Source organism: Haliotis rufescens, unplaced genomic scaffold, assembly GCF_023055435.1.
Source record: "Haliotis rufescens isolate VD_foot unplaced genomic scaffold, xgHalRufe1.0.p SCAF_11, whole genome shotgun sequence".
NCBI classification, from domain to species: Eukaryota; Metazoa; Mollusca; class Gastropoda; order Lepetellida; family Haliotidae; genus Haliotis; species Haliotis rufescens.
In genome coordinates, this window is record NW_025963791.1 from 7,255,122 (window position 1) to 7,526,435 (window position 271,314).

At 39.6% G+C, this 271,314-nt stretch overlaps 6 protein-coding genes across 21 annotated transcripts; 4 read left to right on the forward strand and 2 right to left on the reverse strand.

Moving 5' to 3' along the window:
* The first annotated feature begins 7,290 nt into the window (after nt 1-7,290).
* On the forward strand, nt 7,291-142,513 carry LOC124151768 (calcium-activated potassium channel slowpoke-like). 12 transcript variants are annotated; one of them, XM_048392155.1, is made up of 29 exons: nt 7,291-8,028; nt 15,486-15,651; nt 48,930-48,988; nt 62,613-62,715; nt 81,088-81,199; nt 90,724-90,875; nt 92,330-92,500; nt 95,160-95,251; nt 95,518-95,628; nt 97,301-97,406; nt 97,845-97,997; nt 104,731-104,886; nt 107,449-107,523; nt 111,744-111,856; nt 112,497-112,655; nt 113,375-113,451; nt 117,266-117,322; nt 121,480-121,512; nt 124,346-124,391; nt 127,533-127,571; nt 131,054-131,095; nt 133,721-133,895; nt 134,611-134,835; nt 135,361-135,562; nt 137,918-138,016; nt 138,820-138,950; nt 140,003-140,197; nt 140,560-140,730; nt 141,417-142,513. In XM_048392155.1, the coding sequence occupies exons 1-29, from the start codon at nt 7,856-7,858 to the stop codon at nt 141,495-141,497; spliced, it is 3,474 nt and encodes a 1,157-aa protein (XP_048248112.1). In that variant the 5' UTR covers nt 7,291-7,855; the 3' UTR covers nt 141,498-142,513. The 12 variants fall into 12 exon arrangements, with proteins under 12 accessions (XP_048248112.1, XP_048248114.1, XP_048248113.1 ...); XM_048392157.1 differs by lacking the exon at nt 131,054-131,095 and having other exon boundaries at nt 7,291-8,040; XM_048392156.1 differs by lacking the exon at nt 127,533-127,571 and having other exon boundaries at nt 7,291-8,040.
* Nucleotides 142,514-151,520: 9,007 nt separating this feature from the next.
* Nucleotides 151,521-208,189, reverse strand: LOC124151765 (sodium-independent sulfate anion transporter-like). Of its 2 annotated transcripts, none has more exons than XM_046524403.2 (21): nt 208,082-208,189; nt 182,308-182,486; nt 177,511-177,613; nt 176,695-176,899; nt 176,219-176,304; nt 170,983-171,062; nt 167,319-167,373; nt 165,680-165,773; nt 164,758-164,936; nt 164,072-164,144; nt 163,635-163,685; nt 162,393-162,453; nt 162,015-162,070; nt 161,659-161,799; nt 161,009-161,067; nt 158,679-158,750; nt 158,098-158,200; nt 157,817-157,884; nt 155,193-155,258; nt 154,413-154,506; nt 151,521-153,764 (listed from the first exon to the last, which is right to left on the reverse strand). In XM_046524403.2, the coding sequence occupies exons 1-21, from the start codon at nt 208,094-208,096 to the stop codon at nt 153,697-153,699; spliced, it is 1,908 nt and encodes a 635-aa protein (XP_046380359.2). In that variant the 5' UTR covers nt 208,097-208,189; the 3' UTR covers nt 151,521-153,696. The 2 variants fall into 2 exon arrangements, with proteins under 2 accessions (XP_046380359.2, XP_046380360.2); XM_046524404.2 differs by lacking the exon at nt 208,082-208,189 and adding an exon at nt 195,870-196,006.
* Nucleotides 208,190-208,197: 8 nt separating this feature from the next.
* LOC124151766 (N-sulphoglucosamine sulphohydrolase-like) lies at nt 208,198-217,383 on the forward strand. Its single transcript, XM_046524405.2, has 7 exons — nt 208,198-208,411; nt 209,327-209,459; nt 210,839-210,972; nt 212,554-212,704; nt 214,118-214,356; nt 215,368-215,543; nt 215,837-217,383. The coding sequence occupies exons 1-7, from the start codon at nt 208,321-208,323 to the stop codon at nt 216,497-216,499; spliced, it is 1,587 nt and encodes a 528-aa protein (XP_046380361.2). The 5' UTR covers nt 208,198-208,320; the 3' UTR covers nt 216,500-217,383.
* Nucleotides 217,384-218,497: 1,114 nt separating this feature from the next.
* Nucleotides 218,498-221,798, reverse strand: LOC124151767. Its single transcript, XM_046524406.2, has 3 exons — nt 221,601-221,798; nt 220,483-220,580; nt 218,498-219,743 (listed from the first exon to the last, which is right to left on the reverse strand). The coding sequence occupies exons 1-3, from the start codon at nt 221,647-221,649 to the stop codon at nt 218,946-218,948; spliced, it is 945 nt and encodes a 314-aa protein (XP_046380362.2). The 5' UTR covers nt 221,650-221,798; the 3' UTR covers nt 218,498-218,945.
* Nucleotides 221,799-222,412: 614 nt separating this feature from the next.
* Nucleotides 222,413-231,685, forward strand: LOC124151740. 4 transcript variants are annotated; one of them, XM_048392168.1, is made up of 4 exons: nt 222,413-222,569; nt 226,260-226,388; nt 230,323-230,451; nt 231,032-231,685. In XM_048392168.1, exons 1-4 carry the CDS (start codon nt 222,482-222,484, stop codon nt 231,640-231,642), a joined length of 957 nt encoding a protein of 318 aa, XP_048248125.1. In that variant the 5' UTR covers nt 222,413-222,481; the 3' UTR covers nt 231,643-231,685. The 4 variants fall into 4 exon arrangements, with proteins under 4 accessions (XP_048248125.1, XP_048248124.1, XP_046380302.2 ...); XM_048392167.1 differs by lacking the exon at nt 222,413-222,569 and adding an exon at nt 225,279-226,066; XM_046524346.2 differs by lacking the exons at nt 222,413-222,569; nt 230,323-230,451; nt 231,032-231,685 and adding exons at nt 225,370-226,066; nt 227,198-227,857.
* Nucleotides 231,686-246,014: 14,329 nt separating this feature from the next.
* On the forward strand, nt 246,015-269,525 carry LOC124151764 (leucine-rich repeat-containing protein 45-like). Its single transcript, XM_046524402.2, has 17 exons — nt 246,015-246,098; nt 247,877-247,966; nt 248,900-249,051; nt 250,577-250,638; nt 251,744-251,814; nt 252,566-252,744; nt 253,456-253,584; nt 254,332-254,503; nt 255,923-256,000; nt 257,890-258,025; nt 260,029-260,106; nt 261,262-261,373; nt 262,077-262,147; nt 263,438-263,623; nt 264,703-264,876; nt 265,763-265,910; nt 267,011-269,525. The coding sequence occupies exons 2-17, from the start codon at nt 247,881-247,883 to the stop codon at nt 267,199-267,201; spliced, it is 2,025 nt and encodes a 674-aa protein (XP_046380358.2). The 5' UTR covers nt 246,015-246,098; nt 247,877-247,880; the 3' UTR covers nt 267,202-269,525.
* The last annotated feature ends 1,789 nt before the right edge of the window (nt 269,526-271,314 follow it).

The following is a 271,314-nucleotide window of genomic DNA, read 5'->3' on the forward strand; positions in this document are numbered from 1 at the left end:
GGCCGCGTCATACCAAAAGACGTTAAAAGATGTTACTTGTTGTTACCCTGTCTGGCGCTCGGCATTAAGGGGCTAAAACAAGGACTGGTCGGCTCGGAGTCAGTATACTGCGGCCCGTACGACTCTCGTTTCCGTGGGATACACATTATAACGAAGGAGGCGTTGCACAGTACGTGGGAAGCAATGCCATACAATCACAACCATATATTAGACATTCCGGAATGTTCGTTTGTTCAGTTTTCAAAAATCTTAATCGATAACTGTCTCAATATATTTTTCAAGCGTAGTCTGAAATGGAAGTCGCCAGGTTGAAACGAGTGCCGTAAAGCTCGACAAAGATGCTTTCTAATTGGCTGATATCGACTTTCAGTGGTCGGTCAAAGTTCGCGAAAGGTCGTTCTGACGTGACCCGTAATGGGATGTCCTCAGATCTTTGTTTAGCGGCAGCGAAAACTTAGATCTGATTTAAATCAGATTTGTGACTGATGCGTCAAATTTGGAAATGTCCTCCACATGTCTACCATAAACCTTTTCTGAAAGCTTTACTGAGGCCTTGAATGTTGTAACCTTGATAAAAAACACTGAGCAAGAGTCGTATGACGCTCTTTGAAATGTTGGTAGAAGGAGCATGTTCGATTGTATCTCAAAATGTGTGAAATGTAAACACGAAAAGCTGAAGCTGCTGGAATATTTCTCGACTTGAAGGGTAAGTTGACTATTGGAAAGTAGAAGTCATCCCCCTTGCCATACAGTCTTGTGGGGAGTGTTTTGTCATTGAATGAAAGGAATAGCTAGCTGAGCCCTGAGTGAAGGAAGCACTCGTAACTGACCCTTTGGATCAGTTTGGACCTCGGGATTGATGAGGGTGAGGTGAATTGCGTTCAAGCGTTCACGATTTTTGCCCTTATATAGCAACCCCAAACAGATATGTCTCCGTGTCCCATCGACATGTGCTCTATATACCACCACAGGGAGTCTCTGCTGTACTTCTGGGTGACAGAGGTTCGGTCGTCTAAGGCGCCACAACTGGCTGTGCAGAGATGCGGGCTAGAGTGTTATGATGGTGGGTTTGAATCCCAGATTAGCTATGATTATGTTTCTTGGTTTGTATGTTCCATGCTCCTGCTTGTGGGTTTCACCAAATGAGTAACGAATACAACGTGAAACACTTGTCCTTCCCCCAACTTAAAGCTAACTTGCCGTAATATGAATGAAATACTGTTAGGAGACGCAACACGTCACACAAAACTCACTCGGTTATTCACTACGTCGTCACTTCGTTGAAACGGCGTCAAAATAGCACAGTGTGTAACCATCTAAGTAGCTTCGATTGGTGTGAGGTGAAATGGGGTTTAACGTGGCGTCCAAGTGTATTGCAGTTATAAAGCGACGTGCATGCATGTGTGTGTGTGTGTGTGTGTGCGTGTGTGTGTGCGTGTGTGTGTGCGTGTGTGTGCTCTCTGTGTTTGTGTGCTGTTATGTTTATACACAGTTTCCTGACTCCGAGTCGACCAGTCTTTATTTTATCCACTGTCGAGCAACAGGCAGGGTAACAACAAGTACCATAATTTGAACGTCTTGTATGACATCTTTCAGGACGAGGCGGCCGCGTCATACCAAAAGACGTTACAAGATGGTACTTGTTATTGCCCTATCAGGCGCTCGGCCTCAATGAGATATGACAAGGATGGTCGGCTTGGAGTCAGTATAGTGTGCCTGAATGGGGTATTCATGTTAAACTGCGGCATGGTGACCACAGTGGGCTAGCACTATAAATCGGCATCAGTCCAGACTAGAGCAAGCACACACACACGCACGCACGCACGCACGCGCGTGTGCAAGCATATTTAAAAGTGCAATAATCTTGGACGCGACGTTAAACCCCATTTCACCACACTTTCTGTACGACATAGCCGTAAACAAGGTGCAGGTCGTTGTTATCGTACTGTTCTGTTTTGTTTTGTTTGCTGGAATATTGCTGAGTGCGGCGTTAAACACGCCGCACTCAGCAATATTCAAGCAATATGACGGCGGTCTGTAAACAATCGAGTCTGGACCAGACAATCCAGTGATTGACATCATAAGCATTGATCCACGCAACTGGGATACGATGACATGCATCAACCAAGACAGCAAGCCTGACTACCCGATCCCGTTAGTCGCCTCTTACTGACAAACACAATAGCCTTTTGTTCTGAGTGTGTGAGCCCCGGATGTAATGTTTCTGCGAAAGCGTTCATGCGGGGCCTCGCTGACGCCGTGGTTTTAACTGTAATACTGTTCAAAGAGGCGTTAAACCAAACTCGCTCACTTAAAGTTGAATTTAAACACACTAAATTTCAGTCCCTTGTTGGGAATCCAGGTCAGAATAGGTCTCCAGCTCCTAGCTATGATCGTGAAAAGAACAGCCTAAAATATGGATCACCAGCCACTGTTTTGCGTGACACAGACTCCGCTCTCTGCAGGCCGCCGTCATGTAGCTTGGGGTTTGCTGATTGCGTCGTAGATTAAAAAAATCTATGAAAAAAATCGATTTTTTTTTTTTTTCAGTAATCAATGTCCCAACCATAGGAACCAGAAGTATGTACATGCATCTGTCAGAGATCCTGCAACCTGAGAAGGATGACTTCATACTCTCGACACCAGAAGAATAGACTACCAGACTAAGAATGGAATATATAATTTTGATAGACACAAGCAACTACATGTAAACTGAAAAGGAGACCCAGTAGGTTGGGATATTCAAAACCTGTCGAAAATCTAGTCTTGATTCATTTGGAGCTATTGGATTATAGTAAGGGATGGGCGGAGAGGAAAACGACATGGTTCAGGGACTGGGAAACAGACAACCAGAAGAGCAGCATCTCAGCCGACCTTGGTGTGTTGTTAGCAACCAGATAAAAACGAACAAACACCGCAGTCATTAAGCTGGAAACACGTATTATCAACTGTCAACAAATAGCGACAAACAGTGTTTTGCTCTCGTGCACCACTCAAAGTAAATTCCTTCACGCAATGAGCATTGAACCAGGGAGTTTAATTTGAAGGGACTGAACGACCCTAACAATACTTTTAAATGTTCAAAATAAAGTATTTTCTTACATTAGGTCTTAGTATTTTGTAAGAAGTCCACCTCGGAAAATCGTCCAATTTTCTAAATCTTCAAATGAATGGATGTAACATATTTGTGAGAGATGAATATTGTTTTACGCCTTAATTTCCTAACTATCTCACAACGGTATGTACATAATCGAGCTTGGACAAGGATAGATGAACAACGATAATCGCTGTCGGGGAACGATGACACACCATCAGTCCAGGTCCTTCTTTTTGATAGTTGGTTTATACGATGACACACGACACACAATCAGGCCAGGACCTTCTTTTTTAATAGTTGGTTTATACGATGACATACCATCAGGCCAGGTCCTTCTTTTTTAATAGTTGGTTTATACGATGACACACCATCAGGCCAGGACCTTCTTTTTTAATAGTTGGTTTATACGATGACACACCATAAGTCCAGGTCCTTCTTTTTTAATAGTTGGTTTATACGATGACACACCATAAGTCCAGGTCCTTCTTTTTTAATAGTTGGTTTATACGATGACACACCATCAGGCCAGGTCCTTCTTTTTTAATAGTTGGTTTATACGATGACACACCATCAGGCCAGGACCTTCTTTTTTAATAGTTGGTTTATACGATGACACACCATCAGGCAAGGTCCTTCTTTTTTAATAGTTGGTTTATACGATGACACACCATCAGGCAAGGTCCTTCTTTTTTAATAGTTGGTTTATACGATGACGCACCATCAGGCACGGACATTCTTTGTTAATAGTTGGTTTATACTATGACACACAATCAGGCCAGGACCTTCTTTTTTAATAGTTGGTTTATACGATGACGCACCATCAGGCCAGGACCTTCTTTTTTAATAGTTGGTTTATACGATGACACACCATCAGGCCAGGACCTGGGGGGATAGTTTGAGCCTGGTATAACAGAATCGGCTATAGAATAGGGGGAGTAGTTTGAGCCTGATATGAAAGAATCGGATATAGAATAGGGGGAGTAGTTTGAGCCTGATATGAAAGAATCGGATAAAGAATAGGGGGAGTAGCTTGATCCTGATACTCAAGAATCGGATATAGAATAGGGAGAGTAGTTTGAGCCTGATATAAAAGAATCGGATATAGAATAGGGGAGTAGTTTGAGCCTGATATCAAAGAATCGGATATAGAATAGGGGGAGTAGTTTGAGCCTGATATAAAAGAATCGGATATAGAATAGGGGAGTAGTTTGAGCCTGATTTCAAAGAATCGGATATAGAATAGGGGGAGTAGCTTGATCCTGATACTCAAGAATCGGATATAGAATAGGGGGAGTAGTTTGAGCCTGATATGAAAGAATCGGATATAGATTAGGGGGAGTAGTTTGAGCCTGATATAAAAGAATCGGATATAGAATAGGGGGAGTAGTTTGAGCCTGATATCAAAGAATCGGATATAGAATAGAGGGAGTAGTTTGAGCCTGATATGAAAGAATCGGATATAGAATAGGGGGAATAGTTTGTGCCTGATATTAAACATTTCATTTGGAATAGGGGGAGTAGTTTGAGCCTGATACTCAAGAATCGGATATAGAACAGGGGGAGAAGTTTGAACCTGATACTCAAGAATCGGATATAGAACAGGGGGAGTAGTTTGAGCCTGATATAAAAGAATCGGATATAGAATAGGGGAGTAGTTTGAGCCTGATATCAAAGAATCGGATATAGAATAGGGGGAGTAGTTTGAGCCTGATTTCAAAGAATCGGATATAGAATAGGGGGAGTAGCTTGATCCTGATACTCAAGAATCGGATATAGAATAGGGGGAGTAGTTTGAGCCTGATATAAAAGAATCGGATATAGATTAGGGGGAGTAGTTTGAGCCTGATATAAAAGAATCGGATATAGAATAGGGGGAGTAGTTTGAGCCTGATATGAAAGAATCGGATAAAGAATAGGGGGAGTAGCTTGATCCTGATACTCAAGAATCGGATATAGAATAGGGAGAGTAGTTTGAGCCTGATATAAAAGAATCGGATATAGAATAGGGGGAGTAGTTTGAGCCTGATATAAAAGAATCGGATATAGAATAGGGGGAGTAGTTTGAGCCTGATTTCAAAGAATCGGATATAGAATAGGGGGAGTAGCTTGATCCTGATACTCAAGAATCGGATATAGAATAGGGGGAGTAGTTTGAGCCTGATATAAAAGAATCGGATATAGATTAGGGGGAGTAGTTTGAGCCTGATATAAAAGAATCGGATATAGAATAGGGGGAGTAGTTTGAGCCTGATATCAAAGAATCGGATATAGAATAGAGGGAGTAGTTTGAGCCTGATATGAAAGAATCGGATATAGAATAGGGGGAATAGTTTGTGCCTGATATTAAACATTTCATTTGGAATAGGGGGAGTAGTTTGAGCCTGATACTCAAGAATCGGATATAGAACAGGGGGAGAAGTTTGAACCTGATACTCAAGAATCGGATATAGAACAGGGGGAGTAGTTTGAGCCTGATATCAAAGAATCGGATATAGAATATGGGGGGGGGGGGGGGGGGGGGGGGGGGGGGTAGTTTGAGCCTGATACTCAAGAATTGGATGTAGAACACAGGGAGTATTCTCAAAATAAATGATTGGTTAAGAAAAGTATAGTGATTTAAGAGAGGCACCTGGAGTCCTTCCAATTAAAGTTAAATATATAACTGAATTAAAATAACTGGGACTAAAACATCTGACACACAATATTGGGGATTGTTCTTTAACTTTCATTTCAGAATAGAAAATGAGGAAGATGGATTGAAAACCTTTATAATACAAGATATCTTTGATCTTTTCTGTAATCATTTTAATTCAAAACAAGGGGAGTCATTTGGGCCCGGTAGGGTAGTTTTGCTTGTCGTTAGAGGCGACTAACGGGATCGGGTGGTCTGGCTCGCCGACTTGGTTTATGCATGTCATCGTATCCCAATTGCGTGGATCGATGATCATGTCAATCACTGGAATAGCTGGTCCTGACTGGATTGTTTGCAGACCGCCGTCATATAGCTGAAATATTGCTGTGCGGTGTTAAACAACAAACAATCGATCAACTAATAATTGGTTTACGGATTCTGAATCTCAAAAACGGCCGATGGGCGAAGTAACCTAAAATGAAACTGGTCAATTATTTTTTGTTTATTTCTGAAATGGCATAGGTTCGGTAACATGAGGGGCAAAATATAAAATTAAATTCTGTATTTCTTTTTTATGTAATGTGTTTAAATTTTTTGGGGAAATTATTGTGTTTATTTTTGAAAGAATACACACTGATTGGTGTACCAGTTTAGCCATGAATAGCATATGAGACATTTAAAATACCTTAAGCATGTACCACGTCAGACAGGGCTTTAATAAAAAAAAGACTAAAATGATGTCCAAAATGGCATTAAACCCCTATTAGATATTCATTTATCATTCTCGATGGATATGGGGGGGGGGGGGGGGGGGGGGGGTGTGTGTTGTTGTTGTTTGCGGATTTGGATTTTACGCCATTTTTAGAAATACCAGCGGTGGACGCCAGAAATTGGTTTCACGCATAATACCCATGTCGGGAATAGAACACGGGCCTGCCGTGTGACGAGCGGATGTCTTAACCACATGACTTCCCCAACGCCCATCTTAAACCAAAGAAATGTATTAATAATTATTAGGCATTAGTCAATTATTTGTTAATACCACACCAAGGGTCTAAAAAATAAGATAACACGTCCAAATGATTAATTTTAGTTATTTAAAGTGAGCAAACTTTCGCAATCAGAACAATTTATCGGCAACTGGTGAGGGCATTTGATGGAATTCGACGACATGTAGATTCGAACGAGGGTGTGTGTAATTCCTTTATCTCTCTAGTGGCAGCTACTTCGAGTATTATTACATTAAATTAATCAAGCCAATTTGTCACGACCGATTGCGTTTACACAATGTATCAGTCGCGTGTGATTTCTAAGCGTTCGATTGAATTAACTCTGCTTCTATTGCGATAAACAAAGGTCACGACCATTTGATCACATTCTGATATATGTGCAGTGTAGTGTAGATCTCTACTTGTTTCCAAGAGCTAATAAATGTGTAACGCGTATTTCTTCCCGCCATAATTCCAGTTCCTTGGTCTTAAATGTTATGTATATTTGTATGAAGAGTGTTGAATAAGGCCTCAATGGCAGCCAGCCAGTCAGCATCTGGTTTGTTGCCGGAGTAACTAGCATCGATTGTGCTACCTACAGCCATCGCTGCGCGGTATCGCTTTTCGCATCTCTATTCTGGGAACTGCTAGCATCTATTCAGACGCTAGTTCCATACTGTGGCAACAGAGGTGGGTCACAAGATTCACGACACTCCGGAGATGGAATATGTACCGTAGACGATGTCTTTGTGTGAAGGAGTGAGACGATATGCTGACGTTATTGGTGCCACCAGTTGATCAGACCGCGCAATGTAATGGTTCAGTTTCATCGAGGCTAAACACGTGCAGGTATCCGCCAGAAGACTTGTGAATACCTTACGATCCGTGGATTTCGCGACGTATACTTCCTCATTAGCATATATATACAGTTGCAACAGTCATATATTGAGCCCCTTGGCTCTACGCATGAGTGATTTTATTAGATATTGACGGTGAAAGTGGCTCATCGAATTGTGGCGGGTTGTGAGAGAAATCGTCGTCGCCTCGTCACTAGCGAGTGATCGGGACATGGAAGAAGTTGCCGATTGGGTATAGGCCCCTATGTGTATTTCTTGAGGAGTATTGTGGCCCCCCAAAATGAGTGCCAACAATTCTTCCTCCCAATCATGCTCGGATAACGATCGTATGTGGTATGCTTTCCTGGCGTCCAGCTTGGTGACATTCGGCTTGGGTTTGGTGGTGATATTGTGTTGGAGATTAATAGCCTGGCTGTGTTGTGGCAAACGAAAACATGCCCCGGTGTCGTACAGGTCAGTCTGTCCGTAAGTCTAACTCACTGTCCATCTGCACGCCATTTGTTGTGATGTGACGTGGTTGTGTAGAATGTACCCTAACATCCATCTCTTCTGACCAAACTTACATGTCAGTGTCCATTGATCAATCATCTTCTTTCTCTCAGTCATGCTTTTGTTTTTGTAATATTTCATCTATTTTCTTCATCTATACTTTTAACTCGCCTTTATCACATGCCAATGTATTTATCACACAAGTGAGGATCCCCCCTCCCTCTGCATCCGCCTATGTAATGAATGTTTAAATTTCTATAAGTAATATAAAAAATTATGGGGTATTTTCAAGTTTGATGTATTAAATTTGACCAATGTTATTTGGTCTTTAATCAACAAATTACATCATTATCAACACGAACTGAGCATTTTAATCATTTATTGGAAATCTAGAATTTCAATGGTTATACAGATACATTAGATAATAATCCCTTGTATCATTTGAAAAAAAATATTTTGTCATGTTTAGGCTCCAGTATCTGGAGTAACTACAATGACTTTCACAAATATTAATATGTTTATGTCACAGATAATTTTGTAAAATTGTGTAAAACAACATAGATTTGTTTCCTGTAGAAAAAAATATGTTACGCAATGCATGTGCATTCGTGTGGATTTGTTTTGGTACATTTATGAAATATCAATACAACCCAATATTTTTATTCCAAACCCATCTATCTATGAATAGTTATCTTTGAATATCACCACATTTATATAATATGTTTTCCAAAGCATTTCTTTTCTTTGACATGTTTATTTACTTGTTAGTCGGCAATATCCATGATATCATGCCAATATCATGAATATGATGGTGCTATTCTATGACATAAACCTTATACATGTGCAATGTACTTTGAAAATACTTCTGCCCATATCCCCCCTCCAAAAGTTATATATATTTACATATAGCGTGTTTCTTCCATCCGTATATATCATGATATATTTTTAGAGGGGGATACAGGCGGAAGTCTTACCTGTGCTTTCTCTTTATCTGGTTCATTTCCAGTATTCCCTAATTTTTAAGATTGTATGTTATTAATTGGCATACTTTCCACCCACGACACACTGATAACTGTGTTGACATACGTTTTGCTATTTCTGTGATGAACTGCGCCTTTTGTGAATGGTGAAGTCTATTAAATGAAGGATCTGGCCACAATTAGTGTGCATGATAAACATGGTAGGAGAAAAGTCCCTTCATTGTACATATGTTTGATCATGTTGATGGATGTGGTATCTGACAGATACAACAATGTCTGTATTGAAATCATTACCAGATTGTATGAGTGTTGGCATTGTACATGTTGCTGACAGTGTTAGCTATTGAAATGGCCACAGTGTGAAGTTGGAGCTGTTACTGCTGTTCGTTGTCAAAAACCTTGTGAAATAATCCTGTTGAAACATTCAATTTTGATGTGAAGGTGGTTCACTGTCTTTATACTAGTTCCAGTTTCTAGTAATAAATGGGGGACATGGATGGTCCAGTGGTATAAAATGACATGCAGAATTGCACCCCTTAGCCATTCCAGGATCTGCTTTTGTGGGTTCATTTGTTTATTTGTTGTTTAACGCCGCACACAGCAATATTCCAGCTATATGACGGCAGTCTGAAATAATCAAGTCTGGATCAGATAATCCAGTGATTAACATCATGAGCATCGATCCATGTAATTGGGATCGATGACATGCATCAACCAAGTCAGCGAGCCTGACCACCCGATCCTGTTAGTTGCCTTTTCGGACAAATCCCGATTGTTGGTGTGTGTCTATGGGAGGTGAGGTGAAATGGTGTAAAACGTCATGTTCATGATCATTGCGCTTATTATATAGCATTGTGTGTATGTATGTGTGGCTGTTTGTACTAGTCTCGACTAATGATGGTTTTATAGTGCTAGCCCACTGAGATACCATAGCACAGATTAACATGAATACCCCACTCAGACACCGAATACTGACTCCGAGCCGACCAGTCCTTGTGTTAGCTCCTTAATGCCAAGGGCCAGACAGAGTAACAAGAAGTACCATCTTGTGTTTACGTATGATGCGGCCGGGGATTGAACTGGCAGATGCTCTATGCACTGGACCACTGAGGCTGTCATATATACCATGTAGAGTAATATTAATTGTGTTCAAAGCAGATATAAACCCAACTCAATCCACTCTCTCAACCCGTGAAGATCCGGGTTAGAATTGATCTTCAGCAACCCATGCTTGTCGTAAGAGGTGACTAACAGGATAAGGTGGTCAAACTCGCAGACTTGGTTGATGCATATCATTGTATCCCAATTGCATAGATTGATGCTCTTGATGACAATCACTGGATTGGTCCAGACTTGATTATTTACAAATCTCCATCATATGTCTAGAATTTTGTGACCTTAAACAACAAACAAACAAACTTTCAAACATTCACTCACTCAAATAATAATGTGTTGTTTTGCTTCTGTTACCCCAACCATCCCAGGTGTCATCATTTTCCAACATGTTATAATTACAAGGGTCAGAATATGTCCTCAGTAACCTATGCTTGTCATAAGACAACTAGAATAGATAGGGTGGTCATGCTTGTTGTTCGTACCCCAACGACGTGAGACATTGCTTATGTAATATGTACCATATGTGTTCCCATGATCTTTCATGTGAACAATTGACTTTCCTTTGCATGTGTTTGTGATGGCTGGTACCTGGTATCATCACTATTTGATAGTGATTCATAAAAACATGGTCATGATATAGTTGGATTTGTGCAATGGACTGCTAAAAGCATTTCTTATGATTATGGAAATGTTTTTTGGCACTTTTATTTAAAATAATATCAATCACTGGTTTCTGTGGTCTAAACTTGATTGTTTACAAGCCACCATCATATGGCTGGAGTGTTGGTGAGTGCAGCGTTAAACAACACACTTGCTTGTGTGTCTGTAAAATTGCTGATTGCTGTTAAACTATGAACAACAGGAAGATCAAGGTGACCTAGCGGTTAATGTATCTGCTTGTCACTTAGTAGGGATTTATCTAAGCTGATAATTTGACCCTTGTCTACAGTAAATGTCAGCAAAAATTGCCAATGTTAAATTCCCCAAATCATTCCGGTGATTATTATCATTGTGCCTAATGACTACGCTTTGCAAACATGGCAAAGGTCACTGGTATTTTACTGAGGACACAAATCAATAAAGAGGTAAAGGCTTTAAAGCTTAATCTTGCATCATTATTTAATGCTTAATTACCTCTAAATTTGAAAAAAATAGACTTTGTAGATTTTTTGAATTGAGAACAAATTAATGCTCTTTTTGTCATGGGCATTTTGTTGAAGCTGCTAGAATCAAACTGAGGCAGATATTCATCTGAGATTGTACATTTTTATCGTAACCTCACAAGGATTATATTTTCATGAATAATACAAATGAAAATGGCCACATTTTGTCAGGTCACAAGATGAGAAAATCATGTAATTGACAAGAAAAAAAATATTCTGTTTATTATGTATTTTCTTTATGATCTTCATGATCTTACTCTGAGTGAGTGAGTGAGTATGGTTTTACGCCTCTTTTAGCTATATTCCAGCAATATCACAACCAGGGAAACCGAAAATGGGGTTCACACATTGTGGCCATGTGGGGTTTCGAACCCAGGTCTTCAGCAGGACAAGCGAACGCTTTAATCACTAGGCTACCACACCGCCCCGATCTTATTCTGAAAACATGTAAAAAGTGTATTTTTAATGTATTTCATTTGTTAAGCACTTCATGAATGAATACAAATATTATATAATATGTTCTGTCTGTCAAAATGGGAGTTGAGGTACCATACAATTGCCCACATGCATACAACATGCCCTGTTGTGATGTTACTAGTATATCACTTAAACAGCTTCAGCCTCACTCACAAACTCCATTTTGGTTAAGACACATTATCAAACAAAATTATATTAATATTTTGTTATTTATATGTTGAAGTAACCATGGTAATTGAGATTAATTATTCTTATCACACTTTTCATCATGTTCATCAGCATAAATGACTAAAAGATGAAACAAAACAAATATTCAAAATGAAATGGAAAGTGAATATAATAATTATCTCTCAGTTGAGATGTTCGTATCATGAATTCTCCCAGGGTACGGATGATATTTTGAGTTTTTGAATATTTACTTATAATCATATAGGATATTGATAGTTTTCTCTGGATATTCAAAACAGTTTTCCTCCCATGGGTCGAGTCTATTGGATATTTGTAAACCCATAATAACCAATTATTTGTATTATTCCTCTAAGAATGCTGTTTAAGGTGGCATTGATGTAGAGTTCAGGAGAAATGTCCTGACAGCATTCAATCAGTAAATTAAGATCTGTACAAAAATACAGGTTATCAAGCTGAGAAGGCTTCATTGGGTAATTATGCACAGTGTTACACTACTGGGTTTTTAAATTTTCCATGCATATTATATGAAGCAGCTCAAATTATCAGGGTCATTTTAATCTATTTTGCGTATTTAATCCAAACATCCAAATTATCTGAGCTCTTTTGTCTGTCCTAAACAGTAAATGATATTTATTTGGGTCAAATTTTAATCAAAGAATAATATGATTCAGTATTTGGCTGTAATTCCGAGGCATTGCCTATTTTATTAATTACCATGTATTCATTTACACAATGGCCACATTGTAACACATCGTGGCTATATCTGTAAGCATTGTAAGGGTATAAGCACATGTGGCGTGGACCATATACTGCACAGGTGTGTGTGTGTTTATCAATACTGGCCTATAAACGTAATTGCATCATGGATGCCTGTGGTGGGCGGTGCATGCATGCTGAGTTTTGTCACATACAAAAATCTCAAGTTTTATCGGTTGGTAATTGGACACTTTACATCAAATTCCATTCAGTCGTTACTGTTCATGCCCTGTTGGCTTCGCCACATACTGAAAGAGAGTGAGTTGGGTTTAACGCCGCTTTTTAACAGTATTCCAGTTATATCGCGGTGTTCGTACTGTTAGTGTATTGTGGAATTACTTTGTAGCTCACCAGCATGAGTACCGGTATGTAAGATAGGCTTTTAGCAATATTCCAGCACTATCACGAGGGTGGATACCAGAAATGGGCTTCACACATTGTACCCATGTGGGGAATTGAACCCTGACTAACGGTGTGATGAGTGAACACTTTAACCCAGTGTCTGAAACTCAAACATAAGTTTTTACTGTTATCACGCCGAGTTCCCAGAGGCTCTGTGGGGATACCTGAAGCCCAATTTTATCAGAAAGTTATCAGCTTGTAAAACTTCTTTGTGACTACTCATTTGAAAGTTCTAATCCAAACATGATCCAACTGTTTATAAATATAAAATATAAATATAAAAGATATGTTTATCACATTACTTAAAAAATGCCTAATAAATAATTACTTAAATAAACTGTAGGTCGTAAGGGCCTACGGAAATTAAAAAAAATATCAGCCCAAGAACAAATCTGTCGGCCTATGGACCGATGTCTATTTCGAACACTGCTTTAAGCACCAGGCTACCCCAATGGCCATGATACACATGATATATGTCAGTGTTGATGAGTGTATGAAATGTGTACCATGATGTATATCATGCCACAACATGTCACAATCACAGACCAGATATAGTGTGAGACACCATGCTGCTTTGTGCATGCAATTAAAGTGGACCCGAGTTGTCGGAATGGTGTCCCTTCGATACCAGGATCTGCTGATTTAGGGTTCAAATCCTGAAGAACTTACTTATTTTGTATCTTCCAAATTGAAAATATATGTGAGGGTGTGAATGCAGTTATTAGCCAAAATCCACAAAATTACAGTTAAATACTTGTAGCTCACAATATTACAGCTATAGTTATATGATATAACACTAATAGACTTTAAACAACAACAGTGGTCGACTCTGATAGCATTGAGGTACCCCTGAGGTACAGAGGGAAAATATTACTGAAAGACATGTTTGGTTTCAGTCCTGTTATTGAATGGTATTAAAAGTACGGCACTGTATTACAGCGGCCAAGGACCTGTGAAGATCCGAGTAGAGAATAGGTCTTTAGAAGCCACTACTTGCTGTAAGAGGCAACTATGCTTGTTGTAAGAGGCGACTAACAGGATTGGGTGGTGAGGCTTGCTGACATGGTTGATGCATGTCATCGTATCCCAATTGTGTAGATGTATGCTCATAATGTCAATCACTGGATTGTCTAGTCTAGACTCAATTATTTACAGACCGCTGTTATATAGCTGGAATATTGCTGATTGCGGCATTAAACAACAAACAAACAGCAACCAAACTTTTCACGCAGAATCTACACAAAACAGTCACTTAGCTGATTCAGCTAGTGTTAATTCTGTCCATTCATTCATGCTTTCTTTTGTTACCATTAACATTTCTATCAGATAATGCATGGCTGTGTTTTTGCCTGATAACGATCTCAAAATCATAATTTTTATTTCAATACGATACGTCTCTGTGTGAACATGGTGAAGATCTGAGGACGCTTCCACAGAGGGTCGTCAATTGTCTAATTAGCTAATGAGCATCAAGGCTTCAGACTTCATGGTATGAGTGAGTGAACATATCTAATTGCTGTATCCCGAAAGGAGTACTGTTACTTTGTTGCAGATATTTTATACATCCCATCATGTCTGAACACTAGGACATAAAAGGGTGTACTATACAGGGTATGTTTCTGTACACAGGAATTCTGAATCAAGGTGGAAAAGCAAAAGCAAAATCGTTTCAGAAAGCTGACATCTGATTGGCTCAAGAACTCACTCATCCTTTAGTTAGATTGGTTGGCCAGATTTTGCTCAGGGTTCACCTGACACAACCTTGCATGTCATCGATCCCAATTGCGTGGATCGATGCTCATGATATTAATCACTGGATTGTCTGGTCCAGACTCGATTATTTACAGACTGTTGTCATATAGCTGGAATATTGCTGAGTGCGGTGTTAAACAACAAACCAACCAACCAACCAATCATGCAGAGAGATCTGATTTTAATGAGATTGACCTGGTATCTAGGGAGTCCCATATAGGCTCACCATTATCAGTTTAAGGGTCCCAGGCCTTAGCAGAGAATCGCCCATAGCTAACTTTCATTGTGGTTAGTAGGAATTATGTAAAGAACAAATAATGCATGCCTTAGTTGATAACATGTGCACTTTTATTGTTTTTGTTGATGCATTTCATTGGGTGCATGTACCTATTTTTGCTTGTTTATTTCTTTGTTTCTATTGTGTATTGGATGAATATTCTGCATCATGTAAGACCATGGCGCTGTTCCACAAAGCAATCTTAGCGCTATGACTGTCATGATCCTGTGTTAAATAGGAGTTACGAAATGTGTTAGGGGCCCATACTATACTTAATGTTCTAATGATTCTGACTTCCCTTGTGTCCAGATCCCCATCTGCCCAGAACCAGAAGGCAGCCCCCACTGCTCAAGGTCAGGGTCAGCAGGGGATGCTACTCAACAAGACCCCTGACCCTGAGATCGGATGGATGACTGAGGCCAAGGACTGGGCAGGGGAACTTATATCAGGGCAGACCACGACTGGCAGGATTCTGGTGAGTACACGTTACGACATGCCATCCTCCATTATCCAGGGTGTTTCATCTCCATTCTATTACGATAAATACCCACGACCTAATCGCCAACCTATCCTTTGTTTTGAGTCCAGATCGAATGACATGATGGCACAAATAGACATCCAATCAGATTAAACTGTTCCTTCATGACTGAAGGCAGCTGCGATATAACCAGTGCTCATCTTGCCTTGTGTACTGATCAGGAAACGTCTTCATCCAGTTAAAATATTCCATTTAAGTTTCCTCATTTGATGAAATATGTGATTGGTTGTTGCTAAGTTAGCAATACTAGAGATGGAGCAGGGAATTTCACTTCCAAAATGAAGCAATGGCAGCGAATAGGTCCAGGGTATCATTGTGAAGCGGAGATATTATGTTTTGGATAATCAAGAATGTTAATGACATCCTTACCTTGTCAGCTTGCTGACGGGGTTAACGTCTTTGGTCATGTTGACAAGGCTTCCATCCTCGGATTCGGCTGAATCCCATCCCATGACTTATGGAAAAGTTATGGAAGCTACACAGACATACTTGTTAAGGGTATATCCACTCTGTCATCTCAATGTGCTGATCTTTGGGATGGGAATGGATGAGATTATATCATCAATCATCACATCCTTTTGTCTTGATTTTTACAAAACAGTGATATTATGATGAGGTTGAGTGAGTGAGTTGGGTTTAACGCCACTTTTAACACTATTCCAGTCATATCACGGCGTGTCAGCTTAATGTAGGAGGAAAGCCCAAAGTGATGCAAGTCTCAGACGTTTACCACTTAGGTGAAACCCACAAGCACGGGTATAGTGCTGACAAACCTAGAAACATAATTGATATTGATTCGAACCCACAAACATAGGTTTCTGGCGTGCGCAAGGGATGCAACTCTGCACAGCGAATCGCGGTGCCTTAGGCGACTGGGCCACCCATGCCCCCTGATGAGGTTGAAATGACTGTGTTTACTAACTTAGTTACATAACAGTCAAGGACAAATCTGCACCATCCAAAGTTGGAAAAGCAACTGTGTCCATCCAACTCAGTCACTAGAGTATTGTTGGATACGTTTGGGTTTAAAAATGATGGTATGTGCAAAAGCACTACTTATAATACTTCACACCTTTTGAAGATGTAAGATAAGACATTAATAGTCCATATGAGACCCAACAGCATGAATGTGTTGGAATTGATGGATGATATACAAAATCATATGCAGACAGTTTGTAATACTCTGCACCCAAACATACATGAGCACATTCCAGCCTGTTCCTGTACATTGAGGTAGTCAGGACGTAAATATCTGTAAGTCAATGAGCAGCTGAAAGGTCCCCTAAAATGAACCCAGGAATGGGAAGGGCAATTAGTATGGTTCAGTCAGTTTAATCACCTCCACCAAGGTTGATTATAATATAAACATGGCAACAGCCTCAGAAAATAAATTTTTGAATCAAATCAATTATTTTGAAATGGAATCACCAATGTATACCTAACAGATCAAATACTTGTATAAAGGTGAGGACTGGTTTGAAAACTACTTCACGATCTAAATTAAATCTGAATCTGAAGGGTCCATTGTCCATTTATGTGGATCAACTTGGATGCAATGGCAGCCAGCAAAATAAGTAAAGCAATCAATTGAAAGGAATGAAAGGTGAGTGCACCCAAGTACACAGGAAAAGGTCATTCTAATGTTAATGAGATATTACCTGTAGAGTCATTCTTGGAACTCAGACAAATAGTCCCCTAATTAGGATATTGAAATAATCATTTTAAAACGATTGGTAATATCCTTGGAAATATTTTGTGTCCAATTTCCACTTGAACTTGTTGAATTGTTAAATTAAATAGAGATTTCATGCAATGTGTACATGATGCACTTTCCTTGTTTTTGTCTTGAAAACCAACCAGATTGATTTATATTTGTTATCAATGAGACTGCTCTGAATTTTTTAACTAAATTAAAATATTCAAAAATCCTGTATTTGATTGTATTATAATATAGAATTTTGAGATATGATTAATTAACACTGACAACCTTATAACCATATGTACGGATGTAATTCATTCATTCATTCATTCATTCATTCATTCATTCATTCATTCATTCATTTCAATTATGAGTGATCTCCAGCTGAGTGACGATTTTCCCAACATGCATCATATCTGATTTTCTTAGAAAATAAAAAAAAAATATGAATTTGCTTTTACCTTGATGAAATAAACTAGAGTTATCTATAATTATCTGTCATTGTAACGTCTGTTGTCAGAAGTGTTGCCACCAATTAATTCACCCTGTAGACAGTGTTTGAAATAAAAACAATTGCCAGGCTGCCATCAGGACCCACAGACTTTAGAAGCTGCAGGCCCTGACTTAACATCTTCAGGTCCTCATTTTAGAAACAACCCTGCAGCTCCTTGTGACAAATACATAGACCTGATAGACACGTAAACTAACTGAAGGCCATGACCCACACAACTTTGAAACTACAAGCCTGACAACAAATCTCCCTACCACGGCCCTACTGGCAAGCACTTATTTCGAACGCTCCTTGAAGAACAATTTTTGCTATGCGCGTATTGCCAAGCACAGAAAATAAACATCATTGCAATCGACAGTTTGTTGTTATTGATTTGTTACTTGTTTTTGCCATCAGTCAAAAAAACATACTTTGAAGTTAGAACTTTCAGTTGGCAAAACAATTACAATGCCTTGCCACTAATACCAGCCTCCATGAGTTAAACTAATAGGTAGGTAATGGAGTGAAACTTATTCTCATGATATTTTATTTCTAGCAAATATATCTTTCAAGTTACCATGGTAACTGAACCAAAATGTCTCCTATTTGCTGAATCTAAATGGCAATTTGTCAGTTTATGCTCAAGTCTTTCATTGTCTAAGATATTTGAGAATGGACTTCATACTGCTTTAGTCTAGTTCCTTCTGGTCTTGGTACAAGATTCTTGTGATTAATGTCTTCGATTCTGTTTATTACCAGATGAAATGATAGCTACTGCAAATGTCCACTGTTTAGCTTTGTTAACTGTGCGTAGCATTAACTGAATATTGATTCCATGTTTTCGAAGGTAGTATTGATCACAATGTTATTGAAGTAGTATATCATGATTAATGCTTACTGAATCCATATCCGGATTGTGTGTCCCAAACTGTCTTTGCGTACACTGTAGGTGTGTTTCTCGATATGTCAAGTTAAGAATTGTTTGCTTTAAGATAAAACACAAAACATTTCGGTCGGCTTTGTGTTGAGTGTTTGAAAATTAAACAATGGTGTCTTTGTGACATTGATTTGTTAAGGTCAGGAAATTAGAGTCCAACCTCATTGTGTTGACTGAAAGGATATATAACATTTACTTTTTGGCCTAGCTGAGGTCACGGGTGGCCAGTCGTCTTATTCATTGTGCAGAGCTGTATCCCTAAGGAGCTTCAGAATCCTGGGTTTGAATCCCAGATTCGCCCTGATTATATATCTTGGTTTGTCAGCACCACTAAGCTTGAGGGTTTCACTAAAGCGGTAACTGTCTAAGACCTGCATCACTTTGGGCTTTCTTCCCACATTAAGCTGACATGCCGTGATATAACTGGAATACTGTTTTAAGCAGACTGTTGCCAAACAGATGCAAAGAATCTCATTTCTTTGGTTTTGATAATTATGGCATTTTAGATTTTATTAACTGGTGTGCAGATCTGAGGTATTTGAATATTGGGAATATGAAATTTGTTAATTTCGAAATCCTGTCTAAGTCCTTTTATATCAACGCCAAACCTGATAATGAAGTCCATGAATTAAAAAAGACAAAACAATTTCACAGATACAAGTAGTACATAACCCATAATTGTTTGCAAAATACTATTTATATCTTCACCAGTACTCCAGACAGTAGGTAACTTTGTTCCCATTTCAGCGCTATTAAAAATATTCCTGTCACATTTTTAAAAAATGCCAAAAGTAAAAAGAGAATTTGAATTATTTTTGTTCTCATCCTGTGGACCAATATTTTCACGAAAACAATAAACTGAAGTGTCTAATTTTATATTTATTTGCAATTTTGACCACTGACCAAAGCTTTTGAAAAAAACAACTTCCAAAAGGTGCATCTACAACCCAAGATCATGACTCACTGCCTGCAACCAGTATGTGCACTGGACTGCACATTGTCTCATTGATCAAACACAATTAGGTGAAGGTCATGAGGACAAGGGCTAGTTATGACTGACAGCTGTGGAAGTGGAGCTGTAGAAGATGTCATTATGCCATGCAGCTGGTGGGTGGTTGAGCTGTTGTAAAACAAATCAATATTGGCACATCCTGGTCTTCGATTTTACCTTTGAGTGTATGTTATTGAAGACGTTGACAAGTGTTTTGCACTGTCTGTTTACACATGGTATATATAATCACTGCCTGCACAGATGATCATGTGTTTCTTGACTTGCTGTGAATACTACTCCTTGACTACTAAACTGGGAACATTCAGACATACATTGTTGATGGAAGTGTATGCACATGCTGTTGTACCCAGTTTTCAGATGCTGCTGTACACAGTTATCAGATGCTGTTGTTGTACAGTTGCCAGATGCTGTTGTACACAGTTGTCAGATGCTGTTGTACACAGCTGTGAGATGATGTTGTTGTACACAGTTGTCAGATGCTGTTGTTGTACACAGTTGTCAGATGCTGTTGTACACAGTTGTCAGATGCTGCTGTTGTACACAGCTGTGAGATGCTGTTATTGTACACAGTTGTCAGATGCTGCTGTTGTACACAGTTGTCAGATGCTGCTGTACACAGCTGTGAGATGCTGTTGTTGTACACAGTTGTCAGATGCTGTTGTCCACAGTTGTCAGATGCTGCTGTTGTACACAGTTGCCAGATGCTGCTGTTGTACACAGTTGTCAGATGGTGGTGTTGTACAGTTATCAGATGCTGTTGTTTTACACAGTTGTCAGATGCTGTTGTTGTACACAGTTGTGAGATGCTGTCGTACACAGTTGTCAGGTGCTGCTGTTGTACACATTTGTCAGATGCTGCTGTTGTACACAGTTGTCAGATGCTGCTTTTGTACACAGTTGTCAGATGCTGTTGTACACAGTTGTTAGATGCTGATGTTGTACACAGTTGTTAGATGCTGTTGTACACAGTTGTCAGATGCTGTTGTACACAGTTGTTAGATGCTGATGTTGTACACAGTTGTCAGATGCTGCTGTTGAACACAGTTGTGAGATGGTGTTGTTGTACACAGTTGTCAGATGCTGCTGTTGAACACAGTTGTGAGATGGTGTTGTTGTACACAGTTGTCAGATGCTGCTGTTGTACACAGTTGTGAGATGGTGTTGTTGTACACAGTTGTCAGATGCTGCTGTTGTACACAGTTGTGAGATGGTGTTGTACACAGTTGTCAGATGCTGTTGTTGTACACAGTTGTGAGATGGTGTTGTTGTACACAGTTGTGAGATGGTGTTGTTGTACACAGTTGTGAGATGGTGTTATACACAGTTGTGAGATGGTGTTGTACACAGTTGTCAGATGCTGCTGTTGTACACAGTTGTCAGATGCTGTTGTTGTACACAGTTGTCAGATGCTGCTGTTGTACACAGTTGTGAGATGGTGTTATACACAGTTGTGAGATGGTGTTGTACACAGTTGTCAGATGGTGTTGTTGTACACAGTTGTGAGATGGTGTTGTTGTACACAGTTTGTGAGATGGTGTTGTACACAGTTGTCAGATGCTGCTGTTGTACACAGTTGTGAGATGGTGTTGTTGTACACAGTTGTGAGAGGGTGTTATACACAGCTGTGAGATGGTGTTGTACACAGTTGTCAGATGCTGCTGTTGTACACAGTTGTCAGATGCTGCTGTTGTACACAGTTGTGAGATGGTGTTGTTGTACACAGTTGTGAGATGGTGTTGTTGTACACAGTTGTGAGATGGTGTTATACACAGCTGTGAGATGGTGTTGTACACAGTTGTCAGATGCTGCTGTTGTACACAGTTGTCAGATGCTGTTGTTGTACACAGTTGTCAGATGCTGCTGTTGTACACAGTTGTCAGATGCTGTTGTTGTACACAGTTGTGAGATGCTGTTTTTGTACACAGTTGTCAGATGCTGCTGTTGTTCACAGTTGTCAGATGCTGTTGTAAACTGTTGTCAGATGCTGTTGTAAACTGTTGTCAGATGCTGTTGTAAACTGTTGTCAGATGCTGTTGTTGTACACTGTTGCCAGATGCTGAAGTCAGACACTGTGGTCCACAATACCACAGTATATACTGCTCAGATTAACTATAGCAATATGATCGTCACGATATGGCTGAAATATTGCCGATGTGACGTTAAACTTTAACTCACTCACTATAGCAATATGAAAGAACCAAATTTCCTTAATTTCTTTTGAGTAGTATATTTATGTATCCCTATATACCCTTTGTTGACAGGATGTTTCCAAATAGGTATTGTCTAAGAAGCAAACATTACCCCAAAGCACAAAGTGTTACATGTTCTATATAATGGCATTGCCAATATATGCTACAGTTTGCAATCACAATAAATTACTGTCAGGTATAAACAAAGTGTCAGAAAGTGTCACATACACTATGCTATTAGTATACGCTTAAATATTAGATTATGATTAGAAGATTGATTACTTTGGACAGCTGTTGAAAACATGACCCTGTTGACTGATCAGCTATAGAAAAAAAGTTGATCTGTATTAGCAATCAATACTGATCATGGTGGTCAAACACACTTGGCCACAAGTTGGCCACAGATGTTACAGCAGGGAGACAAGTGTTCTCTGAGGCAAGGGCTCCCAACAGTTCCAACAAGTATTGATGGTTTTGGAAATGAGTTAATTGAATATGTATACTGTGGCTGTAAGGGTTAACTGGACAAGGTAAATAGTTGTGTCCCAAATTTAAAAAATAGCAAACCAGATTGTTTCTTTTTTTTATATATATATCAATATATATCAGTGATATATTCAATTTGATTTCTTTTTATAAAATTGAAAAATCCCCTACTGATGCATGTAACATGTGCTGAGGAGATACATATTATGTTTCCATGTTTGTGGATGTTGAGTTATTCCATGCATGGAAAATGAACATTTAAAACCTCCCGCTAATGGCATCAAAGACTCTTTAATGCCCATAATTTTGTGTTCCATGATCAGCATCAGAAAACTTTATTTTTTAGAAGAGAGAAATGTATTGTGTAATCAAAGATTTCTTCGACCAGGGATGCATCTAGGAATTTAAACTACCATAAGTACTGTGGACAAAAATGTCATTATTTTGTTCAAAATTAGGATTTTGTTCAAAATTAGGATTTTTAAAAAGTTCTTATTTTCCTAAATTTTCAGGTATTTTTACTTTGCAATAATGTGAAAATAAGCATCTCTTCCTCTTTATTGGTCTGTTAAGTTATATACAGTTACCTCTACAAAGCCATGAAATTAGTTAGAACTATAGTAAAATAAATTGGGAAATTTTCCTATTTTCTCCAGGCTTTGGAACGAATATCGGCCTTTGTGCGGGTCTAGATAAATCCATGTAGACTTGTGTTAGTCTCAGTGCTTGGTAATATGCTTGAAACAAGAGCAACACTTGCATGAAGGAAGTCTTGTCGGTGACACTCAGTGAGAATCTTTACATAGTTCATATAATCTTCGATAAGGGGGCATAAGTGGTCCTGTCATCTTATAAAAGCGCTGCAGTTCACAGTGCAGAGTTGCATCCCTTACCCATGCCAGAAACCTATGGTTGTGAGTTCGAACCGGTACACCCCGATTATGTTTCTAGGTTTGTCAGCACCATACCCATGCTCTTGGGTTTCACCAAAGTGGTAAACGTCTGAGACCTGTATCACTTGGGGCTTTCCTCCCACATTAAGCTGACACGTGATATAACTGGAATACTGTTAAAAGCAGCGTTAGACCCAACTCACTCACTCATCTTTGATAAGATCAGGCATTACTGAGTGAATCCTTTTGATCAGATTTGGCCTCCAGTTCAAACACATAACCATATCAACAGGCTTACTGGCCCACAAGGAATACAGGGTCGGTGCTTTCAATAGGATTAGTGGCCACCTACATTCACATATTATGACAGTGCATTGAAGCTGATGCCTTTGTTGTGTAACATGGCTAACGTCCTTCAGATGACTGCCATGAATCATTCCAGCTTGCTGGGTATTAATTTGACATAATGTAGGTGCAGTCACAAAGTAGCTGTCACGCATGGCGAGGCCAGTTAGAATTGCTAATGCTGTCTTGCTTTAGAGGTGGGTGTATGGAAGTTGTATTGAAGTTCCGGGGCAGACTAGGTTACTAGTGCCCAAAGGTTGTCATCCCATTGAGATTCCGGGGCAGACTAGGTTCCTAGTGCCCAAAGGTTGTCTTCCCATTGAGATTCCGGGGCAGACTAGGTTCCTAGTGCCCAAAGGTTGTCTTCTCATAGAGATTCCGGGGCAGACTAGGTTCCTAGTGCCCAAAGGTTGTCTTCCCATTGAGATTATGGGGCAGGCAACGTTCCTAGTGCCCAAAGGTTGTCTTCTCATTGAGATTCCGGGGCAGACTAGGTTCCTAGTGCCCAAAGGTTGTCTTCCCATTGAGATTCCGGGGCAGGCAACGTTCCTAGTGCCCAAAGGTTGTCTTCCCATTGAGATTCTGGGGCAGGCAACGTTCCTAGTGCCCAAAGGTTGTCTTCTCATTGAGATTCCGGGGCAGACTAGGTTCCTAGTGCCCAAAGGTTGTCTTCCCATTGAGATTCTGGGGCAGGCAACGTTCCTAGTGCCCAAAGGTTGTCTTCTCATTGAGATTCCGGGGCAGACTAGGTTCCTAGTGCCCAAAGGTTGTCTTCCCATTGAGATTCTGGGGCAGGCAACGTTCCTAGTGCCCAAAGGTTGTCTTCTCATTGAGATTCCGAGGCAGACTAGGTTCCTAGTGCCCAAAGGTTGTCTTCCCAGGGAGATTCTGGAGCAGAGTGGACCTCTAACAACATGCTGACCTACTGACAATCAGGTGCTTACAATGTGTGACCTGGCTGACTTTGTGTCATTGAACTTTGTTGAGTTGGATTGCTGCTCATGCTGTCAACTGCTGGTTTGCTTTGGCAAATCTAGAATATTTGCAGATTGCATAATGTTCCTGGAATATTGCTGACTACACTTACTCACTCAATTGACTGCCTCCATGGTCTAGTGGTAGAGCGACTGCCCGGAGAGTAGAAGGTTGGGGATTCGACCCCCCGGCCACTTCATACCAAATGACGTTAAAAGATTGTACTTTTACCCAGGTTGGCGGTCGGCTTTAAGGGGCTGAAACAAGAAAGGGCCGGCTTAGAGTCAGTATACTGTGTCCAGGGTATTGTGATAAACTGTGGGATAGAACTATAAAATGGGCATTAGTCCGGATAACTACACGCATGCACGCACAGACACCTGTATTTTGATTTAAAATGAAAAACATATTTATTGGACTGTCATCCTAACTTTCAACATGTTGAGGGATTTCAATCATGTCAGCTATGTCTATTGCTTCAAATAGATTCAATCTTATGACGAACTTAGACTTTGTGAGATGCCACTATTATTGTTTTGAAACCAGTCATGTTTCTGTTTGTTTCTCATGTTGCCATGTAAACAATGTGCCATGTAGTGCCTAGCTGTCCCTTGTGTACATGAAGCAGTCACCCAAGAACACTGAGTCGCAAGTAGTTGTCAATCAATTACTATCGGTTTTTGTCAGCCGTTTTCAATTATTAGCTGTGAACTGTACACTGAATTATTCAATTTTTTTGAATGCCTTCTAAGCTGTTTTGACCACTGAACTATGACAAACAGTTTAGGATTTTGTTCTGCCATGCCTCTTTGCAAAGTATATTACTTTTTTGTTCTTTTTGGTTAAAGTTAATAATTTAGGTTAGACATAAAAAAATCATCTTCCCGATGCAAGGGAGGATAACTGACTGTAAAAGTTCAGTTTCAATCCTTGCCGAACTAGGTGGAAATTATGGAGTTGTATTTTGGCTGGACTAACAAGTCTATGCATCATCCGATCAAAATCGCAGAATGAAATTGACATTGGGTTCATGAACAACATAGCAACTGCCGTGCAGATTACAGTTGATTGCAGGATTTGCAGAGCATGTGTACTGTCAACTGGGCATCAAGAAATGTTTTCATTTTTTTAATGTTTATAAAGGTGCTTAAATGATTTGATGTACTTTACAAGGTAAGACCCATTTTATTACACTTGAGATCTTGATTATCGATCAGATCGTCTTGACTGGGCACCACTATTTTTTTTGAAGAAAATGCAAGTGAAAGGAGAGGTGGAATCTGATTGTCAATAATAGGAGGGTCTTAAAAGGGACATAGAAGGGACATAACTCGTAACTGCCACTGGTGGTGCTAAGATCGATCCACACAATTCCATCCTAATTCGGCAAGGGTGGAAACTGGACTTTTATAGTCGGTTAACTTCCTTACTTTGAGAACACGTTGCTTAACAAAATCAATAATAATGGTGTTTTGAAGTCAGACCTGTTTCTGTAAAATGTGTATAATCTAAAAGCAGAGAGATTATCTCTCCTGAGTGAATGAATGGTGTAAGTCCCGAACCTTTGGCCAGGTACTTCTATAGCATTTACTGTTATTCCTCATAGCTTGCAGGTTATTCTATATATTACTCACTGCCATTTTAAGGAAGAAAATGGGTAAGCGTTGATTTGTTTTTCACACTGCTTTTAGTAATTTTCCAGCAATATCACAGCAATAAATACGCTTCACGCCTTGTTGTTTGGAATTTAAACCCAGGCCTTTGGCATGACAAGCGAACCCTTTAACCACAAGGCTACCCCACCACCCCAGAATGAAAATCGACTTCAGTGAAGTCGACTTTTTGCAGATGATGTAATGCAATCAGTTTCATAAACAATGAATGATGTAATATTTCCAAAATAATGTGACGTAATTTTTCTTCAACTGACCAGTCAACATTGAGAATAGCTGAAATACACATGTGCAAATATCGTAAGTTATGAGACTCAATCATTCTACCCTTATGGGTAATATGATCTATTAATTACTTATGAAATGCTGTGATGAGAATGTCAGTATGATAAACTGTTGTATGTACCATTTATATCCACTGATTATTCAACGTGTGAGCCAAAATACATAGTTTGTATTCACGTAGTTATTAATATGTGAGCATGGCACAGGCGTCTGAAGTTGTGGTTAAACAATGAGATTGTATGACTTTTTAGCTATCAAGTGCTTCTATCTACATATAAACCCCAGGGACCGATTCCACAAAGTGATCCTAGCACTAAGACTGTTGTAATTCTTATACTTTAACATAGAGTTTCAATAGTTGTAGCGCTCTGATCTTTTTGTACAAAAGGGCACAGGAGTGGAATGCTGTCTTGCACCCCACTCTCATCTTTCATGTCATATTTCACAAAAAAATTAATTTAGATGGCAATTACACGGTTGTATAGTCTCAGTAAGAATTTTACTTAGCAACTGCTACATTTTTCTCTTATCAAAATCCAAGATGTGCTGACATCACAAACATATTCATACGAACAACAGAAAACAAGAAGATAGTTATCAAAAATGAGTGTTATATTTTTGTTACATGAATAATACCACAATCCTTTGTCAGCTGTATGGCAGTGTGTAAATAATCAGATCTGGTCCATACAGTTCAGGGGGTGAGCATCTTGTGCATCGATCCATACAACGGGATACGGTGACGCACAGTCATCCATGTCACCGAGTCTGACTAAACGATCATTTAGTCGCTCCTTATGACAAGCATAGGTAGCTGGGGACTTATATTGTATCCTTACCTTGTGAGTGTTGCAGGGTGTTGAGTCATCCCACAGATGACATCCTTACCTTGTCAGTGTAGCAGGGTGTTGAGTCATCCCACAGATGACATCCTTACCTTGTCATTGTAGCAGGGTGTTGAGTCATCCCACAGATAACATCCTTACCTTGTCAGTGTAGCAGGGTGTTGAGTCATCCCACAGATGACATCCTTACCTTTTCAGTGTAGCAGGGTGTGGAGTCATCCCACAGATGACATCCTTACCTTGTCAGTGTAGCTAGGCGTGGAGTCATCCCACAGATGATATCCTTACCTTGTCAGTGTAGCAGGGTGTTGAGTCATCCATCCCACAGGTGACATCCTTACCTTGTCAGTGTAGCTAGGCGTAGAGTCATCCCACAGATGACATCCTTACCTTGTCAGTGTAGCAGGATGTGATGACATCCCTCTCTGGTCTTGAGGACGAGGTGTCCCACAGGAATCAGATGTTTTATAGCTGCTAGACATTCATAAATGTATACTGTTGTACGAGCAGTAAACCAAGCCCATAAACTGTTGCTCCATGACTGAGTTAAAAAGCTGCTGTAGTCTGACAGTGACGCCATATGAAGTTCAAGTTGATCAACAGTATTTGATTATGCCTCAGTGACAGAGAACAAATATTTGAGTGACGAAGTTTTCGCCTGGGAATTTAGAAATATGTTTGAGAAGCATTGATCTTTCCTGTTGGTGAGTAAATACAGAGCAGGTATACACATTCAGTGTTGTTCCACTGCCACAATGGAGGAATGTTCCTATCAATTTCCAGAGTACGATTACCATGTTCCCAGGCCTTAAGACAAGCACTGACTTTCACAAGATAACACGTACTGGGGTACAGGTGGTTGTAACATATCAGAGATAACTCGTGCAGCTTTCAGGCTGCGCTTAATGTGATGTTATTTATCATCTGAAGAATCATTTCTGGAGAGCCAGCACAACAGTAAGAGCTCCTCTTTGCTGCAAAAGCCAGGCACCATAGTAAGGATTTCTCTTCACTACGAGAGTCAGGCACCATAGTAAGGATTTCGCTTCACCACAAGAATCAGGCACCATAGAAAGGATTTCACTTCACTACGAGAGTCAGACATGGCAGTTACAGTTCTGCTTTAATACAGCAGTCATAGTAAGGATTCTACTTCACTACAGCTGTCAAAGTAAGGATTCTACTTCACTACAGCTGTCAAAGTAAGGATTCTACTTCACTACAGCAGTCATAGTAAGGATTCTACTTCACTAGAGCTGTCATAGTAAGGATTCTACTTCACTGCAGCTGTCATAGTAAGGATTCTACTTCACTAGAGCTGTCATAGTAAGGATTCTACTTCACTACAGCTGTCATAGTAAGCATTCTACTTCACTAGAGCTGTCATAGTAAGGATTCTACTTCACTAGAGCTGTCAAAGTAAGGATTCTACTTCACTACAGCTGTCAAAGTAAGGATTCTACTTCACTACAGCAGTCATAGTAAGGATTCTACTTCACTAGAGCTGTCATAGTAAGGATTCTACTTCACTGCAGCTGTCATAGTAAGGATTCTACTTCACTACAGCTGTCATAGTAAGGATTCTACTTCACAACAGCAGGTCTAGTAAGCATTCTACTTCACTACAGCTGTCATAGTAAGGATTCTACTTCACTACAGCTGTCATAGTAAGGATTCTACTTCACTACAGCTGTCATAGTAAGGATTCTACTTCACTACAGCTGTCATAGTAAGGATTCTACTTCACTGCAGCTGTCATAGTAAGGATTCTACTTCACTACAGCTGTCATAGTAAGGATTCTACTTCACTGCAGCTGTCATAGTAAGGATTCTACTTCACTACAGCTGTCATAGTAAGGATTCTACTTCACTAGAGCTGTCATAGTAAGCATTCTACTTCACTACAGCTGTCATAGTAAGCATTCTACTTCACTACAGCTGTCATAGTAAGCATTCTACTTCACTACAGCTGTCATAGTAAGGATTCTACTTCGCTACAGCAGGCCTAGCAAGCATTCTACTTCACTACAGCTGTCATAGTAAGCATTCTACTTCACAACAGCAGGCCTAGCAAGCATTCTACTTCACAACAGCAGGCCTAGCAAGCATTCTACTTCACTACAGCTGTCATAGTAAGCATTCTACTTCACAACAGCAGGCCTAGCAAGCATTCTACTTCACTACAGCTGTCATAGTAAGCATTCTACTTCACAACAGCAGGCCTAGCAAGCATTCTACTTCACAACAGCAGGCCTAGCAAGCATTCTACTTCACTACAGCTGTCATAGTAAGCATTCTACTTCACTACAGCTGTCATAGTAAGCATTCTACTTCACTACAGCTGTCATAGTAAGGATTCTACTTTACTACAGCTGTCATAGTAAGGATTCTACTTCGCTACAGCAGTTATAGTAAGCATTCTACTTCACTACAGCTGTCATAGTAAGCATTCTACTTCACTACAGCTGTCATAGTAAGCATTCTACTTCACAACAGCAGGCCTAGCAAGCATTCTACTTCACTACAGCAGGTCTAGTAAGGATTCTACTTCAGTACAAGAGAGTCAGAAGGCGTAGTAAGAGCTCCTCTTTCCTACAAGTGTCAGGAACCACAGTGAGGGATCGCTGTGTATACAAGAGGACAGCACGCTAAGAGTTGAGGAGAGATACATGTCTATCACGAAGTGTATACTTTACCAGTTCTGACTCACACACAGCTCAACTTGTATATTACACCCATGTGCCTCCAACACTCCACCTGCCAAACCAAGAATGCTCATGTGAATCATGTTTAAATGTCATTTACTTCAGTTCTCTCAGTTGTATTTCCCTGAAGACAAAGGCCAAGTGAATCTGCAGTGCTATTTGTAGGCAAGACTTTATTTAGTTTTGTTGTGAATAATTTGGCTACACTTCTGAACTCTGTTGATGAGTCCCCTACCATGTTGAGGCATCTCAAGATATCATGTTTTATACCTCCGTTACAGCTACAAACATATGAGGTCAAACATATTATTGAGGGCATATATACTCAAAACAAAGTAAAAAACATGCCAGAAATAGTCGGCAATGAAACAGGCACTTGAAGCTAGCGTGGATCCTGTGGATACAGCGAGTGGATAAGTAGGGATGCATGATTTGGCAATTTTTGTTTAGTAATTTGATTGTTGATAAAAGAATATCCCCAAATGAGCTAGTTATGATGTTGTATTATGTTTTAGTATGCCCAATCACTTTTGAAGGTTCTGCATGTATGAATGTTTCAGAGATGGGACATCCACACCCCTCCCTTCCTCCATAGACCTGTGTGTATCGTAAAGATGGGGCGTAAAACACATTATAATTAAGTGACTTGCTTATTTTTTGACAAACTTTGATCGAACTGATACACAGTTCAGAGCTGTGAAAAACACTTAATTACTCGTTCACTATTTGATAAATATAGAATACTAAAAGAGCTCCCGTGTAATACCAATTTTATGAAACGAGTGAATAGTTCTGGTATCTGACGAGCGAAAGCAAGTCAGATACCACAACTATTCACGAGTTTCATAAAATTGGTTTTACACGAGAGCGAGTTTAGTATTTTATTTATTACTTGTCATTTATAATGTTTTTAGAATTATACTGTTGAGTGTAAATAGGCTTACACCTACACGATCCATGGCATAATCCAATTGAGTTTAACAGAATAATACTTCAAACACGTCAAAAGTTGAAACGTATAAATTTAATATCATACAATGATCCACCTTTTGAATTCAGGCGTTCGTCCCACAAAATTATCGTAGTGCTAAGGCTATCACAACTCACATAATTTAACTTAGACTAATGACTGTCGTTGCGCTAGAGTACGATTGCCTTGTGGAACGGGGCCTTGCACCTCAAAGTTTACAATCACGTCACAATACCCGATGACGTAATTTGTTGAATTTTGTTGCAAGATCCATCGGCGAAACAATGCCATGTGACGTCAGCCTAGCAACAAGGTTGCTGGGGTCATCGAGTGTGCATAAGCTCCTCCCAGTGATCTATCATCTCCACACACAATGTCGTTGAATACGCCAAGGGATGTTGAGAGCTTTCAATATTTGTTCGTGAAACGTGTTCCGAGAGTACATAAGCACGCGTTTTGGTATTACACAATGTGTAATAAAGCTGTATGTTTATTAAACGGGTGATCTCTTCACGGGCAAGTAATAAAAGGTGATAGTGATCTTTTGTGATTATTAGGTCATTGTGACCTACTTTTTAAAAAGTGTAACCAAACTTAATGATTTTATTTATTAAAATTAATTGTGATATAATAATCAAGGGTTGCAAATTAGACACATATCACAGTTGATTTTTTCTCAGGTACATAATTCTCTTTCTATGCATTATTAACTGATGGAAGTCAAGGTCAGGGTGAAGGTCATTCTAATAACATGAGCAGTGATGTGGGATATATTTGGAGCTGATGTGCATTGATTATGCCATGATATAGAAGAGTACAATTTTATTGTAATTCTGTATTAAGGAATAAACATCATATTTTTCATTTGAAAAAAATATTTGTTGACGTAAAATCATTGATTATGTTGACAAAATTTCAAGAATTGTTTTTGTTATTCCTGATATATCATTGACTATAGCTATTTGTTTATGGTATTAGGGCTATAAATGGTCATTATTGTCATTGTCTTCAGTGATTATACAGTGTCATGTGACCAATACTAACCATATGGTCAGTTGTAATCCACATTTCGTTGCCATGTTGTTGTTTTTTTCGCTCAAAGAATGGAAGGTCAGGAGTTTGTTCCCCGTTAAACCGAAGTATTGAAAGATGGTACTTGTTATTACCCTGCCTGGCACTCGTAATTAAGTAGATAAAACAGGGAATGGTCAGCTCAGAGTCAGTATACTGTGTCTGAGTGGGGTATTTATGTTAAACTGCAGCATGGTATCTCAGTAAGCTAGCACTATAAAATCAGATAAGTCCAGACTGGTACAAGCAGACACACACACACACCACACACCACACACACACACACACACACACCACACACACACACACACACACACACACACACATGTATCTCACTATGTAAGGGCAATAATCTTGAACACAACCCTCTTTCACCTCACGTCACCTCCATGTTTTTTCAGTGTATGCTCCACAAGAGGTGTTCGTATTTACACAAGTACACAGTGTGGGCAGCTGCAAATGGTTCATAAAAATAAAAAGGTTCACTTAGATGCCTGAAATTTGTAAATTGACATGGAGACATGGTAAATGCCTATCACACGTTTCAAACATGTATGGATAACTTCCACAATTTACTGCCACGATTACACTTTAGTTTCATGGTTGTACAACCAGATAACATCTTACAAAGCTATTTAGAAACTCTTGAATGCTTGTAACCTTTAGGCATTGTCTCAAAGGAAATGTCAGAAGTTAGTCCAGTGCTGGTGTATGTACAACTGCCCTGACTTCATCTGTTTACCCACATGGAATACATTGATGACTACCGATATATGCTCCTGCTTCAGGACAAGAACCATCACTGCCTGCCCTAATACACTCTGGGGATCCGAATATCTCACCTTTTGAGTTGTAAATACATTCCAGCAGCTATTTTGAACACTGCCATTAGCACAGTCAAAGTTATGTAACAGTAAAACCTGCAGTAATTCCATATGTTAAGTCAAAATAACCATTTAGATGGCCACGAAATTGTATTGTCGTAGGAATTCTATTTTAACCCAGGCAATTGAGAGCAAATGGAAAAGTTGACATTCTTTTTCCACAAAGTTTTTTTTTGTGATTCCACAAGACTGTATGACAAGAAGGATGGCTTAAACTTTCGAATAGTCAACATCACCTTTATGTTCAGCAATATTCCAGAAACTCCAGCCTTTGGCGTATCAACTTTTGAGGTACAATCAAGCCTTCACTTTCTAAGAAGATTTCAAATTAGTGTCATGACTCTTGCTGAAAAGTTGTTTGTTCAGGGCTACAGCATTCAAGGCCTTAGTAAAACTTTCAGAACGTTTTATAGTAGACATGTGGAGGACATCTCCTCAGACACCAGTCTCCTCCATCTCCTCAGACACAAGTAAAAATATGTCACCACAAATCATTTTTGTCACTGATGCATCAACTGGAAACTGGATTGAGGAGACTGGAGTCTGAGATCCCCATCTCCTTAGACACCAGTCTCCTCCATCTCCTCAGACTCCAGTCTCTTCCATCTCAGACACTACCTCCTCCATCTCCTCACTCCTGTCTCTTCAGATTCAAGTCCCCTCCATTCACCTCAGACACCACTCCCCTCCATCTCCTCAGACTCCTGTCTCCTCCATCTCAGACACCACTCCCCTCCATCTCCTCAGACACCACTCCCCTCCATCTCCTCAGACTCCTGTCTCCTCCATCTCAGACACCACTCCCCTCCATCTCCTCAGACTCCTGTCTCCTCCATCTCAGACACCACTCCCCTCCATCTCCTCAAACTCCTGTCTCCTCCATCTCAGACACCACTCCCCTCCATCTCCTCAGACCCCTGTCTCCTCCATCTCAGACACCACTCCCCTCCATCTCCTCAGAGACCTGTTTCCTCAGATTCAAGTCCCCTCCATTCTCCTCCTATACCAGTCTCCTCAATCTCAGACTCCAGTCTCCTCCATCTCCTCAGACTTCAGTCTTTTACATCTTCTCTATCTCCTCTGTTATCAGTTTCTAATAGTTTCTACCTGAGTCATCTTTCCTATAAAACTGAGCTGTGAAGAAGCCACAATGTTGTTTAGGAAACCCAATTGATCAAGTCCTATCTGAGTGATCTATAATGTAGGAAGGGAGAAGGACCAAGGAACGGTTAATGATGCAGCATTATGTTCAAGGATGCCTGCTGGTCTGCAATCAGACTGTTGAATTCTTTCAAGGATTGTTATTTTTAAGTCTAGATGATTTAATCAATCTTTCCAACTGCAAAGGAGGTTGGCGTGCATTTTATTGAACTAAGTGTACTTATTAACTCCCGCTCAAATTTCACACTTTACTTAGGGGTATTTCTGATATTTGCAAAGGTCACATAATCATGTTTACATTTGAGTTTGTTTCCATCTATTGACCCACAAACAACAGAGATGCCTCTTTGCCATGCTTGGTTTTACCGTAGACATTTTGTGGACTTTTATAAATATAATTTTGGGAATCTGATGTATATTTCTGATAGTGTCACATGACAAGATAAGATATGATATCGGAAGCATGGACCTCCTACATCTCTTATATTTGTGAATTTCAGCCTGACAGGGAGAGAGCTGTATAATGGATGACTCTCATTTGTGTGTAGGTTTTAACTGTCCGGAAACTGTTTAAGTCTGGATAATGGAATCATTTCCAAGGAAATAAGTCTCTGAAGTTGGTAGAACGGTATATTACTTCAAGCATATGTTTAGAGTCTTTACTACTGATTTACACAACATGCCACTATGGGAGTCCGGTAGACTCTCTCACAGACCCTTGAGCATATACTGAGTGAAACATTCACCCCGATTCCACTATCAACTCTTCTCAACTCTAGCAGCCTTACCTTTCCCATTTTTTAAATAAGAGACTTGAAGTTTCTTAATACTTAAAGGTTTCTTTATAGAATCACTTTTCTTGACCGTTGTACATAACCTTACTTCAGGAACCATATATTACCCTTGGAGTCGGGTCTTGGTATGTTTTTATCCCCCGCCGCGCGAAAGCGCGAAGCGGGGGATATAGTATTCACGACCGTCCGTACGTCCGTCCGTACGTCCCACCTGTTTGTTGCCGCGATATCTCAAGAACTAAACACTGGATTGTCTTCATATTTGGAACTATGGTGTATATACAGACTCCGCAGACACCAGTCGGTTTTGGTGACCTTGATCCCATTTTCAAGGTCACAGCAGACAAATCTGCTTTTGGAGTTGGAAAACGGTGTTGCCGCGATATCTCAAGAACTAAACACTGGATGCCTTCATATTTGGAACTATGGTGTATATACAGACACCGCAGACACCAGTCGGTTTTGGTGACCTTGACCCCATTGTCAAGGTCACAGCAGGCAAATCTGCTTTTGGAGTTAGAAAACGGTGTTGCCGCGATATCTCAAGAACTAATCGCTGGATTGTCTTCATATTTGGAACTATAGTGTATATACAGACACCGCATACACCTGTCAGATTTGGTGACCTTGACCCCATTTTCAAGGTCACAGCAGGCAAATCTGTTTTTGGAGTTGGAAAACGGTGTTGCCACAATATCTCAAGAACTAATCGCTGGATTGTCTTCATATTTGGTACTATGGTGTACAGGCGGGGGATATTTCGTCACTCTGTGACAAATACTTGTTTCAGAATGTTCTGCCACCCTAAAACTCCCCTTCCCTGTTTTAGCCCCACATGACAGTAAATGTGTTGTGTCCCCAGGCCTCCTTAATCTCCACAGTCTTCTCATACCTCTCCTCAGTACTTCTCAGATTCAAGTCTCCTCCATTTCCTCAGACTCCACAGACTCCTCCATCTGTTCGGACTTCACAAACAATTCCATCTCCTCAGACTCCACATACTCCTCCATCTCCTCAGACTCCACATACTCCTCCATCTCCTCAGACTCCACATACTCCTCCATCTCCTCAGACTCCACAGACTCCTCCATCTGGTCGGACTTCACAAACAATTCCATCTCCTCAGACTCCACATACTCCTCCATCTCCTCAGACTTCACAAACAATTCCATCTCCTGTCTCCTCACCCCCCAGAGCATATATTAAGTAAACCATTCACCTCCTTTCGACTATATCCTCTTCTCTGCTCAGAGGCCGATATTAGGCTCCAAGTCTGCAGCAAATGACAATAAATATTCCCAAATTGAATATAAAATTTCCCAATTCCTTAGAATATGAAAAAATGAAAACAGTAAAACATTAGATAACAATATCACAAATCTTTCCCAATTTGCCCGTCTTGGGCACTCATTTTGAGCCCTTGATAAATTACTGTCTGCTCTAGAAGCCTATACTCAACCCTCCTTTTTGGCTTCTGAACCTAAGAGACTTGAAGGTTCTTAATTCATAAAGGTATCTTTATCATGTTTATAGAATTATGTTTTACGTTATACAAGAATAAAATACATTCACCTCATATGGATAAAATAGTCATCTATAAGGAAACAACAAAGCCTGTTTTATCATGTCAGGATATTGATTTACTTCACACCTATTTTATTGGGAGACCTGACTTCAACTTGTAAAAGAAACAGCCTGTTTAACAGTTCATGAATATATTTTTTAGTGTTCAAATTTAGTTTTCCTGTAAATGTCACGATCTCAATTTATAACAATGTCTGGATTCCTAATCAGAAAATCTTCGTCTTCAGGCTATTAACAGAATCACAGGAAACCAAACTACAGTTGAAACGAAAAAGGACCAGTTAATCGTGAAGATCTTAGTTTTTAAACAAAGTCAGTGTTGAGAGGAAGCGATTATGTGAGGATAACATTGTTTACATCAAGTGCGAAGTGTGGTGCAGCACACATCTCCGCCAGAGCCTCACTCTGGATATCCCTGTTTGGATTGGCCACCCTCCAGCCTGCGAGTAATGCCGATCTAATCATGGAGCCTATCACTCCACAAATATGACAAGGGCCCTCTCTAAACGTATTATGATCTGATTACCAGCTTCAAGTTCCTGACAATTCCTACACAATCATTAGCTTATTCTATCTTCAAATGAGGTTCCTGCCGGTTCAACTTCTCAGTAATTGGGAACTGCCATTCGGCTTACTGTTCAGGTGTTTTCAGAGATGACGGGGTAGTCTAGTGGTTAAAGCATGTGCTTGTTGTACCGAAGACCTGGGTTCGATTCTACATATGGGTACAATGTGTGAAGCCCTTTTCTAGTGTTCCCTGCTATGATATTGCTGGAATATTGCTAAAAGCGGCGTAGAACTGCACTCACACTCACTCTGGTGTTTTTTATGCCCCATGTTTCTAGTTTGTCGCTATTGAAACAGTTCATAACATCACAATTTCCTACAAATACATATGCCACTTCTACACGAATCCTTAAGCTTTAATGGTCATCCTCAACGTGATAACGTAAGCAGGCCATCATTACTAGCATTATTACTTATATTGTATTAAGTCATTATTATCATTATTACTTATATTGTATTAGTCATTATTATCATTATTACTTATATTGTATGAGTCATTGTTATCAATAGTACTGCCCTCACCACTACTGCTGATACTAATACTACTGATTGTTGTGGTGGGGTAGCCAAGTGGTCAAAGCAGTTTCTTGTCATGCCAGGAGCCCGGGTTTGATTCCCAACATGGGATGATGATGATGATGATCTATTGTATTGCGCTTTCCATTGCTTGATATCATGCTCAATATGCACCAGTATGATCCCGGTCAATGGATCAGTGTGCACTTGATCTTTAATCTCAGCTTTCTGGGGAGTATACATCCGAAGCTGCTCGTAGGCACAAGAAAGTTAAGTCATATTACCATATCCTCCTACTTAGTACCCATTCATTGCTGGGTGAAGAGGCATGTTTGGAGCAGCCACTTGCCGAAGGAGACACCAACAAATGTTTCAGTGTGGGGCATGTTTTACACCACTTTTAGCAATGTTTTTCTTTTTTTTGCAATATTACGGCGGGGACACCAGAAATGGGCTTCACACATCATGTACCCATGTAGGGAATCCAACCTCTGTCTTAGGCGTGACATGCGAACACTTCACTACGGGGCTACCCCACCACCGCAGTGTTGGGCAGGACCAAAGCCCTTCTACTACTACTACTACTACTACTACTGCTGCTACTGCTGCTAGTATTGCTAGTACTACTACTCTAATTACTATAACTGCTTGAGCTACTACTACTACTACTACTACAACCACAACCACCGTTATCATCATCATCATTCTATTTACTGAAAAGGGCTGTTACGTCATCATTTATACAATATATATCTTGCTGTGATATTGCTACAACTACATAAATCTCTCCTCATTCACACATTCGAAACAGGGAAATGTGTAAGGACACGACCTTGAGAGAGCAACAGATACATAAAGGCAAGTACTGTACACAAGGAAACAAAAGATGGCTGCATTATACAAGAGTGTGTTCTTGGCAGAAATCCCTTTGGGATATTGTTCATTCGTTTGTTTTTCAGCGATACAAGCCATGTGAGTTTCTTGCTAATTGATTGGCTTCAGATGCCTAGTATAATGTCCATAGTGACGCCATTAAAGATTCATTGTCTGGGAAACGTACAACTTGTATACCTACATCCATCATTAGTTTCACACATGACAAAACCGAGTTAAATTAGTCATTTTCTCTTTGTTCATACAACATATATGTCCAGAGTACGCCCATGTTAAATAATGTACTGGTTCCCTTGAAAGAATCATACCGAATATTCCACCTTGGCACCAATATTAGTCAATATTTTCTGGAAATGAATTATTGACATAAGTAAGTGCTTTATTTTGTCAACATGGTGTGGGATCACCTAGAAACCAGCAAATAAACTTTATGGAGAATAAAAACTCACACTATTACGTCCATATTACATATCATGGCAGCCTGACATTCATCAAGTCTGGACAAGATAAGTTAGTGGTTGAAAACAGGGAGAATACTGACGGTCAAAAATCATCTCATCATCAGCTTCAATGACCACAATCTGCCAACTCACTCCGGGGGCTGGTGCTACAAAGCAATTTTAGCCTGAAGTCCCTTACTCCAACCTAGGTTTATCATAGTTTTCTGTTATGACACGAAATATGTGACTGGCATTAAGAATTTGGAAATATTTCTGGATAACAACTTCTTTATTGTTAATTACCGCTAACTTTTCAAGGCTGATGCTTGCCCCTGCCTTGTGTGAATGACTTGACTAGTACAGTAAAGTACGGTTATAACAAACTCAAAGGGACTACTAATTTTAGTTTGTTATAACCGTAGTTCGTTATAAGCATATATACAGCATAACTACAGCAAATAGTAGGGACCAAAAAAGTAAGTTTGTTATAACCGTCAGTTGGTTATAAGCGTGTTCGTTATAACCATAGTTTACTGTACATGTTAATTTGTACTGCTGACTTTTTAAATCCCTGAATCCCCAGGGTTGTGAATACAGAGAACACCAGAGCCACCGTTATTTTATTGTAGGGTTTTCTAACCATTTAGCTTGGGTAAGCCAAAATAAAAATACGTTTGTGTAGCTCCGTATTTTAATGTTTATTTGGCATTGAAAGAGGTTACAATGGCTGCTGACTACAGGTAATGCCTTTCATCAATTGAAGAAATTAATAGTTACTTTAATTTAATTTTGCTGTATCTTTTTATACATCTAATCAATCAAAGGTGGAATGGTCGGGCATATAAGTAAATGTATACTAATTTTATTAGTGTGTTCCCACAGTGTGGGTGCAGAATATGGCTGTGTTTGGCTAATTATGTCGTCTCCTTGCAATGCACAAACAATGGTTTCAGTGAAATTTGTAAGTCTGTTTATGAAATGAATGCTGGAATTTATGTACAGAAATGTTGACCAGATTACGCTCAGCCTGATCAGAGTTCCTGTATCATTGCCAGGTTGTATTTCCTGATTGTGGCCTTTGGCACAGGTCAGTCAAATTCGTAAACAGCAAAATATTCAAATTGTCAACTGACATGGTTGGTATATACTAGTCTTGTAGATTTGCAGTCGAGATGGTATAAAACTTATTGCTGATTCATAGATCATCATTTTAGCTGTATGACATTAGAAAAAATAACTCTCCAAATTTTGTTTTTTTATGAAGTTTATCATAAAAATCGGAAACTGTATATTTTCATATATATTTTATCACTTATATATCCTATACATATCCTTCCCCAATTTGTTCCACCCCCATCCACCCCCATCCACCCCCACCCCACACCACCACCAACACCATCGCAAACACCAACACCAACAACCTTGTTAAAAAACAAACCATAAACACTTCCTTAGAAATAGCAGCTAAGTGTCTTGATCACCTAATATTTGTTCACACTTCTAGATTTCAGAGTCCTTGCTCATATGCATTGTTCTACCTGTTATGCATCCTCCAGGCTGACAGAACTCATTGGACAATTGGCATTGTTTGTCCAGGTTGTCTAGGTTGCAGCCGAAGTGTTATGTAATCACACACTCTGCACTTATTGATTTCTGATTCAGTGCTCATCAGGTTTGCACAAAGTACTTCTCACAAGATTGGCGTTGAAATTGATATTTATACAAGCTTGTCACATCAAAGGTGTGTGTGACTGTAGGTGTAATAGAAGGCATCGTTATCTTCAAATGATGAAGCATGTGTTGGGTTTGTATTCTAGTGGAAGCTCCACATCATTGCATTCATGCACTTGCTTTCCCTCTATCATGAAGCGGGGCGGTCGGGTAGCCTAGTGGTTAAAGCGGTCGCTCGTCACGCCGAAGACCCGGGTTCGATCCCCGACATGGGTACAATGTGTGAGGCCCATTTCTGGTGTCCCCCGCCATGATATTGCTGGAATATTGCTAAAAGCGGCGTAAAACCAAACTCACTCACGCTATCATGAAGCATAAGACTTTAGTTTGACTAAATAAACAAGTTCTCCAAGATGAAGTGTGTGAATGAGTTGGGGCTTTGTAAGTTACTTTCATCAGTATTCCAGTAATGTCATGGCGGGAGATACTAGAAAAAGTTCTACGCATTTTACCCTTGTGGGGAATCGAACCCGGGCCTTTGATGTGACGAGCAAACTCTTTTACCTCTGTGCTAGCCCACCATCCATTGGTAGATAGAAACCTGCCCACATCAAATGCTCTAAAGGAATGCTCTTATTTCATGAAGATGTTCCTGAAATTATTTTATGGTTGGGCATCTTTCAACTCAAAATTGTAATTGTTAAATAAAATACTTTTATAGAAGTGCATTTCTTTCCCCACAAATTCTGTTAACAAATGTCTGTAATAGAAAAATCAACTGATGTGCAAGAGAGTTTTTTTCATCCCATTTCATCCAAGCTGTCAATCATATGCTGAATGTTGCTAGTATAGTATAAGTAAGGATAAGAATTTATGGATGAACAGCTTCTTTATTACAATTAAGAGCGACGTTTCGATGTAGGTTCTAACACCGTTATCAAGCAAGTGTTCATCCATAAATTCTCATCCTTACTTAGCACTCCAACTTCCAAATGCCTTTCACAGAAGATAGTATTGCATATTTCCACCACTAACTTTATGATGTTTTAAGAGGATAAATATGGAAACCAACTACCGGTAATTAAAACAAGAGCTGCTGTTGTGTATTTTTTGGGGAAAGAATTCGTTATGAGGTCTTTCAATATTGTGACCGAGAGATGAGCATATCACAGTGCATGTCAATATCACTGAATTGATTCATTGGGGGCCTGGTATGAAAGTTCTACCATGAACAAATTCTGAAATTATGTATGGCCATGAATTCAGCTCTAATACCTGTGGAAATAATAACCCGTGCTCCACACCATCTGTTGATTGTGTCACAGATATCCCTGCAGTGGGAGGCTGTTATGCATTTGTATCCGACAGGCAGCCATAGATATGATTTGTGTTTTTTTCCGCTCCTTTCCATGTACAACAGTAGGGATATGAAGTGTAATCTAAAGTGTGTATAGTCATACAGACCAGTGAAGATCCGGGGTAGAATTGGTCTTCAGCAACCCATGCTTGCCGTAAAAGGCGACTATAATTGTCGTAAGAGGCGACTGACGGGATCGGGTGGTCAGTCTTGCTGACTGGGTTGATGCATGTCATTGTATCCCAATTGCGTGGATCAATGCTCATGATGTCAATCACTGGATTGGTATTAAACAACAAACAAACAGAGTCATACATAGAACACACATATCACCTAGTATATAGTCAAACATAGTACACAGTAGGGCTGGGACAAGTCCAAATTTCCTACCTGGGTAACCAACCCCCTATTACCTGACCCTACCTGGGTACCCACTGCAGGTCTCTAAGAGTTGGGAACAAAATGTCTGATTGGGAATTGTCTTACCGCAGCCCTCGCCCAAACTATTAACTAAAGCTTTATCTTCAAACATATACAAGTCAAAAGGAATGTGTGCATCGTCAGAAAGAAATGCAAACACTAGCAACTTGTAGTGCAACCACTGAGCTATAGTGAGTTTTTGTCATTAAACAATATATCACATGAGTAACCACGGTTCCGGGTAGTCCTGGGTACCTGGGTCCTACTCAAGACCCATCCGACCCGAGTACCCGAGTTACCCATCTCAGCCGTAGTACCCGGGTCCTACTCAGGACCCACCCAACGTGTGTACCCAAGTTACCCATCCCAGACGTAGTACCTGGGTCCTACTCAGGACCCACCCGACCCGAGTACCTGAGTTACCCATCCTAGCCCTAGTACCCGGGTCCTACTCAGGACCCACCCGACCCGAGTAACCCATCCAAGACATAGTTCCCAGGTCCTACTCAGTACCCACCCGACCTGAGTACCCGAGTTACCCATCCCAGACATAGTACACAGTACATACATAATGTGTAGATGTCTCCAGCATAAACAGAAGTACACAAACACACTATTTCTAAAGCTTGGAAGATGTCCATTTGTTTTGTGGCATCTTTTCTACCATTGTTGTTTTGTTGTGTTGTGTCTATTTCTGTATTCAAGACCTTTTGAAAGACAAGAAAGCTAAACCTATTATGTACATTAAGTGACAGACGTCCAGAAACCATTAGCATTTTCAGCATCTGAAATCAACCGGAACTCCTTTCCTTAAGTATTTGTACTCCCTGGTGTTTGGAAATGAACCCAACATCCACAATGTCAAATTATTTCAAGGAGTATCCATGGAATACTTATTATCAAAGTTTGCTGAAATCACTGATATCTTCATATTTTAATATGGTTTTTGATCCTTTAAGACAAATAGGTCTGTATTCCTGGTGTTTTATGTTAAACATTGTTTGTAAAATATATTTTCTGTATATGACCTTAATTCTCCAGGAATGTTTACCCATGAGAATGTGCTGTTATTCTTGCTTAAATCTGTGTTGTTGAGCTCCTAGAATATAATTATGTATTATCTCCATAATTGATTGTTACTTCATCAAATATGTCAGTACTAAGTAGAGTTGCTGCAATGAATGGTTGAAAAAATGTGAATAATGAGTCTTGTGCCCTTGGGTTGACCAACATTGCTGACATATATTTATAAATAATTGATTGTGTTGCCATTGTTTGCAACACATGATTAGCTCAGGTTGAAGATGTTAACTTGTGTTAACATTTTGCCTTCTTCAGTTGGGATGACGATTAATGTCAGCAGTAGTATCTGTTGTACTCACTGATCTTGGTGGAGGTTCAATATTTCTTTAGTTTCCTGAAAATTGTATTAACTGGCCAGACCAATGTTTGCTTGTTTTTTTAATAATGGGCCTTTCCTGATTTGAAAAAGTAAAGAGAAAAACATCATACTGCTGTTTCGTTTTAAAGATGCACATTTTGATCATCATTCTGTTCGAAATTTTGTTCATTTATATATTTGGGAATCAAGGTTCATTCCTCATTGTTGCATGTACAGACCAAGAACAGACCAATATGACAAGAAAATTAATTGGCAAGCCTGATTTTCCCAGATGAAAAGTATACCGGTAATAGGTGAAATTAATGTGAAGCCTTTTGACTGAAAAGCTTTATCCATTTGCCACTTTCATTTTGCTCAAAATTCAGAAAATATCTCATGATGAAGGAAGAAATTCAGTTTCATTTGAATTCTGAATCAACCAATCTTTTAAAGAAATAACAAAATTCTTTTCATGTAGATACATTTTTATACTCACAAACATCAGTGGCAGGATGTTGAAGTCTTATCTCAGATGATAACTTATTTCCTGCAAATATCCTTGATCATTCACACCATTGCCATATCTGGCTGTAATCACACCGTTAAAATCTTTAACTTTCAAAAGAAGTCCTCTTCACTGTCAACTTTCCATAGTCAGTCTTGTCTCAAATGATGACTGTTTTTCGGTAAGGCAGGCATGAGAGGCCATTGTTCAAAAGAAATAACACACTGGAGAGAGTTGTGTCACCCTCAGCTACTGCTCTTCGTGGTTTGAATCCAGATTTGTCCTTATTGTGATCTGTCATCACAGGTTAAAAATACACACCAAAATTATACTACCATGAGTCCTTACTAGTAAATTAATATAAGGAACGACCTGTGAAGATCCGGGGTAGAATAGGTCTTCAGCAACCCATGCTTGCCGTAAAAGGCGACTATGCATGTCGTAAAAGGTGACTAACGGGATCGGATTGGTTGATTCATGTCATCAATCCCAATTGCGTGGAATATTAGTGCAACATTAAACAACAAACAAAGAAACAATATAAGGAACAGCTACTGATCATCCCTTTTGTGAACTAGCCATCAGAGCTGATGTTGTCTTCACATTCAACTTGTCTTTCAAAAACATTACAGCCACTGACTAGCAGAGTGACAGTATTTCTAACATTGTCAGCATTCTGCTTCTGAAATGAAAAATAACGCATTCCTGATGTATTATTTAATTGTTTTTAATACATGTAGTCTTACGCAGAAGGAAAGCATTGGATTTAATGTATATAATTGTGATCTCTGCACAAGCCCTAATGACGACCTTGTTAGCTGCCACTCACCCCGCAGGCCCATGTCATCATGTGGACTGTGTGGCACATGCAAGCCAGCTTAGGTTTGCTCGTTCTGTGCAGTCATTGTTTGCACATACATTGTTATGGCCATGTTTGCAAGACTTACTCACAGTCTTGCTTTTATACCACTAAATAGTTTATAGGGATATTCTGAGTGGCCAGATGGGACTGAATATCTGGAGATGCCACTCAAAAAGTATATTTTGACTTGCTGCAAGCACAGTTTCATTTGAATTGAATTCAGCATAGAAATGTTGTCATACAAGTACTACCGTATTTTCTTGAGTATAGTGCACTCCTAAGTATAATGGGCACCCCCCTCTAGTGGATTCAGTATTTTGGGAAAAAATTTTTTTCAAATATTATGTGCTGAAAAAAATTACATTGACCCCTTCAGTGAATTTCGGTAAACGAGCAGGTGATAAGAAACTTGGTCAGTACAAATTTGAAATTTGAGATAAAAAATCACCAGACATGTTGATTTACTGTTTGAATTGTATTTTGTTCTGCTAGGCATTGTTTTACATCCAGGGATTAAGATTACCTTGTGTATTTTCTCGTAAACTAAGCTGGAAACAGCAATCAGCCGTACACACGTTTTCTTGGAATCTACCGGTGAATCGGTGAAAACTTACCCAATGAAATAACTTTAAAGGATTTTGATGCAAGTATCGGGAAAAAATTGTATCTGAAACAATTCCAATATCTTGTTATTTTAGATGCAGCTTTACTAAATATATTTAAAATAATAATAATCCTAAGCATAGCACTTTAGTGCAGCTGATCGCTATTGCCGGTTATTTATTTTCTACACAGTCCAGCTTGATTTGAATTGAATAAAACATAAGAGTTGTCATATAAGTAGTATTCCATCTTGCCAAGGCCCTAAAGCATGTTCAGCTTCATCGAAATTAAATTAAACATGATAGATGTTGTCATTCAAACTGTATTCAGTATTGCCAAGAACCGGACTCATTTTCAGCTTCATTTGAATGTAATAAGGCACAAGTGCACAATTCAATAAGTTGTTGCCCTCTAATTTTGTAACAGAATGACGCACATGCATACCAGCATCCCTCCAAGTAGTCAGGCTATTGTTCTAAAAGAATAACGATGCTTGTTGGTTTAAACAGGGCAGGAAGTAGTATAAGTGTCAGTCAGAAGAAGGTTTCATTGAGAGTTATTGAAACATTTTGAGCATTAAATAAAATATCAAATTGAGAAAAGAATTTGACTGAAACAGCCATGCACATTAGTGAATAGCATTACTGTCAGTCAGCATGTACCCTAAAATGATAGATATTTTAAAATCAATTCTCCTACAATAAAGTATTTTTATTTTTTGTGTTAGGATCTATTTTTATCATACTCGTTGCATATGTATTTCAGGGTTCTAATTATTTGATAAAAATTTAATTGGTATGTTCTGATGATGCTCATTAATGCTTCACTATCAACTATTTAATACCTTGCACGTGGATGGTTTAAGTCGGTAATGAGTTTTTCCAAAGTCGGGGTATAATTGCACATGTCTCGAACTGCCTCTGTACCTGCAGCCAAGTGCAGGGGTTGATGGACCCCAGTGCAGTAAAACTGCATGAAGCAGATAGCTATGTGGTGCCTGATGAAGTCAGTGCACTAGTTTGTGATCAGGTTCATTACCTTGTAATTCAGCCTAATGGTTCAAGAGGAAGTGTAATGGGTACTGTCAATGAAATGTATTGAAGGCTGACAATATAAAAGTATTCCAGTTGGAAACGGAATGCAGTACAGCTTGATTGCAAGATTAAGTTTAACACCACCACACTCAGCAATATTCCAGCTCTATGATGGCAATCTGTAGACAATCAAGTCAAACCAGGGATTGATATTATGAGCAAAGATCCATGCTGTCGGGGTATGATGACACGAAAGTCACTCTTACTACAAGCATTGGTTGCTGGGGACCAATCTTAACTTATAAATCCACTCCGCGGTATCATTATGAAATTGTGTTCAGACCACTAATGTTTGTTTTTGTGTTTTACAGAAATTTTGCTTTCAGATTGTTTGAACATGTTGAATAGGGCAGAAGTAAAAATACATTTGTGCATTTGAATGATGGGATTGTTTTTCAAACAAGTTAATGTTTTTTTGTAGATAGTTGATGAAGCGAGGTAAAATAAATGTATGGGTATTGTAGTAGTAACTAATATTCACTGGTGTTTGTGTATTGGGTGTTGCAGTAGACAGACACCGTGTACTGAGCTTTTGAGAAGTCATAACTAGGATGTGTTTGGATATATTTAATAAGATTTCTGATCCATGAAAATTAACAGGGAAATAGAATTAACATAGAAGTGAATTTCCAACCTTGAATTATGTCATTTAGTGAATTACTACAATGAATTATCTGATCGAGTGAATTACCTCAATGAATTATCTCAGTAGAATAATCTGTTTGAGTGAATGATCTCAATGAATGAATTACTACGATGAATTATCTCACTTAGTGAATTATCTCATATTGTTTGAATACTAAATAAATAACCTGATCAAGTGAATCATGTGAATCTGGAAAATGTATATTCAGTGAAGACGAATCCCTAATTTAGTTTCACGACGCATCATGCTCCACATGCATGCATGCCCATCACTACATAAGTGCAGTAATCTTGAATGAAATATTAGACCACGGTAGGGTAGCCTAGTGGTTAAAGCATTCACTTGTCACGCCATAGACCCTGTTTCCATTCCCCACGTGGGTCCCCATGTGTGAAGCCCATTTCTGGTGTCCCCTGTCGTGATATTGCTGGAATATTGCTAACACCGGCGTAAAACCATACTCACTCACTTACTCGACCCACGTGACCTCACCTCCAAACATGCATAACAGAATGCATTTCCTAAGAAAGGGAACTTGTTGTGTTTAACCATTGCAATAGCAAGGCAAGGGCAGTAGCACACTCCGGCGCAGCGGTGACTTAGCATAACACCACTGCCACAGGCTAATTTGCATATCATGTGACTTGACTTTTCTCTTGTTTGTAAACAAGCACGCCTTTTCAGAAATCAGAATAGAACGGACTCATACAAGTATTTGGCAGGGCTTTACATATTGTTTGCATAATTATACAAATATGCTACTACAACTGCGACAGTGAGTTGCATGACAATACATATTTACACATCAAAGTGACCGTGTCGCTAGCTCTCCATTGGGCTTCAATGACAGCACGTGGAGCCGTACAACCAATGTAAACATAGGATAACTACGCAAATGGAGATAGTTTTTCACGATTTAGGATATTTTCTCAATGAAAGTAAACCATTCTATGACATATGTTTATCTAGATATGTAGATGTGTCAAAAATGAAACAGATGAAAAACATATGCAATATCTTGAATGGACTGTGTAAGATGTGACGAATCGTCACATGGAGCTGGTCTGTGGCAGAGTTACTATGCTGGTCGCATGGAACTCTGGGTAGGAGATTGGGGCAGTTGGTGTGAAATAGACCAATTTCAGAGGAGAAAAGGATGTGTATTGATTTTAACTGAGAAAATTTGCTTCATGACATGTTGGTAAATGTTACTATGATTTATGTCTTCCAAATGGTTTCATCCCTCTGTGCTTCGTTTCAGGTTGGCCTGGTCTTCTTGCTGAGCATAGCATCTCTCATCATATACTTCATCGATGCTTCGTAAGTATGAGCCTCCATTATCCACTTCCCTGGTTATCCAGTGTGTCTTATCTCCATTCTCTTATGACTTATACCCTGATCCATTTGCCACACATTGCTAAAATTAGCTGTCCAATCAAAAGTTACTGTTCTTTCCTGATTGAAACAAGCAGTGACACACCAGCACCAACATACCTGCTTTGGGTGCCATCTCAAACACAACTGGGAACGTCTTGTTTAAGGACATCCTTCCATGTCTTAATACTCTGGAAAACATCTTTTCCAACTAAAAGTTCTTTAGGATTAAATATATGTCAGGCGCTGCTCATACGAGGCTGCAATTTTGAATGTTGATCTATCCCAAACTCGCATTCAGAAGATATTTTGAATGGTTGTTGATTTCAAGCTTATGAGTGAGATAATTTCTGAGCTTGGTTAATGATAAGGTACATAGAGTTACTGACGTTACTGACCAAAATAATGTTATGGTGCACATGGATCCAGGTTGCATATCATGATAAAGGTATGAATACAGCATTTTCTAATTTTGTTTGTTTGTTTGTTTGTTGTTTGTCAGGTCTAAGTGTTGTTACACACGTGAACATGTTGTTTTGTACATAACTAAGCAAAGTGAAGTGTATATACCACATCCACATCTACATCTACATCTACATCTAATGTACTGTACATGGTCAGGCACATCTACCCGAGGCAAGGGAGTTAACTACTACTAAAGAAGCCAAACTAGGCTGGAAATTCATGGCTTGATCGTAGCGCCATCAGTTGCTTTTACAAGTTATGTTCCTATTACGAGTTATGTCACTTCATATTTGCTTCCGTAAAAGGCAACTATGCTTGTAGAAGAGGCGATAAATGGGATCGGGTGGTCAGGCTCCCTGACTTGGTTGATGCATGTCATCGTATCCCAATTGGAGGGATCGATGCTCATGATGTCATTCACTGGATTGTCTGGTCCAGACTTAATTATTTACAGACTGCTGTCATATAGCTGGACTACTGCTAACTGAGGTGTTAAACAACAAACAAACAAACAAACAAAATGGCTGTGCCCTCTCAAGATTATCTGATAGATAATCAAGATCTACATTGTAATAAAATGGGTCTTACATCACATCAAATCACTTGAACATGATTATGAACATGAAACATATTTGACGACACACATGCTTTGCAAATCCTGCAATCGCTCGAAATCCGCATGGCCATGTCAATTGGAAGCCATCTTACATGAAGACTGTCACAAGTACTAGATTCACTCAATCAAACATGGTAGACAACAATTAAAGACAACAATGTCTGTCACATTGTTTATTGTGAGCTAAGTAATGTGTGCCAATGTTTCCAGCATGAACGCTGAAGCATGACTATAAACTCAGTTGCCAGATGGTGTCCACCCACTTGGTCTAATTTTTTAGGGTCAGTTAATGCAGAGACCATATACAGTATATGGTATCAGCCACATTTAGAAATGTTTTACAACCAGTCAGGGAGCAGCACGCACTACCATTATATCATATAGCATACCGGTATTATACACAGTGTAAGATATATATTAAAAAATCAGGTGATTTACGAAGCTTTAGGGTTCTTCAAAACTCAAACCTAGGTTTTAAGTAAATATGTGCCTTTTAGTATTCTATAAGGGTTTGGGGATTTTTGTTCGAGATATTTTTTCGGTCAGACATATATTTCTCTGTTAGTAGCCAGATAATTTGCTTTTTCTTAAAACACATGATTTTTCAGTATGTCCAGTATATGAAGTGAACAAAGAAATAATCCCACTCTCCTTCATCCGGAATATGAAATGGGCGGCCCATGTACTATAATCACTGATGTCATTCAAGTAAATACATAGTAAAATTGTCAGAAAGTGAATCATTCAAACACATGTGTATTATTCCTTAGTAAGTGTTCATGCTTGTTTGCGTGACAATATGACGAAGAATTGAATTATGGGGGATTCTGCATCAGCTGGTATTTTGATGAAGTGCCGGCTTTAATATAGTGAACACACTGTACTATGTTACATGGTGTGAATGTAGATGGCAGCACCTGTTGTCTCACACCAAGTGGCGCCACCTGTCAGGGCTCATATTTCTGTACTCCACATATTTGCTCCCGATCTTATCCTCACTATAGTATAGCCATGCTGTTTTCATGAATATACTATATATCTCTCATGAGCATGATGAGTTAATCGGATGAAAATGTTTTTAAAAAAAATGTTTTTTCTCATTCAAATGAGTCTTTGACGTGACAATTAGTTGGAATACACTTATATATTTTTTCCTATTTTCATTATCAGGTCCATGATTTCCTCATGGAACCCAAAAAAGGTTTTCTCATTCGATTGCGTATTTGACATTACAATAAAAAAAAGACAATTTCATTGTAATTTCATTATGAGAGACATTAACAATTTAATTCAGGGAAGAAGGATAATTTTCATTTCAGTTGTTGTTGTTTTTGTTATTCACTTTAGTAGTAACGGAGTAGTTGGGTGGTCGTTGATTCTAATGACGTCACACATTGTGTGATGATGCCAATGCATTCCTATGTGAGAAGTAAAAGCTCTCCAAAATGTGATAGACAGCATATGTTACCAGTCACCATGATAACTATCTTGTGCATGGCACTTTCCGAGTTTGTGGTGAAACTTGTCACATCCCAGGATTGCTATATAAACCAGTCTGGATAAGCATGAGCAACGACCATTTGAAGCATGATAAACACAATTATCCAAGTCAGACATTAAAACATAAATTGTGACCACCTGTTCCTCATTAGATGGCTCTTACAAGCATGACAGGTTCTGTTGTCGAGGCTGTAACAGGCATGACAGGCTCAGTCGTCCAAGGCTCTTACAAGCATGACAGGCTCAGTCGTCCAAGGCTCTTACAGGCATGACAGGCTCGGTCGTCAAAGGCCTTTACAAGTGTCACAACCTCAGTTGTCCAAGGCTCTTACAGGCATGACAGGCTCGGTCGTCAAAGGCCTTTACAAGTGTCACAACCTAAGTTGTCCAAGGCTCTTACAAGCATGACAGGCTCAGTCCTCAAAGGCCCTTACAAGCATGACAGACTCCATTGTCCAAGGTTCTTACAAGCATGACAGGCTCAGTCATCAAAGGCTCTTACAAGCATGACAGGCTCAGTCGTCAAAGGCCCTTTCAAGCATGACTGGCTCAGTTGTCAAAGGCTCTTACAAGCATGACAGGCTCAGTTGTCCAAGGCTCTTACAAGCATGACAGGCTCAGTCGTCAAAGGCTCTTACAAGCATGACAGGCTCAGTCGTCAAAGGCCCTTTCAAGCATGACTGGCTCAGTTGTCAAAGGCTCTTACAAGCATGACAGGCTCAGTTGTCCAAGGCTCTTACAAGCATTACAGGCTCAGTCGTCAAAGGCTCTTAAAGTATCACAGACTCAGTTGGCCAAGGCTCTTACAAGCATGACAGGCTCAGTTGTCCAAGGCTCTTACAGGCATGACAGGCTCAGTCGTCAAAGGCTCTTACAAGCATGACTGGCTCAGTCGTCAAAGGCTCTTACAAGCATGACAGGCTCAGTTGTCCAAGGCTCTTACAAGTGTCACAACCTCAGATGTCCAAGGCTCTCACAAGTATCACAGGCTCAGTCGTCAAAGGCTCTTACAAGCATGACTGGCTCAGTGGTCCAAGGCTCTTAAAAGTGTCACAGACTCAGTGGTCCAAGGCTCCAACCCATGTCCCACTGAACTACCTGTGATACAAGAATAAGCAATTGGAAACCCATCCTGCTTTGGAATCCCCAAAGGGATGTATTGTTGATAGAATGTTATTCTATAAATCTTGATTATTCAGGCAATACATTTCTTTGTTAAGATGAGAAATGATGGCCTTGAAATGTCTTCTGATTCCCTTGGGGGCACAGGTGGCTCAGTCTTCTGATTACCTTGGGGGGCACAGGTGACCCAGTCTTCTGATTACCTTAGGGGCACAGGTGGCCCAGTTTTCTGATTACCTTAGGGGCACAGGTGGCTCAGTCTTCTGATTACCTTAGGGGCACAGGTGGCCCAGTATTCTGATTACCTTAGGGGCACATGTGGCCCAGTCTTCTGATTACCTTAGGGGCACAGGTGGCCCAGTCTTCTGATTACCTTAGGGGCACAGGTGACCCAGTCTTCTGATTACCTTAGGGGCACAGGTGGCCCAGTCTTCTGATTACCTTAGGGGAACAGCTGGTTCAGTCTTCTGATTACCTTGAGGGCACAGGTTGCCCAGTCTTCTGATTCCCTTGGGGGCACAGGTTGCTCAGTCTTCTGATTACCTTAGGGGCACAGGTGGCCCAGTCTTCTGATTCCCTTGGGGGAACAGGTGGCTCAGTCTTCTGATTACCTTGGGGACACAGGTGGCCCAGTTTTCTGATTATCTTAGGGGCACAGGTTGCCCAGTCTTCTGATTACCTTAGGGGCACAGGTGACCCAGTCTTCTGATTACCTTAGGGGCCTAGGTGGCTCAGTTTTCTGATTACCTTAGGGGAACAGGTGGCCCAGTTTTCTGATTACCTTAGGGGAACAGGTGGCCCAGTCTTCTGATTACCTTAGGGGCCTAGGTGGCTCAGTTTTCTGATTACCTTAGGGGAACAGGTGGCTCAGTTTTCTGATTACCTTAGGGGCACATGTGGCCCAGTCTTCTGATTACCTTAGGGGAACAGGTGGCTCAGTCTTCTGATTACCTTAGGGGCCTTGGTGGCTCAGTCTTCTGATTACCTTAGGGGAACAGGTGACCCAGTCTTCTGATTACCTTAGGGGCACAGGTGACCCAGTCTTCCGATTACCTTAGGGGCACAGGTGGCCTGGTCTTCTGATTACCTTAGGGGCACAGGTGGCCCAGTCTTCTGATTACTTTGAGGGTCTGGTTGACCCAGTCTTCTGATTTCCTTGGGGCACAGGTGGCCCAGTCTTCTGATTACCTTAGGGGCACAGGTGGCTCTGTCTTCTGATTACCTTAGGGGCACAGGTGGCTCTGTCTTCTGATTACCTTAGGGGCACAGGTGGCCCAGTCTTCTGATTACCTTAGGGGCACAGGTGACCCAGTCTTCTGATTACCTTAGGGGAACAGGTGGCTCAGTCTTCTGATTACCTTAGGGGCACAGGTTGCCCAGTCTTCTGATTCCCTTAGGGGAACAGGTGGCTCAGTCTTCTGATTACCTTAGGGGCACAGGTGGCCCAGTCTTCTGATTACCTTAGGGGAACAGGTGACCCAGTTTTCTGATTACCTTAGGGGCACATGTGGCCTAGTCTTCTGATTCCCTTGGGGGCACAGGTTGCCTGGTCTTCTGATTACCTTAGGGGCACAGGTGACCCAGTCTTCTGATTACCTTAGGGGAACAGGTGGCTCAGTCTTCTGATTACCTTAGGGGCACAGGTGGCCCAGTCTTCTGATTACGTTAGGGGAACAGGTGGCTCAGTCTTCTGATTACCTTAGGGGCACAGGTGGCCCAGTCTTCTGATTACCTTAGGGGCACTGGTGACCCAGTTTTCTGATTACCTTAGGGGCACATGTGGCCTAGTCTTCTGATTCCCTTGGGGGCACAGGTTGCCTGGTCTTCTGATTACCTTAGGGGCACAGGTGACCCAGTCTTCTGATTACCTTAGGGGCACAGGTGACCCAGTTTTCTGATTACCCTGGAACTTATGGATGGCCCAGTCGCCAAACTACAGCATACACGGCTGCATGCTTTAGATGTGTCAGAATGCTATGAACCTGAGTTTTAATCCAGATAAGTTTTGATTATGATTATTGGTTTATCAGCACCATACCTGTTCTGGTGTGTTTCTCCAATGTGGTTAATGTTTAACATATGTGTCACTATAAGCTTTCTTCTCACCTTAAGCTGACCGGTAATATGACTCACTCACTAACACTCTGCTTGCCTTGACAGATAAGTCAGTATGCACCAAGAAGTTAAAATTACATTAAATTTTATATTTTTGTTCATTCATTTTGGTAAATTGTAATTCTGTTTGTTCTCAATTCATATTCCACTGATACGTATTGACTTTCCAAATGAAACATAATGATATATCATGACAAAATGTGCACATTAATCACCACATTTTGTTGTAAATATCAATACATTTGTACTATAATGGTAATTGCTTGATCAATGGTGTGTAGGTGCTTTAGCACTGCAAGTCGAAGGCAGAAAAGTGCAGTCTTGCTTCAAAAATGCCCCAAATCTGGTTGTATGTCATTTTCCAGAAATCTGTGAGTGACAGATAAGCAAATTTGACAACATGTTATGTAGCTCAAGATGTTCTTCTTTAGGGACTGGGGGACACGGATGGCCCAGTCGTCTAATGCGCCGCGGTTCGCTGTGCAGAGTTGCGTCCCTTGGGCATGCCAGAAACCTATGATTGTGGGTTCGAACCCGGTCCGCCCCGATTATGTTTCTAGGTTTGTCAGCACCATACCCATGGTCGTGGATTTGACCGAAGTGGTAAACAGCTGAGACCTGCATCACTTCGGGCTTTCCTCCCACATTAAGCTGACACACCGCAATATAACTGGAATACTGTTAAAAGCGGCTTTAAACCCAACTCACTCACTCACTCTTTAGGGACTGACCATATGATTTTAATTTTTTTTTATACCAACACAATTGTTTCTACACAATTTCAACACTACACAGTTTATATACCGGTATATATATATATAGATCAACCTATTCTAATTGGTTAGCAAACATCTGTAAACCATAACATTAAAAAATGGCCTGAGGATGCCCTAAAATTAAAATGACATCCATTTTAGCCTCTGAAGAATGCCAGGAACCTTTTTGTTACGGCTGCGTCCATAGTGAAGCAGGAGGTTATTGCTATATTTTAACTCATGGCAGTTGTGTTGGTATACGGTCCATTCAACCATCTTTTTCATTCTAAATTGTAATGAGAACCTCCCAGCATTATTAGACCTGGGGGAACAGTACATGTGGAATATGGTGAACATCACAACTGGCAGTAATTAGGTCATTGACATTTATCATATTTATCTGTCTGATGTGGAATCAGGGATTTGTTTTTTGGACCTGTGTGTATTCATCATTTCAACATATTGCCCCGGCTGTTGAGCTGTTGGGTAATGATAAAATAGCATTTGTTTGGAGATGATTGGATCATTAGAGCCAGGCTGGGAGAACCTATAATAATTTAGAAGATCCAGCAATGTTGCATGCTTCATGCCATCAGCATCTGTATCATTGTATTAGCTGGCGTAAGAAGAGTCATGCACACTTAGTGGCATAAGCCCAAACTCTCCCTGTCAGCATCCCCCCTCTCACTGAATCTGATAGTCTTTAGCCATGATCTTATCAGTTGTTCCCCTGCTCCAGTGAAGCAGGCATGGGCAAGCTGGTCCGAGTTTGTTTACTTTAGGGCACTGATGGCGTGGGCCAGCTTGACACTCAAGGATTGAAACATAACACTCCAAGACAAAACAGTGAAACTACAGTGACCAAATCAACTCTTTGAAAAACGGTTTGGAGGTAATAATTATAATAAAGTGTCTATTCACTGGCAACTGACATCCCTTGACCAATATTTAAATCATGTTCAATGTGTTAAGCATTTATATATATCAGGTTTAAACCCAATTAGGCAATTCATTAGCCATTACTTATGATGGTAGTTTTGGGTTAGGCTCATACTCATAGGTATGTTAGTAGGCTAACCCTCAGTCTATATAATTTTGATAGAAACCAATAACGCCAATAAATTGAAAAAGAGACACACTGAGATGAGAGATTCAGCTTTCAGAAAATTTTACACTTGCTTCATGTTTTAGGGCTATACCATTTCAGTAAGGGGAAGGCAGAAAGGAAACTAAGAAGCTTGAGATTCTGTGAGGCAGACTAGTGTTTTAATATTATTCTGTTCAACTTCCTCTTTCAGTGAAAAATTGAAAAAATGGATTTATACTGGAGCAAATTTACAATATGTTCGCCACTACAAATAATTTTCAAAACTGTTTGACTGCCATGAACACACAATGCCATTTAGAAAGTGGTCAAATGTAACAAATGTTATATTTGGGATAACACTGGTAGTCAACTGGTAGTCTAGATCACATACTTTGTGTACCCCTCTGACAAGTGTAAATGGCAGGGCTCCCATGGCCACTTGTCGGACTTTCATTTTTGTTTCAGCCTCGGTGGCTGAATGGGTTAGATCTTTGTGTGCTGGCGATTAGGTGCCTCACTCTGGCAGTGTGGGTTGGAATCCTGGACGGGACTTAACCCGAAAAAGTATGAGAATATGTACTTTGCAAAGAAAGTGTTATCCCAAATATAACATTTGTTACATTTGACCACTTTCAAAATGGCATTTTGCGTTCATGGCTTTCGGCCATGGGAGCAGTGCCAATTTACACTTGTCAGAGGGGTACACAAAGTACGTGATCTAGACTACCAGTTGTCGGACTTTCATTTTTGTGGAAGCCTCGGTGGCTGAGTGGGTAAGATCGCTGACTTTGTGTGCTTTTGGTGCCTCACTCTGGCAGTGTGTGCTTAAATCCCGGAGAAACTGTACTTTGCAAAGAAAGTGTTATCCCAAATATAACATTTGTTATGTTTGACTGCCGCTTCTGATTATTAAAAGGAGATATTATATGCCTCAATAACCTCCTCAAAATCTAACGTAGCAATGTAAAATGGTTGCTCAAACCTTTTAGAGAATAATATGATGGGTAACATTTTAAACTTTATAATTAGTGGGTTTAATAAGTAGCGAACATATTGCAAAGTTGTACCCGTGCCAATATACACTTGTCAGAGTGGTACACGAAGCTTGTGAGTACCATTTGTCAAACTTCCATTTTTGTCCCAGATGGGACTCAACTCCAAAAATTACAGGGGTTTGCACTTTACAGAGAAAGTTTTATCCCAAATATGACATTTGTTACTTTGTACTTATTTATGTTTTAAATACTCTTTGCCATCAAAGTTAGAAGAAATAGGGGTGACTATGGTATTTACATGAAAGGAAAACCAAGATGAAACTATTTCTATATAGTTTGTTTTAACTGAACTTCTCGCATCTACATGGATGTCACCAGAAGACCATGAGCACCAACTGAAGTACTGGGCAGTAACATGATGTCCATTGCACCTGCAGGTTTATGAACACGCTTATAGCCCTTGAAAGATATTTCTTATTATGTCAAATGTTGAATCCAGTTAGTATATACTGTTTCTGCTTCATGTAAAAAACCCACTTGATTTGTTAATTATGAACATTTGTTTTAATTATTCATCAATGTCTACTGTACTTTTGATATTTTCGTACACAAATGACTAGATAAATGTTTCATGGCAAAAGAGTTATTCTTTGTAATATGTCTTTCCTGCTTTTGAAAGCATTAATAAGGCCATTGTGTTACGCACAATAAATTTAAATTTAAATGGGTTGTCTACAAGTTGACCAATATCTTTTTTTTAATCTGCAGAACATTTAAATGTTTCAAAAGTAGTTTAAAATAACCAAATATCAATATTTTAAAAGAAGACAATTATTTTCTGGACTCACATACATGTCGTCTGCTACAGAATAGCTTGTGGTCATTAATCAGTTGTGACACACCGGGGAAGCTGGCAAGAGGACCCCTGCTGATAGCGGGAGTTTTGGGGGGACTGGAATGCAGTTAGCTGTTCCTCACTTTGAGGATTTCAGAGACCCTTATTCCACTAAGTGTGCACTGGTATTGAAGACTACTTGATGGGAGTAGCAGAGTACAGGTGCATTTGCCACACAGAGAGAGAGAGAGAGACACACACACACACAAACACACACACACACACACACACACACACACACACACACACACACCATTATACAAGTGCTATAATCTGGAGGGGGCACGGGTGGCTCAGTCATCTAAGGCGCTGTGATTTGCTGTGCAGAGTTGCGTCCCTTAGGCATGCCAGAAATTTATGATTGAATCCTGGTTCGCCCCAATTATGTTTCTAAATTTGTCAGCACCATACCAGTGCTGGAGGGTTTCACTGAAGTGGTAAACGTCTGAGACCTGCATCACTTCGGGCTTTCCTCCCACATTAAGCTGACACGCCGCGATATAACTGGAATAGTGTTAAAAGCGGCGTTAAACCCAACTCACTCACTCACTGCTATAATCTGGAATGTGACGTTAAACCTTATTTCCCCTCACTACATTTTGTTCTGAAAAGACAATCTTTCATTTTTTAGAATTTGAGCCTAGAGGTATTGGACGGATGATATATAAATTTTCCAGAATCTTGTATTTGTCAGCACAGCATTCATATTGTATGTACTCTGTAGTGTAGTATATCATCTGATGAGAAAAACTAACTGCAAAAACATTTCTGGAATTGTTCAGCAAATCCCAATTCAATTATCTAAGTTTATGTTTTCCATGCTAATTATTTTGGAAGAGCTTCAGCTGCTGGCTGCTCCCTTCAGCATGTTATCCCACTCCACTGATTCTCTGCTGTCTACCCAGTCATGTTTAAAACACAAGCACCACAGCTTACGCAAGAACTACACAATCTATGAGGTGATAAGTCAGAGGTCCTACCGTGATTATACACAAGTGTGCTGTTACGGAGGAAGTGTGCTCCTTGACATGATTCCTGTGAGGGAGAATGTGTTAGGTGTTATGTTGGCTACAGCCTCGTTTTGACATGGTATTTGGTTTTACAGTAATTTTAACTAGAATTTTGGTCATACATGGAAATGCCTCATTTATGTGACGTTGAATAGAAATAATCTGTTTCAGTTCTCTTTGAAAAAAGATATCTTTGACATCCTGTCAGCATATTTGTTGTAAAGGGCTTAACTTTTAGTTGATTTACAAATAATAAACCCCAAAATGTTGAGGATGCGGGGAGGGGGGGGGGGGGGGGGGGGGGGGGTTAAAAACATCAGATATTGTCATTGGTGTTGGTAGTCAGTGGTTTGTCACTTATTATAGTTGCAGCAGATTCCATTATCATGGTTTACGCCAACAAATATTGGCAGCAAAAGAGAGCATCAGCTGTATGTTGATCAGGATTTCTGTTGCTAACTCTAAAAGTAGTTTGTGGAAGTGAGCATCTGAGACCTGCATCACTTTGGGCTTTCCTTCCACATTAAGCTGACACACCATGATATAACTGGAATACTGTTCAAAGTGGTGTTAATACCCAACTCACTTGAACGGTAAATCTAGGTAACATTACAATCAGATCCGGTGGCATGGACAGCTAAGTCATCTGGAGTTGTGCCCCTTAGGCATGCCAGAATCCAATGATCATTAGTTCCAATTCAACATTTTCCCAGGTTACATTCCCTTGTTCATCAGAACCATATTCAGATTTGTGAGTTTCACCAATGTGGTAAATGGCTTCGCCCTGCATTGCTTTGGGCCTTCTACATGAAGCAGAATGCCCATGATATAACTGAAATATTGTTCAAGGCTGGGTCACTACAAGAAGTTATGTTTGTTTCTGTTCACCTAAACAGAACCACATAAACAGTATGGGTTTAACATCCACCAAGGCTGCAGTGATCACAGACACAAGTGACTCCTATACTACTATATTATATCATCCACAGCTAAAGAGGAGGAATTGTCAGTTGCAAGATAACTTTGTACTACAGAGCCAAAGATCTTGAAGAAGCTTCTCATATTCTTAGTCTTTGACCATCAACTACATGGAACGGGTATCCCGATGCCGCCTTCAGGTTTTGTCCTGGTTCACTTGGTTTTGATCCACGCCACTTCATTATAGTGATGGAGATTTGACATGGTTATGCAGCATTGCCTTCTAACTACCCATGTTGATAAATAAAAGCAACCAAAAAAAATCCATAATCATAGGAATCTTTGCAAAAAGCAGAGTCCATTGTATGATTCTGACTACATGAAGAGCATGTGGTTATGAATTACCATCAGATGGTGATGATACCAGGTGTTCATGAAAGGTGGGCATATCCTGCCCCACCGGTGGCACACGTCAGGAATGACCCACCCGTCCAACCTAGTGTTTGAGCCAGGGACAATATGTTCTCCCTGTAGCCTGGTTTATTTGTGTCCAAGTGGAAGGTTCAGTGTATTCTCTAGGATTAGATGACTAGGAGCGGCTGTTCTTTTGGTAAGTAATGTCACGGTATCACAGTTCCTGCAGTACACTCCATTATTACCCATGGTGGGGGGAGCGGGGATGGGTCTGCCAATAGTCTGAGGCACTGCTTGTGCCTCTTTGGCTTGCCAGAAAATCATGGGTTTGACCAGATTTCCTTGATTGTTTCATGGTGTGTCAGCACCATACCCAAGCATGTGCGTATCACCAAGGTCGTACAAGTCTAAGACCTGCAGCACTTCTGGCTTTTCCTCCCACAATAAACTAAATTTCCAAAATCTTTGAAATCTTGTGGTGATGTCAGGCAAGAATAAGTCTCAAGTACCACATTCTTGTCATTTTGCCAACTAAAATCAGGATAATATAGTCCTGAGTCATGGTACCCCGTTATCATGATCGTATCAATATGTTTCAAAGCACTGGTTTGTCTGGCCCAGACTAGATAATACGTTTGTTTTACGAGATGCAAAATATCTTGTTACGCAATATAACAGATGCAAATTTTATGCACTGGAAGTTCCATGGGAAGCAAAAATAGTGTAGCTTTTACCATCATTTACTCCCTTAAATGTGCATGGTTGCTCCCTTAGGGTAATTATTAACCAAAAAACATGAATAGGAAATGTGCATGGTTGTTCCCTTAGGATAATTATTGACAAAAAAACAGGAATAGGAAATGTGCATGGTTGTTCCCTTAGGGTAATTATTGACAAAAAAACAGGAATAGGAAATGTGCATGGTTGTTCCCTTAGGGTAACTATTGACCAAAAAAACAGGAATAGGAAATGTGCATGGTTGTTCCCTTAGGGTAATAATTGACAAAAAAAAAACATGAATAGGAAATGTGCATGGTTGTTCCCCTAGGGTAATTATTGACAAAAAAACATGAATAGGGAATGTGCATGGTTGTTCCCTTAGGGTAATTATTGACCCAAAAAAACAGGAACAGGAAATGTGCTAGTTGTGCCCTTAGGGTAATTATTAACCAAAAAACATGAATAGGAAATGTGCATGGTTGTTCCCTTAGGGTAATTATTAACCAAAAAACAGGAATAGGAAATATGCATGGTTGTTCCCTTAGGGTAACTATTGACAAAAATACAGGAATAGGAAATGTGCATGGTTGTTCCCTTCGGGTAATTATTAACCAAAAAACAGGAATAGGAAATGTGCATGGTTGTTCCCTTAGGGTAATTATTGACCAAAAAAAACAGGAATAGGAAATGTGCATGGTTGTTCCCTTCGGGTAATTATTAACCAAAAAACAGGAATAGGAAATGTGCATGGTTGTTCCCTTAGGGTAATTATTGACAAAAAAACAGGAATAGGAAATGTGCATGGTTGTTCCCTTAGGGTAATTATTGACAAAAAAACAGGAATAGGAAATCAAAGATGGCTGCCAGTGTTTCCTTCCAAATGCCCATATTCTGCCTATGGCTTAATATGTATGTCCATATTGTCTGTTTTATGCATGTCCAACTTTTATAATTTCAGAGGGAATGAGAACGTGGAAACATGTCACCCGTGGTCCACCAGTACAACACAGCAGGTCGACCTGGCCTTCAACGTCTTCTTCATGATATATTTCTTCATCAGGGTAAGTTGTTGTCATTAGCACCGACACAGTCAAGTCAGATTTCCTAAAGTGAATCACTGTGAGACACCATCAAGTGACCAAAGCTGTAAATATCTACAACCTCCATCATATCAGGCTTTCCTCCGGCTTACATAAGACTGACCTGCCATGATATAACTAAAATTCTGTTTCATTCAAACAGCACTAAACCCAACTCACACACCCACAACCTCCTACTAAGTGTCATTTTAGCATTGGCAGCATGTATTACACCCCATGCAAACAAAGTCAAATGAAAAACTTAAATCTTCTGCACGTCAGATCATTACTCAAATTAATTTGTGACATGTGCATAGGGAAATGAAGAGCTGGTGGGCAGAATCAGCCTGCCATTTTCTTAGCCCACATCCCTGAACAAGCTTCCCCTAACTGACACTGGTATAATGGTCTTTTGTGTTGTTCATAGTGTCCACTGAGCATTAGTCCAAGTCATCAGCTTGTACATCTGGGGATGAACGTTCTATTGAATTAAGGACTTATCTGAAAGAATCAGGACTAGATGTAGCCAAAGGGAGTAACAGGATGTCTGGAGATTAGTTGAATATTGTCATAAGTCTCTCAAACATCTGGAAAAGTAAGATATTGGTCTGTAAAGATAATACATGCTTTGATCCCTGTTGAGGTTTCATTTAATGCCACACTGAGAACATAGTACGTGGAAGTCTGTGAGTGCCAGATTCCTGCTAGTCAGATGATCTAGGATACCAGTACCCTGTTAACCCTGGAATCTCATCAGACACCCGTTCCAGCTTAGGGATTCTCTTTGTGTGCCTGTTATTCTGTCACTGGTTGGAAGGGATAATTACATCAGTCGACGTCAGAGAGACACAGTCTTACGTAAACCGGAGACTGCATATCTTCCCACCATCTTTTTGTCTATGTTTTTCTCATGTCGGTTATTCCTTCCAGCTGGCCTCTGCGCTGCAGTATGTTTTCGTAGCAATATCTTCTCGCTTCATAACCTGTATGATTATGTATTGTGGTTTCTGGAGTACAGAGGGATCCATTAGGGTAACTCATGTTCCAATTCTTCCAGTGGTTTTATTTCCTTTGGAAAACAACCAAAACACTACACTTTTAGCTCAGAGAGAAGCACATTTAGCTCAGAGAGAAGCACATTGATATCAGTGCAGCAGCTGGTTGTGGAGATGGCTACCAGAGAGGGTGGAATCTGCATGGCTACCTGTAGTTGAACTCAGTTTGTCTTCTCTCAGGAGACGGAGTATTTTAGTAATATCAATTTTCAGTAGAAACTTTATTGTTCTGAATAACCGGTAGCTGAATGCTTAACAACCCTTTAAAATAAGATTGGATTTTTGTTGTATGTTGTATTTATAGAGTTTTAACTCTTTGGGGAGAGATAATATTATTGAAATATGGTTTTTTTTGTGAAAAAATAGATTGAAAGTGTTTCTGTCATCTGTTCAAAAAAGATTAACAGGAAAAAGTATTCTATTTAGTTGTATGTCACCAAGCCACACTTCAGTTTTGTTGGGTGTTCTTGTTTGGATGGGATCAGAAGTACTTGCCCCATTGACCGCCTCTGTGGTTTATTGGTTAGAGCATCTGCCCAGTGAGTGGAATGTCGGTGGTGTGATCCCTGATGCGATCCCTGTCCACGTCATACCAAGAGGCATTAAAAAACGGTTCTTGTTGCTACCTCATCTGGCAGTCGTCATTAAGGTGATAAAATAAGGACTTGTCAGCGCAGAGTCAGTATATATGGTATCCAATGTCACACACACACACACACACACACACACACACACACACACACACACACACACACACACACACACACACACACACACACACACACACACACACACACAAAACCCCCACACACACACACACCATTTTTGCATACCTTCTAACTTTCTTGTTTCTGTGTAGGAACAGTGGTGTAGCGTAGTAGCCTAGTGGTAAAGGTGCATATTTGTCACACTGTATGACTGGGTTTTGTTCCCTCATACTTTTGTTCCAATTCAGATACACCGGAATATTGTAAGAAAATGAGCCCCTACTGGGTTATGGGTAGCCAGTAATCTGTGCTGTCATAGGAGGTGGCTAAATAGATGAGGTACTCCGACTCAGTGACTTGAGGGGCGGTCGGGTAGCCTAGAGGTTAAAGCGTTCGCTCGTCACGCCGAAGACCCGGGTTCAATTCCCGACATGGGTACAATGTGTGAAGCCCATTTCTGGTGTCCCCCGCCGTGATATTGCTGGAATATTGCTAAAAGCGGCGTAAAACCATACTCACTCACTCAGTGACTTGTTGATTGACTGTCATTGTATGCTGACATTTAGGGATGCTGCTCATCAATCAGGATTGTCTGGTTGACTTGGTTATTTAATAGCCACTGTCATATTGGTTGAATATTGCTGGCTGTGGCATTGAATAATGAACAAAGACAATAACACAATGCCAAACCTAAGTCACTCAGACTAACACTTAATCTCTGAAAATAAATAATTTTGATAGTCACAAACTACTCCATTTAGGAGCCCCAGTGAGATGGGAGATTAAGAACCTGTGGAAAATCTAGACTCGCTTCATTTAGTGCTTTGCATACAGTAAGGACTAGGATGGGGAGAAGCAAATATGTTTCAGGACTGTGACACAAACTATCATTCAGTTCCTGTTCACTCACTCTAGTTTCAGAGACTTGATTGATTTATCTGAGAGTCAAGGTATATAAATCTTCACAGAATCCTCACTGTTGTGTACTGAATGACACACCTGTCCCTTGACCTGAATCAACGGAAACAAATAAGCATCCTTTCAACAGTTGAGTACACAATGCAAATAACTATGCTGTGCAAAAATGGTGTGAAAAACATATTATCTTTTCAGGCAGAATAAGAGATGAATTTCTAGTTCATCTGAAAACTAGAACTGGTTGGCATAACGAATAGTGAAATATAGGAATACTGGAACTAGTTCTGCTGCCAGCATGTTGACTGATCTATGTGGACTGACGCCATTATGTACACCTAGTCATACCGTCTGTCCTCATCCACATTGTTCTGTTAGTAGCGCCATCAGTGGAACTCAGTGTTTTGGCATGGAGAGCGCATGATAATGATATGATGAGATTCCTCTCCTTCTCTTGCTGTGTGTCTGACAAAAACACGAATGACAGGACAAGCTTCTACAACATCCAGGCCAAAATTTACTGGCAACCTAGGTTCTGTCATTGTCCTCTCTTGCAGGGTATTTGGTCATCAATCTGTGGGTCAAGGCTTTCAGTCATTGTCCTCTCAGACAGGATATTTGGTCATCGGTCTGTGGGTCAGGGTTTTTGGTCATCATTCTGTAGGTCAGGGCTTTCAGTCATTGTCCTCTCAGATAGGATATTTGGTTATCGGTCTGTGGGTCAGGGTATTTGGTCATTGTTCTGTGGGTCAGGATATTTGGTCATCGTTATGTAGGTCAAGGCTTTCAGTCATTGTCCTCTCATACAGGATATTTGGTTATTGGTCTGTGGGTCAGGGTATTTGGGCATTGTTCTGTGGGTCAGGATATTTGGTCATCGTTATGTAGGTCAAGGCTTTCAGTCATTGTCCTCTCAGACAGGGTATTTGGGCATCGTTATTTGGGTAAAAGTATTTGGTCATTGTTCTGTGGGTCAGGGCTTTTGGTCATTACTTTGAGGACGTAATTAAGCTTGCCTAAAATTAGGCCTATGATAGCAATTGGGAAAGAGAGCACAAGAATGATGAAAATAAAATTGAAGAAAACATGTGGCATCTCATTTACATGATGACAAATTAGGAATGACAGCATCTTGGTCATGACGTCATGTGACAGTGGAATTGCACGACAGCAGATTACAGACTGCTGCAGTCCTACATATCCGTTACTCTTTGGATTGTATCATTAAACGTTGCAGCTGTTGCCTCACTATACCGGCCATTCTTTGCATTATCATCGGCTCATTTCCTGACTTACCTGCCTCATGTCAGAGAGAAAGTTCCTCCCATGCATCCTCACAACACACCTGTTCTCTTTTTCACAACGGCCTGATTACTACTTCCAGCCGCAGTTGTGCAGAGTACAAGAAGTGGAAGCAGGTTACTGCAATAGAATCCAAAAAAGGTTACAGAGAGGCAAAAATAGAAACTGACAACTATGTCAATTTATATGTAGCTGAACTGGCATGCACACAACTAATCCTGTCATTGTGGAAAACCAGTTAATGTTGGCGCTTTCTATGATTTCTACCTGCAAAGAAAGAATACAGACTTGAGCTTTGGACTATATTCAATAATAGAATGTTATGGTCCAACTCGAGAATGATGCCTTTCATTCATGACTAAATAGGTCAGGCAGACAATGGCTCAGTGCCCCTGTAGAGGTCCAAACCTAATGCAACAACCCTCAAATGGAAATGTTATACCACTGACTTGTGTCGGAGGACTTTAGAAAATCACTATTAAGTAGCATGCTTACAGAGGCTTCACAGAACATATATGTCATTCTCCACTAGTAGTGAAGATGAAGGTCATCAAACAGTTGGCACAGAAGGAAGCTGTGATTGTCAAGATCATACACCATATGGTCTTGTGGACTGATCTATGGTCTCCGGACTGATACTTGTTCTCCGGACTGATCTGTGGACCAAGTCAGGAGGCTATGGTCATAATATGCACCCAAGTTTTGAACCTTTGATTATGAACACTATCCTAGTGTTTGGTTTGTTTGTTTGTTGTTTAACGCCGCACTCAGCAATATTCCAGCTATATGAGGGCAGTCTGTAAATAATCGAGACCAGATAATCCAGTGATTGACATCATCAGCATCAATTTACGCAACTGGAATATGATGATGTGCATCAACCAAGCCAGCGAGTCTGACCACCCGATCCTGTTAGATGCAAAAAAGCCTAGTTGCCTTTTACGGCAAGCATGGTTGCTGAAGACCTATTCTACCCCAGATTGTAACAGGTCCCTAGTGCTTATGGGCTTCACCAAAGTGTTCTATGTTTCCTACCTGGATCAAGCCATTATGATACACCATTATGTAACTGAAGAACAGAGACCATACCCCATACCGATACCCAAGTTTACCATATGTAGTAGATGGACCGCCAGCCCAGATCCCTGGCTTCCTGAGATACCAAAAGACAGTAAACAATGGTACTTGTTACTCTGCCTGGCGCACCTCACCTCACCTCACCTCACCTCACCTCACCTCACCTCACCTCAGATAGTGCTGTATCTCTCTCAGTAAACTCTTGATTATGTTAGATTGATTTGTCTTTTGGTTATGGTTGTGATTTGTGAACAGAAATCCTAAATTGCTGTTTGGTCCGTTCATTCATTCCAATCTGGTGAGCAGCAGAAAGCACACCACACTATTCATGTGGACAGCTGTTTACATGAGCATCAGTGTCCTTTCCAGGCTATTGATCGGACAGGTTCCCAGAGCCTGGAGAGGAGCAAGGAAGTGATGAGTGTGCACCTGTCACATCGTTTGACCATCGATAGTGTTGCAACCACCATGGCTCTGATTGTAACCACTTGTCAAAAGCTTCATTGCAGCCTGTGTTCTGCCTTAAGCAGGTGCCAGATTCCCAAACTGGTTAGATGATGGGATTTGGTTTATCACTGCTAAACCTTTCAGTATTCTTGTTATTTCATTGTTCATCAGCCTCAGTTGGGAGGAAGTGCAAAATGTTTCAGGCTGTTAATAGTAAACTATGAACAAATTGTATGCTTCTGACAAACTGGGGTGAATCTTATATTCAAATCCACACCAAGCAGATCCTGTCAGCTAAGGGAGACAACACTGCACAAAGTTGCTGCACTTATACCCACTAGTCATTCATGGTTCCTTAAATGTGTGAAACCCATTCTATGTGTGCCATAATGTGTTTCAATGATGATAAAAGATGCTGTAATACTTAAGACTATTTAAGATTCAAGAGATCAATAGTTCTCTAGAAGGATATGGTCGTAAATTTTCAAGTTGTTTAACAGCCATCAGACAGGATATTCGATCGTCTACGTAAGTTTAAATTTCACATATGAAAAAATAATGCTAGAAAGGAGTCTAAGCAGATAACTGTGTATAGCCGAGAAACATCCTTTGCGATGTAAACCAATTTGTTCCCAAACCATAAGCAGTTGTGCCTCACTAGGCTTAATTCTATTTTTGAACGGCCTGAAGCACTGAACGCAAGAACCATGTAACCCCCACAAGAAGTTGTGCTGCAGTGGCATCTGAGACTAAGCCCTGATAAGACATTCTATGGCAGCATGGTTACCCTGTTAGCTTTAACAGATTGACCTAACCGGTCAGTACATTCTATGGCAGCATGGTTACCCTGTTAGCTTTAACAGATTGACCAAACCGGTCAGTACATTCTATGGCAGCATGGTTACCCTGTTAGCTTTAACAGATTGACCAAACCGGTCAGTACATTCTATGGCAGCATGGGTACCCTGTTAGCTTTAACAGATTGACCAAACCGATCAGTAGTTGTAACAGCATCTGGCTATTGAATGTTGTACTGCAGTGTTAGCTATATGGGATATAAACTTCCCAGTTTCATTGTTTTCATTATATGTTGAGAGTCCAATAGCAACAGGATGTCATATGAGACCTGTGCAGACCTGGGGTAGAATAGGTCTTCAGCAACCCATGCTTGCCGTAAAAGGTGACTATGCTTGTCGTAAGAGGCGACTAATGAGATAAGGTGGTCAGGCTCACTGACTTGGTTGATGCATGTCAATCCCAATTGCGTGGATTGATGCTCATGATGTCAATCACTGGATTGTCTGGTCCAGACTCGATTATTTACAGACCGCCGTCATATAGCTGGAATATTGCTGAGTGCGGCGTAAAACAACAAACCAACAACAACAACAAAGGATGTCATATGAACACATTGTTGCAGTTAGATGAAGATATGCAGAGAGTCCAATAGCAAACAGGATGTCATATAAACATATTGTTGCAGTTAGATGAAGATCACATCATCCATTGTACATGATGTACATTATATACATGACATGATTATATGCGACGTCGTTCAACTTAGATAATGTCTCCCATTGAGACCAGAAAACCATGTTTCTACATTTTCTCAGCAATACGACTATTGGTATTATAAAAAATAACATGCCAACAACTCAGACATGGATTGTCTCCCCTTATGTATTATTGTTGACTTTTCCTTGCCAAGATTCAGAATTTGCAATTTTTTTCACACAGGGAGGATATGCCGTAATTCCTCGTAGCCTAAGATATAGATATTATTCTTTTTGTAGTCTTTTAGAGACTAAAGGCAGATTTTATTCTATGACAGTATAACTATGCCTGTAGCACGGAACAGATTGACCCAACCATAAGTAGAAAATGTGCTGGAATAGTACCTGGCATATGAATGTATTTACACTAAATGTGAAAATCTTGTTAACCTTACAAGTAGTTTTGGTGCGGTACTATCTGGGAAACTGACAGCAGACAATCTATGGCAGTACAACCATATCAGTAGCAATAACATTAACAGATTGGTTCAACCATAAGTAGCTGTGCTGGCATTTGGATGTATGTACAAGGCCTGACAGAGGTGGCTAGGTGCACAGGTGTGAAATATGGCATTACCCAACCGACGAGACTCGGCCATGAGGCAGGAACTCACAAATGTGATCAACAAATGCTAGATACAGAAGTCCTGTGACTGTCAGAAATGCTGGAGCAGTGAATATAGATCTAGCATTCCTGAGTATGGTTTGGAAGAATGTGTACATCAGGAATATTTTCACAGCTCTTTTGTTGCTTTAGGTGGAATTCACTTTTGTTAATCATAATCAATTCTATGACAGGTAGATGCATAAGAGTCCATTTATTTAAATACCACGAGGAGGTGAATAGGGAATCAGTGTTATGGTCTATGGTCTCAGCAATTTGACCATGTGTTGCACTGTGCTCTATCAAAAGGAAGTGGACTATTAAGTCAAATTTAAAACCAGAAACTACAGAACCAAAAATGTTCATGAGTTCATGATATCATGATTCATAGAATCATCATGTGACATTTAATGGTCCCTTGCCTTCAGTTTCTGCAAACATGACATGCCAACATCCACGCAGGGGTTTCCAGGAAGATGTAAGGTGTCATAATTTGCAGAGTTGCCTCCCTTGACAGTGCAAGGATCTGATGATCATTGGTTCGAATACTGTCAGCACTATACCTATGTTTGGGTTTCAGTAATGTAACCATATACAGCATGCTAGTGAGAATGTTGGCTTCCCTCTGACATTAAGCCAACTTGCTTTGATGTACGAGGCTCACCCATCCTGACCATCTATACAATTATTGATTGTGATTACTATGTAATGTGGGTGTCCTTAGTTTCCTATGTAATGTGGGTGTCTTTAGTATCGTTGGTGTGGTCATGGGTTTGGATGCCAATTGGAGCTGATTTATGATTGTAAGCACTATACCTGTGCTTAGGGGTTTTACCACCATCACTCTCTCACTAACCAATTATTATAGAAAAACTTTGTGTTGGCTATTAACTGTGCACGATCAGGAATAAATTGTTAGAAAAGTGCCATTTGTTGAACTCCTAGTGGATTTGAGCCACCTATGTCCCTGAAGCAGGAGATGAATGGATCAATATTCAGGAACAAAGCTTCACAAAGGCAATAATCTGCCCATGTCTCGAGCCACTTAACTTGTCTTGGTAGGAAGAGTATTATTGATCTGAATGTTGCACCAGCAGCTCTGTAAGTACCCTAAATATACTCCTGAGTTCAAGGATGTCAGAGTTTACAATACTCTCCCATAGATTGGAAAATGTATTGTTTACTGTAAACACCCATATGTTGAAGGATGCCAGGATTTGTTTACTGTAAACACCCATATGTTGAAGGATGCCAGGGTTTGTTTACTGAAAAACACACAGGTTGAAGGATGTCAGGGTTTGTTTATTGTAAACACACAGGTTGAAGGATGCCAGGGTTTGTTTACTGTAAACACCCATATGTTGAAGGATGCCAGGGTTTGTTTACTGAAAAACACACAGGTTGAAGGATGTCAGGGTTTGTTTATTGTAAACACACAGGTTGAAGGATGCCAGGGTTTGTTTACTGTAAACACACAGGTTGAAGGATGCCAGGGTTTGTTTACTGTAAACACACAGGTTGAAGGATGCCAGGGTTTGTTTACTGTAAACACACAGGTTGAAGGATGTCAGGGTTTGTTTATTGTAAACACACAGGTTAAAGGATGCCAGGGTTTATTTAAAGTAAACACTCATAGGTTGAAAGTTGCCAGGGTTTTCGGTACCACAATGCATTAGTTATATGAGGTATACGATTGAATGATGGAAAAGTTAGCAGGAGACCTTATATATTTTTTATTTTTTTTGGCACATATTGCAATCTCACGACCTAACTTAAAAATATTGAAACTTTGAAGGATATGATTTTTGAACTATTGATGCGATAAACCAATCCGACAAACTTGGTGTCATGATCATGTTAACATGCAAACGAGGTCACCTCAAAGGGACTGCTTTAATAACCTCCTACATGATGCAGTGCCTTCTTGCTCAATAAGGTATTGACTAACATCCACAACAAGGTAATCTTTGGGCTTTCTTATGGGTGTGTGTTTCTGACAGCAAGCCAATCATTGCAAATCACGGCATTGTATCATAAGTGAGTGAGTGAGTGAGTTGGGTTTAAAGCCGCTTTTAACAGTATTCCAGTTATATCGCAGCATGTCAGCTTGATGTGGGGCGAAAGCCCGAAGTGATGCAGGTCTCAGACGTTTACCTCTTTGGTGAAACACATAAGCATGGGTATGGTGCTGACAAACTTAGAAACTTAATCGGGGCGAACCGGGATTCGAACTCACAATCACCGGTTTCTGGTGTGCCCAAGGGACGCAACTCTGCACAGCGAATCACGGCGCCTTAGAAGACTGGGCAACCCGTGCCCCCGTATCATAAGTGGGGCATTTCAATAAAACATTGTTTTCATATGTGTTTTCTAAAGTTACTTCAGTGAACATGGTGATAAAATTATGTCTTTATGAATTATTTTAAGAAATATATTACAGGATAAGAGATTATTACCCTAATGTGTTTCCATATTGTAATATCGTATATTATGAATAAAGAAATGTATTAAGCTAGCCAAAGGCTTTTATAATACAATTTGTATTCTAAATATGATGTAAGATAATATGGAAACATTTTCAGATAATAATCTATTTTTATCAGGGATTTGATAGAATAAACATTCTGATAACAAAGAAAAAGGGCAACACGTGTCTCTATGCAAATTGTACCGATCGAAGAGATCAATGGTCTTTCCATAGATTACATGATATTTCACTTAGTGTATGTGAATCTGCCTTGTATCTTTACTGTTTAAGTATTGTTGTGCTGTGGAGACCAGTGAGATGATGAGCGTTGTTGGTAGACGAGATGCTGTGTGCACTCAGCAATATTCCAGCTGTATCATTATGTCATAATAATTACTTTAAGCCCCTTTGATGTGTGTGCATGAGCCTTTTCACCAGGTGATAATGTTTCATTATTGGGTCATGCACCTCTGTAATGTGGACTTTGGGTTAGAGTTGGACATAAGAGGGGACTTAATGTATCGGGTCGTCAGGCTTGCTGACTTGGTTGGTTGTGTGTCACTGTACATCGACAGCATGGATTGTTGCTCGCAATATCAATCACTGGTTTGTCAGGCCAGACACAATTATTTACATGCCGATGTCATATAGCTGGAATATTGCCGAGTTACAGCGTTAAATAAACAAGCATTGACGGCACCCGATTCCAATTTTATAATCTCTTACAACGTCCTGACTATGTGGTATTGGGAAGTGCAGAGATAAGCCTAGTCCTGCACCATGACCGTGGAATATATTTATTTTATGAAAAAAACATAATCTAGAAATGCATACAAAAGCAAGTCTAGCCAGCTCAAGCTAGCTCTATTCTGAAATCAGCATAGGGAATTTTATTTTTATTTTTAGAGTCAAGAAGGATATTGTGTAATATAAGATTTCAGAGACTAAATGTTAGTCTAAGATAAGCCAGAAACACACTATTATGGGGATCTCATGCGGTGAACAATGGGCCTCCATCATCATTATTATCATAGCCCTTCTTTGTCACCAAAATTTGCAGTTTACCAAATAATGCCATGTATCAGGTAGTTTAGAATTATACACTGAAACCTTATTATCCTGCCAGCTTGGGCTTGACAAACATGTCCAGACAACGTTCATTACAAGTTTTCTGACAATGACACAGTGTTCAATTTACGCAGAGAAGTTGCAGATCAACAATAAGTATTGGCAGATGAGATATGGGACAATGTCACTCAGTGTTGTTCATCATTATGGAGGGGAAATGGTTTCTTATAAAGGCCTATACAGAAAAGTGATGTCTCTCTCTTTGTTTTGGTTTTAGTGACCTTCTCCAAATATGACTGATGATTGAGTAGATTGGTGGATGGACCTTTAGTATGTTTTGTTCTGAATTGTCTCTGGTTAAGTTGAGAATGATGGATGGTCAGAATTTCATGCCTTCTATTTTTTATTACAAAACCAACAGACATAAAAAAATTAAAATTAGAAAGAAAACATGACTGTTGACAAAGTTTCATCAAGCATGACTATTGTAAGTCTATGGTAAAGTATGTTGTTTGACATCCACTCAGAAGTATTCCAGCTATTTGATGGCTATCTGTAAATAATAGTCTGGACCAGACAATCCATTATGTGTATCAGGTTGATAGTAAAACATATCAGTGAAATATGTATATATATTTTTACCAGGGTCCCATTTCACCTAATCATCTTAGCACTATGATGATCATAACTCCCATGCTTTAACATTGACTTGCTTGTTATTGTGGGCAACGATTCAGATGACATCATATTTACCAATAAGCCTGACCATCCAATTTATTAAGTTGCCTGTTACGACCAGCAAAGGTTTCTGGGGACGTATTCTAACATGTAACCCCCATGTTGCAACTTAAGAGTATCTTTCCCTGATGTTTCGTTCTATTCAAATAAATATAAAGCGACTAAACCCTTTCAATATCCAACAGAAATCTCTGCATAAAGCGGAGTCGATTGTACAATTCTGACTATATCATGAGCATGTGTCTATGAATCACTATCAAAAAGTAATTACACTAGGTGTTCGTGAAAAGGTGAGCGTATCCTGCCCCACCAGTGGCACCTGTCACAAACACATGCAAAGGAAAGTCAAGTGTTCACCTGAAAAATCATGGGAACATATGGTTTGTCACTGATGCGTCAAATTTGGAAATGTCCTCCACATGTCTACCATAAAACTTTTTGAAAGCTTAACTGAGGTGTAATGGTGTAACTTTGATCAACAACTTCTGAGCAAGAGTCATATGATGCTATTTGAAATCTTTGTAGAAAGTTGCGAAATGTAAACACCAAAGGCTGGAGCTGTTGGAATATTGCTCGACATGAAGGGAAAGTTAAATATTTGAAAGTTGAAGTCATCCCTTTTGTCATAAAGTCTTGTGGAGAGTCACTCTGAATCTTTATGCATAGATCTAAATATGAAACAGATGAGGTGGTCTCACTGGTCTCCTTTATTGTCCAATCCACAATCCCCACGGAGGGCATGCTGTATAACATGTTAAAGCAAGTATTGGAGTGTGGCATCAGAGATTACGACAGCCAGAACAATGCAGTTGATTTGGTTATTTATCTCTATCAATATACAGTTATGATCTACCTCTGGAGATCTTTACTGCAAGAGCTCTCATGGAGGTCAGAGTGAGGTCAGGGCACCTGTCAATGAGGTCTGATGGGCCAGGGCCTCACTGGGGACAAGTGTCAAGGTTCATTAGTCACTAAGGGCATAACTGCGGACGTCTGTACAAGTATGTAGGAATACGTAAACTTATTAACTACTGAGACAACAGATATGTACACTAAAATGTTTCATGTTACAAGTAGACCTACCTTTGAAAATTAAAACCACTGTCTCATTAAACTGCAAAAAGCAACACCAGAACTGAGTACCAATGAATAGTGTGGCGTGATAGCTGTTTGATTGAATAACAGTGTATATTTTTCTTACAAACCATACAGGTGAGCGCTTTTTCTGTCATGATATGATTAACTGAAGTACACCAAGAACATAGATGCCATCATACATGCTGTCATATCGGCTTGATCAACTTTTGCCAACAAATTGTGACTAGGCTTGACGCAGAAAGATGTGAGAAATGCTATCACTGTATCAAAGTGTTGAGTGGGAGCTCTATTACGTGATTCATTGTATCACATTGTTGAGTGGGTTGTCTGTTACGTGATTCATTGTATCACATTGTTGAGTGGGTGGTCTGCTACGTGATTCATTGTATCACATTGTTGAGTGGGTGGTCTGTTACGTGATTCAGGGGGTCGGGTAACCTAGTGGTTAAAGCATTCGCTCGTCACGCCGAAGACCCGGGTTCGATTCCCGACATGGGTACAATGTGTGAAGCCCATTTCTGGCGTCCCCCGCCGTGATATTGCTAGAATATTGCTAAAAGCGGCTTAAAAACATACTCACTCACTCACTCACTGTTAGTGATTCATTGTATCACATTTTTGAGTGGGTGGTCTGTTACGTGATTCATTGTATCACATTGTTGAGTGGGTGGTCTGTTACGTGATTCATTGTATCACATTGTTAAATGTGGGTGGTCTGTTACATGATACATTGTTTCACTTGTTTGATTGGGTGGTCTGTTATGTGATTCTATATGTGATTCATTGTTTCACATTGTTTGAGTGGGTGGCCTGTTACGTGATTCATTGTATCACATTGTTGAGTGGGTGGTCTGTTATGTGATTCATTGTATCACATTGTTGAGTGGGTGGTCTGTTACGTGATTCATCATATTCTTTCCAGCATGTACAGTGAATGTTGCCTAACCATTAACTCCAGTATGTCAAGAATATAATGTCGTTTTTTAATGCAAGCAAGGCAACTCACATTTTTCGCATCAATTTCATCATTTGTTTGAGAATAACACCATATGTTGCAATAGGTCTTTGTGATAAAACTACAAAGATATGTGACTGCGATATTGATGATTATGTGTGGTTCACACAATTCGTTATTGAGTAATAAACCAATTGGACTTGCTTTTTCTAAGGCCATTAAAAGCAACAAATACTGGTTTGAATTAGGAGATAAACATACTGTGTTTTCAATGTAGAGCTAGGTTACCTGTAGATTTAACCGCGCTAAATTGAATTTGGAACCGAACACGCAGTGTGACGAACTCCCACGAATTGTCGAATGTTTGGGAATCAAATAAGATTCATTTTAGAACTTCAAGTCATTTGGTTTGGTGGATCAGAAACCAAGTAATAAATACAATGTCTAAGAACATCCCATATACTCAGATCAAGTTTATGTGTTTTTTATGTATTTAACTGGTCCATGTGGTATTTGTACATATCATCATATACTATTAAACCTCCATGTTCAAGATGGATATGCACAATCCCAAACTACTTATAGATCCCTTTGCCAAAACATGTATAATACTGTACCTTTTTAAAACAAGGCAAGCCTAGGGCCAAGATTATCCAGTTATCTGGAGCACCATAACCTGTAAACCATTACAGCGGTACAACAGGGCAAATATCCTTGGGATTGGAGTCATGATGCGAGACTTAGATGTAATGAGACTGAACACGAAACCTCTTTCAGAACTTTTCAGTCTAAATTAAAGGCTCATTTAATAACCGGAAATATATCTTCCAATGTGTTGTCATAGCGACATGTTGATGATAACCTTTGTCAGAATGAATGTTTAAGTCCAAGGTTAATTACCATGTAGCCATGACATGTATATGTCTAGAATCGCTCAGCTGACATTACTTGTAAGATGCTAATCACAATTGTTAATCCTCATCCCGATTGTATTGTACATTTACTGTCAGCCAACATGAACAAGCTGTGCAACTTTGACTCCTCGATTACTGTTGTTGATTTTTATGACTTAATGCATGCTAGGTGACCATGGCTATAGAAACCTTGGTCCATATACATATGAAGAAAGATGCTCTCACTCTTAGCCTAGCTACCAGTAGTGTTGTGTTACATGCTTCAGGCCACATTCCACAAAGTGATCGTAGCGCCAAGGTGATCGTAACTCCCATACTTTAACACAGGCTTACGACTATCGTAGTAGTAGGATCACTTTGTGAAATGGGACTCTGTGGCACCACGACCTTCTTGTAAATGTGTACCTATATCAAGTGAACTTCTATATACAGCAAGCTATCAAGTTGATATCATCACTTTCAAGAACCCTGCGCCAATCCCTTGCATATAGGAATTTGCACAGTATCATAATCAACTTCACAAGTGTGTTATGCCAGTGCCAATCCATTGCTCTACATTACGCCTTAACTTACATGGCATTGATCTGATGGCAATGTGAGGAGAACCTGAATTCCTGTACCAGGAATGTTCTACAATATGTAACTCAATAGAACTGAGAACAGCTATGTTCCTAGATCAATCTGACAACCCTCCAGAAGGTGATTTCTAGAGCTATTTACAATGTGGGATGACCTTATTAAGTGCTTTGCCTGGAAATGGCACACATCACAACAGGGCTTCTCCTTGATGATGAATTGTAACGAGGCAGCTTCTTGATGCCAGGGACTGTCAGTGTGGTGATCGGAGGACTGACAATTATGTTAATAAATTGTAGTTTTTTCCCTGTGCAAAGAAAGGACTGATGACTTGATGTGAAATACTAATGTGTGGTCTAAATAGGAGGGAACGTTTCTAGTTCTGCCTTGAATTGCAAACAAAGGTCATTCATTTTGCTATATGAGATATGATACATTGTATATGATCTATTGATTGAAATAAAATCAGTTCTTTGATTATTGGAAAATAATGTTCATTTAATAAATGAAACTTACATTTTTGTTTACTGAGAATTGAACTATGGTGAACTATGAGAATAGGTGACAACCATTTTACTGATGTCCTTGATGTAGGTGACGACCATTTTACTGATGTCCGTGTAGGTGACGACCATTTTACTGATGGCCGTGTAGGTGACGACCATTTTACTGATGTCTTTGATGTAGGTGACGGCCATTTTACAGATGTCCGTGACGTAGGTTATGACCATTTTACAGATGTCCATGATGTAGGTGACGGCCATTTTACTGATGTCCGTGATGTAGGTGACGGCCATTTTACTGATGTCCGTGATGTAGGTGACGGCCATTTTACTGATGTCCGTGATGTAGGTGACGGCCATTTTACTGATGTCCGTGTAGGTGACGACCATTTGACTGATGTCCGTGATGTAGGTGACGGCCATTTTACTGATGTCCATGTAGGTGACGGCCATTTTACTGATATCCGTGATGTAGGTGACTACCATTTTACTGATGTCCGTGTAGGTGACAACCATTTTACTGATGTCTGTGTAGGTGACGACCATTTTACTGATGTCCGTGTAGGTGATGGCCATTTTACTGATGTCCATGTAGGTGACGACCATTTTACTGATGTCTTTGATGTAGGTGACGGCCATTTTACTGATGTCCGTGATGTAGGTGACGACCATTTTACAGATGTCCGTGAAGGTGACGACCATTTTACTGATGTCCATGTAGGTGACGACCATTTTACTGATGTCTTTGATGTAGGTGACGGCCATTTTACAGATGTCCATGATGTAGGTGACGGCCATTTTACTGATGTCCGTGATGTAGGTGACGGCCATTTTACTGATGTCCGTGATGTAGGTGACGGCCATTTTACTGATGTCCGTGATGTAGGTGACGGCCATTTTACTGATGTCCGTGTAGGTGACGACCATTTGACTGATGTCCGTGATGTAGGTGACGGCCATTTTACTGATGTCCATGTAGGTGACGGCCATTTTACTGATATCCGTGATGTAGGTGACTACCATTTTACTGATGTCCGTGTAGGTGACAACCATTTTACTGATGTCTGTGTAGGTGACGACCATTTTACTGATGTCCGTGTAGGTGATGGCCATTTTACTGATGTCCATGTAGGTGACGACCATTTTACTGATGTCTTTGATGTAGGTGACGGCCATTTTACTGATGTCCGTGATGTAGGTGACGACCATTTTACAGATGTCCGTGAAGGTGACGACCATTTTACTGATGTCCATGTAGGTGACGACCATTTTACTGATGTCTTTGATGTAGGTGACGGCCATTTTACAGATGTCCATGATGTAGGTGATGACCATTTTACTGATGTCCATGTAGGTGACGACCATTTTACTGATGTCTTTGATGTAGGTGACGGCCATTTTACTGATGTCCATGATGTAGGTGATGACCATTTTACTGATGTCCATGTAGGTGACGACCATTTTACTGATGTCTTTGATGTAGGTGACGGCCATTTTACTGATGTCCATGATGTAGGTGATGACCATTTTACAGATGTCCGTGAAGGTGACGACCATTTTACTGATGTCCATGTAGGTGACAACCATTTTACTGATGTCTTTGATGTAGGTGACGGCCATTTTACTGATGTCCATGATGTAGGTGACGACCATTTTACTGATGTCCATGTAGGTGACGACCATTTTACTGATGTCCATGTAGGTGACGACCATTTTACTGATGTCCGTGATGTAGGTGACGACCATTTTACTGATGTCCATGTAGGTGACGGCCATTTTACTGATGTCTTTGATGTAGGTGACGGCCATTTTACTGATGTCCTTGATGTAGGTGACGACCATTTTACTGATGTCCATGTAGGTGACGACCATTTTACTGATGTCCATGTAGGTGACGGCCATTTTACTGATGTCCATGTAGGTGACGGCCATTTTACTGATGTCCATGTAGGTGACGACCATTTTACTGATGTCCATGATGTAGGTGACGACCATTTTACTGATGTCCGTGTAGGTGACGACCATTTTACAGATGTCCATGATGTAGGTGACGACCATTTTACTGATATCCATGTAGGTGACGACCATTTTACTGATGTCCGTGTAGGTGACGGCCATTTTATTGATATCCGTGATGTAGGTGACAACCATTTTACAGATGTCCATGATGTAGGTGACGGCCATTTTACTGATATCCGTGATGTAGGTGATGACCATTTTACTGATATCCGTGATGTAGGTGACGACCATTTTACAGATGTCCATGATGTAGGTGACAGCCATTTTACTGATGTCCGTGATGTAGGTAACTTCTATTTTACTGATGTCTGTCGGTGACTATCATTTTATTGATGTCCATGTTCTTTCTGTTGCAGTTTGTGGCCGCCAACGACAAGCTATGGTTCTGGCTGGAGTTGTTCTCATTTGTAGACTACTTCACAATCCCCCCTTCCTTCGTGGCCATCTACCTGGACAGGAACTGGCTAGGTGAGAATTTCCCAAGGGTCATCCTGGTATTTTTGTGATTACCGTATTCGAGGTAATAAGCGCCCAGGACGCTCTCAAAGTTAGAAATAAGGGGCTCTTATTAGAACATTGTTTTGGTGAAAAAATCAGAGTTGAAAGATTGTAAATTTCGTGGTTTATGCTGACAGCCTGAAATGTTTATATACAACAGATACATTTTTCCAGAATTTTATTTCCCATAATTAGGAGTGCATATAACTCACGAGTGAATAACACACAAATAAATAAGTCTTGTGTACATTGATCCATCGGAAGGGTAGACATGATGGATATTCTGACAAGTACACGTGTAAATAACCAAACATAATTTGGCAATTTCTTCTTGAAGCAGTGACAGAAACAAAGTTCTGTCTCTTAACAAACATTCCAGGACAACCCAGAGTCCTCTAAATAATAAATGGCCAGGTTCTTACGTTAATTGACGAAATTTGGCTTTTTTTCTGTCTATTATGAATTTATTAATCTCAAGATTGTGTTATGGGACACAGTCCATACAGCAATAGTTATGTTTTACATTTTGTATATTTCACTTGAAATCTAGAGACTCATTTAGCTGAAACTTTGCATGGATAATGCCAGTAATATACTACTCAAAGAAGTTACAGAACACCCGATTCTTTCATATTACTAAACAAAACCATTAGGGATCATGAATATTTTTGGTGATATTATTTTGTAGTGAAAACTTAGCACACAATTTCATAAAAAAATATTTCATGATGCCTGAATGTTATTTTTTAGTGTACATTGTATATACATCTAGACCTTGTGGAGAGAATTTTGATTTCAAACATGACTTCTGCTGCAGCCATATTGGAAATGTCAGATGGGTTTTAATTCCACAGTTTACTCCACAGTTTATTTATGTATTTTTTTTAAATATGACATACTGTATGTTCTATGTGTGATAGCTTTTTTACATGTTCGTGGTGTTTTTCTCACTGATCCACTTCTGACCTTCATGGCCCTTATAATTCTATTATGATTGTGAGTTCGAATCCCGGTTCAGCCCGATTATGTTTCTAGGTTTGTCAGCACCATACCCGTGCTCGTGGGTTTCACCGAAGTGGTAAACATCTGAGACCTGCATCACTTCGGGCTTTCCTCCCACATTAAGCTGACATGCCATGATATAACTGGAATACTGTTAAAAGCTGCGTCAAACCAAACTCACACACTCATAAATCTGTTGATCCATGCACTACAAGTACAACAATTCTTCTGAAAACTCTTTGTTTGTTTTGTGATACAACCGAAACTCTGTCCTGAAGCACATTTAACCCCACCCACACTCTGTTCATTATTGATGCTGATATTTTAGGTGTCATATTTCAGCTGTGGTATCTTTAGAAGGCTCTAGATTCACCTATATCAGTACTATCAAAAAGGTATATATATGTATCAAAACATTTGATATCATTTAAGTTCTTCGTAAGTGCAATGAAAAAGGAAATGAAACCTCTGTGGTCTTTCTATGGTGTAGAATTATGTCCATAAATCTGGTTACCGTGCATTGTCAATACAGTAAACGCATTTTTAACAAACTCAAAGGGACCACTAATTTAATTCGTTATAACCATAGTTCGTTATAGGCATATATATAGCATATGGACGGAAACAGTTCGTTATATCCGTCAATTCGTATTCAGTGAGTGAGTATGGTTTTACACCGCTTTTAGCAATATTCCAGCAATATCACGGTGGGGTACAACAGAAATGGGCTTCACACATTGTACCCATGTCAGGAATCGAACCTGGCTCTTTGGCGTGACGAGCAAACGCTTTAACCACTAGGCTTCCGCACCGACCCTTGTTATTAGTGTGTTCGTTACAAACATAGTTTACTGAATATGAAACCAAAATAAATATTAATTATATCTTTATAAAATTTGGATTTTTTATGGTTTGCTCAGAGAATACCACTGACATTTTAAACAGCTTGTCATGACAGCCCTGTAAAGCTATCATGTAGTGTATGACTCACTGGTGTGTCCAGGTGGCAGTGTGTGGGTGTGGAAACTGTCAGGGGCAAAAATAGGTATACCCAGTTTGTTTTTTATGTAAATGAATAATGAAAGAACTATTGTTGAATATGAGTATGTTATCTAACCATCACTCATTCCTGCAACAGTTTGTAAAAAGTGATCTGTTGCTGGGTAATTGTGTGTAAAAATAAATTGGTGGGGGCAGAAATGAATTTGCAACCACATGATCCTTGTTTTAAATGTTTTTGATGTATGCCCCCCAAAGTCAATTTATGGATTTTCAAAGATACTCATCAGCAGTTGTGTATTATGAATTTCTTTTTTAATATATAAAAGCTTTAAATTAAATTTTAATTTTTTAAAATATAACTATGTAGAGGTATATTTCAGTGCTGAGTAAGTGTTTGTTTGTTTGTTTGTTTCTGTTTAACGCCGAACTCAGCAATATTCCAGCTATATAACGGCAGTCTGTAAATAATCAAATCTGGACCAGACAATCCAGTGATTGACATCATGAGAATCGATCCACGCAATTGGGATCGATGACATGTATCAACCAAGTCAGCGAGCCTGACCACCGGATCCCCTTAGTCGCCTTTTACGACAAGCATAGTCGCCTTTTACGGCAAGCATGTGTTGCTGAAGACCTATTCTACCCCGGATCTTCACGGGTCGCTGAGTGAGTGGGTGAGTGAATGAGTTGAGTTTAATGCTTCTTTGAACAGTATTCCAGTTATATCACAGTGTGTCCTTAATGTTGGAGGAAAGATGGATGCAGGTCTTAGACGTTAACCACTTTGGTGAAACCTTTGAATGCTGACTAAACACCAGTATAGTTCATATTTATTATATAATATCTCTAACTTAGATATTTTCAATCAAACCTACAAAATCAACTGAGAGGTGCAGTTTCTTTTACCAGCAAGGGTGCTCAGAAACAACAGCTTTGCTGTTCCTGCATGTTTGTCCTGTTTTATCTTTTTTTACATACTATGTAACGAATATTTTTTTAAATCTACAGAGCTTCACTGATCTATTTTAATGTTTTTCCCAAAACATTTATTGATTGAAATAGTTATACATTATAAACTAAGGTCAACAAATGTGCAACAAAGGAGAATATTTTGTTATTCTAAATACCTGTTACTGACATGGACATTTTGAAGAATATATAAATTTTGAATTCAAGAATTTTTTCAAGTGTCTAACTCCCTAATATCAAGTGTCTCAAACTACAGCAGTAGCTTGAATAGATGCATGGTAAAATCGATACAAATGTACTCTGTAATATTTTCATGGGGTGGCCATGAATATTTATTAAAAAATTTATATGTTGGCTTGCTATACAGTTTGATCTAAACATGACACTACTTTGTAAGTAACATCCTGCTTGGTTTTTTATTATTTTGTCGTCAGTTACAAGTTTCACCTCGAGCTAAAGGTCTGTTAAGTGTATTCAAATAGGACACACATTGCTAATGTTATTTAGATGTGTTATTTCAAACCCAGACTGAACTGAATGATAGTTGCATTGTTAAATGGTTAATGTATTTGAGTGTGAATCATATTTCACAGTCAAATGGTCCTACATTGTAACAATTCAGATTTTTATATTTATATAGGGCATTGATGACTGTGAGCAGTCACAGCTTGCTTTGCAGTTGTCTCCCTTTGTCATGCAAGAATCATGAGTCCAAATTCTTATTTGTGTTTATGATGATCCCTGTTCTGTCAGCACTCAAATGGTAAATGACCTGCATTACTTTGGGTTCTCCAATATGATGACAAGGCTGTAATATTACTGAAGCTCTGGTCTTCGAACTCAACTACCTCACTCACTCATATGCCCCAAGAAGATCTGGGCTAGAATAAGTCTCCAGCAAGCCATGCTTGCCATAAGAAGCGACTGACAAGATTGGGTGATCAGACTCATAGACTTGGTTGATGCATGGATACTTTCAATTGCATACATCGATGCTCATGATGTCAATCACTGGGTTGTCTGGCCCTGACTCAGTTATTAACAGACCGCCGTCATATAGCTGAAATATTGCTGAGCACAGTGTTTAACAACAAACCAACAAACGCTCACTCACATTATTAAAAAAAAAAAAAACAGAATTAACTGGCCTTGCCTTGCCTCAACTGAAGTCAGTGAATCAATCAATTGTGGAAACCACAATTTTAAGCTTTTCATTCTTTATGTAACACAGGCCTTATGTTGTTTTTCTCGTGACTTGAATGGGAACGTTTGGAGATTGGTTCATGTATTCTGCCATGAAAATTATGAAAATAATATTTTGCTAAATTATAAAAATAACGTTTTGCCAGGATTCCCCCCTGAATTCATCCTTAGTGTTGCCTTATCATTTAAACAGTGATTTATTCCAGATGCTGATGTTATCCTTTTGTGTGTGTATTGGAAAGCTGCACATATTGTTGACAGAATAAATCATGAGAGCACCTTGTGAGATGAGAGTGATTGTCTGGTAGATATCCAGGGCAGGAATCTATGTGATAAGATGTTAATCCACCCACGGGAAACATACCGTGTTCTGTGTAAGGAGAACACACAGATCATGTCCTCGGGGACTGAGAATCTGGAATGCAAATTGATTGCTGGGAAAGAATCATTTGATCTCTGTTCACTTCCTTTCATGACAATTTCCCCATCTGGAGTCTTATGAAACATTCAGTATTTTCGTGTATGAGTTACATGTTATAGCTTAGTTTTTACACGGGCAGAAATGGTTAGAATAGGTCCCCAGAAACCGTCTTAAGAAGAATGCAAATGGATTGGGCTGTCTGGCTCAGTCACATGGTTGATTTCATGGATCGTTGCTTGCAATATATCAATAACTTGATTGTCTGATCAAGACTCAATTATTTACATGGCGTTGCCATATAGCTGGAATATTTGCTGAGTGACATTAAAAATAAAGAAACAAACATGGGAAGAACTTTACCTGTACATCATTGAGTGATTTGCTTTACACCGCATTAGCAGTCTTGCAGCTTTTGGTGGCGAATTATTAGTCTGTTGTATTGGTTGTCTTGGGTGAGTGGGTGAAAATATTCTTACACCTTGTGGTTGGGGCCACCAGAAATAGGCTTTACACATCGTTTCTATGTGAGGAACAACATGTCTAATTGAGGACACCTTGTGTTTATTTCTTAAGATATCAACATTATGTACAGCCTCTTTAAGGATGTTGATAAAATGTGCAAGCTTTAAAATAGTTACCTTAATTTTAATAATGATGACTCCCTGAATGGCAATGTTGGATAAGTTCATTTTATGAACAGGTGGGTTGGTTAAGTTTGGTATTTCCTGCATATTCTCACAATTACGTCGATCATCTGTATCTTTTATCCTAATACCAATTAATAACTCTTCTGAATGTTTGTCATCTATATTCAAAATGTTTGACCTCATGTGCCAGCAAGCCATCAATATGTTTAATCGAATGAAAGATTTATACATGAGTTGGATTTGAAGCTGGAAATCCTGTTTCCTGGGGATCAACATCGGGAGACTGAAGCCATATTACTGTCAGACATTCCAGTTGTATTGAATCCTTCACAAGGTCACTCAAGTCCTGGCAATAAAAGTGCTTGTTCCAACTGCTAAAGAGACTGCTGTTTTTGTGATTCGGTGACTAGCTCAAGGATTGTTTCCTTCGAACAGGACTCAAAATGAAGTTAGGGTGGTTTTTATCATAATATAATGGAGGTATGATACCCTAGATAATCAAGGATGGCTCCCAGTTATCCTGTATGCAGTTAATATTTGCATGCCCATTCCTCTAAACATGTCTGACCAAGTTCGACAGGACGTCGGTTTTGGGTAATTGGATGCTCAGTTGGGAATTGAAATTCCTCACACGTCTAATGAAGTGTCGCATCTTTTATGTCGCTCTGACACTGAGAATTGTTCGGGCTATCCCATGATGCCATCTTGCTGTAGTTACGGCAACAGGATGACCCAGCCTGTCTTTGAACTCCCAAAGGAACATGGCTTGCAATAGGCACAATGGAAATTTCTGTGGGTCGACTTCATTGGAACAATGCCCTTACAGAATCTTACATGTTATGATCAGAATATGCTGAGTATTAATCTGTATTTGAGTCCCTGGAGGAAAGGGCCTCAGAATATCATCGCATTAACCTAAGCTGATTACCGGCTGTTTGTATGACCTGGAGGAATTAACAGTAATTTCTGCTAGTGAATCATATCACTTATGATTCTGCCTTATAAAAACGTCCACAATATAAAATATTTTCTAATTACATCAATCACGAATTTATTCAGAACTCTTTAATAATAATAATAATAATAATAATAATAATAAAAATGGGCACAAAAGCAGATGTTAACTAACAAATTGTTATGTTTATTGAATGAGGATAATATTAAGCAGTTTAGCTCAGATTTGTTATCCCTATTTGTCTTATCAATCACTAATCGGTCTGTAAGGCCATACCTATCCCCAAGGCTCACTCACCCACACACCACGCCACTCACTCACCCACACACCACACCACTCACCCACACACCACACCACTCACTCACCCACACACCACACCACTCACCCACACACCACACCACTCACTCACCCACACACCACACCACTCACCAACACACCACACCACTCACTCACCCACACACCACACCACACCACACCACACCACACCACACTACACCACACCACACCACTCAACCACACACCACACCACTCACTCACCAACACACCACTCACTCACCCACACACCACACCACACCACACCACACCACACCACACCACACCACACCACACCACACCACTCACCCACACACCACACCACTCACTCACCCACACACCACACCACTCATTCACTCACTCATTCACTCAATCACTCACTAAATCACTCACTAACACACCCAACCACCCACTAATTCACTCACTCAACCACACACCACTTCACTCACTCACCCACACACCCAATAACTTACTCACCCAATTACTCACTCATTCATCAACACACTCACTCACTTACTCACTCACCCAACAACTTATATTACCCAACAAATCACACACCCAAACACTTGTTCACTCACTCACTCACTCACTCACTCACTCCAACAGCTCCCACTTGAGCGATGCTGTGGTATCATTGCCATATTAAGTTAAAGTAAGCAAGCCAGTAGAGACTGGGTAATCGGACATACACCAAACACTTATTCACTCATCAATCGTGTCAACTCTGCTGAGACAAAATGAAAAAGAAAACTCACACCCTTGTGATGGCTCTGAGGTGCCCAAGTGGTTTAAGTATCATGCCAAAGACCTGGGTTTGATTCCTTGCATTGATTATATGTCTGAAGCTTTTTTTTGCTTTTTTTGTTGTTGGTTGTTTAACGCCGCAGTCAGCAATATTCCAGCTATATGACGGCGGTCTGTAAATAATCAAGTCTGGACAATACAATCCTATGATTGACATCATGAACATCGCTCCACGCAATTGGGATACGATAACATGCATCAACCAAGTCAGCAAGCCTGACCACCCAATCCTGTTAGTTGCCTCTTATGACAAGCATAGTCACATTTTAAGGCAAGCATGGGTTGCTGAAGACTATTCTATCCCCGAACTTCACGGGTCTGATATGTTTGAAGCCAAATCTCAGTGATACTGCTGAAAGCAATGTAAAGCCATACTCACTGATCTATTGTGTGTTTAATAGGTGGTTTGGAGGGGTCCGCTTAGTAAGGCAGCACAATGGTTAAGGCATGGTTGTCATGCCAATCAATGCTTCCACAGGTTGGCAGAATGTGTGAAGCCCAAAGGTGGTGTCCCCCACTGTGATATTGCTGGAATATTGCTACAAGGGACATTAAACCATGCTCTCTCAATGGGAGGCTCCATGTTCTTGAATACTATGGCCGACCTCAATCAAGCTCAATGCTCATGCAATGCATTGCCTAATGAGTGATTTGTCATTAAAACAGTACTTGGCAGCATTTGTGAGTGTTGGTCAAGTGGAAGAGTGTGCGCTTATTTATTAACCTTATCGTTGAAGGATGATTGTTGTGCCACACACACTTTGTTTACCCCCATAAAGGTTGCAACAGTTAAGGTTACAACAGTTGGTTGTAACAAGGTCACTATGTAATATATACTTGTTGTGATTTTATAGTTGACATGTCAAGCTCATGAGGGGCAGTCGGGTAGCCCAGTGGTTAACACGTTTGTTCATCACGCTGCAGACCTGGGTTTGATTCCCGACATGGGTACAATGTGTGAAGCCCATTTCTGGTGTCCCCCGCCGTGATATTGCTGGAATATTGCTAAAAGCGGGTAAAACCATACTCACTCACTCACCCTATTTTATAATTAAAAAGGGACCCTGAAAACATCAGTATAGCATTGAAATAGTTCTTGTTCGAAGCTCAAAAGCAAGATGGAACGGCATGTTTACTTCACTACAATCAGCTATCCGAGCAAAAAGTTCCCACATAAAATATTATTTAGAAAGAGTTTGAAGACAGTCGACTATGTTTTGACGCGGTCATGAGGAAATGTTCTGCCGAGGGTTTGAGGCATCGTGTAGACATGTCAAGCTCAAGAAATATATTATGGTTGTGCTGTCCATAAGGAGATCATGCATTTAATAGCTGATAGATTAGCCCACAAGATACACCAAGCCTGGCCTCATGGCCTGAAGGAATCCAGCTCACTCTGCATGGGAGTTGTGTCCCTTAGCTGTGCGAAGCTTTTCGTTTGTTCAATCACTGACTTTCAATGATCTGCATTATGAGTTGTGTCCCTTTGGGGATTAATAATTAAATATTTGTGAGTGAGTATAATTTTATGCCACTTTTAGGACTGTCCCAGTCATATTATGGCCGGGCAGATCAAAAATGGTCTTTGCACATTTGAGAATCAAATGCAGATCTTAGTTTTTATAAAAGTCTGACAGGTTTAAGATTACTTGTTTGATAGGCATTACTTAGAAGTTGGCGGATGAAAAGATAGACACAATTTTATGGATAACAACTTCTTGAATACTGTAAAAAGCGACGTTTCGGTATAGATCCTTATACCGTTGTCAACTTGACAACGGTATAAGGATCTATACCGAAACGTCGCTTTTTACAGTATTAAAGAAGTTGTTATCCATAAAATTGTGTCTATCTTGTCAGGTTTAAGATTCCTGAAAGTGTTTGTCTGTTGTCACTATCTGGAACTGTCTTCCTGCAGTAACTGTCTGTCTGCCTTGCCTCTAATGTCTGCTGCTGTCTGTCTTGTGTCTGGTTTAGGCTTATGATGTAACTATGTCTGTCTGCCTTGCCTCTAATGTCTGCTGCTGTCTGTCTTGTGTCTGGTTTAGGCTTATGATGTAACTATGTCTGTCTGTCTTGCCTCTAATGTCTGCTGCTGTCTGTCTTGCGTCTGGTTTAAGGTTCTTGAGAGTGATGCAGATGATGTAGCTATGTTTGTCTGTCTTGTGTCTGACAGGATTGAGGTTCCTGAGAGCGTTGCGGCTGATGTCCATCCCCGACATCTTGACGTACCTCAACATCCTCAAGACCAGCACCATGATCCGACTCGTCCAGCTGGTGGCATACTTTGTCAGTCTCTGGCTCGCTGCAGCCGGCTTCCTCCACCTGGTGAGAGAATCACACACTACTACATTGACCCAGGACTAAAACCATTAAAACTATAGATTCCATCACATTTTTTGTACCAATGCTACTTTCATCACAAGTGTCTCAAACTCAAGCCACCTAATAGACATTATCTTGACCATTACAAATAATTTAAGTGTTTGCTATTATAATGTTCCCTAGTTATGTATTGTTCTGGGATTTATTTTTGTTATCAGCAGAGATTGCTATGTTCAGCTACTTTGTGCCGAACCCTGGTTTGCACACAATCTGAGGACTGTTGCTGACCAGGGGAGATAACTCACATGTTCACTTCTCAAACATGAAAACAAATGAAAGATAGGTTTATTTTGTGGCATATTACTGTAGCTACTGTTACCCAAGTCCAATATTTTTCTTCCTGTCAGAGCTGTAACGTTTATATTGTGGCGATGTTGGGGTTATAGGTACATAGCATATAAGCTATAGTATTCTTGATCAGTCAGAATTCTGTTCAAGATGAAGACGTTATGGCTACACTTGGCTCTGCAGATTAGGATCCACTGCTCATTGGCTCAAATTCCAGATTTACCTGATGATGATCGTTGGTTTATCAGCACCATTTCTGTTTTCATTGCTTTTTCCAAACTGGTATAAGTCTAAGCGTTCAGGCTTTCCTGATCTACACATCAATTTGAAACACGATTGTATGTCTGAAATACTGTTCGAAGCAGTTTTAAACCCAACTCACTCACTAAACCCATTAAGACTTGAAATTTTCAAACTAAAATATTTACAATATATCGTTATTTTATAGACAAAAAAAGTCATTGTGTGGCCTTGTGATTTTGTCCCATCTAAGTTCTATCAAGTCCATGCTTTAAGACAGCTTTATCAATCGTATCAGGTCATTACAGTCCATTTTTACATTTATGGAAGAAAGGAGGATGAAGTAAGACCGATCAATGAAGCCAAGGATTGTCAAAGCAAAACATTTTTCTTAAGAATCCTTCTTAGCTGTAAAGGAGGTCATTTAGTTTGTTGCTGCTTGACTATGCAGCTCAAAGTTTCATGTGTCAATGTGCCCTGGCAACATTTCGATCCATCTTCTGGTGTTGCTGATGTGAAGGGTCGCAGTTGGCGAGCATCATACAAAAAGTCAAATTAGCAAAATATTATTTCATAAATGTCAAATACTTTAATCCCAATTTTATGATTGCAATTGTCTTACGTTTGAATTATTCTATCTTGTTATACCTCTATTTAGAATCTTGCAATTCCATTGGTTGATCCATACCACATGATGAAACAAAACATTTTAATGTAGACCCCCAAATCGTATGACTGACACTGACCACGAATATTGACTCGTCACATGATCAGTATTGACCTGTCACGTGATAAATATTGACCTTTTAAGCCTTTTTTTAATGTTTTTGTTATTTCCTATTGTTATTGTAACCCTTTTGCCATTTCAGATTGAGAATTCAGGGGACTTTTTCTTCGACTTCTCAAACCCGCAAAAGTTGACATACTGGGAGTGCCTCTACTTCCTGTTGGTAACCATGTCAACCGTGGGGTATGGAGACATCTATGCAACAACTGTTCTCGGGCGCACTTTTATCGTCGTCTTTATCCTCATAAGCATTGTAAGTCTTGTCTTTTTGTGAGGATGGTTGAGTGGCTGAGTAGTTAAAGTGTTTGCTAGTCACACCAACTTGGGTTTGAATCCCATTTGGACTATGTGTGGACCCTATTCTTGGTCCCCCCTCCATGATATTGCTGGACCACTGCAAAGGTTGCATAACAAAAATGTTTCTCGTCTGCATATGACACAGAAAATTTGAAAAATATTTTTTAGTGGCATTGTAAAATGACTGATTTAAGACAAATTTCCTTTTCTTTCTTTTAGCCTAAAGCATCATAAATCTAAACTCATATCCCTCTTATTCAGGCCTTCACCATTGTAAATTTGTTGTGGTGACTTCATTTGTCAGAGTTCGTAAGGGCGGTTGAGTAGCCTAGTGGTTAAAGCGTTCGCCCGTCACGCTGAAGACCCGGGTTCGATTCCCGACATGGGTACAATGTGTGGAGCCCATTTCTGGTGTCTCCCACCGTGATATTGCTGGAATATTGCTAAAAGCGGCGTAAAACCATACTCACTCACTCACTCACTCTCAGAGTTCATATCCACCTATCAAAAAGACTATCACACTAGCACTATTTCATAGTGATTCATAACAACAGGCTTATGATAAAGTCGGAATTGTACAGTGGACTCTTGATTTCTTATGATTATGGAAAGGTCTTTTTGTTTATTTATTAATATATATTATATTGTTCAAATATTTACTTAATGTATTCTGTTTTTAACGAAGATCTTTTCCACCACTCTTGTTCAATATTTTAATTGAACCAATCCCAGTAATTCAAAATTATCATCAACTATTACTCAGGCAACTCAAAATTATCATCAAATATTACTCAGGTAACTCAAAATTATCACCGCATATTGCTCTGGCAACTCAAATTATCATCACATATTGCTCCAGCAACTTTCGTCTGCAATCCCAGTCTGTGAATAGTTATATGTAATGTGAACAGACAGTTGAGGTATAAATTAGTTTGTCATGTTCTTTTGTACAGTGGAACTACATTAATTCTGTCAATAACTTTGTCATCTAGAAAATAGAATTGGTAACATACCGGTACATGTTTGTATTGCTTCACTACAAATTTGTTTTGAAAATCAACATAAATGGATTTGGTTCATGTAAAGAAAGAATGGAAACCAACAAGGTTATTGCGTGTTTGGAATTAAAAAAAAATATTTGAAAAAGAGGAAAACTTTTTGCCATGCATCAAAGCATTTCCCTAACATCAATGTAGTCATGTTAACAATGAAATGTCCGATTGGATCTACGATTCATCAATAAAATATTGACAAGTCAAGCATTGATAGAGAACAGACAGGACTTATTTATGGATAGATAAGAGTTGTTTTAGAATCAAATAAAGGACAGAGTCTGATTCTACTGATTTTTATAATTCTACTGTTTTACTGATGTTTCTGATTCTACTTATTCTACTGATTTTTTTCTGATTTGTGGATTGAAGAATACTGTGTAAGGTTAGTTCCAACTCACCCGAGATTGGATCAGACTGGTTGAGATTATATCAGGGATATTGGCCATTCAATGATTCTGTGTCCTGCATATAAATCAATTGCTAGTTCTGTATGTAAATGACAAGAATGTCAATATAAATCAATACCAAATGCTTCATCTGAATAACAATTATGTATGATAGAGAGATTAATTGATTGCTAGATTGTGATACGGTATCTTGTTAGTGTTACTCCCGCAGCAACATGAAAATTTACTCTGTAAAGCAATTTGACTTTTACATTGATCTGGTTTATCATGAGAAGAATATTGCCATAAGTATCAAAGAAATTGCTTTTTCAAATTGTATATGAGATTTTTCAAAATGGCTGTCGCTCTTCAGAAATCTGTTGAACATGTTGAATACAATATTGATCGAATACATTGGATGTGAGTCAGTTTCATAACTCTTATATATGATTGACATACTGTACAGATGTCTAGACCAAAATCAATTCAGTGAATAATTTATCTGTTGAGGGAAAATGTATAGAATGGCAAATAGGTACAAAAGTATGCAAAAATATAAGAAGTCCATGTGTGTCTCTGTGTGGCGCCATAGTAGCACTGTGTGACTCAGACGTTGATGTATATGTGTTGTGGAATATGTTTTGAAGTGTGTTAAGAGATGAATAATTCATCAATGACTAGGACATAAAGGAAGAAAATGAAATGCAGAGAGATCTCATTAATTTACTCATTTACTTGCTAATTGGTAAGATAAGGGTCCCAACAGAATCATTCATGTATCATTAATTGAGCCTTCGTGAAGTAGGGTGAGTTCGTATCATGAACAACATAATATGTGACCCCTTTCCTGATTCTTGACTCAGTGGAGTTGACCTCATTAGACCATATTATCTTTTTTTTAAATCAGTCAGGTTTCACTTTGGCAGGGTTCTATTTTTACAAAATATCGTACCAGTAAAATTAATATTTCTTCAAGGTGTCTATGTGTCTATGTGTCTCTTTATTGTTACACAACTGCTTACAGGAGGATAAGACCCTTCATATTATGAAGTATAAGTTTGCCCTTGATGGCAGTTTAATTTGTGACCAATAGATACACGGATACGTTCCATACTAAAGTGGAACATTGATTGTGAAATGTATATTTTATTTATTACTTTCCTGTCTCTTGTAGGGTTTGTTTGCAAGCTTTATCCCAGAAATAGCAGAAATTCTTGGTCGCAGACAGAAATATGGAGGCACATACAAGAAGGAAAGAGGAAAGAGGTGATATAAATTCAGTTATTTCATGATTGTATCTACTATCTTTTTTGTTTCTTTTCCGTACATTTTTTTATCATTATTAATAAATAAAGTTATCATTTCAACATAATTCCAGACATTTTTTAATAAAAGAATTAAAAATTATTTTAACTGTATTTTTAACATTATGATTTTTGAAAAGATTATCTTCCAAATGTCAGAATTGTTTAAGCTCTCAATTCTAATTTCCTGAAATATGTCAGTTATTCTTGTTTTGAATTTTATTTCAGACATATTGTTGTGTGTGGTCACATCACCTTCGAATCGGTGTCCAATTTCTTAAAGGATTTCTTGCACAAAGACCGAGAAGATGTGGATGTGGAGATTGTCTTCATACACAAGTATGCATTGTCTTCAAAATACCAATTTTATTTCAAATTAAGAGTTAACCATTCCTTCCATTAGAGGAAAAATGGAGGATTTTCCTAATCAGATAATGCCTTTCGACTAGTGGCAATGCCTGGTACTGAACTTATTCCAGTGATTAATCAGGTAAATTATCTTGGGATAACTGGCTTGGGCAGTTACCTTTGTATCAGTGTTGTAGCGATTTCTGGAACTGAATTTATGGCTGACAGGACCAAGCAAAATCAATATTTATACCATTTACAATTTACTGTATTAAAAAGGGAGCCATTTTGTACAGGGATAAACAGAGGCGCTGCCCTAAGAAAGCTTGCTGGTATGAGTCTGCAGGCGAGAATCATAGACTTAAGTCAAATTGTCATATATAGAGAGTTATATAACAAACAAAAAGTGAATCATTTCACAATTACGACACGTTATGTATTGCTTCTGCAAAACTGAATGAGGGTAGTATCTAAACATTCTTTGAACAATGATACCGCTGCATCGTGACATCATACAGTAGACATACTGTAGCACATCATTGGTGTGTCACTGCATTGTAACCCTGTCTCCAGACATCATACAGTAGACATACTGTAGCACATCATTGGAGTGTCACTGCATTGTAACCCTGTCTCCAGACATCATACAATAGACATACTGTAGCACATCATTGGAGTGTCACTGCATTGTAACCCTGTCTCCAGACATCATACAGTAGACATACTGTAGCACATCATTGGAGTGTCACTGCATTGTAACCCTGTCTCCAGACATCATACAGTAGACATACTGTAGCACATCATTGGAGTGTCACTGCATTGTAACCCTGTCTCCAGACATCATACAGTAGACATACTGTAGCACATCATTGGAGTGTCACTGCATTGTAACCCTGTCTCCAGACATCATACAGTAGACATACTGTAGCACATCATTGGTGTGTCACTGCATTGTAACCCTGTCTCCAGACATCATACAGTAGACATACTGTAGCACATCATTGGAGTGTCACTGCATTGTAACCCTGTCTCCAGACATCATACAGTAGACATACTGTAGCACATCATTGGAATGTCACTGCACTTTAGAAATAGATGGAATATGTAAATGTGCACATTTGTTACTGGATGTATTTAATATAAAATTAGCAGACTAACAGATAGGAATTATTCTATTTGCTTTTAGATGAATGTTTTATCTATATGTGGCTAAATATTTTATGAAGTTAAATACTATTCTAGTAATTACACTACTGTAAACATACGTTTATGTAAAACTGTAGAGACAGTGTGTGGTTTCCCTATAGGCCTCCATTATTAAAAGTGTTTTTGGTGCAGTAGTTATTAAGTGAGCCAAGCTGCAAAGAATACACATGAACCTTTGTTTTAATTGGAGAGTCAGATGATGTCATCAAGATTTTAATAATACCTATCTAAAAACAAGTTAAAAACAAACCCGCAGACATCCTTAACAAGCCTTAACTATGAACCTTGTGTTTTCTCACTGTGGGCTCTTCTTCCCACTTCAGGATGACACACTTTGGTATGGCTGAAATTGTAAACTTCACCTTACTCCCTGCATGGAACCCACCACCTCAGTAGTTTCAGAAACAAAGGCATTTACAAGTTTGTCAGACATTAAACTGAACATATTCTTTTCCAGGATGTTGCCAGACCTGGAATTGGAAGGTCTTCTAAAACGTCACTTTACACAAGTAGAGTTTTTCCAGGGCACGGTCATGGATGCCAATGACTTGGAAAGAGTTAAGGTATGGAATGTTCAATATCATTTATTGCAAGGATTAATACTCAAAATAACAAAATAACAATTAGTTGGGACTTGATGGTTGACACTATTTGCCAACATTTTGAGCCGGTGATTATGATAGTCTCAAGTGTGTTTAGTCTTGTCCAAGCCTAAAAGTATGGTTGCCCCGATTACTTCACTCACTCTGTTTGCAGATTTGTCAAGGCGGCTGGCGCCTGTCTGGTCCTGCCCAGCACTGTTGCCATGACAACAAAATCACTCACCCCTTTCTGTGAGATACCTTTCTGCTTCTGGCCAACAAGCAAGCACTGTTGCCATGACTACAAATTCACTCAGCCACTCTGTTTGCAAATTCGTCAAGGTGATGCCTGTCTGGTCCTGGCCAACAAGCAAGCACTGTTGCCATGACTACAAATTCACTCAGCCACTCTGTTTGCAGATTCGTCAAGGTGACGCTTGTCTGGTCCTGGCCAACAAGTACTGTGAAGACCCTGACCAGGAGGATGCAGCCAACATCATGAGAGTCATATCAATAAAAAACTACCATTCCGAAATAAAAGTTATTGTGCAGCTCCTGCAATATCATAACAAGGTGAGTCTGACCTCTAATGATTTACAGCCGTTTGTGAGGTTAAATTCATGTATGGTTGTTACCCAGAAATGCCAACCATTACAATTTTGGCAAAATAGTTAAGATTTTGAGCTTAAAATTCCACTTTTATATTTGTCATACCCAAAATTACAATTTTTGTCATTTTTTTCACGAATTATTTACATGCATAAAACATCACGTAGAGCAGATTGGTAATGTACCAGTGACATCAAGCATTCTACAGCAAGCCTATACTGACCAATGAGAGCCATGCTTTCAATTCACATCGGTAATACACGGTCTCTGATTGGTTGTTGTGTAAAACACACTCAAGTCATCTTAATGTCAGTCATTACGGGTGCAGATAGGGAACTAATTGCATTTACACCAATATTTCTTCGGAACTCAAAACACCACATCTTTCTGACAAACAGTACATTAATGCCACATGATGAATTTCATGAATGTGGAGCTATTGACCACATGTTTCCCTAGGCCTAACGACTAGGCCTAACGAAAATGTTGAAGTGAAAACCCACATCAGAGATTCTCAATGGTGGCGACCATTCTGAAAAATTCTGAAAAATTTTCACATGAAATTACATTATTATTTTTCATCCTACTTATTACTTTTAGACTTCAATTAGGACTGCCATATCTATTGCCTAATCGTTTTACTGTGTCTGATTGGGGGCACGGGTGGCCCAGTCATCTGAGGCGCAGCGATTTGCTGTGCAGAGTTGCGTCTCTTAGGCACGCCAGAAACCTATGTGGGTTTGAATCCTAGTTCACCCCGATTATGTTTCTTGGTTTGTCAGCACCATACAGTGCTTGTGGGTTTCACCGAAGTGGTAAACGTCTAAGACCTGCATCACTTCGGGCTTTCCTCCCACATTAAGCTGACATGCCGTGATATAACTGGAATACTGTTAAAAAACAGTGTTAAACCCAACTCACTCACTCACTGTGTCTAATCCTGTCCTAGATTCAGAGATAAACTGATTACAGTATTAGGGAGCCCATAGTTATTATGATTTAAACATGTATTCCAAAGGGAGATTGTAAAATGAAATAACAGTGTGGGCACCAGATGTCTGCCACAGTCAGTCATCCCCTACCCTATTCTTGCCCCGGGGTCATTGTCATGTAGGTCTGTCTAGGGCTTCAGTCCTGCCCCACACTGAAGCACATGTCACACATGTGTCTCTGTAGGCTAGTCACATCGTTCGATATTTCGATATTGCTTCTGTTCACCCTCAATGAATAGGTACCTGGCAGGATTAGATTTTAGTGTGACTGTTCTACCACCCTACAGGCAGCTTGGGTTGTATACTCCCCAGGGAGCTGAGAATTAAATCTTGAAAAGGTTTTGCTTATTTGATCGTGTGTATATGCTATAGTCAATGTGTAAAATGACAAAAAGGTTCACTTAGGCAATTTATTAAATGCCTAAATATTCAGTTATACAAATTGACTGAAAAAGCTGTTAATCCTTTGAATAAAGTATGTTGTTTTTACATAGGCACTTCACAGCCAGATATTGGTCTATTCTGTCTGCTTTAGTGAATAACAGTGATTAATCAATCAATGCATTTTCAGTTAATCCTTTGATGGATGTTTTGTTTTGTAACTCAAATGGTCATTCCTCCCTTGCTGCATGGTCACGTGCATGTTACATGACATACGTTTCACCCCACTTCAAACCTGGATTCGGATTGAATAGTTACCCCTGACACAAGAAATGCCAAATGGGCACCTTTGTCAGGTAATCTGAGTGGCACTGCCACTAATTATAGTTGTAATAAATTCATGAAGTGAGCATCAAGTGAATGGCAACAAATACATAAGTGTAGGGTTATACCAGGAAGCATGGATGACAACAAGGGAGTCGTAATGGTATTATCCACACAATCCGAAATCCTAAATGCTTTCACTGGAGAGATACTTTTTTAATTAAACTATAACCACTTGGGGTATTTCCAAATTGATAACGACATCCAATGAGCTTCCATTATTCTTTTTGTCAGTTTGTTTAGGTTGAAGAAATTAATTAACATGCACTCTTTGTAATATTGAAATCTTCATAGATCAAGCCTCAAAGTTAGTCCTTAGAGAAAGTAGCCCATTCTTATGTCACGCTCAGTTGAGATAAGCGAGCAACTCGACTATAGTCTGGAAGGTAATTTAAGGTACCGATGTTTACTACAATATCTGAAAAACTCTTGGACCTACTCCAGTCAAAGTTGGTAAGAGATTATTAAACAGTCATACATAACTGGATATTACATTTGAAGACAATCGGTGCATGAATAGAAAATCTGTCTATTTAGCTATCACTATATTTCATCGACAACCAGACCTGTTCATCACAGGTGGAACGAGCATTCAGTGAAACAGCCATCTGCATAATGCTACCCCTGCATCACAGGGCCATATGACACAGTTGAACCAATCAACTCAACTTGAAAGGGTGCTCGGGAATCAAGAATACAGTGTTAGCGTTGGGCGTCTCAACGTCGGTACCCTAAATTACCTTCCAGACTATAAGCAAGCAACAGGACTAACAGCAGTTGGTGTGCCCAGTGGGCAGTGTTAGACAGCCGGGAAGAAGCTAGAGATGAGTGCCCCTTTAAACAGTATGGTTTAAAACGTCCTAAAAAAATGTAATCCAAATACACTAAAAGGTCATCTTTATTTAGGGCTCTGAAGTCATGCAGTGATATGTTTTAGATTTTTAACACTTGACATATAACCCCACATCACCCAGTAATGTCATTATGCTACTCAGAAGAAGTTCAATAACAACTGATTGACAGATTGACTATAGTCAATGACAAAAAGCGGTGTTCTTTAACCTCTTTTGAATAGTATATGGAATTATGTGTCAACATACATAATCCAATGTCTTTAATCAAACATGCACACAATAATGATGAAACAGATGTTACGTTAATATTAATTTTATTGCCAGAGCAGTTTATTCCAGCTCTGTTACAACAAATAATGAAAATTAATGATGACACTACTTGTATCCATTACAAGGAACATGGTTTCGAAGTTTTTAACCATATGAGACCTGTAGTCACCAAAGTACATGTGGCCATTTTCCCTTACAAGACACATCTAGACACCTGTCTGACCAGTAGTGTTGACCACAGGAATATTAGATGACACTAAGCAGATAAGCCTGGTAAAAGTGAAGCAGTTGTAGGATGATATTATTAGCATTGACCTCACAATTGGCAGTGTTTCATGGCGGCTTCAGATGTACTCAATAGGAAATAAATAATTGAAAATTATGGCCAATGTTTCTAGGTAGGCTTTTGATGTGTCTGTCATTATTACTCTATCATCACATTACCTTGTAAAGCAAGGTTCATGAACACTAATTATTCTGCTTCGCGTTTAGATTGTATTCTCCAAGGAATTGATGCTTGCTCCATGTGTTTGTATGAGACTATGACAACGTATCAGTTTGGTCATAGGCGTAGGGCTAACCTTGTGGTTAAAGCATTCATTTGTCATGTCAAAGGCCTGGGTTTGATTTCCCAATGGATGCAATTTGTGAAAATGATTTCTTGTGTTCCTGCAGTGATATATTGCTCACAGCCATGTGAAACCCGATCTCATTAAATCAGGTCTTAGTGCCATCAGGTTTTCATGCAACCTCAAAAAGGTTAACATGAGGCATCCGAACAACAGTTACAAGCTGTACAACTGATTCTGTTAAAATTGTTGTCTCTCTCTCGCTTCTATGGGATAAATATTTGAACAGAAGAGACTATCCATAGCCTGTGGAAAGAAAGTAATGCGATATAATCCTGGCCATCTATTAGACATAACACATTTTTCTTTTGTTCAGTTTTCAAATTTTGAAATGAGAACTTTGTTTAAAACTAGTCCTTGAAGTTGGAGAAAGCTGCTCTGATTGGTTAATGTCGACTTCCTGTTTGTCCTTTCCTTGGTCGGTCAAAGTTGAGAATGGTCGTTCTGACGTTATCTGAAATGGATGTCCTCAGATCTATGTGTAGCGATAGCAAGATCAGATTTTAATCATTCATTTTGGTCGTTATTGTATTTTGATGATAATGTAATTTATGTCTTTGTTTCAATATTCCACCTTTCTACTCACCTATTTGCAGATCAAAATGGCCCTAATCCTTTGAATTTGTTTTTAAGCATGTTGAGATAAAAATTAAAGGCACACCTCAAAATTTTCTTTCCTGTTGAAACAACTCTGATCAGAATTAAAAAGAATCCTATATATTTGTGCATTGTACAGAACACAAATTCTAGGATGGAAGTGAATTTAAATGTTTTATTTGCATGTCAGTTTACAACAGTAAGAATCTGGTTAATGTTCCTGTTGACCATCTGAGTGTTTGCAGGAGAGCGACCTACCAATCAGATTGTATGACAAGTAATGATGAATGATGAGATTCATCTTGTCTTAATTCCCATTCAGATGAGGACAGGGATGACAAAAACATTTGAGGTCTTTCAGAGAGACATCTTGATTGCTGCCTGTTGGGCTTGTTTTTGAATGTATGAATATGTATGTGATCAAGCGTTCATCATACTTGACCCCTTGCATTAGACGAACCCTATCGATTAGTATTAGAACACAACAAATCAGTCAACATGCATAGCTACAAGCATTTCATTCAAAATATGCCTCCTTGATATCTTTTGTTTTTATGCATGGTTTTTAAGGTGTTTTTTTTATCTAAACACAAGCAAGAATATTACGGTACTTAATTTTTCCAAGAATCTCAACTGGAAATTAATAGCAACTGTTTGAAGAAGATATCACTGTAAGATTATGCATCTCTTTTGAGAGTACGGTAGTTAAGCAGGCTGACTATAAAATTCTATATCTCCACTTGAGTGAAGATGGAACCCAGACAGTAATGTTGCCATAGACTCGGTACAAGTCTCCATCCAACTTGTCCCGGAATGACACAAGTGGTCACAAATGAATGTCAAGGTCATTTGCGACCCCGGCAGAAGACAAGGACACATGACTCCATCGCTCAGGCCAACTGTTGGTGTGTCACTCTAATCTTGAGGTTATTGATCGTGGGCTCCTTTCACAGTGGGATCTCAGCACTACAACTATCGGAAGTGTGTGTTAAAGCATGGGAGTTACGATGGACGTTCAACTCAAATCGGTTTGGTGAATGAGTGACCATGCACAATAGTACCTCTCAAATTATTTATAAGAGATTTCAAAAACTCAGTGCCAGAGAATAATCAGTCTCGAAAATGTGCTCAAACATATTCCTTAGGGCATAAAAGGCAAAATACTGATGAAAATTATGTAAATGGATCGTTGTAAATCAATGATGACACCAGGTGTTCATGACGAACATGTCTTGCTGTGCTAGTAACAACTGCCTTTCAAGCAATCTTCATGACAAAAGTGCTAGTGTGCAAGGAGGTTGTCGTTTACTTGTTTAAAAAACTGTCCTTTCAGTAGTTCACTGAACATGTTATATTTGAACATGTAACTGATGAGTTAAAACCAGTTATAGTTATTACCTAAGACAAACAGGTTTAAGTTAGTGTTGGAAAATAATGTATTAAACACAATTAATTTAAAAAAGAATGAGTGAGTGGACCCATGAAGATCCGGGGTGGAATAGGTCTTCAGCAACCCATGCTTGCCGTAAAAGGCGACTATGCTTGTCGTAAGAGGCGACTAACAGGATCGGGTGGTCAGACTCGCTGACTTGATTGATGCATGTAATTGTATCCCAATTGCGTGGATCCATGCTCATGATGTCAATAACTGGATTGTCTGGTCCAGACTCGATTGTTTGCACACCGCCGTCATATAGCTGGAATGTTGCTGAGTGCGGCGTTAAACAACAGACAAACAGTGAATGAGTGAGTGAGTGAGTGAGTATTTACTTTTAGCAATATCACAGTGATATGGGGACACCAGAAACAGGCTTCACACTTTGTACCCATGTGGGGAATCAAACCCGGGTTTTCGGTGTGGCTAGCGAACACTTTAACCACTAGGCTACCCCACTGCCCCTAATAAAGAATGACCAGTTTGGAATAATTTGTATGCATAAAAAAAATATAGTGTAAAAATATGTTCTTGTTTCGCATGATGAGCAGAGAAGGAAAATTTTGTTTTATTTCATTATTTCTTTGTAGTTTACATATCTATAAAAGGAAACTTGATTCATTTTTGGCTATGTCCTATTCAACTTGGTTCAAGTCATCCTTGATTATCCAGATATGATACCCTTGATAATTAAGTATGGGCTTGAAGTGACTGACATAAAAAGTGAAATTTTATTTGTAAAAGTCATTTCCTAACAGTGCTTAAAAATATAATACTAGGAGTGGGTCAGACAAAAAGACGTTTATTTTAAGAAGCCTATATACAGATGTGGAGTTTCCAGGGAAGAACAGATCCCTAGTACCATGCTGGTCCTGAGATCCTTCAAAAATATGGATCAGTTGGTCACAATGGATGACTTAGTTTTCTTGTGTCATTGTGCCACAATGGCCACCTGATTACCTTGTCAGTACTGGACTTCTCACAGGCAGCCATTACAGTATACTGTAACATTGCTGACTGTGGTATAAAACAACATCTATTCATTTATACTTCGTAGGTATGTCCAGTTGAGCCACGTAGCTGATGTTGTTAACTGGTGCCACCTTGGCACCTACAGTAAAGCTAATGTTGAAACTATCATGTTGTGCTCTCCAGGCATACCTGCTGAACATCCCGAGCTGGGACTGGAAACGAGGGGATGATGCTGTGTGTATTGCAGAACTTAAACTCGGATTCATCGCCCAGAGCTGTCTAGCACCTGGATTCTCAACCCTCATGGCCAACCTCTTTACCATGAGGTCCTACAAGCAGGTAGGTGTTTGTGATGGTGGGGCAGGTAGTTATGGTGGTGGGTTGGTAGTTGTAATGGTGATGATGGTGGGTGGGTGGTTGTGATGGTGGGTGGGTGGGTGTGATGGTGGGAGGGTAGGTGTTTGTGATGTTTGGGCAGGTAGTTATGGTGGTGGGTTGGGAGTTGTAATGGTGGTGATGGTGGGTGGGTGGGTGTGATTGTGTATGGGGAACTTGGTGAAGAGGGTGGGGCATAGGGTGGGTACTTCACTGAAAGGACAAGCTGTTCACTTCAACATATAGCCAAGTGGGTTGGCCATGGAGAAAGGGCTGAAGGTATTACGACATCTGTCCTCCAGGCCATATTGATCACTATGAGATCCTTCAAACAATGGCTGTGTCTGTGTGTGTACATGTTTGTGTGTGGGGATGTGCATGTCTGTGTCTCTGTGTGTGCATGTCTCTGTCTCTGTATCTCTGTCTGTGTGCATGCATGTCTTCATGTGTGTCTCTGACAACAAGTACTATCTTGGGATCCAGGGATTTGTGAAGAAATGAGTGGGTTGGAATGTACGGTAGTTATCTTTCTCTGAATGTCAAACTGTCTGTTAGGACATCCTACATGACTTTGAATGTGGAAGTGAGTGTAACAGCTAGTATAAAGGACAGGGTAGTCTAATAGCTGGAGACAGGAGAAGAGTTAGCTCCCCTCACCTTACAGCACTGTGAGAAACTCACAGCAGTTACCGTATTCAACGTAATAAGCGCCCACGGCTATATATTGGCTAGTGAACAATCCCAATTAATACCCTTTCCGATTGATCAATGTACACAAGACTTATTTATGCACCCTTAATTATGGGCATTTAAATTCTGGAGAAATACATTGGTCGTATATAAACATTTCAGTCTGTCAGCATAAAAGACGAAATTTATCTTTCAACTCTGTTTATTTTCACCAAAAGAATCTTCTAATAAGAGCCCCCTATTTGTAATTTTGAGAGCGCCCTGGGCGCTTATTACGTGGAATACAGTATTTGAGAAAGGCATGTGTTTCTTATAATGATTGATGTTTGCATGGCTCATGTGTGAGATACAGTGAGAACAACAAGGGCCACCTCACAGCAACTTGTTTTGCATGTAAATAGAAATCACTACCAGCATAATGAGTTACTATACATCAAAATACAATTGTTTCGTATAAATCCTAATTCTTTTAATTTCCTTCTGGTAATTAACCTGTATTCCTTCAATGCATGAGTGGGTTTGATTCCTGGTTTGCCCCGATTATGTTTCTAGGTTTGTTAGCACCATACACATGCTTGTGGGTTTTACCAAAGTGGTAAACGTCTGAGACCTGCACCACTTCGGGCTTTCCCCCCCACATCAAGCTGACACGCAGTGGCATAACTGAAATACTGTTCAAAACGGTGTTAAACCCAACTCACTCACTCACTCAACGCATGAGCTCTGATCAGTGTTTCAGTGAGACCAGGGTGAGTACTGCAGGGGACAAAATGCTCAGATTTTGATCTACAATAAAATTTGTCTTTTAGTGAAATATATTAACTTACAACGAAGGAATTAAAAAACAATGACAGTCTTCAAAATTTATAATTCCACATTTGTGAAATTTTGGTTTGGTGGATCAATAAAGAGCAAAATATGAAAAGTATTGCCTTACGATTGCATTGATACAGAAGGAACATTGTGTATGCTACATCACAAGCCTCACAGTACCGATACTAGGATCAGTTACTAGTGGCAAACAGTGATTCCATATTGGGTGCTCGTTTCGAAGTTAATGTAAGACACCTTGTACCTCCATGTATTATTCTGTGATTGCTTCACCACTAAACACTTGCTTTATTTGTTAGAGTGAGTGCTCAAACCTCGTTCTGAGTGTATCTCTTTCAGCATAGTTGACTTAAGACTTTGGCCATTTAACAGAAACTTTATTTTTAAAACTGTAAAAGTCTAAACAAATAATTGCATAAACATGTTTTAGTTAAAGTGATCACTTCAAATTATGGTCAGTAGGGTAAAATGAATAATAATCTTTCTAAAAAATCTTTTTAATTTTCAAAACTTATCTTTATTATATTCTTTGAATTATTCTTTTTCCATTTTAAGTGTTGTATGAGTCTTCTTTATTGATGCATGTTTATCCTTTGTTCAATCCTACTGTTTATATATTCATCTGATGTTCAATCCTTCTGTTAATCCTTTGTTCAATCCTTCTGTTTATCCTGTGCTTGATCCCCATGTTTATCCCGTGCTCAATCCTCCTGTTTATATTTTGTTCAATTCTTCTGTTTATCCTTTTTTTAATCCTTCTGTTTATCATTATTTTATGTGACACTTTCTGTCTTCTGTTTTAGATGTGCATGTTGTCCTAGAGTCTTCCCTTTTTATTTCAGCTGTTATCACCTCTATCAGGATGTTTGTGTTGCTTCAGGGTATGTTTTGTGTATGCAGTGTAATCTTTGGCAGGGAGAGTTTCTGGGCGTAAGTTTTCTAAATCACTAACACTACTAATACATAGTAGGTATGGGCCTATGTGACATGTGTTGCCTCCTACAGCAGCTGGCGGTGCCTGGAAGTGGAATCATGGCGCCATCGTTGTCAGATGAATTTCCCTTCAACGTGTACAAGAGCGTTAGTATCACTTCAAAACATGCAGTGGTGTTACTTAACTATCACTTCAACACGTACAAGAGCAATTGTCTAAATCACTTCGGGACATGCTGTGTTACTGTTTCAAATCACTTCAGTATAACAAGGGTGTTACTTTGATATCACTTCAAGACTTGCTGTGTTGCTATTTCAAATCACTTCAATTCAACAAGGGTGTTATTTTGATATCACTTCAATGTGTGCAGTGAGACTTGTTCAAATGTTCAAAATGATTTCAATATTGCAAGAATTCTGGATCAGACTATAGGTTTCCAGCAAACTATGCTGGTTGTAAGGGGTGACCAAATGCATCAGGACGTCAGGCTCGCGACTTGGTTAATTGGTGTCAATTAATCCAACTTGTTGAGATGGATGTTCATAGCGTCAATCACTGGATTCTGGTCTAGACGTGATTATGTACAGGCCATCATCATACAGCCGGAATATTGCTGAGTCCAGTGTTAAACAGCAAACCACAAATACAAGAACTTTCACCTTAATTAATATGACTTCAATACATGCTGTAGCAACATTTCAAAAAGACCTCACAACAAGAGCATGACCTTGATATCCCTTCAGTGGTGTTGCACATGCTGCCATAAATGTAATGTGCGTGATGCTGCTTATTGTGTTTATTGAACATAGTTAGAACATCCCATTGGGATTTGATGGCTGAATTATCCCAGACTCAATGCTTGTTGTAAGACTGACTAAAGAGGATTGCAAATCGAGATGGTCATGAACTTGTTGGCCTGACCACTGGGACCCAGTCCCCTGTCTAGTCTAATGCTGGTGGTCAGGATAAGTGACTTGTTTGATTGTGTGGTCACTGCTCATGCTTTCAGTAGTTGGTTTGTCTGGTCCAAAGGTCATTATTGGCCAATATGCTGATCACAGAATTAAACAACATCCACTCACTTACTACTATAGTCAGATCATCACAGCACAGGTTTTTACCTTAAAGGATGAGTCCTAGATTTCCTTATTTCATTCAGGGACCGCCTCCGTGGTCCAGTGATGGAGCGTCCACCCAGAGAGCGGAAGGTCCGGGGTTCGATCCCAGGCCTGGTCATACCAAAAGACATTAAAAAGGTGGTACTTGTTGTTACCCTGCCTGGTGCTAGTTCGGACTAGTACAAGCAGCCACACACATGTACATGCACATCGCTATGTAAGTGCAACAATCTTGGACGTGATGTTAAACCCCATTCCACCACCTTATTTCCTTCAATATAACAGAAGCTTGCTGAGTTCAGCTGTAACAGTTGAAAGAATGTTTAACATGGAGAAATAGCCTTTATAACCTAAGCTATTGAAGGGACTAACACACTGCTAGAAGATGTTTGGAATCACTAACATTGACTGTGTGGGATTATCTTTTAAGGTACTAGGTGGTGGAGTAGAACAAGGGTTTGGCTTCCACCAAGGTTTGATTCCAAACATGGTGTCTAAGGTGTACCGTGGTTTGAATATCACTATAACTGGCACAAAATCAAACTCACTCACTCACTCACCCTCAAGGTACAGATTGTGTTATGAAGGAAACACTGATGTTTGTATTAGTGTTGATTAAAGAATATTCCTGAATCCATTTCGTCACATTTAATGAAATCATTTATTATCTAACGTCATGTGTTACTTCCTATTTGACTTGCAACATAAGATACCACAGGTAATCTATGAGTAATGAACATTTCCAAAGGTTATGTTTAGCTTTAGATTTCACAAAGTTGCCTAATTTTATAGAAGGTTATTCAATTTCAGATAGATTTTCTTCTTTCAGCCCTAACTGTTTAAGATACCTTCTTATAGTACTTCAGTTGGCTAGTTAGTTAACCAGATGACGTAGGTATCTTTAAGCATTAGGCTAGTTAGTGAACCAGTTGACATGAAATAGCATAAAACATTAGGATAGCTAGTCATGAAGCATTATGATAGCTAGTCATAAAGCATTAGGATAGTTAGTTCACTGGTTGACCAGTTGAAATATCATAAAGAATTCACCCATATGTATCTTTAATCGTGTAGACAGCATTGTTGTGTTGAAAATCTTATGTCCTTGGTCAGTTTTATTAAGAAAAAAATCAGTAGTTATTCAATGACAGGTATTTGGTAGACTTGAAATAAAACTGCATCTACAGGGTGTGCATTAATATGTTCCTGTGTTTGGCTGGAGGTATTGTCTTATGAGAAACTTTTATGTCCAAGGATATGTCCACATCAAACATGAAACTCTAGCACTTTCATGCTTATATTGGCCAATTGTGTGCAATGTTACTCCAGTATTAGGCAGTTCAAAGTGAGTGATTTAACTGAACTGCTTATATTTGCCAATTGTGTGCAATGTTACACCAGTATTAGGCAGTTCAAAGTGAGTGATTTACTGAACTGCTTATATTGGCCAATTGTGTGCAATGTTACACCAGTATTAGGCAGTTCAAAGTGAGTGATTTACTGAACTGCTTATATTGGCCAATTGTGTGCAATGTTACTCCAGTATTAGGCAGTTCAAAGTGAGTGATTTACTGAACTGCTTATATTGGCCAATTGTGTGCAATGTTACACCAGTATTAGGCAGTTCAAAGTGAGTGATTTACTGAACTGCTTATATTGGCCAATTGTGTGCAATGTTACTCCAGTATTAGGCAGTTCAAAGTGAGTGATTTACTGAACTGCTTATATTGGCCAATTGTGTGCAATGTGACACCAGTATTAGGCAGTTCAAAGTGAGTGATTTACTGAACTGCTTATATTGGCCAATTGTGTGCAATGTTACACCAGTATTAGGCAGTTCAAAGTGAGTGATTTAACTGAACTGCTTATATTGGCCAATTGTGTGCAATGTTACTCCAGTATTAGGCAGTTCAAAGTGAGTGATTTACTGAACTGCTTATATTGGCCAATTGTGTGCAATGTTACTCCAGTATTAGGCAGTTCAAAGTGAGTGATTTACTGAACTGCTTATATTGGCCAATTGTGTGCAATGTTACTCCAGTATTAGGCAGTTCAAAGTGAGTGATTTACTGAACTGCTTATATTGGCCAATTGTGTGCAATGTTACTCCAGTATTAGGCAGTTCAAAGTGAGTGATTTACTGAACTGCTTATATTGGCCAATTGTGTGCAATGTTACTCCAGTATTAGGCAGTTCAAAGTGAGTGATTTACTGAACTGCTTATATTTGCCAATTGTGTGCAATGTGACACCAGTATTAGGCAGTTCAAAGTGAGTTATTTACTGAACTGCTTATATTGGCCAATTGTGTGCAATGTTACACCAGTATTAGGCAGTTCAAAGTGAGTGATTTAACTGAACTGCTTATATTGGCCAATTGTGTGCAATGTTACTCCAGTATTAGGCAGTTCAAAGTGAGTGATTTACTGAACTGCTTATATTGGCCAATTGTGTGCAATGTTACTCCAGTATTAGGCAGTTCAAAGTGAGTGATTTACTGAACTGCTTATATTGGCCAATTGTGTGCAATGTTACTCCAGTATTAGGCAGTTCAAAGTGAGTGATTTACTGAACTGCTTATATTGGCCAATTGTGTGCAATGTTACTCCAGTATTAGGCAGTTCAAAGTGAGTGATTTACTGAACTGCTTATATTGGCCAATTGTGTGCAATGTTACTCCAGTATTAGGCAGTTCAAAGTGAGTGATTTACTGAACTGCTTATATTGGCCAATTGTGTGCAATGTTACACCAGTATTAGGCAGTTCAAAGTGAGTGATTTAACTGAACTGTTTATATTGGCCAATTGTGTGCAATGTTACTCCAGTATTAGGCAGTTCAAAGTGAGTGATTTACTGAACTGCTTATATTGGCCAATTGTGTGCAATGTTACACCAGTATTAGGCAGTTCAAAGTGAGTGATTTACTGAACCTCTGCTTGAACAAGGAAAGAGGAAAACTTGTCTGTGATTAAGTCTTTGAAAGGCATTTTAGAAGTGATACACATAAGGAAGAGAATCTATGGATGTCAACTTCTTAATTATGAGAAACACAACATTCTTACTCCTTCATCAGGTGAATAAATGCTATGAGATAGATAACATATATATGTACCTGTAAGAACAATGAAAGTAATAAGATAAGGTGGAAATTTGTTTGTGATTGCTGTGCTAACACCTTCATCAGATCTACTATAAGTCAGAGTTCAGCACCATGTTGGAGTTAATGACTTTACATCCTTGACATTGCAGGGTGTTGATCGAGCTCAGTGGCAGGCGGACTATATGAGGGGGACGGCCATGGAGATGTACACGGAGTACTTGTCCAGCGCCTTCAACGGCATGACCTTCCCGGAGGCGGCAGAGTATGTAACAAGTCACTTCCTGTCTTCTACTGCCATTTTATTAACAGGTCCCTTTGGGTTTTTGAGGTTCTCAGTTACAAATGTTCCTTCCTTGGAATCCTAATCAAAATGGTCAGATGCCTTGGTGCCTCACGTGGGACATGCATTGCTGATTTATTGTCAGTGTGAGACTGAGTTGACCCATTGCCCATTATTTACAGCCTGCTGTGGTATAGATGGAAGACAGCAGGGTGAAGTAAGAAACAACATTAAGACAAATATTTTCCTTATTTTTTCTTTTAAACTTTCTAGTGAGAGAGTGGCGTCTTGGTAGTCTAGTGGTTAAAGTGTTCGCTCGTCACGCTGAAGACCCGGGTTTGATTCTTCCCTTTTGGTACAATGTGTGAAGCCCATTTCTGGTGTCCCCCGTCATGATATTGCTGAAATAGTGCTAAAAGTGGAGTAAAGCAATACTCACTCATTCACTCTAGTGAGAGGTAATATCAACTGGTAAACAAGAAAACTTAGCATAGAACGATGTTCCCAAATGGGGCACTCATGGCCTGTTCTTTGCCTGATACATATTGTTGGTTGCCATGAGTTTGCAACAAGTTCACCGAGCAGACTCTGTTTCAGTTTCCTTGTTTATCGTGTGTTCTAGGTTGTGTTTTGTCAAGCTGAAGCTCCTTCTACTGGCAATAGAAGTCCGGCAAGAGGATACAAGGGAGAGCACTCTTGCTATTAATCCCGGACCTAAGGTGAAGATAGAGAATGCCACGCAGGGATTCTTCATAGCCGAGTCTGCGGAGGAGGTCAAAAGGTGGGTCACTCCCGGGCAATGATGTATCATGAGGTGATGTATTGCTACAACATGATGCATGGGTATGTAAGGAAGGCGTGTTAAATTTGATGAAAATGAGTTTTAGGTACTATTTTCTGATGGTATGGTCAAGCAATCACAACTCTCAGGATCTATCTAGAACTGCTCGGAGGCTGATATTTGGTCTGAATCATTTGTCAGTAAAAATTACCAAATTTTGCAGAGGTGAGTTACATTTCAACGACAACAAGACCAATAAATAAGAGGCTTTAATGTTCAGTTTTGCATTTTGCAGCGAATGATATATTAAAATATCCTTGAATTTAAGAAAATATAGACTTTTATGAAACCTCATATATTGTGTCCATCAAGAAAATTTATGATAAAGTGCTTTTTTAAAGTTACTGATTATGTCACAGATTAACCTAATACAAGGGCCAGGTATTGCATTGTATTTACTGGTTAAATTCACCCCTTTCCAGTTCCTATTGTTTACCATGTTTTTCCTGAATCTTGTCAATCACATTAGTGTCAAAAGGGACAGAAAATTCAATGATGTAAATGACAAATCCAGGTTTGTTGGCCTGGATGGGTCTGAGGCTGTGCACGGGCCTATTCCAAAGGATTTTGTGTTTATCATTTTCCATGGCGCACTCCACATGTGTTCAATACTTAACAAGAGTTATGCCATGTATATTTAATGTGTGTGTTTGTTTCAGAGCATTTTATTATTGTAAAACCTGCCACAGCGACGTTAATGATGTCCGTGCTATTAAGAAGTGTCGCTGTCGTCCTTGTAAGTAGAAAGGGGTTTATGTAGAAATAGTAAGCCTTCACACAATTACAGTAAATTAGGAAACTCTTGCATATAGTGTCTGTCCTAGGCTATTAAGAGGTTCATCATTCAAACTTTTATCGGATAAGTGATTTAAACAAATGTTCTCAGGTACTGAAAATTGGAATGCAAACACTTTCAGAAACAATAAAGAGATGCATTAGGATTAGGGCACTTTTTGGCCCACCATATCTGCATAATTGAAGAAATCTTCAAACAGATGGATAGCAAAAGATCTAACTGAGCTTCTAACATTGACTAAGTCTTCATAGTTTACTACTGTGTATTTTGAAAAGACTTCTTTGAGAAGTGTTTCTTTATAATCTTTGGATGAGAAATTGTGTTTTTCAGTTACAGTGGCAAGTGCACAGGCTGTATATAAAAATGTATATTATTTGTGTAATGTTAACTGGGGCAATGTATGTAATATTGCACCATGTTAACAATGGATATATATGTAATATTACATCATGTTAACAAGGGCAATATATGTAATAATGCACCATGTTGACAGTGGCAATAGATGTAATATTAAACATGTTAACAGTGGCAATAGATGTTATATTGCAACATGTTAACAATGGCAATGCATGTAATATTGCACCATGTTAACAGTGGCAATATATGTAATATACCATGTTAACAGTGGCAATATATGTAATATTGCAACATGTTAACAGTGGCAATATATATAATATTGCACCATGTTAACAGTGGCAATATATGTAATATACCATGTTAACAGTGGCAATTTTTGGCGCCATCTTAACAGTGGCAAATATACATAATATTGCACCATGTTAACAGTGGTGACTGGTGTAACCTTTGTTTAGAAATTTTACTTTTTTTAAATGGTATGTTAAATTCACGTCGCACATATCATTCCATCTTTATGTTTACAGTGGCAAGAAAGTGTCCATTTATATTACAACTTTATATTACATGTTGACTACAAATCCTACAAACTATATGTTACAAGTGGAAAGAGATTATACATAATTTTGACTGATTTTATAATTAATTCGCAAGAAATTGTAACTATCATCACATCTTTATGTTCATAATCATAAATATTTCGATTGTCAATCTTTCTCATCTTTATGTTAAAAGTGGCAAGAGATTCTCAATATTTCACATCTTTATGTTAAAAGTGGCAAGAAATTGTCAATATTTCACATCTTTATGTTAAAAGTGGCAAGAAATTGTCAATATTTCACATCTTTATGTTAAAAGTGGCAATGTTCAAGAAGGGAGCAGCAGCAGTTCTAGGTAGTACCTCACAGCGTCTTCTTGCACCTGTGTTTCTGCGTGGTTCCCTCAATACTGCTCGTGTGCTCGCTCAATGCTCGCTCAACGCTCGCTCAACTGCTCACCCCAAGCTGATGATATCTCACTGTGTGCCGCCCATTCATGTTCTGTTCTGTGATTTGTCACTATTCTCTCATCACTGTCATCAGACAGTTGTCACTTGAATCAAGAAATCAGCTTTCTAAAATCACATCTCATGTAATCATCACGACTAACACATCTACCCATCACATTTTGCGATATTGTGATACTAAGAGCTCCGTGCTTGGTGTATGCAATAAGTGCTTCATGTAAGCAATGAGTGCTTGTATAGGTAGTAAGTGCTTAGTGTAATCAAAACTTACCCATGATAAAACACTGTGCAATGACTGTGTATAGTGTGTTGTGTAGTGCTAGTGGCTCGGCCGAACAAGTCGACCAGTGTTGGAGAAGATCCCTGCATGGACTTGGGCTTATCATGTATTGCTGTCGGTGTCCCGAAGGTCATCTGTCACGGTGTTGTTGTCGCGGACTGGATGGTTGTTGTCAGTGTTGGATAGAATAATTATTGTTGGTTGAATAACATGTTTCAGGCTATGATATAACATTAATGTTAAAGTGTCTATGTTCAAGAAGGGATCAGGTTCAATATGTCTGTCTGCAAGTGAGATGTCAAAAGTCAAACCAGTATTATTTAAATATTTTCAGGTGGGTTCTTGAGATTTGACCATGAGATTAGTCATGTAATGTTCTGTTTGAAGGCATGTTAAGTTTGTTTATCCATGGAAATATGTTTTCATGCGTGCAGCCATGCAAGAGTTGGGTAATATGAATGTTTATAGTGTCTGTGTGTAGGAGTAAGCATGCATAGTTTGTGGTAGAGAAATATAGGCACATGTTTTTAGTTTGGAATAAGCGTAGATAGTTTTAGTGCAAGAAAAGGCTTACACACTTAGTTCAAACAGATACAGATTAGTATTATGAATGATATTGTTCTAGGAGGAAGTATCAGGTGTTCTGAACATATCGGTTGTAAATGTGTACAGTAGAGGTGGACAGAAATCTAATGTATGCATACTTTGGGATGTAGACAGGTATATTGTCATTGTAGATTCACATTCTGTAATCACGAGGAAGAAATATTCAGCAAAGAGTTTTAAGCATGGTCTGTTAATGGAAAAAGCAACATAGAGTTCAGTGAAATGATAGCGTTTGAAGAATTGCGGTATAACAGTTATTAAAAAGAAACAGAGTGTCAGTATAATGATAATGCTTGAAGCATAGGGGTATAACAGTTATTGGAAAAAGCAACAGAGTGTCAGTAATGTGATAATGCTTGAAGCATAGGGGTATAGCTGTTATTGGAATGAGCAACATAGAGTTCAGTAATATGATAATGTTGGAAGCAGAATAAGACTATTTGAAGGAGAATAAGAGGGAGTCTGAGAAAAATCAAGTTTGCAAGTACAGGCATGTGATTTGTTTTACGGTTGGAACAAGGCATATTTTAATTACCGGTATATTGGACTGGGATCAGAAAGTCAAGATAATAACATGCTATGGCAATGATTGGAATAAGCATGAGAGAATCAGTAATGTGGTACAATATCAAAGAGAGAAGAATACAGATAAATGAACAATGGATTTAGGACAATTATGATTATGGAAATGGTTTTGTCACTTTTATTGATCAATGTGATTGCTTAATTAACCTTTGTGTGGTGATAAAATAGACATTATCACAAAAACCAATCATTTTGGTAATTCTGGTTGTACTGTTACACATAAATATACACATGAAAATGAAAAATATATTAGGTGTAGGATAGACTTACTTATATAGTTGCTGAAATTGCACATAGGGTATGGGAGAAATGTGCTAGTCATCTTCTTTTATAGGAATCATAACAAGAAGCATTGTCAGGTGTCAGAATGATTGGGATTTTGACCACCATTTAGTGTACTACCGTTCACAGATGGCGCCACAATTACTGCAAGATGAATGCCCGACTTGGGAAAGTCATTTTCCAGTTATTTGGTGATAATGGTTTTATGGTTGAATTCTTAATTTCAGGACAAACTGGAATTATTCCATGACCATATTTTCCATCAAGAGAACAGAATGTTGTCCAAATGTTGGCATTAGTGAATTTCATAGGTGCACAATCTCAGTCTGCAACTTTCACCTCTAGTAGAAGAACCAAGTCTAGTAACATTCTGTTTGGTCTCGTAGGGTCAGCTAATATTCATCCATATAATTATTTGAAAATCTACGTAAATGATTTTGAGAGCTAAGTTTGTGCTGGTTGTCTTAAAGAGTTTGGCCAAGACTGCAATCTGCAATCAAGGACAACTTGGTTGTTTTCCCAAATCAGTTATTTTAAACCACTAGCCTGAGCTGTGACTAGCCTGAAATGAGCTGTGGACTATTCCTGAATGGTGACTATTCTTGGTGTGATTCTACAGCAGCTCCATGTGTGTATTTCAGTTGACGAGTCGCCTACAATGTCCTTGGACTATGATACCAGTGAATGGGATCTCTTATGTATGATTTGTTCAGTTTGCTAAAGTTCCTGGTATATGTTGCTACCTTTTTCATTGGGAAGGGTTTTGTGTCATTGACACTTGGGTCAAAACTAGTTTGATCACTAACTTAAGGTTGTGGTGCAGAATGCATGTTAGCCTGAACAAGTCTCTACTAATACACTGTCCAAAACTTTCTTCTCTCTGTTTCATTGACGATGTGTGTGTTCAAAGGCTCTTTTACTCAAGGCATTCCTTTGTCACCATTTTTCACAACTTTTTGCCATTGTGCAAATTCATTACCTTTTTGACTAGGAATTTTGTTTACTTTTAAATAATATTTATATATTTTTATATGTATATTTTATATAAATAATATTATCAGTTTTAATGAGGATTACCTTTTGAATCTGATTGTGAGTCTTTCTGTTTGGCATTATTCAAACTGATTTCTTGCTCTTGCTCAAAATGTGCTCAATCTCTGGATGTAAATAAATGAAGTCGTGCTTGGATGTTTATGACGAAATGAGTGTATGAGTATTACTCATTGCATGAGAATGCATGAATCTTTGCATGCCACTGCGCATTGCAGTCTCACCTTTTAACAATGCACCAAGGAATGTAAACTGCTCTAATAATATTTCAACAGATTGAAGACACTTCAGTGACTCATGCTAAGCATTATCTCTCTAGAGTTTCATTTGTTGTTACTGTTTTCAAACCAACAAGCACCCCTTTATAAGCTCTTTGCCATCACTTCAGTGTTGTGGGAATAATTCGGTGAGAACTATTTCACTCTTAAGGATGTCTGCTGGTTTTATACAAGGCAATAAATAACCTTTTAATGTGATTTAGATTTACTGTCCAACTGGGAATATATTTGCCACATATTGATAAAATGTAAGAAAACATTCTACTTTATATACCACAGTGTAGGTAATCTTTGATCAATTGGACAAAACATGCGCATGTAGGTATGTCTAACAACTCCTAACATGGAGTGTCATTCCATTGATGTCTTCGACCGTCTCCTTGGTCTAGTGGTAGAGCATCTGCCCGGAGAGTCTTGGGTTCAAACCCTAGCTCTGCATCATATCAATAAACGTAAAACAGTGGTACTTGTTGGTACCCTGCAAAATTCTGGAAAAAGCGTTAAACTCCATTTCACCTCACCATTGATGCCTTCATACAGTCCTTTGGCTTGTCTGGTCCAGACATGGCTGAAATAATGCCGATGCGACATTAAATTTTGACTCAATCACTCACTCTGGTCTAGACTTGATTATTTATAGACTGCTTCATATAGCTGGAATGTTGTTTATTATGGTGCTAAACAACACGTAAATCATACAGTCCTATGGCATCACAAAACAAGGTTACAATACAGTGATGTCTCTGAATAGTTAAAAAATGTTGCAAATTTACTTGCATTCTCATTTTCACTTTCTGTAAGCAAGACACAGTCTGTCATAAAATTGCAACTATGTCAGTTTTTAATTATGACGTTGAATCTTTAACAATCAAACTCTGTATCTAAGATTCACATCTGCACTGCTTCATATTGGCAATGCCAGGTAGACTGACTTAAGATAATGTTCTGGGCCCACTTGCACAAAGCGATCTTAGCGCTAAGACTATCGTAAGCCTATGTTAAAGTATGGGTGTTACAATCACCTTAGCGATAAGATCACTTTGTACAACGGCACTCTTGACATCAGACAACAGACAGCAGACATCCTTCATATAGTAAGATTTTAGGAGCCCCTCAACCCCTAACACAACTATCATAGTAGACGTATCTCAGATCATTCCATTCCGTGTAATAATAGCAAAGGCTGTGGTAAAAATACCTACAACATAACAAAACCACTTTAAACTTGATTGTGCACAATCGGTTCATTTTTCTGGTGTTGAGAAGATGTTAGGCCTGACAAGACTAAATTAATTTCTCTCTCATCATTATCAATTTTCTCAACATACTCAAATATCTTTTCACTTGCTGTCCATGGTGCTTTTTGTGTTGAATATGGTAATATTTATTTTAACAGGATGGACTCATTAGTAATAACATAGATTATTTTATGAACATGTTTTTATGAAACATGTGAAAAATTATTTTATTATAAACTAAAGATTAGGCAAGCATTATAATTTATGTATAGAAATGAACAACTAGCATGGTCATTGTTGCAACTGTTTATGTTTTCAGTAGTACACATCTTCTGTCACTGCACATTCTGCATGCCTGTATATATCCAATATATTATGCACTTTCTCATATTTTCATGTAGTTTGTATATGTAAATTCAGATTTATTAGTTTTTTAGATTCTCAACACCTTTCTCCTCTGTTGAGATTTTCAATATCAGTTGTTGGCTTTAAATATCTGTGTTCATAAATACACATACATGTTTTGCAATCATTTTTAAAAAATATTTCTTACATTTCATTTTATATTGTTCTAAATGATGATCTGAGTAAATTCCTTCATTTGTGTCTGTAATATCAGTCTTTATAGTATTTTTTTTTTTTCAAATGTTTATGCGTTTCACTGAAAAAAAATTAAAATGTACATTTTAGTTTGAATGAATTGTAGTAGACACATTAACACAATATAAGGGAGAGGAATGTGTGTGGAAAACAGAATTCGGTGCTTTATTTGAGATCATTAAAATTAGACATAGTTAGTTGCACTAATATCACACTTACCTGTCATGTCCATGGAGCAATCGTGGCCCAGTTGTCAGGCACCACCATTCACTGTGTAGAGTTGCATCCCTTTGTCACATAAAGGTGAAACACTGTGATATTGCTGAAATACTGTCTAAAGCGATGTAAACCCAACTCACTCACACAACTCACTCACCCAATCACTCTCACTCACTCACTCACTCACTCACTCACTCACTCACTCTGAAACCAAATCTCATTAAAGTCAGTTCTGTTACTCCGTTATATTACCTCTATAAATGGAGATCTGACAAACACTCCATTTCAGGTTGCGTCAGATGAACCCTGATCACATATTTGCATCCCCCATGTCTTAAAACACTGATGACTTGAATTATATCTGATTGGCACACTGTGAATTAACAAGTGTTTGGTCCACATTATCAAAGTGAACTCACTGACAGTGTAGATCTATGATGCTGTATAAGATCTTTAAGTCAAGAAGCACGACTCACAACAAGACCCTGTGGGTAGCTTGTGGCAGCATTGGTCATACAAACTGTCTAATTGCTGTGATAGAGCTGGAATATTTCTGACTGTGGCATAAAACAACATTTACTCACTTCCCTGTGCATGCTGTGCATGACTATGTAGGCATGTAGACCTTCACTGTAGTATAGCTCTTCTTCTTGCAGAATCTATGCTTCCTTCAATCTAGGCCATGGCCTTATGTTTTTTTTAGTTGGTTAAAAAGATTAACTAACTAAAATTAGAAAGAAAAAAATTACTTTTGACAATTTTGGGGGGCCAAGTGTTTTACATTTAGGTGCAATGGAAAAAACATTAGATTTCATCCCCGCTGTGAAATGGTGAGTTATGCATATAAAAATCGTTACCCCCCCAAAAAAAACAATCAAATATCGTGATTGTGTGACCTACGGTTTCACTATTTCATTATAATTTGATTAGTAAGGTGAATTTTTTTTCAACCACCAACATTGAATTTGAGACCAAATCTTTTGTGAACCAACTAATAAAACAAAAGGCCCTGGCATGAAACTAATGAGAACCAAATGCATGGAGAACAGTTGTTGTCTTCAAAAGTGTGAAATATCTTGGCATGCAATGTTAAGGAAAGACTTTAGAGTTTTCTTTCTTGGATCAAGTGATTTATGAAAGTTTATGGCATCAAAATGAGACATGTCACTTTTGTACTCTTCCACGGCATGAATTACAGTTTTCAGGGACAAACGATTGGATTCAGCTGTATTCTCTATGTGATTTTCATCAATTCTTGATCCATGAAAAGATAGTTTTGCAGTGCATGGTTTAACTATTCCAGATGTCTTCATGCTTCCCAGGTCAGCCTAGGGACATGGAAACCTAACACTTCCTGTCATTCGTATTCTTCCCCAGTTTTCTGTCTTCTATCAAACTTAACATTTTCCATTGTTCCCTGTATTGAGGAGGGTTAATCTTCTACTAATGGTTTGCTCTGTTTTCATGCAGCCTTACAACGAACTGAACCCACAAACCCGGATGGTAATGCCACACTTGTTTGTAATAATGTGCAAGATCTGTCAACATGTCAACGTGGTCCTCAGAATGTCAGAAGAAGCATGTTACTAAATGGCTGTGCAATATGTTACTACATGCATATTTCAGAGAAAATAGTCTGTTTTGAACCCCTGACTGATAAATATTCTGTCTCTTGATAAAGGGCCAGTCCCTAAATGAGGACCGGGGCGGTCGGATAGCCTAGTGGTTAAAGCGTTCGCTCGTCATGCCGAAGACCCGGGTACGATTCCCAACATGGGTACAATGTGTGAAACCCATTTCTGGTCTCCCCCACCGTGATATTGCTGTAATATTGCTAAAAGCGGCGTAAAACTATACTCACTCACTCAATCACTCAATCACTAAATGAGGACCAAATTGTTACTGACAAAATAGATATGAAATCCTCCCCAGTGAACATGGGTACAGTGATGGTTGATAGCTCATTCTTCTTCAGAAGGAACCTCTTTGGTGCGTCACTGCTGAGCCAATATGCCTGGTGATGATTGTACTCCTATTTGATCCAGATTAGCTTCTGACACTTACAAGGCTTCCATGCTGTAATGTAAGACAGCTACAAAAATGCACATGCCAATATTTTCATAATAATTATTCCCAAAACCTCAAAACTTGTATCACTCCTCTGACACTTTCCTGGAACTTAGTTTCAGCCAATAATCAAATGTTAACTGAAAAGGCCTTTAGGCATGAATGGTTCTGACTGTTGACACTTCTTTACACATATTAATTAAATGTAACATGCCTATGTCATTGTATTTATATTCCTAACCATGACGATGAATTTATGCAGCATGTTGTGTGTATTGTAACAACTGTATGTACTCCCCCCTCAACAGCTGCGCGGATTGTTTGCCTGACAATGTGGTTAATATCAGCCCTTGACAACCTTGTCTCCCCCCCCCCCCCCCCCTCCTTTCTCAGCATGAAACCTGAGCTCCCAGTGCCTTGTCCTCTCATTTTATGAAATGTTTGCAACAATGTTAGATATGTTAATAATATAGTAATGTGATTTGTATATCAGTATTTTCTAACATGCATGATCCAAGTATGCACCTTGAGCAAAAGCATTAGAAATACAATGGAATTTCACATATCGTAGCTTAATAATAAACCCTGTCACTGAGCTATTATGGCCATGATATTTAGTGGGTTTAACTCTTATATTCAGAAGATTAAAAAGCATATTAAGGGGGGATAACTCTTATGTTAGGTGGAGATTACTCTTATATTATGTAGAGGTACTTCTTATGTTAGGTTGAGATAACTCTTACATTAAATGGAGATAACTCTTATGTTAGGTGGTGATAACTCTTATATAATGTAGAGGTACTTCTAATGTTAGGTGGAGATAACTCTTACATTAAGTGGAGATAACTCTTATGTTAGGTGGTGATAACTCTTATATAATGTAGAGGTACTTCTAATGCTAGGTGGAGATAACTCTTACATTAAGTGGAGATAACTCTTATGTTAGGTGGAGATAACTCTTATATTATGTAGAGGTACTTCTTATGTTAGGTAGACATCATAACTTCTGGTATTAGTTGAAATATTGTCAAGTGGCGATAATTATGCATTCAAATCATACACAGTATTATGTAAAGGCAAAGAAAATGTCTCATCCATAAAAAATATTTTATATATTCAGACCTAGACATATTTGTTTTGTTAAGCATCACAGATCCATCTAAAACAAACCATTACACAGTAGGACCCGATCACAAAGGGATCTTAGTGCTATGACTTTTGGCATCGTGGCTCTCTAATGGAAGCAGCCTCACTCTATATCAGCTGAGCCTGTCCGTCACACAGGTTGTCACTCTGTTTTTCATAAAATGAGAGGACAGATGAAGGGAAGAATCAGGGTTCTAAAGACTCAGATGAGGAAGAAATTTCCTTTGGAATTATGAAAAATCTTTTGTCATACAGATCTGCTTTGACGGAAAGCTGAAACAACTGTCAGTGGTTTATTAGTTGTTTTACAAAATGACCGAAATGTAACATATGACATCACAACCATTTTAAAGTGATATTGCTACTGAAACTGATTTCAGAGTTGACAACCCTGATGAACATACTAGATGATACATGATACATCTAAGTTCATGTGATAATACAATCTGCAGACTACTGCGACACTAGTTCAGACATGCCCCCCCCCCCCCCAATTCAAACATGTTTGTTTTGCCATCATGAACAGCAAGTTTGGAAGTTTATCCCATTTGTTTTTCGTCAACCTTCACTGAACTTTGGGCCAAACCTGTGAAAACAAACTAATAAAAGCAGAAGCAGTTTTGTGAGCCACTAACCATGTGATAAGATTTTATGGTTTATTTCTTCCACCCCTTGACCATTGTCAGTATCTAGACCAGCTGTGAGCCGTGGGTCAGGTTCACTGACTTGGTTGATGCATGTCGTTGCATCCCAATTGTGTGAAACGATGCTCATGATGTCAATCACTTGATTGTCTGATCCAGACTCGATTATTTACAGACCGCCATCATATAGCTGGAATATTGCTGAGTTCGGCATTAAACAATAAACAATCATAAACCGGATTGTTGAAATAACTCCAGCAAATATTACCCCAGAATGTAGTCTGTACTTGGTGATGGTACAGATTCAGTTTTGTTGTGACCAATGTTTACCTCATGTCAATAGATGCAGGTATAAGTCTGGATCAGGTGAGAGTGGCAGATGTCTGTGTCATGGCAGATTCATTATGTAGGTTGAGTGGATGAATTATTTGTGACAGTTCACACCAGACTGTATTTAACAATATCAACCATTACTCCAGTTCCAGGAGCAAGGGAGAAGAAAACCCCAGAGAAAACTCCTCAAGTGTGAGTATTTTCAAAATCTTTCAAAAGTATTTCCATGGAATCTAGGTGCAGTAGAGTTCTCAATGTCTTATCAATGACAGCTTTAAGAGAGAAAGATGAAGTCATACCTGTTTCACACAAAAATATTTGTTGCATTAAGATAGTAAGTCAGATAAAATTGTCAGATAAATATTTCTTTTACTTACATTTCATGTCTTAAATTTTTAGACAGAGAATTGAGAGTTTCCGAGCTGTAAGGTATATATATTTAAGATGTGACCTAGACTTACATATTGACTTTAGAATGTAGGACACAACAGGGTCCCATTCCACAAAGTGATCTTAGCGCTAAGACAGTCGTAACTCCCATAATCTAACATGGACTTATGACAATCATAGCGGTAAGATCGCTTTGAGGAACGTGGCACTGGACACAACATTTGAAGGCACATCTTAGCATACTACTATTACTAACTAACACTGAATGGGTCATTACCATGTAGGATACTACAGAAACGTATCCCAGGTACTGGTCTGTATGTAGGTATGTACCCTGGATGCCATCAAAATACAGAAATGTTCCCCGGCTGGACTCTGCATAGCACTAAAGACAATTAATGAGTTCTTTCAATGGGCTGTCAAAACTGTTCCTCTCCAGAGTTTTGGTTTGCCGAACTTGTAGTAAATTCAATCATGGCTGTACATGTTGAATTATCACATCACTTCCTTTAATATCAGGCATGAGATATTTCCGTTTAAAGCCCCCTTGACCTGTTTGATTCTTTTTTGTCATCCTTCAATCACATGCCTGTAGTATGGACGCCACAGTCAACAATATATTTACACTGCATACTTGACTTAACGTTACAAGTGAAACTGAAACCATCTTTCCACAACTTTAAATTGAGACATCCAACCCTTCTTGTGCCTTGCAAAGTGGTCATATTGGGTATGTTTCTGGATGGTTATTTTGGCCAGGGTACATCTCTGTAGTTGCCCTTCAGGCTTACTTACGGCGCACATAGATTCTCCAGTACTACGGAACACGGTATACTTAGTCAGACTTGTTAGAACGGCACGTTCCATTAGTCTTGGGGGATGAGGAAGAGTCACAGATGAATGTCATCATCCAGATTCAAGCAGTGATGGGATCAATCTCTTAAAATCAGATCTTAGTTCTCGCTACCGCTAAACAAAGATCTGAGAACATCCCATTACGGGTCACATCAGACCGACCTTGCGCCAACTTTGACTGACCAATGGATTGACCAATCAGAAGGGAGCTTTCTTTGCTTTACGGCACCAATTTCAAATTGGCGACCACGCTTCAAAACATATTTTGATAAATTCTTGATTACAAATTTGAAACCTGAACAAATGTTTTTTTGTTTAATATTTTGAATTAAGGGTTGTAGTGCTAAAGAATTTTGCCTTCATATACACTTCAGGATGCAGCAAATACAAACTGACAGACATGTTACTAATAGATGAAAAGTAACACCAACAGCATTGATATGATTATTAATACATGTGCTGATGACACTGGCACTAATATTCTATACATGTATATGTGAATTACTGTCCTGAATTTACTTCGGTACTGTTTATTTCTGATCCAATATTACTGTTACTTCTGACCCAAGACACTGAAACTTCTATCTATCTTGCTTTTTTTCAAATGCTTTCATCCATCAATTCTTATTTTTTCTTTATACATTCTGTTTCTTCCTATCATTCCTGCATACTAGAAACCATGACTTGAATAATTCCTGAAAATATGGACTTTAATATAAATTACCATCAATGTTTGAGATGGTGCAAGGGTGGCTTATGTGTCTGAGGCACCACAATTCTCTGTGCAGAGTTGCATACCTTAGGTGTGCCAGGAATTTATGATCCTGGATTCGAACCCATGTTCACCCTGACTATGTTTCTTGGTTTGTCAGCACCATATCGGTGATCGGGGGTTTCACCAAAGTGGTAAATGTCTGAAACCTGCATCACTTTCTGATTTCCTCCCACATCAAGCTGACACACCATGATATAACTGAGATACTGTTCAAAGAAGGGTTAAATAAAACAGGCTGACTCATAAAGACAATTTCAATAATATTCATTACATTGGTGAGAGGAATATACCTATTTTTTCATTCCGTGCATTAGGCACTATGGATGGCCCAGTCATCCAAGGTACCAAAATTCACTTGGGCAGAGCTGTGTCCCTTCGGCATGCTACATTCTCTTCATCCTTGGATGGAGGTTCTAAAGTAACACTTTTCATCTTTGGATGGAGGTCCTAAAGTAACACTCTTCATCCTTGGATGGAGGTCCTAAAGTAACACTCTTCATCCATGAATGGAGGTCCTAAAGTAACGCTCTTCATCCTTGGATGGAGGTCCTAAAGTAACACTCTTCAACCTTGGATGGAGGTCCTAAAGTAACACTCTTCATCCTTGGATAGAGGTCCTAAAGTAACACTCTTCATCCATGAATGGAGGTCCTAAAGTAACACTCTTCCTCCTTGGATGGAGGTCCTAAAGTAACACTCTTCCTCCTTGGATGGAGGTCCTAAAGTAACACTCTTCATCCTTTAATGGAGGTCCTAAAGTAACACTCTTCATCCTTTAATGGAGGTCCTAAAGTAACGCTCTTCATCCTTTAATGGAGGTCCTAAAGTAACACTCTTCATCCTTGGATGGAGGTCCTAAAGTAACGCTCTTCATCCTTGGAAAGAGGTTCCAAAGCAACACTCTTCATCCTTGGAAGGAGGTCCTAAAGTAACTCTCTTCATCCATGGACGGAGGTCCTAAAGTAACACTCTTCATCCTTGGATGGAGGTCCTAAGGTAACACTCTTCCTCCTTGGATGGAGGTCCTAAAGTAACACTCTTCCTCCTTGGATGGAGGTCCTAAAGTAACACTCTTCATCCTTGGATGGAGGTCCTAAAGTAACACTCTTCATCCTTGGATGGAGGTCCTAAAGTAACACTCTTCATCTTTGGATGGAGGTCCTAAAGTAACATCTCAAAAAAGTAAAAATGGAAGCATTTCCTCAGCATGTTTTGTGAATTGTTAAATGTTCAGTTATCAGATGAGTACTTGTGGTTTCATGAATGTGCCTACTACAAGTAGCTCCCTACTTCATAAGTGAGTTTCTTTCTAGGAATGAGAAACACCATAAAAGGGAACACCGAAACAAACAGTAAGCTGACCCCACCCTCCTTAACCCCTTGTGTGCCGTGCCGTGCCCCCTGAGATGAGTCTCAGGTCATGTTAACTTTGGCTGTGCTAGGCCGTGTCATGTCATGTCATGTTAACCCTCGAAGAGTCGAGACTTGTAGTTATTACTGTCCGTTTTGTAGACTAGATGGATCTGGACTTGTTGGCAGATTGAAGCATGGCGTTACTAAGCCTGCAACTTGTCTTGAGTGAAACTCCTTAAGTCTTAAGCATGGTTAACAACATGAGATGGGTTGTTAGAAAGATATTATTTCAGTATTGACTTCTAATATGCTTTTAGGAAAATAGTATTTCAGTATTGTCTTCCTAGCTCCAGAAAAAAACCAGTAACACAATTGAATTTGGTGACATTTGGCATGGATGTTAATGATAGTTTGGGGAATACATTCTGAAGACTTCTATGGTGAGATTACTGCTGTGTTTGAAAAACATTTGATACCAGAGTTTAAAATGGACTCTATGTATAGTAATATTGCAGTTATGATAGAACTTATTGTTGAATGACATGACGACCAATCCCTCCCATCTATTCCCTGACCATTCAGTTTAATGTCATGTGTCTCTATTCCGATTCCTGGTTCCTCCACTTTTTTACATTATATTTAAAACTGTTAAGTCTGTTTGTGATATATTTTTTTTTTACCTAAATTGTGTCAGATATGTTTCTTCTAAAGAATATGGTATTTTTGTGTTGTAATTTCAAGCTTCAACAATATGCCATATGATATCAGGTAATATGGAAGGTTATTAATGATATTTGTGTAGGTAAGAATAAACTATTATAACATAGCAGAAAATGATAATGAATTCTACCCATCTCCTTATCATCCCCCTCTCCAAGTGACAACTTTCATCCCTAGAGCTGTTTATTTTGTATCCAGATGTTCCAGTTTCTTTCCATAATTGTGAATCCTACCTTTAACTGGACCCCTCCTTTAAATGTGGATTGTATCATTTTACCTTGTAGTTCATATCCTATCCCGTACCTTTGACCTATTAGAGGCTTTTAAGATGCTTTAAGTTTCTATTTACTTGTAATGTTAATCTATAATTATCTTAATGTTTCCAATAAATTAGAATGTACATTAAGATATTTGATATTTCCATTTTAATGAGTACATTTATAAGCCTATAGATTGTGTTAATGACGTGTGATTTTTGAGTGATGAAAATGATATGATTAAAATAACTGATTTTAAATTTTAATTGCAACTATGTATGCATATACACAGATAATTATTTGGGAAAATACTTTTGGTAATTTAATAATTTTGAAAAAAGTAAGGCTTCTTTTTTTAATACTTGGTTTACAGATCCTACAACTAAAAACATTTCTCAATACTCTTTCTTTCTACCAAATCTTAACACAGTTATGAAAAAACTTGGTTTGCTAAAACAGGGTAAGGGAGGAAACTCTTGACCATTCAAAAAACGTTTCCTTCTTTCCGTTTTTCTTTTTTTTTTCAACAGATATACTTTTAAGAAATAACTTTTAAAAGAACATGTTTTGATATTGTAAAACATTATTTTCATATTTTTTATGTATTTGGCAAAATATCTGTGAACCAAATAATGAAATAGAGGCCTAAGATGTGATTGCAATACTGCTGACTGCTGAGTAGCTTACACCCCACATCATTGCAGACATGTCTCCCGCAAGGCGGACCTGTACTTGGACGTGCACCATAAACATGGCCACCCTCCCAATATGGTCGATAAGAATCACCCCTCTACTCATAGACAACGTAGCAATTCCCAAAAAAGCCTGAAAGGACACAAACACAGTAAAAGCTACAGGCGAGATTCAGGGGGAAAAGAAAAGCAGTTGTCAGTCCAACAGCAGTCTTCAAATAGGCGCTGTTATATGTAGTTCTGGTATTTCCAGCATTTACAATGTTGACAGCATGTTCCCAACAACTAGTTATATATGTGTGTCGCTCATGACAGCCTCTTGTGCATCAATCATTTGATCATTTGAGTGTGCTACTCCCCGGTCTTGAGACTATCTTAAATATGACAGTTCCAACAAATAATATTTTTGGGGTTCTACAAAGTTTGAATGAACATTTCATCATCATCCATGCATTCCCCATCAGATCCCTTCATTGTTATTTTCTACTTTAACTGACATTAACTGAAAATCTAGCCAATTACGAATATTAAGTAAGATTTCCTCTTATATGTAAAGGTTGTGATTTGAGGTAGTTGGTAGGGAAATACTTTATCATAGACAGTTATCTGGTCATGAAGTTGTTAATATATGGAAACAACTAATTGGTTAGTATACAATTATGGTACGCAAAGGATTGTGCTGAAGCTGGAACTTTCAATAGGACTGCATGGTATTTCCGGTAAATCAGTAAACTGCAATACGCTTTTTAAGGTTACGTATTGCAATATTTTGTTTGTGTCCCGGTATATTGGGGTAAACAAAATATAACATGTTTCATCATTATTTGTATCGCTTTATCTAAAAGTTACACATTAATTCATTCACGAATCATGATATCTTTGAAATTGGTTGACATAATGGCAGAAATAAGAGTGATTTTCCTCTCACATTGTTATCTCCCCTGACTGCTAACTAGCGGTGACCGTCCATGTTGACTTAACACTGTAAACAAGAGGGGGAACCGAAGTTTTGGTTCCCCTTTGGCCCAGAAAACATAAATGTGACAATCTCTTCGAATACTCTAGTTCCCAATTTATCGCAATACATATAACTCATATACACCAATAATATATCACTGATACCTCATAATTTCACTGATATGCATCAGCTTGTTGATGATATCCCTGAAATTCAATAGTTTTGATATCACTGATATGCTGTAGATGTAAATTCAGTGATACAAAGAACACATGAGGAATATCACATGTGTTATGAAAGCACCTCTTTTTACACATTCACAGTATGTGTCAATAGAAATATGCAAGATGACTCAGATAATATTTTTAAGGACACTATACCTGAACACACGTAGCATCACTTTTATGCTTTGGAATATTACATTCAGTCAGACCAATTTCTTGTTTTCTTGTATGGATTTTCTTCATTATTCCTAAATTGCAAGAAAAATTAAATGCTGTGACGGTTGATTGGAACCTTATTTCCTAAATTGATCTTGTTGATTTTCAAAGAATAAAATTTGAAAATATGTCCCAAAAAATTATTTTGATTTAAATAATAAGTACTTTTGACATATTTGGTTTTAACTTAACAAGGCTTTATTGATTGCATTTTATACTTCCAATTTAGACAAAATAATCTATAAAATAAAAATACAATTATTCTGGCACTACACTAGTGTGTATTAACTCTTAAAGAGATTCACATGCTTCTTACTACAAGTTTCACAGGGTGCTGCTGACTGTCATTCACTTGTTGACTATAGTAGTTCATCTTCACCCTTCTGTCTCACTAACTTGATGTGCCTGGTTCAGTCCCAGTATAGCTAACATCTGGTCCCTGCCGAAGAAAGAAGAGTAAGAACGTCTCTGTAAAAATACATGTGCACTGTTACCTCTTGCATCATAAACCTCTTCCTACTGACCCCATGTCGACCTCGCTCTTGCACTGCCATGTCCTGCACATATTTACTTCTTGCATCATTGTCTTGCCTCGTTGTCTTGCTTCGTTGTCTTGCATCATGGCTGCTCACCTTGACATCGTCGGTGTGAGCATGTGTTATTGGTTTTTGTCGATGCAGCATTCATCTGTCCATATAGTAGCACTGCAGTCGTTATTATTATGGCCACAATAAATTAATTGTTAGATTTCCATTAAAACACGAAATGTGAGGCACAGAGCATATATTTTTATATTTTGTTATTTTTAACAAACTGTTCAAGGCATCTCTGTACATTTCCGCCAATGGATGTGATTGATATGAAGCATGTTTGTTGGGATTATGTTAATTGTTTGTTTTATCAAGTAAAGAAAGAAGGTGGCACGTGTAGTGATTCCCTCGACTGTAGTTCTTAGGAAAGACTATAATGTGAAGGGGTAGTGAGGTAGGTGGGATGAAATTCTAATAATTAATGTATTATGGCCTGTAGCATGTTTTTAGTTTTGAGAGAGGGTCCTTTTCTACTATGAAGTAAGATTATCACTTTTAAATAATCGATATAGCCACCATGGTAGAACTGAAGAAACTGCTATCAAAATATTGAACAAACAATCACAATATGTTAGAATATCTATGGTATATAAGTAGAAAACTTCATACTTCAAGGGTGTAATTAATCATCTTTTTATGAATATCATAACAGTTAATGCTACCCGACATGTATTTGTCCTTGTTAAACAAAATACCGTATTTGATGTAATAAGCACCCAGGGCACTCTCAAAATTTGAAATAGGGGATAGGTGAGCTTCTGTACGTTTGGTAGTATGGTTATTGTTTATTGTTCATACCCAATTAAGTTCATTATAAATACACTTTTAATTATTTGGTACATAGCACTTCACTTCACTTAAACCAAACAAAACTCAACCACTTATACAAGGTCAAGCAAGCAACGACAGATGCACTTTCATAGTTATATAGACAAATAATATGCCATGCAGTGTTCGAAATAAGCACCTGCTGTGGGCCCATGGCAAGTAGATCTCATGACCTGTAGTTTCAAATTTGTATGAGTCCTGATGGCCTGCAGTAGATTTATGTTCCAATTATTTGTCACAAGAAGCTGCAGTTTTTAAAATGAGGGCCTGAAGAGTCTAGTCAGGGCCTGCAGTTTCTTAAGTCTGTGGGTTCTGATGGCGGCTAGGTGATATATTATATTCCAAACACTGATTCCATGCCTCCCAAACCACTTTGAAATTAAAAAAAGACATGTTTAAGACACCATAAATGTTTTCCAGGAGCCTTTTTTTCATAAGTCATGCTTATCAGGTTGCACTTATAACAGTAGATATCAAGAATCATGACAATACATTGCCCCAGTATCAAATACTCCAGGGGTTATTTGCACAGAATAATCTCAGTGTAGACATTAATATAGACAGCAATAGTTGTAGCTCGGATCACCCTATACATCTTGGGCAAGCTCAGTAGCCTAAAAAGTGAATTTGTGTTATATGATACATCGAGAATCTCCCTAAAATTAACTACACACCCAAAGGACATGTTTGCATGTTTGTTGTGTACACCTAGCATGCACATACTGACATCCTACAACAAATTGTATGTAATTCATCGGGAAATATTGTCTGTATTATATTGAACTTTTGTTATTCATCAAATAAATCAGAAAATGTAAACTACAGATTTTGCACCAAATTTCTTTCACATTTCATGTAAGTTTTATCCGGGGATAATGTTTTAACTGGTGTTCATTTTCTTTTATGTGATTTGTGTAGAGGCAAACATTCTCAATAAAAGGTGTGATAGAAACATGTAAACATATGATGGGCTGCTGCTAGGTTTGTGCAGATGGTGTGTTCCCCACATGCATGTGCGATAACCATCACCACCTGGGATATCAACAAGTGCTGTTATACATGTTGAAGTATCATGAATCATGAATACCAAAGATGTTTTTAAATGAATAAAGTCTGGATCAAGTAAATGATGGAATAAAAATTATATAGTATATATTTCAGACTAGTGGTTTAAAATATAACTGAAAATTGCTTTTAAGAATGTTCACACTGCAATGATGCTTAACAATGATACAGATATTCATACTCTGGGCAATTGGGTAACTTTGGGGGTAAGCTTTCATTTGTTACACTGAAAACTCTCAGCCCAGTTTGATGGATACAATATGTAAACCCCATTCATGGTATTCCCCATGTGACTTTCTTAAAGATACCTTTGGACTTTGATTCCTTCATGGGGTTGGGGCAGGCTACTGATGCCTTCGTTGGGGGGGATTGGGGTGGGGGGTGGCTAGTGGTCCCACATGAAAGCAACGTGAAGTCCATTTCTTGTGTCCAATCCATGAAAAAAGTCACTAAAAGTGGCATAAGACTTGCTTTCTCCTTTAAAACACAACTGACATTTTGATTTACTTACCATTAATAACATACTATTATTAAGCATCACTGCAGTCTGATATGGGAGTTTCCTACCCACCTCTACAACATGTCTCCCCTCCTGTAGGCCAACCAGTGCCAGTAAGACCTCACTGGACGGAGGGACGAGTTTGAACCTGAGTGAAGCAGCCTCACCTGTGCCCTCCACAGACCAGCTGACCCCCGGTGAAGAGCCAAGGAGATTCGACTCCACGGGGATGTTCCACTGGTGTCCAGACAGGCCGCTCGATGAAGTGGTTATTGTAAGCTTGGTTCTCATAGCTACGATTTGTTTCTAGACAGGTATTAATCATCTAGGATTCCAAACTAAGCTCTCTTCGCAGGCAGATTTGGAAAAATAGTGACTTTGTTCAAAATTGGATTTTTTTCACATTCTTACCTTTGCAAATTCTGAGGAATTCTGAAATTTGGGGAATTCAAAGTGGGAATTTTTGTTGTCATTTGCTGCAGACTGGGCGCTGAATATCGTCATCTAAGCAGGTCTAGATGAGTCCTTGTGTGTACTGCTGTACTTTTACAGTCCACATAGCAACCGATTCCTCCTAAAGTAACTTTCTCATAGAGGTTAATGCTGATTCTGCTATGACTTTCACAAGTCAGGGTGCACAACTATTACTGCGGCCATTTCTATACACCCAAACTGTATCTGTAAATTTGTAAACCAAAAATTTTAATTCAAAATAAAAGTTTGCGAAAGTTACGAACCTGTAAACAAATTGAATGAGTTAAAGTTAAAAACTGTCTCTGAAAATGCTTGAAACAAAAAGTTGACATGCTAGATGTTCACAAAAAATTGTGTAGTGAACAAACAAAAGATTATTCAGCTGCTCCTTTCGGAGGAAAAACTCGAAGCAGTCACCAAAACAATTTTCTACCTCAAACAAAAGGCTCAGGCCCCCTAGGAAAATTAAATGGCCAGTCTTGAACGTCTACTGAATTTAATGTCTTCAATTGCAGGACCGGAACCAGGCTTCAATGACGACAATGCACAGTCACGTGATCGTGTGCCTGTTTGCTGACCCACATTCACCTCTGATTGGTCTGCGCAATCTGGTGATGCCACTGCGTGCCAGCAACTTCCACTACCATGAACTGAAGCATGTTGTCATTGTCGGCGACCTCAAATATCTCGAAAGAGAGTGGAAGACATTGCAGAACTTCCCAAAGCTTTCCATATTGCATGTAAGTTTAAATAGTGGTGTGTATTATGTAAGCTGGTAAATTTTTCATACTATCATACTATTTTAATAGTATGTGTCTCTGTACATATATACTACTCCAAGGGGGGCACAGAGGGCCAGGTCATCTAAGGCGCTGTGATTTGCTGTGGCACGCCAGAAACCTATGATTGGTTCAAATCCCGGTTCACCCTGATTATGTTTCTAGGTTTGTCAGCACCATACCCTTGCTCGTGGGTTTCACCGAAGTGGTAAACGTCTGAGACCTGCATCACTTCGGGCTTTCCTCCCACATTAAGCTGACAAACCGCAATATAACTGGGATACTTTTAAAAGCGCCGTTAAACCCAACTCACTCACTGCTACTCCAAGGAAGTTAAGGACCAACCAGTTTGTTCATAGTAGTATTATAAATCTGTCATGCCTGATGACACCAGCTTCATAACACTGCACACATGGCAGCATATTCATATAGTTTGTAGAGGAACATATTAGAATCTGAATAATCATTTCTGTTTTTTCTCCCCAGGGATCGCCTCTCAACCGTGCCAACCTTCGAGCAGTCAACATTAACCTGTGTGATATGTGTGTTATCGTGTCTGCGAAGGATAAAAATATTGATGACCCCAACCTGGTGGACAAGGAGGCCATCTTGTGCTCACTGAACATCAAAGCCATGAACTTTGATGACAGTATCGGCCTCATCCAGTCCTCAGCCCCTACCAGTGCAGGTCAGTAGCCCCATTAAGTCCTTGCATCACCAGTGCAGGTCAGAAGCCACATACAGCACTTACCCCACTACTACAGGTCAGTAGCCTCATCCAGTCCTTGCCCCCACTACTACAGGTCAGTAGCCTCATCCAGCCCTTGCCCCCACTACTACAGGTCAGTAGCCTCATCCAGTCCTTGCCCCCACTACTACAGGTCAGTAGCCTCATCCAGCCCTTGCCCCCACTACTACAGGTCAGTAGCCTCATCCAGTCCTTGCCCCGACTACTACAGGTCAGTAGCTTCATCCAGTCCTTGCCCCCACCAGTGCACGTCAGTAGCCTCATCCAGCCCTTGCCCCACTACTACAGGTCAGTAGCCTCATCCAGCCCTTGCCCCACTACTACAGGTCAGTAGCCTCATCCAGTCCTTGCCCCCACTAGAGCAGGTCAGCAGCCTCATCCAGTCCTTGCCCCCACTAGAGCAGGTCAGTAGCCTCATCCAGTCCTTGCCCCCACTACTACAGGTCAGTAGCCTCATCCAGTCCTTGCCCCCACTACTACAGGTCAGTAGCCTCATCCAGCCCTTGCCCCCACTACTACAGGTCAGTAGCCTCATCCAGTCCTTGCCCCCACTACTACAGGTCAGTAGCCTCATCCAGCCCTTGCCCAACTACTACAGGTCAGTAGCCTCATCCAGCCCTTGTCCCCACTAGAGCAGGTCAGCAGCCTCATCCAGTCCTTGCCCCCACTAGAGCAGGTCAGCAGCCTCATCCAATCCTTGTCCCCACTAGAGCAGGTCAGCAGCCTCATCCAGTCCTTGCCCCCACTAGAGCAGGTCAGCAGCCTCATCCAGTCCTTGCCCCCACTAGAGCAGGTCAGTAGCCTCATCCAGTCCTTGCCCCCACTACTACAGGTCAGTAGCCTCATCCAGTCCTTGTCGCCACTAGAGCAGGTCAGCAGCCTCATCCAGTCCTTGCCCCCACTAGAGCAGGTCAGCAGCCTCATCCAGTCCTTGCCCCCACTACTACAGGTCAGTAGCCTCATCCAGCCCTTGCCCCCACTACTACAGGTCAGTAGCCTCATCCAGTCCTTGCCCCCACTAGAGCAGGTCAGTAGCCTCATCCAGTCCTTGCCCCTACCAGTGCAGGTCAGTAGCCTCATCCAGTCCTTGTCCCCACCAGTGCAGGTCAGTAGCCTCATCCAGCCCTTGCCCCCACTACTACAGGTCAGTAACCTAACCCATTCCTTGCCCCCACTAGAGCAAGTCAGTAACCTCACCCAGTCCTTGCCCCCACTAGAGCAGGTCAGTAGCCACATACAGCCCTTGACCTCACAAATGCAGGTCAGTAGGCTCATCCAGCCCTTGCCCCCACTACTACAGGTCAGTAACCTCACACAGCCCTTGCCCTCACTAGAGCAGGTCAGTAGCCTCATCCAGTCCTTGCCCTCACCAGTGCAGATCAGTAGCCTCATCCAGTCCTTGCCCTCACCAGTGCAGATCAGTAGCCTCATCCAGTCCTTGCCCTCACCAGTGCAGATCAGTAGCCTCATCCAGTCCTTGTCCCTACCAGTGCAGGTCAGTAGCCTCATCCAGTCCTTGTCCCCACCAGTGCAGGTCAGTAGCCTCATCCAGCCCTTGCCCCCACTACTACAGGTCAGTAACCTCATCCAGTCCTTGCCCCCACTAGAGCAGGTCAGTAGCCTCATCCAGTCCTTGCCGTCACCAGTGCAGGTCAGTAGCCTCATCCAGTCCTTGCCGTCACCAGTGCAGGTCAGTAGCCTCATCCAGTCCTTGCCCTCACCAGTGCAGGTCAGTAGGCTCATACAGCCCTTGCCCTCACTAGAGCAGGTCAGTAGCCTCATCCAGTCCTTGCCCTCACCAGTGCAGGTCAGTAGCCTCATCCAGTCCTTGCCCCCACTACTACAAGTCAGTAGCCTCATCCAGCCCTTGCCTCTATCAGTGTAGGTAAGTCATTTGTTTTGCTTGGTTTCCAGATCTTAGATTGAGAAAAAATAATAAAATCAGTTTCTTTACGCTGGAGACAGAGAAAATGGTTTTGAAAATAACACATAATCTCAAAATATTTGGTAGTTACTGAAATGACAAATGAAATAGCCTTGTGGGTTTTTTTAATACTTCAAAACAGAAACAACCAAGATTTGTAAGGACCAGAACCAGTAAGACCAGATGTAGTTGTTTCATTTGCAACAACTGACCCACTTTAACCTCAAGGCCCCTTGAAAACTGTTGAATGCATTTTATTTTTTATTTATTTCGATCATGCAACTGATAACTACAAAATCTGTAAACCTCCCCTGCAAGAACTGTCTGAACTGTATGGAAGAGCAGGAAGTGACGATGTTTTTCTTTCTCAGGGTTCTTACCTCCCGGGTTCTCCCCCATGGGCAGTCCGGCCAGTGTGTCAAGGCGAGGCTCGGTGTGTGGATCCAATGTACCACTTATCACCGAACTAGGTAAGTCACTCAACTCTCACACAGTGACGCCAGATGGCATCTTTAGTTGACGACACATGCTGAATAGACCTTGATGCCATTATGCTTCCTGTTGACACGTAAAGACAGTTATTTGCAAACTTCAAGAGAAGGCCTAAGTATATGCAAGTCCATGCCCCAAGATGATTTTCTTGCCATATGTTTGTACTGTCTTTGTCTACATCTCCAAAGAAATCAGATTGAGTGAAAGACTTTCTCGTGTACAAATGTAAGAAAGACACTTGGCTAACACCTCTAAAATCATATGATCATTTCATATCGCCATGCCAGGAACTACTGGTAATCTAAAACCAGCAGTCATGTTGTTTCAAGTCACTGTGCAGAGTTGTTTCCCTTAGCCATGCCAGGATCTGCTTGTTGTGAGTTCGGCTCCCAGATATGCCTCGATTAGTAATGTTGGTTTGCATCATACTCATGCTCATTTTCTTCAGCCTATATCCCTCTGCAATTTCTCCCACAAAAAGCTGCATATTCTTTTTCCAACCTGCCTACTGCATAGAAAATATGTATGCCAATGCTTACATATTTACGGACAGAATTGGTCTTCCAGTAATACATGATGCACTCTTAATGTGATAATTGTAGCATGATGTTCTTGGGAACTATTGCCCTAGACACAATAGTATACTATAAACTATCCTTAAAATCATAAGAAAAAATTTAACAGAAATGTTAAACCAACTCACACCTTTCCACAATGCAAAGATGAGATAAGGATATCTCAATATATATGGATGTCTTATAATGCTTGTTCATCTGTTCAGCCAATGACTCCAATGTCCAGTTTCTGGACCAAGATGACGACGATGACCCTGACACGGAGCTGTACATGACGCAGCCGTTCGCCTGTGGTACTGCCTTCGCCGTCAGTGTCCTGGACTCACTCATGAGCACAGTAAGTTCAGGAACCTTATTCTTCTTATCCTTGGTTCTCACCACCATACACAGGGGCCCAGCTGTCCAAAGCATCGCAATTTGCTGTGCAGAGTTGCATCCCTTGGGCATGCCAGCATCCTAAGATCGTGGGTTGAAATCCCTGCTTGCTCTGATTGTTTTTAGGTTTGTGAGAACTATACCTGTGCACATGGGTTTCACCAAAGACCTTCATCACTTTGGGTTTTCTTTCCATATCAAGCTGACATGCTGTGATATAACTAAAACCTCCTGTTAAAAGTGGTCATTGACCCAACTCACTCACTTATTCATGACATCAATGACCAACGTGATGTAAGTGCTGAGATTGATAAAACTCCAATACTTAAACATAGATGGTCATGGCACTACAATTGTTGTTTACCCATGAAGACCGGGATAGAATAGGTCTTCAGCAACCAATACTTGTCGTAAAAGGCGACTATGCTTGTTGTAAGAGGGATTGAATGGTCAGGCTTGCTGACTTGGTTGATGCATGTCATCGTATCCCAGTTGCATGGATCGATGCTCTTAATGTCAATCACTGGATTGTCTGGTCCAGACTCGATTATTTACAGACCGCCGTCATATAGCTGGAATATTGCTGAGTGCGGCGTTAAACAACAAACAAAAACAATTGGGTTTTTTCATGGTTATATTTAACATAAGTTCTCTTCACATGATGTTAATCTTTACTTGTTTATATTAAGACATTATTTTTTACTGAGATTGTCTTCATTACGAAAGCCCATATCATTTTTCTTTTTTTTTCTTGAAAGTTCAAGATAGCATGTTGAAATTTCAAGGTGATATGTTGAAATCTCAAGATAGCATGTTGAAAGTTCAAAATACAATTTGAAATTTCAAGTGCAATAACAATGTTAAAGCATTAATTGTATTATCTTCAATTTTCAAATTAGTGGCTTCAATTTTCAAGAAAGGAAAAAAGGGATGTGGCCCTAATAGGTCCTTTATACTGATTGACTTTATATTGTTAATTGAAAGACAAGTCAGCGGATGGTTCTCCTGTTTCAGAGTTATTTCAACGACAACGCACTGACATTGATTCGCACCCTCATCACAGGGGGCGCAACCCCCGAGCTGGAGCAGATTCTGGCTGAGGGGGCGGGGATGAAGGGGGGCTACTGCACCCCATCTGTTCTGGCCAACCGGGACCGGTGTAGAGTGGCGCAGATCTCGCTGTTTGATGGTCCACTGCAGCAGTTTGGGGTAGGTGTCAAGGTCATACCAGACTTGTCTGTAAGGTAAAACCTGATCTTTCTATAGACGCCATATATCCAGGTGGGCCATCAGGTAGCATTTACAATGCATGGTTGTGGTTTTCGGTGATGAAATAGAGACAGTATTGCTGTAGTAATGTTGTGATGTCACAGTCAATCATTGTGAGGTGACATTATAGTTTCTCATATCTTAGGTGATCATTGTTGATGTCATGTGATGTAAAAATTCATCATTGTTGATGTGATGTTAGATGGTGTTTTAATGAATTATTAGTGTCATGTGAAAGGTTGTGGATGAACTGACAACACTGATTTCTACTGGGCTTGGAGAAATCTTCTTTATGATTTCAGGAAGCAGGTAAATATGGGGACCTGTTCGTCCACGCGTTGCGGCACTTCGGTATCCTGTGTATTGGGCTGTACCGATTCCGAGATACAAGTGAGTCTGTGAAGAGTCCCTCATCAAAGCGGTATGTGATAGCAAACCCGCCTGAAGACTTCAAGCTGCTACCTACTGATCAGGTGGGTTGGAAAACACAAGTAGACAAGACTTACGCTAATGTTTACATTCTGCTGACCCCCAAAAAGTAAATAAATAAAAAGCATTTTGTTTTCTTACTGACTGACCAAGATGTTTTAACTAAAAAATCTTTAAAACAAGAAATATAAAGACTACTCCTATATATTATGGAATTATTATATCGTCTGGGGGCGGTCGGGTAGCTAGTGGTTAAAGCGTTTGCTCGTCACGCCGAAGACCCGGGTTCAATTCCCGACATGGGTAAAATGTGTGAAGCCCATTTCTGGTGTCCCCCGCCGTGATATTGCTGGAATATTGCTAAAATCGGCGTAAAATCATAGTCACTCACTCACTCATATCGTCTGGGTAGGTTGGAAAACACAATTAGACGAGACTTGAGGGAAGTTTCTGAGTGTGGGTTTTCATTTGTTAAGATGGAAATTTCTGATTCGAGGTGGCAGACAAATGAAGCTTAATCATTTTAGAAAGCTGACATCTCATTGGGCAATAAGCGTTCATTTTGAGTTCATGTGACAGCCCATGTAAGGTTGTTAGATCTTGATGTCAAGGGTATCAAATCGTAACAACAGACCAGGTTTTAATGAGATTGACACATATTCTAGAATTATAGTGGCCTTATTGAGCTACCATCCATCCACTGTGTAATTTCAATGATCATGTTTTTCAGGTCTATTGTCTTCAACCTTTCAACTTCAATGAAATCATGAAAAAAGCAAAAAAGAAAAGAAGGGCAGAGACTGATTCATAGCTGTTATCATGGTAACAGGAGGCAATATCAACACTCAAGCCAAGCCGTATTCCACAGACAAGATTTATAATACTCTTTCAATATGGTCATTGTCTTTCTTCACACTCAGTGATGGCAGTTTTTATATATGAATCGTTTACACCACCAAGTTGTTGCTATTTCTCAACGTTTAAGGTGTATTCTTCATTATCGAAGTGCCCAATACTCGTCAACAAATCCTGGCCTTAAATATAACGGTATGTTTAATCTATTTTAGTTCTTGCCACAAGTCAAAATGTTTTTATATAAATATAAAAAACATATACATAGAAGATTATATGTTTGGTTTTTAATGCCAGGAGATATGAAAATAATTTGAAAGTAATAAATATACCGAAAAGCAGAATTCCATAATTTATTTTACTACAGAAGTTAGTTTTATGTATTTTACATTTGAAATATAATATGACACAACTTTACAGCATATCCAAGTTATTTCTCTCAAACATATCGTGTTGACAATATGGAGTAAGCTCAAGCATGTCAAATAAGTACAATTTATTAAGTCAATGTTTATCAAACAATTTTTAAATAATTGAAAAAGTTTCAATACTGGGTACTTTTAGAATTATATCTATCGATATTTTTATGTTTTATATCGATACATGAGGAGGCACGTTGTATTGATACTTCATTACTTTGACTTCTCAATGACATCAGTGCTATTATTTCACGTGAAAATTGTGGTTTAGATAATCATGTTCAGACACTGCTGATTTGCACAATGATAATCTGTCATTGTAGTATCCCTGGTCCATTCTGTATTCATTCTGTATGAAATGCTTCTGTTCAAGTTAAAGAGATGTTCCACTCATCAATCAAAATTGTGATATGGACTTTACCTATATCCAGAGCTTGAATGCAACACATATGGCAACATGTTCAGTCTCATTAATATCAGATCTTAGTTCTCGCTATTGCTAAACAAAGATCTGAGGACATCCCATTACAGGTCACGTCAGAACAACCCTAATCGGACCAATCAAAGCGTTGCTTACCAGATCATGAAAGTGACAGTCGGAATGTGTTTTCTAATCATGCAACCTCAAAAACATTAACACGGGGTATTCCGAACGACAGTAACAGCCCATACAACTGATTCCGTCAAAGTTATCGTCTATCTCTCATTTGCATGGGACAAACATATGAACGGAGGAGGCATTGCACAGTATGTGGGAAACATTGCAATACAATCGCAACGATATATAAGAAATTCCGGAATGTTCGTTTGTTCAGTTTTCAAAATTTTAATCAAGAACTGTGTCAACATATTTTTCAAGTGTAGTCTGAAATGGAAGTCGGCAGGTTGAAACAAGTGCCATAAAGCTCGAGAAGCTGCTTTCTAATTGGCTGATGTTGACTTCTTGCTAGTCGTTTCAGTGAGAGGTCAAGGTTTGCGAAAGGCCGTTCTGACGTGACCCGTAATGGGATGTCCTCAGATCTTTGTTTAGCGGCAGCGAGAACTTAGATCTGATTTTAATGAGATTGCAACATGTAACTCTCAGCATATTCAGAACAAATGTGACATTTCACTCCTTTACTGGAGGCCGCCATTTTGAGCAAAGTTGTGATGTAGTGACCTATCACTCTCTTAAGACATTTTGGACAACAAAATGGTGACCTCCAGAAGAAAGCAAACAGGGGCACTTTTTGAATTTTGCTTTATCATGGCTTGTGTGCAAGATGTTTAGAGAATAAAGTCTACCATGTAGTACTGCTTGAAACAAATTTTCGTTCATATCAATTTGAAATATTGGTGGACTATCTCTTTAGTCTACACCATATGAAGACTAGGGTTGGCAGCAATGAATGTGATTTAAGTACCAACAGTAATTGTGGATTATTCTCAAATAATGCTATCATCACAATCAACGCAGTAAAAATCAATGTGAACTCTTAAACAAAAATAAATTATTATTTCCATATTTAATGTATAAACTCAAAAAGTATTCAAATCTATTGAAAAAATAAGTTGTAACTGTAATTGAAATATGTTCCAAGGCTCATAAAAGGTTTCAAGCATTAATGCTTATTAAAAACCTATTCCACTTTGTTTTAAATGACTTCTCAATGCTATATTATGATATAAAAAATATTTATATACAAAAAACCAGAAGGGCAAATCTACAATTAAATTGAAAAAAAAACACTTTTGTTGGAATAGGGTGCTTGATATGTTGAATATGGTATTACTTTAATATGATTGTTGTAATCATATATGTGATTTTTGTAGTCTCATGAAGTATTGATTGATAAGTGAATATAACGATAAATTTTGTGTTTGTGTGTAGATATTTCGTTCCACGCATATATTAATTTTACACTAAAATGGCAATATTTGAACATGGCACCAAATAACAAGACTAGCAATGCACTCTGGTGATTTACTGGGTCTTGGATATGAGCTTACCTCTTTAACAGCAGGTATTGTTGAAATTTCTTTTCTGATTTTTCACACAATGAATTGTACTTAAATGAAAGTTCCACTGTGTGTATATATCCATTTATAATGTGTGTATATTGAGCTGTTATACATTCTAAATGTATATTATTTACAGAAAAAGTTTGTATATAAACAGATGTAGATATGCTGTATATTATATATAGAATTGAGTTAATATGATTATGAATTATCTGCCCTGAGAGATTATACGTAATTGGAGCTATACTACCATTGTTATGTATTGATAAACGAACGAAAGTGTTTTGCAGTGATGTGGAAAAAAAGATTACAAAGCAAGAATTCTTCTTTCTTTTTTTAAGTTTTTCTTGTAAGGCATGATAAAAATAATGACTTTTTTTTTTAGGAGATCGTATTCCCCCACCACTTGTTGAAAAATTCAATCATGTGCATTTTATCTATATCAGTATACTGGACTATACTCAGAGGTTAACTGACATCACAGTTTGCCATTTTGCAAGATGAAGCTCATGTTGGTCAATATTATATTGTACAGTTATGGACTATTTGTTACGATTTTCACTTGTTCTAAAATTGTCACATGACCAATGTGCTGATGGGAACACAACTAGCTTCGATATTTAGCAGGCAACCATTAATACAACCACAAAGGCCATTTTCTTTTTGGTTAATCTTTGTATTTTATGCACTTGCAATGTTTGAAATGAAATTTTGATATTCAACTTGACCATCAACTTAGTCTTTGTCATAGAGCTCAAACATAACCAAGTGTGTTGTACATGTGTGTTGTACATTATATTCATTCATGACATGGTTTGAAATTCTGGTTTGTGTGCCAATTTTTTTATGTACACTGCATTCCTGTCGACTAATAATAACACTTTCTCTTTTGTATACATATTGCGTGAACAGATGGTGTTATGTTTCCTTTTTGACCAAAGTCAAATTTGAGATTGGCACTTACACATAAAGTAACATTTTGAATGGAAAAATGTTTAATTTCAATTTATTTTTCTTATTACAGTGATTAATCAATCACTAGTAGTCAGTAAGATGTCAATCATATTTATTGAAATACAATGATAAAATTTGATTTTACAATACCAGTACTTTCACCTCAAATCTTGCCAAAAGAGTATAAGAACGCAATTTTAAGACAACATAACTCAAAAATTGATTTTATACCAAAAATTCAAAATATGGTCAGTGAGACATTGTTGTAAGTTGTGTGTGATTCAATCTTGCAACATCTAGCTCAGGAAAAAGTGTCAGTTTCCATCTCAGATCTCCTCAGTATTGTTCATATGTATGCCTGCATTGCTTGTCACCAGTACTCACTGCACCCCACTTCATGCCAGAGTTGTGTCCCTTTGCTACCAGATCAGGTTAAGGTTAGTTAAACTCCAGATTTTGCCCAATTATGATTCTTGATCTCTCCGCGGAATAACTCCTCAAGGATTCATCAAAGTGATAAATGTCTCTGACCTGTATCCCTTTGCTCTTTTCTCCTGAGCTGACTGCCGTGTTGTAACGGAAATACTTTTCAACGTGGTGTGCGGCCCGACTCACTCACTCACTCACTCACTCACTCACCAGACCACCGCTTCCTCACTCCATTTGAAGTCACACTTTACACACATGAATCTGGAGCCACTTCCTGGAAAACATATCATCAAGTAGTATGAATTTGTTTAGTTTTTCATTACAAGACGATGGGCCATCGTCGATGTTGTACTTAACACCTGCTTTAAGTGTATAGTTTCCTCCTGGTGTTTGTAATGGCTTTGCTAGAGGTGTTACACAGTGATCATGTGTCTTGTCAAGTCCCAGTGAAAAAAACCTATTGTCCTTGGGACTACTTTCTTTTATCTAATGACTTCTCATTTCTGAAGAATTTTTATCAAATTCTATTTTGAGACAAATACTATTTGCTAATGAACTTATTATTGATAATTGTTCCAACTGTTGCATATGAAATCATATTTAAGATATTTTTTCTGGAACAATGTTTAACTTTTTAACTACTCTTATTACCTTTTTGTCAAATGTTATCATCCCTTCTAAATTGATTGGTGTTTTGTTTGTGTCTATTGTCTACGTGTGAACAGCCCTACCACATGCAGATGTACATTTCCCTGCAACTGTTTTTGTCCAGTTGTGGATTATTCTGTTTATCATCATTTTTAATATTCAAAAGAACGAACATTGACAAGAGAGGTTGGTGTGATGAAGTTAAAGCAAGAAATATTTATATAAAACTAGATACACTGCATAATGATTGAGGTACGAGAGCTTTTAGACAGTTTGAAGAGTTGGGTTGTGATTGGAATCTAATAATGGTGCCAACAGGTATATAGTAATTTGAACTAGGAATTCTGACCGGTCTCATTTGTGTGAAGCTAAATAAGTAATAGAGATTGGTTATGTTTATCAATGTTCACATTGATTTTATTTATTAGATTTAAATATTGTCTTTCAAAGCCACTTCAGTATGTTAAATGTATTTTGCAATTTTTTGGGTATGAAATCTTACATATAAAAGATAAATAAAAACAGATTTGTATGTAGTCAATCCTTTCTGCTGACACAGCTGAATCTCACCATTTTGAAGGACAGGGACGGTCTCAAAAGGAAAAATATTTAAATCAATCTCAAACTGTGATATGCCATAATTAATTATCACAAAAGCATTTACTTTACTGAACTCAACCACAATTCAAGGGACCAGTCATTATTATAGGTAGATTTATAAAAGTCCCTAATTAAAGAATTTGATACAATCAGTTAATCATTAAATATCATTGTCCATAAAGGATGTCTACTGGTCTGTGTTGAACATTTTCTGACATAGGTATTTATAAAATGTTGATTATTTAAACTGTCCTGATGATCAATAGAGGGGGTTATTGTGCATTTATTGGCTGGGCACACTTGTTAAAGGGGGACAACTCTCAGCTTATTGGCAGTCCTGGCAAGTTTGATTCCTGTCCTTCAAGTAACTGTCCACCAGTTCAAATGTTATGATGTTTACCAAATTATCAGTTGCTAACCCTAGCTACACTGAACAAGGAAGGAAACGGGCACCGGCCATGGAACATCGTCTACATTTTTACCACACTTACTATATATGTGGGGCAGTTGGGTTGCTTAGTGGTTAAAGTGTTCGCTCGTCACGCCGAAGACCCGGGTTCGATTCCTGACACGGGTACAATGCATGAAGCCCATTTCTGGTGTCCCCCGCTGTGATATTGCTGGAATATTGCTCAAAGCGGCATAAAACCATACTCACTCACTCACTAACTATATAAGCATATTTGGCAATGCATTTATGTTATAGTTTAAAGAACATTGAAGCACTTCTTCTATTCAATTTCGCCATAAGCAGTATCCAATATGTCATACAAACTGGATTTAATTCAATTTTTATTTGATATACATGAAGTGGTATCTTTGATAATTTGATTTGAAGTCTATGATTCTTGACTGCATCGGTGGAATGGCAATAGATTAACTTACATTTTGTCGTTAGAACACACCTATACACAACAATCTGAGTTGTGCAGTAATCCCAAACTCACACCAACAGATATACTTAATGGTACAGGATTTAACACTCCACCCGAGTACAAAACCAGAACATGGCAAACACTGTGTTGTCAGATTGTAGTTAAGGCTCTGTCTAAACTACTTTTGATAAAAAAATTAAAACAGAAGAACTTGCTAAACCTAATTCAGTACATGAAAATGTCTTTTTTTATTTTCTTCAAACATTGTCATGGAAACCAACTGAAATTGTTTTCAAGTAAGATTTTAGATATCTTTAAAGTCTTAATGATTATGAATTACTCAGTATTTATGTCCTAGGGTTGTGAGAATGAATATAATAATACTAATTATATCATAACAAAATAACTTAGTATTGAGCAATATTTAAAATATGGTTCTCAACAGTATGGTCTGTGAAGGCGTTGACTGCTTTTGTTGTGGAATTACCAAGGGAGAGTACTCTTACTAAGGGAGGTAACCCATGGCAGAAGCAGTCTGGTATGGGAGAAAACACCACCAGTTGTAGATATTTCTATGTGTAAAAGAAAACCATGCAGATTGTTGCCTGTGATCAAAGTATTTTGTTACTGACAGTCAGTATACTGTATTTTTATAACTCACGAGAAGGGAGAGCGTTTATTAGATCATCATCATGTCAGGACAGAGTGCTGTGAACTTGCTTAATAAACCATTTCTGCTACACGACTGTGTTTGTTGTCAGATCAGAGGATGACATGCTCCATTTGATAAATTAAGTACACTACTGTGCAAAATTATCTTTTTCTGAATCATGACCATCGTCAGTACGCTTCTCCATCAGCTGCGAATACATATTGCCACTTTCTAGTGAAGTCAGTATTTCTCCCTCAACAAATCAAGCCTGGTCCTGGTTGACATGAGAGGGAAATCAGCAAGTGCACAGATAACACTATTTCTCTTTCGGGTAGCCTAGTGGTTAAAGCGTTCGCTCGTCACGCCAAAGACCCAGGTTCGATTCCTCACATGGATACAATGTGTGAACCCCATTCCTGGTGTTCCCCACCATGATATTTATAAAACCATACTCACTCACTCACTCAACATGAGGGAAGTTACTTCCTTCAGTCATACAAAACCTCATTAACCTTATTGCCACTACTACAGCTCACACAGCCACCGAGAGTTGAAGAGCGTTTTGTCAATATATGTCATACCATGGTTGACATAAGAGGTGACTAACGGGATCGCTGACATCGTATCCCATTGTGTAGATCGATGATGATGTCAATCACTGGATTGTCTGCTCCAAACTCGATTAGTTACAGACTGCCATCATATAGAGGGAATAGTGCTGAGTGGGGTGCTTAACAACAAACAAGCAAACATACCAAGGACTGGCCAGCTCGAAGTCAGTATCACTGTTTCTGAGTATTAATGTTAAACTAAGGCATGGTATCTCAGTGGGTCAGGCCACACTTTTTAAATTTTATGTTTCATGGATTTATTCCAGCTTTTGCACGCAAGGTCGATTGAAATAAAAAAATGAATATGTCAATCATTTACTTATTTGAAAGTCATTCTGCCATGGAGTTAAAACTGGCTTCTTGAATCACTGATAGTGATTTAGACATAGAATTTATATATTACATTTTATATTTTATAAGAGGGTCTATATTACTAGCGGGAGGCATAATAAAAATAAATATATCTTTATGTTTAATTTATTTCGGTTCCAGCTGCTTTTCAGTAGGGGCGGTGGGCCCATTAAACAAGAGATAAAATGTGTGGCCTTAACACTATAAAAGCAGCGTTACTCCGGACTAGTACATGCATTAGAGCAATAATCTTGAACATGGGACATTAAACCCCCCTCCCCTCATATAGTAGCCATATGTATTTATGGTTTATGGAGAACATAGAATCCAAACCAGTGAAGTACTCATGAGGACTATAGACAAGAGTGCTACAGATTAATGCAATGGTTGCAATTGTGGGGACTTTTCTTTGTGCATTACAGTACCTGGATCACAACTGACATTCCATCAAGTGGCAGGTGCCTGTGTTAAACAATAGTTATTACTATAGACAACCACAATATATCTGTAATTATGGAATAAATACTGATACAACTTGTCCTATCTTCCACCATTTGAAGAATTAATTAAATGTTGTAACATGCTGGCTGCAGGAAACAAAAACTATTTTCCTCTTGAATTTTTTATTGATGTTGTACATATTTGAAATAACTGCCATAACAAATGTGATAGAAAAATAAAAAATATTAGTATATCAACCCACATGTAAGAAAACTGATAAAATATATTCCCTGCTTGTGTTTGTTACCCTTTATAGATAGCTGGAGGTCAGAAACCAAAGCTGAAACTAATGCTTGTTATGCGCAGTTAAAATAAAAACATGATCAGAAGTAACACATGAACATGATAAAGTGAGTCAATAAATATTTCCCTAAAGAACCTTTTGACACCCCTCTCTCTGGTCCACAGACTGGATCTTCTTGAGTCACTTGACCTGCTCCAGTAATGCATAATACTGGGTAACTGTGACCTGCTCCAGTACTGCATCATACTGGGTAACGGGGATGTGTCCCACAGACTGAGTCACTTGACCTGCTCCAGCAGCCATGAGGATATCCTGTCCCACAGACTGAGTCACTTGACCTGCTGCAGCAGCCATGAGGATATCCTGTCCCACAGACTGAGTCACTTGACCTGCTGCAGCAGCCATGGGGATATCCTGTTCTACAGTAACCATCATGATGCGGTGAGGGTTCATGAACACCATCACATTTTTCTTCCTGATGTTCACATAAACTACACAAAAAAGTAAAAGATCATCCAATTCTTTCATATTACTATGGTTAGTCTGTCACAGATTTGCCAGATTTGTAGATGGCACAATGCATGACCTTAACAAATCTGACATATGCGGAGGTCATCAGAAGTATCTTAAATCATTGTCTACCGCTAGTGCAAAGATCATGTATAAGAAAAGTCTTGGCAAGATGCCATTCCATGAAGGAAGCAATACAATCAGTTGTGATAAGCACCTGAGTGATACTTGTTAAGACTGCTATTTCTGATTCCATATATCATAATAACAGAAGGTTGCACTCATTGGTATAAATAAAATATACATATATATTCCTACCTGGACATAACAAATTCACTTGAATCTTTAAAATCAAATTGGTTATCCATATATCTTCCCACTGTTTTCACAGAGTTACCAACCTCGATTATGCAGGCTATTATATCTCCACTCTATGTGGATAAATACCCTGGATTCAATCACCACCATGGCTTTATGCTTGGTCGATCTGGTTCGACTAACATGTTGCTGAAAATAGCCATCCAATCTAATTACCTTGTTCAAGAGGTGATATCACCAGCACTCGACTCATCTTGTGGCATATCATCTCTAGTATAACACTGAACGGCTGTTAAACTAATGACTTCCTGCCCTTCTGATTTGAATAATTGTCTCAAGGACTTGCTCACACGAGGTTGCAGTTCATTTTAATTATGCCAAACTCACGTTCTAAAGAGACATTTTGACTAGTAGCAATCTCACTAAAATCACATCATAGTTCTCGGTATCACTTAACAAAGATCTGAGGACATCCCATTACGGGTCACGTCAGGCCGAACTTTCATCCAACTAATCAAAGCATCGCTTACCAGATCATCACAAAAGTGACAGTCGAAATGTCTAATCATGCAACATCAAAAACGTTAACACGCTGTATTCCGGACAGTTACGGCCCGTACGACTGATTCTGTCAAAATTATCGTCTATCTCCTGATTCTTTGGGATAAACATTTGAATGGAAGAATCGTTGCACAGTACGTGGGAAGCACTGCCATACAATCTCAACCATATATTAGACATTCCAGAATGTTCATTTGTTCAGTTTCCAAAATTTTAATCGAGAACTGTGTCAACATATTTACAAGTGAAGTCTGAAATGGAAGTCACCAGGTTGAAATGAGTGCCGTAAAGCTCGAGAAGCTGCTTTCTAATTGGCTGATGTCGACTTCTTGTTAGTCGTTTCAGTGGTCGGTCACTGTTCAGGAAAGGTCGTTCTGACGTTACCCGTAATGGGATGTCCTCAGAACTTAGATCTCATTTTAATGAGATTGGACTGGTTGTTGGTTGTCAAGCGAATTACAGAGTAATTATGTGCAAAGTTAGTTACCAGAGAGATGGAGCTGGTGATGTCACTTCTGAATTGAAGATATAGTCGTGAATGGCAGCAGGGTATTCATCATAACAGAAAGGAGATACTCTGAACTGGGATATCAAGTATGCAAAGTCACTTGACCAGCAGGTGCTGACATTAATCATAAACCCTGACATCTGCTGGCAATTTTGAGAATTGTTACATCGTAATTCAGTTTGACTTCCAACATTGTTATGTCCAAGGTTGACATCTTGTACACATGGAATATAAGGGAAGACTTTTTGTAATGGCTTATGGATTCAACCAACCCTTAAATATTGAAAAGTGTAAAAACAAATTATTACCGGTACTTTGTATTCTGCTGAATGCCAATTTGCACATGTTCAACACTAAAAATATTGTGCCTATAACAAGTCATATGCACTAGCACTGCTAACACTGCTCACATAGCACATAGCAACTGCTCCATCTGAATAAAAAAAAATATTCTTAAGTGGCTTTTATATAAAGAATTCCACACCTTGCAACTAGGATTATTCATTATTCATTAGGCAGTAAAAAGTCCATAAACAATCAAATAAAGTCTTACCTAAACACATTAACTCAGATGTGATTGTCATTTTGATAAGGGACTTGTCGGAAAGACGTAATACTGACACTAACCTCTTGTGATCACACAAAACACCCGCGTCGGTTTGGTCATTAAAATAATATGTGTATTTCCAATGAGCAATGATGAGTAAACAAGCACAGGCATGTTTTACTAGGGACTTCGACTAATCACAAAGCATATATTGAGACAGTGCTGTGGAAACAATCATTGTTTTAAAGCCCATATAACTGATCATAATAGTATCAAATACTACAAGACTGTATACAAAACTTATTGCCAATTGAAATAAAACAATAAGCACTGTTACAAAAAGTCATACATGATGTATCTAAATTTGAAAATGATCACAATCAGTTTCTCACACAAGTGTTGACAAGACTTGCTCAGCCATCACAGAGAGGAATATTGGCACAGCACTCCAGGAATCTGCCAAAGGGGCTAGGTGTCTACTAAATAACTGCCCATATAGTCTGTATGCCCCCAGCAGAAATCCAGCAAGCAACCGCATGATTTTGACACGCCTCTATACTCTGTAGGAAACAGCAAGCATCTACGGCATCAGCCCCATTGCTCACTGTAATGCTATTGTCTGCTGTTCTCAGGAGAAGCTGCTGCCTGTTTCAGTGTCACGGAAGGCTGTGATTTCTTTAAAAATCTGTCACACGTCACAGGAAACCACAACCCCACAATTGTACCTGCCATTTATACATAGATGAAGGACGTACAATGATAGAGACGTTATAAAACTGTTGACAGCTCTTTTTGGTCATTGCATAACTGAGTTCTTTATAAATTTATAACAGTTATTCATTCACATATTGTAGTAACATCAAGCCAGAAGATATGTATTCTATCCACTGTTAACAGGTACCAACATCTATCTGTCTGCAGTGTCAAAACAAGAACCAATACATCCCATAAGGAACCAGCATGCAATACCTTCTTCCCGAGCAAGCATGCACACACAATGTTGTCTCGGCAAGTACCTGCCTGCAATGTTCTTCGATGGCAAGAACATGCCTGCAATATGATGTGTTCTCCAGCAAGCACCGACCTAGAATGTTCTGTTTCAGCAAGCACCTGCCTGCATTGATCAGCCTCTGCAAGCACCTGAACCCAATGTTCTGCCCCAGCATGCACCTCCACCCAATGTTCTTTCTAGCAAGCACATGCACCCAATGTTCTGAACCAGCAAGCACCTGCACACAATGTTCTGTCCCGCAAGCACCTGCCTCCATTGATCAGCCCCTGCAAGCACCTGCACACAGTGTTCTGTCCAGCAAGCACCTGCCTCCATTGATCAGCCCAAGCAAGCACCTGCCTGCACTGATCAGCCCCTGCAAGCACCTGCACACAATGTTCTGTCCCAACAAGCACCTGCCCACATTGTTCAGAACCCTCACTTAGTTCCCTTGCTGATGAGTGGTTGGTTCTCATCATCATCATCAACATCCAACGAACGGTCCTCTGCAGAACACACAAAAACAAGGATAGAATTAAGAACGCAAACAACAACAGCCATTGATGAACAAATTCATAGTTAACATTCTGGAGCTATTTCTCTGTTTACATGTAGATCCGATCATGCAATACATTCAGAAGTTGTATATCTGTTGGTCTCACATAAATGCCGAGGTGATACATCCATAACAACTACCCGTATGTAGGATTACTAAACATTGGAACATTTACCAAATAGAACATATATACTAAACAAACAAAAAGTTAGGGATGATGAATATTTCTTTGAGTGGATACTGAGTTTCTTTAAATGTGTACAGTACATAAAAATATTTTATGACTTGTATTTTCAGTATATATCATCCCACACTTCAAAAGAAAACCTGTGGTGTATTGTAAAAATATTTGAAAAAGACCTTTTTCGCACATATTTTAAACAACAGACAGCTTGTCAGTAGTCTTGTCAAACCATGGAAACATTGTTTTCTTATGTTCAATTTGTTTGTTCTGACTGACCACTCCGTCTGAAGCTGAATGACTAAGAACATGAAAACACAAAGTAATAAGAAGGGCTTCATAGCGTGAGATCAGTTCTCTTGATCCATTGTCTCACGTTCCTCCACACAGAGAGGAAAGAGGTGGGGGAGATCCTACCCTGAACATGGAGCTCCTCACAAGCCTCTTCCACAGTGCTGGAGATCACAAGTCCAGGGAGCTCTGCCTTCTGAAGACTGTACATCACTGGAGGCTGCAGGCACACCAAACACAGGGTTAGGGTCAAGGACAGTCATTAAGCATGTGAAGTACATCTGTGTATTCCATGAAATCTTATATTTGCAGGTACACTTTTGGTGACGAGAGACTTTAATCATTGCTTAATCTTCATTATTACAAGCCATGAGATAGCTAGCAGGCAGCTAAATTAAATTGTTTTGCAGAGTTATGTCCCTTATAAGTTCCAGGATCTGATAGTTCTGGGCTGATCCCCAGATCTGCCTGATTATGATGCATTGATTGTTAGCATCAAGTCTTTTAGGTTTCACTGCAGTGTGTTAATGTATGTTACCGTATCACTTCATGCTTTCATTAAATAGACATGCCATAATTAGACTCAATTACTCCAGGGGCGGTGGGGTAGCCTAGTGGTTAAAGCGTTCGCTCGTCACGCTGAAGACCCGGGTTCGATTTCCCACAATGGTACAATGTGTGAAGCCCATTTCTTGTGTCTCCCGCTGTGATATTGCTGGAATATTGCTAAAAGTGGCGGAAAACCTGATTCACTTACTCATTCACTCAAATACTCCAGCCCCTTCTAGTGGCCAAAAGAGCTGGATTCAAACCACAAATCACGGACAGATGCTATGACTGCACAACCAAAGAGTTTAAGCCCTGTCACCAACCCTATTAAGGGGTGAACATGACACGTATACTCACTGACACATGTACCAGGATGACCCCAAGTCCCCTCCTCTTCATCTCTGCCAACAGCTGCATCAGACCCTGCACAGATTATCCCCAAGTGTCTGATAAAACAGTTCAACCAACAACTCAAACCAATCAACTGTTCACAAACTTTCACCCATCCCGTTCACCAGTGTTACAATAACTCACTATCAGCATCCGAAATTGTCTCACCAGGACTCACATATTCACCCACATGTAATCGTACATGTCACCATGTACCACATCAATATGCACTCACATATCTAAGCTCTATTGTCACTGCTATGTCACAGTCACAGTACTACTCAAGAGACGTCTGTCACACAGTTCTATTGGAGAGACTTCTGTGTCACACAGTTCTATTGGAGAGACTTCTGTGTCACACAGTTCTATTGGACAGACTTCTGTGTCACACAGCTCTATTGGACAGACTTCTGTGTCACACACCTCTATTGGAGAGACTTCTGTGTCACACAGCTCTATTGGAGAGACTTCTGTGTCAAACAGCTCTATTGGACAGACTTCTGTGTCACACAGTTCTATTGGAGAGATCTCTGTGTCACACAGCTCTAATGGAGAGACGTCTGTGTCACACAGCTCTATTGGACAGACCTCTGTGTCACACAGCTCTATTGGAGAGACTTCTGTGTCACACACCTCTATTGGAGAGACTTCTGTGTCACACAGCTCTATTGGACAGACTTCTGTGTCACACACCTCTATTGGAGAGACTTCCGTGTCACACAGCTCTATTGGAGAGACTTCTGTGTCACACAGCTCTATTGGAGAGACTTCTGTGTCACACACCTCTATTGGAGAGACTTCTGTGTCACACAGCTCTATTGGTGAGACTTCTGTGTCACACAGCTCTATTGGAGAGACTTCTGTGTCACACACCTCTATTGGAGAGACTTCTGTGTCACACACCTCTATTGGAGAGACTTCTGTGTCACACACCTCTATTGGAGAGACTTCTGTGTCACACAGCTCTATTGGTGAGACTTCTGTGTCACACACCTCTATTGGAGAGACTTCTGTGTCACACACCTCTATTGGAGAGACTTCTGTGTCACACACCTCTATTGGAGAGACTTCTGTGTCACACACCTCTATTGGAGAGACTTCTGTGTCACACACCTCTATTGGAGAGACTTCTGTGTCACACTGCTCTATTGGAGAGACTTCTGTGTCACACACCTCTATTGGAGAGACTTCTGTGTCACACACCTCTATTGGAGAGACTTCTGTGTCACACAGCTCTATTGGACAGACTTCTGTGTCACACAGTTCTATTGGAGAGATCTCTGTGTCACACAGCTCTAATGGAGAGACGTCTGTGTCACACAGCTCTATTGGACAGACCTCTGTGTCACACAGCTCTATTGGAGAGACTTCTGTGTCACACACCTCTATTGGACAGACTTCTGTGTCACACACCTCTATTGGAGAGACTTCTGTGTCACACAGCTCTATTGGAGAGACTTCTGTGTCAAACAGCTCTATTGGACAGACTTCTGTGTCACACAGTTCTATTGGAGAGATCTCTGTGTCACACAGCTCTAATGGAGAAACGTCTGTGTCACACAGCTCTATTGGACAGACCTCTGTGTCACACAGCTCTATTGGAGAGACTTCTGTGTCACACAGTTCTATTGGAGAGACTTCTGTGTCACACAGCTCTATTGGACAGACTTCTGTGTCACACACCTCTATTGGAGAGACTTCTGTGTCACACAGCTCTATTGGAGAGACTTCTGTGTCAAACAGCTCTATTGGACAGACTTCTGTGTCACACAGTTCTATTGGAGAGATCTCCGTGTCACACAGCTCTAATGGAGAGATGTCTGTGTCACACAGCTCTATTGGACAGACCTCTGTGTCACACAGCTCTATTGGACAGACTTCTGTGTCACACAGCTCTATTTGAGAGACCGGTGTCACACAGCTCTATTGGAGAGAACTCTGTGTCACACAGCTCTATTGGACAGACGTCTGTGTCACACAGTTCTATTGGTGCGACTTCTGTGTCACACAGTTCTATTGGAGAGACTTCTGTGTCACACAGCTCTATTGGAAAGACGTCTGTGTCACACAGCTCTATTGGAGAGACCTCTGTGTCACACTGCTCTATTGGAGAGACCTCTGTGTCACACAGCTCTATTGGAGAGACCTCTGTGTCACACAGCTCTATTTGAGAGACCTGTGTCACACAGCTCTATTGGAGAGACATCTGTGTCACACAGCTCTATTGGACAGACTTCTGTGTCACACAGCTCTATTTGAGAGACCGGTGTCACACAGCTCTATTGGAGAGAACTCTGTGTCACACAGCTCTATTGGACAGACGTCTGTGTCACACAGTTCTATTGGTGCGACTTCTGTGTCACACAGTTCTATTGGAGAGACCTCTGTGTCACACAGCTCTATTGGAAAGACGTCTGTGTCACACAGCTCTATTGGAGAGACCTCTGTGTCACACTGCTCTATTGGAGAGACCTCTGTGTCACACAGCTCTATTGGAGAGACCTCTGTGTCACACAGCTCCATTGGAGAGACTTCTGTGTCACAAAGCTCTAATGGTGAGTCTATTCTCAGACACAGCACTTTTGACTTACCATGACAGTACTGTAGTCAATCCCACTGATATGCTGGAAATCTAGAATTACAGATCTCTGACGGCCACCTGAAATTGTTCAAAAGAATCAGCCTTTATCATGTGCAGCTGACAAATAGTCTGGGAGTAACATTAGAATTAGTTCAGATTTAGTGTGAGTGACATCATCAGACAGATGTTTACTCGGTGGGGGGTGGGGGTACATATGACGGTTATATATTTCCTCCCAACAAATGAAAACATTTTGTGAGTCCTGTAACTTGTTGGAAAGTGACTACTGACCACTGATTGCCTTCTCCAGGACTGTCTCATGGAAGTACTCCGCAGCCGGGAACAGCAGCCCCTGGTCGGGTCGGACGACCAGGATCCCGGGACGTGAGAGGGACTGGCAACATAAACATGGTAACACAACATGACTCTGTTAACACTCAGACCATGACCAGGCAACAGATCAAGTGGCTGAAGTTACTCCATCCTAAAGCACCATACGAACACACAACCCTCAAATATCTCCCTACTAACTCATAACGTCATGTACTCAACTCCAACAAAATACACATATGCCCACACCACACCCACACCCACCAAAACCAACACTTACACTTATCCCCACCAGACCACCAAACAAAGCCCAGGCAGAACTCTCCTCACACACACACACACAAAACACACACACAGACACACGCATACACAGACGCACACACACACACACACACGATGCACTGATGCACACATCCCCTCCCCCTAACCACCATCACTGGCACAACCCCACCACCCCATACATCACCCTCCCTGCAACCCACACATTCCCCCTTCTTCCCCCCCCCCCCCCCCCCCTCTCCCCTGACACCCATCCACTGTACCTTGAGGGTGGGTCTGGCCGTTGGATACAGGAGCATCAAGACGGAGATGCCGATGCCAACCAGAATGCCATACTGGAAATAACAGTGACAGGCCATTGAACGTCCATATAAATCTCACACTACGACTAGTAACAAAACACAAAGTATGGCACTAGATATATTTCCCATACTGATCCAGTCCCAGATGTTCAGACCTCCTGGAAGTGCAAAGGACAATAGTACACTAGAAGTGTATGACAAAATATGACTCCCTTGTAGTCTTTTCCATTTTAAAACCTGGGGGAAGAGGGTGAAAAAAGTAAGGTCTGAGGGCGGAGCCGGAGGTCTCGTTCCTGAAGTTGTCTTCTTTCATTAGAGATTATTATACGAAACCTCCAAAGACACCAAAGTAGGTTCCTGAGCAGGCAAAAGAGTTGTGTTTGTTCGCGGAATATTTTGTAATACATACATGCTACTACACAGAGCTGTAATGATACACTTTGTTGCGATATGCTTCCCATCTTGATAGTCACATTACGATACATGATACCGTACATACAAAATCTATACTTGACGTGTTAAGGAGACATTTCTATCACTAACGGAAAAGAACAGTAGCCCATCTAAGACATATGTAATAGATCTAAGTCAATTATTGGACTAATGCTGGTTTTATAGTTCTAGCCGTCTGAGATACCATGCCACAGCTTAACATTTAACATATACACAAAGAAAAAGGTTAAGCACACCCTAATATATTTCATTATTGTTTGGTCCCAATATTTGGAACAGTCATGAAAGATATAATTACGGCAAGAATTATGTTATCTCGAGATGATGTAATCAGTCATGCGTGACGAAAGCTCACGTGCCATGCATGGTATGCCCGTGCAGCATGCTACCCTCAAGTATCTCCAAAAGCAGTATATCCAAACGTTAAAATTGCTTTCTTAAGCTCGGTTTTAAACAGTTATTCCATGACATTATGTGACCATTGCACGAAGGCGATTATCAAACGCCACAAAATGGCAAATAATCAGAATGAATGACGCAGGAATGTCTTGTTATGCCATTGGTCGGAATTTCGGGTATCATCATACTGACGTAAGCTGTTTAGTCAAGGAACATGCTCAGACCAGTAATGTACAGGACCGTCCCAGATCCAGAAGACCTCCTGTGACGACACATCGCAAAGACAGGAACCTTTTTCGTCTCATACGCCGAGAACCCTTTTTAACAAGTACTTGTCTTAAACAGCTGTGGTTGCCAAATAATTGTTTCAGCACCAGAACCATCAGGAACCGGCTGACAGCAGCAGGACTGAGGGCTTGACGAGTCATTAAGCGTCCCTTGTTGAGAGATCACCACAAAGCTGCTCGTTTAGTATGATGTATTGCAAGACAGAACTGGAAACTGAGAACTTGGAGACGGGTCCAATGGTCAGACGAAAGTCACTTTCTGCTCCACGTCACTGATGGAAGAATGAGAGTTTGGCGGCACCAGAACACGTCCTTCACCCCAAGGAACATTAAACCGACTGTTGCATACAACGGGGGCTCGGTAATCGTTTGGGGGTGTATCTGTCATGATTGCAGGTTGAATTTGGTCACCAAAAGGGGCAACTTAACAGGGGCTCAGTACATCCAGGATGTTTTGAGGCCAGTCGTCGCTCCTCATTATGACAACCACCCTCTCGCTACTCGACCTCAGTACATGGATGACAATGCCAGGCCTCATCGTTAACGACCAATGCAATAACGACTTTAACCTGGCCAGCATTGAGCCCAGATATGAACCCCCTTGAACATGTTTGGGATATTCTGGGGCGGCGCATACAGGCACGAGATCCTCCTGTACAAGGGCCAATTGGAAGCAGCATTGCATCAGGAGTGGTTGTTGTTGACCCATCAACAGATCCAACGTCTTACCTGAGGCATGAGATGTAGGGTGGAATGCGTCATCCGGGCATGTGGCAGTTATACCCGCTACTGATCTGTTTCATGTGTCATGTCAAGTAGAGACTTTAAGGAACATTTTCACATGAAACATCAAACGTAACTCGTTTACTTAATCCTGCAGCTCCATACCCTTTTTAGGCATTGTCTAAGGTAAAAAACAGTACCTTTGTTACCATGATGTTTTTGTCAGTAAATTTCACCAATATCTTCTTTATTTGTTGTCAAATGTTTGTTCTATCCGATGACATCGGTATCGCCCAGCTCCTGTGGTCAGTCAGTCCCATGCCATGATTTTTGCCATTTGTCATTGTTAAGAAATAGGGGTGTGCTTAACCTTTTCTTTGTGTATACTAAGATATTTTATACCAACTCCAGGCAAACTATAAAACTCACCTCAATCCCTATAGCCAAAGATGCAACAAAAGTGATGGTGTAAGGCACAAGATCCAACTCTGGGAATATAACAGAAGAATATGATCTATTAAACTTAAACAATATACACAGCATCATAAAACAAGTCTGCATGTCAGGCATTGTGACAAGTGGGTGTAGATGTGAGTCATGGTGACAAATGGGTGTTGATGTGAGTAATTATGACAAGTGGGTGTAGATGTGAGTCATGATGAGAAGTGGGTGTGGATGTGAGTCATGGTGACAAGTGGGTGTAGATGTGAGTCATGGTGACAAGTGGGTGTAGATGTGAGTCACAATGAGAAGTAGGTGTAGATGTGAGTCATGGTGACAAGTGGGTGTGGATGTGAGTCATGGTGACAAGTGGGTGTAGATGTGAGTCATGGTGACAAATGAGTGTAGATGTGAGTCATAGCAAGTGGGTGTACAAGTGAGTCATGGTGACAAGTGGGTGTAGATGTGAGTCATGTGACAAATGAGTGTAGATGTGAGTCATAGCAAGTGGGTGTACATGTGAGTCATGGTGACAAGTGAGTATAGATGTGAGTCATGGTGATAAGTGAGTGTAGATGTGAGTCATCGCAAGTGGGTGTGCATGTGGGTCATGGTAAGTGAGTGTAAATGTAACTCACTGTTGGCTCTCCAGAGAATGAGGACTATCTTGTAGTCCACCATCTGCAGCACGGCCGAGATGATGACAGCAGCGAGAGCTGCGTTGGGGATGTAGTAAAACAGGGGGGTCAGGAGGTCCAGCGCCAACAGGATGAGGGCACCTGCAAGGACCACACCCACATGGATCAGCAATGAGTTATGTTCAAAGCCATTTGTTAAGAATGTCAGTTTTTTAAATGTGTTTAGAAATTGAACTCCCAACAAGAAACTCTCAGAAACTTGTGTTTTCATGGCAAATTCTCTGCATCTTCCAATATATTTTGTCCACAGACTTCTTAATTTTACCATTTCTTGCTGCCCTTGAATTGTTATCTACCTGTGAATATGCCATTTGCTGGTGTTCTCACGCCACTCTGAGAGTTGACAGCAGTTCTGTAAACAAAGGCACATCTCAACACACCTTCCAACAATGACATCCATGTTCAAGGACACAATAAATGAATCATATCAGTTTGTCATCAAATTTTCAAGAGGCATGTATGGTTATTTCAACAAATAACGACAGAAGGGAAAATACCTTGCACGTTTCTTCATCTGTAGGTACTTGGGGGATAATAACATGATGGTGGGGTACTGGCATGGCCATGAGGTCAGCAGGGACATATATGTAATAAATCATTTATCATGGCCTTATAAATGTAATTAGAGAAGAGGAAGAACATAACCGCAACAAATGGACAATAAACTGTCTCACCTCGAGAAGCTGCCCGTCACGGGGTAGGACGACACAAACGAGCTGATGATATTTGCCACCCCTGGAAGGGAACATACAATGTGCACTGACATGATGATATCACTATAGGGAGAAGGATAGACATGTCAAGTCGTTTCAATAGATATGCATTGAAGACTTTATCACAGTTGGAGGCAAGATCACACCAATCCTTTATTAGGGAACAGGTAGTGATGGTTAGGCCATGAGGTGTGTTGTTGCAAGCACAACGGCAGAGTTAATTCAACCAAACACAAATCATAGTTTCCACCCTAGAGGCTGATGAGGCATCAGTATTGATACATTTGGAATAATATCTGTCACTGGCCACAGAAATCCTCAAAGTGGGTAACATTCTACAAGGCCAGTGCTGTTAAAATAACCCTAGGTAGCTCTAGTGGACAATTGCCGATCTGTCAGCTATGGTTCAACCCTCAATGTCACATCTGCTGTGCTACACAATGCTACACATTGCTACACAATGCTAGACAGTGCTACACAATGCTACATAGTGCTACACAATGCTACACACTGCTGCAGAATGCTACACAATGCTAAACAGTGCTACACAATGCTAGACAATGCTAGACAATGCTACACAAGGCTACACAGTGCTACATAATGCTACACAGTGCTACACAGTGCTACACAATGCTACACAGTGCTGCACAATGCTACACAATGCTAGGCAGTGTGACACAATGCTTGACAGTGCTACACAGTGCTACACAATGCTAGACAGTGCTACACAATGCTAGACAGTGCTACCTAATGCTACACAGTGCTGCACAATGCTACACAAAGCTACACAGTGCTACATAATGCTACACAGTGCTACACAATGCTACACAGTGCTACACAATGCTACACAGTGCTGCACAATGCTACACAATGCTAGACAGTGCTACACAATGCTACACAATGCTACACAAAGCTACACAGTGTTACATAATGCTACACAGTGCTACACAGTGCTGCACAATGCTACACAATGCTAGACAGTGCTACACAAAGCTACACAGTGTTCCACAATGCTACACAAAGCTACACAGTGCTACACAATGCAACATAATGCTAGTATTTCAAGAAGTCACTTGATTAAAACATGACAATTCACGGCCTAACCATCATCTACTACACAACAGATGATGACTAGATATTGTATATTTTAATTCAAGACTCTGATAGGTCGTTGTCGTTGTATTTCATCTGATCATATCTTACCAATAGCAACTAGTTCCTGGCTTGGATCAATACGGTAGTTATTTTGTCGGGCTGAAAACAAAAATTTACAAAAGTATTTGATCACATTAAGTAGCTCATATGACTCTATATTACAATAACAGTAACATTAGTGTTTCTATTGAAATTAAATTAAACGCTTTGTTTTATTGAATAAAATAATGTTTCATAATACTGTAAACTACATTCATAATGAACACGCTTATAACGAACTGACAGATATAACAAATTTATTTTTTGGTCCCGGCTATTTGCTGTATATAAGCTGTATATATGCTTATAATGAACTACAGTTAAAACAAACTAAAATTAGTGGTCCCTTTGAGTTCGTTTTAACCGTAGTTTACTGTAGATCAAAACTTTTATGAGTTTTAGATCCATGCAAAATTCTTAATTAGAACAATTCTAAAATTTCTTACCAAAAGCCTTCCCTATGGCAATTGTCTCCACCAAACCAATCAAAGGGACAATACCAAACCCAGCACCTATAGACTAGGTAACAATAAAACACCATGGCATTATTAATTACAAAAAGACTTATCTGAATATAATGCTCATTATCATGTTGTGTGTAAACATATATGTAAACATATAACTGGAAGTATATTTCTTCACACCTAACCTGGTTCAGGGTTGGTCTGGTTGTTTAGGACACTGCAGTTCATTGTGCAGAGTTGCATCCCTTAGATGTGGCAGAAACCTATAATTGGGGGATCAAAGCCCAAATTTTGCACTGATTATGTGCTGAGGTTTGGCAGAACCATATCTGTGCTTGCAGGTTTCACGAAAGTGGTAATTGTCAAAGACCTGCATCACTTCGGACTTTCCTCACACATGAAGCTGACATGCCGTGATATAACTGAAATACTGTTGAAAATGGTGCTAAACCAAACTCACTTGCTCGCTCACTCACTCACTCTCATAAGATTAAATCATTATAAAAAAATATCAAAGTATATATTGATAGAATTTAAACTGATATTTACTAACTTAGTCACAGCAAATAATACCTTTACAGTTAAAATGCATTCCTAAAATTATCATAGAATAAACAACACAGTGTCAGTGACAATAAATACCGCTGATAAAACCACTCGCTACTTACACTAAAGATGTCGCTAGCAGAGTATGTATGTGTGCCATTACTGACAGAGAAGGAGGGTGGTTTAAAGGGAGGTAACCCCTCCTTCAAGTGGCCGGTGATGGTCAATTTTCCTGTGATATTTTGGCTAAGTAGTGATGCTGCAATGCCAGCTGCAGATATCACTATGATGGCATTGGCGCCTGGAAAAGATATAGGAATAGATACATTGCTATTTATTACACGGTTAGGAGATAAACGTTGTTTGATTTCTGATTTTATGAAACATTATATGCTTTATTGAGTATTTAATATTTGATACGAGAAATTATATGGTTATTAATCTACATGTTCAAATTTCTGATTCACTGTATCGATATATCATAAATCTACATCTGACAATATGATACAATACAATACCGGTATACCAATTCATGTTTTAAGTCTGCATCGATTTTCAAAAAGTAAGCTTTATTTGCCTTTCATGAAACATAATGCTGAGTTTGAATTTGCAAAACACTATCTGAACAAGACTAAATTCCTTGCAAATTAAATACAAACTGACAGTGAAAAACATGGAACAGGGAGAATTTCACACAAAATACCGCCAAATGTTTCATTGCCTGAAGTAGGTGTATCCAGACACCTCTGATATTTCACAACATTGATTACAATGGATTTCATTTAATTTTTTTTAACTTTCCTTTTTTTATCCCATGATCCAAATCTGAGTCCTGTTTCAGTATTATCACTGTTCACACTTTTAACAAGATGTCAAGAGTGACTGGACAAGCAGACAATAGGGATTCCACACTTCAATACTTGTGACATTAAACTCAGAAAGTGATTCCAGCCAACCAGTTATGAGTTTGTTGTGACCTTTACTATAAATGGAATCAAGATGGCAACAAGGTAAAAGTTGTTATTGATTTGCTGACACACGTACCAGTCCCGATGAGCCAGATAAACTTCCTGGCCACAGTCTGGGTCCTGGGGATGTCCTCCTCTCCCTCATCACCCCATTTCAATGTCCGTAATTTCTGAAATGTCAGAATGCAATATACTACTCAAAAGAAGTTAAAGAACACCTGATTTTTTGCATATGACTATAGTTAATTGACTATAATTTATCTGTCATGACTGGCGGTTATTTCAACACAGAGCCTTTCGATTGTGGGTGTTATTTATCTTGTCTTGAGTTGTATATATTCAAGATTATTGCATTTACATAGCGACATGTGTGGGGGGCTTGTGTTAGCCTGGACCAATGTTAACTTTACAATGCTAGCCCACTGAGATACCATGCAACAGTTTTACATGACTACCCCATTCAGACACAGTATTCTGACTCTGAGCCGACCAGTCCTTGTTTTGGCACCTTAATGCTGAGCACCAGACAGGATAACCACAAGAACCATCTTTTAATGTCTTTTGATATGACACGGCCAGGATCGAACCCCGAACCTTCCGCTCTACGGGCGGATGCTCTACCTCTAGACAATGGAGGCGTTACCCCACCATTGACATGTACATATCAGTAGCGGTGCAACGATGTACTGAACATTCCCTGCATCACGATACACTGTGCCATGATACATTCCCTGCATCACGATACGCTGTGCCATGATACATTCCCTGCATCACGATACACTGTGCCATGATACATTCCCTGCATCACGATACGCTGTGCCATGATACATTCCCTGCATCACGATACGCTGTGACATGATACATTCCCTGCATCACGATACACTGTGCCATGATACATTCCCTGCATCACGATACGCTGTGCCATGATACATTCCCTGCATCACGATACACTGTGCCATGATACATTCCCTGCATCACGATACGCTGTGCCATGATACATTCCCTGCATCACGATACACTGTGCCATGATACATTCCCTGTATCACGATACACTGTGCCATGATACATTCCCTGCATCACGATACACTGTGCCACGATACATTCCCTGTATCAGGATACGCTGTGCCATGATACATTCCCTGCATCACGATACGCTGTGCCATGATACATTCCCTGCATCACGATACGCTGTGCCATGATACATTCCCTGCATCACGATACACTGTGCCATGATACATTCCCTGTATCACGATACACTGTGCCATGATACATTCTCTGCATCAGGATACGCTGTGCCATGATACAATCCCTGTATCATGATACACTGTGCCACGATACATTCCCTGTTTCACGATACGCTGTGCCATGAAACATTCCCTGCATCATGATATGTTTTGCCATGATACATTCCCTGCATCACGACACGCTGTGCCACGATACATTCCCTGCATCACGATACACTGTGCCACGATACATTCCCTGCATCACGATGCTGTGCCACGATACAATCCCTGCATCACGATACGCTGTGCCACGATACATTCCCTGTATCATGATACGCTGTGCCACGATACGCTGTGCCACGATACAAGTATCATATATGACTAACATATACAGGAATAATTTTTTGTCCCTGCTCTAATTTCATTCATTTTCTACTGTTGCATAGGAAATAAATAATGATATTATTCTTTAAATACAAATAATTTACTTACTTTCAAAAGGAATAATAATACCAAACAACAAATTCCTAGTAACAGGTCCCATGGACTGAAATGTAAGGAAGAAAACATCTTGATAAATATTGATGTGAAATATTAAGTTATTTGGATTTTTACATTTGAGTGACCTGAATCAACCAGGTTACCACATTTCTGGCAACCAGGGTTGACAAGATTCAACCTGAGTCAACCAGTATTAACCATGCATAACTTAAGGCAGTATCCGAAATAACTACATAAACCTTAGATATAATTCAAAATGGTAGCCAGGAGAAGGGGAAACATAACAGCCCTGGGTTTTGCTAAAACACACAAGTATTCGATGTTAATAAGTGTGTCATTGCCAACCATCATGAGTTATTGATTCAAAAGCATTTATATCAACAACTGAAATTTCCTGATGCGTATCTGAAGACATATGTACTATCAATACCTAGTTAATAATATACATTAAAATGCAGTTATTCATGACTGAATCAATAAATGAAATTGAATTAGCTTTAACGGTGACATCATTCCGAGACTGCTAACCAGACCAGAGTTCAGTAGGTGTTTTCAGCTTAGGTCAACCCAAACATGACATAAATCAGCTAACATGTGCTAACATTGGTCAGCCAGGGTTAACTGGGGTAATACCTTAGTCAACATGGGTTCACATGGGTCAGCCAGGCTTTTGAAATCAGATGCTAGCACTGTTGTTTACAACTCTGAAGGCCATGATTGATCATTGTAGGATGAACAATCAGCTTCAACTCAATATGTTCCATCAACAACTAATTGATTAGTTGATTAATTGTTTTTCTGCACCAAAGTGCCTGGCAGCTTGTGGCAATATATTTACATATCAATTAAGTATGTAATTTATTAGGGTAAAAATATCATTATATTTAACCTGACTCATACTAAAGCTTATCCCATCTCATTCCTAAAAGGTAGTGGAAACTCCTGTGCTGTGTTCCCAAGAACAGAGAAAAACATCTCACTCGAACACACCCATCAGCTGCACAGCCGCACCTGAAGCATGTGACCAACCTGACCTTCGGCCAAACACGTATACTAGAAGCGGGGATCCTTGGGTGGGCGCTATAGAGTTTGAGTCAGGATAAGAGTAAATTATATTTTTACCCTAAAATATACATATTTTACCTTATCTCATACTAACTGCTTAAATGCCACAGTTGGTGGTGGGATCAACCGTGATTCAGATTGTTTTGGTTTAGCAATATTCCAGCTATATGACGGCGGTCTGTAAATATTCGAGTCTGGACCAGCCAATCCAGTGATCGATATCATGAGCATCCATCTGCGTAATTGGGATCGATGACATGCATCAACAAAGTCAACAGGCCTGACCACCCGATCCCATTAGTCGCCTCTTACGACAAGCATAGTCGCCTTTTATGGAAAGCATGGGTTGCTGAAGACCTATTCCACCCGGGATCTTCATGGGTCTATTCAATTAACCAGGGAACCTCTCCTTAATCTTCTTGGACATCAATCTATAGAGGGGCACCACCACCTCCGTACTTGTGAGAGTAGGATAAAATAAAAAGATTTCGTGGAGTTTGTAAATGCGCATAGAATTATATTCCAGTTTATTTAGAATGATTCTCATGTAAAGAAAAGATCATAATCTTGACACAAGCATTATCACTCATGTTCTGAATTATGTGGTAAAACAGGGGAGCATTGACTCACAGTGAGTGGTTATGAATCAGTAACCTGACTTCTATGAGTCTGTCTGATTTTGGTATCTGCCATTATAAATACTGTCAAGTGTTGAGCGACCACTAAGGGTCCGAATTGGTGAATCCCAGCAATATCTTCTGTGGCAAGTCTCAAAGGTAGTGACTCGAAAAAACTGTGTCAGATTTCCAGAAATATCCTTCTAATATTGTTAAAATAGAGCAGTTGCCATGTAGCACAAACACGGAAGTGAGAGCTCTGACCTCAGGCCTGAACTCCTGTCTTCTGGAGTTCATTCTTCGTAAAAAAATATGTCAGGCTCTGACTGGACACAGTGACAAATCTTCTGTATCCTCTGAACCAATTATGGATGATAGAGGTGGGATGTGAAACTGTCTGTCTGTCTGTCTGACAAGGTAGTTGATTACTGGTGATAAAATCCCATCGCAGGTTGAGATGGGCTGCTGCATTTTCACTGCTGTCAAATCAAGTACATGAGAAATTGATTGCAGGTATCTCAGACATTCTAGCTGCCGTAGCTAGGCCAGTAGAAATAATGTGTTCTGAGTTAGATGTTCAATGTCAGCTTGTTGTAATGATCCATACACATCACTTGTGAGGTGATTAAGCACCACATTCAGATACCTAGCCAAATTTCTTCTGTTGATCTTCAAGCCTATACCATCTTAGTAAGGCTATCAACTCTGGAACTTTGGTGAGTTTGATTCCATTATGCATTGTTAGAATGGAGCTGATCGCTGCAAGATATGTGTCTAATGTTGAACCAAAGAGATTCCTTGGAGAGCGTAAGCAAACTCTGTTACTTGTGGTAAAGTAGCTTTGGCTGCTATAAATCCTTTATGGTAAAAACTCTTCCATTTATCGTCATATGATTCCTGATGGATCTGCAAAGGAGACTCTCTTGTCTGCTCCGTCTGAATATCCTCTTCTAGTGAGGTTGAACGTAATATGTTCTATACTTAGAGTGTGTAAGGTCTGGCCTTTGATGAACATGTTTGGAGTGATGATGGAGTAGAAGGTTTGGCCAGTTTGGGAGCTGTAGTGTTGGTTTTTCTACTAATGCGATGAGCTCTGGAAAGCAGTTTCTTCCCTGTTGTCTGTGTGCAAGCAGGTTCCTGCAAGCAGGCTTCCCGTGCGAACACCTGAGCCTCTGGACTGAAAGCCTGCATCTGTGAGCAAATTGGTTGCTTCATGAACGTCGTCTGCGTGCAGGATGGTTGCTGTATGAACCCTTGGGGCTGCAGGAAGGTCCGAGGTTGTGCAAAGGTTTGCCGCTGCATGAACGTCTTGTGCTGCAAGAAGGTCTGGGCTGGGTGAAGGCCTGGTCATGCATGCAGGTCTGCATGCATGAAACCTGTGAAAGGTTCACGAGCGACGGGAGCTGTGTAGAGGCCAACTTTAAAAGCGTTAAGTGACTATAAAAGTCCAGTTTCCACCCTTCATAAACTAGGCTGTTCATTTATCAGGAGGTAAAATGTTTAATCCTGACCAATCCACCAACGATTTACTTAAATTATGTTTTAGAGAGAGTGAGTAGGGTTTAATGCAGCTTTGAACAGTATTCCAGACATGTGTCATGGCATGTCAGTTTAATTTGGGAGGAGAGCCCAAAGTGGTGCAGGTCTCAGACATTTACAACGAGCACGGGTATGGTGCTGACAAACTTAGAAACATCGCCGAGAACCGGGATTCAAACCCACAGACTTCTGGCGTGCCCAAGGGGCGCAACTCTGCACAGTGAATTGCAGTGGATTATATGACTTACTTTTTAAAAAAAGGGGACAGTGATTCACATGAAAATCTAAATAATTTTGTTGTTGACTATGGAATATTTATATTATAATGAGTTATTCATTAATTTGTTACCATGGTTACATACTGCTTCAAAGTAAATTGTGAAAATACAGCCTATGAAGTATAAACAATGTAAGACAGTGAAGAACAGACTTACTTTGTCTTTCCTATATTTTTAAATGTTGCATATACCATGGGGCCAAATGATCTCGGTATATTATGAAGGCCCAGCAGACTCTGAAATGGAAGAACATCTGATCAATGATGGAAGGTCAAAACAAATAAAAGAAGCAAGGTTTTAGGTCATTGCCTTGTTATGTATTTTGTATAAGAGTTTATTAGTTTATTAAACATGTTCCTTGTATGTGCCTAAATGCAGCAGAGCAATCCATTTTATTGTTGTTGGGATGACTCTTAAAACTTGATTTACGATTTGACCAACTCCCCAAAATTGAAATGTGAAAACAATTGAAACAAATGAAAATCAGTGGTTGTTTGTTTTTTTCACCGTCTTGAAACGTGTAAAATGTTAAAAATATAAATTCATTTATCATGTTTATCGTCATTATTTATAAAACTGAATTATTTAAAAGACTATAGTTAAAACCTGTCAAAATTTACAACACAAGATTTAAAACACAATGACTTATGACACATTTTCTTTTGAGAGACAATAAAAACATATATTCAAAATTGGAATTAAAGAAAAACAATTCCATCTGCAGACCTGAATTTTTTGACAAAAAATTCCCTAAATAATAGAAAAAGGTATGGCCTTTTTATTTCCCTTTGATACTGTAAGTTATGAAATTAGTGCGAGCATAAAATAGATGTGACCAGCGTAAGTGTCCTTTGCTCACATTGATAAAGTGATGCATTATTCTGGATATACTGGAGTTTGTTGTCAAATCAGGTTCACTGCCTATTGCGGAATAAATGGTAGGCATATCAGTATAATATAATAAAGTTCTCAATTAACAATGTAAGTGAGTTCTAGAGTAGTGCTCCCCACCAAGTACTATGTCAAGTATAGGTCACTGTTTGTTTACACAAGTTGTTCAAACACTATACATTTACAAACAAAGTTGACTTGCAAACTGTTGTGAACATGTTCAGTACAGTAACAGCAGTCATGATGAACACCTAACACTGCTCCCTTACATTGCAAGGGTTAACTCATGTCACAACACTTGGAACCTTTACAAGCTTGAAAGGTTGAACATGCCATAATTGGATTTTTTCTCGACTGATTTCATAGCAGTTAGATTACATTTCAAAAGGCAGATGCTACGTTTGTGATGAAAGCAAATGATACCATTTGATCAAAAACTGCTGATACCCGAAACTACATCACAAAATCAGTGATGTGAATGGATATTTTCTTTTTCAGCTGAAACTTCTTTTTTAAATGGAGTGTGGTCAGATCTTTACAAATTTGTGGTCACTAAAACTCACAGACATTCACGGATCCATGGAAGATTCTCATCCCTGCAGAATGCATATCTGTCAACTCTCATGAATTTGGCGTGAGACTCACTCTTTTTCAACAAAACTCACTCTCTCATGCATTGCCACTGTAACCTCACATCTATTCATCCAAACAATTTTTAAAAACATTGCGCTTTAGTTTTGTGCTGAATTGCCTTGTTTCTCATTGCAACTGTCATAGCGCTTGTGTCATTATTTCTACATCTCTCTGTTATGACTATTTACACACACAAAAAAAATCAACCAGAGGGCTCCAAAATACTGAGCAGAGTGGTTAAAAGCATTAAAGTTGCGCAAACCAAAGCTTCGCCGAAGACCCGACCTGAGCCTGCGGCCCCTGGACACTAGCTATGATCTCACCCAAAAATAAAATACCAGCTTCTGATTGGTTAAGATGCAAGCAATTATTTTCCATGTAGCCTGCTCATGTACCCTGCTTGAATACACCTTAGGTAAATTTCTTATCTCATATAAGAATTGGTGAGCTGAAATGAACTGATGTTTATCTCATGCATTGAGAAAAGGGAAGTAACTCAATTCATTTGTGTCATCTTCTAGCGTCAAATTGGCTGAATCAAAGTGTTTTACTCAGTGAAATGTTTGGTCATATATTCTGGGTCCACATGCATAAATGTTGGTGTGATAAATTTGTTGTCAACTGATCCCTCGGGGCCAGTTTACCCCAATTATGTTTCGAGGTTTGTCAGCGCAATGCTCGTGAGTTTCACAAAGTGGTAAATGTATGAGACCTGCATTTATTTGGTCTTTCCTCCCACATTAAGCTGACATGACGTGATATAACTGCAGTACAGTTCAAAGTGGTATTAAATCACATAACATACATGACATGTATGACATATTAATTAGTGATTACATTATTGGGATAAGACCAGAGGACTATGAAATGTCTCTCAGAGATGACATCCCAAGTTCTCCATCTCTTCTTGGTCGTCATACCGATGACACATATTGGTTCACATTAATTGGGTGCTCTCACTTTTTATATAGCTAGATTATTGAAAAGTGCACTCTCACCGTGCTTGTTGTCACGAACATTTCTGATATCAATACAATGTGCACAATGTCATCATCCAAATATGTGACCTTGGGTTATCTCCCTTTCATTCCTGTCATTTCTATACAAAGTAGACTGGTGTCAAGGCAAAGTGATGATAACAAGTGTTATCCATACTTGATATCATCTACTGATATCCATCCCTTAATACATGTATACAGAGACTCACTTTTCTTGTCACCCTATTTAATCGACTGACCTATATCTTCTCACTGGCTAGATTTCACATATCTGTTTAAGTCAGCAAGTAAGCTTTGAATCAAGGAATAAATATTTTATCAAATTTCCAAATCTTGCCAATTATATTTTTTTTTAATTTTTATTAATACATTTATTACATCTAACATCATATTTTAAATCTCAATGTCATACATAAAGTGTGCATGGAGTAGCTGTTACATATAGCATAATTATCATAAATCATAGTTAATACAGGGTTCCTAAACAATAAAAGTAAAGAAGACAAGAAGGCATGGAACCTTGTAAGTGACAGTTTGTTTTACCGAGACCCCAAATTACCACCTGGCAAGCACAGTATGAGAGTGCATCACTAAGTGTAACTAGCAGCCCCATCCCGCCATTTCCTGAATGTCCCCAAACATATCATTGGAAAATTGACCTCACACATCACTTCCAATTCGTGAAAACACATGCAATACAACTGTGAAAGAGAAAGCCTCATGCCTGTAGCTACCTTATAAACAAAGTCAAAAGCACTTATGGTTAAATGACCTTGACCTTCAATCTCAGCCATGAGCTCCCTAGAGATCACGTAATTGACATTTTATCAAATGCCAATTCATAAATACCCCAGTTATTGTGTACACATACTGAGTGACCTTCACCTTCAACAGTGGGCTGCTAAAAGGCAAGTAAATTTGTCAACATAGCAACTTTGCAGATTTGAATACTTTAGGGCATACTTTATCACAAACACTTGACCAAAATTAATTTGAAAATGGAAATTACATAAAACAGACAATAAAAAATGACAGTCGAAATCATCTCCAAAATGAAAAATAGAGGGAGTCCCCTTACTGGGGTTAAAAAGGGTTCGCTGTGTTTGACACACTGTGCAATTACAACAATCATGCTTGTTTCTTACTTACTTACTTATATTGGTTATTTTATTTGCGTTTTTCGACTGCAAGCGGATGTCGCACACAAGCCCGCCAGGCCATTTAATGTGTTTCCGAAAGGGGGAAAAGGAAGGGGTGGTGCAACCCAGGAGGGGGGTTTAAGGGTTGCTTATATAGTAATTTTGAGATTTTGAGATTTGGAATGAATGCCAAGAGTGGGTAGGGGGCGAACTAAGGGAGCTGTGTGAGGTGGGTGGTTTGTTAGTTTACGTGATATTGGTTTTATTAATTTATTTGGGGTTTAAATGCGACTAATTAGTCCTGTTTTAATTAAGTTTATGCCTAAGGCTTTGAATTTTTCTAATTTATTTTGTGGATTTTGGATTGATTCTAGAGTAAGTGCAGTATGCCTGTTTCTGCCTCGGATTGTTTAATACAATATACATCTTTTTTTTCTGTCTGCTCATCCATTTGATTACTGAGTCCACAACTTATGTCCCCTGAGTCACAACACTGAAGATGCCTTCAGTTGTTTACTCAAGGGGATTAATCCCTGACATATGTTTCTAGGTATGCCCAGAGTAAGAAATTGGCAACACTGGAAGCGCTTGTTAAATCATCATCATCATCATCATCATCATCATCATGAGGAACACATAACATTTCGGAGTATATATACTGACTCCTTCATCAAGATGATGTGTGCGAAATACGCATCAGGCGGAAAGCGCACCTTAAATCTCCAAAGTAAGTAAGTCAAGATGATGTCTATCACTTCTGAATGCCATTCAAAGGCTTGAGTAAATACTTTCTACGCATATTATCACTTTTTCTCTCTCGGAAATTGACTAAATGTATCTAGGAAAAGATCTTCGCAACAAAATTGCAAATTTTTTTTCAATTTACCAGTACGTGTCCTTTAAAGACAGGCATGAAGGTGAGTCACTGAATACCGTATGTGAGTTATCATCTGTATCACAATTAACTGATAACATATCCGTTGATAAACTGCAGAATCTGAACAGCATCAAGCATGATTGTCCTGCTATGTCGCAAGATCAAATAGCATACATGTATTAGATTTAAAGGTAGAACTCAAGTGCTCATTCCAACCTGCTTAATGTCAAAACACTTCCACCATCATGTTTAGCATTGTGGATGTTGTTTACCCATAAGCCCTTGTGTTTCAATATACGCTTACTCAAAATGTTGTTGAGGTAATTATAACACTGTTATTAAAAGGGACTACTAATTTGACATATTTATGTCACATGTTACTTTAGCTCTTCCAGCCTTAAGGTGCTGCTCAATGGCTTCCTTTAAATGGAATTATTGACAGGCATCCTCTTCATCAGTAAAACACCAGCAGTTTATTTCTAATTCAAGACTAAAAAGAAATTCTAAAATGAAAATCAACATTTTTTATCACACTTATAAACAAACATAATTGTCTCTTGTTGAATATGTTATTTTCTTAAGTCCTCGAAAAGATTACTGTAATATTATATACATCTACATGTTTCAGACAAACTTGAGCGACTTACAGGTATTTGTTTTCAGCTTCATAATGTGAAACAATAAATTGACACTAAAAGAGGGCTCTAATTGTAATTTAGGCCTTCAGTTTGATGAGTGACTGATTGTACTACTGGGCCCCCAACTGCAGACACAGCTGAGGAAACTGCAAGCTGTTCATGACATCTACAGAATAAATCATCACTGATCCAATCCTTGACTCGACATTCCCTTACCTTGACCTGGCCAAATGCTATTGTGATGGCAGCAGCAGATGTGAAAGAGTTGATGACTGGATAGGAAATAAAATTAACAAGGATTCCTGAAATAAAGAAAATATGTGGATTTATCTTTTCTTCATGTGATGCTGATTAAAAGACAGCAAAAGATCTTGATCAAAATAACTGATTAAGAAATAAGAACTATTATTCATTGATCTGATAAAGTATTACATTATTCATGATTCTATTTAAAATAATATGTTTTTTCAATGCCAGAACAATTTAGTTTCTTTTTCGTAAATGGGTCCATGGTACATGCTCTAAAATATGCAAAAACAAAAATTAAAGAAACTAAAAAACAAGCCTGTTTTGGTTTTTTTAACAAAATTTATCCCTAAATCAATCATCACAATGTTTTACTGTTTACTGCATTCAGTATCTTACAGAGAAGAAATTGGTGTGGCCTTAAATTTGAAAGAAATGTATCCTACCTAAATTGAGAATTCCCATTACAAACTGTACTAGTCCGCACATGAGACTGAGAACAACGGCATACGTGCCATCGTTTTTGATTGGAGATGTTGCGAAGGCCCCTGTCATGAGGGACATGATGGCCGTGGGCCCCAGGGTGATGTCCTTGGATGTCCCCAGGAGACAGTAGATGAAGCACCCCATGAAGGAGGAGTACAGCCCATACTGGAATACAAGCACAGACATGCAGCATACAGCTCAACTCTTGGTACCAAACAGTCACAGGTCTTTAGCTCACTGGGCTGTGTTAGATTTGTGCCGTCTTATCGCAACAACAGGAGGACTTGGAGAGTGGGGATAGACCTTAGACCTACCTGAGGAGGTAGACCAACAAGTTAAGCATAGGCGAGATTTGGAGTGTGGGGTTAGACCTTAGACCTACTTGAGGAGGTAGACCAGCAAGTTTAGCATAGGCAAGATTCGGAGTATGGGGTTAGACCTTAGACCTACATGAGGAGGTAGACCAGCAAGTTTAGCAGAGGCAAGATTTGGAGCTAGAGATTTGACCTACCTGGGGAGGTAGGCTGGCAAGTTTAGCATCGGCAAGATTTGGAGTGTTGGGTTAGACCTTAGACCTACCTGAGGAGGTAGACCAACAAGTTTAGCGTAGGCGAGATTTGGAGTGTGGGGTTAGACCTTAGGCCTACTTGATGAGGTAGACCGGCAAGTTTAGCATTGGCAAGATTTGCAGGGTGGGGTTAGACCTTAGACCTACTTGAGGAGGTAGACCGGCAAGTTTAGCACAGGCAAGATTTGGAACTGAAGGTTTGACCTACCTGAGGAGGTAGTCCGGCAAGTTTGGCATAGGCTAGACCCTGTGGAATGACAGTCAGCCCCACTGTGAGACCAGCGATGAGGTCACACTGCAGATCACGAACACTGGGAAATAAAACATCAACATACAAGGTCAGCAGTTCACCAGGACACACAAGGCAACCGTAGTCTTCACACATCTTGTTAAACTGTTTCAGGTGTCTTTCCATCAGCACACTAAAAGTATTTAAGCATGCACAAGTGGTGTGGAAATAGTGCAATATAATGGCATAGTTGTTGTTGTTGTTGTTGTTGTTATCAGATTAAAACAAATAAATGCAGCAGAGAGTTTGAGTGATCCTGGCACAGTCAGGCTGGTAAGGCTTATCATGAGCTCAGAGTCCATGCCCCCTCTACACACAGCCCAGACAGCGAATGGGACTTCTCCCAGGATGCGTTGCTTAGTCAAATCCACCAACAACTTTTCAGAGTCCCCAAAACTGCAGCCTTCTGTATTACCCAGATTGTCAGAAGGGCTGTATTCCTGACAGCAAACCCACATACTCTCCCAATGTCAGTCAACAGATTGGGAGGTACCAAACCTAAGGCACCAAGAACAATGGGGAGTCGGACAACTTGGTACTTGGGATGCAAGCATGACATTTCGAAAGCAGGGTCCGCATATTTGCCATGTTTTTCCTGAATCTTGTCAAACACATTAGTTTCAACAGGGACAGAAAATTCAATGATACAAATTATTTCATTGGATTCATCAAAAAGGACAAGATCAGGTTAGTTGGCATGGACATGTGCAGGCCTATTCCAAAGAATTTTGTAGTTATCATTTTCCATGGCGCCCTCTACATATTCTGGGTCGTACCATAGATGGACCTCTTGTCAAAACCACAAACATGGCGAAGACGTAATAAAATGATGGCGCTACTCCATCATGTAGCTTTTATGCTGTGACTGTGCCCAAGCTGGGCATCCACTGACAGTCTCATTAAATTCATTTCATAATCTACATTTCATATTTACTTATTGATGCAAAATCACACATTGACGGTTTCGAGTGGGAGGTGTCTGGTCTTGCGCAGCAAACAGAAAGCCTTCTGTTTCACTTTTCAGGCCAGCCAACTTCATCCAAGTGAAAGACTCTGCAGGGTTGCTTATCTTCTCAACACTGCACATAAATGTGATACAGTGGTCGTTCAGATAGCCTCTCCCTGAGTCCGGGCTGATTTGATGCTTTCCAACATTAAGGAACCATCAACAAAATCAACAATGACACTGAGATTATGTCCCACATCCCTGACTTGTAAAAGAAAACTGTGGCATGCCTTGTTTTTATCATGAGTTTAATATGCTTCACAAGAGGATCATAAGACAAATAAGTGTGTGCAAAAGTGCACAATACAATTCTATCATGAAGAGCCTCCACGTTATTCAAACCACGCTTTCCATGGTAAATATAAGCAATTGAGGGAAGAGCAAGGGTGGTGGGATCTATTGTCTGACATGATTCTTCGTGTGAGGGTGTCAATACCTTGAATTTCTTGTTTCGTCTAATCAACAACAACAAAAGAATACGAAAGGACGGGCACAGCATAAGTATTTGTGGCTTTGACTTTATTGCTAGCGTTCAGCTCTGCATGAAGTCCAGATTTTCTTGAGTCTACATTTTTACTCTGCCCGAAGTTTTTTCTTTGATATGGGCATTCTGGAGTTTGTCAGTAACCTGCATCCCTAATAACGTATAGGCCTGACCATCAATGTTGCATTTGTCGCATCCAAAGGACATGCCCATGTCATTAGAAAGGGACTTGACAATGAGAATCTGTTTTTTTAGTGTGGATCCATTGGCAATAAGTTCAAGGTCATCCATGTAAAAGAGGTGCGTAAGGGGTGATGGGGATCTGTGCTGAGGAGGTATAGGATGATAACCTTCCTGTTTGCTAAGCAAAAAGCTTAAACAAATTAGTGAAATACAGAAAACCAAAGGACTAAAAGATTCGCCCTGAAATATTCCTCTTCTAATAGAAATGTGTTCCGAAGTTACCACCTGCCCCTGCGAATGCATTTCAAGTTGAATTGACCAGAAAATCATTAAAGACGTGACTAAAACAAATAGCCGCTTGGGGAGGTCAACACATTCCAGTGACTTCAAAATCCATTCGTGAGGTACAGAATCATAAGCTTTTCTGTAGTCTATCCAACACATTGAGAGGTTACGGTGGTAAGTTTTAGCCTCTTCAAGGACCATTTTCTGAACTAGCAATTGATCCTTACAACATGTACAACCCAAACATCCCTTTCTGGCCCCTTTCTGCTCCTTGTAAATAATGTCATTGGAAGTGCAGTATGATGACACAAGATGTGTAAGACACCCTGTGAATATTTTGTATTGTGTATTCAGACAAGTATTAGGGCGGAAGTTTTTAGGGTCAGTCTATTATTATTATTATTATTTTTATTATTATTATTATTTAACATAACTTTAAAAGTCCTGTATGTTTTTAACTTTCTGACAAATATTTCCTCATGGTATTTCAGCTTTTATTTGGACAGTCAACCACAGATACTAAAATGTGTTAATCTGCATATAGTCATGAATTTCAACAATGTACCAGAATAACTATCATGAATAATCAATGAAACCACTGCATGAAACATGAACGTTAATCAATACCAATAATAAAGATTATAAAACTAGTTGTCATGGTGACAGCATCTCCTCATTTCAAATAAATAATCATTTGTGCTGTGTGTATACGTTTGTGCAATTCTAATACAATGAGGTTATTTGAATGTGGTGACTGGCTTTCAAAGTCATTTTTTTTTTTTTGCCTCAATAGACAAGCATGGGTTGCTGGGGGCCTTATCAACAAGGAAGGTCCCTGTTTTTCTTTCTCAACTGAAATTTAACAAGTAAAGTCAGGTGAACCATTATAGCTTTTTGAGCTATGGTAATCACTAAAACACTAATCATTTACAGCATATTATTTGATCTTCTCTGACTAGTCGGCATCATGGTTGCATTTTGTAACCATGGAAAAACAGAAATACTGATATACTGATATACTGATATACGTATACGAATATCCTGAACAACTATTTTTAAAAATAGACATAAGAAGGTAAGATGCACAGATTTTAATGTGTGGTAAACCTTTCCTTAGCCTAAAGCATCTACATTTGAATAGGTCTAAACCAGAGCTGTGTGGGACCGATAGTATAGTACGGAAAAGGGAGATTTTAGCAGGATTGTGTCCCTTGCAGTCACAATTGGAGAGCGTGAATGAGTTTGATTTAAAGCCACTTCAGGACAGGTCAAAAGGCGAATGTAAAAGTATTGTCACCATGGTTACACAAGTGAGCTCAACACAGTTATAGTAACACCCAAAAATAAACAGCAGCATATTGATGAGAACAGCATACCTAATGTGTGTGTGGGTTGTGTGAAATTACGATGTGCAGAAATGCCTAATATTTGCATATACTCCTAATACTCTGTTAAATGTCAGTTGTAGGGCAACTTGAGTTCGGAATCCAGAGTAAAGGCGGACTTCATTGAACAGATTTTAATATGATGATAAAAAAACTTAATCAATTTGTGACCGTAAATTTGGTCAGATATTTCGTCAGATCCAGAACAGTCATGCTTCCAGTTTTGACAGATTCAAGTGTAAATTGTACAAATTCTAGATTTCATTCTGTTCCAGCAATCCCAGATGTGATTTCGTACAAAGTGTGATATATTAACTATATTAACATAAATATTAACAATGTTAAAATTACTTATATATTTTTAATAAACTGAAAATATAGAAACATGCTATGACAATGCATATTTCATGCTTTAATCAACATGTTCATGCTGCATGAAGTATTCACTAATAAAATTTGAAAATGAACAAAAGAATGAGAACTAAAAATGTTGACAGTTTCTATAGGCAGTTGTTAATAAATAAATATTAAAGCAAAAATTTTGTTGTGTGTCTGGGGTTATTGTGACCAATACCAACTGGGGTCATGTGACCAATACCAGCTGGGGTCATGTGACCAATATCAACTGAAGTCATGAGACCAATATCAACTGAAGTCATGAGACCAATATCAACTGGGGCAATTTGACCAATATTGAATGGCTTCACATTACTAATACCAACCAGGGTCATGTGACCAATACTAACTGAAGTCATGAGACCAATACCAACTGGGGTCATGTGACCAATATCAACTGAAGTCATGAGACCAATATCAACTGGGGTCATGTGACCAATACCAACAGGGATCATTTGACCAATATTGAATGGTATTATGTGACCAACACTAACCAGGGTCATGTGACCATTACTAACTGAAGTCATGAGACCAATACCAACTGGGATCATTCGACCAATACCAACCAGGGTCATGTGACCAATACGAAATAGAGTCTCATTTCAGAAAGCAGTCTTAGTCCTATGACAAGAGTAAGTCTGTGTTATAATATTGAACCAACAGTTGTAGTAGTAAAATCTCTGTGGAGTGCTGTCCTGGGCCCATTCAAAGAAGCTATGTTAGCACTAAGACAATTTTTGCTCCCATACTTACATCAATGTACATTAAACTTAGCACTAAGATCTGTCCATGGAACAGAATCCTGGTATGCTTGGTAACAATGTTTGCGAGCAGTTGCCCTGGGTCCTTGTTCCACAAAGTGATCTAAGTGTATGACAATCATAAATCAATGCTAAGTATGGGAGTAATTAATGACTGTCTTAGCGCTAAGGTCACTTTGTGGAACTGGGCCCTGATCAAGCCTGATACCACATTACCTGTATTTCGGTATCCACTTGAGACTGGGGACCTTCTTCTTGAGGGTGTTGAGGGTGCAGATGCCAGCTCCACACTCCTTAATCTTGGCACTGAGCTGAATGTTGACCATGTCGGGATCCTCGTCCACAAAGCCAAGCTTTGGCTGCTCCATGTTAATGGCCCCGTCGGGATCCGGAGACTGAAACAAGTAGAATATGCCTGCTGCAAGGGGTGACATATCTGGTAAGGAAAGGTACTTTGTTCACCCAGCAGTGAGTGGGTACCTGGTAGGATGTGAAGGTAATATGTCTGCCGCAAGGGGTGACATATCTGGTAAGGAAAGGGACTCTGTTCACCCAGCAGTGAGTGGGTACCTGGTAGGATGTGAAGGGAATATGTCTGCCGCAAGGGGTGACATATCTGGTAAGGAAAGGGACTCTGTTCACCCAGCAGTGAGTGGGTACCTGGTAGGATGTGAAGGGAATATGTCTGCTGCAAGGGGTGACATATCTGGTAAGGAAAGGGACTCTGTTCACCCAGCACTGGGTGGGTACCTGGTAGGATGTGAAGATTATATGTCTGCCGCAAGGGGTGACAATGTCTGGTAAGGAGAGGGACTCTGTTCACCCAGCAGTGAGTGGGTACCTGGTAGGAAGACATCTGATATGGGAACAACAATATAATGGATGGGCATTGTTTTTTGGCAGAAGGAAGTTCACGATTATATTTATTTTCAAGATAAAGAAATAAGATATGCTCGTCTGAATGCTTCGCCCACTTGTACCAAGAAGTTTGAAGCTTTGACACTGATTGGCTGATCAGACAGTTCACCTGACATGGCCTCCAACAGACAGATCTTCACACAGGTATCAAAAGTAAGAGATCTGATGTTAATGAGATTGCAAGCCTGCCTCTATCAGGTGACCGTTCACTCCACGTCAGTGGTTACATAATCACCTTTGCAATGACTTGTTTTTTTGACAAGGCACCCTTCATGTTAAACTGAAGATTTATTATAATGCTGTGTTGAACTAACAATCTGTATTTCGTCCTTTTCCTTCTATTTCAAGAGCATTTGATTTTAGCAAACTACCCTCAAATAAATCCTGACAAATTTCAATATTGTTTCATTCTGGTTCCCGACTCTTAGCATATTGACCAAAGAAAAATCAATTAATTCATTTATCTCTTAAACAATTAAGTAGTCTGACCTTAGCATCATGTGATTGTTAATAGGGATAAATCCTAAAGCACTGGGAAAGTGTGGAAGAACAGATACAATAGGATGTGAGGAAGTCAAAGAACACATAACTCCTAATTCATAACTCGTAACACAAAGACGGCCTCCGTGGTCTTGTGGTAGAGCGTCCGCCCGGAGAGCGGAAGGTCCAGGGTTCGATCCCGGGCCGCGTCATACAAAAAGACGTTAAAAGATTGTACTTGTTGTTACCCTGTCTGGCGCTCGGCATTAAGGGGCTAAAACAAGGACTGGTCGGCTCGGAGTCAGTATACTGTGTCTGAGTGGGGTATTCATGTTAAACTGCGGCATGGTATCTCAGTGAGCTAGCACTATAAATCGGCATCAGTCCGGACTAGTACAGCAGCCACACAAACACACACACGTACATGCACGTCGCTATATAAGTGCAATAATCTTGGACGCGACGTTAAACCCAATTTCACCTCACCTCACCGTAACACAAAAGGGGGTTCTGCAGATATCATGAATCACATTAACATCATTCAGGCCACAAAGTCTTGTTTTCATCATTTATTGAAACAACAACTGTAATGGAAATCAAATGTAATTTTGATTTTGATTATGATTTCCCAACCTCTCAAACCCCAATTCCACCAAAACAGCCTTCAAAAGATTCCAGGGTTGCATGGGTGGCCAAGTCGTCTAATGCGCCGCGATTTCCTGTGCAGAGTTGCGGCCCTTGGGCACGCCAGAAACCTATGATTGTTTGTTTGAATCCCGGTTCGCCCCGATTATGTTTCTAGGTTTGTCAGCACCATACCCGTGCTCGTGGGTTTCACTGAAGTGGTAAACGTCTGAGACCTGCATCACTCCGGGCTTCCCTCCCACATTAAGCTGACACACCGAGATATGACTGGAATACTGTTAAAAGCGGCATTAAACCCAACTCACTCACTCACTCACTCACTCACTCACTCACTCACTCAAAAGATTCCAAACCTCCCAGTCTTTCCTTATTCGCAAAAATATATTATACACCTTTAATAAGGGTTGAGACAATAATTAGGACTGGACTGGACTGGTGAGAAACAAGAACAGTATTTCATGCTGCCTGAAGTATGGGTGTTGTCGTTACACACATAATGCTCAGATCACTTTGTAGTATGATATCACATCCTGGCCGGGTCATGTGGCTATGACAATACTAATATTACAGCTATAACACTCGGGTTACATTGTCCACAGGATACTTAACATATTTCCCTTTGTGGTTGAAATCATCATGAGAGGAAGTTTAATAGCAACATGGTAACAACAAAGAAATAAATGTTTCCGATCCGATTTTGATGCTTACAATTCAGCCTGTGATCTGAAAAAACATTAAATGTATCTAGATTTTAGTATGAAGTTGACATATACAACCACAGTAATACATGCATCCATATAGGCTGTTTTGATATAGCTGGAAACTGAACTATTGCTGTGGCCAATGGTGGCATGAACAAAATACAATCACATTGAAATAAGATCTATTACTCTGATATGATATCTCAAGAGCTGAAGATCTGTTGACACCTATAGGCGGCCGCATCAGGTGAACTAGTAAGCCAATCAGTGTGGAGGCTTCTAAGTTCTTGGTGTAACAGCGGTACTCTGGTCCTCTCAAAGATAAGAGAGTACTTGTTGGGTTCAAGGGATTTATTTTCAATGGGCGTAGAGAACTACACGGTAGTCCGGATTTGCCCTAAAACATACATAATTTGATATAAATATCATGGGTATCATTATAAAGGCACTATATAACAACAATACTAATTATACATTTAAATCTATAATTCCTTACTTTTGGCATATATATATATTAACAAATCCTTCCAGATAAAACAAATTACACTCTCTCTATATATATATAGTTAATCATACATAATTAATAAAACATAAATAGCATACCTCGTCTCAGGGACGCAGGCTGGAAACTCTCTTATATAGAGATGTGCAGTGAAATAGCCCTGCACAAATAAGTATACTACATATAAGTATACTACATATAAATATATCACATAGCCACAGTTACACTTGCATGTATGGAATACAAGCATTATAAATTCTACAAAATACTATACATATATACATAATACATATACATATATCACTTCTAACCAGTTTAAGTCTATTTAATTAAATGTACATTTGGCTATTATCTCAGTAAAATACACAGTTAAGTTGAATTAAGAATACATTAAAATGTCATAATACAATGCTAGCCAAAATACTATATCCAACAACAATGATTAAAATACATAACCTAAGCTTCCAGATAAATAAAGTAATAATTAAATGAACTTACCCTATATGATTCAGTGCAGAGAACGTGTTGAGAACGTGTTAAGAAAGTATGTCCTGACTGCTCAGTAGAAGTGTGATCAGTGTCCCCACATAATTGCAGAGAACATGCAACAAAGCTAGATCACAAAGAGCACCTAATCACAGGCCAAGCCTGTGACCAACCCATTGACAATAGCCAAGAAAGAAATGGCTGAACTACCCAAGCTATATACAGAACTAGCTTACCTGTGAATTAGTAGTTTTTGTGCAAGTGTTGAAGTTAACACAAGTATTTAGTAAAATAAATGTTAAATATTTAGGTTAGCTTATTAATTTAATTCATGTTTGGTTACTATGATCATACTTTAAAATCTAACAATATTCTATTTACAAGCATACTGCTACATTCTCCCCTGCCACAGAAAATGGCGTCCCGAAATATATTCTATGTTACAGCAGAACCAGTTATCAGAAATAACATAGCCTTGTAGGCGTCTTCTGGGAGGTCCTGCAAAAGTCTGCCTTCAGCTAGAGTCTTAAGAAATGATGCTCTTGTTTTCCAATCTGTCAACAATGTTGGTGCTTGACTCATACAAAACTCTCCTCTTCCCATCCAGGCTGGCGGCTGACGCTGTCTTGTAGATCGCCTAGGTGGTAGAGTTGGTAGAACTCTCCTAGGCACCCTAATAGGTTCTGGATCTGGTTCTGGTTCTGGTTCTGGTTCCTGTTCTGGCTCTGGCCCTGGTTCTGGTTCTGGTTCTGGTTCCTGTTCCGGTTCCTGTTCTGGCTCTGGCTCCTGTTCCGACTTTGCCACTCCTTCTTCCTCAGCTTCCAGTTGAGGACTATCACCAGCTGTGGAATTACCTCCTTCTTCCCCCTCTTGAACCATTGCAGCAGTGGAATCTTCTAATTCCACATCTACATAGGTTTCATGTCCATCTGCTTCAGCTTGTGGGGCAGCATTTGACGGAATGCTAACCACTGAAGACACATCAGTGAGGTCCACAGGTTGTGACTCAACCAGTACTATGGGATCATCGTCAGACTCGCTGTCTGATAGTGATTGGGTTGACTCTTGTTCCTTCACTATTGGTCCCAGGTACTTCGTTCTTGGCTTTGGAACGGGAACAGTCCTAGTCATGTCAGTGTCGATCTCTAGTGAACCCACTGGCAGCAACAAGTTTCGATGAAGTGTCCTTAGTCGTCCATCTCCATCTTCCTTTTGTACACAGTACACTGGGATTTCTGGGTTGGGCTGGTCCCTCACAACATAGATGCTTTCTTCCCACTTGTCTGCCAGTTTGTGCTTTCCATCAAATGCCAGCTGCTTTACTAAGACTCTGTCTCCAATGTTGAGAATAGCTCCTCTGACCTTGATGTCATACCTACTCTTCTGTCTCTCCCGGGCTCTATGTGCAGCAGCTGTTGCAAACTTGTAGGAGTCAGCAAGCCGTTGGCGCAGATCTTTGATGTAGGTGGTCTTAGATTGTCTACCTTGTGGAGAGCCTATTCCAAATGCAATGTCAACAGGTAAACGTGGCTGTCTACCAAACATAAGAAAAAAAGGACTTTCTCCGGTCGATTCATGTCGTGTGGCATTGTAAGCATGAACAAGTGGTGCTACATATGACTTCCAGTTGGTCTTCTGGGATGGTTGCAAAGAACCTAACATACTTATCAGTGTCCGATTGAATCTTTCTGTCATTCCATTTCCTTGTGGGTGGTAAGGTGTGGTGGTGCTTTTTTCTATTCCTGCCAGCTTACATAGTTCCTTGATTAGGTTACTCTCAAAGTTGGCGCCTTGATCTGCATGTAGTCTTTGTGGAAAGCCATAGTGTACAAAGAAGTTGTTAAATAGGACTTCTGCAGTGGTCTTCGCAGTCATGTTCCTAGTAGGGTAGGCCTGAGCATATCTTGTAAAATGGTCAGTCAGAACAAGAATATGTTGATATCCTCCCTTCGACATCTCCAGTGTAAGGAAGTCAACGCAAACTAACTCAAGGGGCTGGCTGGTAGTGATGGAGAGAAGAGGAGCTCTGGCTTCTGCTGGTGTTCTTCTGAAGCATCTGTCACAGTTTTTTATCCACTGATCCACATCTTTAGCCATTCCAGGCCAGTAAAATCTATCCCTGCAGAGAGATAGAGTCCGATCTCGGCCGAGATGTCCAATCTCATCATGAAGTCCGTTTAATGTTCTTTTGATGAATTCTGCCGGGAGAACTAGTTGCTTCCTTTCTTCTCCATCCATGGTAGTAATTCTGTACAACACTCCCTGTTGTAATTGGAGATGACTGAATTCTCTGAGAAGACCAGTAGGAATATCCTCTGGTATCTTGTGGTGATGTAGTCCGTCAATGACTCTGTTGAGTACTGGATCCCTGTCTTGTGCTTTCCTCCAATCCCTTAGAGTGAAGCTAGCTATGTTGTTGCTGTGTTCAACGTCGTCATCTGCAATAACTTCAGCTGCAAAGCATAAACTCTCAATGTAGTTAGATGTCTGACAACTATTGCAGATCGCCTTTACAGATGTAGTAGCTATAGTATCTGTCTCGTCTTCTTGTGGCAACCTTGAGAGCGCATCAGCATCTATGTTACCTTTACCTGGACGATACTTAATATCAAAGTTGAATGCGGAAAGAGCTGCAATCCACCTGTGTCCAGTAGCATCCAATTTGGCTGTAGTCAAAACGTATGTGAGAGGGTTGTTGTCTGTCAGTACAGTGAACTGATTTCCGTAGAGATAGTCATAAAATTTCTCTGATACTGCCCATTTTAATGCTAGGAACTCCAACTTGTGTGCTGGGTAGTTCTTCTCTGCTTTATTCAGACCTCTGCTGGCATAGGCGATGACTCTCTTTTGTCCTTCTTGTTCTTGGTAGAGAATGGCACCTAATCCGAGTGAGCTTGCATCTGTATGAACCTCAAAAGGAAGACCATAATTCGCATATCCAAGAATAGGTGGCTTTGACAAAGCATCTTTCAGTTGCTTGAAGGCTGATTCCTGATCCTTACCCCAAGTCCATTTAACTTTCAAGTCTGTTTTCTTCTTGAAGCGATTATTCTTCTTCACTGTGGGAGGGAGCAACTGTGAGAGAGGCCAAGCGATATTAGAGAAATTCTTAACAAATTTTCTGTAGTATCCGGCAAACCCAAGGAATTGACGAACTTCCTCTGGACTCTTAGGAGTTGGCCAATTCAGTACCTTCTCAATCTTTGTAGGGTCAGTTTGAACTCCATTTGCTGATACAATGTGGCCGACAAACTTTGCTTGTTCTTGTAAGAAGTTACACTTCTTGGGTGCCAACTTTATTCCACTTTTCCTCAGACGTTGGAAAATCCTTTCTAATCGAATGAGATGCTCTTCATAAGTATCAGAAAACACGATGAGATCATCCAGGTATATCATACAAATTTCCAAATGAAGATCTCCTAACATATGTTCCATCTGGCGTTGATATGTAGCTGGAGCATTTACGAGTCCAAAAGGCAAGCGATTGTACTCATAAAACCCAAGAGGTCCAACTGTAAAGGCGGTTCTTGCTTTGTGACCTTCCTCTATTTCTATCTGATGGTAGCCGGACTTCATGTCCATAACAGTGAAAAACTTGGATCCTGCAAGTCTATCAAAGATTTCTTCTGCGCGTGGTAAAGCGTAGGCATCTTTAACCGTGCGACGGTTGAGTGATCTAAAATCTATGCACATACGCAGAGATCCATCAGCCTTGCGTACAAGGACTACATTAGATGCCCATGGGCTATAAGAACGTCTGATGATTCCACAAGCAAGTAACTGTTGGAGATGGTCCTTCACCTCTTGAAACATAGATGGCGGTATGCGTCGATGTCTTTCCTTGAATGGGGTAGGGTCTGTCAATTCAATCCGATGTTTCACATCAGTGTAGTGGCCAACATCTAAATCTCCTGTTGAAAATACATCGCTGTATTTCTGAATTAACTCTTCACCCATCTTCTTCTGTTCCTCAGTAACTTTATGAGATATGTTCACCTTGTCCAGTGGGTGCTGTTTTACTTCAGTGGCAATCTGTTCCAAGTTGATGGGTGCAACTTTCTCAATTTGGACTGGTTGTATCTCACAGATGATTGTCCTAGGGGAAACAACTATGGTCTGGTTGGTCAGGTTTGACAATTGAACAGGAATTTGTAGTGATCGCTTGTACTGGTAGCGGAATAATGCAGGAGTTATCTCTATCCCCGGTGATATAGATGTCTTCTTGGCTGGATGAAGCATAACACAAGTTTCTCTATAAGGCAGTTCCTTGTAGAGTGAACACTTGACTGTTACAGTTCTGTTGGGAGGTATAACTACTTTTGACACCTCACAGCTACGCATAAGTCCAAGGGTCCCATCTTTCCTTTTAAGTTCCTTATCCTGCAAAATGATACTCCTAAAGGCAAGATACCAAGGTGTGTGCATTTTGCTGACTTGAAGAAAGTTAGGTCCAGTTGCCTCCCTACAGCTCTCAAGAGCTGGGATAAGGTAATTAGTCCCCAGTAAAACAGGTACACTCTTGTTGTACTCACTATCTGGGATGACTAACAATAAACAATTACTTTTGAGACCTGGAGATAACCCAGTAGTTTCAACTGGAACTTCCACATATCCCATATAAGGCAATGTCTCACCATCAGCACATTCAATACGAATGAAATCACCTAAGGTCTTAATCTCCAATGATGATAAACACTCCTTATGGAAACTTTCCGGGATAGTTGACACTGATGATCCTGTATCTAGGAGGGCCTTATGTGAAACACCATTGATGATGACATTTGTCTCGTTAGCTGTTCCAATCAATCCAGCTGGTATCTTGAAATGGACGACTTCAGTGGAGCTCTGTCTGAAAGAACCTAATGTCTGCCCCTTGACATTGGTCCTCTGCCATTTAAAGGTCCACGCCTCATATGATCTATGTTGACACGACAGCCTCTCATAAGGTGACCATATTGTCCACACCTATAGCACTGGACTCCAGACTGTAGTTCAAAATCATGAGGTAGTTGTGCAGGATTATCAGGATTACCATGATGATGTTGATAATGATATTGTCCCTTGTGTTGTGCCTGGGATGCGGTAGGAGTGAACTGATTCATCCTTGCCTCCAGATTATCAATCTTGGATGACAGCTTGTCAATGACTCCCATCAACGTTGATACTTCAGAGGTTGGTTGAAGTGAAGCCATGACCTTGGCTGGTACAGGTTTCTTCTGTACTTCCAGTTTCCTTTGCTCCTGGTCATATTCAATTCTCCTAATAGCTACTCGGAGCTGGTCGAAATCCTGTATGGTGTCAAATTTGTGTCCTGTTGAGTCCTTCAGTTCCTGCCTGAGTCCTGACCAGAAGACTGTCCTGAGAACAGAGCTTGATCTATCCTGTTGGATGAAACCTTGTAAGACAAGCCTGTCTAACATGTCCTCAAGTCTGCAACCCCATGCTGTAGCATCCTCCTTTTCCCCTTGGCGTGCACCATAAAACTGGGCCATAAGGACTTCACCTTGCTCCATGACTGATGGACTGAATACACTTTTCAGTTTATTAAGAACTGAAGTGAGTGATGCAGTGTGACCTAACCTCATTATGACACGGGCAGCTTCACCCCTAAGGGCTCTCCTGAGCGCCTGTAAGATCTCATCCTCAGAATGAGTCTTACTGCAAACGAAACTTTCAACCTCGTAGTGCCACACATCAAATGAAGTTTCACCTTTGGCCGTTGGATCACCAGAAAAACAAGAAAAACGAGGTGCTTGTTTAAAACTAAACGAACTGGGCAAACTTTGGGTTGGTGGAATGGCATGATGCTCTGACTCCTCAGATTTAAACTGTGGACTACCAGTAGCGCCCTGCAACTCCTGTATTGCTACCATACCTGCTACCCAATCCCTGAGCTCATCCTCAGTCTTACCTTTTGGTGTAACACCTAGCTTCTCAAATCCCGCAAGAAAAGAAGCCAACTCATCAGAAGATAATTGGGACATGATGATAATGTAGGTATACAATTATGAATGAATCCGAAGTGAAGGTAATAGCTTGACCTTAAATGAACACGAACAAAAAAATGTAAAGCTTATAAGACCTACATGGAGAAACAATGCATAATTAACGTAAATGTAATCCTGTATACAACTTAAGGGTTAAGAGTTTATAGTTTAGTTTTGCTTTATCAACTATCAAGTTTACGATAGTAATGGTTTAGGTTTAGTTAGGTAACAAAATTAGTTTAGTTTACCAAGTGTTGTGGGTTAGTAACCTTTACCTGACAACTTAATCCATACTGTACTGATACAACTGACTCACAAGACCACACTCAAAGATTAAACAGGATAGGACAGGTGTGCTGAAAGAAGTGTAGTGCAAACTTACCTCATATAATATTAATTAAATACTAATATAATATTAACTATATATAATATTAAGTAACTATGTATAATATTAATTAACTATGTATAATAGTAATTAAATGCTGAGAATTAGTGACAACACAACTGAACAGTAACTTAACAATATACTCTTTTATGGTATATGCCAAGATTAGCTAAGTCTTAAATAATAACACTACCTAACAGTTCAATCAATAGGTCTGTGTTCTTGCAAAAGATGTCAACTAATAAACCAAGTAATGAATCAGTTAATTACAGTAGAATGTATAAACAAAGTAGTCTGTCTAAAACTAACTAAACTAAACTAACTAATACAAACTAAACTAAGGGCCCATAATACTAATTATGTACAATCACCGCAGCAGAGCTCAATATGGCTGCACAAAAAAACATACCCATTCTCATGCGCACATAAACAACATGGGTGAAAAAAACATGTCTGTTAAACAATAATGGCACCAAAGAATTATCAAAAATATGAAATACAGCTGTAAATATTAAGCATATCCAGTGTCAAAAGCCTGTATACAGACGCAAGTGTCTCTGATCACCAATAGGGAGAGTTCATGTACACATATTTACACATGTTCACTTCATAATAGTGTGGGGCACAACTTCATACACTGTCACTGCAGGGGCTGCTCATGATGTTCCTCTCACTCTCCTGGATCCATTGAAAATCAAGATCCCACCAGGGATGCCATTGTAACAGCGGTACTCTGGTCCTCTCAAAGATAAGAGAGTACTTGTTGGGTTCAAGGGATTTATTTTCAATGGGCGTAGAGAACTACACGGTAGTCCGGATTTGCCCTAAAACATACATAATTTGATATAAATATCATGGGTATCATTATAAAGGCACTATATAACAACAATACTAATTATACATTTAAATCTATAATTCCTTACTTTTGGCATATATATATATTAACAAATCCTTCCAGATAAAACAAATTACACTCTCTCTATATATATATAGTTAATCATACATAATTAATAAAACATAAATAGCATACCTCGTCTCAGGGACGCAGGCTGGAAACTCTCTTATATAGAGATGTGCAGTGAAATAGCCCTGCACAAATAAGTATACTACATATAAGTATACTACATATAAATATATCACATAGCCACAGTTACACTTGCATGTATGGAATACAAGCATTATAAATTCTACAAAATACTATACATATATACATAATACATATACATATATCACTTCTAACCAGTTTAAGTCTATTTAATTAAATGTACATTTGGCTATTATCTCAGTAAAATACACAGTTAAGTTGAATTAAGAATACATTAAAATGTCATAATACAATGCTAGCCAAAATACTATATCCAACAACAATGATTAAAATACATAACCTAAGCTTCCAGATAAATAAAGTAATAATTAAATGAACTTACCCTATATGATTCAGTGCAGAGAACGTGTTGAGAACGTGTTAAGAAAGTATGTCCTGACTGCTCAGTAGAAGTGTGATCAGTGTCCCCACATAATTGCAGAGAACATGCAACAAAGCTAGATCACAAAGAGCACCTAATCACAGGCCAAGCCTGTGACCAACCCATTGACAATAGCCAAGAAAGAAATGGCTGAACTACCCAAGCTATATACAGAACTAGCTTACCTGTGAATTAGTAGTTTTTGTGCAAGTGTTGAAGTTAACACAAGTATTTAGTAAAATAAATGTTAAATATTTAGGTTAGCTTATTAATTTAATTCATGTTTGGTTACTATGATCATACTTTAAAATCTAACAATATTCTATTTACAAGCACGAGTAAGCAAAACACCCAGATCATCATATCTGATTTCTGTATCTCGAGGGGCGGTCGGGTAGCCTAGTGGTTAAAGTGTTCGCTCGTCACGCCGAAGACCCGGGCTGATTCCAGACAAGGGTACAATGTGTGAAGCCCATTTCTGGTGTCCCCTGCCATGATATTGCTGGAATTTTACTAAAAGCAGTGTAAAACCATACTTACTCACTCACTCACTCACTCACTCACTCTATCTCAAATTAAAGCTTCAACGACCTTTTCCGAAAATTATAAATAATGAAGTCCTCTCTATTATATTGTTGTGGATAGTTCATACACCCTGTTGTTTTTGAGCACCATGGCATCTACACCCAAAAGGCCACACAAGCAGTGTGTTTACATGCTATCGCAGTGACAGAACTTTTCTTGTCAAGGGCAGTTAATTCACATACAATCTCATTAAAATCAGATCTAAATTTTCGTTACCGCTAAACAAAGATCTGAGGACATCCCATTACGGGTCACGTAAGAACGACCTTTCACGCATTTTGACCAACCAAGAAATGACTGATAAGTAATCAACATTGGCAAATCAGAAGGTAGCTTTCTCGAGCTTTACGACACTAGTTTCAAACTGGCGACTACGCTTCGAAACATATTTTGACGTATTCTCAATAAAAGAAATTTAAAACTGATAAGATGAACATTCTGGAATGGCTAATAGATGGCTTAGATTGTATGGATATAATCATAAAGCCTGTAACTGTCGTTCGGAATACCCCGCGTTAAATATATATTGTGGTTGCATGATTAGAAAACACAATCTGACTGTCACTTTCATCATCTGGTAAGCGACGCTCTGACTGGTTGGATGAAAGGTCGTTCTGACGTGACCCGTAATGGGATGTCCTCAGATCTTTGTTTAGCGATAACCAGAACTAAGATCTGATTTTAATGAGATTGATTCACATAGAGAGTGAGAGTGGTTTCCCTTTGACTACGAACAATGAAACATCTGATGAAGTGAGCACCATAGCATGTATAGCCTTGATGGCATACTGTTTGGGAATCATTTAGTCCATGAATAAATATTCCATTAGGAATAATAACGGAAAACAATCCAAGTTTATTCTTCAGTGTCAGTGACTGTTGTGGACAAAATACTTAAGATATATAAGGTTGGTTTACAATCTTGGTCAAAAACCATTGTGTCAAACTTTGATTTGTCGAACTTATTGTTATCTCGAAGTAAAAGCTTGTTCCCAGCGTACTCCTTCTTTATTCATCATTTTCGGTTATGTCGAACCTCGATTAACTTGAATTATTTACATTGGTCCCTTCAACAGGTTCAACTTTGACACAATGCTGTTTGACTGTAGGTTGAATCCCATTACATTACTTCCCAAATCATCAGTTTTGCTATGCTTGTTGTAAGTGGCCACAAACAGGATCAGGTGGTCAGACTCGCTGACTTGGTTGATGCATGTCATCGAATCCCAATTGCGTGTGTATTTAGGCATGAGGTTCAGTTCTCATTCAATGTGTTTCGAGATGGACTTAGACACAAAACAACATCATGTCTAATGCTTGAAAACATGATTACACATTTTCATTGTGAGTATATGTTCAGGATTTCCTTCAAACATCTACCAAAAGGATGTTTGTTCAATCTCATCAAAATCAGATCTTAGCTTTCTGATTGGCTAATGGTGACTTCGTGTCTGACGTGACACGTAATATGATGTCTTCATATCCTTGTTTAGCAGTAGAGAGAGCTAAAATCAGATCTTAGCTTTCTGATTGGCTAATGGTGACTTCGTGTCTGACGTGACACGTGATATGATGTCTTCAGATCCTTGTTTAGCAGTAGCGAGAACAAAAATCAGATCTTACCTTTCTGATTGGCTAATGGTGACTTCGTGTCTGACCTGACACGTAATATGATGCCTTCAGCATGTTCAGATCCTTGTTTAGTAGTAGCGGGAACTAAACGCCGATCTTAATTAGATTGGACGTTTGATCAATGTGTTTGATGCAATCTATCTGACATATGGCCATACCGAGATGATGCACATATTTCTTTCCCTGGTAGATAGTTTATCTTTCGCTAGATGTGATATCCTACATAGTGACAGTTTGCAGGAGATTGCTTAACATGCTTCAAGTGCAAGTCTCGTGGGTCTCGCTTTGCAGAATTGGATAGATCATAACATTGTTAATGAAAATATCACATTCAAAACATAGAAAGCAGAGAGTAAATAAAGTCAATTTGCACTTCAGTCCTGCCTATCAATTGTTCAAAGATTGAAACAAATGTACAGCAGAACCTGAAGACACATTAAATCATCCCCAAACAAAAAGCAATCTGTCACTTACTATGGATTAAAACAGGTTGCCAGTGTTTGATGCACTGAAGAATTTCAACAGTCAGGCCAGCTCCCAGTCTGGTTGTATTTGCCTTGGATTTCTCTTAATAGCATTAATGGGTTTCTTCTGTCTGCTCATTTGTTTGATTACTGTGTCCACAACTTATGTCAAGTTCCAATCTCATTAAAATCAGATCTTAGTTCTCACTATCGCTGAACAAAGATCTGAGGACATCCCATTGCGGATCACGTCAGAACGACCTTTCATCCGACCAATCAAGGCGTCCCTTACCAGATCATGAAAATGACAGTCGGAATGCATTTTCTTATAAATGCAACCTCGAAAACGTTAACATGGGGAATTCCAAATGTCAGTTAAGGCCCATACGACTGATTCCGTCAAAATCATCATCTATCTCTCGCTTCCATGGGATAAACATTTGAACGGAAGAGGCGTTGCATGGTATGTGGGAAGCACTGCCATACAATCTCAACCATATATTAGATATTCCGGAATGTTCGTTTGTTCAGTTTTCAAAATTTTAATCGAGAAATGTGTCAACATATTTTTCAAGCGTAGTCTGAAATGGATGTCGCCAGGTTGAAACAGGTTCTGTAAAGCTCGAGAAAGCTGCTTTCTAATTGGCTGATGTCGACTTCTTGTTAGTCATTTTAGAAGTCGGTCAAAGTTCGCCAAAGGTCGTTCTCACATGACCCGTAATGGGATGTCCTCAGATCTTTGTTTAGCGGCAGAGAGAACTTTGATCTGATTTTAAGGAGATAGGTCAAGTTCTGCCTTATTAGTTGTGTCATTATAGCTGTTAAGCATCACAAGATCACACATAGTAGATAGACGCTGCCAACCAATCTACATATCAACCAATCTACATATCAGCCAATGACAACAATTGCCATGCACCCATGCACCGATAGCTTTAGGCCACGCCCCTAAATAGTTTTGTTTGGGAATCTGAATACGGAGTTCTGTAATGTTATGACTTTTTCTTAAAATATACTTGCGACGTATTTGCGACACCCTGCAACTGCAGTGGGGTTAATCGATAGCCGGTGCGAATCAGGCATTGTGAAGATGGTTAAGGATGTATGCTGGTATGACTTGTAATTGTAGCGGCCACAAAATTTCCAAGTCCCGTGATGGGATTCGAACCACGGACCTTCCGATCAGAGGTCGGACACCTTGTCCACATGACCATAGAGGTTAACCCCGTCAGCAAGCTGACAAGGTAAGGATGTCATCTGTAGGATGACTCCACACCCTGCTACATAATCATAACTTCGTGTGTGAGGGTGTTCCGACGACATAACAAAAGTCAAAGGTGACACAACATAATAATATTTTAAATCGTAAAATACTATTAGTCATACTGTAAGGCAAAACTGTAACCAAGGTAACACAGCGAATGATTTGCCTACATGCATCTACAGTAAAGTAAGAATTCAGTGCAGTGGTCATCAAGTACCCCAAGCACAATAACATGCACACTGTCACCTATTATTTTCATTTTGAAAATTAAATAAAAAGATAGATTTTAGAAATACTATTTTAGAACAAGAGTCATCAGAAAATGACAAATCACCCTGTCCCCACAAATCATCTGTCTCTTACAGTAAGTCCAACTTGAAGAGAGAATTTCTATCTACTCTGTCTTTCCGTATACAAGAGTTAAAGTTAGAGTTATTGAGCTATAATAATAATACCATGGAATTGGGATTTATAGCATTGTATTTCTATGTCAGGTACACCCCAATATGAACAGTCACTGTCAAATTTGTTGTCGTGGAAACGGGGATTTTTTTTTAGAAAAATCCCTAAATCATGTAAATAGCAAAAGGCACCAGTTGCCAACTTGGAAGTGAGTGTGTAAAGTTTCATGATAGAATACCTTTCAGTTTCAAAGATCAGGTCCGGACTAACACACCACTGTGAACAGAGTCAAAGTCAATTTGTGGCCATGGAAACGGAAAAAATAAAAATTCTATCAAATAGCAAAAGGCACCACTTTATCCCCTTATTAATACACATACAGGTACCAAGTTTGGGTGAAAAATCTTGAATAGTTTTTTAGTTCTGTTCCGGAAACAACACCAACCTCTGTTTCAGCTATGTCTAACTTGTTTCCATGGAGCCAGGGAAAAATAAAAGTTTGAAAAAGGTGCCACTTCAGCTCCTCGTTAAAACATGTACTAAGTTGGTTGGAAAATCTTTCACGGTTTTCAATTTATGCTCTGGAAATTAAATACAGATGGACAGACAGACAGACAGATAGACCAGATAATGACTAGATCCCCTCAATTATATGCCGGGGAATAGAAAAATTAAAAACTCTTAATAAAACCTGTGGACATCTTTAGGCATGGTTTGATGCATGCTAAATTTGGTGAGTAGTATGTGGTGTTGGAAACATCTGCTAACCTGCTATCCTGTGGCCATTAATATTTCAGAAGGACCAGTAATTGTTCAAGCCTCATGTGTATTAAAATAATGACAACCTACATCACAGGAATTTTGCTAAATTTTGTAGCAGATTCCTGTCCTTAGACACCGGACGACCCATGTCCGCTCCTCCTCCTGATCAAACCGAGATTTTCCCCTTCTGCAGTTTTTTACTCCTTTTCAACCTTTTTTAACATTGTCAAGATTAACTTAATGTACAAGACAGTTATCTCTTCAAACTATTCTGTTCTTTACAATATGAATTCAAACTCTTAGTTATATTGTCACAAATAACAAAGTATTTGTTGCGAAAAGAGTAATGATAGACAAAAAACAACAAGCATGGGACATTTCACTGATACAGGAAAGTTAAAACATACCTGAACATGACATAATGCTATATCCTCCTTGCTGACATCCATCTATGGTTATTGTCATTAGATGATCACAATACAGTCATACAAGCTCCTAATCCCATTTGTCAGTCACACGGACAATAAACTCAACAAATATGAAGTTGATACATTGAAGCAAGCAGTACTGTTATTATCCTATGTTCAACAGATACAGCTGTAAGCTATGCTGCGCTACTTTCTACAGTTCTATCCCTTGCATTAAACTTTATATGGTGTTATTGATTACCATGATCACTATCATGGTAATAGTTCACCAGATATTTGCATGGTTAGAAGTAGTTCGTGGGGAGTCCTGTTTTATGCCAGTCAGCAATATTCAAGCCTCTGTAAATCCTTGATCAAAGCCTGTTTTGAACAATCATCTGCTTTGAATAAATGTCTGCCTTCAAGAATGCCTGTCTTCAATAAGTGTCTGCCTTGAATAAGTGTCTACCTTGAATAAGTGTCTACCTTGAATAAGTGTCTGCCTTGAATAAGTGTCTACCTTAAATAAGTGCCTGCCCTCAATAAACATATGCCTTTAATAAGAATTTGCCTTGAATAAGTGTCTGCCCTCAATAAGTGCCTGCCCTCAATAAACATATGCCATGAATAAATGTCTATGTTGAATAAATGTCTGCCTTGAATATGTGTCAACCTAGAATAAGTGTCTGCTCTCAATACACATAGGCCATGAATAAATGTCTACATTGAGTAAGTGTCTGCCTTGATGAGTGTGTGCCTTGAACATGTGTCAACCTTGAATAAGTGCCTGCCCTCAATAAACATATGCCTTGAATCAGTGTCTACCTTGAATGAGTGTCTACATTGAATAAGTGTCTGCCTTGAAAAAGTGTCTGCCTTGAATAAGTGTCTGCCTTGAATAAGTGTCTACCTTGAATAAGTGTCTACCTTGAATAAGTGTCTACATTGAAAGCATGTCTGCCTTGAATAAGTGTCTGCCCTCAATAAGTGCCTGCCCTCAATAAACATTTGCCTTTGATAAGGGTCTGCCATGAATAAATGTCTGCCTTGAATAAGTGTCTACCTTGAATAAGTGTCTGCCTTGAATAAGTGTCTGCCCACAATAAGCATATGCCTTTGATAAGTGTCTGTCTTAAATAAGTGCCTGTCTTCAATAAGTGTCTGCCTTGATGAGTGTCTGCCTTGAATAAGTGTCTACCTTGAATAAATGTCTGCCTTGAATAAGTGTCTGCCTTGAATAAATGTCTGCCTTGAATAAGTGTCTACATTGAAAGTGTGTCTACCTTGAGTAAGTAAACAATGGAGTCATGGCCAGGAAAACCTGTGGCTGAAAGCATCTGCAACGATCCATGGTGTCGGCAGAGACCATATAATATTATATGGTCTCTGGTGTCGGATACAATGACAAGTCAGCCAGGTCACACATTGTGACCACCCAATCCTCATTCTACACACTTCCTATGATAAGCATGGTGCGCTGGGGACCTATTCTGACCAGGAATCCACAAACAGCAGAGCAAAACTTAGGATACATCCACACATTAAATACTGTATCTGCCCTATGAAGCTGTGACCCTTCTCCAATAAGCACCCCCTGACCCAACTTCTAGACCAATCTGTAAGTCTTTTTCATATATTTATACAATGTTTACATGACAGTCAACATTTTCTTGTGTATTCAACTGAAAAAAGCAGCGTGGTAGGGTACACAATTGCCTCGAAACTATTACCATGGTAACCCAAAAAATATTAGTTTCATTAACGTTTGAACTAAGTTTGTTCACTAACACTCGATAACTTACAAAAGATGCAAATTGTTGTGTATGGATTAAATTTCCTAAATTTTCAAGCTCCCTAGGTGCTTATTATGGAGAATATGTTAATCACAATAATGAATGTTATCAATCATAATATGTTATGCGAAATGAACATGGTGAACGAGGTCATAATTTTCATATTATCTGTAACATTGTCCACACTTGAGTACACAAACCATAACCTTAAAGTGCTTTTGCATACACATGACTATAATACTGGTTTCTGAACAAGCAAATGTGTGCTACAAGTGTATAAATAGTTGCTTCAAACAAAGGCTATATTGTTTCATATCTCTTGTTTCTAGATAATGTTGTACAAAGGAATAAAAGGTTTCTATTGATATTTGGCCAACTGTTGTACAGAATGATCCAGCATTGTTCAAGGTAGAGATTTCAGCATTGTCCGGTCTGATAAGGATGTGCATTAAATTTGGAAACCATGCAAGTGTTCAAAAAGTGATGCGAAAAGTGTAATGCCCAAATTGTAATCATACTCTTCAAGATACTACAACAACAAATATAAAAAAAAAGAACCCTTTCTTCAACAGTCAATTTTACCGGTAATTTCTGTTAGTGTTGACTGAGTGTGAACCATGGTAACATGTTTGATAAATGGTTGAACATTTCAAATAATTGTTGCTTAATACCAACATTGTTTCTCACAATCAGTTGTTACTGACACCATTCATTGTTGATTGTTTGTTATTTAACACTGCACTCAGCAATATTCCAGCTATATGACAGGGTCTGTAAATAATCGAGTCTGGATCAGACTATTATTATTCCACTGCGAATATTTAAAAATATTAGCATTAGTATCAACTAAAATATACATTAGGATTTATATTTCTGTTCATTGTCTACTCTAGGAGAAAATACATTTATATTTATGTATTTCAGTTCATTGTCAACTTTAGGATGAATTATTTGCGAGAACAATTATAGCTAAGGCATGTTTACCACGATCAGCTGTTCATTTTGTTGACCTGCAGGGAACAAACAATTTCTAGGTCTTCGACAATGTCTGTTAAGATCCTAAATTAATATATTCAGAGCGATGACATGAAATGGCGGCAGTTATGAATGGTGTTACAGTTTGTTGGCCAAAAATATATTATTTACAATACAGTGCGTTCGTCAATTTCACTGTCTTGTAGTGTCTGTAATGTGTACTGTATCAAAGACCGGGTCTCTGACCGTATCAAATGAAATCTTATCAATATGGCTTTTTTAATTAATTAGAAGTTACAGTTCGTTATACATTGATTTTTGCTCCAGGTTCACCCTTTTGTTTAAATTAGCAACAATTAAGTCATTTATTTTCTGCACAAGACGGCATGTTTTCCATGTGCAGCAGCCAGAAAATGTTTATGAGTAACCTGAAGTTGAAAAGTGAGTGAGTGAGTTGGGTTTTACGCCGCTTTTAACAGTATTCCAGTTATATCACGGCGTGTCAGCTTAATGTGGGAGGAAAGCCCGAAGTGATGCAGGTCTCAGACGTTTACCACTTCGGTGAAACCCACGAGCACGGGTATGGTGCTGACAAACCTAGAAACATAATCGGGGTGAACCGGGATTCGAACCCACAATCATAGGTTTCTGGCGTGTCCAGGGCATGCAACGCGCCTTAGACGACTGGGCCACCCGTGCCCCTGAAGTTGAAAAGACTATTGACATTCACAATGTTTATGAGTTACATTTCAATGATTAAGTCACAGTTTTCAATAAATACATGTATGGACAAATCTGGAAGCAAACATATCACCAACTTGCTGTTTGGCCACTAGAAATAGTTCAAAATTCATTTGTAATTCATGCATGTTGGCCATTCTTGCAAGAGGGTATACGTTCATGAAAACCAGTGCTGTCTTATCTTAAGTCCAGGCGAATCTCATCTAAAATATGATCATTTGTGATCTGAAATTTGTATATTCTTATGGAGAAAGAGTTGTATGCATATTTATTAATGTTTGGTTTTGTCATTCCAAAATCGAAATTTGCTTGTGTTTTGAAACTTTACCCATGATTGCATTTTTTCTCTTGATTTCTGCACGGATGCACATACATATATGTCTTTATTTTCTGCTAGGATTTAAGTGACAAAAAAATATGGCTAATGACTTAGCAGAATACAAATTGACAATCAGGTATTAAAAAATGTAGTGCAAAGCTCCATGCAGTGCTATAGGAATCATTAAAGCACAGTAAGAGATGGCATGTAGTGTTGCGAGTGTTTCGATTGACAACTTTTAATTGAAGAAACTATTGAGTAAGTTTTTTATTGACAGTTTTAGATACAGTAGATCAGGGTTCACTCAAGGAATTTTCTGACATGGGCCCTTCATGTGAAAATTTCAAATATTCCCAAGGTACAGCACAATGTTAAAATGCCCATTGTATTTGAAAATGTGGGCCTAGAATTCTCCCTGGTAGATAATTTTATTCAAGCAATATGACTTTTCAATGTTAGTAGGTGAAAATGAGAGTGTCAATGCAGATAAAACTATTGAAAGATGTATGCTATTTTCAATCGCGTTGAATTAATGTTGATGCAATATCTATGACAACTATGCGAGAATAAAGCAGAATCGCAGCCTAAGTCAACCCCGGACTGTCCAATGATGGATATCCACTCACTGACAGGTGATAACAATACCTCACTGATGCAAATGTGTCCATAACAGACTGGAGACATAACAGCTGGATAATCAAGGATGTTCATCCCTGGAATTGCCACTAAACCCTAGTGGATACTGGGAAACTGATGAAGTAGAAATAACAGCCATTTGTCAGAACATCAACACGTTTATCAAGACACAGTAACTAATAAAAGTGGCACAGGTGGATGTGTGGCCAGCAGGGTCTAAGGTGTCATGATTCTCTATGAAGAGTTGCCTCCCTTAGGCATGTCTCAACCCCATGATTTTGGGTTCAAATCCCAAACTCAACCTGACTATGTTTCTAGGTTTGTCGTCTTCAAACCACACTTGTGGGTTTCACCAAAGAGGTAACTGTCCAAGATCTGCATCACTTTATGATAAAGAAACTGTTCAAGACATCTATACATAAACTGCCCATTGATATAAGTCACATGAAGCATGAATCTTTGGCAGGCCTTATTTGGTGCATTTCATAAGGTAAGGATACAAAGGAACACACATCTCAATTTCTTCAACTGTCAATTCTTTGGAAGTCTGTCTCACAGTTCCTGAATCATATTATATTCCCTTTCAACCAACCCATACTGTCGCGCTATAGCACTAAATGAAGCAAGTCTAGATTTTCCACAGGTTCAGGATCTGAACCTCCCATCTCACAGGGGCTCCTTTTCAGTTGAATGGAGTTGCTTGTTTCTATCAAAATTTTATGTTTTCAGAGACTAAGCATTAGTCCAATACTTTGGGGCAATAGAAAGATGTGATGCAGGCTGTTTTGTAGTGAAGCATGCAGGAATAAAAACCTAATAATTAATTTTATCATAGTCATAAGATACATCTACTCTGAATATAAAATGCTGTGAATGTTTCATAACCAATCTCTGACAAAGAGAACATAGTTCAAATGAAATTATATTTGCTTCAACTAAATAAACACTGATTGGCGTATAGTCAAGGTATTGACATGGTGATTCTAAAACGCTGCAGCTGTTGCTGAGGGCAGCATCACATGCCTTATTGTTACGCTGTGCGAATGATATCGCACATCACGTGTGGGGAATCAATCACTCATCTCTACAACATCGGCAAACACCTGTTACTTTGATCACATTAGACCCGAAGCAGCCTGTCTCATCTCTGTAGCACTATGCTGATGTGGGAAAATGTTGATATTCTGTTTTGTGACATAAGGACCTGCGTCTGCTCTTCTCTAACCAGGGATAAAAATGTTTCCATTTTCAAGTGTGCCACAGGCTTTCATTAAGATGTTTAGTGTGCCCTTTGGAAGTTAAGAGTATATATTATGATCACATTTTGTAATCATCATATTTGCAGAAATAATAACATTATGATAACTGTATTCATTGTAATGTTGTTTATAGATTTTCCATGCTAAAATACATTTGCATGGACAAACAAATATCCCAAAACTAGTTCCCCTTTAAAGATATCTGTGGGTGTTTTGTAATCACTGCATGACTCCATGTTTCTGTTGTTTAACAAATGATGGCGGCCTGTAAATAATCGAGTAAGTTAGTGAGTATGGTTTTACACCACTTTTAGCAATATTCCAGGAATATCACAGCGAGAGACACCAGAAATGGGCTTCACACATTGTACCCATGTCGAGAATCGAACCTGGGTCTTCGGCGTGACGAGTGAACGCTTTAACCACTAGGCTACCCGACTGCTCCTGTAAATAATCGAGTCTGGACCTGCGAAACCAGTGGTCATTACTGTGAGCAATATTCCACAATGGAGGGTAGGATGACATGCCGTCATCCTAGTCACTGAGTCTGACCACCTGATCCATTCGGTCACCTCATATGACCAGTATAGGTTGCTGGGGACCTAATTTAACCCAGTATTCCTGTGTGCGCTATTATTATCATAAAGTAGTATTAAGAACACTAAACACAAATAACCTATCTTTTCACAACTGATACACAGAAAAGTGTTTTAACTGTATATTTTAAGTCATTAAGTTGCAGACAAAGCATCAAAGACAGCATCATATATTACAAAAAGTACATTGAAATTCGATCTTAGGACTAGTCATGTATTTCTCATGGAATTTCCCGAAGTGAATGAAAGTACGCCTGCAACGTCCATTAACTAAAGCTTTCAAGACTAATCTGCCAACAGCTATTACTTTTAGTACTACATGTGGTTAAGCTGTTGGTAGGGCCAGAGACTCTTCATTTTCAGACTGAAACTGCAGTACTCTAGACTTGCAGACTATTACAGACTTGCATGGGCTGTATTGGGTATATTTGTTTCAGGGTCTGTATGACAGACTAGTAGGCTTGATGTGAAATGTTCACATTAAACCCACTAAAAGCATCGCTACCAACCAGACTTTGCACACAAACAGTAATTACTACTGTTAAAGAGACCTCAATGAGTGAGACTGACATGTCCGAAGTAGTTGCAAGGGTGACCTGAGACAGTGTCCTGCACATGTCCTGCACATGGCTGCCAGTTGTGCATATTGTGCACGTCTTGCCTGCAAAGGCAAACTCCCTGTCAAAAATATTAAAATCTTCCCACGCCAACCTAGCGCCTACAAATGTGCCCCTGCACATCTTCAACATGATCAGCACATCTGAGTTTCTCTGTAACTTAAGAGGTGGTTGGATAGCCTATAATGGTTACAGTATTAGAAGAACCTGGTTCGATTCCCCACCCCAGTGTACAATGACTTAAGCTCATCTTGTCTGTGCTATGATATTGTAGCGGCCATAAAATTTCCGAGTCCCGTGATGGGATTCGAACCACGGACCTTCTGATCCGAGGTCGGACGCCTTGTCCACATGACCAAAGAGGTTAACCCCGTCAGCAAGCCGACAAGGTAAGGATGTCATCTGTGGGATGACTCCATGCCCTGCTACACACTCCCTCGTCAACTGAAGGCATGTCCCGGCCGCATAGAAGGGTACTGAGGCTTATTTTGCTCAAATTTAAAATGAACGTGCTCAGCCCCACGTTGGGCGCCAATGTAGTGGCCATAAAATTTCCGAGTCTGGAGATGGGATTCGAACCACGGACCTTCTGATGCGAGGTCGGACGCCTTGTCCACATGACCAAAGAGGTTAACCCCGTCAGCAAGCCGACAAGGTAAGGATGTCATCTGTGGGACGACTCCACACCCTGCTACAATATAATGGAATAAACGCGAAAAGCATTGTAACATGAGTAAAGTTTCCCACGGTAGTAACAAGAGTAAAGTTTACCAGGGTAGTTACATGAGTAAAGTTTACCAGGGTAGTTACATGAGTAAAGTTTACCAGGGTAGTAACATGAGTAAAGTTTACCAGGGTAGTTACATGAGTAAAGTCTACCACGGTAGTTACATGAGTAAAGTTTACCACGGTAGTTACATGAGTAAAGTTTACCACGGTAGTTACATGAGTAAAGTTTACCAGGGTAGTAACATGAGTAAAGTTTACCAGGGTAGTAACATGAGTAAAGTTTAGCAGGGTAGTAACATGAGTAAAGTTTACCAGGGTAGTTACATGAGTAAAGTCTACCACGGTAGTTACATGAGTAAAGTGTACCAGGGTAGTTACATGAGTAAAGTCTACCACGGTAGTTACATGAGTAAAGTTTACCAGGGTAGTTACATGAGTAAAGTTTACCAGGGTAGTTACATGAGTAAAGTTTACCAGGGTAGTAACATGAGTAAATTTTACCACGGTAGTAACATGAGTAAAGTCTACCACGGTAGTTACATGAGTAAAGTTTACCAGGGTAGTTACATGAGTAAAGTCTACCACGGTAGTTACATGAGTAAAGTTTACCAGGGTAGTAACATGAGTAAAGTTTACCAGGGTAGTTACATGAGTAAAGTTTACCAGGGTAGTAACATGAGTAAAGTTTACCAGGGTAGTTACATGAGTAAAGTCTACCACGGTAGTTACATGAGTAAAGTTTACCAGGGTAGTTACATGAGTAAAGTTTACCAGGGTAGTTACATGAGTAAAGTTTAGCAGGGTAGTAACATGAGTAAATTTTACCACGGTAGTAACATGAGTAAAGTTTACCCTGTTCACACAAACACTGATAACTGATTGGTTATGGGGGATAATACGTGTCTACTTTGATGAAACACACTCCTGTCAAAAACTGTATGCATATTGTATATCAACCGTGTCAATCGCTGATAATAACTGAAAAATCTTCAAAGAAAATAAATAGATATATCTTCAATGGGAATATCTATTTTCGAATATATGCTAAATGTCATTAACTGAGGAGTAAATTTTCCATGTCATTTACATCGAAATGTATCGATTGACGTTGTGACACACTGACATGACACTGTGTGCCACCCCCAGTTGTGTAAAGACGTGTCGCTGAAATAAAAATGAAACTGCACTGGTTATTTAGGTGGTAATCAACAATTCAAACAAATTGATAAATTGACTTACATGTGTGGCAAACATTGCTTCTGTGTTTAAGATCCATTCGTACAAATATCTGGGACATCTTTACCGCAATCAGATTGACCCCGCGGTTCGGTCTAGTCACATGAGAGTCATGTGACCTAGTACAACATGGAGGAAATGGGAGTTCGGACTTCGTACTTCCCTCCTTCTCGTGCGCTATGCATGGTTTCTGTTCTTGACACAATTATGTGCGTGTGGACGGATTAGATAAAGACGTCAAAATGTATACTGTCACCAGATATGTCTTATTTTTTATGTGTGTGTTGCCGAAAGTCCTAAGTGCAAAGACAAGGAATGTTTTGGTGATTGTAGGTAAGCTTCAAACAATATATACATCACCACTTTGTTATGGAAATGACGTTGATGATTGAATAGATTGTAGTAATTCTACTCAGCGTGGTTTATTCATTTCTAGTACATTTGTAGACACATTTCAAAACATCGTGCTTCATTTGGAGGAAGTACATACAGGAGAGTGGCAGTTAACCCTCTACTCTGGGCATCCGGTATACCACTTAATTTGTCTTGGCATCCAGTTTAAACAACACCAGGGTCTTACCAGTGCTCACAGCTAGCACAAGTAAATTAGATTTGGATTTCCACGTAGAATGCATGGCCATGCGTCCTCATACATGGAGCTTAATTATGACTAAATAATGTATTGTTATTCACTCTTTGCAAAAAAAGTGAAGAAATTTGAGCATTGAAATATTGGCATCTGTGTAGCAGAAAAACATTTCATGGCATCCAGCGTACTGCACTGCAGCATCCATAATACCACAGTTCGGCAGGGGGGTTGATATCTTCATAGAGGGACTATATGATCTACAGTCTGCTGCTAGGGCTGGGACGAGTCCAAATTTACTACCGGCGTACCCAACCCCCTATTACCCGACCCTATCTGGGTACCCGCTGTAAATCTCAAGAGCTAGGTACAAACTGTCCGATTGGGAAAAGTTTGACTGTAGCCCTGGCAAAATGTGTTTAGATACACGTATAAAACAATCTGGTGTATACACTAAACTTGACTTAAGTTTTATTTTTTTCAAACATAAAAAAGTCAGAAGGAATAGGTTGCTGGGGACCAATTCTAACCAAGAATCGCCATGGGAACACTATCCAGTGTAGATATAGAACTATTTATGTTTGAAACTGAGGGCACAGTCACTGTGTAATATTAGAGTAATCGTGGATTAATATATTTACCCCTCACTGTATGTTTCCTAGGTGATGATGCAGGTTTTGAGACACAGGTCTACAACAACTCAGTGTGTCGCACCCCCAATATCAACAAACTAGCCGCCCAGAGTGTCGTCTTCAAGAATGCCTTCACTTCCGTCAGCAGCTGCTCACCTAGCAGGTACCTTCACAGAGACATAAAGATATTCCCAGAGACATAAAGACATTCCCAGAGACATAAAGATATTCCCAGAGACATAAAGATATTCCCAGAGACATAAAGATATTCCCAGAGACATAAAGATATTCCCAGAGACATAGAGACATTCCCAGAGACATAAAGATATTCCCAGAGACATAAAGATATTCCCAGAGACATAAAGATATTCCCAGAGACATAAAGATATTCCCAGAGACATAAAGACATTCACAGACATATAAACAGACAGACAGTTTATTCAGTATTTTAGGCATCAAGGCCCATAGTTCAATGCAGATTGGATATTATCATTGTCACGTGATGTACATGATCAGATTTTATATCAAGTTACACATTCCTCATTTTAAGGACATGTTTTAAGAATACAGAAACAGCATGGATCATATCAGGATTTTCAGAGTTTAGCAGATTTATCATTAACTGATGGTCTTTAAAAGTACCTTGCAACATGGGGAGAAATTTATACCTTAAATGGGAATACTTTTCACATATATGAAGGACATGGTATTCATTCTCTACTTCTCGGGATGAACATTTTGTACAAATAGAATTCACAATATCACCGTCTTTGGACCTGCGACATATATTTACATTAAAATTATGCAATGAAATTCTAAGTTTACAATAAGCTCTGATTAAACGTTTATCATTTAAACAAGTTAAATATCTTTCAGTTTGTAACAATGATTTTAATTTGCTGTAATTGCTGAGATAAAGTGATTCAGAAATACTTTAAGACAATTACAGATACATAAACATGATAAAGACAATCACACACAAATATATACATTCGCAGACACATAAAGAGATTCACAGAGACATTCACAGACACATAAAGGCTTTTACAGACACATGTATGAATTCCTTGACACATATACATTCACCAGCACATATGCATTCACTGACACATAATTCATATGTTAAATCCAACTCACTCACTCACTCCCTTTTAGATTTATTTTGGAAACAGAACTGCCTCCAGGGTAATTGTACCTATGTGGGGAATCAAATCTGATCTCCAGCATAACAAGCAAATCTACTACATGTAATACTTACTACTTGTACGAGGCTACCAAGCGTCAATCATCGTAGTATGTAATAGTACTTGTGTTCAGTATACGACTGTTGCTGTAAGTGTAAGTGTATAACAGATCCGCCATCTTGATTAAGGTAAGGATATGTATCATTCCACTCGGGATGGGGTGGAAGTGTTGCATTGGTATTGAGTCGCATTTTTGGCAAGGTGTCAATCAGCAGTGGTATTAATTTGGAGACGCATTAATTTCAAGATTTACAGAATTAAGTATACGACTGTTGCTGTAAGTGTAAGTGTATGACAGATCCGCCATCTTGACGGGTCTGCCGCAGCACCAGAACGGCATGTACGGCCTGCATCATAGCGTGCATCACTTCATGTCCTTCGACGAGGTGCAGAGTCTGCCAAGGATTTTGACTAATGCTGGTATCAGGACAGGTGTGTATAGCAAGGAAACACAGTTCACTGACATTGGAAGTACTGTCTTGATTATAGTAGGCCAAACATATTTGTTGCTTAATCATGCATCTGCTTGTTTCCAGTATTTTAAAAGTGAAAGATAAAATATGAATTAGAATTTCTTTATTTCTGGTAAAGTTTTATTTTAACATTAGGATAAGCAAAGACGTATGACAACATGATGTATAAGGTTTATTTGCAACTACTGTAGAATGTGTAAAAATAAGAATGTTTGGAATAAAAGAAAGGGATATTCTATATTGCATTATAGCTAAAATGGATAGAATTATCATTAAACCGCCCGCACGTTATCAGAAATGAGTGGGCCACTGTAACTTGATAATGCCCTCATAATGCTTGACGACGGGCCATTATCAAGCCTGTTGTGAGGTGACGTCATAAGGTAGAGAAAGTGACGTCACGTATTGTAGTGACGTCATCTGGTTTGTTCTATGACGTTTCCATGTTTGTAAAATGGGGTCAGTGACATTCGTGTTGATTGCAAAAATTTTAAAAACCGATGTTGTTGTTTCTTTTTATTTGATAACAAATTCCATCCATTTTAGCTATAATAACGATAACGCTATTTTTCAGGGCATTATCATATGCAGAAGCCCTTGGTCTTTTCAACTGCCCTCCTTCGTCGGGCAGTTAATGGAAAACCTCGGGCTTCTGCAAATGATAATGCCCTGAAAAAAAGCGTTATCCTTATAGTAACATCTTTATCTGAAGAAAAGCTGTTTGTGTGTTAAAAAGGCCAATTATGAAAGCATTTATAAAGGCCATGCTAGAGTACAGTTGTGTATTATAAGTGTGAACTATCCAGGGTATAATTGTCATTTGTATTGTTTTTCTTTAAAATCCAAGTTTTCAAATCAAGAGATGGAGCCAATTGGTTTCAGAAAGCTGATACAGTAGAACATGGATATAACAAACTACAAGGGACTGGAGAAATCAGTTTGTTATACACATTGTTCGTTATATACGTTTCCACTCGGAAACGACCGCCATCTTGGCTAAAACAAAACACGAGACACATACACGTTTATACACGTGTCCTTCTGCATCTACCAGTGATTCAGTTAAAAAGTACCCAATGATTCAACTTAAAAACAAATAAATGCACAGCTCGGAAGAAATTGTATATGAAATTATTACTTTATGAGAATAATATATTCCAATATCGTGTTATTTTAGTTACAGCTTTCACTATATATATTTAGAATTATAAGAACCCTAAGCATAGCACTTTGGGATTGTCGGGGATCAGATATCAGTTCACTATATATGTTAGTTCACTGTAGAGAGTTTGTTATCTACGTAAATTTTATATGATAATATATAGGAGATAAATCAGGGATTTTTTAACAGTTCGTTGTATCCGTTTTTTTCGCTCTATCCATGTTCGTTATATCCGTGTTCTACTGTACCTGGATTGGCTCAAGAACCTGTGCATCCTTCCTTTAGATTGGGTTCAAACTTTGCTTGGAGCTCACCCTCCTATGGAAGCACTACTTTCAACATTTTTTATGTTCATCTCTTGTGTTTGTTTCACTACAGGCATTGTGGGCAAGAAGCATGTAGGTCCCGAGCCAGTGTACCCGTTTGACTTCTCCCAGACGGAAGAGAACCACCCGATCCTGCAGGTTGGACGTAACACCACGTTCATCAAGCAGTACGTCCAGGAGTTCCTGGCAGTCAATGACACAAGGTGGGTTACGAAATAATACCCATGTACCCTTGAGGCCTAGTAATGTTTGATATTTGAAAATGCGCATTTCATTGATTCTCAATGACCCCAGATCTCAGTCTGATCTCTATCTGAAGGTATCGTATTGGAGTAAAGGATCTGATGTTAATGTAGACACTACTTCCTTACATCACCTATGAATAATTACATTTTCGTTGTGTTCATTGAAATTCCTGCATTCTGATTAGCTGAATTGGTCACTTGTTCTTGCATTCATTTCCCAATGAATGCAAAAGATTAAGCTACGCCCACCTAGCACACTACTTTTATTACTGAGGAATGTCGGGGAATCCCAATATTACAGTAGAGGGAATTCCCTTTCTGCTCACTTGTAATGTCATGCACAGGACATTTAGCAACATTCATGCATATTCATTGTCCAAACTACCCTTTGAAACCGAAGGCTGAGAATGAATGAAACACCAAAGGTGCAGGCTCGCTCACCTGTTTTTTCCCCGCTCGCCTCGGTTCAACTTTCATGTCTTCAGATTTCATTTCTGACTAGCATTTTTCCAACTGTGTTTTCCCGTTTTCAGCAAAGTAATGTTTGAATCTGGTGGTAACTTACCATGTTATTTGAAACAGCTGCCTACTCCCGGACTTATTTCTTCCCGTTCATTACAGTCTGACTGTTGTAGTTCTTCTCGCCTCTTGCCTTAATTGACAGGTTCAATGAAAATTGTTTTGATCCTACTCTCCCTTGATTGGCTACTGACTGTGTAGGCATGTCAAGTTATGTGCATAAATTAATCGATCAGCTGATTCATGTCACGCCACAGTAGATATTCCTATACATCTCGTCATTTTTGTCTGTTTTGATATATACAACAGTTTTTGGTTAAACTATTTTAGATAAAACATGTTTTACGTTGTCGAATTTAATCATAAGCATTGACTGTATTTTTTTTGGTTCATATATACACGGATTCATACAGTTTGCACATTGGTTTTTCGATTCATACCTCAATGAACCGAAAAAATACAAAGTCAATCCTTAAATGCATTCAGGCGAAATGCAGTGGTAGTAGTGAATCACGTCTATTTTTAGTCAAGTAATGACATGAGGCTGTGGTAGTCAAACTCAGTACAGGAATATTGTGCGAACCCTACCTTTGCCCGATCCTGATACTGAAGCAACGTACAAAGAAGGTGGATGCAAGAAATATGCATGAAATATGCATGTAATCTGAGACCTCAGTGTGTGAGAGCACATGCTGGTTTCCCCTTCGCTAGAACCAGGCTGTAGCTTGGTTCGTCTATTAAAAAAACCGACAACACAAAGTGTCCATATGTATTCATGGGTGATAGAGGAATGCAGTGTATACAAACCTGGGAAGTACTGACAATGTTGAAAGCTTTGTGTTTGAATTTCAGACCATTCTTTCTGTACATTGGTTTCCATGACCCCCACCGTTGTGGCAGCACCCAGCCTCAGTATGGGCAGTTCTGTGAGAAGTTTGGTAATGGGGAACCAGGAATGGGTTTGATCCCAGACTGGAAGCCCGTGAAGTACTCTCCTGATGAAGTAGTGGTGCCCTACTTTGTACAAGACACACCAGCTGCTCGGGCAGACATAGCTGCACAGTACACTACTATCAGCAGACTTGATCAGGGTAAGTAACTCTTTGGCAGCAGGCCTGGATCAGGGAAGGTAACTCTTGGAAGGAGAAAGTATCAGGGTAGGTAACTGTTTAGCAGTAGACTGGATCAGGTTAGGCAACTCCTAGTAGTAATATGGATCAGGGCAGGTAACTCTTGGAAATAGAAGGCATAAGGGTAGGCAACTTGGAAATAGACTAATTCAGGGTAGGTAACTCTCAGTAGTAACCTAGATCAGGGTAGATAACTATTTCACAGAAGAGTAGGTAACACCTGGCAATAGACTGGATCAGGTATGTAATACTTAGTAATAGACAGGAACAGGGCATGTGACTCTTGGCACTAGACTGGACCAGGTTAGGTAACTCTATGCAATAGACTCGATCAGGGCAGGTAACTCTTGGAAATAATAAGCATAAGGGTAGGCAACTTGGAAATAGACTAGATCAGGGTAGGTAACTCTCAGTAGTAACCTTGATGAAGGTAGATCAGGCAACAGACTCAATCAGGTATGTAATGCTTAGTAATAGACTGGACCAGGGTAGGTAACTCTTGGCACTAGACTGGACCAGGGTAGGTAACTCTATGCAATAGACTGGGTCAGGGTATGCAATGCTAGTAATAGACAGGAACAGGGTAGGTGACTCTTGGCACTAGACTAGATCAGGCTAGTTAACTCTTGATAGTAGGCTGGATCAGAGTAAGAAACTCTTGTGTAGTCTTGGTCAGGGTAGGTAAGTCTTTGGTAGAAGGCTTGATAGATTTAGAATGAGTATATAACAAGCCCTCTCTCCACTGTGTAAGTATCAGTATAATACAAGCCCTCTCTCCACTGTGTAAGTATCAGTATAATACAAGCCCTCTCTCCACTGTGTAGGTATCAGTATATAACAAGGTGTATCTCCACTGTGTAGGTATCAGTATATATCAAGGTGTTTCTCCACTGTGTAGGTATCAATATATAACAATCCTTATCTACACTGTGTAGTTATCAGTATATAACAATCCGTATCTCCACTGTGCAGGTATTGGCATGCTGATGAAGGAGCTCCAGGAGGTGGGCGTGGCAGATGACACTCTCATCGTCTACACATCTGACAACGGCATCCCCTTCCCCTCTGGCCGCACCAATCTCTACAACCCCGGCATGGCTGAACCAATGTTGGTGTCATCCCCGGCACACAGGGAGCGCTGGGGTCAGGTCAGTCACACCCCACTGCACATGTTACGAGGTTTACAACCATCACTGAAACATGTTTGCCAGTGTATGTGTTTTCTTTAAAATATACTGAAATGTTTCAAAATTCCAATATACTTTTCATCCAGGAAGGTAAAAATTACTATTACTGCTCACCTCACTGTTTTTATTAAAGGTCTCTTGTTCACAACAAATTTTGAGTTCTGAAAATATTGAAAACTTCGCAAAGTGGTCCAGTATTGTGTTGTGGTCCTCAATAGCACCACATTTGTACCACAACCCTGTCTCTGTTTCAGGAGAGCAATGCTATGGTCAGTCTGGTAGACATTGTTCCGACTGTGCTCGAGTGGTACGGCTTACAGTACCCCAACTATGTCCTCAACAAGCAGCCCGTCAAGCTGACAGGGCGATCTGTCCTCCCCATCCTCCTGGCAGAGCCACCAACAGGCTGGACCTCAATCTACGCCAGTCATGACCTGCATGAGGTCACCATGTATTACCCAATGAGAGTTGTCCAGACTACCCGCTACAAGCTCATTCAGAACATCAACTTCAAGATGCCATTCCCAATCGATCAGGACTTTTATGTCTCACCATCATTCCAAGATATCCTGATGCGTACCAGGCAAGGCCAACCCCTACCATGGATAAAGACATTGCGGGAATATTATTACCGCAGTCAGTGGGAGCTGTTTGACCTTGAACTTGATCCAAAGGAAACCAAGAACATGGCTAAAGATGCAGGATATGCAGAGGTCCTGAAGCAGCTGCAGATGGATCTGACTCAGTGGCAGAACGTGACTGCAGACCCCTGGATATGTGCCCCTGGCGGGGTTCTGGAGGCTAAAGGTGCCCACAAACTCAACCCTCAATGCATGCCTTTAGACAACATGCTTGATGAGGACATTCCACAGTTGAGAACAGAGGACCTTTATAACGTCAAGCAGTTGGACACATGACTTGACCTATGGTTTCCACAACATCTACTGGGTCATGGTTCCAAGCCCATCTGTACTCTTGGATTTCACAGAAGTACCAAAAATCTTTCACCTGCATCACCTTCTGTTAATCTTCCCAAGGCAAGGGAGTTATCTGACTAAAAAATTCCAGTTTCCACCCTTGACAAATTAGACTGGAATTCCGGAAGTTATATTTTGGCTGGACTAACAAATCTAAACATAGTTCAATCCTAATCATGTTATGAAATCGACATCCATACGTAAACTGCCATGCAGATTTCTTGTTGATTGTAGGATTTGCAAAGCATTTGTACCAACAGAATATTTTCTAAATCTTTCCACATTTTTAATCAAGGTGCTCAAGCAATTTAATAAGCTTTGCAAGGTAAAACACATTTTATAGCAATATAGATCTATATTATCTGTGAGATCGTCTTGACAGGGAGCAAGCCATTTCGTTTGAAGCAAATGCAATAATGTGATCGGTGGAATCTGATTGGTCAGTTGGAGGGACAGAGAAGGGATATATCCACTTGTAATAGCCACTGGTGGTGTTACAATCGAGCCGCGAAATTCCAGCCTAGTTCGGCAAGGGTGGAAACTGGACCTTTATAAATACTATTCGACACTTGTCCAAGAAGCTGACAATTTCTTCCATACAATCGGGTTGCATATATACCATTATTTTATTTTCATTTGGATGTAAAAATGTTAAAAAAATGTTTCCTGGTGTGGGGTCATGGGTGGACCAGTTGTTAAAGGTGCTGCAGCTTGTTATGTGGAGTTGCATCCCTTAGACGTGTCAGGAATCTATCACCATGGGATACATAGATCTTTTACAATGTACATACTGGTGTATTTTTAAATAAAAAGCAATGAAAATACATCTTTATCATTTGTGTGCAGGTAAACAAACTGGCCGACTTGTCGTAAGAGGCAACTAACAGGATCAGGTAGTCAGGCTCACTGACTTGGTTGATGCATGTCATTAAATCCCAATTGCGTGGATTGATGCTCATGATGTCAATCACTGGATTGTCTGGTCCAGTCTCGATTATTTCCTGACCACCATCATTTAGCTGGAATATTGCTGAGTGTGGCGTAAACAAAAAACAAACAAAAAAAACAAACAAAAAAACTGATCAAGTAAACAAAGTGACAAAGTCAAACTGGTGACCTACTGGTCAACAATTCACTGTGAATAAATGCATCATTTTCACATGTGTAAATGTGAAATTTGATGTACAACGGTGCTAACAATAACCTTATGTTTTGTTGTATTATGATTTTTGTCACAACTTCAACCTTTATGTATGGATGCCAGTAGTTCATCATGAACATGTAACTTGCCCTCTTTAACCATTTATGCATGTATCATGTAATTTAATTTGTTTGTTTGTTTAACGCCCCCCTCAGCAATATTCCAGCTATATGATGGCGGTCTGTAAGTAATCGAGTCTGGACCAGACAATCCGGTGATTGATATCATAAGCATCGATCCACGCAATTGGGATCGATGACATGCATCAACCAAGTCAGTGAGCCTGACCACCCGATCCTGTTAGTTGCCTCTTACGACAAGCATAGTCGCCTTTTACGGCAAGCATGGGTCGCTGAAGACCTATTCTACCCCGGATCTTCAGGGGTTGTAATTTAATTTCTACAATCTTGCAACCCCTATTATGTTTCTTGGTTGGTCAGCACCATACTGTTCATGGGTTTCACTAAAGTGGTAAACTTCTAAAACCTGCATCAATTCAGGCTTTCCTCTCAAATCAAGCTGACACACCATGATTTAACTGGAATAATGTTCAAAGAGGTGTTAAGCTAAACTCACTCAATCTGGCAATCGATCGCCTCTGTTGTCTAGCGACAGAGCGTTCGCCCAGAGAACAGAAGGTCCGGGTTCGATCCCGGCAATATCATACCTAAAAACGTTAAAAGATAGTACTTGGTATCCTGGGTATTATGGGGCTAAACCAAGGACTGGTCGTCTCGGAGTCAGTATGCTGTGTCTGAGTGGGGTAGTCATGTTACACTGATTCATGGTATCTCAATGAGCTAGCACTATAAAATCGGCATCTGTCCTGACTAGTACAAGCACCCACGCGAGACAAACGTTGCTATATAGGTGCAACAATCTTAGAACCAGCATTAAACCCCATTTCACCTCACCTCAACTCAATCTGGCAATAAGGAATATAGTGTTGTCAGTTCTTCCTGTTTTTTTCTGCCAAGTAAGCATTCTGATGCTTTAATGGAGATGAAGCTGGGGAAAATCGTGACTCACACACCACCAATTTGTTAGCTAGGCACATTGTTTGACCTTGAAATTGATGATAACATTAATGTTCAAATAGACCATATGCACCTCGACTAGACATGGGCACCGTGGAGAGTAGTTCCCCCTTTAAGTGGAACCTCCCCATCCTCATGTTCCATAAAATCATTGTAAGGAACAAATTCTTGACTTTCCACACGTGTTGTTTGTAGTTTCTTCCGAATCCGCACGGAGTAGTGACTTCTTGTCATGACAATAAACGCATGCTTCTCCGACAGACTCATGAACCGTCGGTAACTTGTATGAATTGTCTTTACAACGTTCCATCTTTTCAAAGTCTGTAGCAAGACCACGCGTTCCTTGTTCCTCAGGGGCTTGTGACGTGTGTTCATCTCCGGGTGCTGTTTTAGACCTCGAAGACGTATTCAAAATTCTCTTTTCTTCGGAATGGTCGTGGGAATCGACTGGTTCTTCAAAATGCTTTAAGCCATTTGTCAGTTTCCTTTCTGAATTCAATTGTTCATAAACCGTCTCTAAGTCGTGTTCAACATGAACCTGAAGCCGTTCTTCCGTTTCAATCACGTTTTGGTGCAATGTATTGAGGATAGACCGGTCGTGAGTCGTTCGTTCTGGTGACTGTTTTTGAACCCGACGTCGCTCTTTCATTGCAGTGGTTGGTTTTGCATTGCAGGTCTTCTTAATTATTTTCCTTACAAGGGTTGTTTTTGATGAGAGTGATGGTCGCACAAGCTCGCCGTTTTTGAATATGGGTGGTGGTAGAAGTTGCGAGAGGCTGTAGTTGTCAGCAGCCGTAGTGACGGCGTTGTAGATGGAGATGAGACAGTCACGAACGCTTGTGGAATGGTCACCACTGAGGAACAGTCTCGATGTCTGGCCCCATGACCGGACGACTTCATCATGCAGTTTCCAAAGATTCTGAAGAGTTTCATAGACCCCTGTAACCTGTTGAAAATTACCAATTATTTTCATGTATTTATTAACTATCACATCACTATTTTAGAGTAACAACGCGTCAACATCTTTGGTACCAGATGAGATTTTTGTAAAATTTCAATTAAAGTATCTTCATCCAAAACCACAGATCTGTATGGCCAACGCTAAAATGGTACTTAATACGTTTGCATGGATGGTTATAAATATATGGATTCTATATAGTTACAAAAATCATCACATTAAAAGATTGGTTGGTTGGTTTCTTGTTTAACGCCACACTCAGCAATATTCCAGCTGTATGGCGGCGGTCTGTAAAATAATCGAGCCTGGACCAGACAATCCAGTGATTGATATCATGAGCATCGATCCATATAATTGGGATCGATGACATGCACCAACCAAGTCAGCGAGCCTGACCACCCGATCCCGTTAGTCGCCTCTATAGTCTCATTTCACATCAAGCATGGGTTGCTGAAGACCTATTCTACCCCGGATTTTCAAGGGTGATAGCGAATTGTGACCCAGGGCTGACTTGGCTCCCTATGCCCACATCATAGTTATGAGAATCGTGAAATGGAACAGATCGATCATGATATTACATGTGTGACGTTGCTGAATCAAGTCATATACATAACAATAAGATATAATAAGGTTGTAACGAACGACGAATTGTATGCATACAAAATTATAACGAACAGTTGTGCATGATCAATATCCACGCATTAAGTCACAACTGAGGTTTTCTCACCTTCACCTCGTGGAGAATGACATTCCTCAGTAGAAACAACCACATTCTCATGTCGTCAAATTCTTCTAAGATTTCATTACTGAACAAGTACTCCAAGTCTGAAGAGAATGAGTGAATTGAATGAATTGTTGGTTATCGCCGTTCTGTACAGTATTTCATCTATATCAGGGCGTGTAAGACAGTTATCACTTTGGTGAAATTACTAGAACGGTAAAACTGGACAAACCATGGATCATAATCGGGGCGAATTTGAGTTTCGATACAAAGATCAGTGGATCCTGGCACAACTAAGGAACATAACTCTTCAGAACGTATTGCAGCGCCCGAGACAACTGCATGAACATGAACAGTTACAAGCACAGGCCATTTACAGAATATGTTCGATGTTATAAGTTGAGAAAGAATGCGCAATTCTTACTTCACCTTTGCCTAAGAATGAGTGTCTATAACCCAAAGCCATGTATAAAAGATAGTGATCTCATTGTAATATGCGAGCGAGTTTGGTTTTAAGCTGCTTTGAACTGTTTACAGTATTTCAGTTATATCACGGGGTGTCAGCTTGATGTGGGAGGAAGTGATGAAGGTATTAGACGTTTAACACTTTGGTGAAGCCCCCGAGCACAGGTTTGGTGAGGACATATTTACCAATAAACATGATCAGGGAGAATCTGGGCATTGTAACTAAAGATAACAATTCATATTGACTTGCAATGCAGCTGTCAGCATGAACACAGTGGCCTACTGTGTTTAGAGTCATTCAGTATAAATTCGTTAAAACGGGGAAGTAGTAACTCAAACTCCATTACTATACGTATGGTTTAAGATACATCCGGATTCTATAGATACACCATGGTCTGCATCGACACTCCGCCTTTCTCGAAATACGGATAACTCGAACCCTTTTAGAACTTCGTGGAAATGTTTGTCGTAAGATCCGACCGAAATGAGGATCGGGTTGTTATGATGCGGTATCGCTAATCACGGACAACGTGGAACGTTATTCAAACCGATTTGCTATTTTCAGACTACCGTCATTTGGTGAGAATATTGCTGACCGCGGTGCCGAAAGACAGTCACTCAAACTAACCAGATTACAATGTCCAAACAAAACATCTTACCTTTTCTGTGTCTGGCGCCACGCAGCCAGTCTTCTCCACAGTATGTCATACTGGCCTACACGCAGGCATTGCACACATGCGTGTATGTACTCACTTCCCGGTTGATCAGTGCTCCGTGCCCAGGGCGACAGAGGCATGGCTTGTGAATGACGTGCATGTGTAAACTGTCAACCAGAATTCAATATTATCGATCCTACTGAACACTTTTCCAACAGCCGTAGAATGTACCCGTCTCCGTTTCATTATAATTTTACGTACAAAAATATACATTGTAATTATAACACCATGTGAATAGTGTATCAAATACCTAATCAAACCAATATTTGTTTCCAGCGAGTATATCACACAACACGCCACAGTGACGCTGGTCGTTAAAGTCCCCAATATTGATTTGCAATAAGGGCACGCAGTGTATCACATATACCGTTTGTTTGAATGCATTAACACCGTCATTGTTCACCATCTTCTCCATATGTACTGAACATATCACAGAAACCTATGGTTGTGGGTTCGAATCCATGTACGCTCCGATTTTGTTTCTAGGTTTGTCAGCATCATACTCGTTCTCGTTGGTATTATCAAAGTGGTTAACGTCTGAGACCTGCATCATTCGGGGTTTCCTCCCATGTTAATCTGACACGCCGTGCCGGAATGACACGAGTCAATTCGTCACCACCCGCCCCATTCGACCAACTCGTGTTATTCCGGGACAAGCAGGTTACGGAAAGGGGCGAGTGGTGACAAAAGCGACATCTACCGGCTAGACGTCGCTATGACGTCATTAGGCGATATTGTGACGTCACGCCATTGTCTGACATTGTCTCAGCTAGCTACAGCAGCACTGCAGTACGCTCTTCATTTATCGAGATTATCTAAGAATTATGCGAGACAACAGACATCTGACCGTGTCCGAGTGTGAGGGGTTTGATTCCGAGGTGGCAGAGTGTTTTTCACGTACAAAACCGACAGGTATGCGCCGTTATATATCATAACAGCATTACCCTTTTTGGAAACCATACAATCTGTTATAGATTTTTTGAAAGCTCTTGGAAATGTGCATTCGACAGTATCAGTAAAATAAATAAAATTCACCAAAGCTATCACTTTATGGCCATTAGAAGCTATGTAACAAATCAAAATATTCGGTGATTTTCAAGTGTCTATCAGTAGGCCTTTATACCTCAAGACCAATATCCAAAACCTCAAACAGTATGGTATCTGCGGAAAGAGCAGACCATGGGCAGTAATCTGAATACAAGGAAAGGCCTAATTGGGAAATGGGACAAAGAGTAAAAAATAAAAATAAATAATAATTCACGCGCAGACATTGAACCTGACCGAAGTGTGCGCAGAACGTTCCAAATACATTGTTTAGATCCTTGTGGTATTACCTGTGACTCCATACTAGAAACTTGTAATCTGACCTATTTCAAGGGATTGATCCAAAAGGACCCAATTTCCAAACGTGCTTGTTGTAACCCCCAGTTAATTGGATTGATTGGTTATATACCAAATTCGATTATTGCGTTTTCAGAGTTCCACGATTTGGCTCCCAAACACGTCACAATAAAACCAAGCCCTATTCGTCCCGAGCCACCATTCCAATGGGACTGTAGTAAAAAGGACAAACAACTTGGCAAAGAGTTCGAGCTCCACGTGCATCTTACGGCTGTCCTGGTTGAGGTGGACATTCTCCGGGCTGACCTGCGAGATGCACGACTCCGTTCCCAATGTCTGAAACTGAAGAACCAACATCTTCAGAGACAAGCCAGACAACTCTCGGAGGAGAAAGACTCCCTCAGGGAGCAGGTGGATCGCTTGATGAAAGAGGTGGACATGTTGAGTGTTGAAAGACTGTGTGTACATTCAGGAGAGGGAGAGGGTGTTGGACTTGTTCAGAGATCAGGGGCTACACAGACCACGTGCTTTGACCACATTATCCAATCAAAGAATGGAATGCCTCGTGAACAGGACAAAAGGTCAACAAGACATCATGAACTCTCTCAAAGTAGTCTGTCATCAAAGAAACATATGTCATCAAGCACAACCAATTTGATAGAAACTTGTAATCAGAAACAAAATGTACAAAAGTCCAAATCTTTCTTTGGTCGTTTTACAAAACTGTTCAGAAGGAACAAATCATAATGTAATTCAATCCTTTTTAATGATGGTAATAACAATTGTTTCAGTTCAAGAGCATTGTCTTCGTTATTTGTTAACAATGGTTGGTTTTCACTAGTTACAAGAGATCTGCCAACATGTATTGGACATGTGTTCCATTAATTTTAACATATTGACATTGACACCATACAGTCATTCATTCAATCATGAGTAGGTTTTACGCCGCTTTTATATTCCAAGTTTTACGCCGCTTTTAGCAATAATCCAGCAATATCACAGCGGGGTACGCCAGAAATGGGCTTCACACATTGTACTCATGTGGGGAATCGAACCCGAGCCTTCGGCGTGACGATGCAAACGCTTTAATCCACTGGGTTATCTCTATGGACAGTACTTTCGACTGGTTTGACTTGTGTTCGGCGCTATTCTCGCTGCGCTTTGCGACGCAACTCCTATCGGAGGATTGAAGAATGAAAAGCCGAATATCGTATCGAAGAATATACTAAAAGGGCTTCTGTTCTGCTAAAGGCATTGTTATTTATGCAGAAATAAAGATTACCGTGCGTATTTTTTCGTAAACTAACCCGGAAATAACAATCAGCTGTACACACATTTCCTACCAGTCTACAGCGATGATTCGGTTAAAAGATGCCCAATAATATAACTTCAAAGAAAAGTACATTCCTCCAGCAGTTGACATGTCATGGGCCAGTTTTCGGTCAGTTTGAAGAAAACTGCATACAAGGCTTTTGCTACACGTGGTGTTGTAATGGATGGTCTTATTATATTATTATGCTGTATTATACTGTTATATTCTTTGTTCTGTTTTTCTTAATCACCTACAACTGTACAGTTATTATTAATCAAGCGCGAACGCCTTAACCACTAGGCTAGTCATTTGAACCTAATGCATTCAGAACAAGAATACAATACAACATACAAGATATGTTCAACAACTTTAGATGATCCGAGCACTGTGGGGGCATACCATTAGTACTGGCCTTGGTGCCAGTTGAATTGATGCCCACACAAAACATATACATATATATCTTTCATAAATAGTGGACAAAACTCTTTCCATAATCATAAGAAGGTTCTGCTGAAAGCAGAGTCCATTGTACGATTTCGAATGTATTATAAAAATGTATTTCTGAATCACTAATAAATAGTGATGACACCAGATGATGGCGAAAAGGGGAGTATATCCTGCCTCACCGGTCACAAACACACACAAAGGCAAGTCAAGCGTTCTCCTGAACAAAAACGGGAACATATTCATATGTTATCATAAGCTAAGTGAGAATTCTCCAGCCTATTGTATGGTGCTGACAAATCAAGAACCAACGACCAGAGAATTCTGTGTATGGTACGTCTAAGAAGGACGCATGTCTGCACAGCGTGTTGCCGCGCCCTAGACAACTGGTCCATCTGCTATAATCATGAACAGTGCATGTCGTAAAATACCAAGAAAAACGGTTGGAAATTTAAAAGAATAACTGGTCCATGTAATTTTTACTGTTTAAATTGAGACATGAAAGAGTGATTTGGAAGGATGTAAAAGTTTCCATATTTGAGTCACTCAGTGACGTGTATGGAACTAAGAAGTTTGAAGCGATGCTGAGTTTTCATCCTCACAAACGTTTATGAAAAAAAATTTTTTTATCTGACACGCCGCTATTTAACCGAAATTATGTTTAATGCGTCCTTAAAACCCAACTGAATCACTCATTTTACCTGTAACACAGAAGGGACTTTTCAACCCTTAATGGGGTTTTTCAACACTTTCATCTGGCCTTGACCAAACTATTTCCCTGTTGCTTTCCTGCGCAAGCACATGTTTACAGATATAAATACAATTGTGAAATGCCACTGATAGCTCAAAATAAAAAAAAATCTCTTCCAGAAAAGAAATACATTTGAAAAAACACATGAAAATATCGCCAATTCCTTTTACAGCTTTTGGATTGATATTGTTAATAATGATTTGATCTAAGCCCATGATATTATACTAAAGAACAAAGAGCATCTCATGATCATGGTATGTTTCGGCTGTGTACCAATTGGAACACACTCAAGACGAAATATGCCGATATCTTCCGAAGGTATTTTCGCCGAACGGACAGCGACATCTACCGACTAGACGACACTATGACGTCATTAGGCGATATTGTGACGTCACGCCATTGTCTGACATTGTCTCAGCTAGCTACAGCAGCACTGCAGTAGGCTCTTCATTTATCGAGATTATCGAAGCATTATGCCAGTTACCAGACGTCTGACTGTGTCCGAGTGTGAGGGCTTTGATTCCGAGGTGGCGGAGTGTTTTTCACGTACAAAACCGACAGGTGTGTATGCCCTTATATATAATAACAGAGTTCAACTATACAACTTCAATTCTTTAAAACGAAAAGGATTTAAGAACCAACCACTTCATTTGCATCACTTCCTTAATTTTATGCCATAGTTGTATATATGACATCTGATTTACACTTGCCAGTTGGATTGATTCTATACTAAATCCGGTTATTGCTATTTCAGAGTTTCATGATTCGGTTCCCAAATACGTCACAATAAAACCAAGACCAGTCGCCAGGCGTCTGACCGTGTCCGAGTGTGAGGGGTTTGATTCCGAGGTGGCAGAGTGTTTTTCACGTACAGAACCGACAGGTATGTGCCGTTACATATCATAACAGCATTTGACTCTACAACTTTAATTATTTCAATTGAAAAAGTTTTCCGAATAAGCCACTTTATGTTTACCATTTCCTTCATTTTATTCGGTAGATGTATATAATCTGCATGTCCAAGCCTGGTCCAAGCGTTTCCGACCATAATGCTTAGGGGCTGCTCAAGTTACCCTTTTTGGAAACCATACAATCACTTATAGATATATTGAAAGCTCTTGGAAATGTGCATTCGACAGTATCAGTAAAATAAATAAAAACCACCGAAATAATGACTTTATAGCCATTAAAAGCTATGAAAAAATCAAAATATTCGGTTGGCTTTCCAATCTCATTAAAATCAGATCTTAGTTCTCACTACCGCTAAACAAAGCTTTGTTTAGCGGTAGTGAGAACTAAGGTCTGATTTTCAAGTGTCTATCAGTAGGCCTATATACCTCAAGACCAATATCAAAAACCTCTAACAATATGGTATCTGCGGAAGGAGCAGACCATGGGCAGTAATCTGAATACAAGGGAAGGGCCAAGTGGGGAAATGGGACAAAGAGTAAAAAATAAAGATAAATAAAAATCCACGCGCAGACATTGAACCTGGCCGAAGTGAGCGCACAACGTTCCAAATACATTGTTTAGATCCTTGTGGTATTACCTGTGACTCCATACTAGAAACTTGTAATTTGACCTATTTCAAGGGATTGATCCAAAAGGACCCGATTTCCAAACGTGCTTGTTGTAACCCCCGGTTAATTGGATTGATTGGTTATATACTAAATTCGATCATTGCGTTTTCAGAGTTCCACGATTTGGTTCCCAAACACGTCACAATAAAACCAAGCCCTATTCGTCCCGAACCACCATTCCAATGGGACTGTAGTAAAGAGGACAAACAACTTAGCCAAGAGCTAGAGCTCCACGTGCAGCTTACGTCTGTCCTGGTTGAGGTGGACATTCTCCGGGCTGACCTGCGAGATGCACGACTCCGTTCCCAATGTCTGAAACTGAAGAACCAACATCTTCAGAGACAAGCCAGACAACTCTCGGAGGAGAAAGACTCCCTCAGGGAGCAGGTGGATCGCTTGATGAAAGAGGTGGACATGTTGAGAGCTGAAAGACTGTGTGTACATTCAGGAGAGGGAGAGGGTGTTGGACTTGTTCAGAGATCAGGGGCTACACAGACCACGTGCTTTGACCACATTATCCAATCAAAGAATGGAATGCCTCGTGAACAGGACAAAAGGTCAACAAGACATCATGAACTCTCTCAAAGTAGTCTGTCATCAAAGAAACATATGTCATCAAGCACAACCAATTTGATAGAAACTTGTAATCAGAAACAAAATGTACAAAAGTCCAAATCTTTCTTTGGTCGTTTTACAAAACTGTTCAGAAGGAACAAATCATAATGTAATTCAATCCTTTTTAATGATGGTAATAACAATTGTTTCAGTTCAAGAGCATTGTCTTCGTTATTTGTTAACAATGGTTGGTTTTCACTAGTTACAAGAGATCTGCCAACATGTATTGGACATGTGTTCCATTAATTTTAACATATTGACATTGACACCATACAGTCATTCATTCAATCATGAGTAGGTTTTACGCCGCTTTTATATTCCAAGTTTTACGCCGCTTTTAGCAATAATCCAGCAATATCACGACGGGGTACACCAGAAATGGGCTTCACACATTGTACTCATGTGGGGAATCGAACCCGAGCCTTCGGCGTGACGATGCAAACGCTTTAATCCACTGGGTTATCTCTATGGACAGTACTTTCGACTGGTTTGACTTGTGTTCGGCGCTATTCTCGCTGCGCTTTGCGACGCAACTCCTATCGGAGGATTGAAGAATGAAAAGCCGAATATCGTATCGAAGAATATACTAAAAGGGCTTCTGTTCTGCTATAGGCATTGTTATTTATGCAGAAATAAAGATTACCGTGCGTATTTTTTCGTAAACTAACCCGGAAATAACAATCAGCTGTACACACATTTCCTACCAGTCTACAGCGATGATTCGGTTAAAAGATGCCCAATAATATAACTTCAAAGAAAAGTACATTCCTCCAGCAGTTGACATGTCATGGGCCAGTTTTCGGTCAGTTTGAAGAAAACTGCATACAAGGCTTTTGCTACACGTGGTGTTGTAATGGATGGTCTTATTATATTATTATGCTGTATTATACTGTTATATTCTTTGTTCTGTTTTTCTTAATCACCTACAACTGTACAGTTATTATTAATCAAGCGCGAACGCCTTAACCACTAGGCTAGTCATTTGAACCTAATGCATTCAGAACAAGAATACAATACAACATACAAGATTTGTTCAACAACTTTAGATGATCCGAGCACTGTGGGGGCATACCATTAGTACTGGCCTTGGTGCCAGTTGAATTGATGCCCACACAAAACATATACATATATATCTTTCATAAATAGTGGACAAAACTCTTTCCATAATCATAAGAAGGTTCTGCTGAAAGCAGAGTCCATTGTACGATTTCGAATGTATTATAAAAATGTATTTCTGAATCACTAATAAATAGTGATGACACCAGATGATGGCGAAAAGGGGAGTATATCCTGCCTCACCGGTCACAAACACACACAAAGGCAAGTCAAGCGTTCTCCTGAACAAAAACGGGAACATATTCATATGTTATCATAAGCTAAGTGAGAATTCTCCAGCCTATTGTATGGTGCTGACAAATCAAGAACCAACGACCAGAGAATTCTGTGTATGGTACGTCTAAGAAGGACGCATGTCTGCACAGCGTGTTGCCGCGCCCTAGACAACTGGTCCATCTGCTATAATCATGAACAGTGCATGTCGTAAAATACCAAGAAAAACGGTTGGAAATTTAAAAGAATAACTGGTCCATGTAATTTTTACTGTTTAAATTGAGACATGAAAGAGTGATTTGGAAGGATGTAAAAGTTTCCATATTTGAGTCACTCAGTGACGTGTATGGAACTAAGAAGTTTGAAGCGATGCTGAGTTTTCATCCTCAAAAACGTTTATGAAAAAAAAATTTTTTATCTGACACGCCGCTATTTAACCGAAATTATGTTAAATGCGTCCTTAAAACCCAACTGAATCACTCATTTTACCTGTAACACAGAAGGGACTTTTCAACCCTTAATGAGTTTTTTCAACACTTTCATCTGGCCTTGACCAAACTATTTCCCTGTTGCTTTCCTGCGCAAGCACATGTATACAGATATAAATACAATTGTGAAATGCCACTGATAGCACAAAATTAAAAAAAATCTCTTCCAGAAAAGAAATACATTTGAAAAAACACATGAAAATATCGCCAATTCCTTTTACAGCTTTTGGATTGATATTGTTAATAATGATTTGATCTAAGCCCATGATATTATACCAAAGAACAAAGAGCATCTAATGATCATGGTATGTTTCGGCTGTGTACCAATTGGAACACACTCAAGACGAAATATGCCGATATCTTCCGAAGGTATTTTCGCCGAACGGACAGCGACATCTACCGACTAGACGACACTATGACGTCATTAGGCGATATTGTGACGTCACGCCATTGTCTGACATTGTCTCAGCTAGCTACAGCAGCACTGCAGTACACTCTTCATTTATCGAGATTATCGAAGCATTATGCCAGTCACCAGACGTCTGAACGTGTCCGAGTGTGAGGGCTTTGATTCCGAAGTGGCGGAGTGTTTTTCACGTACAAAACCGACAGGTGTGTATGCCCTTATATATAATAACAGAGTTCAACTCTACAACTTCAATTCTTTAAAACGAAAAGGATTTAAGAACCAACCACTTTATTTGCATCACTTCCTTAACTTTATGCCATAGATGTATATATGACATCTGATTTACACTTTCCAGTTGGATTGATTCTATACTAAATCCGGTTATTGCTATTTCAGAGTTTCATGATTCGGTTCCCAAATACGTCACAATAAAACCAAGACCAGTCGCCAGGCGTCTGACCGTGTCCGAGTGTGAGGGGTTTGATTCCGAGGTGGCAGAGTGTTTTTCACGTACAGAACCGACAGGTATGTGCCGTTACATATCATAACAGCATTCGACTCTACAACTTTAATTATTTCAATTGAAAAAGTTTTCCGAATAAGCCGTTTGAGCCGGGTTCAAATGTGCACGCGACAGTATCAGTAAAATAAATAAAATTCACCAAAGTTACCACTTTATAGCCATTAGAAGCTATGTAACAAATCAAAATATTCGGTGATTTTCAAGTGTCTCTTAGTAGGCCTTTATACCTCTAGACCAATATCCAAAACCTCTAACAGTACCGTATCTGGGGAAAGAGCAGACCATGGGCAGTAATCAGAATACAAGGGAAAGGCCTAGTTGGGAAATGGGACAAAGAGTAAAAAATAAAAATTAAAAATAATTCACGCGCTGACATTGAACCTGACCGAAGTGTGCGCAGAACGTTCCAAATACATTGTTTAGATCCTTGTGGTATTACCTGTGACTCCATACTAGAAACTTGTAATTTGACCTATTTCAAGGGATTGATCCGAAAGGACCCTATTTCCAAATGTGCTTGTTGTAACCCCCGGTTAATTGGATTGATTGATTATATACTAAATTCGATTATTGCGTTTTCAGAGTTCCACAATTTGGTTCCCAAACACGTCACAATAAAACCAAGCCCTATTCGTCCCGAGCCACCATTCCAATGGGACTGTAGTAAAGAGGACAAACAACTTGGCAAAGAGCTCGAGCTCCACGTGCAGCTTACGGCTGTCCTGGTTGATGTGGACATTCTCCGGGCTGACCTACGAGATGCACGACTCCGTTCCCAATGTCTGAAACTGAAGAACCAACATCTTCAGAGACAAGCCAGACAACTCTCGGAGGAGAAAGTCTCCCTCAGGGAGCAGGTGGATCGCTTGGTGAAGGAGAGGGACATGTTGAGAGCTGAAAGACTGTGTGTACATTCAGGAGAGGGAGAGGGTGTTGGACTTGTCCAGAGGTCAGGAGCTACACAGACCACGAGCTTTGACCACATTGTCCAGTCAAAAAATGGAATGCCTCGTGAACAAGACAATAGGTCAACAAGACATCATGAACTCTCTCAAAGTAGTCTGTCATCAAAGAAACATATGTCATCAAGCACAACCAATTTAATAGAAACTTGTAGTCAGAAACAAAATGTACAAAAGTCAAATTCTTTCTTTCGTCGTTTTGCAAAACTGATCAGAAGAAACAAATCATAATGTAATTCAGTCCTTTTTAATGATGGTAATAACAATTGTTTCAGTTCAAGAGCATTGTCTTCGTTATTTGTTAACAATGGTTGGTTTTCACTAGTTACAAGATATCTGTCAACATGTATTGGACATGTGTTCCATTGATTTTAACATATTGACATTGACTCCATACAGTCATTCATTCAATCATGAGTAGGTTTTACGCCGCTTTTAAAATTTAGCAATAATCCAGCAATATCACGACGGGGTACACCAGAAATGGGCTTCACACATTGTACTCATGTGGGGAATCGAACCCGAGCCTTCGGCGTGACAAAGCAAACGCTTTAATCCACTGGGTTATCTCTATGGACAGTACTTTCGACTGGTTTGACTTGTGTTCGGCGCTATTAACCACTAGGCTACTCATTTGAACCAACTCGTGTTATACCGGGACAAGCCGAATAGCGACTCGTGCCCCTCTCGTGGCCATTTTTTCCGACTGGGTTCAGTCTGAGCGTAAACGGGCATAGCTGAAAGAATTGTCAACTCGTTGCGTAAGGATACACGTCATTCGTGACCAACTCGTTTTATTCTGGGACAAGTGGAAAGTGAGTTTCCAAAGGGGCGAGTGGTATCTGATGATGTAAATTTTACTGCAAATATTAAACCGGTTTGAAAACAAGACACTGCTAACTGTTGTCTGAGAATGTATTCTGCCGATAAAAGTACTGTGCGACAATGTTTTTAGTAAGCAGCTTTACGGAAACTGTGAGCGAACACAATGCTGCCCAATACCTGAACGACATAAATGTATAAAAAATGGATTTATATGCTTATGTATAACGTTATGCATTCGATACCAAAAAAAATAACGTGCCTTATATGACGAAAACTGATTTTCCTCGATGACGTCAAAAGATGACAGAGGTTACACACGTACACATAAAAGGGTCATAACTCCGCTATTCTTGGGTGCGCGAAATACGTGTAGCAGGTTATGGAGTCATCCCGCCCCTACTTGAGGGGTTAGCCTCTTTGGTCATGTCGACAAGACGTCCGACCTCTGATCATCAGGTCCGTAGTTCGAATCCCATCACGGGACTCGGAAATATTATGGCCGCTACATACGCATATGTCGGAATGTGCACGTTTTTGTGTTTTGTTAAAGAGGAACCAAACTATTCCAACACAAATATCGATATTGAAACTGCATACATTTAGGTATATAAAAAACATAAGAAATTATGAAATCGTACTTTATAAAAAAAGAAGTAATAGCGAAATGGATGGCCCTATCTAACCTACTAATTAGTCCTCAGACTCCAACATTCCCCTGATGGTGCAAGTGTAATTTGACATATGTTGCACCATTTAAAATGGGGCACTGGCCTTTTCATTAAATGTAATGAATTACTGAAAAAAATGACACCATTTTATTTGACGTCGTGGCCAAGTTTTACGTCTTTGACAACGTCGGAGAAAGACGACATTGGTATTTTGATTAATATATATCGCCCCTACATTTCGTTCGCGGTATGGAAAATGTCGATGAGTAAAACGGAATTTGATGCTTTTTCGACGCATAAAATGACTGCTTTTACCATGAAAATAATGTCTTGAATAAATGAAGCATTAGATTGTTTACCATGTATTTTAATTGGACAAGATACGCACCTGTTTGGCATAAATCTTACGTATCAAATACCCAAAATAATATTTCGAAACAAACAAAATCATCTTCAATATTGGACATGTCTTTGTTCATGATTATGTGATTATTTCTGGGTATCTCATCTCAGAATGATACAATAAAAGGATGCGAAGAAAGCTCCTTTGGTACAGAATTATCAGGATAATCGTATAAGGTTCGGCCAACGGGGTACATGTCACTTTTTTCATATATCTTATACTTTTTACAATTCTTGGAGAAAATGAAATCGTTTGTGACTATAACGCGCACAATGCGAATCGTTAGACATCACCGTTCTATCAAGCGACATAAAAAAAACAATTCCAAGCCCAAGACAATTCTTCTAAAAATCTGTGCATATATTTTAACAAAAATATAACCAATTTGTTAAATTAATGTATTCAGTTTTAGTTTTAAAATAAAATGAAACGGCTAGTCATTAACCTGTTTATATGGAATTACCATAATTGACTATGACACTCCAAAGTAATAAGTACATGTGTCATTTCACCTTCTAACACCTGTCTAAAGGGAAGAAATATCGAATACAACCCAATAAACTTCTTATGTAAACAGTGTTCAAACAAACACTAGATTATCAGAGGTTTATACATTTTGCGGCCTATATCTACGTATATCAAACTGAACATTGACAAATATCCATGGTGGAATTAACTGAAATGTATAAAATATATGCAAAATCTACATCATAATAGAAACTTTAAACAACAGGATACAATGAACTTGTGTACTTTCATTCAACATGTTCCAGGACCTTCACCTCAAGGAAATTACGTACACATATGTACAACAAAGTTGACGTATGACATCACTACCGGTCACCGACTTTAATAAAATCGCGTGTTCACTGACAACACTAGGCGGGATTTAACGAGGGGACATTCGTTGATTCAGGGACTGTTAATGCATATAACTGTGACATTAAGTAATCAGAAACATTCTGACAATCTGTGTACTGTTATTTATTTTATGTTTTTCATTGAAACCAAGAGGAATAGTCGAGATTCCGATAAATACCGTTGTCGTTGTGCGTGTTTTGCGTCAGTCATGACGTCACGTCGTGCGGTGGATGGAAACTTTGACAATTTCTGTTGAATTTACCAAGTCATTGCAATGTATCTACATGTATTTTTTAATTCCCTAATTCTTGCTACGATTCTCTCCCCATGCATATTCTGAAAATGTTGAGCTAATGTATGCAACGGATAGACGAATGGATATATTCCAGCTCAAAATAGGAGAAAATGCTACACAGTGTAAAATATGACTTTTGCTTTGTTTACATTTCAAACAAGTGCAGTTTTCCGACCGCAGCGTTCATTTTCACACCTAATTTATATTTCATGGTTTCATCTAGACACTCTTAAGGTGACAAAGATCATTTGTCATTTGATTCTAAAATGTATGAGGAACTCAAGGATGTATGTATCGCAGCTGAGTTTGAAATATACGTGATGTTTTAGGCGTCTCATTACCGGCATACGTGAAACGTGATTATGTGAACACTATCCAATATGGCGGAAAGTTCACTTCGGCGTTCGTGTTTGCGTATTTTCGAAAAAACATTCTAAACGATTCTTGGGTTATCGTCAACGTTTTAGAAGGATCCTTGGTGGTTTGCTAAAAGACAGATACCCGTGATCACTGATATGCTATTTGTAAAATTCATTTCTCTGAGTAAATATCCGAAATTTAGATTTCGAAACATGCTGTAAATAACACCGTGAATGGTGATTTAGCAATGTGTAAACAATGGCGACATTTACGATGTACCCAATTTTCAGTACTTTTGCTTTGCCTAGAATGACAGTGGATGAGATCATAGAACAGGGAATTTACCACAGAATTAAAAACTATGTCGTGTATTTGTGTGCATGGTGTATGTTGAATTGTATTCGCCTTCAAAGTGAGGGTTGAAGAGGTGGGACATCTCTGGCATCCAGGGTGGGGATAGTTCCCCCATTTATCGTATATATTCCAAATGCTATTGAAAACACATCGGAACTTTCAGTATTATACAGTATGATTGGCCACATTTAACTGTATCTTGGGCATATTTTTAAAAGAAACACATATGTTAAATCAAAAATTATTCCTGAGGGATTCTTTGACCGAAGTACTTGAAGTCATACGCGCATTCTGATTGTATGTATTTTCGCACATTACGTTCATCGATAGGGGGACGAGTCTTCTTGCAGGTTACGGAAAGGGGCGAGTGGTGGCGAATGCACCCGCCCCTTTCCGTGAACGCCATTCGTTCCGGACTGGCCCGAGTGATCACGACACATATACCGCTACTATGACGTCACAGAAACATGACGTCATAGACAGTCAATATGACAGCTTGATTGACTTGTAAATACGTCGCGTCACGTATCTCTACTATTTGTCACGTCCGACAACGCTCCTAAATGCCTGTTTGTAAGAAAGTCAACTCGGGCGTGGCACCGCCTCGGTCAGGTAAGATGAATGTCATGATTTTAGTCTTTATTCATCAAGGGGACAATTATGTAAATGTAAAATCTAAGTATGTTTTTTGTTAAAACCTATTTCATTCAGAAGTAACAGATTCGTAATAGCTATCGAAATACATAGTATGTAGTATACTTGATTCTAAAAGAATATTATCATATATCCACTGTTTGCCCTTTCCATCACCCACACCCCATTACCAGTTAAAACAATATGCATATGTGTCAAATTATTTTAGTTTTGTTATATTTATCGTCACCCTAAGATTGTATAAGTTCAACATTACGTATGAGACGTCATACAGTTTCTAGTTATTCCGGGTTAGGAAACTACATTACGTGATGTACCGATTAATCAAACTCTCAATACATCACAATAGTCCACTTCCCGATGACAAATTAAAACATAAATATACTTCTGGAAAAAAAGGAAGCATACCCCCATGTTTGATGGCGGCTAAAAATAAAACAAACAAGAAATGGTTATTCGATGAAGATGTATTTGATAGAGGGATCATATGCTACATCACTTGCATCATGTCAATAAGTCTCTTACAACAGGTCATCAAAATAACGTATTTCTTTACGTTTGTAATTTTATGGTCAAACATATTTTTTAAATGCACACTTTGTTTTGCTAGGCAAATTCATTAACGTCGCTGCTGCGCAACAATATCGATAGTATGGACAGACGGAATAACATGAAAAGAAAAAAAACTTTCATTCGTTTACTTTTAATTTCGTTTCGAGCCAAAGGACACTTTGCTTTAAGAGACTCGTGGGTATCCGTCCAGCAATGATAACTCACTACTTAACGTCCCAAGCTAGGTCTTTAGTATGTTTGTTTGTTGTTTAACGCCGCACTCAGCAATATCCGAGCTAGATATCGACGATCTGTAAATAATCGAGACTGGGCTAGATAATTATACCACGCAACTGACATACGATGACATGCAATCAACCAGGCCTGACCCTATCCATAAAGTCGCCTCTTACGACCAGCATAGGTTTCTGGGGACCTATATTCTTACCTGGAATCCCCACGTTGTATACGACCAGCATAGGTTGCTGGGGACCTTTATTCTTACCTGAAATCCCCACGTTGCATACGACCAGTATAGGTTGCTGGGGACCTATATTCTTACCTGGAATCCAAACGTTGTATACGACCAGAATAGGTTGCTGGGGACCTATATTCTTACCTGGAATCTCGACGTTACGACCAGGATAGGTTGCTGGGGGCTTGTATTCTTACCTGGAATCCCCACGTTGTATACGACCAGCATAGGTTGCTGGGGACCTATATTCTTACCTGGAATCCCCACGTTGCATACGACCAGTATAGGTTGCAGGGGACCTATATTCTTACCTGGAATCCCCACGTTACGACCAGCATAGGTTGCTGGGGACCTATATTCTTACCTGGAATCCCCACGTTGTATACGACCAGTATAGGTTGCAGGGGACCTATATTCTTACCTGGAATCCCCACGTTGTATACGACCAGTATAGGTTGCTGGGGACCTATATTCTTACCTGGAATCCCCACGTTACGACCAGCATAGGTTGCTGGGGACCTATATTCTTACCTGGAATCCCCACGTTGTATACGACCAGTATAGGTTGCTGGGGACCTATATTCTTACCTGGAATCCCCACGTTACGACCAGCATAGGTTGCTGGGGGCTTGTATTCTTACCTGGAATCCCCACGTTACGACCAGCATAGGTTGCAGGGGACCTATATTCTTACCTGGAATCCCCACGTTGTATACGACCAGTATAGGTTGCTGGGGACCTATATTCTTACCTGGAATCCCCACGTTACGACCAGTATAGGTTGCTGGGGACCTATATTCTTACCTGGAATCCCCACGTTACGTCCAGCATAGGTTGCAGGGGACCTATATTCTTACCTGGAATCCCCACGTTACGACCAGCATAGGTTGCTGGGGACTTATATTCTTACCTGGAATCCCCACGTTACGACCAGTATAGGTTGCAGGGGACCTATATTCTTACCTGGAATCCCCACGTTACGACCAGCATAGGTTGCAGGGGACCTATATTCTTACCTGGAATCCCCACGTTACGACCAGCATAGGTTGCTGGGGACTTATATTCTTACCTGGAATCCCCACGTTACGACCAGTATAGGTTGCAGGGGACCTATATTCTTACCTGGAATCCCCACGTTACGACCAGCATAGGTTGCAGGGGACCTATATTCTTACCTGGAATCCCCACGTTACGACCAGCATAGGTTGCTGGGGACTTATATTCTTACCTGGAATCCCCACGTTACGACCAGCATAGGTTGCAGGGGACCTATATTCTTACCTGGAATCCCCACGTTACGACCAGCATAGGTTGCTGGGAACCTTTATTCTTACCTGGAATCCCCACTTAACCCCAATCAATAGGGGTGAATCTAGAGGTTATGTCATATGTGAGATTTTGCCATCGTATCTAATATTGCCTGGACTCTATACTGAGAGCAATACATAGAGGTACTTACTTACAAACTATGGCAATACTATTTCAACCGTAAAATACCCTCAATATACGCCCCCATTGAATTGGTCCCTTGTCCCACAATTTCAGTCCGGACTGAAGGAAGTCCGAATTTGTGACGTTTCACTTACTGTTCATGTGTTTCGGTATCGAGTGGGCACTATATCAGTTGGTGTTTGAGTGAGGTGTGGGCAGTGGATGGTGTTAAAAAGTGGATCTAATATTGTTTTAGTGTTATGTATGAAAACGCTTCAGTTTGAATCATCAGATTGTTCTTAGCGTGTATTCCTCATGACCTGATGTATAACATGAGAGATTGGTCGTGGTAATCAGTTGTATTTTCCTTCCAGCGTCCCAGAGCGAGGCAAGTCATGAGCTCCAATGGAAGATTTGTACCCTGCGCCTGTGGCTGGACAAGATCAAGTCTTCAGCAATCTCGGAAGAAAAAGGTCTATTATACGTTAAAAATACCCTTCTTAAAATAGTATTTGGGCACGTATGGCCCTGTGCAATTCACAATGCGGTGTTAAGCTTCAGAGACTTTATAGTCTATATTTGTATCAACGCCGTACTCAGCAATAGTCATATGACCGCGGCCTTTAAATAATCGCAGCTTCACCGGACAAACCAGTGATAGATATTACTGCAACGACTCACGCCGTCGGGGTAGATGACTCGCAATGTCACCGAGTCTGACCAGCCAATCGCCCCCAACGACAAATATAAAATACTGGATACCTATTCCCAACGTGGGCCATCATTATCCTTAAGCAGTGTGTAAAGTAAATATAAGTTACAATTTCCTGTGGTCCGCCTCCATGGCCTAATGGTAAAGCGTCCGCCCGGAGAGCGGAAGGTCCGAGGTTCGATCCCTGGCCGCGTCATACCAAAAGACGTTAAAAGATGGTACTTGTTGTTACCCTGTCAGGCGCTCGGTATTAAGGGGCTAAAACAAGGACTGTTCGGCTCGGGGTCAGTATACTGTGTCTGAGTGGGGTATTCGTGTTAAACTGCGGCATGGTATCTCAGTGTTTTAGCACTATAAATCGGCATTAGTCCGGACTAGTACAAGCAGCCACGCACACATACACGTGCATGCACGGCGCTATATAAGTGCAATAATCTTGGACGCGACGTTAAACCCCATTTCACCTCACCTCACAATATCCTGTTTTAATATGTGAATAGAATCTGTATTTTCCTATTCCAGGTAGCGATCAATGTTATTGAGAGAAAGAGGTTCTTTCTTCTGAGAAGAGAGATCGATCGCTGCAACGACCTCCTGACCAAACTCTGCTTCCTCACAGATCGTTCTTCCACGGTCCTCAGGTCCCTCTATAATATACACAGAATCGTCCACAAGGTTGCTCGGGTACTCCAAGTGTCACAGCACCTCCCGCCGCCACTCGTCATGCAAGGAAGGTTCCTCCCACCACCAGGAAAACTTCCTCAGTCGAGTTTACAAACGCTGTAGTCTGACACGTCGGAACGCGACGATCCAGAACGAAGAAGAAACGAAGTCAAATAATCACGAAACGTTACTAGCAATAATACGTGAGAAAAGGGCACCAGAGAAACCAAACAGGATGTTATTATACTCGCCACAGAGATATATTAGCCAGGCTTAAAGACAGCCATGGAAGTCAGATCCACACCAAAAGTCTCCTCCATGCCTGCCAACTGTCCGATGTACAGGAAGATGAACTGCTTGAACAGAATGACCGGTCAACCTGCTCCTTCGGACCTTGTAATTCTACTGAGCTTGTTCTATCAGAACAGCGTTCGTTTCATGAGCTTTTGGCTGTCAAATAATCCAGCTGTGAACGTGATGCCCCTTCTGAAGAAGTTATATTCAAATTAGAAAATGTAGCAGACACATCATCGGGTGGCAACATTGCTGGTGAATCATCTGGCCCTGATCCTAGACCAGTGAGGTCGTCCAGGGCAACACTACCACCATTACAGATTTCCTCAAGGTCGACCGTTTCGAGCGGAACAGTGTCAAGGCATCTAGGTTCAGGTTGTCATGAACTTGATGCACTTGGATCTACATCTGCACTACCACCACTTTGTGTATCTCCAGTTCTAGCTAGCGGAACAGTGTCAAGGCATCTAGGTTCAGGTTGTCATGAACTTGATGCACTTGGATCTACATCTGCACTACCACCACTTTGTGTATCTCCAGTTCTAGCTAGCGGAACAGTGTCAAGGCATCTAGGTTCAGGTTGTCATGAACTTGATGCACTTGGATCTACATCTGCACTACCACCACTTTGTGTATCTCCAGTTCTAGCTCCACTAAAAGTATCACCAAGGTCGACAGCAAAACAAAGTATTGTCACAACATCGTCAGACAGCCCAACACGTGGAACCTCTGAAGCTGATTCAAAGCCAATGAGATCTCCTATAAGGGTCACCCCACAGTGGTCCTCCCATGATCTACTTACTGTCGAAATAACATGTGGAAACGATACCGCCTCGGACACAGTTATGTCACAATTGGAGATTACACCGGCCAATACAACCCCAGATTGTCAGGATACAGTTTCCGCTGAAACTGGTCCAAAGCCGGTGAGATCTCCCAGGAGAACCGCACTACCACCACTAAAGATTTCTCCACGGTCGACAGGAAAACCAAGCATACCTGCGGTCAAAGAAGTAGAAACAGACATAGCCTCTAAGCTGGAGACTCTTGTGAGACTAGGGTCTCTATATGCCCTCCCGCCAATCAAGGCGTCCAAGTCATTTACCAATGATGGCAACGATACTACCAGCGACCCCATCAGCCCCTACGCTCAGTCAGAGAATGCGCTAGAGAAATCTGACAATGGATCAATGGCTGCTTCTCCCTCCGATGACCTTTCATCTCAGATGTCACCTTTTCACATCTGCCACTGTTCCGTATCAGTGGTTTCCAGCAGACTGGACACACCAAAGAAATCCATTTTCGTCCGTGCCTGGAGTCGCCTACGAAACTTCTTCTGTATCAAGAAGGTGGCACCTCTGTAGACTAGCACGCTGAATAACACCATAATATCCCAACCTCTACAAGGAGCACAGTGCACGGATGGGCCTACGGCAACATCACATGGCACCCTGCGAGTGAGTGAGTTGTGTTTAACGTTGCTTTTAACAGTATTCCTGTCATATCGCGGCGTGTCAGCTTAATGTGGGAGGAAAGCCCCAAGTGATGCAGGTCTTAGACGTTTACCACTTCGGCTGATTCTGACGTCGTCTATCACTTCTGTCCAAAGAGTCCCACAAAGAGGCCAAGGCATAAAATTCACGTGGTTAGTCTGCAGGAAGTCCCGTGAGATGCGTGCGGTGTGACTTGCATTGGCGTTGTCTTGCATTGGCGTTGAGGTAAGGGACAACATGCTGAGCAAGAATCTCGTCTCTGTAGCGCATCGCTTTCAGATTTCGACGAATAGGAACAAGAGCTGTACGATGACCGTGTGCAATTCCAGCCCATACCATTACAAATCCAGCTCCTCCAAAACGATCTCTCTCAGGAACACAAGCGTCAGCATAACGTTCATTCATCCGTCTGTACACCCGATGTCTGGAGACATCTGGAGTTTGGAGAGTGAACAACAGGATCATCACTGAAGAGCAATTCCTGCCATTCACGTGGAGTCCAGCGCAGATGCTCACGAGTCCACTCTCGACATTGACGTCAATGACGTTGGGTAAGAACTTGCCCAGCGTATGGCCCCTTGGCTCCCAGACCATATTGTCGCAGCCGATTGCGAACAGTTTGAGCACTGATTCTGTTGTTATGAGTTCCTTGAGTGGTCTGTGCAGTAACAGTTGCTGGGAAAAAACGATTGCGTAAATGTTGCGTCACAATACAGCGGTCTTGAACTGGTGTTGTTACACGTCCACTTCTCGGACCATCATTGGTTACCCCAGTTGCATTGTAACGCTTCCTCAGACGTTGTACTGACCTCGCGGACGCACCAACTTGTAATGCAACATCTGCAGTACGCATGCCTGAGTGCAACATTCCGATGGCTCTGTCACGAACATAATTTGGGGATTCTTGGCATTTATTTTAAAGGTAAACGTGGGGAAAAGAATGTAATTACGGTGTTTTCTCGTGTGTTCTAACGATTGCCTTCAGTGATAACCAGTAACTCAAACATTCACGCACACAACATGTTACACGTGCGACGATCGTGTGTTTTGCATGTTTTTAGGATTGTGGTTGTAACGTTTCATAATGCTCAGTTAACTGTGCGGGCTTGATACCCGAACACGCTTGTCTTATCTATCAATAATGTTATCGCAGAAAAATATGGTTCAGTTGAGTCATTTTAAAAAATCGTACGTTTCTTTTTTGGTTCAATATATATACATGATGAACAAGCTGCTCTTCATCTTTTTCAACCGAAGAGTTGCCAATATGCTATAACCACGTGGTCATGTGTCTCCTGCACAGCCATTTGGTTCCTCTCTGACGACAACCATATACTCAAAATGGCATGCTTTACGTGTATATATGATTCAGTTATCGTTTATATTTGCCAACAAATACGAGTTTTCTGTCGTGATACGTTGGTGTATGCCTACAACCATGTTCGCGGTTTCGCTTTCCCCTTGCCTACAAGCACATTTATGCTTTCCCCTTGCCTACAAGCACATTTATGCTTTCCCCTTGCCTACAAGCACATTTATGCTTTTCCTTTGCCTACAAGCACATTTATGCTTTCTCTTTGCCTACAAGCACATTTATGCTTTTCCTTTGCCTACATCCACATTATGCTTTCCCTTTGCCTACAACCATATGTAATTTTTCCATTGCCTGCGGCCATAAGCATGCCTTACCTTTGCCTACAACCACATTATGCTTTACCTTTGCCTACAACCACATTTAAGCTTTCTCTTCGCCTACAGCCATACAATAAGCATGCTTTACCTTTGCCTACAACCACATTATGCTTTACCTTTGCCTACAACCACATTTAAGCTTTCTCTTCGCCTACAGCCATACAATAAGCATGCCTTACCTTTGCCTACAACCACATTATGCTTTACCTTTGCCTACAACAATGTTGTCAAACCTCTTTATAGTCATTCCATTTGATGTTTCTTTCAGAAGTAATTTATCTGAAAATTATGTTGAATTCTCACGATAAAAAGAAAGCAAGTTATATGAAATTGACTTACGCTATTGCAAATGATTCTGCATGCAGTAATCTCAATAGAATGATTCTTTGCAAACTCATATTTTAATAAATAGTATGATTGTATGAATGTTGTGTTCTTAGAGTCTTGCATACATTGAATAAATATTTTTGTTCAAACAAAAATCAGTTTCGACGTTTATATATTTGTCATATCTATATAATAAGTGCACTTATATGTGCTACAGTCTTTTTACTTTTGTTTTACTTTATTGATTGGAAATCAGTACACGAGTTAGTGTTCGTTATTTAACGCCACATCCAGGAATCCACAATATCCCCGCTATGTGACGGTGGCATGTAAATATTCGAGTGAGTCACCGAGTCTGACAACCCGATCCATTTGAACGCCTCATACCTTAAACATTTGTTGCTGGCGACTGATATTCTAACCAGGAATTCTCACGGGTCATATTGGAACTTGGAAAAGCCGTTTAAAAGCTCTATATTTAAACTTTCAACATTACCAAGATCCAAGTCGGGGCATATGGTTTGAAGTGAACCCGAGTTCCTTAATGAAGTTGTTTGTTTGTTTGTTGTTTGTTGTTAAAAGCCACACTCAGCGATATTCCAGCTATATGACGGCGGTCTGTAAAAAAATCGCGTCTGGTCCAGACAATCCAGTGATTGACGTCATGAGCATCGATCTGCGTAATTGGGATACGATGACGTGACACGCATCAACCAAGTCGGCGAGCTTACGACAAGCATGGGTTGCTGAAGACCTATTCTATACACGGATCTTCACGGGTCCCTTTTATGGTGCCCCCGCCGTGATGTTGCTGCATGGGATTTTACTAAAAGCGACTTAAAACCATACTCACTCAGTCCTTTATAAAATTAAATCATTTTGTGAAATGTGACTGGGCGAATTGAGTAAAACGCCTCTCTCTGAATAACTGGGGAAACACTAACTTTCTCGATTAGCGGTAGAATGTCTGCCCAAGAGCGAAAGGTCGGGGGTTCCATTCCCGCGGCCGCGTCATACCGAAAGATCTTGAACGATGGTACTTATTGTTACGTTACCCTGTCTGGCGCTCGGCATTCATGGGATAAAACAAGAACTGTTCGGCTCGGAGTCTGTATACTTTGTCTGAGTGGGGTATTTATATTAAACTGTGGCATTGTATCTCAGTGGGCTAGCACTATGAAATCGACATTAGTCCGGACTAGTACAAGCAGCAACACGCACACGCACGCACGTGCAAGCACTTCGCTATATAAGTGCAAAAATCTTGAATGCGACGTTGCAATTAGTTGTCAGTCCAGCTGCCTGTTGTCTTTGTGTTCACTGCACGGTTCGGTGTCACAAGGCTGGTTTATTTTAGGTTTAAGGGTGTTAACTCTTTTGGGGTTGATCTATTTTATGTCATTGTTTTTGGTGTCTCAACAATCGCCCAGGCCTAGCTTCTTAGTTGATTGGACCTATTTCCAATATACATCTCATCCGCCATGTTACTAATTAGCTGCTCCACACTGCCACTGCATGGGGACTGCACACAAGATTTGTTTGTTTGTTTGTATGGTGTTTAACGCCGCACTCAGCAATATTCCAGCTATATAGCGGCGGTCTGTAAATAATCGAGTCTGGACCAGACAATCCGGTGATTAACAACATGAGCATCGATCCACGCAATTGGGATCGATAACATGCATCATCCAAGTCAGCAAGCCTGACCACCCGATCCCGTTTATCGCCTCTTACGACAAGCATAGTCGCCTTTTACAGCAAGCATGGGTTGCTGAAGACTAGAATTGTCCAACTCAAAGGTTAGTTATTATACATTTTAGTTATCATATACATTGTAAATTAAATTCTCATATAAATCATTGCATGAAATAGGTATATTATAAAATAAGTTCATGATAAACCTATCGTAAATACATACACAGTATGTCTTTTAACTTGTATGAATGTGCGTATGGTTTGTTTTGTGTGTTTAGTCTGGTCAATCTGGGCTTGGGACTGTTATAGTCAGTTAACTCCTTTGTCTCGGGAAGATGACAGTATCTATAGTCGGTTTCATTACCATGCCATGACTTATTATACGTGCCTTTATGTTAACTTTGTTATTATATTGTGTAATTATTGTTAATACAGAGCGTCTTCTACTTCTATTGGAATAAACGAATATCAACCCCACAACCCGTAGCCTGTGGTTTATGACTATCCAATGGCTGCAACATTTATTTGATAGGAACTAGCCTTTATTAAAATGAACTAGTGATGCAAAGTATGTATGTAGAATCCCTGCATGGACCACTTCTATATTTAGTGTCCTTGATAGTTTTAAATATTTTAAATATATTGTACTAATAATAGATATATTAACTACTTCGTACTAATTAAACCAATATTGACCAAACATAAAATTTTAATGTAGATTTGTTCTTCGGACTAATCAAATTTGAATAATTAATTGATGGCGCGCTTGGGAAAAGTTATCAGTCGGTATCTGATCCAAGGGACGTAATTAATGTCGTTCTTCATGAAAGAAGGTATGAATCTTTAGAAGCGTCATTGGTTCAAAATGGCGGCGTTCTGAATATAATAGAAGCAGTACGAAGAGAATTGTGTGGTGTTCTTCGTTCACAAGGGGTAATTTAAGCGTTACTTCGAACTAGTATCACGAAAAATACAACTGCACATTTTCATTGTGATTTTTAAAGCGGATGCACTCACTCCAGTTGTTTTTCCCATGCTTCCGATGTTGGAAACGTGTCTCGACAAATCTTTTTGACAGTCAACGACGAGTTTATTTAAGTTTGAACTTTGCTCTAAGGTCTGTCAAAATGATGAGATTGCACTAATTGCTATTTGTTTTTTTAATACCTTGAAAATAGGTATGACTGATTCTGATGTTGTTTCTGGTGACGTTTTGAACAGGTGAAATGCTGGACCAACATAAAAACATGAGAAAGAAATCAGGTTGAAGGAAAAACGTGCAGTTATATTTATTACAGCATTTAAATGATTAAGTGTTGTTGTTGAGATTGGTTTATTACGTACATTAAACATAACGATTTTAACCTTCAAATCATGGCAGAGTAGAGGCCATATTTATATATATCGATATATCTTCAGTACCCTGTTTTAGAGTGACACCTGTTTTCAAACATCCATATTGATCGTGATTTGTCGCGTTATAACAACAGCTGTGATGTACTCAAATGTGCCCACTTCACCAATAACTCATCATCAATAACTCTACGTAATTGTGTTATATTATTTCCATAATACACTTGTAGAGACATATTTGTGCAACATGCAGAAATCCATGGTCCACTGACAGACCGCCATGCATACGAGTGACCCCTCTCAGGTGGTCACTTGAACGCGAGACGGGAGACCCATCTCGCGTACACGTTACGTCCTCTACTGTTCACAGTGCACACATCAGACCTTTCAGTACTTGGTTCATGTGAAGTACAGAACAGCCCATCGTCATTCATGTTGGTACCTGTGTCATGATGAAAAGTGAAAGTAAAAAAGTGTAAAATACTCTAAAATATGTTATGATGTGACAAATATTCATATTGTGGGAATAGGTTTCAAACTTACAATTTCTTTTGGAGTTTTAATACTGACCTGCAAGAATCATGATGAGAACTGTGTGCCATACATAGCTGTTCATTCATGGAAACCCTGCTAAAGTACCAACCAATCAGGTTTCAAAACAGGTGATGTCACTCGAATGGAGTGAAAGTTTACAGACGAGGCAATGGAGGTCATGCCTTTTATCAAGAACTCATTTCCTATTGGGATTTTGCTGAATGTTCTGTTGAAGACATCACATACCAACTATGAACATGAATTGAAGATTTGATTCTTTCATCCCTCGAAATATTTGCAATCTTGTCAAACTGCAAACTGTTAAAAAATAGGGTGTGCAAGGATACTTGATGTGAAACATTGTTTCCATAACATTGGCTGTGCCATCAACAGACATACTGGTCCTATTTTCACTGTAAACATGTTACCATGGTGAACATGAGCTCATATTTTGTACCCAAGACATTTGCTTAATTCTGCATACAACACCCTTTTGGCATGTCTGGTAGACAATTATTACTCTATTCTAATCATAGTTAAAACCTAGTATATGGGCAACATGAAAATGATGAGATCAGCATTGGTATCCACAGACCCAGTCCTCCATAGGAAAGAATAACAAGGGTCCATATACAAGCCAAAATTAGTTTCTCAGTTGGAAAATCATTTGTGAAGTTCTTTTATAGCTTTTACTCATGGTAAAGTGAAAAGCCAATGCAGTTCACTGAAAAGGGCAAATGAAACGTCTTTCCAATCACTGTGTTTGTCTGTTTTTTCCTGATCATGCTGATTGTGACCATCACTTATTCTGTTTTTGGCTTCAGTGAAATGGATGACTTCAGGCAGGTGTATGTTCGTCTCTGCAAGGACAACCATGTAGAAGCCCAGGACTGTATTGTTGAGAAACTGAAAAGGTGCGTGAGAAATTTACTCATTGATATATTTTATCACCGCAATCAGTTGGATCATTTGTGATGAAATGCATTATTTTGCCAAGAACCATTTGCCTTGTTTCCAAACCATTGTTAACCCAAAGCATATAACATTAATTCCTCCTTGTTTGGGATTAATTTGGAAGATTATCATGGTTTAAAGAAACGATAGTAGTAGCCTGATCAAAATGGCAAGTCGACATGTAGATTGCAACAGCACTGAACAATGATGAAACATCAGGAATTAATTGTCAATATCTGCTCACCACCAAAAGAAACGTGAACCATAGAAACACGGAGAAGTATGTAAGTTAACATGGTGTAGAACAGATGTTTCCAATGTGTATCAATTAATGACAAACCTAACAATCAGTCAGTGTTACCACGGAGTGTCTTTATTCTTGTTCTAATATGCTGCACATTATTTCCCAACTTTACACACTAGTCCTGCATGAGACAAAGGTGCATCTCGAGTCATGGATCTATGACGTCACATGTGCTGCGTTCATGAGCATCGGTTCACACAACAAACTAGTATGTTTGTTTGTGCATCAAACCAATCTGCATAATCTAATATCTCTTGAATATGAGTAATTCTGTATATAATAACCAACATGTATGGTATTTGCATTTCTTTTGGTATTGAGTATAGTTAGTAATTGTTCAGTTGCAAGCCCTTGTAAACGGTAGTTATCATTTTATCAACATTATCATGATTATACAAGTCTGCTTGGTCTTATTGCATTGCATAGAAAATATGTCTGCCTGTTAGCATGGTTAGTGTTAAATCAGTTGGTGTCCTAAAAAGATTTATCATTAACACAAGGCTTTAAACAATTGTGTTATTAGTATTAGCATATATACATAACAGAATGTATCAGTCTTCTTCACTGGCACCATTTCTGTATATTACAGTTTGACTCATGCAGGCAGTAAGGGGCGGACAACTCTTGATCTCTCTACCAATAGTCTTACTCCTAAGTCCTGTGCTGTCCTGGGAAAAGTCATTGCACCTGACAGGACATTTACTGAGTACAAGTTTGCTGACTGTATGCTCAGTGAGGATGGTAGGTTTATTCAGTTGCTAAAAGTTTAAACTTATTGTAACCATGGTAACTGAATGTTATTACATGCTTGTGTTTCATCCGCGTCCTCATCATACCTGAACATGTTAGAAGATTGTACCTCTTTTTACCCTGCCCGGTGCTCGGCATGAAGGGAATAAAACAAAAACTGGTCGTCTCAGAGTCAGTATGCTGTGTCTGGGTGTGGTATCCATGGCTGTGGTAGGGCGTCTATTTCGGCTAGCACTATAAAACCTGGCACTAGTCCAAGTTAGTACAAACAACCACTCATACACACATGCATACATGTCACTATAAAGGTGTGATAATCTTGAACATGAGGTTAAACCCCATTTCACCTCTCCTCTTTGCTTAATTGTATCCAAACTTCAGGGTCACAGTTAGCTAAGTTGTTAAACATTGGTCTGGTATAGTACACTTCACCATGTAGGTCCCTGTCCTGATTTTTTTTGTAATTTTACTGAAATTGTCATATAAACAATCTCAACTAATCACTCAAAGAGTCACTTTTTCAGAATTTACAGAAGCTTGCTTTACCACTTCTTCCCGAGGCAAGAGAGTTAACTGACTTTAAAAGTCCAGTTTCCACCCTTGCCGAACTAGGGCTGGAGTTACTGGGCTCGATCGTAGCACCACCAGTGGCTATTACAGTTTTTTTACCAGTTATGTCCCTTCTAAGCCTCTCATATGGACCAATCAGATTCCACCTCTCGTATCACTTGCATTTGCTTCAAACAAAATGGTGGCGCCCAGTCAGGACGATCTGATCAATAATCAATATCTATATTGTGATAAAACGGGTCTTACATTGCGAAATGCATCAAATCACGTGAGCACCTTGATTAAAAACATGATAAGATTTGGAAAATATCTGCTTACAACGAGTTGGTGGTGCACATGCTTTGCAAATCCTGCAATCAACTGAAATCTGCACGACAGTTTACAAACCGGATTTCCATGCGCGATTTTGATTGGACTATGCATAGACTCGTTAGTCCAGCCAAAATGTAACTCCATAATACCAGCCAAGTTTGGCAAGGGTGGAAACTGGACTTTTATAGTCAGTTAACTCTCTTGCATCAGGAAAATGGCTCTAGCTATTAACATATCTAAGAGGTTAAAGAACGGAAAGATATCATGTTACTTTCCTTACAGTGCTGCAGATTTAATTTTATGTTTAGATATATTTTTGACAACCACTGTAGGGATTCAGCAGCCTATGCTTGTAAGTAGAGGCTTCTATCGAGTGGTCAGGCCTCGACTTACTTATTTACAGGCTGTTCTCATATCATGCATATAGCTGGGACATTATGAATAATGTGCTCTGAACAAAGCAGCATTGAACAAGAAACAAATTATTCGGACACACTGTTTCTGGGTAAAATATGTCATTGTTTATCTCTGTCACTTTCCTGCATATACCTTATGTAATATATTGTCAGTGTTGTGCCGTCAACACCATGATACTTTATGACTAAGTCTGCTTACTTATATTCCTTTCATGAAGCTCTCAAGGGTCTGTCGCAGGGATTCATCCACAATTCCTACTGTAAAAAGCTGGATCTGAAGGTAGGAAAAGAGATATAATCTAAGCCATATTTAACCAAATGTTCATGTTACTATGAGACTATTACAGTCAAGTCTCGTTAATCCGACACTCGTTAATCCGACAATCGGCTTTATCCGACACTAATGATGGGAACCGATTAAATCAGTGCTATTTAGACCCGTTAATCCGACAGTCTCGCATTCCGACTCCGACACACCTAATTTGCAACGAAATACCGAAATCACTCATTAATCAGTCTCGTTAATCCGACACAGTGATCAGCGTACTCCGTGGTCATCTGCCCGCGAGTACACAGCCAGTGTTTTGATGCGAGGCGAGTCGTCTGGTAGCTGCATATTACAAAGCTGCAGTAATAAACTTGCTTAACAATAAACAATTAATGCTTTAAATAAAGAAAACAGGATAATTCACATGCTTAGATTACCACAATCTTATTAAAATCAGATACAAGTTCTCGCTATCGACGAGGACATCCCATTACAAGTCACGTCAGAACAACCTTTCGCGAACTATGACCTACAAATGAAATGACCAACAGGAAGTCGACATTAGCCACTTAGAAAGCAGCTTTCTTAAGCTTTGGGTACCAGTTTCAAAGTTGCGACTTCCATTCCAGACTATGCTTTTTAAAGTATTTTGAATCTGTCAAACAGTCCGTAACAGTTGTTTTGTGTTACACTTTAGAGGTTGAATGATTAGAAAACATATTCCGCCAACAATTTAACATAACAATATAAATATATATTTTATATTTTTTATAACGTGTTTGAATCCTTATCTATCATGTAGTTGTCCGATTTTCGATCACGAACGTTGATACTACTAAATTTTGTTTATCCGACATACTTGTTAATCCGACACAATCATCTGCAACCATCGATGTCGGATTAACGGGACTTAACTGTATATGCTGAGCTTACTAGACTGAACTGAATTTTACTTGACTCTGGACTAGTGGCTAAAGTAGCCACTGTGGTTATTGTAACTTATGTCCATACTGTTGATGTTGATCATGTTGATGTTGCTGTTACCATGTTTACTGTCGATATTGCTGTTACCATGGTTACTGTTATCAATGTAACCATTATTGATATTGATCTCCAGGGAAACAACATTCGAGGTGCGGGAACAGAAGCACTGGGGAAGCTACTCCGACAGAACCATTCCATTGTCAGGTAGGAACTGTAGGAACAGTAGCATCAGAACAAATATCCTTCAAATTCATGATGTGAGTGTATGGATGAGAGTAAGCTTGGTCATTTCCTGGCGGTCATCAATGTAGAACTAGAGGCTCCAATCCTGAAACTTCATGTGATATCTGATTGTATCATCTCCCCACGGGATTGAACACAGCAACCAGCTGACATCATGAATATGATTACGGTAATTGTAAGTTTCAAATACAGAGTACTTGTAGATCAGGAGTGAGTGAGTATTGTTTTACACCGCTTTTAGCAATATTCCAGCAATTTCACACATGTACACGTGGGGAATAGAAACTGGGTCGGCGTGAAACAGCGTGGTGAGCGATCGCTTTAACCACAAGGTTACCCAACCGCCCCTGTAGATCAGGAAAATATTTAACATATAATCATTATGTATTCCAAGTACATCGAACCATGTTAACATAGCTGGTGTTTGTCAACACGTTGGGCCTTGTATAATTCTAGTAAAGAGTTTTGAGTGGCAGTGGGTAGCCTAGTAGTTACAGCATTCACTTCATGCCAGAGGTCTGAGTTTGATTCCTCTTGGGCACATTGTATGAAGCCAACTGATGGTGTTCCTTGCTGTGATACAGCTGGAATTTCCAAGAGCAATTTGTTAATTCACTAACTTTATTTACAGTTGATGAAATGAAGTTGTACATGTTATATGACATCTTAAAAAAATGAAAGTGGAGAAAATATGAATGTTTTGTATTTTCAGCTTGTGTCTGGAGTGGAATGCTATGGGTATGTTGGACATGGCATTTGCTGTGTTCTGTGATGGGGTGGGCTCCAGCTCTTCCCTCCAGGCTCTCGACCTCCGCAACAACCAGATCAACCATGAAGGGGCGTCCGAGCTGGCAGCTAACCTCAAACGCAATACAACTCTCAGGGCACTAGGTACTTTATAGTTTGTAGTGGATTTTGTATAGTTTTTCTCAATTATCACTATATGTAATTGCTATACATGAGTGGTGGGCTGCCAATGGTGAAGCCTGTCCATGCAGGACGAGTGATGGAAGAGAACTGACCTGGCTGGGTTGGTTGATGACATGTTGCACTGGGCACCTCACCTACAAGAAGGAAACATATGGTTCAAGTGCACTCACTCTTTGGGCTCACTGTTGGGCCACATATAATGTGCTTGTTTATGTATTTATGCATTAATATCTATATTAATACAGGTCTGTCACTTGCTTAGGACTCAAGGAGTTAAATGCAATAACCTATTCCACGGAATTATCCTCACCTACTTTGAAATGACTTCTGAGTTTTCAAACTTTCCAGAAGTGCTGTGTTATTATCAGAGTATACCAGTATGTAATTTATTACTGAAGTGAAGTTTAAAACAATATACATCTTCACTGAAACACCCCTGGCTGCCAGTTTGATAGCCAATTTCAGAGATTAAACACAAGCCAATTTTTCAAAGATTTCCATTCAAAGATGGTATTACTCAATTATTAATAAGTAGATAAGTTTCATTAATGATGAGTACATAATTTGTCAAATCTATAACCCTGTCAGACTGCAATAATGTCAATAATAATTATGATATGCCTATTCAGTTTCATTTGTGGACAGTATTGTGATATCTTTGTCTTGATCTAGATCTTCGGTGGAACAATATTGGTTTGTTGGGAGGACGAGCTCTCATTGAGATGCTGAAATCTAACAAAACTTTATCCCGTCTGGAACTGGCTGGCAACAATATCCCCTCGGACATCCTCAAGTCTATAGGTCAGTCAACACTGTCACACCCTGTCAACATCATTGTTGTACGTCCTATCAAAATACCTCTGTGATGATACTTGGGGTAGAATTGTACCCGGTATGTCATCGTGCTCATTGGGGATCAATGCAACTGGTTTGCCTCGTCCAAACGTGATTATTTACAGAACGTTGTGATATCGTTGGAATATTGTTGGAATACTGATGAATACTGCAGAATACTGCATCACTCAGGCATCGGAATCTGGTCGTGGTCTTTGTGTCATCACCTTACCAAAGTTGTCAGATTCACTAACAGTGTACCCATGAAGATCCGGGTTAAAATAGGTCTTCAGCAACCAATGCTTGTTGTAACAGGCAACTATGCTTGTCGCAAAAGGCGACTAACAGGATCAGGTGGTCAGGCTTGCTGACTAAGTTGATGCATGTCATCGTATCCCAATTGCGTAGATCGATGCTCATGATATCAATCTATGGATTGTCTGGTCCAGTCTCTTTTATTTACAGACGGCCATCATCTGATCATAATGTGTGTGCTGTGTAATACAACAAACTCACAATCAGTGGTGAACTTGCATGGCCAGGATCCCTGTTGACTTTCCTCCCTCACAAACATGATAAAGCTTTCATGCTGTGACATGACTGAAATACTGCTACAACTCAACTCACTCTGACAACCCTGGAGTTTAAAGTTATGTATGGCAGTATTCCCACTCCTTGTGACCATTGTTGTAGTTCATATATGTTGTGTTTCAGAAACTGCTGTGGACAACAATGCTGACCGTCAGCTTCTGACACAGAGTCATCGGAAACAGACTCACAGTCTGTCAAAACACATCAGTCAGCTGGAGCATGACAAACACATCCAGATCGGGGACCTGATGGACACGCTGGACAAGCAGGAGGACCTCCTCCGCAAGTCCAAGCGGTGGGTAGCAGGGGTGTAGTGATTCATTGAACTGTTGATGCATCGCAATTGTCCATGGACCAATATCAATACATCAATGGCAACTTAAATATCAATAGTTAAGATTAACATTGATGCTGGGCTACTGTCGATAGTGTCAATAGATGTGAAAATATATACGTATAAAATATGCTGTAAATCATTAAATGTTTGATTTACTTTGATGCAAAATACATCTTGTTCAGAACGTGTTCCTACACCTAACCTGCTAACAGACGTAAGGCTTGATATCTTGTCGAACATTGCAAGGATCTACGTTGTGAGGAGGTTCAGTTACTCACCATGTTCTCACAATGTTCTCACAATGCTATGCAGCAGTTTGGCCACTTTTGCTGCAGTGGTTGCAGCTATTGCAATACAATTGTGATAGTGAAGATGCCGCTGATATTCAATAATGTTATGTAGGTAATGTTGTGTGTGCCATTGTGACATATCTCAACTGCTGATTAAATGAATTAGTAAACCTGGTTATTTACATGTGGATCTTCAGTAAGTTATATTGTTTATTACAGATACATTTCAAATAAATCTCATTTAAAGCAGATTTTTTACTTTGATGCAATACCTCTATGCATGAAGGTCTTAACAAACCTTCAACAGGAAGTCGTGTCAGTAGACCACCCAATCAAAGGTTGTGTGGGTTCTTGAACCAATCATATGTCACCATTCTAAAATGATTCCTCTTCATTCCTTTACCATTTCTGAAATGTCAATTTTGATAAATGAAAACCCACTTTATTCTGAAGTTTTATCTTAACAACAGAACACCCACATAGAACACAAACATTCATTCAATTGTAACCCCTGGACGGTATAGATGCCATGGTGCTCAGAAACAACAGGGTATATGAAAATAATAAAATATCCACAAAAATGTGATCAACCATAATAACATAACCTTCATATGTTATTTCCACTCGGAACTGCCTTTTTAAGTCTGTTTTTGATATTCAGAAATCAGTTATACTGTTGTGAACTCCCTTGGAGGGATTGCTTTCACCCAGAGAGGTATCGTATCAGAGTAAAAGATCTGGTTTTCGTGACCCCACATTTCAAATCATCCCCATGATTCTCCCAATAGGGATACCAGTGTGTAATGATTGGTAATGGAATGGTAAAAAGGTAGCAATGTGACATGCTTGTCTTAAATAGCATTATGTAATTTGGAGATGGTTGTTGTTACTGACAATTGCTGATTGTAGTTGGATTATGTTTGTGATTCTGAAAAAGCACAGAATGAATTAACTGATGCTCAGCTGAAACAAACAATATTGGTAAACTCTATGGAATAACATTTTCCCCTGCTTACTAATTACATGATTGTTACATATTTCACTGCTTGCAGACATTAATATTTTGTAATCATCGTCTTCCTTACAGAACTGCATCCCACAGAGTGAATTCTCTTCAAGATGCTCTCGAAGACAGGAAAGGGGCTTTCAACTCACTAGCAGCAAAGTAAGAAAGAAACATTCAAAATATTAACAACCTTAGAAATGTTTGGCACAGACATAGAGGTGCAGAGCCTTCAACCATATCTAGGATTTTGAAACTTGGCGTATACTACCAGTCTCAATGTCAAGTTAAACACATAGGAGACTGACATTGGTTCATATGTAAGGGGAAGAGCTCCAGATAAGCTGAGCATTTGCGTAAAATATGCAAATAAAAAAATAATTGCTTTCATACAAATATGCATTAAAAACATTCAACAACCCAATAGATTAACAACGCTATGTGTTATTACCCAACGTCACTTTAACAACTTGTGTCATTTCGGACGTATTCTTCATGACTGAAGCTTGGCATCATGTTTATCTGACCTCTACGTCAGTGAATAATGCAAAGATGTGCAACAAACCGCTTGTTGTAACTTGCATCACAGTTATGAGGTTATGTGACATGTGACTCACTCTTAGCAGTACAAAAACACATGCTAATTAGAAGTTACCTGACAAGCGAAATCATTTTTTATAAATCTACTAATCGGTTTCCAAAAGCCAATAGACTTTACCCTAAGAGTAAAAATATAGTGAATACCCCCCCCCAAAATATCAATACCCAATGTGAATGATAACGTGTGAGTCAATATTCAATGGCTCAAATATCTATATGGAGTCCTAAAGGAGTGTCTGCACTCACTGTATCCCCCTCCAGGTCCACCAGTTGAAGGAAATTTCACAACCAAGCTTTAGCATGGTATATGATCTTTTCCTGAACTTGAACATGATGAATGTAGCCATGACAAAACCGAGATTGAGGTCATCCTCTCTCTCGCAATCTGTTAACATGGTTAATGAATATATCAAATGAATGGTATATTTTTTGTGAATATTTTCAGGCCTTTATGTTTATGCTTTAATTGTTTGGGATTTTGGAAATGTTTCTTAACTTTCCTTATCATTGAGGATAGGTTTATGTCCATTTTTGTGAGAACTTATTTGGAGAAATGTGGTAAAAGGCTTGCGAGCTTTTGAACTGTACTGTAGAATTCACTGCAGCTGAAGCCTTGTAATCAGTTAGAAGATTTTCATCCCCGCCCACCTCACTACCACACACCCCACTTCATGTAATCTCATTCAGCATCTTCCCGAGGCAAGGGAGTTAACTGAACAAAAAAGTCCAGTTTCAACCCTTGCCGAACTAGGCTTGAATTCCCGGCTCGATCGTAGCGCCACTTGTGGCTTTTACGATTTATGTCCTTTCTATGCCACTTCTATTGACCAATCACATTCCACCTCTCATATCACTTGCATTTGCTTCAAACAAAATGGCGGCGCCCGGTCAAGACGATCTGATCGATGATCAAGATATATATTGTAATAAATTGGTCTTGCCTTGCGAAGTGCATCAAATCATGTTAGCATCTTGATTAAAAACATGAAAAGATTTGGAAAATATCTGTCGACACCCAGTTGACGGTACATAGAAATCCATGCTGTTTTGCGGATATTGATTTCGTTACGCGATTTTGATTTAACTATGCATAGGCTCTTTAGTCCAGCCAAAATATAATCCATACTTCCAGCCTAGTTCAGCAATTGTGGAAATTGAACTTTTCAAGTCAGCTGAACTGCTTTTTTAATATCAAGAACATAACAACTAACCAGCCTCCTACCAGACTTAATAAAATAATATGGATGTAAATCGAATATTTGTTTTTATTATGGGACCTTTTCATTTTCCCATTTGATGCTGTTAAACTGTAGTCCTGACTAGTACAAGCAGCCCCCCCACACACACACATATACGTATGTCGTGATGTGAGTGAAATATCTTGAAGGCAAAGCTTAACCACATTTCACCGGCACCTATTTAAATGGCGTAATGTGTTTCTTGTTCTCCAGATTGTCCATGACTGAGTCTGAGCTGGTTCTGGCTGAGCAGAAGGTCACCGACTGCAATCTTGTCATCAACAGACTGAAGAATGATCTGTCGGAGAGGGCAGCTGCCCAAGTGTCAGAGATGCGACATGAGAGGGAGGTAGGGGTCTTGTTTGATTTTTGTCAAGTTGAGGAGATTTATGGCTAACTCTCAATTTGTCATATAATAATCATTCCCAATTCCATTCCATCTTTCATTAGTGTCATGCTATCTCTTTTTAGTGTCATACCATCTTTCCTTAGTGTCATACCGTCTTTCCTTAGTGTCATACCATCTTTCCTTTGTGTCATACCTTCTCACTTTTGTGTCCCACCATCTTTCCTTAGTGTCATGCCATCTCTCATTAGTGTCATTCCATCTTTCCTTAGTGTCGTACCATCTCTCTTTAGTGAGGTGTGATCTCTCTTTAGTGTCATGCCATCTTTTAGTGTTGTGCCATCTCTCTTTAGAGTCATACCTTCTCACTTAAGAGTCATACCTACTCACTTTAGAGTCATACCTTCTCACTTTAGTTTCATGCCTTCTCACAATAGTGTTGTGCCATCTCTTTGGAGTCATACCTGCTCACTTTAGTGTCATGCCTTCTCACAATAGTGTTGTGCCATCTCTTTGGAGTCATACCTTCTCACTGTAGTGTCATAGCTTCTCACTATAGTGTTGTGCCATCTCTTTGGAGTCATACATGCTCACTTTAGTGTCATGCCTTCTCACTATAGTGTTGTGCCATCTCTTTGGAGTCATACTTGCTCACTTTAGTGTCATGCCTTCTCAATATAGTGTTGTGCCATCTCTTTGGAGTCATACCTTCTCACTTTAGTGTCATGCCTTCTCACAATAGTGTTGTGCCATCTCTTTGGAGTCATACCTGCTCACTTTAGTGTCATGCCTTCTCACAATAGTGTTGTGCCATCTCTTTGGAGTCATACCTTCTCACTTTAGTGTCATGCCCTCTCTCATGTGGTGTGGAAAGTATACACCCATAAGGGTGAAGCAATTTCAGCTGATTACCATGATTACTCTGAATCTTGCTAAGCTTCAAAGAGGGACAAGTTGATTCATGGGGTATATCATTGTATACATATTGAAGATAATATGTTTTTAGTCACTGTGCATTTACTCACATTTAATCATATTCTTTGGGTATTCATTATGTTTGAACTCCCTTTGGTCCAGGTTCTTGAATTTCCAGGTAGAGAACAGGTCTTCAGCAACACATGCTTGGCGTAAGAGGCGACTATGCTCGGCCACTTAGTTGATGCATGTCATCAAATCCCAAATCATCATAATGTCAATCACTGGATTGTCTGGTCCAGACTCATTTATTAACTGACCACCGTCATATAGTTGGAATATTGCTGAGTGTGGCATTAAACAATAAACATGATAAACAAAGTTATTTTTTAAAATAATTCTCCTTAATTTATATTTTTATGTACCTACACAAATATCGTGTCTACAACACAGCTTTTAGCTCTAAGAGCCTTAAAAGGGAATGACCTGACCTGCACAATGATAAATGTGCAAGTTCCAATAAGCAGTATTAACTACAGTAGAAGTCATGAATGTCATGTCTGCATTTCATCAGTGATTAAAGATCAGTAAGGAAATACAGGAACACAAGCTGAAAGCTTGGGTAATAATTATGCCTGCTGTCAATACTATTGTGTTTGAACTGTTTCATGTACGCAAGCATCTCTTAGGTAACTAGATAATAGGGATATATTTTGATTATTCCATACACATGCATAGCTTACTTGGAGCACTGGACGACTTTCAGGAGAGTGTAGTAAACACAGTGTGACACTTTATTGTAGAGACCATGATATACATGAACGGGTCGGGCATTGACTCCCAAAAGTTGCAGATATTCTGTGGATCTGTTATTTATGCACCATCCAGTGTTCGAATTAAAGTCAAGGGGTCCTTTTGTTAACCCTTATTTAAATGTAAGAGATTGAGGGGGTCCATAAATTAATGTGCCATTGGAAAAAAACAAAAGAGACCCAAGAACCCCTTTCATGTTAAACACTGCCATCTGTGCTCAAACTCCTTCGTTGAATCTATGATGACTGATGACCCCATGACTGGCTTGTGTTGACTAGGACCGAGCCAATGAGGAGATGAAGCTGCTGAAGGAACTCTCTGAGAGTAACGACAAGAACATCCAGCTGCAGACCAAGGTGGGGCTACACTCAGACTTGACATTATCTTGGGTTGTGTGTCCAGATGAACTGCTTTCATACTGACAACCAATCTCATACAAATCAACCTTTTCCTCCAATATGTTACCTCTGTGCATGAAGATCTTACAAACCCTCCATTGGAGATCAAGTCAGATGAATTTTGTTTTCAGCAAACAAACATAAACAGTCAATTGTGAATGCAAAAACCTCTGTGGTCTTGTGGTAGAGCGTCTGCCCAGAGTGCGGAAGGTCCAGGGTTAGATGCCAAGCTGCGTCATACAAAATACATTAAAAGATGGTACTTGTTGTTACCCTGCCTGGCGCTCAGCATTAAGGGGCTATAACAAGGACTGGTCAGCTCGGGGTCAGCATTCTGTGTCTGAGTGGGGTATTCATGTTAAACTACGGCATGGTATCTCAGTTGGCTGGCACTATAAATCGGCATCAGTCCGGACTCGTACAAGCAGCCACACACACACACGTGCATGCACGTCACTATATACCGGTAAGTGCAATAATCTTGAACGCGACGGGAAACCCCATTTCACCTAACCTCTGCATGCAGAATAATAAAGAACTCACCCTTGTATTGTATGGTGAACCATCATTTTCTGAATCAAGTTATAGAAATATAGCCTTCTTGTTCAAAAAAGGAGATATGATTTGCTGAAGAAACTACTAAACCTTCATTTAGATTGGGCAGTCAAAATTCACACAAGGTTCATCTGACGTGACCTGAGTTTGTCAGATATGCATGCAGTTAGGTATCGTGATGGAGTACAAGATGTGATATTAAGGATATTGTACTGACAACACACTGTCACTAACGGTCACAATAACAGGGAAACAAAATACTATTTGCAAATGTGTTTTCTTTCAGTGAGGTTATGCAAGGTTGCTGCTTTAGATTTTTAGTTCAAAGAGTAGTTTGATTTAGCTGATTTTTCACTTATTAGGCATATTTAATAGAAAATCATTTGTTATTGTAAAAGTAAAGTTTTTGAAAAAATAATAGAATGGGGCCCGCATCTGAGAAATAATTAAATGCTGTTAGATTACTGCCAAGAGAGTATGTATAAAATGTTTCAATGGTACTCATGTGAGTACCTTTATAATCATTGTTACCTAACAAGAGTTGGCTCCCTTGTTTAGGTGGATGACCTTGACCGGAAGTGTCGGAATCAGCAGGAGCAGGTGTTTGAACTGAAGGAGCAGATAACCCACCTCCAGGCTGAGCTGAAGCTGAAGGGCACACAGTTTGATGGTGAGGGCAGTATCTGTGTGCTTTTGGTTGTTTAATGCTGCACCCTGCACTCAGCCAACTGTATGATGGCAGCCTGTAAGACAAGATAAACCAGTGATTGATATTATGAGCAACGATCCACACCATTGACGTAGAATGACATGCATTCAGCCAATTCACCAAGCATGATCACCTGATCAATTAAGTCGCGTTGTACGATAAGTAAGGGTTGCTGGGGACTTATTCTAATCCCCAGGGGAAGTGGTGTGAAGGCCAGTACTAATTTCAGCTTTCTTTGCCTTCTAGATGTGTAAGGCTGGTATTATCATGCTCCATCCTTTTAGTTTTGAGCTTCATAGAGCTTGCCGGGGGCAAAGGTGTCCCAGTCATCTAAAGCCATTGCAAATCGCTGTGCCTCAAGCAGGCCAGAAACCTATAATGATGGGTTTCAGTGTGAGATTTTCCCTTGTATGTTTCTTGATTTTTTCTCAACACAATAACAGAACAAAAGTGATCGGGCTTGCTTCACACCAGAAGCTGATGGAGGGTGAAACAACAAAATTGACCCTGCACCCCACGAACCATACCACTTTCTCACCTCCTCCTCCCCACCCAACACCACCCATCCCAACACACACAGAAGCACCATCTCTCTGGATTCACAGTTGCCATGTGACATTATCCAAGAGAGAGATCTATATACATGCTACTGTTTCTCCATCAGAGCGTCTACAACAGGAGCGGCAGAGACAGAAGGATGCTGTGAGGGACATGGAGCAGTACAAGCAGAAAGAGGTAGGCTCACATGACAACACTAAGTGCTCTGATGATGGTGCACTCTTGTAAATGTCAATGAACATTGAACACTGTCAAACCCCAACCAACATACGTTGCCCATGGTCATTGAGGTATGTAGAAAACAGTCAACATTATTTCCTATTTTGTTATGACTTTGTAGAGGTGACTTGTATTCCACTGATAGCAAGACCAATATAGAGGAAGAGGCTTTAAGTAGGAGATAAACATACTGTGTTTTCATGTAGAGCTAGGTTACCTGTAGATTTAACCGCGCTAAAATGAATTTGGAACCTAACTCGAAGCGGCATGGGTTGAGTCCAGTGTTTTCAGTGGGTTATCGATCTGAATTTCGGAATCACCGAACAAAATATGGCGCTGTATATACTCAAGCTTTTATAATACATCACTCGAACATATGACAGGCATTGAAAGCATATAAGCTCGGCAACTTGGTAAGCTAACATGAGGTGGGCATCCCTAAAGAAAACAAAGCAAGCTTTGCAAGGCTTTCGCTCTACATCGCACGTCACCATTATGACGTCATCGCTCATTGTGACGCAAAAGATATGACGTCACAGTCGTATATAGAAAAGCGCCAAAATTCCAAGCTTTCTGTTGTCTCCAAAACGTAAATGCATTCCCTTTGTAGATTTCTATTGTGTTTTCTGCATGAAATGTATTGCCACACATCCTTTGAATATTGTAGTTACGGTATCTGTGCATTTTGTAACCTGTAATTGTAGATATAATTATTTAAATATGCCTACCGACAATGACTGAAAATAGTACTATTCTATGAACATTAGCTTCCGCGGTGATGCGGCTGTCAAACCAGCTGTTTCGATCAGAGGGGGTTTATTGTGACTTAATAGCCTCTGATTGACCAATCAGAATCGAGTAAATTCCAAATTCATGGTAGAATGCTTTGTTTAACATTATCATTTGAATGAGGTGTTAAAATTGAATAATTTTAAACAATTTTTTGCCAATTTGCCGCCAAGGGCACTTAGTTTGGAATCCTTGATAAGTCCCTGGTTCAAGACGTGAAGAGTTGACAGATGTGATTTACATGACTGTTTGGTGAGGCTACCTATATGGCATATTATTTCATCAAGAAAAGGAAAGAAAGGTACCAAATAGCAATTTTATTCATCTGTAGATAATAAAATGATAAAGGCAGGTAGGGAACACATTCTAATAATTTATTAATGATCGCCTAGCGGACACAAAATAATATGGGAAACACTGTTGAAATTCCTCTGACTGATTGCTCCACCTGTGGTGTAGATCATGCGGACGAAGCAGGAGGGGGATGACGTGGAGAAGGCCCTGAGAGAGAGGATCCAGAAGTTGGAGGAGCAGCGGATGGGCCTGGAGGAAGAGGCCAGTCGCCTGAAGACAGCAAACATGGCCGACCGCATGACAGCCGAGGAGCAGCTCACACACACCAAACAGAGGATCAAGGCAGAGGAGGTAGGCAGGAGAATGTCATCTTAGTAGAATGTCTAACCTAGCAAGTTGTGAGTGAGGTTGCTAAGGTCAGAAATATAGCTACATGTCACATTAGACACTCGCTTTTACTGGTGTGAAATCTGTCATAGCTGATAAAGGCCATGTTCACCGATTTGGTGAGCATCACTTCACTAGTCATGCTAAGTGTGGAGCTAATCTCCCAAGATCCCATTATCTGGCAATATGATGATATTGCATAAATGCAGATTCAAATGGGATTTTGAAAATGGAGTGAGCTTATGTAATGGCCTGTTGTCCAGCGACCTGTGCCAGTGTTGGGGAAACATCGTCAAACCAATGAAGCTGGAACTTTACATGCTTGTTCCCACCACACAACACCTGAATTTGTTCAAGAGGTTTGAATCTGGTTTTCAATATGACCACTGTTCAGCCATATCTGCTCAAAATATACTGTTGTGCTCTGAAATTCTCTCAACAGGCATTTGTGCCTCTGTTAAACATCTTCTTTGACACTAGCACACTGGGGAAGCTGAACTGTGGCATGTTTGTTGCTCTCACGGTGAACAAATTGTATGGCATCAGAAATCGTTTTGAGTTGAAATTGTGTGAAGTAAATTTGACTGTTTTGTATTGCAACAGTATTCCACAATAATACTTTCATTCTCGCAGATTTAGAAACAATGTGGGAATTTACTTACTGTCAATATTTTTCTTCAGTATTAATGCAGAAAATATTTGATAAAGCAATGCTTACAGCAACTTTTGTTTGTGGCTGTTGACATTATATACTGTTGAGTACATATCCAGGTGTGCTGCAGTGCTGTTGTGCTTATGTGTTCATTTAATGTCTGTTATCCTGAATATCAATGTGTTGTGAAAAGAAATTAAGAGAAACATGTTATGTTTTGAAACAGTTACTAATAGAAATATTTTATAAAAAAATCCAGGCTACTCCCTCGAATAATAAAAAAAATTTTTTACCTTAAGCGTGTTAAGTGATAAGGATAATATTAGCGTTCCCTGCTGTTATCTCTGTCTCAGCTGTGTAGTAACGTCTCATATTTGTGTCCTGTATGAAGGAGCAGCGTCAGAAGCAGCTGGAGGAGAAGATACGTGTTCTGCAGACATCCAAGGACGAGCTGAAGAGTCACTGTAACCAACAGGCCTCGCTGGTGTCGGAGCTGCAGTGCAAGAACTCCAACCTGACGCTGGAGCTGGAGACGCTCAAGAGGAGGTTGGAGGAGATGGGACAGGTTAGTTCTCTTATTCATAGGCAAATACGTGTATGGCAGCCATATTGAAAAAAGCTTTTATCACAATAAATTTTGTAATTGTTTTGACCATTCTCTTATATTCTCTCAAAAGTCATTTTGGCTCTGTAAATATAGTAAGCTTCGCTGAAATTGCAAGGCTGAGGGAGCTCAATTTAGCATATACTTTTTCTTTTTGATGACATATTTTGTTCAAATTATTAGGTTTTAGTGTTAACTATTTATGCAGAAATTATTTGAATGTCAAATTTTGTTAATAGACTGTCTATGTCACTTGCAACTATTGACTTCATATTCAAGTGAGATACAATGATGTGGTACTATTTTGACTGTTTTTTCAAACTGGATATAGTTTGTATAAAAAACACTGGAATAATAAACAGACAACAATTTTTACATTTTTATTACTTCTATAAATATAACAATTAAATAGAGTAGCACGAAATCGATGGAAACTATTAATACTGTAAAGGAGTGTAACTTTTACACTCCTACTTATAACTGGTTAGAGGGAAGACTTATCTTTTTTCATGTGCAATACTGCAAGACAGAAAACATTCACTGAGCTAAACCTAAACATAGTGAAGGTGGCTCAAATAATACACAACATCAGCACTTTTTACCCGTCATCAGAGTTGGTGTTGTATGTACTTTCAACATTCAGTATGTAGAAATACTGAATAATTCATGGCTTTTTATCTCTCCTTCCTGTAAAAATGTGAAAACTTGCAAGTTAAGTTTCAAATTATTATTCTAGAAAATGAATTTTCCAGAACATGATATGATTCAAACTTATCATGATGTGCCAAAACGTGGTTGAACAGTTCCAGGTGTATGAACTCTTATTACAATGCCTCCTTTTATCCAGGAGCTAGCTGAGAAGAACAACATCACCTTTGCAGAAGTGAGCAAGGTGAAGATGGATCTGAACAGTTCCGTCAACAAGCTGGAAGAGGAGCGCCATCTTCATAACACCCTGCGAGACAAGCTTAGTCAGACAGACAGGCAGCTGTCAGGTAGGTCACTGTAGGGGCCTCTTCATGACACGCTGCGAGCCAAGCTTAGTCAGACAGACAGGCAGCTGTCAGGTAGGTCACTGTAGGGGCATCTTCATGACACGCTGGGAGACAAGCTTAGTCAGACAGACAGGCAGCTGTCAGATAGGTCACAGTAGGGGCATCTTCATGACACGCTGGGAGACAAGCTTAGTCAGACAGGCAGCTGTCAGGTAGGTCACTGTAGGGGCCTCTTCATGACACGCTGCGAGCCAAGCTTAGTCAGACAGGCAGCTATCAGGTAGGTCACTGTAGGGGCCTCTTCATGACACGCTGCGAGCCAAGCTCAGTCAGACAGACAGGCAGCTGTCAGGTAGGTCACTGTAGGGGCATCTTCATGACACGCTAGGAGACAAGCTTAGTCAGACAGAGAGGCAGCTGTCAGATAGGTCACTGTAGGGCTATCTTCATGACACGCTGCGAGCCAAGCTCAGTCAGACAGACAGGCAGCTGTCAGGTAGGTCACTGTAGGGGTATCTTCATGACACGCTGGGAGACAAGCTTAGTCAGACAGAGAGGCAGCTGTCAGATAGGTCACAGTAGGGGCATCTTCATGACACGCTGGGAGACAAGCTCAGTCAGACAGACAGGCAGCTGTCAGGTAGGTCACTGTAGGGGCATCTTCATAACACGCTGCGAGCAAAGCTTAGTCAGACAGAGAGTCAGCTGTCAGATAGGTCACAGTAGGGGCATCTTCATGACACGCTGGGAGACAAGCTCAGTCAGACAGAGAGGCAGCTGTCAGGTAGGTCACTGTAGGGGCATCTTCATGACACGCTGGGAGACAAGCTTAGTCAGACAGAGAGGCAGCTGTCAGATAGGTCACTGTAGGGCTATCTTCATGACACCCTGCGAGACAAGCTTAGTCAGACAGAGAGGCAGCTGTCAGGTAGGTCACTGTAGGGGCATCTTCATGACACGCTGCGAGCCAAGCTCAGTCAGTCAGACAGGCAGCTGTCAGTTATATCCCACATGTATGGTCCATTCCCTAATTCAGAAAATGTCCCACAATAGTAGATTTCCGTGACAACTGTTACATGCTGCAATATTGGATGTTTCAGAGCAAATGTTGAAGAACCGAGAGCAGCTGGAGCACAAGGAGCGTGAGATAGTGAGTCTGGAGGAGCGACTGCGAGCCCGAGATATGGATATCGCTCGCATCAAGGAAGAGGAGGTGCAGAGGGCACACATGCTGCAGTCGGCCATCATGAACTATGTGTCCAAGACACCATACTCCTCCCCAACAAAGTGATCTTAACTCTGTCTCCTGTCTATCGTGATATTTTCTGCCTGAAACCTTGATGTATAAACAGGAGTACACGCTACAAGTTAAACCCTGCAGGTCTACAGCTTGTTCTGGCTATGTAACATGGAGAGAAAACGAGGTCCTTCAAGATTTACACTAGTCTCAGGACAAGTGGATTGTGTCTGTCTTACCTCAGTCTGTATTTGACTCAGTTATCCAAGGTGCCGCAATTTGGTGTTCAGAGTTCCGTCCCTTAGGCAAGCCAGAAACATATGACTGTGGGTTCGCATCCCAGATTCAAATTCATTATGTTTCTAGATTTGTCTAAGACCTGCATCACTTCAGGCTTTCCTCCTACACCAAGCTGACACACCTTGATATAACTTTTCAAAGCGATGTTTTACCAATGTCACTCGCTCATTAGACTAAATGTTAGAGTGGGACTGACCCTGAAGCCGGTTAAAACAGCATGAGACAATATGAACAAGTTATTTCAGTGTATTGGTAGGTGTAAGAGGACCTCTCATTTGTCCAAACTATAGAATTTAAATGTGTTGAATTATTGGTAGAAGCCAGATTCTCTCAGTGTCGTATATGTATATTCCTTGTTGAATCAGGATGTCTACCTTAGCTAATTAGTTTGTATTTCATTAGTCTATGCAAGCTTGACAGCCAAATAAGTAACTCATGGGTGCTATCTGCACTGCCGTACATGACTGTAGAGACGTGAAAGGAAGAGAGAGTGTGTACAAAGGTCAATTCAGGACGACAGTGATACAGATTAATAGTCTGATTTGCTGAAAAACAGGACTGTGCAGTCTTGCATCAAAAGGAAAAGAAGAACACTATGAGGTTAACATGATGATTTAAGATAAGAAAAGTGTTCTTGTGTAGATGTTGTGTTTGCCAAAAACAGATATTAATAGTATTATAAAACTGTTGCAAAGTAGTGTCCACTAAATGGTTCTCAGTGAAAAGTGGGAGATATCAAAGACACATCTCTCTGGCATGTAAGAATCCTATGATTTTGAGTTCAGATCACATTGTTTCTTGGTTTGTGTGCATATCTGTGCTTGTGAGTTTCACCAAATGTATCAGAGCTGTATCTCTTCGGGATTTACTCACTCGTTATACTTGCAACTGAAATAAGGAGCATACACTCACTGAAGTATGCTGCAGAAAAATCATTGATTCTTAGGATATGTATATCACCTTTTCTTATTTCATACACATCACCTCCGATTAATGGGATCATGATGCATCGCATATCAGGGCTTAGGTAAACATCTTTATCTGAGCTGTTGAAACCAAATTAATTCACCACTGGCCATAAGATTGTGAGTTCTGTAATACTTCATGTTACTGATGCACAGTGATTTCTGATGAGATTATGTGTATTGATGTGTCCATGGTTATTTATGTAAGTAACATCTGTGTGAGATTATGTCAGATGCAATTCTTTCATTTGAGCTGTCACAATCATTTCTAAAACAGTTGACCCATAGGCTTGTCGTAAGAGGTGACTAAATGGATCAGGTGCTCCAGCTTGGTGGGATGCCTGTCATTGTATCCCACTTGCTGCTGACTGTCTGGTGTGGACTTGATGTACACAGTGCAGTGTTAAACAGACAAACAACATTACACATGTTTTTTACTCCTGTTGCCGCCAGTCACTGTCATGGTCTGAAATGTAAGAAATATGTCAGCACTTTGATAACTTTACAAGGCCATTACAAGATTTTGATCCAGACAAAATTATTCACCAAGTGTGCTATCCCACTCCCATTTGTGATTGAACAATAATCTTATCATGTGCTTATCATCGTCTTCATGTCAATCACTGGATTGTCTGGTCCACACCTGCTAGAATAGTGTGTGCAGCGTTAACAAGTTTCTATAACATTATATGCTATGACCCCAGTGAAGATTCCGGGTTAGAATAGGTCCTCAACAATGTATGCATGGTGCGGAATGTTGCCCACAATATCAATCACTGTATTTTCTGGAACAGACTTGATTATTTACATGTTACAGAACGATATCATAGCTGGAATATTGCTGAGTGTGTTGTTAAACAACAAACTTCTGTTATGGCTGTTTAGCAGTGTAAAAAAACATTACAGGCGAGTTAACAGACCGTATTTAAGGTTTGAAATTGTGTTCGCAAGTGATAATACTACCTAACCTATTAGACATAGACTGCATGCTAACTGACATGTAGAAAATATTAATGTCTTCATACACGAACTAGAACACTTTCTGTGATAAAATATTTATTTTTAAATTTAATATTGTTATTATATCACTATTACATTAAAATATGCAAAGTATAATTTGTTTGTTTTAACTGAGGATAAATTTTGTTCTCTCCTTGAGAATCTTACAACCTTAGCAGCCTGTTCAGAGCTGGAAGTATTTTTTTCAAACACCCACACATGTGTTCAGTTATGGGAAAAGCCCTCAAAGGAACCTTCAGCTTTTAAAGGAATAATTATGATTTGAGTCCTATTTTCAATGGCAAATATCTACAGTAGGGTTCATACAAATTTCAATGTCCTTACATGATATTATGCATGTTTTCCATGAGATAAGAGTCACAACAAAATAAACTTTGTGAGGCGTGTTAACTCAGAATAACAGCGAAACATTGTTAAAAGAAAATATTGTTCCATGGCTTTGAGTTTCCCAGGCCTAGTACAAACATTCCATGACCATTCCAGATTCCATGACCCATTAGAACCTTGTGCAGTAAAACTGGTGTTGGCAACTCAACCCCACCCTGAAACATCTAACCTCGAACTAATAATCCTCACTTCAAATCACATCAGAGACAGAAACACAAATACACTTTAGGCTAAAGAAAATAATAGTCTTGGTTCTCAGGCACCACCCACATCATCATAGAGTTAGACGCACTTTTGTTTTTATTTTATTTTATTTTTTCAAACAAAAAAATTCATTAATAATTCCAAGTCCAACAGTAGTAAAATACTGTATTCCACTATTTTACTCATCAAGGAAATACATTTATGTAGGGAGGCCCTTTCCCAGGTTTATTGTATACAACTTTTTATTTGGTACACAACTGTTTGTTTGGTTACACAACTGTTTGTTTGGTTACATACCAGTTTGAACAGCATCGGCTTGCACTATAAAGATGGCATTGATACACACACCTCACACACTTGGGGACGACCCATCACCAATTGCTAGATCACTAGAAAATAATAATGCATACAGTATGTAGCAGGCATGGATTACTAACTTGCTCATGGTGTTAACCTCTTTTGTCATGCCAACAAGGCATCCGACATTGGTCAGGTCTCTGGTTTGAATCCAATCACAGGACTTGAAAATGTTATATCCACTACTAGGGCTGGGACAAACTCGGATACCCGGGTCTGGGGGGTACTGAGTAGGACCCGGGTACCCACAGGACTACCCGGACCCGTGGTTAGTCACATGATATATTGTTTCATGACAAACATTCACTATATAACTACATGGTTACATGACAAGTTTCAGTCTCTAATGTTTGCATTTCTTCATGACTATGAACACGTTCCTTCTGACTTATATATGTTTGAACAAAGCTAAAACTTCAGTCAACATCAGTGTATGCAAGACCACATCGTTTTATGTGTATCTAAAAACATTCTGCCAGGGCTACTATCAAACTATTCCCAATGGGATATTTTATACCTATCTCTTGACACCAACAGCGGGTACCCCGGTACCCAGGTAGCGGGTAATAAGGATGTGGGTACCCGGGTAGTAAATTTGGACTCATCCCAGCCCTATCCACTACAGGTACATGCAGACATGGTGTTACCATGGTTACAGCCATTAAGTAGTGACAGAATCTGTTACAAGAGGATACAGGTTGAGTGTGCTATCTGTTTATTCCATCTATTTGGAGAGAACAATAACCACACAATAAATATAATATCAAGTCACACCTGGTAAACCCATCTTCCTGACCAAAGTACATAAATGTGCCTGTTATAAGCTTTAATAGACAATGCCTATATTACACAGGTTGTTTATCGTATTGTGCGCCCCTCATAGTTTATTCTCCCTGCAGTGTTTTTTTTATATGATAAACACTGACCAAGGGTC

Coding starts and splice junctions, on each gene's coding strand:
- LOC124151765 (XM_046524403.2), bottom strand. Junction 164,937..165,679: donor TATCTGGCTCATCGGGACTG/GTACGTGTGTCA, acceptor TATCTTTTCCAG/GCGCCAATGCCATCATAGTG. Junction 158,751..161,008: donor CTTTGGCTATAGGGATTGAG/GTGAGTTTTATA, acceptor TGTTATTTCCAG/TATGGCATTCTGGTTGGCAT.
- LOC124151766 (XM_046524405.2), top strand. CDS start 208,321: ATGTATACTGTCACCAGATATGTCTTATTTTTTATGTGTGTGTTGCCG. Junction 209,460..210,838: donor AGCAGCTGCTCACCTAGCAG/GTACCTTCACAG, acceptor AGTGTATGACAG/ATCCGCCATCTTGACGGGTC. Junction 214,357..215,367: donor TATCAGCAGACTTGATCAGG/GTAAGTAACTCT, acceptor TCCACTGTGCAG/GTATTGGCATGCTGATGAAG.
- LOC124151767 (XM_046524406.2), bottom strand. CDS start 221,649: ATGACATACTGTGGAGAAGACTGGCTGCGTGGCGCCAGACACAGAAAA. Junction 220,581..221,600: donor TGGCGCCAGACACAGAAAAG/GTAAGATGTTTT, acceptor CATTCTCTTCAG/ACTTGGAGTACTTGTTCAGT. Junction 219,744..220,482: donor TCATTCTCCACGAGGTGAAG/GTGAGAAAACCT, acceptor AATTTTCAACAG/GTTACAGGGGTCTATGAAAC.
- LOC124151764 (XM_046524402.2), top strand. CDS start 247,881: ATGGATGACTTCAGGCAGGTGTATGTTCGTCTCTGCAAGGACAACCAT. Junction 249,052..250,576: donor CTGTATGCTCAGTGAGGATG/GTAGGTTTATTC, acceptor CCTTTCATGAAG/CTCTCAAGGGTCTGTCGCAG. Junction 261,374..262,076: donor GAAGGGCACACAGTTTGATG/GTGAGGGCAGTA, acceptor TTTCTCCATCAG/AGCGTCTACAACAGGAGCGG.
- LOC124151740 (XM_048392168.1), top strand. CDS start 222,482: ATGCGAGACAACAGACATCTGACCGTGTCCGAGTGTGAGGGGTTTGAT. Junction 226,389..230,322: donor TTCACGTACAGAACCGACAG/GTATGTGCCGTT, acceptor TTGCTATTTCAG/AGTTTCATGATTCGGTTCCC. Junction 230,452..231,031: donor TTCACGTACAGAACCGACAG/GTATGTGCCGTT, acceptor TTGCGTTTTCAG/AGTTCCACAATTTGGTTCCC.
- LOC124151768 (XM_048392155.1), top strand. CDS start 7,856: ATGAGTGCCAACAATTCTTCCTCCCAATCATGCTCGGATAACGATCGT. Junction 127,572..131,053: donor AGGGAACACCGAAACAAACA/GTAAGCTGACCC, acceptor TGCCTGGTTCAG/TCCCAGTATAGCTAACATCT. Junction 138,951..140,002: donor TGGACTCACTCATGAGCACA/GTAAGTTCAGGA, acceptor CTCCTGTTTCAG/AGTTATTTCAACGACAACGC.